The sequence below is a fragment of the Hyla sarda genome, chromosome 3 (genome assembly GCF_029499605.1).
Source record: "Hyla sarda isolate aHylSar1 chromosome 3, aHylSar1.hap1, whole genome shotgun sequence".
Classification (NCBI taxonomy): Eukaryota; Metazoa; Chordata; class Amphibia; order Anura; family Hylidae; genus Hyla; species Hyla sarda.
In genome coordinates, this window is record NC_079191.1 from 161943908 (window position 1) to 162180711 (window position 236804).

Genomic DNA, 236804 nt, shown 5'->3' on the forward strand with positions numbered 1-236804 from the left:
CCTCCTCCGCTCTTATTTTAATTGCTAATGGCTCTATACTTAAGGCGAAGAGCAAGGGAGAGAGAGCACAACCCTGCCTTGTTCCCCTTGACAGACCAAATTTCTCCAATAGAATACCTTCCACCGAGATCCTGGCTACCGGCTCCGAGTACAATAGACGAATCATCTCCACCAGCCTACCCACAAAACCGAAGCGCCCCAGAGTCTGCCACAAGAACTCCCACTCCACCCTGTTGAACGCCCTAGATGCGTCCAAAGACAGGATGGAGTGGGAGCCCTCCCCCCCAAGACCCCCCAATTCTATATTGGCCATTACTCTGAAGATGTTATGACAGGCCATTCTATTCGGCATAAAGCCGCATTGGTCTCTGTGCACTAAGTCCCCTATCACACTCTGTAATCTCAGTGCCAGCACCTTAGCATAAATCTTAACATCGGTGTTTAGCAAAGAGATGGGCGCAACTTACAAAGACAAGCTAGGCCAGAAGCCTGCTGGCCTCAGCCTGAAACTAAACCGTGAGTTAAAATCTCAATCAACGCTAAAGCTAGCATGATTACTGGACCGAATCTAAATCCCTAAATCCAGTGGATCACCGCAACAATTACATTCCTAAGCTCAATAGACTCACAAGGTTCCAACCACTTGACAAATTCGAATAGACTTTGTTATATGGACTGTTTCTGCTCATTATTGCATAAAATCTTCAGTAAAAGTTCCGTCAAGTTCTGCAAACCTCTGGTTGTGGACAATCAATTATTTCCTATCTCCCTATCGCTCTTGGGATGGGTGGTGGTAGGACAAGCATACAGAGAATAGCCCTCACCCTGGCATCACAAATAGAAAGGGTTAAGCAAGCACCCTTTAGTAACCACACAGCTACACGCCCATATACCCTACAACCCCAGGCTACCACACTTTTGTCCTCATATACTGTCCTTAACTCCTTAAGGACCCATGACGTACCGGTACGTCATGATTCTGCTCCCGATATATAACGCAGGGCCACGGCGTGGTCCCGCGTTGTAGGGGGTCGGGCCTGGCCTCTAACAACGGCCGGGACCCGTGGCTAATTCATTGATCGCGGTGCCGCGCGCTATTAACCCTTTAGACGCAGCGTTCAAAGTTGACCGCCACATCTAAAGTGAAAGTGAAAGCATGCCGGTTAGCTCAGGGAGCGAAATCGCAGCATCCCGAACAGCTTACAGGACAGCTGGAGGATCCCTACCTGCCTTCTCGCTGTCCGATCGCCGAATGACTGCTCAGTGAGATCCAGGCATGAGCAGTCAAGCGGCAGAATCATCGATCACTGGTTTCCTAGAGAAACCAGTGATCAATGTAATAGATCAGTGTGTGCAGTGTTATAGGTCCCTATGGGAGCTATAACACTGCAAAAAAAAAAAAAGTGAATAAAGATCATTTAACCCTTCCCTATTAAAAATTTTAATCACCCCCCTTTTCCCATAAAAAAAAACTGTGTAAATAAAAATAAACATATATGGTATCACTGTGTGCGTAAATGTCAGAATTATAAAAATATATCATTAATTAAACCGCACGGTCAATGGCGTACGCGCAAAAAAATTCCAAAGTCCAAAAATAGTGCATTTTTGGTCATTTTTATATCATGAAAAAAATGAATAAAAAGCGATCAATAAGTCCTATCAATGCAAAAATTGTACCACTAAAAACCGGTACGTCATGATTCTGCTCCCGATCTATAACGCAGGGCCACGGCGTGGTCCCACGTCGTAGGGGGTCGGGCCTGGCCTCTAACAACGGCCGGGACCCGTGGCTAATTCATTGATCGCGGTGCCGCGCGCTATTAACCCTTTAGACGCAGCGTTCAAAGTTGACCGCCACATCTAAAGTGAAAGTGAAAGCATGCCGGTTAGCTCAGGGAGCGAAATCGCAGCATCCCGAACAGCTTACAGGACAGCTGGAGGATCCCTACCTGCCTTCTCGCTGTCCGATCGCCGAATGACTGCTCAGTGAGATCCAGGCATGAGCAGTCAAGCGGCAGAATCATCGATCACTGGTTTCCTAGAGAAACCAGTGATCAATGTAATAGATCAGTGTGTGCAGTGTTATAGGTCCCTATGGGAGCTATAACACTGCAAAAAAAAAAAAGTGAATAAAGATCATTTAACCCTTCAATGGTCAATGGCGTACGCGCAAAAAAATTCCAAAGTCCAAAAATAGTGCATTTTTGGTCATTTTTATATCATGAAAAAAATGAATAAAAAGCGATCAATAAGTCCTATCAATGCAAAAATTGTACCACTAAAAACTGAAGATCACGGCGCAAAAAATGAGCCCTCATGCTGCCCCATACTCGGAAAAATAAAAAGTTATAGGGGTCAGAAGATGACAATTTTAAACGTATTAATTTTCCTGCATGTAGTTATGATTTTTTCCAGAAGTAAGACAAAATTAAACCTATATAAGTAGGATATCATTTTAATCGTATGGACCTACAGAATAAAGATAAGATGTCATGTTTACGGAAAAATGTACTACGTAGAAACGGAAGCCCCCAAAATTTACAAAACAGCTTTTTTTTTTCAATTTTGTCTTACAATGATTTTTTTCCAATTTGCCGTACATTTTTGGGCATAATGACTGATGTCATTGCAAAGTAGAATTGGTGGCGCGAAAAATAAGCAATAATATGGATTTTTAGGTGCAAAATTGAAAGAGTTATGATTTTTTAAAGGCAAAGGAAAAAACGAAAATGCAAAAACGGAAAAACCCTCGGTCCTTAACCCCTTCACGACGAGCGACATACATGTAGGGCGCCGCGAAGTGTCGCCGCTGTAGCGGTGATTGGGCCGGGATGACTGCTGTTATCTAACAGCAGGCATCCCGACACATCGCCGAGGGGGGTCCTGAGACCCCCCCCCCATGACCGTGATGGGCGCAAATCGCAGGTCAATTCAGACCTGCGATCTGCGCGATTCCGGGTCATACAGGTCACTGGTGACCTGGAAAATAAGAGGGATCGGGGGTGTCCGAGACACCCTCGATCCCTCTGAAGGGATAGGAGTATGGTGGCAGGGGTGCCATCCCTCCTATCCCTGCTATTGGTCGGCCGAGCGACCGACCGATAGCAGACTGGGGGAGGGGGGTTAAAGTTCGGTTCCCCCGCTTTGCCCACCTATCGGTGTCCGGGCAAAACAGGGGAACTGTCCAGGGGGAGGCGCAGAAGGTCCCTTACCTGGATCCCGGATCCCGGAGCGCGATCCTCCATGTGGGGATCCCTCACGTGCGGCGGCGGCAGCAGCAACTCATCCGGGTCCTGCCACATGAGTTGTTGCCTAGCAACATGCCCAGGCAGTTTGCTGTCTGGGCATGCTGTGAGTTGTAGTTTTGCAACATCTGAAGGGTCACAGTTTAGAGACCACTGGACAGTGATTTACAACCTGAACCCCTCTGAATCTTGCAAAACTAAAACTCCCAGCATTCAGGAACAGCATAAGGCTGTCTTGGCATGCTGGGAGTTGTACTTGCGTGCCTCCAACCGTTGCATAACTACATCTCCCAGCATGCCCTTCCGCAATCAGTACATGCTGAGAGTTGTAGTTTTGCAACAGCTGGAGGCACACTGGTTGGAAAATACTGAGTTAGGTCATAGAACCTAACTCAAGGTTTTCCAACCAGTGTGCCTCCAGCTGTTGCAAAACTATAACTCCCAGCATGCATGGTTTGTCAGTGCATGCTGGGAGTTGTAGTTTTGACCCCCCCCCCCCTTCCATGTGAATGTACAGGCTACATTCACACTGGTGGCAGATTACAGTGAGTTCCCGCTTCAAGTTTGAGCTGCGGCAAATTTTCCACCGCAGCTCAAACTCCTAGCGGGAGACTCAGTGTAATCTGCCACCAGTGTGAATGTAACATAAAAACACTACACTAACATAAAATAAAGAGTAAAACACTACATATACACACGTACACTGCCCCCCCTACCACCCCCCTTCCCCAATAAAAAGGAAAAACGTATTGTACGACAGTGTTTCTAAGATGGAGCCTCCAGCTGTTGCAAAACAAAAACTCCCAGCATTTCTGGACAGTAATTGACTGTCCAAGCATGCTGGGAGTTTCAGAACAGCTGGAGGCACCCTGTTTGGGAATCAATGGCATAGAATACCCCTATGTCCACCCCTATGCAAGTCCCTAATTCAGGCCTCAAATGCGCATGGCGCTCTCACTTTGGAGCCCTGTTGTATTTCAAGGAATACACATATAGGGTCACATATGGGGTATCGCCGTACTTGGGAGAAATTGCCTAACAAATTTTGGGGGACTTTTTCTCCTTTTACCCCTTATGAAAAGGAACAGTTGGGGTCTACACCAGCATGTTGCAAAACAAACGCAAAAAAAAAAAAAAACACACCCACGTGTGACCCCATTTTGGAAACTACACCCCTCATGGAAATGTAATGAGGGGTACAGTGAGAATTTACACAGCACAGGTGTCTGACGGATCTTTGGAACAGTGGTCCGTGAAAATGAAAAATTTTCCACAGCCCACTGTTCCAAAGATCTGTCAGACACCAGTGGGGAGTAAATGCTCACTGTACCCCTTGTTACGTTCCTCAAGGGGTTTAGTTTCCAAAATGGTATGCCATGTGTTTTTTTTTTTTTTTGCTTTCCTGGCACCATAGGGAAACATGCCCCCCGAGCAAAATTGGCTCTCAAAAAGCCAAATATGACGCCTTCTCTTCTGAGCATTGTAGTTTGCCCGCAATGCACTTCAGGTCCACTTATGTGGTACCTCCATACTCAGATATGGGGTTACAAATTTTGGGGGGTCTTTTCTGCTATTAACCCTTGCAAAAATGGGACATTTGGGGGGAAACCCACATTTTAGTGAAACATTTTATTTTCTTTTTACATATGCAAAAGTCGTGAAACACCTGTGGGGTATTAAGGCTCACTTTATCCCTTTTTACTTTTCTCAAGGGGTCTAGTTTCCAAAATAGTATGCCATGTGTTTTTTTTTTTTGCTGTCCTGGCACCATAGGGGCTTCCTAAATTCAACATGCCCCCCGAGCAAAATTTGCTCTCAAAAAGCCAAATATGACTCCTTCTCTTCTGATCATTATAGATCATCCGCAGTGCACTTCAGGTCCACTTATGGGGTACCACCCTACTCAGAAGAGATGGGGTTACTCATTTTGGGGGGTCTTTTCTGCTATTAACCCTTTAAAAAATGTGAAATTTGGGGGAAAACCAACACTTTAGTGAAACATTTTTTTTTCTTTTTACATATGCAAAAGTCATGAAACACCTGTGGGGTATTAAGGCTCAGTTTATTCCTTGTTATGTTCCTCAAGGGGTCTAGTTTCCAAAATAGTATGCCATGTGTGTTTTTTTTTGCTGTCCTGGCACCATAGGGGCTTCCTAAGTGCGACATGCCCCCCAAAAACCATTTCAGAAAAACATACTCTCCAAAATCCCCTTGTCGCTCCTTCGCTTCTGAGCCCTCTACTGCGCCCGCCGAACACTTTCCATAGACATATGAGGTATGTGCTTACTCGAGAGAAATTGGTTTACACATACAAGTATAAATTTTCTCCTTTTACCCCTTGTAAAAATTCAAAAATTGGGTCTACAAGAACATGTGAGTGTAAAAAATGAAGATTTTCTCCTTCACTTTGCTGCTTTTCCTGTGAAACACCTAAAGGGTTAAAACACTTACTGAATGTCATTTTGAATACTTTGGGGGGTGCAGTTTTTATAATGGGGTCATTTGTGGGGTTTTTCTAATATGAAGACCCTTCAAATCCACTTCAAGCCTGAACTGGTCCCTGAAAAATAGTGAGTTTGAAAATTTTGTGAACATTTTTTATTTACCACAAAAATTTACCACTATGTTAAAGTACAATATGTACAATATGTCACGAAAAAAACTATCTCAGAATCAGAATGATAAGTAAAAGCATTCCAGAGTTATTAATGTTTAAACTGACAGTGGTCAGATTTGCAAAAAAGGGCTTCGTCCTAGAGGTGAAAATGGGCTGCGTCCTTAAGGGGTTAAGGGGTTAAATCCTGAACCCATATCCCCTCCTCATATCCTGACCCCAAATTCCCTCCTCATATTCCGACCTTATATGCTGTCCTTATATTTTGTCCTCATATCTCGACCTCATATCCCGTCCTTATGTCCCATCCCCATATATAATTCTCATATGCCATCCCAAAATCCCATCCCTATATCCCACCCCCATATCCCGTCCTCATATCCCAACCTCATATCCCGACCTCATAGTCCGTCCTCAGATCCCGACCTCATATCCTGATATCATATCTGAGCTCATATCCCGACATCATATCCTGACCTCATATCCTTCCCCAATATCCTGTCCTCATATCTAATCCTCATTTCTTACCCTCATGTCCTGTCCTCATTTGGTACAGATATTGTAAGCTGAAAATAAAAGGTGTGTGGCTGAAAGGGTGGGCGTGTATTTGCAAGATGGGGTATGGCATGTGGGGAGAGTGTGGCTTGCCAGTGACTGACACATTCAGCAGGAGATGCAGAGCGGAGATTGTGGAGTAAGGTACCAGAAGTTCCATATACTTGCAGAGGACTTCAAACAAAAACCCAATCCTTTACATATGGGAGTAGGTTAGGGGTTAATTTAACTATTATATATTTTTATTTGACATATAAGTAACACGTGACCAAGTATTATTGAAATATCTCCAGCTGTACGGAAGTAATGCCGGAACATACATTTCCCAAAGATTTATTTTGGATTTTAAACATAAATTCGTGACCCTCGCAAAATGAGGGTAGGTTAGGGTTGAATTACCTATCCTATATTTTAGACATATATGTAACATGTGACCAAGTATTATCGAAATATCTCCAGGTGTTTAGAAGTTATGCAATAACACATATTTCCCATAGATTTGTATGGGTCTTTAAATAGAAACCCTGACCCTCGCAAATGGGGGTGGGTAAGGGTTAAATCACCTATCCTATGTTTGTTCTTGACATATTAGTAACATGTGTGCCAAGTTTCATGTTAATATCCTTAGCTGTTTGAATGTGATGCTGGAACACACACACACCCATTGAGTTTCATATATATAGATGGATTTATCATGCCATTATGCTCCTCTTTTTTATACAAATGGGATATGACCTTGCTAAGAACATTCAGAGTGGTTTTAATCACTACTTATTTGTCATTCTTTGACTAGTAAAGATAATATAAATTCCTCTGTAATGTTATCTGCAAGGGTTTCTCATTAGCATTTTGTCTATACTAGACTTAGACAATATGACTCACACTTTCTACTCTTAACATTGTTTCTGCAGTTGACAAAGTGTAACTCCCAGCAAAGACATCCTGCCAAAGACTATATGGCCAGGAAGATGGCCCTTGTGGTAATGTTAGGCAATTTTATAATGGTGGAATGTCCACACAGAAAATCCCCATGTGACCATTCCATGGACAGCATAGCACCTGCAGAACATGTCGGCGATAGGACCGCTCTAAAATCCGCCGTCTTATAGACGGCAATGCATTTCTGTCAATACTCCACAGAAATAATAGACATGTCTATTTTTTGGCGGACAACAGTATTTTAAACTTGAAGCAACAGAAACATCTGACACGGAAATTATGCTGTATGAACTACAAACTACTTTCAGGCCCTAAAATCTTTGGCTGTGTGTCCTTATTAAACTTTTAAAAATTGCAGACATAGGGGGAGATTTATCAAAACCTGTCCAGAGGAAAAGTTGCTGAGTTGCCCATAGCAACCATTCAGATCACTTCTTTCATTTTTTTTTTCAAAATTGAGAGAATCAATCTGATTGGTTGCTATGGGCAACTCAGCAACTTTTCCCCTAGACAGGTTTTGATAAATCTCCCCCATAGAGTACAGTGGTCCCTCAACATACGATGGTAATTCGTTCCAAACGACCCATCGTTTGTCGAATCCATCGTATGTTGAGGGATTTGTGCAATGTAAAAAGTGCATTTAAAGGGGTACTCTGGTGCTTAGACATCTTATCCCCTATCCAAAGGATAGGGGATAAGATGCCTGATCGCGGGAGTCCTGCCGCTGGGGACTCCCGTGATCTTGCACGTGGCACCCTGTTTATAACCAGTCCCCGGAGCGAACACGCTCAGGGGACTGATTAGAAACAGGGTGCCACGTGCAAGATCTGATTACCGGTGACTACAGGGCGGGCGGCGTGTGACGTCACGCCTCCGCCCCATGTGACGTCACGCTCCGCCCCTCAATGCAAGCCTACGGGAGGGGGCGTGATAGCTGTCACACCCCCTCTCACAGACTTGCATTGAGGGGCGGAGCGTGACGTCACACAGGGGACGGAGGCATGGCGTCACACGCCGCCCGCCCTGTAGTCGCCGGTAATCAGACCCGAAGCGAACACGCTCAGGGGACTGATTACAAATGTGGTGCCACGTGCAAGATCCCGGGGGTCCCCAGTGGCGGGGCTCCCGCGATCAGGCATCTTATACCCCATCCTTTGGATAGGGGATAAGATGTCTAAGCACCGGAGAACCCCTTTAATACTCACCTGTCCCTGCCGCTCCGGACCGCGTCCTCACCGCTCCTGATACTGTCCCAGGGGCTCCCGATGCTGTCCCGCTGTTCCAGCATCTTCTTCGGGATCCTCCTGCTTCTTCTGCATCTACTCTGGTGTCCGGGCCTCGCTTTCTGGTGACGTTATTACGTTGGTGCGCCGGGACGGCATGCACAGCAACGTAATAACGATGCTGGAAAGCGAGGCCCGGACCCCGGAGAAGATGCAGAAGACGCCGGAGGATCGTGAAGTGGACCTGGAGCAGCGGGGATAGGTAAGTGAACCTGTCCGGGATGCTTAAACTGCTATCCGACAGCAGCTTAAGCATTTTGCGCTGTCAGATAGCAGTTAATGTGATCGCACCGACATATAAAAGCATCGTATGTTGATGCTGACATCGACATGCGATGGCCTCTGAGACGCCATCGTATGTCGATTTGATCATATGTCGGGGCCATCGCATGTCGGGGGGTTACTGTATAAAGGGTGATATGTAATTACCAGTCCTCTAAAGTACTAAAAGTAAGATTATAGAATATGAAAGCATAGAAAATATAGAAAAAAAGGTTTAGGAGATGATGATATAAGTATAAATGTTTCTTATATGTAATCTGCCTTCACCTCAGCAGGGCCCTTGCAAAAGGTGAACGGCAATCTAAAAATACTTTGTAAATTGTGGCAGTAAAATTGTATCATTAAAATAAGACAATATATTAAAATGTAAAAAATATGCTTGTTGCACTTAATCAGTTGGTGATATAGTTCGTATATGTAAGAATTGAAATTGTCCGTAGGTGATATAGGTGCACTTGGTTATAATATTATGCAATATTCTATGCAGTTTGCACAATAATCCAAAATTTTCATATTGCTATTTGAAACTGCTGGATGCCCCTCGTTTGGAGACCACCGCAACACGCGCGCGCATAGCGCCTAGGTCAGACACGAGGAACACCTTCTCCGATCCAGCTGCATCCACCATCCACAGCCCCGGCTTCTCTGCGTGAGCCCCGGACATAACTGCTAAAGGCCAGACGCCTGCCGTGCCAGTTTGGGACCCACAGACTGCCGGAGTGCCACTCACCCCCCACACAGACGGGCACCTGCTACAACCCAGGACGCGGCCGCTGACAGCGCAGGACCAAGCCGTGACAGCCGTACTAGCCCCGAACACAAGTGTATCCTGCGGGTGGTGAGTGGTGCTGTGCACCGATAATCAATACAGCGCTCTTCTAATACTAAGACTTATTCATATAAGTTAAAGAACTGTTTTTGCAAGAACTGTTTCTGCAAATAATCTTGAACCAAATGTAATAAGTGCACCTATATCACCTACGGACAATTTCAATTCTTACATATACGAACTATATCACCAACGGATTAAGTGCAACAAGCATATTTTTTACATTTTAATATATTGTCTTATTTTAATGATACAATTTTACTGCCACAATTTACAAAGTATTTTTAGATTGCCGTTCACCTTTTGCAAGGGCCCTGCTGAGGTGAAGGCAGATTACATATAATAAACATTTATACTTATATCATCATCTCCTAAACCTTTTTTTCTATATTTTCTATGCTTTCATATTCTATAATCTTACTTTTAGTACTTTAGAGGACTGGTAATTACATATCTACAATACTACATAGCTTTAGGCCTTTTAGGGTGAAGGCAACACCGTTAACCTCGAGTACTACATCTTATATCCTAGGTGAGCTACACAATTTTCTTACTTTGTATAAAGGGTGAGCCATATTGTCCAAGTCTAGTGTAGACAGAATGTTAATTAGAATCCCTGGCACATAACATTCCAGAGGAATTTACGTCATTTTTAATTGTCCTTTTTACTTGTCAAAGAATGACACATTAGTAGTAAGTAAAACCACTCTGAATGTTCTTAGCAAGTTCATAACTAGAGATGGGCAAATTTTTCAAAAATTCTAATTTCGAATTTTCCAAAAAAAGTTTGGTTTGTTCCGAATTTATTTGTGGCATATTTCTATTAGAAACGGCTATTTCCGGGCTACATAGAGCCTCCACAGGGGTGTAGAACACTTTGTCTTGCCATAACATGCATAGGGAGTGTGCTGGGATAGTGAAATAATACTATTATTCAGTATGACATGCATATTACAGGCGTCGCTATTAGAATCACTGACGCTGAGCGGCACAATGACAGAGTCTGGAGGTGGCAGCAGGGTCGGGAGACCATATGGCGTCACAATTGAAGAGATTGAATTGAAGAGATGTCAATTAAAGATTTTGAAGAGATTAACAAGTTTAATGTGCCAGCAGCATGAGATCACATGGCGGCACAATGACAGAGCCTGTTAATTGGAATGCGCAAACTTTAAATCCATTTTTGAGGACCCATTGGAGTGCAAATCTGGTGCCAGCAGCCGTGGTAATTACAGCTCTAATAGTGTATAATTGCTACAGTGTGAACTATGAAAAAGCTCATACTTGTATCTTAAAATCGAGCTGGCGGTCCACTGCGAGGCAAGCTACCACCTGTTCCAGCCCCTGCCTCTTAGCACCCCCTTGATGCTCATGAGTGACCCGGGGGCTTGAAATGTTTACTTTTAAAAAATACCGTATTACCACAAAATCAATATAACAAATAAATCACATGGCGGTACAGTGACAGAGCCTGGAGGTGGCAGCACCATGACAAAACCATAGAGTGGCACAATCACAGAGCCTGGAGGTGGCAGCAGCATGGGGAGACCATATGGCAGCACAGTTACACCTCCTGGATGTGGCAGAAGCATGAGGAAACCATATGGTGGCACAATGACACAGCCTGGAGGTAGCAGCAGCATGGGGAGACGATATGGCAGCACAATTACACCTCCTGGAGGTGGCAGAAGAATGAGGAAACCATATGGTGGCAAAATGACACAGCCTGGAGGTAGCAGCAGCATAAGGAGACCATAATGCGGCAGAATAACACAGCCTGGAGGTGGCAGCAGTCTATGTAGGCCACAGAGCGGAACAATGACAGAGCCTAAATGTGGAAGCAGCATGAGGAGATCACATGGCGGCACAATGACAAAGCCTTGAGGTGGCTGCCGCCTATGTAGGCCGCAGAGCGGCACAATTACAGAGCCTGGAGGTGGCAGCAGCATAAGGAGATCACATGGCGGCACAATGACAGAGTCTGGTAATTGGAATGAGCAAACTTTAAATCATTTTTTGAGGACCCATTGGAGTTCAAGTCTGGTGCCAGCAGCTGCAGTAATTCCAGCTCCAATAGTGTATAATTGCTGCAGTGTAAACAATGAAAAGCTTGTACTTGTATCTTAAATATGAGCTGGCGGTCCGCCGCGAGGCAAGCTATCACCTGTTCTAGCCCTTGCCTCTCACCACCTCCCCGATGCTCATGACTGGGTGTCCAGGGGGCCCGAAGTCTTTACTTTGAAAAAATACTGTATGACCACAAAATCAATATAACAAGGAGATCACATGATGGCACAATGACAGAGCATGGAGGTGGCAGCAGCATGACAAGACCAAAGGGCGGCACAATGAAACAGCCTGGAGGTGGCAGCAGCATGAGGAAATCACATGGCGGCACAATGACACAGCCTGGAGGTGGCGGCAGCCTATGTATGCCGCAGAGCGGTACAACGACAGACCCTGGAGGTGGCAACAGGGTCGGGAGACCATATGGTGTCACAATTGAAGAGATGAAATAGATTTTTGAGATGTCAATTGAAGATTTTGAAGAGATTAATGGGGTACTCTGGTGGAAAAAAATTATAAAACGTATAATTACTTCTATTAAAAAATCATAAAGGGGTAATCCACTGGAAAACATTTTCTGTTAAATCAACTGGTGCCAGAAAGTTAAAAAGATTTGTAAATTACTTCTATTAAAAAAATCTTAATGGGGTACTCCTCTGGAATATAGTACTTATCAGCTGCTGTATAATACACAAGAAGTTATTTTATTTTTGAATTTCCTTTCAGCCTGACCACAAGTGCTCTCTGCTGACACCTCTGTCAATTTTAGGAACTGTCCAGAGTTGGAGCAAATCCCCATAGCAATCCTCTCTTGCTCTAGACAGTTCCTGACATAGACAGAGGTGTCAGCAGAGAGCATTTGTGGTAAGGCAGAAAGGAAATTCAAAAAGAAAAGAACTTCCCATGGAGCATACAGCAGCTGAAAAGTACTCGTAGAATTGGAATTTTTTAATAGAGGTAATTTACAAATCTGTTTAACGTTCTGACACCAGTTGATTTAAAATAATTTTTTTCCAGTGGAGTACCCCTTTAATCCTTACAATACTTATTAGCAGCAATATACTACAGAGCAAATCCTTTTCTTTTTTAATTTCTTTTCTGTCTGTTCCCAGTGATCTCTACTGACACCTCTGTCTGTGTCAGGACCTGTCCAAAGCAACATATGTTTGCTATGGGGATTTTCTACTGCTCTGGACAGCTCCTGACATGGACAGAGGTGTCAGCAGAGAGTACTATGGACAGACAGAAAATAAATCCAAAAAGAAAAGAATTTCCTCTGTAGTAAAAAGCAGCAAAAAGTTATTTACAAATCTGTTTACCTTTCTGGCACCCGTTGACTTAAAAAGACCTAAAAAAAAAACCTTGTTTTCCATCAGAGTACCCCTTTAACAAGTTTAATGTGCCAGCAGCATGAGGAGAGTGGCACAATGACAGAGCCTGGAGGTGGCAGCAGCATAAGGAGATCATATGGCGGCACAATTACAGAGCCTGGTGGTGGCAGCATCAGCATGAGGAGATCATATGGTGGCACAATAAGAGAGCCTGGAGGTGGCAGCATCAGCATGATGAGACCATATGATGGCACAATGACAGAGCCAGGAGAAGGCCGCATCAGCATGAGGAGACCATATGGCAGCCCAATGACAGAGCCTGGAGGTGGCGGCAGCATCAGCATGAGGAGACCATATGACAGCATGATGATAGAACCTGGAGGAGGCAGCAGCAGCATGAGGGCCATGCCAACTGAGGGTTGAGTCTCAGGAACCCAGCGACTGTTGACTGGGGGTGTCAGATGTCAATTGGGAGGAAGTGGATGACAGGTTAACCGATCAATCATAAGTGATGAGCGGTATTGCCCATATTGGAATTTGCAATATTTCACGAATATATAGTCGAATATTCATCCTATATTCATGAATTTAGCGTTTTCGTTATATTCGCATATACGAATATTTGCATATTCACATATTTGAGGAAGAAAACAGTAAGGGGGTAGGCAACTTTACTATTGGTTGCTAGGGATGTTGTTGATAACCTCTGACAAGTGTATTTGCATCATTTTAGTTGGCCCACAAATAAAAAGAAGGAAAATGCAAATATTCACATATGCGAATATGTGCATATGCGGAAAAAAGTGAATTTTTGTAATTTTTTATATATAGTGAATATACACTATCAATCATGGCTGCTGGGTTGCTGGTTGAGACACGACCGCTAGCTGACACTGGGAGCACAGATCTCTCGTTGTGACTTCTGCTGCCACGCACCCCTACTCTGCCTGCTCCTGATGAATTTAGGCCTCTGCCACTCCTCTGTGCATGGCCTGGCACTTCTCTGCCTGACATACTTGTAGAACAGTGGTATGCGTATATATTTAACTTTTTTTTTAGTAATACGCCCCAGTATGGTTGCACCAGAAACAAGTGTAACAATCTACTTACTGCACCCTATTAGCTTTAGTAAACACACTTCTGGCAACCAATGGGGGTACCAGGACCCACTTTGATATTGTACCCTTGGAAGAAATATATCAGATATGGAACCAACTTGAGAAATACCAATGAGGCTCAAATAAAAATTTAAATTTAGCTTTTACTTCAAAAAAATATTAATAATGGGGTAAACATTAATGAAGATTGGGGATAAGGAAATGGGATACAGGTGATGCTCTACCTACCAGTCCTAATACAGAGAACACTCCTAATTCCTAAGTGTGGAAGGGGGGGAGGATAATTTGACAAAAAGACATAACAATGAAAGTACAGAAAACAGATTATATATGTAATATATATATATATATATATATATATATATATATATATATATATATGTATATATATATATATATACATATACATATATATACATACATAATGTACACTCATGAGGGGATATTTATCAAAACTTGTGTAGAGGAAGAGTGGTGCAGTTGCCCATGGGAAACAATTAGTCCGCTTCATTTAAAAATTAATTGAGAGATCTGAATGGTTGCTATAGACAACTTCTCGACTCTTACACAGGCTTTGATAAACCTTCCCCATGATACATAACAATATGATCACCCACCTAATAGCATGTTGGTATTAAATAGCCATGAATGGACATAAATGTCCCCATTATCTGAACATAGAATAGATAATATGATTTAGCAGTATTTTCTTCAACACTTATATACCTTTCTTAGTCTGAGTTCACATATGTCCAGCATTGGTGAACTCAGCCTAGATCTCGATGCAACTAATGCCACAACTGATGACAAGTTGTCACAAGTTGTATGGCATCCGGCATCTGTTGTTTCTGCATAGCGGACACAGCGGACAAGCTGCGTTCCCCTGTCCGGTGCTGTCCGCCGTGTCCAATCATCAGTTGTCAAAATTGAGACGCTGGATGATTTTGAACTGTCCCATTCAAATGAATGGGATCCGTTCTAGCATCAGTTTCTATGCCGGACAACTGATATACAGTATGTGAGCCCAGCCTTACTATGTCTCATTCCCTGCACATGATCTAGACTTGCTATTTAGGAATATAGGGGGTGATCATAATGTTCTTGCTGATCTGTAAAAGATTGAATATGAAAAAAAAAAAAAAATATATATATATATATATAGTTCCTGGTCGTCCGGAGGCGGCACGAATGGGGTTAGGCCCTTCTGCTTACCCGGAAAGAAGAAACAAAACTAGCAGTAAAACAGTGAGACAAGTTAATTAGTCAATTACCCATAACGAGCACACCTGCCCGGAAACCATAAACCTATCCCAAGAACCACAGACACTTGTATTTTTTTCTTTCTTCTCACCTGGAAGAAGACGTGAGGCAAGTGGCTCATACCCGGGGCTTCTGGGTTCCTGAGCTCAGGGGCGGACGTATATCGGGTGCTATCCCCGGTCCCTCAGCCTGCACCCCGACATTCCCTGGCCCGGCAGTGCGGGACTTGTTCCTAAGGCCGCCATATGTCCTCGCTCTGTGATCGTTGGCAAATGGATGCCGGGGATGTCAGCGCGCCGCAGCGCCGGAAGTCGCCGGGGAGGACTGCGCAGGCGCATGACGCACTTCCGGAAGTTCCGGCTTTCACGTCGGGGACCCCTAAGTGAAGGACCCACAAGCGGTAAGTGCCAGAGAGGCATTTGTTTACCTTGTCTGTTGGTATGGGCGCCGGGGGGCTCCTAGGCTGTTCCCTTCCTCTCCTCACTGTTTGTACAGGTAGAAGTAGACTCTAATATGGCGGCCTGGGCTGATGGCTGGGAGTTCCAGTGCTTTGCCCCACTTCCGCTACGTCACTTCCGGTTCCGATCTCCCAGGTATTTCTGACCGGTGGGATCTGCAAATGGCTGCACTCAGCCTAGGCAGCAGATCCCTTGGCCAGTCAGAGGTAGGAAAGATGTTGGTCTCCTTTTTTTCTCCATCACATTAAGTGCATGTATTTCATAAGTGGGGGCTCTTCTGTTTTCTCTTGTTTTCCCAGATGGCTCCTTCTGGAAAGGCAAAGAGAAAATCTAGACACAACGTGTGCAACAAATGTGATCAGCCCCTACCAGAATCCTATGCTAGGGATACTTGTGAATCTTGTCTGAATCCATCTGATAGCATGCAGACCAGTTCTTTGTTATCATGGTTCAAAGGGGAAATGTGTAATACCTTTAAAGAGATTAAAGAGTCCTTGGTGCCCAAGAAAAGGAAGAGAGTTGATAGGGATGTTTCCCCAGCTGCATCCGACTCCTCATTTGGGGAATGTAGTACCTCCTCATCTAGTCCGGAGATAGTGTTTGACGATTTGGATGACGACCTGTACTTGTTGCCCAAGGATAAATTTCCCAAGTTATTGTCTGCAGTAAAAGACACTATAGAGTCTTCTAATGATGTCTCTGCTAAACCTAAAAAGGATCAGTTGTATTATTTTCCACAGATTCCAGATATGAGACTTCCATCTCACCCCATTCTAAATGACTGGTTCAAGAAGGATTGGGCCAACCCTGATAGGAAATCTGATGCAGGGGCCCGTTTTAAAACCACTTATCGGTTGGACCCCAAGAATTCTGCAGAATGGGAAAATCCACCTAAACTTGATTTGGCGGCCACCAGAATGGTCAAGAAGTCTCTATTCCCTTCTGACGAATCCTCCAGATTGTCCGACCCATTGGAGCGCAAGGCAGATAGCTTAGCTAAAAAGAATTACCTGGCAGAAGCTTCTACCTCCAAAATTGCGGCATCCTCAGTTCCTGTAGCTAGGGCTCTAAGGATCTGGCTGAGTCAATTATCTCAGCATATAGAGGAGGGGGTGTCCAGAGACTGTTTATTGAAAGGGGTCGATATGATGAAGGCCGCTGCAGAATATTTGTGTGATGCTCCTGTGGATGTTCTGAAATTTTCATCCAGATCCCTGGCTTTATCTAATGCGACCAGGAGGGCGCTTTGGATAAAGCAATGGTCGGGTGACATGTCATCTAAGTTCAGCTTTGTTAACATGCCTTTCCACCCTTCATCAATGTTTGGCCCTCATCTAAAGGATATACTGAAGTCTTACAATGAGGAGAAAGACGCGGCCTTCCCATTAGAGAGAAAGAAGTCCAGCAGGCCATTCTATGGGAGGTCCAGATACTCCCCAAAGAGGAGCTATTCCTTTCGGACCAGAAAGTCCAACTATAAGAAAAGACAAGATTCGGCAGCAGCCAAGAAAAAACCTTTCAACAAGCCTAAAGAATTATGACGCCATCGGCACCTCTCCTCCGGTGGGTGACAGGCTGAGGTTTTTTTCGCAGGTCTGGCAAAAGACGTCGTTGGACTCCTGGGTGACAGACATCGTCACAAGAGGGTATTCTCTAGAGCTGAGTTCGTTCCCACCGCAGAAGTTCTTGCTCAACAAGCCCTCCAACCCAGTGGTTCTAGAGTTGGTGGAAGAGTTTATGAGAAAGCACGCTCTAGAAAAAGTTCCAGATCACGAAAGATTCCAAGGTCTCTACTCCCCGATATTTCCAGTGCCCAAAGCCTCAGGGGGATGGAGGCTAGTAATAAACATCCTATTTAAATCAGTTTTTTGTGAAGCGCAAGTTCCTGATGAAGTCAATCCAGTCTGCCATAGTAAACGTAGAAGAAGGAGACTTCCTAGCGTCAGTCGCCCTTCAAGACGCATACCTGCACGTTCCTATTCTCAGCGCACACAGGAAATATCTATGGATTGCTCTCCTGTTCAATCACCAGATATTCCATCTCCAGTTCACATGCCTACCATTCAGCATTACCTCGACACCTCGTGTTTTTACCAAGGTGGTGGTGGTCCTGACTGCAGCTCTGTGGCTCCAAGGGATATGCGTGACGCCCTATCTGGACGACTGGCTAGTCAGAGCCCCCTCAGAAGCCATGTTGAAACAACATCTTCACAAGACCCTACAGATGTTGGACGCCCACGGGTTCATAGTGAACGTAAAAAAAGTCTTCTCTGAACCCTTCTACAGTCATCTCTTATCTCGGATTTACAATAGACACTCCTCGAATGAAGTTGTTCCTTTCAGATCAGAGGGCCACCAATCTGCAAGAAGCGGTGCAAGATCTCCTTCAAATAGATCAGTGCTCAGTAAGGAAAGCGATGAGGGTGTTAGGAATGATGACATCATCTCTGGAAGCCGATCCATGGGCCAAGGCTCATTTCAGGATGCTGCAGACTTGCATTTTGAGCCAGTGGGACAAAAGCTGAGACTCCCTGGAGAGGACTATCAGGATTCCTCTTGGGGTGAAGAAAGATCTCCTTTGGTGGATGCACCCACAACGTTTCCTGCAGGGCAGAGCTCTCAAGAGTCCGATTCAGACGGTCCTCACCTCGGATGCCTCAGGCTTAGCCTGGGGTGCCCATGTAGGGGACCATTGGGTGCAAGAAGCTTGGTCACAGAAGGAGCAACAAATGTCCTCGAACTTGAAAGAGCTCACGGCGATCAGGAAAGCGCTCATCCACTTCAAACCCAGGATTCTCCACAGGGCTGTTCAAGTGCAGTCAGACAACCTAGCGACAGTGTTCTACCTGAACAAGCAGGGGGGAACACAAAGCCCCTCCTGCAGAAGGAGTGTGCCCACATCATGCTCTGGGCAGAAGAGAATCTCTTTTCCCTGTCGGCCATCCACATCAGGGGAGTGGACAACATGAGAGCAGATTGGCTCAGCAGAAACTCGATTTGCCCAGGAGAGTGGGAGTTGAACCCTTTGGTCTTCAAGAAGATCATGTCCATGTGGGGTCTGCCAGAGTTGGACGTTATGGCCAACTCCCAGAACAAGAAGCTTCCCCAGTTCTGCTCCCTGTCCAGAGTGGGGAACCCATTAGCGATAGACGCTCTGTCAATGAGCTGGGAGAAGTTTTTCGTCTATGTCTTTCCCCCGATTCCATTGATCCCGAGAGTGCTGCAGAAAGTTCGGGACGAGAAGGTGAGAGCAGTTGCGATCCTGCCATTTTGGCCCAGGAGGGCATGGTTCCCGCTAGCCTTGAATCTGGCGAAGAATCAGGTTTGGAAGATACCCATCCAGAAGGACTTACTTCTCCAATCAGGGATGCTTCATCCAGACCTCGGGAGACTCAAGCTTGCGGCATGGAACATGAACTCAGAACCTTAACGGATCAAGGCCTGTCTCAGGAGGTCATTGCTACCCTTCTAGCTTCTAGAAAGCCGGCTACCCTCAAAGTCTACAATAGAGAGTGGTCTCTTTACTCGGCCTGGTGCACCAGAAAGTCATCCTCCCCAGAGCAAGTGGCATCTCTGTTGCAGTTCTTACAAGAAGGCTTCCAAAAGGGTCTGAAGCCGAATACACTCAAAGTGCAGTTGACCGCCATTAACTCCTACCTTAATGAAATTTTTGCAGGAACACCTCTCATCAGCAGATTTTTTAGAGCCATTAACAAGCTGCGCCCATCCTTCCATAACCCGTTACCAGCTTGGGACCTGCCTTTAGTTCTAAGGAGACTGACATCACCTCCTTTTGAACCTCTGGAGAATTCCTCTATGAAGTTCCTGACTTTCAAGTGTATCTTCCTAGTGGCAATTACATCTGCCAGAAGAATCAGTGAGCTTCAAGCTCTGTCATCCAAAGAACCCTATCTCAGGTTGCTATCGGATGCAGTTGTGCTAAGAACTATGCCGGGTTTCCTTCCCAAAGTCTCCACGGCTGCTAATATTAATCAGGAAATCATACTGCCTGTGTTTGAAGGCGAGTCAGAGGACGAGTTGAATCTCTTGGATGTGAAAAGAACCATCTCCATGTACCTACAAAGAACCTCAGAGTTCAGGCAGTCCGAAGCCTTGTTCCTTCAGTTTCAAGGGCCAAACAAGGGGAAAAGAGCAAGCAAATCATCGCTAGCAAGATGGATAAGGGACACCATCAAGCATTGTTATTTTTTGGAAGATAAAGAGTCCCCTCTTCTCTTAAGAGCTCACTCCACAAGATCTACAGCTGCGTCCTGGGCTGAGAAGTATCATGTTCCAATGGACCAGTTTTGTAAAGCGGCTACGTGGGCTTCACCGAACACGTTCATAAGACACTACAGGATCGATGTAGCATCGTCCGAGGGATCGGCCTTTGGCTCGAGTGTGCTCCAAGGTGCCGTAAACCATTGATGTCCCTCCCGTTCGTTCTTGCACTGCTTTGCATGTCCCATTCGTGCCGCCTTAAGGACGACCAGGAAGTAGAAAATTTATTCTTACCTGAAATTTTCTTTTCCTGTAGTCCGTAGGCGGCACAAGTATACCCTCCCATTAAATAAGTTTATTGCTGCATAAGATACAAGTGTCTGTGGTTCTTGGGATAGGTTTATGGTTTCCGTGCAGGTGTGCTCGTTATGGGTAATTGACTAATTAACTTGTCTCACTGTTTTACTGCTAGTTTTGTTTCTTCCTTCCGGGTAAGCAGAAGGGCTTAACCCCATTCGTGCCGCCTACAGACTACAGGAAAAGAAAATTTCAGGTAAGAATACATTTTCTACACATATATATATATATATATATATATATATATATATATACACATGGAATTTACACATTATGGTCACATATAAAGAATGCTCATGTATGTCCAATAATTACAGGTGATATATACAATACTGGACCCACTTTTGACTTTGGCTTAAAAACTAACAGTGCAATTTTCCAAAAAATGCCACAGAAAACTGGTGTGGAAGCCATACAGATTCTCAATACCACTTTGTGCAGGTTCCTAAACCAAATCTTGCAAACATATTTATTTAATGTCAGTTCCTATCCATAGAAATAAAAGAAGGCCACTAAGGCTATAGTTTTATTAGCTACTGTTGCAATACAGCACACGCTTTCATGGTTACATTTCTACAGGCAATAGAAATGCATAGCGTTATCTTGCAATGTGAAATAGGAAATAAATCTTTGTTATCAAATCACTAGATATGCAATATATAGCTTATTAATACCTCAGGACAAGTAATGTACCTGGCACAAGGCAAATACTGTAAAGCTTGTATGGTAATTCTTATTCTAATGAAGATTATGCAAGTGTTAACTTCAAGAAACACCTCAGCATTGTGAATCACTCGCTGAAAAGGAGTATATTCAGAGAGCCGATGTATTTGCTCTGTGATCTTGAAGAGAACAATACTCTATAGAACATTGAGAAGCTTTTCTCAGGACCATGGGGATACTTCAGGATATTCAGGATGACTCCAGAGTTCTGCTCAATAAAGGACACGACAATGAGATGGTAATTGTTCTACAACTACTTTCTGTTTGCTTGTTTGTTGCTATTTTATTAGATGTATTCTTAGTTCTAGTTTGGATGTTTACATTGAGACATTGTATACTCAGTCTTCAGAGGTTTATGTAACTACATGTAGAGGCTGATGCTTGGGGTAAACGTTTGTTTTGAAAATACAACAAGTTTCTAGTCGTATGATTGTTAAAGTCCACAGTGACACTTCCGGATAATCTGATCATCATATTTATAGTAGGGCGTATATAGACTTATGGGTCACAGCAAGAGGAAGCAACAGAAAAGGTTTATGATTATTCCATAAGGGTGCAACCCCATGATCCATATATTTCTTGCCAAAAAGTAAATCTGATCTCATTATAGGAAAATAGTCCTACTTTCTACATAGCCAAGTTAATGAGTGTATGTATGTTCAAGCATCACTTTCAAACGGCTGGAGATATTTCGACAAAACTTGCTACACAAGTTACTTATATGTCAACTAAGAATATAGGAAAGATATATTAACCCTAACCCACCCCCATTTGCGAAGGTGGGGGACTTATATTAACCTTAAGTCACCCCCATTTGTGAAGGGGGGGCTTATATTAACCCTAAGTCACCCCCATTTGCGAAGGTGGGGGCTTTTTCTGAAGTTCCATGTAAGTCTATGAGAAATGTATGTTCCAGCATAACTTCCAAATAGTTGAGGATATTACAGTGAAATTTCTTCACATGCTACTTAAATGTCAAGTACAAATATAAGATAGTTAAATTAACCCTATCCCTCCCCCTTACATGAAAGTGCAGTTTTTTAAGTCCCATGCAAGGCTATGGGACTTCTAGTACCTTACTCAATAAGCTCTGCTCTGCACCTCCTGGTGAGTGTGTCAGTCCAGCTTGCAAGTAAAGCCACTGTTACGCCGAGCGCTCCGGGTCCCCGCTCCTCCCCGGAGCGCTCGCTTCACTCCCTCCGCTGCAGCGCTCCGGTCACGTCCTCTGACCCGGGGCGCTGCGATCCTGCTGCCAGCCGGGATGCGATTCGCGATGCGGGTAGCGCCCGCTCGCGATGCGCACCCCGGCTCCCCTACCTGACTCGCTCCCCGTCTGTTCTGTCCCGGCGCGCGCGGCCCCGCTCCCTAGGGCGCGCGCGCGCCGGGTCTCTGCGATTTAAAGGGCCACTGCGCCGCTGATTGGCGCAGTGGTTCCAATTAGGGTTTTCACCTGTGCACTTCCCTATATTACCTCACTTCCCTTGCACTCCCTTGCCGGATCTTGTTGCCTTAGTGCCAGTGAAAGCGTTCCTTGTGTGTTCCTTGCCTGTGTTTCCAGACCTTCTGCCGTTGCCCCTGACTACGATCCTTGCTGCCTGCCCCGACCTTCTGCTACGTCCGACCTTGCTTCTGCCTACTCCCTTGTACCGCGCCTATCTTCAGCAGCCAGAGAGGTGAGCCGTTGCTAGTGGATACGACCTGGTCACTACCGCCGCAGCAAGACCATCCCGCCTTGCGGCGGGCTCTGGTGAAAACCAGTAGTGGCTTAGAACCGGTCCACTAGCACGGTCCACGCCAATCCCTCTCTGGCACAGAGGGTCCACTACCTGCCAGCCGGCATCGTGACAGTAGATCCGGCCATGGATCCCGCTGAAGTTCCTCTGCCAGTTGTCGCTGACCTCACCACGGTGGTCGCCCAGCAGTCACAACAGATAGCGCAACAAGGCCAACAGCTGTCTCAACTGACCGTTATGCTACAACAGTTGCTACCACAGCTTCAGCAGTCATCTCCTCCGCCAGCTCCTGCACCTCCTCCGCAGCGAGTGGCCGCTCCTGGGATACGCTTATCCTTGCCGGATAAATTTGATGGGGACTCTAAGTTTTGCCGTGGCTTTCTTTCCCAATGTTCCCTGCATCTGGAGATGATGTCGGACCTGTTTCCCACTGAAAGGTCTAAGGTGGCTTTCGTAGTCAGTCTTCTGTCCGGAAAAGCCCTGTCATGGGCCACACCGCTCTGGGACCGCAATGACCCCGTCACTGCCTCTGTACACTCCTTCTTCTCGGAAATCCGAAGTGTCTTTGAGGAACCTGCCCGAGCCTCTTCTGCTGAGACTGCCCTGTTGAACCTGGTCCAGGGTAATTCTTCCGTTGGCGAGTATGCCGTACAATTCCGTACACTTGCTTCAGAATTGTCCTGGAATAATGAGGCCCTCTGCGCGACCTTCAAAAAAGGCCTATCCAGCAACATTAAAGATGTTCTGGCCGCACGAGAAATTCCTGCTAATCTACATGAACTTATTCACCTAGCCACTCGCATTGACATGCGTTTTTCTGAAAGGCGTCAGGAACTCCGCCAAGATATGGACTCTGTTCGCACGAGGCGTTTCGTCTCCTCGGCTCCTCTCTCCTCTGGTCCCCTGCAATCTGTTCCTGTGCCTCCCGCCGTGGAGGCTATGCAGGTCGACCGGTCTCGCCTGACACCTCAAGAGAGGACACGACGCCGTATGGAGAACCTCTGCCTGTACTGTGCTAGTACCGAACACTTCCTGAGGGATTGTCCTATCCGTCCTCCCCGCCTGGAAAGACGTACGCTGACTCCGCACAAAGGTGAGACAGTCCTTGATGTCTACTCTGCTTCTCCACGTCTTACTGTGCCTGTGCGGATGTCTGCCTCTGCCTTCTCCTTCTCTACAGTGGCCTTCTTGGACTCTGGATCTGCAGGAAATTTTATTTTGGCCTCTCTCGTCAACAGGTTCAACATCCCAGTGACCAGTCTCGCCAGACCCCTCTACATCAATTGTGTAAATAATGAAAGATTGGACTGTACCATACGTTTCCGCACGGAGCCCCTTCTTATGAGCATCGGATCTCATCATGAGAGGATTGAACTTTTGGTCCTCCCCAATTGCACCTCGGAGATTCTCCTTGGACTTCCCTGGCTTCAACTTCATTCCCCAACCCTGGATTGGTCCACTGGGGAGATCAAGAGTTGGGGGTCCTCTTGTTCCAAGAACTGTCTAAAACCGGTTCCCAGTAACCCTTGCCGTAACTCTGTGGTTCCTCCAGTAACCGGTCTCCCTAAGGCCTATATGGACTTCGCGGATGTTTTCTGCAAAAAACAAGCTGAGACTCTACCTCCTCACAGGCCTTATGATTGCCCTATCGACCTCCTCCCGGGTACTACTCCACCCCGGGGCAGAATTTATCCTCTCTCTGCCCCAGAGACTCTTGCCATGTCCGAATACGTCCAGGAGAATCTAAAAAAGGGCTTTATCCGTAAATCCTCCTCTCCTGCCGGAGCCGGATTTTTCTTTGTGTCCAAAAAAGATGGCTCCCTACGTCCTTGCATTGACTACCGCGGTCTTAATAAAATCACGGTTAAGAACCGCTACCCCTTACCCCTCATCTCTGAACTCTTTGATCGCCTTCAAGGTGCCCACATCTTCACTAAATTGGACTTAAGAGGCGCCTATAACCTCATCCGCATCAGAGAGGGGGACGAGTGGAAAACGGCATTTAACACCAGAGATGGACACTTTGAGTATCTGGTCATGCCCTTTGGACTGTGCAATGCCCCTGCCGTCTTCCAAGACTTTGTCAATGAAATTTTTCGTGATCTGTTATACTCCTGTGTTGTGGTATATCTGGACGATATCCTAATTTTTTCTGCCAATCTAGAAGAACACCGCCAGCATGTCCGTATGGTTCTTCAGAGACTTCGTGACAACCAACTCTATGCCAAAATTGAGAAATGTCTGTTTGAATGCCAATCTCTTCCTTTTCTAGGATATTTGGTCTCTGGCCAGGGACTACAGATGGATCCAGACAAACTCTCTGCCGTCTTAAATTGGCCACGCCCCTCCGGACTCCGTGCTATCCAACGCTTTTTGGGGTTCGCCAATTATTACAGGCAATTTATTCCACATTTTTCTACCATTGTGGCTCCTATCGTGGCTTTAACCAAGAAAAATGCTGATCCCAAGTCCTGGCCTCCTCAAGCAGAAGACTCCTTTAAACGACTCAAGTCTGCCTTTTCTTCGGCTCCCGTGCTCTCCAGACCTGACCCTTCCAAACCCTTCCTATTGGAGGTTGATGCCTCCTCAGTAGGAGCTGGAGCTGTTCTTCTACAAAAAAATCCTTCCGGGCATGCTGTCACTTGTGGTTTTTTCTCTAGGACCTTCTCTCCAGCGGAGAGGAACTACTCCATCGGGGATCGAGAGCTTCTAGCCATTAAATTAGCACTTGAGGAATGGAGGCATCTGCTGGAGGGATCAAGATTTCCTGTTATTATCTACACCGACCACAAGAACCTCTCCTACCTCCAGTCGGCCCAACGGCTGAATCCTCGCCAGGCCCGGTGGTCCCTGTTCTTTGCCCGATTTAATTTTGAGATTCACTTTCGTCCTGCCGATAAGAACATTAGGGCCGATGCTCTCTCTCGTTCCTCGGATGCCTCAGAAGTTGATCTCCCTCCGCAACACATCATTCCACCTGACTGCTTGATCTCCACTTCTCCTGCCTCCATCAGGCAGACTCCTCCAGGAAAGACCTTTGTTTCTCCACGCCAACGCCTCGGAATCCTCAAATGGGGTCACTCCTCCCATCTCGCAGGTCATGCGGGCATCAAGAAATCTGTGCAACTCATCTCCCGCTTCTATTGGTGGCCGACTCTGGAGACGGATGTTGGGGACTTTGTGCGAGCCTGCACTATCTGTGCCCGGGATAAGACTCCTCGCCAGAAGCCCGCTGGTTTTCTTCATCCTCTGCCTGTCCCCGAACAGCCTTGGTCTCTGATTGGTATGGATTTTATTACTGATTTACCCCCTTCCCGTGGCAACACCGTTATTTGGGTGGTCGTTGATCGATTCTCCAAAATGGCACATTTCATCCCTCTTCCTGGTCTTCCTTCTGCGCCTCAGTTGGCTAAACAATTTTTTGTACACATTTTTCGTCTTCACGGGTTGCCTACGCAGATTGTCTCGGATAGAGGGGTCCAATTCGTGTCTAAATTCTGGAGGGCTCTCTGTAAACAACTCAAGATTAAATTAAATTTTTCCTCTGCATATCATCCCCAGTCCAATGGACAAGTAGAAAGAATTAACCAGATCCTGGGTGATTATTTGCGACATTTTGTTTCCTCCCGCCAGGATGACTGGGCAGATCTCCTTCCATGGGCCGAATTTTCGTATAACTTCAGGGTCTCTGAATCTTCCTCCAAATCCCCATTTTTCGTGGTGTACGGCCGTCACCCTCTTCCCCCCCTCCCTACCCCCTTGCCCTCTGGTCTGCCCGCTGTGGATGAAATTTCTCGTGACCTTTCCATTATATGGAGAGAGACCCAAAATTCTCTCTTACAGGCTTCTTCACGCATGAAGAGGTTCGCGGATAAGAAAAGAAGAGCTCCCCCCGTTTTTTCCCCTGGAGACAAGGTATGGCTCTCCGCTAAATATGTCCGCTTCCGTGTCCCTAGCTACAAGTTGGGACCACGCTATCTTGGTCCTTTCAAAATTTTGTGTCAAATTAATCCTGTCTCTTATAAACTTCTTCTTCCTCCTTCTCTTCGTATCCCTAATGCCTTTCACGTCTCTCTTCTCAAACCACTCATCCTCAACCGTTTTTCTCCCAAATCTGTTCCTCCCACTCCTGTTTCCGGCTCCTCGGACGTCTTCTCGGTCAAGGAAATTTTGGCTGCCAAAAAGGTCAGAGGGAAAAATTTTTTTTTAGTAGACTGGGAGGGTTGTGGTCCTGAAGAGAGATACTGGGAACCTGAGGACAACATCCTTGACAAAAGTCTGCTCCTCAGGTTCTCAGGCTCCAAGAAGAGGGGGAGACCCAAGGGGGGGGTACTGTTACGCCGAGCGCTCCGGGTCCCCGCTCCTCCCCGGAGCGCTCGCTTCACTCCCTCCGCTGCAGCGCTCCGGTCACGTCCTCTGACCCGGGGCGCTGCGATCCTGCTGCCAGCCGGGATGCGATTCGCGATGCGGGTAGCGCCCGCTCGCGATGCGCACCCCGGCTCCCCTACCTGACTCGCTCCCCGTCTGTTCTGTCCCGGCGCGCGCGGCCCCGCTCCCTAGGGCGCGCGCGCGCCGGGTCTCTGCGATTTAAAGGGCCACTGCGCCGCTGATTGGCGCAGTGGTTCCAATTAGGGTTTTCACCTGTGCACTTCCCTATATTACCTCACTTCCCTTGCACTCCCTTGCCGGATCTTGTTGCCTTAGTGCCAGTGAAAGCGTTCCTTGTGTGTTCCTTGCCTGTGTTTCCAGACCTTCTGCCGTTGCCCCTGACTACGATCCTTGCTGCCTGCCCCGACCTTCTGCTACGTCCGACCTTGCTTCTGCCTACTCCCTTGTACCGCGCCTATCTTCAGCAGCCAGAGAGGTGAGCCGTTGCTAGTGGATACGACCTGGTCACTACCGCCGCAGCAAGACCATCCCGCTTTGCGGCGGGCTCTGGTGAAAACCAGTAGTGGCTTAGAACCGGTCCACTAGCACGGTCCACGCCAATCCCTCTCTGGCACAGAGGGTCCACTACCTGCCAGCCGGCATCGTGACAGCCACTTTATTACACCATGCCCCTCCCACAAGCCACATTCTTCTACTTATAGCCCTTTTTTAATTCGGGTCAAGACCGAAAATATCATTTTCCAACGATACACCCACAATGCAGGTCCTTCAACCACAATCTCTTCCTCACAGCTCAGCCCCACCTTACTCCACAAGCTCCTTATCTCCAGGTGAATGTGTTGGTCTAGTTTGCCAGCCTCACCATCTCCCCCAAACCACGCACCCTTCTAGTTTGGACCTTTATTGTGCACTGGTCCTGCTTGCAAGCCATGCTTCCTCCACAAAACCATGCCTCTCATCTCGCAAAGCCACACTCCCTTATATTTTTATCCCTTTTTGTGCATCAGTCCAGCTTGCAACTCACACTCCACTTCCACAAAGCCTTTCTATTTTCAGCCAACAATCTGTTCATCACAAATCAGCCCCATCTAAGGACAGGATATGAGGATGAGATATGAGGTCAGAATATGAGATTATGATACGAGGTCTGAACATGAGTTCAGGATATGAGGTAGAAATAAGAGAATGGGATATGAGGACGGGATATTAGGACAGGTTAAGATGATAGGATATGAGGCCCGGATATTGGGACAAGATATGAAGTCAGGATATAAGATTGGGATATGAAGACAAGATATGAGGTTGGGATATGAGGACAAGAGTATCCTCCTATGTTGCTTTTCCTCTACCACAAGTATTAGGTAGGAAAAACCGGGCCACACCAGGAACTTTGCAAAATAATAATAAAAAAAAATAGTGGAAAATATATTACTTTTCAATGCTATGGTTTGTCATAGACAAGTAAAACATTTTTACATTTTTACTCCAGCAGCACCATTTCAAAGCAAGTGGCTGTGGCTTAGCGTAAAAAGGGTCATGACCACAGCATATGTCAATTTTACTGCAACATATGCCCGCTTTCTAGCCCATATTGTAGCTGTTATCTATTCTACCTTGGAGGTAGCATAGATTTGGCACATGGGACAGCCCCTACATTGCTACATTAAGAAGTGTGTACGTCATAATGAATTGGTCGAATCCAAGGACTGAGGGATTTTACTAATGGCTGGTGTGAGAAATGCTAGACTTAAGAAATTCCCCCCATTCTAAGTAAGTCCATTTAAATGTAAACCACTCTTAAATGCAAATGTACTAAATAAAAGTGACTAATTCCCTCAACCACTATGGGTAAGGTAGAACAGCCTGCCACTTTAGATAAATAATGTGCTTGCCAGTTATCTTCAGAACCAATGGCATAAAATGAAGGCAGACCACCCAACTGTTATGGGGTCCATCGGATTGGGGACTCTGGGTCAAGTATCATACCTATTCCATCTAGCCTGGCCATGCATATTTTTACAAATTGTTGTTTAAGAATATATTGTTGTTAAAGTTGAGACTATAGGTTCATTTGTGGAGATTATGTATTATACTGTACGAGGGATACAGAACTATGGTGGAAAAATATCGTCATCATAATTATCAGGTAATATTAGGTTTTCTTAGGTGATTCATCCTTATAGACCCAACATTCTTGTGACATGTTTAAATAAAACATTAAGTGCAGGTGCTGTGTTTCTATGAGGTGAAGCAGAAGAAAATTCAGATCTGTAGTTATTGGTTTCTAAATCTCAAACCAAATCTAATCCAATTTGCACATTGAAGACAACAATGGTCTATTGTGTTATGTTTCCCAGTGTATAAACAGTACAAATCAGATAAATGATTTGAATAGGATCATTATTGGGTATTATATCACTCTTGTGCCACAGCCAGATATGCTTTGTTGTGCAGCTATTCCAGTCACTGTGCAGGGAGCACCCCTTAGTGGTAGCAGCAGTAATAGTTGCCCATATTTACAGATGTCTATGTGTCCACCCTTGTGTTATCTTGTGTTAGTTAAGCACTACAATTTCTCATGAATCCTTTTCAACATAATTTGATTCAGTACAAACTGGATTTGGTTGAAATGTAAAAAATAAATAAATAAATGAAAATTAAAGAAAAAATTGATTTGGATTTGTTTGGATGATTTGCTAATACAAGGAAAATCCTGTCAAAGACAAGAGTGCCTGCTCCTGCACACTGAGTGGCCTAGGGGGTATGCGGCAATGTTTATGCATTTCAGCTGATATACCCTACTAGAGGTGGATGAATCAAACGTGTAAAACCCAGGTTCAGTCAGGACTTTGTTTGGTTGGGTGCAAACTTGAATCGTGGACATTTTATTTTAGTAGAGCTTGCTAAAATATTATCAGCCACATGGCAGAAAGGAGAAGGAGAAAGAATCACATCATGTAAGTCTTAATGTCTTGCAAATAGCTCTCACAGCCAATCAGGAGGCAGCAGTGGTGGAACTATAGAGGTCGCAAGGATCGCCTGGGCCCCATAGCCTGCCATTGAACTATTAGCACGCATCTGCCACCAAAAGGGATATTTTGGGACCTTTTTTTATTTTAACATTTTAAAACATTTACTAGTGCAGTGTGTGTTTAAGAAAGCTCTAAGTTACCACCAAGTCCCATCCATTTACCAATAGCGATACATGTTGCCATAACTTTGACATTAATGTTATCTAAAAAACTCAGTATTACTAAGGTATTCTCCTAGGTTACATATGGCTTTAACCCCTTCATGACCCAGCCCATTTTCACCTTCAGGACCTGGGCATTTTTTGAAAATCTGACCACTGTTACTTCACACATTAATAATTCTGGAATGCTTTTACTTATCATTCTGATTCCGAGATTGTTTTTTCGTGACATATTCTACTTTATGTTATTGGTAAAATTTCACTGATATTTGTATCCTTTCTTGGTAAAAAATCTAAAAATTTCATGAAAATTTTGAAAATTTAGCATTTTTCTAACTTTGAAAGTCTCTGCTTGAAAGGAAAATGGATATTCCCAATAACGTACATATTTATTCACATATACAATATGTCTACTTTGTGTTTGCATAAAAAAAATTGACAAGTTTTTACTTTTGGAGGACACCAGAGGCTTCAAAGTTCGGCAGCAATTTTCCAATTTTTCTCAAGATTTTCAAAATCGTAATTTTTCAGGGCCCAGTTCAGGTTGGAAGTGGATTTTAAGGGTCTTCATATTAGAAATACCCCAGAAATGACCCCATTATAAAAACTGCACCCCCCAAAGTATTCAAAATGACATTCAGTAAGTGTTTTAACCCTTTAGGTGTTTCACAGGAATAGCAGCAAAGTGAAGGAGAAAATTCTAAATCTTCATTTTTTACACTCGCATTTTCTTGTAGACTTAATTTTTGAATTTTTACAAGGGGTAAAAGGAGAGAAATCACCCTAAAATTTGTAACCCAATTTCTCTCGAGTAAGGAAATACCTCATATGTCTATGTAAAGTGTTCGGCGGGCGCAGTAGAGGGCTCAGAAGGGAAGGAGCGACAATGAGATTTTGGAGAGTGAGTTTTTCTGAAAGGGTTTTTGGGGGGCATGTGCCATTTAGGAAGCCCCTATGGTGCCAGAACAGTGGACCCCCCCACCTGTGACCCCATTTTGGAAACTATACCCCTCATGGAATTTAATAAGGGGTGCAGTGAGCATTTACACCCCACTGGCGTTTGACAGATATTTGAAACAGTGGACTGTGCAAATCAAAAATGTTATTTTTCATTTTCACAGACCAATGTTCCAAAAATCTGTCATACACCAGTGGGGTGTAAATGCTCACTGCACCCCTTATTACATTCCGTGAGGGGTGTAGTTTCCAAAATGGGGTCACATATGGATATTTATTGTTTTGCCTTTGTCAGAACTGCTGTAACAATCAGCCACCCCTGTGCAAATCGCCTCAAATGTACATGGTGCACTCTCCCTTCTGGGCCTTGTTGTGCGCCCCCAGAGCACTTTGCGCCCACTTATGGGGTATCTCCGTAGTCGGGAGAAATTGCATTACAAATTTAGAGGGTCTTTTTCCCCTTCTACCTCTTGTGAAAATGAAAAGTATAGGGCAACACCAGCATGTCAGTGTAAAAAATTTATTTTTTTACACTAACATGCTGGTGTAGACCCCAACTTCACCTTTTCATAAGGGGTTAAAGAAGAAAAAGCCCCCCAAAATTTGTAAGGCAATTTCTCCCGAGTACGGCGATACCCCATATGTGTCCCAAAACTGTTGCCCTGAAATACGACAGGGCTCCAAAGTGAGAGAGCGCCATGCGCATTTGAGGCCTGAATTAGGGATTTGCATAGGGGTGGACATAGGGGTATTCTATGCCAATGATTCCCAAACACGGTGCCTCCAGCTGTTGCAAAACTCCCAGCATGCCTGAACAGTCAATGGCTGTCCAGCAATACTGGGAGTTATTATTTTGCAACAGCTGGAGGCTCCGTTTTGGAAACAGTAGCGTACCAGACGTTTTTCATTTTTTTGGGGAGGGGGGCTGTGTAGGGGTATGTGTATATGTAGTGTTTTTTACTTTTTATTTTAGGTTAGTGTTAGTGTAGTGTAGTGTTTTTAGGGTACAGTCACATGGGCAGAGGTTCACAGCAAGTTTGCCGCTGGAAGTTTGAGCTGCAGCACAAAATTTGCGCCATCTCAAACTTGCAGCACTCACTGTAAACCTCCGCCCATGTGAGTGTACCCTGTACATTCACATTGGGGGGGGCAAACATCCAGCTGTTGCAAACTCCGAGCATGCCCTTTGGCTGTCCGTGCATGCTGGGAGTTGTAGTTTTGCAACAGCTGGAGGAACATTGGTTTGGAAACACTAAGTTAAGTAATAAACTTTGAAGTGTTTTGCAACCAAACTTAGTGTTTCCAAACCAGTGTGCCTCCAGCTGTTGCAAAACTACAACTCCCAGCATGCATGGTCTGTCGGTGCATGCTGGGAGTTATAGTTTTGCAACAATTGCAACAGCTGGAGGCACTGAGGTAGGAAACGGACAATGTTTCCCAACTAGTGTGCCTCCAGTTGTTGCAAAACTACAACTCCCAGCATTCCCAGACTGCCCAGGCATGCTGGAAGTTGTAGTTCGGCAATATCTGAAGGATCAGATGTTTCCGATCTACAACTTCCAGCATGCTTGGGCAGTCTGGGCATGCTGGGAGTTGTAGTTTTGCAACATCTGGAGATCCACAGTTTGGAGACCACTGTATAATGGTCTCCAATCTGTGCTCTTCCAGATGTTAGAGAACTACAACTCCCAGCATGCCTGGACAGACTGAGCATCCTGAGATTTGTAGTTTTGCAACATCTGGAAGAGCACAGATTGGAGACCATTATACAGTGGTCTCCAAACTGTGGACCTCCAGATGTTGCAAAACTACAACTCCCAGCATGCCCAGAAAGCCAAAGGCTGTCTGGGCATGCTGGGAGTTGCAGTTTTGAAACTCCCAGAGGCAGCAGTGAGATCGCTTTACGGCGATCTCACTGCTGCTAATGAAGATGCCGCCCTGCTGCTGCAAACTCACCCCCGGGACGCACCACCCCTGGGACCGCCTGGAGGACGTCGCTCGGACGGGTAAGTGACGCCGGGGGACGGGTCAGGGACACTTAGCAGAGCGGTGTGTGTCCCGATCCCCGTGATCCGGACTCACACACCGCGCTGCTAAGTATTCTGATAGCGAAATGCTGCTATCAGCTAGTCAGATTTGACCAGCTGATAGCAGCGATCGCTGGGGGGGGGGGGGGGGGTGGGGGGGGATGTAACCCCCCGTGGTCGCATGGTAAGATGGCTGGCTATCAGTGATAGCCACCATCTTTCCGGGCGCTGCGGGATGCCGCGAGTAGCGGCAAAAATGTTCATGTCGTACCTGTATGTCATGGGTCGGGAACACCTTGCCACCCATGACGTACAGGTATGTCATAGGTCGGGAAGGGGTTAAAGGGGTTATCCAGGAAAAAAAACGTTTTTCTATATATCAACTGGCTCCAGAAAGTTAAACAGATTTGTAAATGACTTCTATTAAAAAATCTTAATCCTTTCAGTACTTATGAGCTTCTGAAGTTAAGGTTGTTCTTCTCTGTCTAAGTGCTCTCTGATGACACGTGTCTCGGGAAACGCCCTGTTTGCTATGGGGATTTGCTTCTAAACTGGGTGGTTCCCGAGACACGTGTCATCAGAGAGCACTTAGACAGAAAAGAACAAACTTAACTTCAGAAGCTCATAAGTACTGAAAGGATTAAAAAAATTTAATAGAAGTCATTTACAAATCTTTTAACTTTCTGGAGCGAGTTGATATATAAAAAAAGTGTTTTCCTGGATAACCCCTTTAAGGGCTCTTAGGCAGTATTATATATGCTTTTTATGGCTATTGAAAAAATTTAGGATCGTACCAAACTAGTTTGGTTAGAACCAAACATTTTGCTAATTTAAGTTAACCTGCCAAACCAAAGTTTAAAGGGGTACTCCAGTGCTTAGACATCTTATTCCCTATCCAAAGGATACGGGATAAGATGCCTGATCGCGGGAGTCCCGCCGCTGGGGACGCCCGGGATCATGCACGGGGCACCCCGTTTGTAATCAGTCCCCGGAGCGTGTTCGCTCCGGGACTGATTAACGGCGACCGCAGGGCCGGCGGCGTGTGACGTCACGCCTCCGCCCCCGTGTGACGTCACGCTCCGCCCCTCAATGCAAGCCTACGGGAGGGGGCGTGATAGCTATCGGCTGCCGGACTCCCACGATCAGGCATCTTATCCCCTATCCTTTGGATAGGGGATAAGATGTGTAAGCACCGGAGTACCCATTTAAAAAGTTTGCTTATCTCCACTCCCTACATTCGCTGGACTGGGCACTCTGCATTTGGCCCAGCAAATATGTACCACCGCTAAGCATACTATACAAGAGCAGATACTCCCGCCTTTGACAAGAGTCCAAGCTCCTGTAAATACTTTGCATGGGCATTTGCAGATCAAATAAGGCCCTTCTGAATCCAAAATAGGATCCAATCAAAAAAAACTGGACCCAAAATTGGAAGACTTGCTTACCTCTAAATATAATGGCGTAGATTTATCAAATCTTGTGCGGAGGAAAAGTTGAAAAGTTGCCCATGACAACCAATCAAATAACTTCTTTGATTTTAAAAGAGGCCTCTGAAATATAAAATAAGCAATCTCATTGGTTGCTATGGGCAACTGGTCAAGTTTTGAAAAATCTCCCCAAATCTCTCAACATGCTATCAGAACACTCAAACGCAGGGGTATCAAACTAGCGGCCCTCCAGATGTTGCAGAACCTCAACTCCCAGCATGCCCGGACAGCCAATGGCTGCAGCTAAGTTAAAATATTTTTTTTTTTGCTATTTAAATAATCTTTCTATATACTTGATGCTCTTAAAATCAAATAAAACATATATTGATTAATAAAGTTATACAAGAAATAAGGACATGAAATACATTTCTAAACTTTTTGCTTTTTTATATAGGAAATATTTGGATACAGAACCATTCGATGGCAGAAAGCCCTTTGCATTGCAGGATACATACTTTCATTTGGGTTGCTATGGCTTTTGTTTTACTGGAAACCTGAATGGGGAGTCTGGGCTTGTTGCGCCCCATGTACACTGCAAGAAGCAAATGTTGTATTGCTTAGAGAAACGGTAAGCAACCCACATTATCTTATATATAACGGTGCACATACTGGGGGACATGTATCAATAATGGTGTAGCAATGTGTGATTTTATGTATGTTTTTTTGCGTCAAATGGAGCATATTTGCGACAAAATTATCAATTGTCGTACACAAGTTTGTAATTTTGGCACAAATGTAGCCCTACAAAAGGCGCAGACCCCAGAATTCCAGGTAGTAAATCTGACTTTGGGACATTCTATTGTTGTAGCTATTTTCTCTGTCACTTTATTCATGGTGTATATTTGCGCCTAAATGAAGGTATTTGCGCCTAAAATTGTGCCAAATCGAAAAGTCGCAATTAATGAATTCCAGACCAAAGAATGATTGTAACTGAAATTACGACTAACAAAGTGAAATCAGTGATTTTGTTCTAAACCATTTGGCGCAATTGTTTGTCGCAAAAAATGACATAAAGGAAAAATTGCGACAAATCTCAGACAACAAAACAGGGTAAAAAGCTTCATACATACCCCCCACTGTCTTTTGTAAGTGTGCGATAAAGTAAAACATTCATAAATATTACAGAAATATATATCTTTGTTGCCCATAGCAAATAATCACAGCCCAGCTTTCATTTCTCATATTGATCTGAAAAAATGAAAGCAGAGCTCTGATTGGTTACTATAGACAACAAAGAGTATCTTACTATAAGTTTACTTACTACGAGTTTCAAGCAAGCAGATTCCTCATGACTGATCAGGCAAAACAGAGTTTTAATTATTTATGACTTGAGAAAAGTTGCGATCATTCAGTTTTCACAATACACTTTCTGAAATGAAAAGAAAAAAACACAAAAAAATGAATTAGTACATTTATCGAGTAAAAAACAGTTAAAAAAACAAAAATACTGAAGTAGAAAACATGTACCACACCATATTTATCACATATCATGCACTATGTAATACATTTGTGGCACATACACATTGCCAACGCGTAATAAAAAAAAAATTACTAAACATATTTGGTATTGCCGCATGCGTAAATGTCCAAACTATCAAAATATAATGTTAATAATACCGCGTCATGAACTGCATAAACATAAAAAAATTTAAGTCCAAAATTGCTGCATTTTTGTGACATTACATAAAAAAAAATAATATATAAAAAGTGATTAAAAGTTACATAAATTTGCTAAATTGCATTTTCTTTTCAATTTCCCCACACAAATCATATTTTTTTGGTTGTGCCATACATTTTATAGTAAAATGATTGATGTCATTATAAAGAACAATTGGTCGCACAAAAAAAAAAGCCCTCACATAGATCTGTGTATGAAAATATAAGAGAGTTATGATTTTTTGAAGGCAAGGAGGAAAAAACTAAAATGCAAAAATAAAATTGCCTGTGTCCTTAAAGAATTAAATATATGAACATATTTGTTATCACCACGGGCGGAAATGTCCGAACTATTTAAATAAAATGGTAATGATCACATGTGGTGAATGGAGTAAACATGAAAAAATACCAAAATTCCAAAATTGCTGATTTTTTGGTCACATCACATCCCAAAATAGCGCCAAAAAAAGCCCACAAACGCCACATACATGAAAATGTGTTACTGCTAAAAACTGCATATCATGGCGCAAAAATTTGCCCTCATACAGCCCCACTATATTGAAAAATAAGAAAGTTATAGGGGTCAGCAGAGGGTCAACAATAAAATACAGCAACACAGAGCACTTATCATAGCCACATTTGAAACTGACTGAGGAGGGATTTTTTCCTAGTTGTGTTTTGAACAGGCAAATTTATCATTTGCTCTGTGCCATGTCATGAATTATTAGCTAAAAATTATTCACTGTGAAACACATTTACCACAGACAACAATGATAAATTCCCCCCAGTGAGTCAAACGCAGTGGAGATAAAGTGCTGCTTGGGTCAGACTCCCATTCAAAATCATATGATCCACAGGAAAAATTCTAATTGACTTCTTGCTAGGAAATTCTTGGGAGACACAAAAGTCAGAAAGTCTTGGAATTTTATTACCCCCTAGAGATTGTTGAAGGGATTCATTTCCCACCATTGAAAAATCATCAATTTGAAGGCCAGGAGGGGAGATTGTGCCTGTAAGTTATATTGTAAGCAGGTTGTTTGCTATATTCTGACGGAATGATTAGTATAGAGAGGCACCTGGTAACTAGGAAGGTAATGGACAAGTGGCCCAACTAATCCATAAAAAGAAAATGGCTTGGAGGAACCCATAGGGTGGTTGGGTGTGTTGATAATTTGTGCCTTATAAGATATATATATATATATATATATATATATATAGCAACAGGAGAATACAGCAGCACACTGCTAGCACAAAGATATAGATAAAACATGAGTATATATATGAAACATGAGTATATAGATAAAACATGAAAAGCTATACAGCTGTAGTGCAACAAATGAAAATATGAAATTCTGAAACAGTGAGGTACATAGCTTGCAAATTTGGTGGCCAAATAGCTTGGACTGTCCCACCACGGTAAGGTGACCTCATTTTAGGACGGACCCTACACTATGAATATGCCTCTGTGTGAACAGTTCAGCAGGCATTGCAGGATCTGAAACATCCAAGGCACCTTATATACACCTGATAGAGGTGGGTGGGGTGCAAGAGCCAACATGGAGGTAGCCACTCCCCCATATGTGTAATACAACCAAAGAATAAGTTGGCCAGCACTATTGATTCCAAACTATTATATGGACCTGGCTGACAGGTGCAGGCTGCTGGGCTAAATATACAGCAACAGGAGAATACAGCAACACACTGCTAGCACAAAGATATAGATAAAACATGAGTTTATAGATGAAACATGGTTATATATATATATATATATATATATATATATATTTTTTTTTTTTTTTTTCCATTTGGAACTGACAACACATCCGGTCTCTAATAGAGGCGCATAATATTATGACCTATAAGTGCCCTTTTGCCCTATCATATAAATTTTAATAATTAAGAATGGAGACAAGAAGAATGTTTAATAAAAATGGGAATTGAGAGAAACCTAAATAGGTAGAAAAAGCTAGAAAGTGAATGCATCCCAGGCAGGAGGGGCAGGGTTAATCCCATTTTGCCAAGTTAGCCTACGGCTGTTTCCACTTGTTTTTTTTTTTTTGTGTGCCTTTTTCCCCAAAACACGCCAAAATGGCCCCCATGGCGTTTTTTCATTGAAAAAAGGCTGCGGCCAGATGTTAGCTGTAAAACAATGAGAAATCTCAAAATTCTTTTTCCACTTTGCGTTTTTCAGTTTGGCATTTTTTAATCCTTTTGGCATTTTTTCCTCTCTTTTTTTAGTAGCTCCTTTGCGGTTTTGCAAAGTCGCAGCCTATGGCGTTTTTTTTCCCTGAAATTGTGGCATTTTTCTCCCATAGGAGTAAAAAACGCTAAGAAAAATTACATGTGGGTTTTAACCTGTTAAGGACCAAGGGCGTAAACTTACGCCCCTAGTCCCGCTCCCGTGATATAACGCGGGGTTACACGGTAACCCCGCATCATATCGCGGCAGGCCTGGCATCATAGTGAAGCCGGACCTGCCTCTAATAGCGCACGGCACTGATCGCGGTGCCGCGTGCTATTAACCCTTTCGCAGCACGCTCAAAGCTGAGCCGCGCGGCTAAAAACAAAAGTAAAAGTGGAAGCTAGCTCAGGGAGCTGTTCGGGATCGCCGCGGTATAATCGCGGCATCCCGAACAGCTCTAGCACAGGAGGAGGTCTTCTTACCTTCTCCTGCGCTGTCCGATCACCGAATGAATGCTTCAAGCCTGAGATTCAGGCTTGAGCATTCAATCTCCGAAAACACTGATTGATCCATTCTTATGGAGATAGATCAATCAGTGTAAAAGATCAGTTAATGCAATGTTATAGCCCCCTATAGGAGCTATAATATTGCATAAGAAAAATGTAAAAAAAATCATTAAACCTCAATGATCCCTTCCCCTAATAAAAGTTTGAATCACCTGGCATTTCCAAGAATAAAAAATAAAACAGTGTAAATAAAAATAAAAATAAACATATGTGGTATCGCCGGTTGCAGAAATGTCCGAATTATAAAAATATACCGCTTTTTAAACCGCACGTTCAATGGTGTACGCGCAAAAAAAGAAGTGATGGAGATACCTTTTTTTATTAAAATTCCGTAGGGTACAATTTAAAAAAATATATAAAAAAAAGATACAGTAGTGATGGAAAATACTGTATTAAACAAAATTTATCTTTTTTATAACTTAATTTTACTACATTTTTAAACAGGGATCAATTTATGGGTGCTGGCAGGGAACTAAAAATGTATCCGACAATAATAAAAATGTAGTGTGTGTGTGTGTGTGTTTTTCACTTTTTTGTTAACATATTTTTGGTAGTACTACTACTCCCAGCATGGAACACACTAATTGCCCCAGGTCATTGCGATCCTTCTGTATAATGTATAGATGCGGCCAGCACTCTTCTATGGTCCCCTGCACTGCCATATATATAAACCTATTCATATTATCCACAGAGAACTGTGATTGGCCATATGGTTCCAGCCAATCACAACTCTCTGTGGGAAATATGAATGGGTGTGTATATGTACGTCAGTGCAGGGGACCATAGAAGAGTGGCCGACCGCATCTATACATTATACAGGAGGATCACAGCGGGTGTCAGGAGTGACATCCGTTGTGATCTGTCCTTAAAGGGGTACTCCGGTGAAAAATGTTTCTTTTTAAAATCAACTGGTGCCAGAAAGTTAGCCAGATTTGTAAATTACTTCTATTAAAAAATCTTAATCCTTCCTGTACTTATTAGCTGCTGAATACTTCAGTGGAAATTATTTTCCGTTTGAAACACAGAGCTGTCTGCTGACATCACTAGCACAGTGCTCTCTGCTGACATCTCTGTCCATTTTAGGAACTGCCAATGTAAAAGGAAATCCCCATAGCAAACATATGCTGTTCTGGGCAGTTCCTAAAATGGACAGAGTTGTCAGCAGAGAGCACTGTGCTCATGATGTCAGCAGACAGCTCTGTGTTTCAAAAAGAAAAGAATTTCCGCTGTAGTATTCAGCAGCTAATAAGTACAAGAAGGATTAAGATTTTTTAATAGAAATTTACAAATCTATTTAACTTTTTGGCACCAGTTGATTTAAAAAAAAAAAAAAGTTTTTTCACCGGAGTACCCCTTTAACTGCAGGTACTACTACTCCCAACATGGAGCATACTCTGCTGACAACTGCTGCGATCATCCTTCATCCCTGAGATGCGGAGTGGCTTTCTCCTGCACTCCGCATCTCTGCACTATACTCCGGCTGGCAAGTGATGTGAATAGAACATCACCGATTCATATTTCCCACTGAGAGCGGCAATTGGTTGCAACCATCTGGCCTATCCCTAGTCTGGATGGAAAATATGAATGAGTGATGTGAATTTAGTGAGTATAATGCAGAGATGATGCGCTGTATAGATCTGCTCCACATCTCTGCTAAATTATGGACCATCGCATCTGGTGTCAGGAGTGACACCCAGGCGATCTGCCTATTAGTGCAGGAACTACTACTCCAATCATGGAACAATGTGTCCCATGCTGGGAGCAGTAGTACTAGTTAAAAAAATGTTTTAAAAAAAGTGAAAAACCCACACACACTACATTTTAATTATATATCAGACAGGAGGCTCATATCTTATGCATTATTCTTTCTTTAATAATGCCCATAGCAGAATTTTCAGTAATCAATTCAACAAAAAGAAAAAACTACAACTCCCAGCAGTCCCAGGGCCACAGCGGCCACTCCCAGCCTTTAGCCACTATATATGGGACTGCCCAGTATGGATCCTCCTCTTTCTTTCTGCTCATGGCAGAGATTACACAGCTAAGTACTACTATATTATATGTATATGTATATTATCTTAGATATAGTATATAGGAATTTTATTCTTGGCCTGGTAGAGACTCTAAACCTCTACCGGCTGCATATTTATCTCTGTTTTTTCCTGTATGCTTGTTTTAGCACTATTTCTTATTGTTTTCTCTTTCTTCTGGATTACCGGTCTCCATCGGTAATTCGCGGTGGCGCTGGGCGCTACCCGGTTTTTTCCCCCTTGGACCCGTGACTTTGTCCTTCCTTGGTGTGCGCCATCTTCCGGCGACGCCATTTTCCTCCCCCTTCCTCCTCCCTCTTCTTTCTGCTGCGCTCTTTCGCGCGCGCGGGCTAGGGGCGGATCTTTTTCTCAGCGCGGGCCGCGTCTCCTCACGGCCTTCTCTGAGATTGGGGCGTACCCACCTGACGCGTCGGGTGGGCGGTCCCAACGCGATCCAATAGGGGCTCCAGGAGACGTAGTCTCGTGAGACTTCGTCCCTGGAGCCGCATATCCTAGGCTTCCCTCACACCGCAGCGCCAGTGCAGTGCTTTCGGTGTTGGAGGTAGGAGCCTGGGCTAACCCATAGGGTCTAATAAGCGGAATTTATTCCGTTCCTAGTTATTTATTGTCTCTCTTGCTAGGCCCTTAGATTGTAGATATATATATATATATATATATAGGTATATCTATTTTGCGAGTTTCTTTAGATAATAAGCTCGCACTAGTGTAGTGTATATATATCTATTCTAGGAATACAAATTACAATACAAAATGACTGAAGATTTCTCTTCCACTTCCAATAAGGGTGATGAACTGGCGTTAGATACAGCGCAATTTTTGAGTGCCTCACAAATCCAGGACCTCATAAACAAATCGGTCCAGGCTGCTCTGGCGTCTGCCGTGGCACCCTCTAGATCACATCCAGTCCTATCTCTCACCCCTATACCGCTGTCCCACAGCGATGAGCCGCCCGTAAAAAAGGGTAAAGCTTCGCACAAACGAAAGCATACCATGGCGGCCTCTGACTCCCCGGCAGGGGAAGTAAATAATATGCTCCAGGCAGCTCCCCCCACGGACTGCCACCCCACGCATCCCTCTAACTCTTCCCAACCCCTGGGCCTCAGGGAGTTACCAAGGAGGCATAAGTCCGCCAGGCGGGCAAAACCCGACTCTTATGTAGATTCCCCGGATGAGGATTCATCCGATGAGTCGGGTGAGACTGAGGTCTCAGAGTCTGACTTTGCTGACGAGGATGCTGGGACATCGGCGCTCAATAACGACGCCAATCCTGAATCTCAGGGCGAAGCCATTCTTGATACCCTGGGAGAACCACTTTTTCACCCTGATGCCATATCCCACCCCCGTTCTGGGGATTGGACCCCGCTGCCCCATGTGTCCCAGTACGTGGAGTTCTGGGCACGCAGGTCGCTTGAAAGGACCAATCGCAACAAACTCAGGGCAGAGTGCCCACGACCATTTATTCCTAAAAAAGTGGTATCGACCCCAGAGATAGATCCCATTTTATCCAAATATTTGATGAAGTCGGGCAAATTCCCCAAGAAGGGGATTGATCGGTCTTTTAGGACCATCCAAGACCGCATTCTGGACCTACTTGGTCCTCTTACAAAAATATTAAATTTGTCTGAACAGGCAGCAACGACAGACCATCCTGTCGATCTGACCCAGCTTCGTGGGTGGGCCCAGAGGGCCATTTGTCTGGTGGGCAGCGCTAACACCGCTTGCTCTATTGAGCGCAGACGCTCCATTCTCATGCGGCTTGATCCGCAACTGGCCCACCTAGCCGAATCAGAGCCAGGTCCAGCAGCAGAGGGTATGCTGTTTGGAGACACCTTAGTAAAAGACATCAATAAGTTTGTGGGGCTATTCAACAGTCTAGATAAAGCCCAAACTTCTTTAAAAAAATCTGGAACAAGCAAGATTTTTCCCCGGGCCGGCAGAAGTAGGGGCCGATCTGCCGGCCGCACTTCCACCTACAGACCCTATGTCAGGGCAACTGCTCCTCCACAATACCCTCAGGCTCCCCCTCCATACACCGTGTCAGTGGCGCAACCAGCGCCATTTTTCCCACCCCGTGGTAGACCGTGGCGCGGACGTGGAAACAGAGGTTACCCCCGATCTCGTCCATACACCGGTAAGTTTTCCACGCACTCCACTTTCACACATACCTGTGGGGGGACGACTGATACATTTTACCCACGCTTGGTCTGCGATTACGGCAGACGCGTGGATACTAACGACAATAAAAGGTTTCCACATAGAACTTCTGTCCCTACCAGAAATGGGCGTGATTCCGCCCCCTATCAGATTTGCAGACCGCAACGTTGCTCTCATAGACAACGAAATAGAGGACCTAGTGTCCAAACAGGCAGTGGTGGAGGTCGACCCTTCTTCCCCGGGGTTTATCAGCAACCTCTTCCTTGTAAAGAAGAAAGGGGGCGGCTATCGCCCCGTGATAAATCTTCGAGACCTGAACCAGCATGTCGCTTATCGACATTTCAAGATGGAGGGCATACATTGCCTTCGAGACCTTCTTCAACCGGAGGACTGGTTGGTAAAGGTGGACTTAAAGGACGCCTATCTCACCGTTCCCATGCATCCTTCTTCACAACAACTTCTTCGCTTCCTATGGAGGGATCGAATGTGGCAGTTTACGTGCCTTCCGTTCGGTCTATCGTCCGCCCCGTGGTGTTTCACCAAACTCCTGAAACCGGTGGTGGCGTCCCTAAGAAGCAGGGGGGTGCGTCTGATCATTTATCTAGACGACCTCCTTATCATGACTCGCTCCAAAGCACAGGCCTACCAACACATGAGGTGGACGATATCTCTGTTGGAAGGGCTGGGATTCTTGATCAACCAAGAGAAATCGATTCTCATCCCAGCTCAAGAAATGGAATTTTTAGGCTTTTTGGTGGACACCAATCAGGCCGTTCTCCGTTTGCCCAGAGCAAAATTGGCCCTCATACGCAAGGAGATCAGAGTGGTGCTACGCAAAGGCTCCCTATCGCTGCGGGTACTTGCCCGGCTAGTGGGCCTTCTAGCAGCCTCCATTCAAGCCATATTTCCAGCCCCTCTCCATTACAGGGCCCTCCAGAGGCTCAAGATCCTTCATCTGCGTCAGGGTCTCAGATACGCAGACGAGGTGTCCCTCTCGGTAGAAGCCAAGGCAGAATTGCAGTGGTGGCTTCGCCATGCCGTCGAGTGGAACGGCAAAACAATTTTCAACTCTTGTCCGGACGCCATCATAGAGTCGGACGCAAGCCTGAGAGGCTGGGGCGCTCGCTTCGGCAATGTTTCTACTGGTGGGAGCTGGTCCGTCGAGGAATCTCTCCTACACATCAATGCCTTGGAAATGCTGGCGGCGTTGTTCGCCATCCGGAGTTTTTTGCCAGAAACTTCCAATTGCTGCGTACTATTACGCATGGACAACATTGCAGCGGTGCAGTACATCAACCGCTTAGGGGGCACCAGGTCCAGGATCCTGGCGGATATTGCCAAGGATTTTTGGCATTTCTGCCTCTCCCGCAATATTATCCCTATGGCGGAGTACATCCCGGGGATTTCCAATACAGTAGCAGATTGGAATTCCCGCTATCTCTTGGATTCCAGCGACTGGCGGCTGGATCGTTTAGTTTTCCTGCAATTGGAACTGCTCTGGGGCCCATTGGGCGTAGATCTATTTGCGTCCCGCCTCAACCACCAGCTACCGCGATTCTTCAGCTGGAGGCCGGACCCGGAGGCGTCAGCAGTAGATGCCCTCCGACAATCTTGGACGGGGGAGACACACTATGCGTTTCCCCCGTTTTCGATGATCCCCAAAGTTCTCATACAGATAGCGAACCAGAAGGCTACGGTTGTGTTGATCACCCCCTGGTGGCCGATGCAACCATGGTTTCCGATTGCTCTGGAGATGGCAGTGGATTGCCCCAGACTGCTCCCTCTTTTTCCGCAGATCCTCGCCAATCCGACCAGGGGTCTCCACCCCCTGGTAGCGGACGGCAGCCTAACTCTCCTAGCATGGTTGGTTTCGGGGTGCCCGACACGGACCGCGACCTTTCGGAATCGGCTAGGAACCTCCTCGCCCTGGCCCCCGGGACTCGATCGGCATATCGATCAGCCTGGAGACTCTGGGTACGTTGGTGTGATCAACGACAGGTTGATCCCGTACAAGCACCTGTAACAATAGTGGTAAATTATCTGGCGGACTCTTTTGAGTCTGGTAAGTCCTACAGTTCCATCAATGTGTACCGATCGGCCATTTCGGCTTACCATTATCCGGTGGACGCTTTGCCAATTGGCAAACACCCCCTGGTATGTAGGCTCTTACGGGGCATTAAATTTAGGCGACCGCCCCGTCCTAGGTATCAGTCCACTTGGGATGTTTCCAGGTTGCTGGAAATGTTTGCCAGGTGGGAGGACAATGAGGCTTTGTCATTAAAGCTTTTGTCTTACAAACTTACGGTCCTTTTATGTCTGGTTTCCATTAAAAGAGTCTCAGACGTAAAGGCCCTGGACATTTCTAGGCGTCAATTTTCGCCTCAGGGGGTCAGGTTCTCAGTGGTCCGAAGGACGAAGACGGGTATTCATTCAGTTTTTTACCCTTATTTCCCCGCGCATCCTCGATTGTGCGTTGTGCGTTGCCTACAGGCTTATGATACGCTAACTTCCAACTTACGTTCTCCGGCCTTCTCTCAGCTCCTGGTTTCGTATGTCAAGCCTCACCATCCAGTCTCGTCTGCCACCCTTGCGCGGTGGGTACGCGCCACCATGGAAATGGCTGGTATAGACGTTTCCCTTTTTGGAGCGCATTCTTCCAGAGGGGCGATGGCTACTAAGATAGTTACGTCGGGGGGCTCCCTCACTGACCTGTTGATGGCAGCGGATTGGTCGTCAGAGACCACGTTTCGCCGTTTTTACTTCAGACCAGAGGAGCATGTCTCCATGTCGGTCTTATAATATGTTGGTCGGATAACTTATATATATTTATTTTGTTCTTATAGTTAAGCTTTGAACTTGCATAAGATATGAGCCTCCTGTCTGATATATAAATCGAGATTTTCCTAGCTTGTGACGGAAAATATTAGTTATATGAAGACAGGAGGCGAGTATCTTCCCTCCCTTACCCACCCTATTACGATTCTTTGTTTTTCCTTGCAGGATATTGAGCACGTTGAGTGTTTTCCGGAAGGAGGCTGACCTGTTTGTTGCAGACTGTTTGGGTTCTCTACGGTCCCCGTTGGGATGAAGTTCGGCTTTTGCTGGCCAGGTTATCCGGATTGTCTCCGAAAGCTACTGTGGTGGACCGGCTGGTCGTGGATTTGAGTGGCGATGGAGGAGTCCAGATGCAGTTTTGGGTTCCTGTGCGGCGGTGTTTCGCATCCAGAAAGAGGAGGATCCATACTGGGCAGTCCCATATATAGTGGCTAAAGGCTGGGAGTGGCCGCTGTGGCCCTGGGACTGCTGGGAGTTGTAGTTTTTTCTTTTTGTTGAATTGATTACTGAAAATTCTGCTATGGGCATTATTAAAGAAAGAATAATGCATAAGATACTCGCCTCCTGTCTTCATATAACTAATATTTTCCGTCACAAGCTAGGAAAATCTCGATTTATCGTCGGCTACATTTTTAGTGCCCTGCCAGCCCACATAAATTGATCCCTCACTACTGCATCCTTTTTTTTTTCTTTTTTTGGTACCCAACAAATTTTGAAAAAACAACAAAGGGGCCAAAAATGCAATTTCCACTCAAAGGCAAAAAATGCCATAAAGCCATAAAGCAGGGAAAAGCAGCAGAATTGCAGCTGTGTAAAATAGGGGCAGTCGTGCTATTTTTAAAGCATCCCCACTTCATTAGAAAGAAAAAAAATCCTATTGCTGGAATAATTCTTTAATAAAACTTGAAAAAAGGGTTATCTGATGATAAAAAGCTATTTCAACTATCTAATAATAATGCTAAATATCCCTCATCGCCTATGGTAAAGTGGGAAGCTCTCAAATGTGTGCTTCGAGGGGTCCTGATGAGACATGGGGCATGGCTGAAGAGGGATGCTATAGCCAAACTGACAAGCCTTCTGCAGTCACTTCAAGCCCTAGACACGCAAAATAAACAGTCCCAACACGAATAAGTGTTCCGTGAACTTATTAGAGTGCACCATGAACTCCTTGAGCATGTGAACAAGAGTCATCGTTATTATAAACAGGTCACTGGTAGATTACAGTGACCCCCCCCCCGACATATGATGGCCCCGAAATACGATAATTTCAACATGCGATGGCCTCTCAGGAAGCTATCCAGTTTTTGGAATTTCTGTTCTCCTTGGAAGAACTGCAAGTAGCGATCTCTTCCATACCAGCTGGTAAGAGTCCGGGGCCTGATGGTTACACTGAAATTTTTTTATAAAACACTTTAATGCCATCTCCAGTAACTCTCTCCCTCCTCCTTCCTTTTGGTGTGCCTTCATTACAGTAATTCCAAAAGAGGGAGAGGATCCTTTGCTCTGCCCAAGTTATCACCCTATTTCTCTGATTAATAGTGATGCCAAACTGTTCACTAAACATATAGGGAACAGACTGACTGAATATATGTGATCCCTAATCCACCCAGATCAAGTTGGCTTCATTCGGGGCAAAGAGGCCAGAGACAATACTCTCCGGGCTTTCTCCATTGTACACTGTGCCCATACTCAACAAATCCTTATGTTCTTGCTCTCATTAGACACCGAGAAGGCTTTTGATCAGTTGGATTGGGGATTTTTAGAGGCAACGCTATCCCAAATTAGCTTGGGTTCTGTTATGAAGTCATGTATTATAGCACTATACACTCCCCCCAAGTTCATATTCGACTCTCAGCTGTCTACCCCTTTTGACATTTGTAATGGCACAAGGCAAGGCTGCCCCCTTTCTCCACTCTTGTACGTGTTGTGCATGGAGCAGCTCCTTGTGGACATTTGCCAGAACCCAGATATACGGGGGTTATTGTTGTCCTTGTGCCATTACAAATATTCGGCGTATGCTGACGATCTCCTCCTCTTTCCTCCCCTATCACCTCACTACCATCCCTCTCAGATTTTTTTCCACATACAGTAACTATAAGCTGAACCCTTCTAAAAGTAAAGCTCTGAATGTGACCCTCCCTACACATATTGTTGGGACACTCCAGGCTTTGTATCCCTTGCAATGGCAGTTGAAATCATTGAAGTACCTGGGTATTCAAGTGCTCGCTAATCAAGCCAACCCGTACCGTTTGAACTTCCCTCCTCTCCTACAAGCCTTGAAATCCGACCTGTTCAAATGGGAACAGAGTGACATATCGTGGTTAAGCAGGATTAATGTATTCAAAATGAATATACACCCACATTTCTTTATCTTTTTGCTGGTGTTCCTACTCATTTACTGTGTTCCTTTTTTCGTGAGGTCTCATCCTTTCAGACGGGTTTCGTATGGGCACATAAACATCCCAGACTGGCTACATCCATTCTCATTGGACGGAAGGTGGAGGGGGGATTAGCCCTTCCTGATCCTCTCTTCTATTATCTAGCTGGGGTTCTAGCCAGAGTATAAGACTGTTTCCATGGTGGCCAGAGTAAACATTGGGTAGTCCTGGAAAGTGAAGTAGCTGGGAGGGACCCCAGGTCTATTCTGTGGATGCCCACAAATCCCCTAAATCCCTGTACCCCTCATACCCACCCACCAATCATTGACTCCATATCTCATGCCAGCTCCTCATATGAGGCATTCAGCCTTATTTTTTCAAGATGGCCCGCTAGTCCCCCTATTTGGTAAAAGAGCCTTTCCACCAGCCCAGAAGTCTGCCACCTTTCTGTCTTTCCATTGTTCTGAGGGGACTGTATTTAACTCCTTACTGACTGGAACGGGGTTTAAACCCCTCATGGAACTTTTAGGTAATATCCCCCTACACCAGTACATCACTTCCAATACGCTTAATTGTCTCACTTCTACCACATTCATAAACACTCACTACTTCTTCACCGACCTCTGACCCAGTTTGAACACCTCTGCACCTCCTCCTCTCCTCCTAGTAGGGGGATTAGTTTGTTGTATGCCCTTTTCCTGGATGACTTTGCTTCTCACCCTCTCCATTTTCGCACTTCTTGGGAAAATGAACTGGGCCATGCCTGACAACGAGTGGAGGAGAGCGCTGTCTCTGTGTCACAGGACGACTGTCTCATGTAAAGCGCAGGAGACCAACTATAAAGTGTTAACTAGATGTATAGAGTCCCTGCCTTATTGTCCCGTATTTACCCGGAGGTCTCAAACGTGTGCTGGACATATGGTGAGGCAGGGGGCACTATGTTACATATTTGGCATAAATGCCCAGTGCTTGCTTCATTCTGGACTAGATCACTTGATTTTAAGTCTTGGCTCGTCTCCAACATGCTCGCAAAGACCCCAGAACTGACTCTTCTGTCCATCCTCCCCCCTTTATTCCCAAAACCATCGTCCCGACTATTACACTTTATGCTCATAGCGGCCCGGACTGTGATCCCCAGGCTATGGTGGTCTCCCAACCCCCCCACCTTCTCGTCCTTGCTTCAGGAACTTTCACGTATATGCAGAATGGAGGAGTTGTTTGCTGACTCTAAATTTCAGATAGATAGATTTCAAGCTACTGTATATCTGGCCCCTGGTTTACTTTTATGTCGTCAGCAGACTTTGAATCCTTACATCTGGAGGTTTAGCAACTGAGAGTTTGGTCTTCCTCTATGGTCTTTCACTTATCCTCAATGTTGATCCGGGTCTGGAGGTAGATGGAATTAGCTCAGTCCACGAGGTATGTACCTTCATTACTTGCCTGCTCCCATTCCCTCTCATTCCTCTCATTCCCCCATTCTTTTCTATACTACATCTTCTTTTCTGTATCTAGTCCGTTTTGTTCCCTCTTCATAGATTTCTCCCCCCTCTCCGACCCACCTGACTGGTCCTAACGTCCTGCAATAAGGATACCCCCATCCTTCCTTTAGATTGGTATTTCGCCTATAAGGAAACTGCTTGCTATTGAGCTAACAGATTGTTATTTATGTTTCCATATTGCATTGCTCATCTTTTTGAACTGTTTGTTCATGATATTGTCCCACGGGTTCTCCTGTACACATATGGAGAGGCTTTTCGTTCTTGATTTTTTGCTTTCTTGTACTGTTTATTGAAAAACAATAAAACTTACTTTGAAAAAATAAAAAATTGGTAGGTAAAGTAATGTTACCACCATTCCATATTCTTTCATGCTTTCCTTCTGCTTTCAATTCAAACTGCCTGCTTTATTGTCTTCATTAGCCCAACTTCCTGTCTGGTGAGCATCCTGTAATGGACTTCCTATTCCTGTGTAGCGAGGAATTCAGCCAACTCTACCTACCTCCCTCTACACGTCTTTATTTGCCAATATCAGTTCATTTGTTAGGCAGTTGAAAATGGGTTTCATCATGAGACAAAATCCCTTTGAGGTCTCCTGACATACTTCTTTTAAAAAATAATGACGGTTCTTTTCTTAGATTTCTACATTATGTCTGTTATTCATGCTGAAATGTGTAGCTAATTTGTTTAATGCATACAATCCATTTTTAGTACAGCACTTTACAGGGAGTTTCCCTGTATCCACCTTATAATATGTACCTTTAAAACATAAATATATATTAATATTATTTTTAATATTAGTTACGGTATTATTTTTCCCATTAGGATGAGTTTAAACGATACTCCAGTAAGAAGGTTCAGTGGACTCATCTTTCGGAGCTAAGGTCAAAAGAAGTCTTACATGTGGATGATAACTGTATTATCAACAAATCAATCATGATGCCAGAAGTAAAGGTGAATGTATTTGTTTTTCTTTTCTTTTTTTTTTGTTTCTTTTTTCCCTGCTATATGAAGTATAGTTATTATGCACATTGTACCAGATCACACCTGTCTGTTTCATCCTCATAAAAAATGTATATTAAAAATGAAGTGAAACCCTGTTTAACAACTACCATGCACAGCATTCCTAAGTTACCTGGTAGGTTTTGATTTCTACGTATGCATGTAGTTACAAAGGGTGGGTACTAATCCCATTAATTATCTGTATTGGCATTAAAGCTTGCCACGTGAGAGATTTACCAGTGCCTTTGCCAACTTGGCAGACATAACTTTGACTCTAAGCTTGAATATAAATATTTAATTAATCTAAAATGAATGGAGATATATCTGACTTGGCAGACAACAGTCATTCTGTTTTTAATAATAATGCCTCACTTGTTAAATTCACAGAGCCAAACAATATATCTTTTTTTTTTTTTTTTTTAGATTTCTGCACAGTGAAGATAAATTCTATCTTAACAGGCATTTAAGTATTTGGCTGTGGTATTCAATGATTAGCCAAGAATATTTAGCAACAGCCAGACATCTTTCCTTTCCAAGACTTTTTAAAATTGGTTTTGAGCTAGTCACATGTTATTCACATCTTATCCTAAGATAACTTTTGTCAGCAGTACATGCTCAGATATTACAAAGAGACACATTATAGATATAGATGTGTGCCTAGAAAAGTCTAGGCCTCACAGCAAACTTTTGAAAGAGCTCACCACATCAGAAATGTAAAGGGTTACTCCGCCCCTAGACATCTTAATCCCTATCCAAAGGATAGGGGATAAGATGTCCGATCGCAGGGGTCTGGCTGCTGGGACCCCCCGCGATCTCTGGGCTGTCTCCCTGGCATTATGAACATTTATGTTCAGAGCACCAGCTGCAGGCGGCCGTGGTAACGACATCGTACTATGCCCCCTCCATTCATGTCTATGGGAAGGGTGCACAAAAAGAAAAAAAGACAGCAACCATGAGATGATGCACCCCAACACATGTTAATGGTATTTTACAGGGTGGGCCATTTATATGGATACACCTTAATAAAATGGGAATGGTTGGTGATATTAACTTCCTGTTTGTGGCACATTAGTATATGTGAGGGGGGAAACTTTTCAAGATGGGTGGTGACCATGGTGGCCATTTTGAAGTCGCCCATTTTAAATCCAACTTTTGCTTTTTCAATAGGAAGAGGGTCATGTGACACATCAAACTTGTTGAAAATTTCACAAGAAAAACAACGATGTGCTTGGTTGTAACGTAACTTTATTCTTTCATGAGTTATTTACAAGTTTCTGACCACTTATAAAATGAGTTCAATGTGCTGCCCATTGTGTTGGATTGTCAATGCAACCCTCTTCTCCCACTCTTCGCACACTCTTCGCACAATGCTAGCACAGGCTTCCAGTATCCGTAGTTTCATGTGCTGCACATCTCGTATCTTCACAGCATAGACAATTGCCTTCAGATGATCCCAAAGATAAAAGTCTAAGGGGGATCAGATCGGGAGACCTTGGGGGCCATTCAACTGGCCCATGACGACCAATGCACTTTCCAGGAAACTGTTCATCTAGGAATTCTCGGACCTGACATCCATAATGTGGTGGTGCACCATCTTGCTGGAAAAACTCAGGGAACGTGCCAGCTTCAGTGCATAAACAGGGAAACACATCATCATGTAGCAATTTTGCACATCCAGTGGCCTTGAGGTTTCCATTGATAAAGAATGGCCCCACTATCTTTGTACCCCATATACCACACCATACCATCAATTTTTGTGTTCCAACAGTCTTGGAGGGATCTATCCAATGTGGGTTAGTGTCAGACCAATAGCGGTGGTTTTGTTTGTTAACTTCACCATTCACATAAAAGTTTGCCTCATTACTGAACAAAATCTTCAGCGTAAACTGAGGGTCCTGTTCAAATTTTTGTTTTGCTCATTCTGCAGCACCTTAAACTACGGATACTTGAAGCCTGTGCTAGCATTTCTCCTGCAGTGTTGCTATCAGTTTGTGAAGAGTGGGAGAAGAGGGTTGCATTGACAATGCACAATTCACAATTCACAATTGACAATGCACAATTCACAATGGGCAGCACATTGAGCACATTTTATAAGTGGTCAGAAACTTGTAAATAACTCATGAAAGAATAAAGTTATGTTAAAACCAAGCACATCATTGTTTTTCTTGTGAAATTCCCAATAAGTTTGATGTGTCACATGACCCTCTTCCTATTGAAAAAACTAAAGTTGGATTCAAAATGGCCAACTTCAAAATGGCCGCCATAGTCACCACCCATCTTGAAAAGTTTCCCCCCTCACATATACTAATCTGCCACAAACAGGTAGTTAATATCACCAACCATTTGCATTTTATTAAGGTGTATCCATATAAATGGCCCACCCTGTACATTTTATCATCATGCAGCAAAAAAGAGGAGTTCACACACAATTAAAAACTATTAAAAACACATAAGTACACAGAGTGTAGGAATGTAATCCGAACACTCAACCCCCTAAGTCTCGCTTCACCCCTTCCAGACCCATGACGTACAGGGCCGGTTTTAGACTAAGTGTGGCCCTGGGCAAAATTAAAAATGGGGCCCCCAAATTGCGTGACCAAAGATTACTTACCAGGAAAGATTAAAGGACCTTAACATGTATAGCTTGGAAGAAAGAAGAGACAGAGGGGATGTGATAGAAACTTTTAAATACATAAAGGGAATCAACACGGTAAAGGAGGAGAATATATTTAAAAGAAGAAAAACTACCACAAGAGAACATAGTTTTTAATTAGAGGGGCAAAGTTTTAAAACTAATATCAGGAAGTATTACTTTATTGAGAGAGTAGTGGATGCATGGAATAGCCTTCCTGCAGAAGTGGTAGCTGCAAATACAGTGAAGGAGTTTAAGCATGCATTGGAGAAGCATATGGCTATCCTTCATATAAGATAGGGCCAGGGACTATTAATAGGATTTGGATTATTGGGCAGACTAGATGGGCCAAATGGTTCTTATCTGCCGACACATTCTATGTTTCTATGATTTTCCTGATCACGCACTACGTGAATACGGGCTGAGATCCAAATCTAAGATCTATTGTAAATATTTTCTGTGTTTAAGAGAATGTTCACACGTTTGTAACTAATTGTAGATTTTCATTGTTAGTTGAATGGTATCGTAACCTTCAGCGGTTTTTCCACAGAGGGAAACAGGCTGATGGTTACGAGCGTGTGAATGTACCCTGAAGGAGAACTTCAGTAAAAAAAAAAATAATTATCCATTATGTACAGGCTGTCAGAATAAAAATAATAAACTTTAACTTTCCTTTCACCTCTCCCCTGGTCCTGCCAATATCGCAGTCCCGTCCTCCAGCCCCGGTCTTCTTCTGGCTTTTGGTGCCCGATTAAAATAATATATAATGTTAATGATCATGTACAGTGAACAGCGTATACGTAAAGAAGCAAACAACCTAAAATTGCTGCTTTTTTGTAATATCATTTATTTCAGAAAATGAAATAAAAAGTGATCAAAAAGTCACATATACACAAAAGTGAAACCAATAAAAACTACAGATAACAGTGCAAAAAAACAACCCTCATACATCTCTGTATATGGAAAAATTATAGAGTTATAGGAGACAGAATAGGGCATTTTTACATATTGATTCAGAGTTTTTTTTTTAAAACCAGTACAATGATAGTAAAGCATGTACCCATGGGTATCATTTTAATTGTATTGACCTACAGAATAAAGAATATATGGCATTTTTAACATAAAGTGTACTGCCAAAAGCTGCAAAATTGTGGTATTCCCACAAAATAAATTTTTTTTGAGTTTGCTGTACATTTTATGGTAAAATGAGCAATGTCATAACAAAGTACAATTGGTCACGCAAAAAACAAGCCTCATATGGGTCTGTGGAAGACTATCAGAAGGTGATGAGAAAAAAAATTTAAATACAATAATAAAACCCGGACAGCACACACAGACTTAGTATGTATCTTCCAAGACCTGGGATGGCTCCTATTGGCTTGGAGTCTTGATGATGTCACCAAAGATCCTAGAAAATCCAAAGTGTGTGTGATGTCTATGAGCTCTGTGCAGCCTGAACAGCTTTCAGGCTATATCATCACCAGTGGCATTGCTGTAGAAATTGGTGTCACCCCCCTCCTCCACAAACTGTGAGCACAATTTCCACCAAGAAGTTAAAAAAAAAGAAGTTATATCTCTCTCGATCCCCCACAGCTGCTGTGCTGACCATCCTGGTCCCTGCTCATTACTGCAAAGGAAAATTTACTCACGTATTTGGTTTTACGTGTGGATTTTCGTCCATAATCTGCCAAAAAAATCAGGTGCAAGAAAAAAAAAAAAAAAAAGAAACAGTGAGTCTGTTTTTTTTTGCAAATTAAAGCCAATAATCCGTGCCTAAAATATGTTGGCAACTTTCCCTATGAGTGAACCCAGCAAGTGTGTTATAAGAAATTTATTTTGGGGGGTTTGAGTATTTTTTTTTATTATTAATGCTTTTTTTTATATTTATTTTAGCAGAACACCAGGTACCCTGACACACATGGCAGTCCTGAGGGCCTTCACAAGGCCCCCTGCTGCCATAGACACCCATCAGCACTGGTGTTCATGTTGCCAGGAAGCTTATGAATGGTCCACATAAACTCCCTTTCTGATTTATCGGCTTCTGGTTGTTACAGTGGGTGACTGTGCTGCCCTATTCTAGCTCTGTCATAAAAACATGGCAGGCTAGAATTTGTACCCTTTATGACCTCCTTTAAAAGGTGTATTGGTGGTTATTAAAAAGGTTGTTCCAGTGGCCTAGCTAGAAACCTCAGGGCCCCGGTGCGAAAAATTGCCCTGGACATCCCCCTCTTCCCACCACCACCACCACCTAACGACCCGCTTCCCCAATCCTGGACAACCCCTTACTCAGCCGCACAAAGATATCAATGACTACAGCACTGATTGGACAGTCAGAATACACAACGATATAAGTGACTAACAGACAGGGCCAGACAGACAAAACAGACATTTAAGAATAAGAAGCCCATTTGTCTGGAGGGGGTCCAACTGCTGGGACCCCCACCAATCACCTTGGTTCCAGTTGCTCTCCAGTTGTTATAAAGCTATAACTCCCATCATGTCTGGAGAACCTCAGGCATTATAGGAGTTGTAGTTTTGCAACAGATGGAGAGCCACAGATTAGGGTACATCGTCACCCATCATCACTGCAGAACTAACAAGTGACTCCAGCTCTGATGGGACAGTCAGGAGAAAACACAATGATATCAGTGACCTGAGTGACGTCTTCTCTGTTGTCTTTTCTTTTCCATCTGGTCCAGACGTCAGGACTTCTTCCTGCTCCATCTTCTCTGCTGAGTCTGACACCCAGACATCATAGGTTCTCACTTTGTCAGCAGATCCTCATCCTCTGTATGAAGACAGTAATCATTATTATTCTGCTAAATACTGAACCCCCTAAATATAATACTGCCACCCACTGCACACCCTGAATATAATACTGCCACCCACTGTACCCCCTGAATATAATACTGCCCCCCACTTTATCCCCTGAATATAATACTGCCAAATACTGTATCCCCTGAATATAATACTGCCAAATACTGTACCCCCTGAATATAATACTGCCAAATACTGTATCCCCTGAATATAAAACTATCATCCACTGTACCCCCTGAATATAATACTGCCACCTACTGTACCCCCTGAATATAATACTGCCACCTACTGTACCCCCTGAATATAATACTGCCACCTACTGTACCCCTGAATATAATACTGCCTAGTGTTGCTCGCGAGTATTCGCAATGCAAATTTTATTCGCGAATATCGCATATTCGCGAATTTGCGAATATTCACGAATATAGCACTATATATTTGTAATTACGAATATTCTTTTTTTTTTTTTCACAGTACACATCACAGTGATCATCCCTCTCTGCTTCCAGCTTGTGTGGTGTAAAGAAGGCTCTAATACTACTGTGTGAGACTGGTGTGCGAATTCGCGCATATGCTAAATTTTGCATATGCTAATTTTCGTATATGCAAATTTCCCCTTATGCTAATTTTGTATATGCTAATTTTCGCATATATTAATTTTCACATTCGCGAATTTTCACATATGCGAAAATAAAACGAGAATATTATGAATATGCGAATATTCGCGAATATATGACAAATATTCGTCCATATATTCGCAAATTCGAATATGGCCTATGCCGCTCAACACTAATACTGCCACACACTGTACCCCCTGAATATAATACTGCCACCGACTGTACCTCTAAATATAATACTGCCACCGACTGTACCCCTAAATATAATACTGCCATGTACTGTACCCTCTGAATATAATACTTCCACACACTGTATCCCCTGAATATAATACAGTACTGCATCCTACTGTACCCCCTGAATATAATACTGCCTCCTACTGTACCCTCTGAATATAATATTGCCACCTACTGTACCCCTGAATATAATACTTCCACACACTGTATCCCCTGAATACTGCCACATACAGTACATACACACACATCATTCCTACATACAGTACACACACACACATACATAATACATACACACACACACACACACACACACACACACACATATCATACATACACATATCATACCTACACCTGCTGCCCCCAGATCCCCCAGCACAGAATACATCTCCACACATCATACATACATCTTGTTTACACACATCTATCATTCATACACACATAATTTATACATACAATACATACACATACATCATTCCTACATCATACATACAGTACATACACCCACATCATTCACACATCATACATACAGTACATACACACATCATACATGCACACACATCAGCAAAATCTGCTGAAGCAAATATGCAGCAAAAATATGCACACATGAACGCACCCTTAGGGTAGGGTCACATGTAACAGATCAGTAGTGTATGTTACTCTGCTGATCCGTCAATGACTTGACCCTATAGTGTGATTCCAGCTGTTTTCCCCCCCCATGTCCTGCTTGCAGCAGCAATTTGCCACTACACGATGTCTCAGAGTACACTGCATGTGGCCACGGTGACTTGCAGGTCCCTGTGTGGCTGCTTGTTAGTGGCAGATTGCTGTTGTGAGCAGCACACAGGGGGGAAAACAGCAGGAGGCCCTCTATAGAGTCAAGTCATCGGCGGATCCGCAGACATGTAACCCTACTCTGATGTTAATCTGTAAAGGATGATTTATGATAAGAGAGGTTTCCACAATATACAATTTTTTTTCTCTAACTTAAAGGAGTACTCTAGGATGCTAAAATTTTAATTCAGACTGCTGGCAGTAAAATAATAAATATATATATGGACCAGGGGAGCGGCCTCCGCCACGATCCTTTTCCAGGTTGTTGGTGGTCGGTGAGTCACACTGCCGCTCAGCCTATCGCCGGCCGAAGCAGGACTTCGCTGCGGCCGGTGATTGTCAGTATGCCTCCCCAACCACTGGCAACCAGGAAAAGGATTGCGGCAGAGGCCGCTCCCCTGGAGGCACCAGGGGAGCGACAACGGGTATGTATATTTATTATTTTACTGCAGTCTGAATGAAAATTTTTGCATCCTGGAGTACTCCTTTAAGATATTTACTGTAAGCCAGTGTTTTCTAACCATGGCACCTCCAGCTTGTGCAAAACTACAACTCCCAGCATGCCCAGACAGATTTTGGCTGTCCAGGCATGCTGAGAGTTGTAGTTTTACAACAGCTGGAGGCACCATGGTTGGAAAACACTGGCTTCTGAGGTCAGAGGATGTCACTATGCGCAACTACTATGAAATGAGCGCAGGAGTTCCTGCGCTAACTTCATAGTGATGCCATAAATGAACGGTGCTTCATGCCCCTTTTCGAACCCCCGTCCTCCTCCATGCTTCTTTTTTAGACCCCCTCCCCGTCCTCCTCCATGCTCCTTTATTCCACCCCCCCCTGACCTTCTCCATGCTTCTTTTTTCCACCCCCCTGTCCTCCTCCATGCTCCTTTTTCCAAACCCCCCCCCCTGTCCTCCTCCATGCTCCTTTTCCAAACCCCCCCCCCCTTCTCCATGCTCCTTTTCTAACCCCTGTCCTTCTCCATGCTCCTTTTATAACCCCTGTCCTTCTCCATGCTCCTTTTTCAGGGGGATATTGGAAAAGGAGGTCAGAGGGGGGCTTATTCATGCTTCTCCCCCCCCCCCCCCCCCCGTCCTCCTCCATGTTCCTTTTTAACCCCCCCATCTGTCCTCCATGTTCCTCCCCCCCCCCCCCTGTCATACTCCATGCCAGTGTTTCCCAAGCAGGGTGCCTCCAGCTGTGGCCAAACTACAACTCCCAGCATGCCCAGACAGCACGCTGGGAGTTGTAGTTTGACCACATCTGAAGGCACCCTGTTTGGGAAACACTGCTCCATGCTCTTCTAACCAGCAAACCCTCCCCCACCACTCTAACCTCTGACCCTCCATCATTCGTTTATAGCCTCGTCCTCCTCCTCACATTCCGGGGAGGATGCAGCATCTCTAGGCGGCGGCAGGATGTCCTCGTCCTCCTGCGCAGCTGGGGCAGGGACCGTGACGTCAGGTGCGTGCTTCCGACGTCTTCTGCTCTTAAAGCGGCAGTGTCCCTTCCCCCAGCCGATGTTACTTGGGGCCATGGGACCGGACTAAATGAGGCCCCCCTTCAGCGCCTCCCGGAGAGCAGAACTGCCAGGGAGGTTTTTTGTTTTTCTTGTAAATATGGCAAGGGGGGCCCTGTGGACCCCCTGGCTTAGTAGCCCGGTCGCCATGGCAACCATTGTGACCTCTATAGCTACGCCACTAAATAAATAAATGTTTCCAGGCTGTGTGATAACATAAAAAAAGCCTGTACTTACCTCTCTTTCTCCTCAGCAGACGCTGCTATGATGGCACCCGGTCTGTGTCCGGTCTCCACTGAACTTCGCTTCCCGATGCTGCAGATGGCACGACACATTGCTGCTCAGCCAATCACTGGCCACAGCATTGTGCCACCTCAGCCAGTTATTGGTGAGCGGCAATGTGACATACTGTCTGCAGCACACAGCCTTGACACTTCATTCATTGAAAAAAAATTTTTTGCTGGAAAACTGCTTTTAGGAGGCTAACATAATTTCATTTGCATTTTATGTACATAGACAAAAACTGAGGCATACACACATGCTAGCAACCACATACGCCACTTACACACATTTATACACAAGTACACCACACTTATGCACTTACATAAAATCATCCAATACACCAGTAGTCTCCAAACTGAGGACATTCAGCTGTTGCAAAACTCCCAGCATGTCCTGAGAGCCAATAGCTGTGTGGACATGCTGGGAGTTGTAGTTTTGCAACAGCTGGATTAACTCAATTTGAAGACTACTGTAATACACTAACCTCTAAATACACTAACCTGTCTGAAGCCCAAAGAAGAGCAGCTTAAGTGTTGAGGAGGAGGATGGGACAAATAGCACAGGCAGCTTCCTTGCTTTGATAGCCTTTGACCTCTGCAGGCTGCCATGCTAATCTGCCTCTCCCCCTCCTCTATGTCCAGACATGAAGCAGGACAGAAGGAGACTGAAGGAGCACAGCTGAAGTATGTGTAACTAACACTGTGCGCCTCCAGTCTGTTCTCTACACCTAACCCCTGACTATAGCTGCGCAGTGAGTGACAGTGATGGACCCCACTAACAACACCACTGATTCCCACTACTGTATTTTACCGTGATTTTGCGCAATTGCAAAGTACAATATTGTAAGTATGGACGTAAATATGTTCAGGGGGCCCTCTTTTGGATGGGGGCCGTGGGTATTTGACCAGATTGCCCTCCCCCTAATGCCGGCCCTGATGACGTACATGTATGTCATGGGTCTGGAAGGGGTGAAGCAAGAGTTAGGGGATTGAGTGTTAGGATTACATTCCTACACTCTGTGTACTTATGTGTATTTAATAGTTTTTAATTGTGTGTGAACTCTTTTGTGCTACATGTGGGCGGACATGATGGGGGCCTGCGGGTCGGATCTGCGCAATGACCTGGAGATGTCCACTGCTATCAGCAGTTGACATCTGCCGGTAATGATGGACTTTGGCGATCGCGCCGGGGTCGCTCATTTAACTGGTTAAATACCATGATCTATACAGATTATGGCATGTAAACACTAAATGCTGCTACTCCCTGGTGTCTAGTGGTCCCATAGCCTGAAGGCTATGGGTTGCTAGGGAAGCCCGTGGTCTTATTTGCTCCTCGGCTTCTTCCCTGGTTCTGTGATTGCTTAGGGCTAACTTAGGCAGCCCTTAGCAATCGAGCTGAGATTTCATAGATCAATGTAATGCAATAGCATTACATTGATCTATGTAAGCCATCTGATGATGGCATATGATAGTCTGGTGACGGAGTGGTGCTGGTGATAGTGTAGGGTATATTGGTGTTAACCCTTAATTGTCATGACGCCAGGGTGCGGTTTCCTCAATGTAATGGTCCAGCCGCCAACCGTCCCACAAACGGCAGGGAGAAATAACGGAGTGTCAACAGCAGATTCTATGAAGTAAACTTGAAGTAACTTTACTGTATATTTTATGCAACGGCATGTAACAGAACAGTCTTTGAGAGAGAGAACCGTGGTACAGGTTCCTCACAGGTTTGCTGGGACTCCGGGATCAATGAGCTTTGTTTGCTAGCCACTGTTCTACTATTTTTAGGAGATTTGAGTTTCTAGTAGTCACACAGGATTCAGTGATTTGAGCTTTGAATAACTCACGTTTAGTGGCTGCGGATTCTTAGGCTTTGGGCCTAGCTTGAATTGATGATGCTGATGAGATGATTAGATGTGCTTGGCTTTATAATCCGGAACTAAGAGAAAGAATTTAGTGGCAGCAGCCCCTTATATATTAAGGGGGTGGGACAAAGCTCATTGGTCAGCAGAACCTGTCAGTCCTGACCCAGTGAAATTAGTTTAAGGCACGTGACCTCTAATGTCCTATACAGAGGTATTCCTATATAACATATTAAATATACATATTTATACATTAAATACCATTTATATAAGGCAACTAGGGGTTAGCCCTAAAGGAGAGCCCCTTTGTCATGGAGGGGCTCTGACTGAGGGGACTTTAGACAGAGGAACAGGACCAAGTCCTGTTCCGGGATGCCACAATGTGTTTAAAAAAAGTAAAACATTTTTATAAAAATATTAAAAAAAATCCCTCCCCTAATAAAAATTCAAATCACCCCCCTTTTCCCATTGTTTAAATAAAACACTGTACAAACAAAAAATATATACACATATTTGGTATTGCCGCGAGTTTAATTGTCGGAACTATGAAATTATTATGTTTATGATCCTGCATGGTGAACAGCGTAAACACAAAAAAACATCAAAATTGCGGATTTTTGGTTACATTACATCCCCCAAAATTTTTTAACAAAGAGTGATTAAAAAAACAGAACTACATAGAAGTTGTTAAAAACTACAGCTCATGGCCAAAAAGCAAACCCTAAAACAGCTCTGTAGGTGGTCGAAACAAAAATTATTCAAGTTTGGTATCATTGGAATCATATTGACCCATGGAATAAATATGGAATGTCAGATTTACATTATCTTGAACTCCGAAAAAATGATTGCCCTATCAAATTGTGCAATTCCATATTTTTTTCAATTTTGCCCTGCACATCATTTTTTTCTGACCTAATGATACATTGTATAATGAAAAATAAGTGAATCATTGGAAAGTCCAACTCGTCACGCAGAAAATAAGCCCCAATACAACTTTTTTAGTCTAAAAACAAAAAAGTTATGGGTCTCAGAATGTAAGGAGAAAAAAAATATGAGCCAGAAATCTAAATTTGCTGGGTCATGAAGGGGTTAATAGCAAGAAAAGGTGAAATAAGTCCCATACACACACACACACACACACACACACACACACACACATATATATATATATCTATATATATATATATATATATATATATATATATACACACACACACCCAAAATTGTAGAGGCGGCACAACCAAATAGAGTCCAAAGATCTTGGGGTGCAGGCAGGTGCATTGCACGGTCCCAATCGCAGACCATGAAAGTAGATCCAGAACAAAATTGATCCTTGCAGCACACCCATCAAGTGCAAAAAGTGGAAGTTGATTCACCCATCAGGACAATATGTTTCAGCAGCACCACGCCACCATTCTCAAGCATGAGACATGTGTCACGATGCCGGCTGGCAGGTAGTGGATCCTCTGTGCCAGAGAGGGATTGGCGTGGACCGTGCTAGTGGATCGGTTCTAAGTCACTACTGGTTTTCACCAGAGCCCGCCGCAAAGCGGGATGGTCTTGCTGCGGCGGTAGTGACCAGGTCGTATCCACTAGCAACGGCTCAACCTCTCTGACTGCTGAAGATAGGCGCGGTACAAGGGAGTAGACAGAAGCAAGGTCGGACGTAGCAGAAGGTCGGGGCAGGCAGCAAGGATCGTAGTCGGGGGCAACGGCAGGAGGTCTGGAACACAGGCTAGGAACACACAAGGAAACGCTTTCACTGGCACAATGGCAACAAGATCCGGCGAGGGAGTGAAGGGGAAGTGAGGTATAAATAGGGAGTGCACAGGTGAACACACTAATTGGAACCACTGCGCCAATCAGCGGCGCAGTGGCCCTTTAAATCGCAGAGACCCGGCGCGCGCGCGCCCTAGGGAGCGGGGCCGCGCGCGCCGGGACAGGACAGACGGAGAGCGAGTCAGGTACGGGAGCCGGGATGCGCATCGCGAGCGGGCGCTACCCGCATCGCGAATCGCATCCCGGCTGGAGACGGTATCACAGCGCACCGGGTCAGTGGAGCTGCCCGGAGCGCTGCGGTAGCGAGAGAGAAGCGAGCGCTCCGGGGAGGAGCGGGGACCCGGAGCGCTCGGCGTAACAGTACCCCCCCCCTTGGGTCTCCCCCTCTTCTTAGAGCCTGAGAACCTGAGGAGCAGACTTTTGTCTAGGATGTTGTCCTCAGGTTCCCAGGATCTCTCTTCAGGTCCACAGCCCTCCCAATCCACCAAAAAGAACCTTTTTCCTCTGACCGTCTTGGAGGCCAGTATCTCTTTCACTGAGAAGACGTCAGAAGAACCGGAGACAGGAGTGGGAGAAACTAATTTGGGAGAGAAACGGTTGATGATGAGTGGTTTAAGAAGAGAGACATGAAAGGCATTAGGAATACGGAGAGAAGGAGGAAGAAGAAGTTTGTAAGAGACGGGATTAATTTGGCACAAGACTTTGAAAGGACCAAGATAGCGTGGACCCAGTTTGTAACTGGGGACACGAAAGCGGACATATTTAGCGGAGAGCCATACCTTGTCTCCGGGAGCAAAAATGGGGGGAGCTCTTCTTTTCTTATCGGCAAACTTTTTCATGCGAGATGAAGCCTGTAAAAGAGAATCTTGGGTCTCTTTCCATATGGTGGAAAGATCACGAGTCACTTCATCTACAGCGGGCAAACCAGAGGGCAAGGGAGTAGGGAGGGGGGGAAGAGGGTGACGGCCGTACACCACGAAAAATGGGGATTTGGAGGAAGATTCAGAGACTCTAAAGTTATACGAGAATTCGGCCCATGGTAGAAGATCTGCCCAATCATCCTGGCGGGAGGAAACAAAATGTCGTAAATAATCACCCAAGACCTGGTTAATTCTTTCTACTTGTCCATTGGATTGAGGATGATATGCAGAAGAAAAGTTTAATTTAATCTTGAGTTGTTTACAGAGAGCCCTCCAGAATTTTGACACGAATTGGACGCCTCTATCCGAGACTATCTGTGTGGGCAACCCGTGAAGACGAAAAATGTGTACAAAAAATTGTTTAGCCAACTGAGGCGCTGAAGGAAGACCAGGAAGAGGGATGAAATGTGCCATCTTGGAGAATCGATCAACGACCACCCAAACAACAGTGTTGCCACGGGATGGGGGTAGGTCTGTAATAAAATCCATACCAATCAGAGACCAAGGCTGTTCAGGGACAGGCAGAGGATGAAGAAAACCAGCGGGCTTCTGGCGAGGAGTCTTATCCCGGGCACAGACAGTGCAGGCTCGCACAAAGTCCACGACATCCGTCTCCAGAGTCGGCCACCAATAGAAGCGAGAGATGAGTTGCACAGATTTCTTGATGCCTGCATGACCTGCGAGATGGGAGGAGTGACCCCATTTGAGGATTCCGAGGCGTTGGCGTGGAGAGACGAAGGTCTTTCCTGGAGGAGTTTGCCTGATGGAGGCTGGAGAAGTGGAAATCAGGCAGTCAGGAGGAATGATGTGTTGCGGAGAGAGTTCAACTTCCGAGGCATCCGAGGAACGAGAGAGAGCATCGGCCCTAATGTTCTTATCGGCAGGCCGAAAGTGAATTTCAAAATTAAATCGGGCAAAGAACAGAGACCACCTGGCCTGGCGAGGATTCAGCCGTTGGGCAGACTGGAGATAGGAGAGGTTCTTGTGATCGGTGTAAATAATAACTGGAAATCTTGATCCCTCCAGCAGATGCCTCCATTCCTCAAGTGCTAATTTAATGGCTAGAAGCTCTCGATCCCCGATGGAGTAGTTCCTCTCCGCCAGAGAGAAGGTCCTAGAAAAAAAACCACAAGTAACAGCATGCCCGGAAGAATTTTTTTGTAGAAGGACCGCTCCAGCTCCTACAGAGGAGGCATCAACCTCCAATAGGAAGGGTTTAGATGGGTCAGGTCTGGAGAGCACGGGAGCCGAAGAAAAGGCAGACTTGAGCCGTTTAAAGGCGTCTTCCGCTTGAGGAGGCCAAGACTTGGGATTGGCATTTTTTTTGGTTAAAGCCACGATAGGGGCCACAACGGTAGAAAAATGTGGAATAAATTGCCTGTAATAATTGGCGAACCCCAAAAAACGTTGGATAGCACGGAGTCCGGAGGGGCGTGGCCAATCTAAGACGGCAGAGAGTTTGTCTGGATCCATTTGTAGTCCCTGGCCAGAGACCAAGTATCCTAGGAAAGGAAGAGATTGGCATTCAAACAGACATTTCTCTATCTTGGCATAAAGTTGATTGTCACGAAGTCTCTGAAGAACCATACGGACATGCTGGCGGTGTTCTTCTAGATTGGCAGAAAAAATCAGGATATCGTCCAGATATACAACAACACAGGAGTATAAGAGATCACGAAAAATTTCATTAACAAAGTCTTGGAAGACGGCAGGGGCGTTGCACAGGCCAAAGGGCATGACCAGATACTCAAAGTGTCCATCTCTAGTGTTAAATGCCGTTTTCCATTCATCCCCCTCTCTGATGCGGATGAGATTATAAGCACCTCTTAAGTCCAGTTTGGTAAAGATGTGGGCACCTTGGAGGCGATCAAAGAGTTCAGAGATGAGGGGTAGGGGGTAGCGGTTCTTTACCGTGATTTTATTAAGACCGCGGTAGTCAATGCAAGGACGTAGAGAGCCATCTTTTTTGGACACAAAGAAAAATCCGGCTCCGGCAGGAGAGGAGGATTTACGGATAAAGCCTTTTTTTAAATTTTCCTGGATGTACTCCGACATAGCAAGAGTCTCTGGGGCGGACAGAGGATAAATTCTGCCCCGGGGTGGAGTAGTGCCCGGGAGGAGGTCAATAGGACAATCATAAGGCCTGTGAGGAGGTAGAGTCTCAGCTTGTTTTTTGCAAAAAACATCCGCAAAGTCCATATAGGCCTTAGGGAGACCGGTTACAGGGGGAACCACAGAGTCACGGCAAGGGGTACTGGGAACCGGTTTTAGGCAGTCCTTGAAACAAGAGGGCCCCCAACTCTTGATCTCCCCAGTGGACCAATCCAGGGTTGGGGAATGGAGTTGAAGCCAGGGTAGTCCAAGGAGGATTTCGGAAGTGCAATTTGGGAGGACCAAAAATTCAATCTTCTCGTGATGAGGTCCGATGCACATTAGAAGGGGTTCCGTGCGGAAACGTATGGTACAGTCCAATCTTTCATTGTTTACACAATTGATGTAGAGGGGTCTGGCGAGACTGGTCACTGGGATGTTGAACCTGTTGACGAGAGAGGCCAAAATAAAATTTCCTGCAGATCCGGAATCCAAGAAGGCCATAGTAGAGAAGGAGAAGGCAGAGGCAGATATCCGCACAGGCACAGTAAGACGTGGAGAAGCAGAGTAGACATCAAGGACTGTCTCACCTTTGTGCGGAGTCAGCGTACGTCTTTCCAGGCGGGGAGGACGGATAGGACAATCCTTCAGGAAGTGTTCGGTACTGGCACAGTACAGGCAGAGATTCTCCATGCGGCGTCGTGTCCTCTCTTGAGGTGTCAGGCGAGACCGGTCGACCTGCATAGCCTCCACGGCGGGAGGCACAGGAACGGATTGCAGGGGACCAGAGGAGAGAGGAGCCGGGGAGAAAAAACGCCTTGTGCGAACAAAGTCCATATCCTGGCGGAGCTCCTGACGCCTTTCGGAAAAACGCATGTCAATGCGAGTGGCAAGATGGATGAGTTCATGTAGGTTAGCAGGGATTTCTCGTGCGGCCAGAACATCTTTAATGTTGCTGGATAGGCCTTTTTTAAAGGTCGCGCAGAGGGCCTCATTATTCCAGGATAATTCTGAAGCAAGAGTACGGAATTGTACGGCGTACTCGCCAACGGAAGAATTACCCTGGACCAGGTTCAACAGGGCAGTCTCAGCAGAAGAGGCTCGGGCAGGTTCCTCAAAGACACTTCGAATTTCCGAGAAGAAGGAGTGTATAGAGGCAGTGACGGGGTCATTGCGGTCCCAGAGCGGTGTGGCCCATGACAGAGCTTTTCCAGACAGAAGGCTGACTACGAAAGCCACCTTAGACCTTTCAGTAGGGAACTGGTCCGACATCATCTCCAAGTGCAGGGAACATTGGGAAAGAAAGCCACGGCAGAATTTAGAGTCCCCATCAAATTTATCCGGCAAGGATAGTCGTAGACCAGAAGCGGCCACTCGCTGCGGAGGAGGTGCAGGAGCTGGCGGAGGAGATGATTGCTGAAGCTGTGGTAGTAGCTGCTGTAGCATCACGGTCAGTTGAGACAGCTGTTGGCCTTGTTGCGCTATCTGTTGTGACTGCTGGGCGACCACCGTGGTGAGGTCGGCGACAACTGGCAGAGGAACTTCAGCGGGATCCAGGGCCGGATCTACTGTCACGATGCCGGCTGGCAGGTAGTGGATCCTCTGTGCCAGAGAGGGATTGGCGTGGACCGTGCTAGTGGATCGGTTCTAAGTCACTACTGGTTTTCACCAGAGCCCGCCGCAAAGCGGGATGGTCTTGCTGCGGCGGTAGTGACCAGGTCGTATCCACTAGCAACGGCTCAACCTCTCTGACTGCTGAAGATAGGCGCGGTACAAGGGAGTAGACAGAAGCAAGGTCGGACGTAGCAGAAGGTCGGGGCAGGCAGCAAGGATCGTAGTCGGGGGCAACGGCAGGAGGTCTGGAACACAGGCTAGGAACACACAAGGAAACGCTTTCACTGGCACAATGGCAACAAGATCCGGCGAGGGAGTGAAGGGGAAGTGAGGTATAAATAGGGAGTGCACAGGTGAACACACTAATTGGAACCACTGCGCCAATCAGCGGCGCAGTGGCCCTTTAAATCGCAGAGACCCGGCGCGCGCGCGCCCTAGGGAGCGGGGCCGCGCGCGCCGGGACAGGACAGACGGAGAGCGAGTCAGGTACGGGAGCCGGGATGCGCATCGCGAGCGGGCGCTACCCGCATCGCGAATCGCATCCCGGCTGGAGACGGTATCGCAGCGCACCGGGTCAGTGGAGCTGCCCGGAGCGCTGCGGTAGCGAGAGAGAAGCGAGCGCTCCGGGGAGGAGCGGGGACCCGGAGCGCTCGGCGTAACAACATGGTTACAAGGGCAGTTTTTTTTATCAGGTGAACAGTTTACAACACAATCAGTATCAATCAAAATACAATACAATAGAAAAGTACAGTGCAAGAAAATAACACATAAAAAGGTCATATAGTGAAATAGCAGTGTCAATATCACATATAAGCAGCGTATTTTAAAATCTCAAGAAAAAATTGCATATTTTGTGTATAAGAGACTTAAAAAGTGTCTAATGAGCAGCTGTGCATAATAAAAACAATACCCAAAGATTCCAGGGGTTGTCTGGGGTATACCATCTCATGTCCATGCTGACTTATGTCTATCTTGCTATGTTTCGGGCTAAGCACGTCATCATCACATGGGACATACGCAGCCAATAGTATGCGCAGTATGAGAAGTGTCACTGCTGCCAGCCTGTGTTCTGTATTCGCGCATGCGCGGAACATATCGAGAAGTCAGTACGGCCATTAATAATAAGGACAAATCACTATGTTATGGAATCATAATATCTAATGTGTGTGAGGTGATGAAGGAAATGTGGAGCAACAAAGAACTGGTGTACAATGTGACTGGGATAGTGTGAAAGTGAAATAACAGTGTGCAGATGGAACATAGGTGCCGGCCCTGATTCGGGATCCACGCATGTTAGTCTAAAAACTAAGTTATGGGTCTTAGAATGTCAGGAGGAAAAAACATGAGCCAGAAATCTAAATTTGCTGCGTCATGAAGGGGTTAATAGCAAGAAAAAGTGAAGCAAGTCCCATATATATATATATATATATATATATATATATATATATATATATATATATATCTAAGCCAAAACACTAGGTGTGTAGCTGCAAATGAACCACCAAAGGCACAAAACTCCAATAATAGCCCTACAGAAAGATAACAACAATGTGCATATGAAAGTGCCCAGTGCAAAAATAAATGTCAATTACAGAAGAAATAAGTAATAATGATATTGCACTATATGTATACAAGCATAAGCAAAAATGTGTTTTAACTACAAAAATGCAGCAATAAAACCACCCACTGAAAATAGTAGGGGGGGGGGGGGAGAAAGTTCAAATCAAAAATGCAGCTAGATGTATAACACACTAGGCTAATGAAAGATCTAAAGTAACTAGATGTAGGAACAACTTCACCAAAAGTGAGGGGGGCAGCTCGCTCCATGCACTCCACTACCCACTACGGCGGCTTCCTCTCTCTCTCTCTCTCTCTCTCTCTCTCTCTCTCTCTCTCCCTCTCTCTCTCTCTCTCTCTCTCTCTCTCTCTCTCTCTCTATATATATATATGGGACTTGCTTCACCTTTTCTCTTTTCTTGTTATTAAGTGGGAGTTAGGCCCCTTTCACACTATAAAGTTGCTCCGTTAAAAGACCCATTATAAACTTCCATTAGAAAAGCCTTAAAAACAGATGTTAAATGGCCCAAACGTTACAAAATCCCATTCAAGTCTGTGGAATGTTTGATTATCCGTTATGACCCATTATAGCCCATCATGAATAACGGACGTTGTTTGTGACGGAAAAAGTCTGCTGGTGGCTGGGTAGGCTACATTAGTGTTTGTACTACAACCCCCATCATGGAACAGACTCTGTTCCATGTTGAGGGTTGTAGTACAGGTGCTGAGGGATTGATCACACCAGGTCCCACTTCTGAGACCCGATGCGATCAGCAGTTATTAAACAGGGGAGCAGGCGGCATGCTCCACTCCCCTGCGATGTATAATGTATTTTACTTTCATTTTTAAATTCCCCGCCGGGATTCCTGAATGGCCGGTACTGAGGAGCCATTCAGGGCTCCCAGTGGGGTTTTCAAATAGAAGCGCTGCGGTGTGGAAAGATATACAGTATAGAATCGCTGGGTGGGGGGGTATATGTCTAGCCCTCACAGCTCTTTTAAATCTCTTGCCCCCCTAGCACATTGTTATATCCCTCTCCCCCGCAGCGCTATCATAAGACCCCAGCAGCACTATGAATGAGAAGTATTCTGTTAGCAGCGCATCCGAATGGGAAGCCAGACGGCCAGATGCGCTTCTGAAAGAATACTTGTCTTTCATAGCTCTGCAGCGGCATATGTACATAGAAGCACTGTGGGGGCCAGATAATGCTATATGTCTGGCCTCCACAGAGCTTCTATAATCATATGCCTCTGCAGCGCTATGAATGAAAAGTATTCTAACAGCAGCGCATCTGACCAGCTAGATGCGCTGCTGATAGAATACTTTTCATTCATAGCGCTGCGGAGGCATATGATTATAGAAGCACTGTGGGGGCCAGACATATGTATATATGTCTGACTTCTGTAGCGCATCTATATACAGATGCCGCCACAGCGCTATGTATGACAAGTATTCTTTCAGCAGCTCATCGGGCCGGCCGGCCTCCCTGCGCCCGATGCGCTGCTAATAGAATACTTTTCGTTCATAGCGCTGCGGAGGCATATGATTATAGAAGTGCTGTGGAGACCAGACATATAGCATTATATGGCCCCCCACAGTACTTCTATGTACATATGCCGCCACAGCGCTATGAAAGACCAGTATTCTTTCAGCAGCGCATCGGTCTGGCCGGCTTCCCGGCCCGATGGGCTGCTAATAGAATACTTTTATTCATACCGCTGCCTGGGGATCATGATAGCACTGCGGGGGGAATATAATAATGAATAGGCTGCGGGGGGCCAGCAATTCTATATATCTTTCCCCACTGCAGCGCTTCTATTTGAAAACCTCGCCGAGGGCCCGGAAAGGCTCCTCAGTACCGGCCATTCAGGGCTCACGGCAGGGAATTTTAAAATGAAAGTTACATACATTGTACACCGCAGGGGAGTGGGGCATGCAGCCCACTCCCCTGTTTAATAACTTCTAATTGCATCGGGTCTCAGAAGTGAGACCTAATGCGATCAATCCCTCTGCCCCTGTACTACAAACCCCATCATGGAACAGAGTTATTTCATCCGTTATTATACATCGTTTTTTTACACAGAAAACGGATGTTTAATAACTGATGAATATTCATAGTGTGAAAGGAGCCTTAGGGGATTGAGTGCTAGGATTACATTATTACATTCCTACACTCTGTTTACTTGCAGTATGTGTTTTTAATTGTTTTTAATTGTGTGTGTACTCCTCTTCTTTGCTACATATTAATAACATTTATTATACCATTTACATATGTTGGTGTGCATCATATCATGGTTGCTGCCTTTTTTTCTTTTTGTGTACAATTTCAGTTTTGGCAACTTGTACCCACAAATTGTATGTACTATTTGCGGTGCCCATCTTTTTCTTTTTTTTTTGTGGAAAGGGTGCATGACAGCTGTGGGCAAGCGACCACCCCCTTCCCTTTAAGGAAAGTACACAGTGTTCTAACAAGTTAAATAAAAATGCAACTAGGCCACCAGGTGTGCCTTCATCCTTACAGGTGTAGCAACATGATAATAAACAGATATGCACTGAGAAGATACCTTAGTCCAGACTAGAGATGAGCGAATCAAAGCTGACGAACCCGAATTCGCTACAAATTTCATGAAAAATTAGATGATTCACAACGAATGCGAATATCGGCACGATTCTATAGCACGAATGGCTTCATTAAACTCCATTTAGTGCCGTCCAGGCTCTAGGGCATCTAAAATGGTGGATCTACATGTCAGTACATGGGGCAAGGAATGCTGGGAAGGCGGGAAGGCAGGTAGGCGGGATCACCCTGAATCACATGCAGGCAGTCACCCCTGTGATGTCTCAGCCAATATATAATCGGCAGCCATATTGCGGCTCGTCACTTAATTCATTACACTGCAGAGAGATAGGACGGACAGCCTGTGTGTGTGTTACACAGAAAAGCTTATTACAGCAGTGTTTCACCTCCTAATCACATCAGTGTTCTGGTGGACAGAGAGCAGTGCTTTTTTTTTCACTGAAAAGGATTTTTACAGCAGCCATTAACCTCCTATTCACTTTCTACAGCATTGTATTACAGAGAGGGGGCAGAGAGCTGTGTGTTGCCTCATACATTTCAACAAGCTGCCTCAACTTCATAAACCTTAGCAGAGGAGGCAAGAATAATTTTTCAGAGCAATTCTGTGCCTTTGTTCCACTACAAATTTGCTGGTTATACTAGTCTGGAGACAGTATAATACCCAGTAGTCCATTTCTAATAGTCTGTGAGAAAGTGCAATTTTGGTTTTAGTACACAGCGACTGTGTACTGCTGGTGTTGTGCAAAAATATGTATTTTTAAGCATACTGTAGCGCATTTTTCTGCCCTCATAAGTGCATACCACATACCTACATCTAAGTGGTGTACTATTTTGTACACCTGTTAATCTGTGAAGGGCCTACATGCTGTGAAAGGACAGCCAAAAGTAATCACCGGCTGGTGTTTTACTCAAATCATTTTTTAAGCATACAGTAGCGCATTTTTCTGCCCTCATAAGTGCATGCCACATACCTACATCTAAGTGGTGTACTATTTTGTACCTGTTAATCTGTCAAGGGCCTACATACTGTGAAAGTCCAGGCAAAAGTAGTCACCTTCTGGTGTTTTACCCCAGTGCCTTTTTAAGCATACCGTAGAGCATTTTTTCTGCCCTCATAAGTGCATACCACATACCTACATCTAAGTAGTGTACAATTTTTTTACCTGTTTATCTGTCAAGGGCCTAGATACTGTGAAAGTCCAGGAAAAAGTACTCACCTGCTGTTATTTTTGCTCAGATAATATTTTTAAAGTGCACTGTCACTCATTTTTCTGCCCTCATAAATGCATACAACATACGTACATCTAAGTAGTGTACTATTTTGTACCTATTAAAGGGGTACTCCGGTGGAAAACTTTTTTTTTTAAATCATCTGGCGCCAGAAAGTTACAGATTTGTAAATTACTTTCATTAAAGAAATCTTAATTATTCTAGTACTTATTAGCTGCTGAATACTACAGAGGAAAATATTTTCTTTTTGGAACACAGAGCTCTCTCTGCTTACATCATGAGCACAGTGCTCCCTACTGACACCTCTGTCCATTTTAAGAACTGACCAGAGTAGGAGAAAATCCCCATAGCAAACATATGCTGCTCTGGACAGTTCCTAAAATGGACAGAGATGTCAGCAGAGAGCCCTGTGCTTGTGATGTCAGCAGACAGCACTGTGTTCCAAAAATAAAAGAATTTGCTCTGTAGAATTCAACAGCTAATAATTACTGGAAGGATTAAGATGTTTTAATAGAAGTAATTTACAAATCTGTTTAACTTTCTGGCATCAGTTGATTTAAAAAAATATAAATAAAACATTTTCCACTGGAGTACCCCTTTAATCTGTCAAGAGTCTACATACTGTGAAAGTCCAGGAAAGTCCAGGCAAAAGTACTCAACGGCTGGTGTTTTTACTCAGATACTTTTTTAAGTGTACTGTTGCACATTTTTCTGCCCTCATAAGTGCATACCACACACCTACATCTAAGTAGTGCACTATTTTGTACCTGTTAATCTGTCAAGGGCCTAGATACTGTGAAAGGACAGCCAATAGTACACACCTGCTGCTGTTCTGGACAAACACTGTTTTAAGTGTAGTGAAGTGTATTGTACTCCCCTCACATACGCAATAAGCATGTCAGGCAGAATAGTGCCAGGATGTGCACAGAGGAGTGGCAGAGGCCTAAATTCATCAGGTGCAGGCAGAGGTCGCAGCAGAGTAGGGGTGTGTGCCAGGCAGAGTCGCAGCGAGAGGTCTGAGCTCCCGTTATTGATAGGTTCACTCTGTCATCTACTTCATCCCAAGTGACATCCAACACCCCCAGTCAACAGTCGATGGGTTCCTCAGACTACACTCTCAGTTGGCATGGCCCACATGCTGCTGCCACCTCCAGGCTATCTCATTGTGCTGCTCTATGGTCTCCTCATGCTAATGCTACCACCTCCAGGCTCTGACATTGTGCTGCCATATGGTCTCCTCATGTTGATGCTGCCACCTCCAGGCTCTCTCATTGTGCTGCTCTATGATCTCCTCATGCTGATGCTACCGCCTCCACGCTCTGTCATTGTGCCACCATATGGCCTCCTCACGCTGATGCTACCACCTCTAGGCACTGTCATTGTACCGCCATATGGTCTCCTCATGTTTATGCTGCCACCTCCAGGCTCTCTAATTGTGCTGCTCTACGGTCTCCCCATGCTGATGCTGCCACCTCCAGGCTCTCTAATTGTGCTGCCATGGATACTGCAAAACATAATTAAGGGGCTCATCCCCAATTTCAGAAATTCCTCTGCACCACCATATGACTCCTTGTTAGATTTGGTCCTTTGTACCCACACACCGTGGCCCGGGACACTAATACTTGTTAGCTAAAATTTCAATTTCGAAATCCTAAATTTCAATTTCAAAATTTTAAATGTCAAAATCCAGAATTTCAATGGTCTCCTCATGCGTCTACCAACTCTAGTCTGTGCCAGTCAGCACTATTTGGTCTCCTCATGCTTCAGTCACCTCCAGGCTGTGCCATTAAGACACTATATGCTCTCCGCATGCTTCAGCCAACTCCAGGCTGTGCCATTCAGACACTATATGGCCTGCTGGGCCTGGGACATTACCTACAAATATTTTATGGTAGCCCTAGCTAACATAATTCTTCAATTTCAATTTTTAAATTCATGTTTTAATAATAGGGATTGTGAAGCCCTAGTGTCTACTCATGTCTGCTCCAGGCTGTTTCATTCAACAACTATATGATTTAGTGATGCTGCTGTGCATTGGACATTACCTTAAATTCCAATTCCAGGCTGTGTCATTCTGCCAGATTATGGTCTCCTCATGCTGCTGACAACTTTAGGCTCTGTCATTATGCCGCCATGTGACTGCTTGTTAGATTGGGTTTTGTAGTCATACAGTTTTAGTTCAAAGTAAACACTGGGACATAATATAATATAAATCATAAATTTAAAAAAATTGATGTAATCTTTTCAAGACTGAGGCCCTATGGTCGTCGATTAGTCCTGTGGAATTATCACAAGAATCCAATGAAACAGTTTGGAGCAATAACAATGAACCATAACTGATTAAATGAAGCATTCACACTTTCATAGTCAGGGGGTGGCTGAGAGGCAGGGGCTGGAACAGGTGGTATCTTGCCTGGTGAAAGAACGCCAGCTCGATGCTCAGCAAAATGGGTACTTAAAAAATTTAAATAAATTCAAATTAAATTAAAGTAAAATTACATGAAAAAATCTCTTCATCCTCTTCAATTTTGACACCATATGGTCTCTCTGCTGCCTCATCGACGCTCTGCAGCAGTGATTCTAATAGCAATGCCTGTAATCTGCATGTAATACTGAATAACAGTATTATTTCACTAACACAGCACACTCCCTATGCATGTTAGAACAAAGCAAACTGTTCTACACCCCTATTGAGGCTCTCTGTAGGCCAGAAATATTAGTTTTTAATACAGATTTGCCGCAAATAAATTCAACCCGAAACAACATTTTTGGGAAAATTCGGCGAATTGGCCGTATCAAATTTTTCAAAAGTTTGCTCATCTCAAGTCCAGACCCTTAAATTATAAGACCTCACAGCAGATCCCTACATTCTTTCAGATCCCAGAAAAAAACCCTAAATGATCAGACTCGAGAACCCAAAATTGTCTAAATGATCCTTGTCTCACCACCCCAAAGACCTTAAATAGAGCTGTGAGTAAAGTGTGTTTATCCTTACTCTTTCTCATGATATTGAGATTTCAAACACGTAAAACTTTTGACATGTATCGGTGGCATGTCAGAAGTTTTTCTTTTTTTCTTTTTTGATGGGGATACTTTAAACAACAGGAATTAGGCTATTGGTCATTTTCTAATGACACATTCCCTTTAACATGAATTAAAGTTAATAAGGTCTGCCTGGTTTCTGAAATGTATGACAGTTAGCATATTGATGCAGGCTGCTCCGACCAAAAGGGTCCCTGATGGACACTCTAAATACAAGTGTGAGCAGAATTTGTAACAATTATATCCACATTGGTTGTCATTGGTTTTCATGAGAGATGTAAATAAAAATAATCCAGTGCTTATTTTTCTGTAATACTTACTGTAAGAGCTAGTGGAAAAATAAAGATATAAAAACACAAAATGCATAATCCTATTTGTATTGAGATACTCAAAAAAATGCACTTGCAGGGTACAGGGTAGTGATATGTAAATTGTTTCACTTTGTAACCATTTATATCATGTTGCAAAAACAAATTGCTATGAGATACAGTTAGTCATCAAAATGAGTCTTAATTACAATAGTGCAGACCATCAGATAAAGGATGACTATGTTAGCAATTTGTCCTTCGAGCTGCATTGTCATAATATGCTCCTTTTTCGTAACAGATCAGATACATTTGGGTGCAGAAAATCAAGTATATCTGGTTACATTTAGAGAAACGCTTCCAAAAAGCTGGGTATGTTGAAACAGTTAAGAATTATGAAACTTTAACTTACGCAAGTAACAATAAATTATTCCATTTTTTTAGTATCTTTCCTATGTTGTCTGCTCCATTCATTCACGGGAAAGTTTACCTCTATTCTCGGGATCAATGTTGTCTGAGCAATTAGACCCCAACCAACCAGCTAGTAATCCCCTATCCTGATGATATAGGATAATGTTTGATCTAGGAATTACCCTTTTAAGTAATATGGATGCTTATAGAGGTTATTTTGATCTATCTAGGTTCAGTGGCACAGTAGTCAACATGCCTAGTCTGATGTTTCAATTTTTCCAGTACATTTTAACAAAATGAAATAGCATATGTAGCCACCTCTCTGTTGTAAATATGAGTACATGGAAATCTAAGTTACTGTATAAAGTAGCTATGGACCACTATTTATCTATCTATCTATCTATCTATCTATCTACTTTATCTATCTATCTAAAGCAAAAGAGTCCAGCAACACTTCTGGGAAGTAAAGGCATAAGGCTTTATTGACCCATGTAAAAATCAGACACAATGTTTCAACGACATTACACTGTCATTCTCAAACATGCCGTTGATGCCGTTCAAATGTTGTGCCTGATTTTCACATGGGTCAATAAAGCCTGTTGCCTTTACTTCCTGGGAGTGCTGCTGGACTCTTTTGCTTTGGATCTATCTACACTGTCTGCGATCGGGACTGTATTTTTGCATGCCTGCAACCCTGGACTTTTGTACCCTTTGGGTTGTGCTGCCTCTATCCATTGTTTATTTATCTACGTATCTATCTAAGCAAGGAGAGAAAAAGCAGCAGACTGGAAAAGGTGTTATTCGGGTACTATAGGCGAGGGGTCCCGGTTCCAGAGCCACAGATTTTTACAAATAAGATGAATCACTGCAGCATGCACAGATAGATTGTAGCTTTATTCCAACACAGACTGGTTATGTTTCGGCCACACCATTGTAACCTTTCCCAAGAAAGGTTAAAATGGTGTGACCAAAATGTTTCCAGTCTGTGTTGAAATAAAGCTACAATCCATTCACTTCATTTGTGCGTGCTGTGTTGATTCTTCTTATGTCTGTCTATCTATCGGTCTAATTTTCTCAGGAGAACAGCACATCAAAATTCAATCCAGAGGCACATTTGATAATGGTAAGCCAGCAGAGACATTGCCTGTAACTCTACACTTAGAATAATTCCCACTTTTTTTGCAAGATATGCTGGTGTGCTGCAATAATTCCTTATCCATTTATCTTTATCTATCTAATCTAGCAAAAAATGTTGCCAACAAATGAAGTATAGGTAACAGAATCCAAGCAGTAGACCCAACATAGTGCAAAAAGCTGTAGTCTTTTTATTGGTTACCAAAGGGCAAGCACTTTGGGTAACCAATAAAAAGACTAAAGCTTTTTGCACTATGTTGGAGTCTACTGCTTGGATGCGGTGACCTACACTTTACTTGTTGTTCCAAATTTGAATTGGCTGTCTGGACGGTCACTTGCAAAGTAGCTTGGTCCTGGTGCTGTCTTCCTCTCTATCTACAAGTATATTATGCCAGATACCACTAACTGGTTACATGGCTGGCACACTAGCACCCTCTGCTGCCACTTGCAATGGGTAAGAAAAATTTAGGAAATAAAATAAAAAGTATCCATGAAAATTATTTTCTCTCTCTCTCTCTCTCTCTCTTTTTTTTTTTTTTAGAACACTGGAAGATATTTACTCTTGTTCACAGATACATTCAAGATTTGGGTTAGGTTTAAGCAAAGAGGAACAAAAGCTAAGGTATGATGTGTGGCTTCAATACATCGATCATCTGAAACAGATATGCATATGCAGGAACCACAAGATCATTTATCTACCTAGAAAGTGCAACATTCATAGGAAGTAATCTTTTTGTGCATATGTATAAAACAAGATAAAACTCATGTTTCCTCACAGTTTAGTCTTGACAGCAACTTCGGCAAGTCCTCAAATGAATGAGATGCCTAGTGACACTTTGTTAAAGGGATAGGCCGGTGAAAGAAACAACCTGTGTACGGTGTCAAAAATATAATAAAAGCAATTTATGAATATAATGCTATTAATCATACTCCACAGAACTCTTCATATCAGCTTTGCTAGAAATAAAACTAGTTAAAATTGCAACCAAGAGAACGATTGCCATAAGAAGTAAAAAAATATACCGTATATATATTTTTTTCACCTACATAAATAATAAGACAATTAAAACTAAAAATATTGACCTTTTAAGAAATAATCTGGGAAAAGGCCAATCTACTAAATTCCTTTTTCTTCACTGTATTTACATAGGAAAATCCTATTTCAGATGAAAGGATAATGTAACCAGCTAAACTAACTAGAGAGACCCTAAATCCTAATGCTGAAAGATTATATTATGAAAGGGATTGTTCCACAGGACTGGTGCTTAGCAAATGTGGTAACAATATTCAAAAAGGGGGGGATTCTGGGTGCAATAGGCCTGTACGTTTAACATCTGTTATGGGTAAGATTTTTGAGGGGTTTCTGAGAGATATTCTGGAATGTCCAAATGAAAATAAACTTCTGACACAGCACCAACATGAGTTTATGTGGGATCGGTCCTGTAAGACTAATCTGACCAGCTTCTATAAGGAGGTCAGTTATAGGTTGGACTGGAGTGAAGCTATGAATGTTTTGTATCTGGACTTATCTAAGGCAAATGATACTGCAACACACAGTAAGTTTGTACATAAAATGAGGATGCTGGGACTAAGGGAGGGTATATGTAGATGGGTTAGCATCTGGCTCAGTGATAGGAAGCAGAGGGTGAGAATAAATGGAACTTACTCTGGTTGGGTGAAAGTTACTGATGGGGTACCACAGGGGTCAGTACTGGGTCCACTTCTTTTCAATAGGTGCATTAACCCCTTAAGGACCAAGGGCGTACAGGTACGCCCTTGGTCCTGCTCTCCTGATATAACGCGGGGTTACACAGTAACCCCGCGTCATATAACGGCGGGCCCGGCGTCAAAGTGAAGCCGGGACCCGCCTCTAATAGTGCGCAGCGCTGATCGCGGCGCCGCGCTATTAACCCTTTAGCCGCGCGCTCAGAGCTGAACCGCGTGGCTAAAAGTGAAAGTGGCCGGCTAGCTCAGTCGGGCTGTTCGGGATAGCCGCGGCTAATCGCGGCATCCCGAACAGCTGACAGGACAGCGGGAGGGCCCCTACCTGCCTCCTCGCTGTCCGATCGCCGAATGACTGCTCAGTGCCTGAGATCCAGGCATGAGATCTTATGAGAAACCAGTGATCAATGATGAAGATCAGTGGGTGCAGTGTTATAGGTCCCTATGGGACCTATAACACTGCAAAAAAAAGTGAAAGAAAGTGAATAAAGATCATTTAACTCCTCCCCTATTAAAAGTTTGAATCACCCCCCTTTTCCAATAAAAAAAAAACACAGTGTAAATAAAAATAAAAATAAACATGTATGGTATCACCGCGTGTGGAAATGTCCGAATTATAAAAATATATCATTAATTAAACTGCTCGGTCAATGGCGTGCGCACAAAAAAATTCCAAAGTCCAAAATAGTGCATTTTTGGTCACTTTTTATATCATTTAAAAATGAATAAGTTGTATCAATGCAAAAATGGTACCGTTAAAAACTTCAGATCACGGCGCAAAAAATGAGCCCTCATACCGCCCCATACACGGAAAAATAAAAAAGTTATAGGGGTCAGAAGATGACAATTTTAAACGTATTAATTTTCCTGCATGTAGTTATGATTTTTTCCAGAAGTCTGACAAAATCAAACCTATATAAGTAGGGTATCATTTTAATCGTATGCACCTAGAGAATAAAAATTTGGTGTCATTTTTACCGAAAAATGTACTACGTAGAAACGGAAGCCCCCAAAAGTTACAAAACAGCGTTTTTTTCAATTTTGTCGCACAATGATTTTTTTTTCCGTTTCACCGTAGATTTTTGGGCAAAATGACTGACGTCATTACAAAGTAGAATTGGTGGTGCAAAAAATAAGCCATCATATGGATTTATAGGTGGAAAATTGAAAGAGTTATGATTTTTTAAAGGCAAGGAGCAAAAAAACGAAAATGCAAAAACGGAAAAAACCCCGGTCCTTAAGGGGTTAATGAACTTACCCCAATGAAAAAAGCAGACAGTATCAAAGAGATCTGTCAGAATAACACAAAGTGAAGTGTCATGACATTTATAATACTCCAAAACAAGAACACTAACACACAGTATTTCAAAGAAAATGTGTAATAATCTTTATTAGGGAATACATTATATTTGACCCCTTAACGACGAAGGACGTATATGTACGTCCTCTGCCGGCTCCCGCGATATGCCGCGGGGTCACGCGGTGTCCCCGCGTCATATCGGGTCAGTCCCGGCGGATATAAACGGCCGGGACCCGCGGCTAATACAGGACATCACCGATCGCGGAGATGCCCTGTATTAACCCTTCATACGCGGCGATCAAAGCTGACCGCCGCGTCTGAAATGAAAGTGAAAGTAACCCGGCTGCTCAGTCGGGCTGTTCGGGACCACCGCGGTGAAATCGCTGTGTCCCGAACAGCTTACAGGACACCGGGAGGGCCCTTAACTGCTGTTACGCCTAGCGCTCCGGGTCCCCGCTCCTCCCCGGAGCGCTCACGGCGTCCTTCTCCCTGCAGCTCCCCGGTCAGCGCTGACCGGGAGCGCTGCTCTGCCATGGCCGTCGGGGATGCGATTCGCACAGCGGGACGCGCCCGCTCGCGAATCGCATCCCAGGTCACTTACCCGTTCCCGTCTCCTGCGGTCATGTGCTGGCGCGCGCGGCTCCGCTCTCTAGGGCGCGCGCGCGCCAGCTCCCTGAGACTTAAAGGGCCAGTGCACCAATGATTGGTGCCTGGCCCAATTAGCTTAATTGGTTCCCACCTGTTCCCTGGCTATATCTAGTCTCCTCCCTTGCACTCCCTTGCCGGATCTTGTTGCCCTTGTGCCTTGTGAAAGCGTATTGTGTGTTTAATAGCCTGTGTACCAGTACTTTTGCTATCTCCCCTGACAACGAACCTTGCCGCCTGCCCCCGACCTTCTGCTACGTCCGACCTTGCTACTGCCTACTCCCTTGTACCTCGCCTATCTTCAGTATCTTCAGCAGTCAGAGAGGTTGAGCCGTTGCTAGTGGATACGACCTGGTCACTACCGCCGCAGCAAGACCATCCCGCTTTGCGGCGGGCTCTGGTGAAAACCAGTAGTGGCTTAGAACCGGTCCACTAGCACGGTCCACTCCAATCCCTCTCTGGCACAGAGGATCCACTACCTGCCAGCCGGCATCGTGACAGTAGATCCGGCCATGGATCCCGCTGAAGTTCCTCTGCCAGCTGCCGCCGACCTCCCTACATTGGTCGCCCGACAAGAGCACCAGCTGTCGTACTTGACCACCATGACACAGCAACTCCAGTCGCAGCTACAGCAGCTCCAGTCACAGCAACAGCAGCAACAGTCACAGCTACAGCAAGTTCAGTCTCAGCTACAGCAGCAACAACCATCTCCTCCGCCAGCTCCTGCACCCCTTCCGCAGCGAGTGGCCACTCCTAGCCTCCGCCTGTCTTTGCCGGACAAATTTAATGGGGACTCTAAGTTTTGCCGTGGCTTCCTTTCGCAATGTTCTCTGCACTTGGAGATGATGTCGGACCAGTTTCCCACTGAAAGGTCTAAGGTGGCTTTCGTAGTCAGCCTCCTGTCTGGAAAAGCCCTGTCATGGGCCACACCGCTCTGGGACCGCAATGACCCCGTCACTGCCTCTGTTCACTCCTTCTTCTCGGAAATTCGAAGTGTCTTTGAGGAACCTGCCCGAGCCTCTTCTGCTGAGACTGCCCTGCTGAACCTGGTCCAGGGTAATTCCTCCGTTGGCGAGTACGCCATACAATTCCGTACTCTTGCTTCTGAACTATCCTGGAATAATGAGGCTCTCTGCGCGACCTTTAAAAAAGGCCTATCCAGCAACATTAAAGATGTTCTGGCCGCACGAGAGACTCCTGCTAACCTGCATGAACTCATTCATCTAGCCACTCGCATTGACATGCGTTTTTCTGAGAGGCATCAAGAGCTCCGCCAGGAGAAAAACTTAGATCTCTGGACACCTCTCCCACAGTCTCCACTGCAATCTGCGCCTAGGCCTCCCGCCGAGGAGGCCATGCAAGTGGATCGGTCTCGCCTGACCCTGGAAGAGAGGAATCGCCGTAAGGAAGAGAATCTCTGTCTGTACTGTGCCAGTACCGAACATTTTTTGGTGGATTGCCCAATCCGTCCTCCACGTCTGGGAAACGCACGCTCGCACTCAGCTCTCGTGGGTGTGGCGTCTCTTGATGCCAAGTCGGCTTCTCCACGTCTCACGGTACCTGTTCGGATTTCCACTTCAGCCAGCTCTCCCCTCTCAGCCGTGGCCTGCCTGGACTCTGGAGCTTCTGGGAATTTTATTCGGGAGTCCTTTGTGAATAAATTCCGTATTCCGGTGACCCGTCTTGTCAAGCCACTCCACATTTCCGCGGTCAACGGAGCCAGGTTGGACTGTACCATACGTTTCCGCACGGAGCCCCTTCTTATGAGCATCGGATCTCATCACGAGAGGATTGAACTTTTGGTCCTCCCCAATTGCACCTCGGAAATTCTCCTTGGACTTCCCTGGCTTCAACTTCATTCCCCAACCCTGGATTGGTCCACTGGGGAGATCAAGAGTTGGGGGTCCTCTTGTGCCAAGAACTGTCTAAAACCGGTTCCCAGTAACCCTTGCCGTAACTCTGTGGTTCCTCCTGTATCCGGTCCCCCTAAGGTCATTAAGGACTCTGCCTGCCACAGGAAATGCCCCTCCCCCCCTCCCAGTTCCATCAGGCAAGCTTCTGTGTCCCCTCATGGCCCTCGTCCTGGTGTCACACTGCCCCGTGCCAGGTCTCGCCCTCTGCCCTCTCTCCCCATTCCTACTCCTGCGGTTCTGCCTGCCGTTGAGGAATCCCTCCATCCTTTCCCGGTGTCCTCATCCCAGGGGAGGCAGTTACCCGATAAAGAGAAGGGGAGACCTAAGGGGGGGGGTACTGTTACGCCTAGCGCTCCGGGTCCCCGCTCCTCCCCGGAGCGCTCACGGCGTCCTTCTCCCTGCAGCTCCCCGGTCAGCGCTGACCGGGAGCGCTGCTCTGCCATGGCCGTCGGGGATGCGATTCGCACAGCGGGACGCGCCCGCTCGCGAATCGCATCCCAGGTCACTTACCCGTTCCCGTCTCCTGCGGTCATGTGCTGGCGCGCGCGGCTCCGCTCTCTAGGGCGCGCGCGCGCCAGCTCCCTGAGACTTAAAGGGCCAGTGCACCAATGATTGGTGCCTGGCCCAATTAGCTTAATTGGTTCCCACCTGTTCCCTGGCTATATCTAGTCTCCTCCCTTGCACTCCCTTGCCGGATCTTGTTGCCCTTGTGCCTTGTGAAAGCGTATTGTGTGTTTAATAGCCTGTGTACCAGTACTTTTGCTATCTCCCCTGACTACGAACCTTGCCGCCTGCCCCCGACCTTCTGCTACGTCCGACCTTGCTACTGCCTACTCCCTTGTACCTCGCCTATCTTCAGTATCTTCAGCAGTCAGAGAGGTTGAGCCGTTGCTAGTGGATACGACCTGGTCACTACCGCCGCAGCAAGACCATCCCGCTTTGCGGCGGGCTCTGGTGAAAACCAGTAGTGGCTTAGAACCGGTCCACTAGCACGGTCCACTCCAATCCCTCTCTGGCACAGAGGATCCACTACCTGCCAGCCGGCATCGTGACAACTGCCTCCTCAGTGTCCGATCGACGAATGACTGCTCCCTGCCTGAGTTCCAGGCAGGAGCAGTCAAGCACCGATAACACTGATCACAGGCGTGTTAATACACGCCAGTGATCAGCATGAGAGATCAGTGTGTGCAGTGTTATAGGTCCCTATGGGAGCTATAACACTGCAAAAAAAAAGTAAAACAAAAGTGTTAATAAAGGTCATTTAACCCCTTCCCTAATAAAAGTTTGAATCACCTCCCTTTTCCCATAAAAAAAATAAAACAGTGTAAATAAAAATAAACATATGTGGTATCGCCGTGTGCGTAAATGTCCGAACTATAAAAATATATCATTATTTAAACCGCACGGTCAATGGCGTACACCTAAAAAAATTCCAAATTCCAAAAAAGCTTATTTTTGGTCACTTTTTATACAATTAAAAAATGAATAAAAAGTGATCAAAAAGTCTGATCAAAACAAAAAATGGTACCGATAAAAACTTCCAATCACGGTGCAAAAAATGAGTCCTCATACTGCCCTGTACGTGGAAAAATAAAAAAGTTATAGGGGTTAGAAGATCACATTTTGAAACGTATACATTTTCCTGCATGTAGTTATGATTTTTTTCCGAAGTACGACAATATCCAACCTGTATAAGTAGGGTACCATTTTAACCATATGGACCTACAGAATAATGATAAGATGTCATTTTTACAGAAATATGCACTGCGTAGAAGTCCCCAAAATTACAAAATTGCGTTTTTTCTTTGATTTTGTCGCACAATGATTTTTTTCCCCTTTCGCCGTGAATTTTTGGGTAAAATGATTAATGTCACTGCAAAGTAGAATTGGTGATGCAAAAAATAAGCCATAATATGTATTTTTAGGTAGAAAATTGAAAGGGTTATGATTTTTAAAAGGTAAGGAGGAAAAAACGAAAGTGCAAAAACTGAAAAACCTTGCGTCCTTAAATAGGCACTGTCATGAAGTAAAAAAATTGATATGTTGTAGTACTTAAGTACTACAACATATCTCTAATATACTTTAATAAAAAAAAGTGATTTTAAACAAGTTTAAAATCACTTTTAAATTCGGCCACTAGGGGTCGCCCTCCTTGTGGCCGAATGCATTCAGCAGTGACGTCACCACTGAATTTCGACTCATTTCAGCCTGGCAATGAGTCGAAATTCAGGCACTGCTGTGCTCGCTCCCGCCTGTCAATCAAACAGGCAAGAGCGAGCATGCTGATAGCTGGGGCTGCGCGCTTTGGCCAGCTCCACTCGGCCCCGCCCGCCCCCGTTACCCTGTCCGAAGGCAGCACTCATTGCTGCGCTGATCCTCCGGATGGGTTAGTCTGATCTGCAGTGCTATTGGCAGATCATCTATGCGCGCTCCCGACAGGAGCGCTGCATAGACGATTTGAGGGCGGAAGCAAGGGCCCAGCAAGGCATCAGTGACGTCGTGCCTGCTGGGAAGCGCTGCTTCCTGCCCTGCTTTATAGAGCAGATTTAGAAGCACTAAATCTGCTCTATTAAAGCGATTTAAAAGTTTTTTAAAGCCAGGTAGGGGGTTAGGGCTAGATTACTAATAGGTAGGGACATATTAGATTATATATTACTTGTTGGGAGCTACACTTTAAGGGGTTAAAAACAAGTAAAAAAAATTGCACCAGTAACTATCTCTATGTGTTATATGACATGATAGGACTATTCAAATATAAATATAGTATAATATCTGGGGATAATGTACAGAATATGTATGTATTAGCAGGGCAAATATAATAAAAACATAAGATGATATAGACACTAAAGCAGCAAAGTGATTATATAGTACACATCCCAAACATAAGGGGGCAACATATAAAGGGCATAGCAGAGTCAATAGCAGCATATATAAACAACATACTTGTAGCAGCATATAAAGTAAACAGTAAAGCAGCAAGTAAAAAGTCTAGTAAGGCTCAATCTATGAATGCTGGGACTTTTTAAAGTGTTGTACTTGCTGCTATACTGTTTACTTTATATGCTGCTACAAGTATGTTGTTTATATATGCTGCTATAGACTCTGCTATGCCCTTTATATGCTGCCCCATTATGTTTGGAATGTATACTATATAATCACTTTGATGCTATAGTGTCTATATCATCTTATGTTGTTATTATATTTGCCCTGCTAGTACATACGTATTCTGTACATTATCACCAGATATTATACTATATTTATATTTGAATAGTCTTATCATGTCATATCGAATAAACATTCCTTACAGAAAGAGCACGGTGCAGGGGGAGGATCGGTGACATGGTGTTCAGCGGGCTACGGACCCGTCTCACACTTACAAGTGCTTCTTAAGGCATCAAGGGGCCTTAAGAAGCACTCCCTTTTCTCTCATTCGATATTGCAGTGGACTGTGTTTTATGACCAAGTTAGCACCACCTCTATACCTGATTTTCTTGGATCAACTGCCTAATCGTGTCTTACTTGGGATAAGTGTGAACAGTGTGTGAAGCAGTAGTACCAGGTCTTTCTTTTCTTTATTACAGTCTTATCATGTCATATAACACATAGAGATAGTTACTGGTGCAATGTTTCACTTGTTTTTATTTATGATGTATTCCCTAATAAGGATTATTATACATTTTCTTTGAAATAGTGTGTGTTAGTGTTCTTTGTTTTGGATTATCATTAATGATCTTGTAGGATTACTAAGTAGAATTTCTATATTTGCAGATGACACTAACCTGGGTAAGGTGGTCACCACAGAGGAGGATATAATATTACAGAGGGATCTGGGGAAGCTGGAGGCTTGGGCACAGGCAGGACAAATTAAGTTTAATGTGAAGGTTATGCATTTGGGCCATAAAAACTAAATGTATAAATAATACGTCATTAGGTAAAACTTCTACCTAAAAAGACTAGGTGGTACTGGTGGACAGTAAACTCTACTTTAGTGTTCAGTGCCAGGCAGCTGCTGCCAAGGCTTACAAAGTCACGGGATGCATCAAGAGAGGGATAAAGGCTCGGGACAAGGACATAGTTTTGCCTCTGCATAAATCATTAGTCAGACCACATATGGAGTATTGTGTCCAATTTTGGGCACCTGTATATAAGAAAGACATGGCTGAGCGGGAGAGGGTGCAGAGGTGGGCGACAAGGATAATTGATGGTATGGGAGGATTACAGTACCAAGAAATGTTATCAAGCTTGAGGTTATTAAGTCTGGAGAAAAGATGTCTTGGGGGCAATCTGATCACAGTGTACAAATATATGAATTGACAGTACGAAGATCTTTCTAATGATCTTTTTATACCTAGGCGGTAACCATGACAAGGGGACACCTTCACCATCATCACAGACAGAGATTCTTCACTGTAAGAGCAGTGAGACTATGGAACTCTCAGCCGCATGATGTTGTGACGTTTGTTGTGAAAAATATAATATTACAGGTTTTGGTTACTAGATTTATGGGATAGAATATTGATCCATGAATATATTCTGATATATTAGGGCCAGGAAGGAACGTTTCCTCTGTTATGGGGCAATTGGCATGAGCCTCATGGGTGTTTTTTGCCTTTCTCTAGATCAACACAGTAGGGTTTTAGGTTAAACTTGATGTACTCTTTTTTTCAACCTTACAAACTATGGGGGAGATTTACCAAAACCTGTGCAGAGGAAAGGTTGCCCATAGCAACCCAATCAGATTGCTTCTTCCATTTTTCACAGGCCTTACTAAAAATGAAAGAAACAAGCTGGCTGTTATGGGCAACTGGGCAATGTTTCCTCTGCACATGTTTTGATAAATTTCCCCATCTGTTACTATGTTACTTGTAGCTGTGACATCATGTCACAAGCTGTGAATGTAGAGCTCCTGTCCTCCCCTCCTGTCTGCTAAGGTACAGATCATTGACGTGAAGAGGAGAGCTCATATTACTGTCCATTAGATTTTAAGGCAGCAGGAAGCCTTTCTTAGAAAATACAAAAGTAAGTCTGTTCTCAAGGAAACTATTATGACTAAGAAAAGCTTCCTTCTGCTTTCAAATCCAATGAACAGTAATATGAGCTCCCCCTCTTCACATCAATGTTCTCTTCCTTAGTAGAAAGGGAAAGAGGGGCGAGGGGGAATGGGAGAGAGCATAACTGATACAAAGAGATCTGTGCACTATGGCTAATAACATTATATTAGTACATTTCTTCATTATACTTTTTGACCCCAAACACAGGTTGTTTCTTTCGCTGGACAACCCATTTAAGTCTATTACATCCTCGTAAACAAGTTTCAGTGACTCAGTACAATGGTAAAAACATTCCTATGCTTACCCTGTTCGTTATTAACTTCTACAATATTATGCAACACAAACAGCTTCACTTGCATAGATAATCTTGTAAAACTCAGAAGGCATCAAGACATTTTCAGCCCTGGTTATGCTATTAATAAACAAACTTCTCTAAATTGTTTATGGCACCGCCATAAAAATAACTATCTATCTATCTAAATATCTATCTATCTATTTATTTATCTCTCTATATTAAGGTCTTGGATCCACTAAAGTGACTGATTTACAATTTTGAATTGTTTTAATTGATTTCATTATTTATTATTGATATAGTGTGGCTGCTGTGAAGTAATTCATAACAAATGTGAAGGTTTTTTCTTTCTGAATTTATTTTTTATTTACTTTGATTGTATTTAAACTTTCTTTTCCAGGAGAATTATTTGTGGGCCTAATGCCATTGAAGTTGAGATTACGCCAGTGTGGAAGCTACTCTTCAAAGAGGTAACTTCAATGCTGTCATATAGTAACAAAGCACTCCATGTTTGTCACACAAAAAATAAATAAAAATAAGGGCAAATATTTTAAAAGCAAATTTGTTGAAAATTCTTGCAACAGTTGGGGCAACAGTTTTAAAATTCTCCTACGAAAAGGGATATGGCTTAGAGGTGTATAACAGGCTGCAAAGCCTATTAGCTTGACCTAATGACAAAGACCCTAAACAGAAGGATATATTACTAACAGCGATCTGTACAGCATGATTACTGCCACAATATAGGTAGACAGCTGCCAATCAGTGGTTGGTGAGCAGAGAAAGGTCTACAAAAATATCAAGGACTACTGCACAGCATTTTGGTGTCCTTAATAGCAATGATGATATGAGAGGAATGGCTAAACAGAACAATGTAAGTGATATACTGTGCAAACAAGGTTGATGGCACTCACGGTACTGTGTTTTCTTATGCTTAGAAAACGCAGTACCATGAGTGCCATCATCATTTTTTGCAAATTTATTGGACACTTAATTTCTGTGATTGAGCACCTCAGATAAGCGGTCTTTTTGGAAAGCGGGTCAGCAGCTGTGAGGTTCGAGCACCACCGTGGCTTTGCATAGCAGTGCCGACTGGCTTTTTCCTTGCTGATCTTAAGTGATATATTCTGATCAATGTCTTTTTTTTTCTAGGTAATGCTGCCCTCAAATAGGGCAGTATAAACCTAGTGATGTAGTGTTTTAACCACTTAAGGACAAAGCCAATTTTGACCTTAACCCCTTAAGGACTCAGGGTTTTTCAGTTTTTGACTTTCGTTTTTTCCTCCTTACCTTTTAAAAAATCATAACCCTTTCAATTTTCCACCTAAAAATCCATATTATGGCATATTTTTTGTGTCGCCAATTCTACTTTGCAGTGACATTAGTCATTTTACCAAAAAATGCACAGTGAAATGGAAAAAAAAATCATTGTGTGACAAAATCGAAGAAAAAACGCCATTTTGTAAATTTTGGGGGCTTCCGTTTCTACGCAGTGCATATTTCAGTAAAAATTACACCTTATCATTATTCTGTAGGTCCATACGGTTACAATGATGCCCTACTTATATAGGTTGGATATTGTCGTACTTCTGGAAAAAATCATAACTACATGCAGGAAAATGTATACGTTTAAAAATGTCATCTTCTGACCCCTATAACTTTTTTATTTTTCACGTACAGGGCAGTATGAGGGCTAATTTTTTGCACCGTGATCTGAAGTTTTTATCGGTATGATTTTTGTTTTGATCACTTTTTATTAATTTTTTAATGGTATAAAAAGTGACCAAAAATGCGCTTTTTTTGAATTTGGAATTTTTTTGCGCGTACGCCATTGACCGTGCGGTTTAATTAATGATATATTTTTATAGTTCGGACATTTACGCACACGGCGATACCACATATGTGTATTTTTATTTTTATTTACACTGTTTAATTTTTTTATGGGAAAAGGGGGGTGATTCAAACTTTTATTAGGGAAGGGGTTAAATGACCTTTATTAACACTTTTTTTAACTTTTTTTTGCAGTGTTATAGGTCCCATAGGGACCTATAACACTGCACACACTGATCTCTCATCCTGATCACAGGCGTGTATTAACATGCCTGTGATCAGTGTTATCGGCGCTTGACTGCTCCTGCCTGGATCTCAGGCACGGTGCAGTTATTCGCCGATCGGACACCGAGGAGGCAGGTAAGGGCCCTCCCGGTGTCCTGCAAGCTGTTCGGGACGCCGCGATTTCACCGTGGCGGTCCCGAACAGCCCGACTGAGCAGCCGGGTCACTTTCACTTTAAAGGGTTAATACCACACATCGCCGCGATCGGCAATGTGTGGTATTAGCCGCGGGTCCCGGCCGTTGATGAGCGCCGGGACCGACGCGATATGATGCGGGATCGCGGCGCGATCCCGCTTCATATCGCGGGAGCCGGCGAAGGACGTAAATATACGTCCTGCGTCGTTAAGGGGTTAAGGACTAGGCAATTTTTTGGTTTCTGCACTTTCATTTTTCCTCCTTCCCTTCTAAAAACTGCACCTACAGACCCATATGAGGGCTTGTTTTTGCATCACCAATTGTACTTTGTAATGACCTCACTTATTTTATAACAAAATCTTAGGCGAAACAAAAAAACGTATTAGTGAGGTAAAACAGCGAAACAAAAAAACGTATTAGTGAGGTAAAACATTTTTTTAAACACACCATTTTGTAACTTTTATGGCCTTCGATTCTACGCAATGCATGTTTTGGTAAAAATGACACCTTATCTTTATTCTGTAATTCCATACAATTATACGGATACCCAATTTATGTAGATTATATTTTATTTTGCTACTTTAAAAAACCTAACTACATGCGCCAAAATTAGAATGTTTAAAATTGTCATCCTCTGACCCCTATAACTTTTTTAATTTTTCATATGGGGCTATATGAGGGCTCATTTTTTGCTCTATGGTCTGTAGTTTTTATTGGTATCATTTTGGTTTGATGAAACTTTTTGATCGCTTGTTTTGACATATGAAGTGACCAAAAAATGCACAATTTTGGACTTTGGTATTTTTTATATGTACGTGTGGTTTAACTAACCTTATATTTTAATAGTTTGGACATTTACACACGTGGCGATACCACATATGTTCATGTTTATTTTTGATTGCATCATTTTATTTAAAAAATGGGAAAAGGGGAGTGATATTAACTTTTATTAGGGGAGGGGCTTATACACAAGTATTAACTTTTCTTTTTACACAGCTTATTTTTTTTTTTTTAGCCCCCATAGGGGGCTATAATATGCAATCTTGCAAATGCACACACTGTTCAATGCTGATCTTTGGCTCAGCATTGAGCAGTGTTATCGGTGCTCTGCTGCTCCAACCTGCGGAGGCTGGAGACAGCAGAGGATCACCAATCGGACAGCAAGGAGGCCAATAAGGGCCCACCTGCTGTCCTCATAGCTGATCAGGACATCACAATTTCATTGTGATGGTTCCGATCAGCTCCGCTGAGATGCCGGGATCGTTTTACTTTAATTTTAGATGCCGCAATCAACTTTGATCATGGCATCTAAAGTGTTATTACTGGGCATTGTCCCGATTGGTGATGCCCAGAATTAACCCTGGGTCCTGGCTGCTGATAATAGTCGGGACCCACCAATAATAGGACCAAGGCACACAGGTACGCCCCTTGTCCTTTAGTACCAGTACGCAAGGGCATACCTATACTCCCTTCATCCTTAAGGGGTTAAAGGGGTTATCCAGTGCTAGAAAAACAAAGCTGTGTTCTCCCAAAAACAATGCCACACCTGTCTTCAGGATGTGTGTGGTATTACAGCTTGACACCATTAACATTATTGGACCTGAGCAGCAATTCCACACACAAACTGTGGACAAGAGAGGAGGACGTTTCTGAAAGAAGGAGCTATGCTTTTATAGTACTTTTAGAGGGGAATTAACATAGCTTTGTGTGGCAGATTTTGTGGCAACTTTTCACTTAGGTTTTTATTTATTTATTTTTTGTTAAAGCCTAAACCAAAAGTGGATTTACCAATCCTTTTATTCACTTTCTGTCTTTGGTACACAAATATGAGTAAAACTCCCTTGATCAGTTTTTTTCATAAAATATAGGGAACCTAACTGATTGCAATAAACCAGTCTTTATATTTCTATATTTTGTTTTTGCTAGGTATTTAATCCCTACTATCTGTTTCAAGCCGCCAGCCTAAGTTTATGGTTGGCAGAAGGATACATTGAATATTCTATCGTCATCATAGTCATTACCGTTCTGTCCATCATTCTGACAGTGTATGACCTTAGACAGGTATGATACATTTTGTACTATAGATTATTCTATATTAAGCAGACACTAAATAATTAAAGTGATAGTTACAGCATCTTTATTATCAAAGAAAGCCCTGTGCTGTGCCTTGTGCTGGATCATGAGTAGGAGTGTCATTATGAGTAGCATTGGTTACCTCTTCTGACTTACTGCTCATCGTTTTTCTTCCTACTTCTAATATGGCCTCATCTCAGCATTGTTGGCCTGCTCATTCAGTCACCCATCACATTGGTGTCCCATCTCAGCTAGTCATTGGGGCTGTCACTGTTGAGTTGGGTCCATCTTGAAAGTAGAAAGAAAAGCATCACGCAGTGGGATGGTAGGAGTAGCCACTCCAACTCATGAATGCATGACATTCCTAATAATACTATGGAAGTAAAAAAAAAAAAGACCGATAAGCAGGGAGCTAGAAAATATTACAAAGGGGTCCCTAAGAGACCAAAATAGGTGTTTTTTTTTTTGTTTTTGTTTTTTTGTTTTTTTTGTTTTTTTTTCCCCAGGTCTAGCAACACCTTAAAAAATGTAAGTATCCAGAACATACTTTACCTCCCTATATTCTGCCATCTCTAGAGCTATTTAAAAAATGTCCTCAGGTCAAGCACCATTTTCCTGCTGACAGGTTCCCTTTAAACTTTAATATCTCTTTAGTTTCACTTACTTATTCTAAATCTATGCAAATGGGACACAATCCAAAAAGCCTGAGATTATCCCTTTCTGGTGAAATTATTATTTTCTTTTAAAGTGGTTGTCCCATTAAAGTTAACCCCATTCACAAAAGAGCTGATAGAGATGAGCGAACTTACAGTAAATTCGATTTGTCACGAACTTCTCGGCTCGGCAGTTGATTAATTTTCCTGCATAAATTAGTTCAGCTTTCAGGTGCTCCGGTGGGCTGGAAAAGGTGGATACAGTCCTAGGAAAGAGTCTCCTAGGACTGTATCCACCTTTTCTAGCCCACAGGAGCACCTGAAAGCTGAACTAATTTATGGAGGATAAGTCATCAACTGCCGAGCCAAGAAGTTTGTGACGAATCGAATTTACTGTAAGTTCGCTCATCTCTAAGAGCTGACTCTGATTTCACAAGAACTATATTATTATATGGCAACAATTTAGGGGAATAACCTTCCATATATACTTATTGTTTTGCAGCAATCTGTAAAGCTGAACAGATTGGTAGAATCCAATAACAGTGCTGAGATCACCGTGCACACAAGTGATGGTGGTAAGTTTCTCTAAAAAAAAAAAAAAATTCTAATTTAAGCAAACAGAGCTTCGTTATAAATTGAAAGGGTTTCCTTTTTTATTTATTTATTTTTTAAGTAAACTGAACATGGTTTTAGTTAGTGTGCTGGCTTAGGTACCATATTTTTTGCCGTATAAGACACTCCGGCATATAAGATGCACCCAATTTTAAAGGAGGAAAATCTAGAAAAAAAGATTCTGAACCAAATACAATGTAAAGTATAGGACAGTGATCTTCAACCTGCGGACCTCCAGATGTTGCAAAACTACAACTCCCAGCATGCCTGGACAGCCGTTGGCTGTCCGGGCATGCCGGGAGTTGTAGTTTTGCAACATCTGGAGGTCCACAGGTTGAAGACCACTGGTATGGGAGGTAATACTCACGTGTCCCCGCCGCTCCGGACCCGTCACTGCTGCCCTGGATGTCGCCCTCCATCGCTGTCGCCACATCCCCAGGGTGTCACCGTCGCTCCGGAGCGTCTCTGCTGCCCAGGATCCTCGCTCTCCGTCACCGCCATCACGTCGCTACGCACGCCGCTCCTATTGGATGACGGGACGGTGTGCGCGACGACATGATGACAACTAATGAGAGCGCAGGCCATGCAGGGGATCCCGGCACGGAGCAGACACTGAGGAGGCAGGTAAGGTCCCTCCCGGTGTCCTGTAAGCTGTTCGGGACGTCGCGATTTCACCGCGGCAGTCCCGAACAGCCCGACTGAGCAGCCGGGTTAGTTTCACTTTCGCTTCAGACGCGGCGGTCAGCTATGATCGCCGTATCTGAAGGGTTAATACAGGTCATCATTGCGATCGGAGATGTCCTGTATTAGCTGCGGGTCCCGGCCGTTGATGGCCGCTGGGACCGCCGTGATATGACAGGGTTTTAATGTGTATTTGCCGTATAAGACGCACCCACTTTTCCCCCCAGTTTTGGGGAAGAAAAAGTGCGTCTTATACGCCGAAAAATACGGTAAGTTACAGGCAGTGCAATAATGTATACATTATATCACCTGCATCTTGGAAGAAGGCACCAAACTGCTGGGTAAGGAGACTTGATACTCCTTTGCATTGGCCAGCCCAAGGTATGACCCTTTTAGTGAAGAAGAGGATCTTCTGTAAAAGTGCTTTCTCCTTGGTTCTCCTGAACCAGCAGGTAATTTGACAAATGTGGAGAACTGGACAGACCCCACCACTACACTGTCCCACTTCTATATATTTTTCATTAGTTCTTGGTCAAACAACACAATTCATCCCCGCTTATCTTTTATAGGTAATGAGGAGATGGAATCCAGACACTTGGTTCCTGGGGATCTAATAGTTCTCACAGGAAAAAGGTTTTTTCTTCCTTGTGACTGCATTTTACTGAGAGGCAGCTGCATAGTGAATGAAGGCATGCTGACAGGTAAGATGTCTTGCTATCCTATGCACAGATATCATTTAAACTGTTCTCTATTTTCCATTTCAATAATTCCCAATATCACATCAACATTTGTCAGATATGAACCCAGAATATTGCTTGTTTGTTGGGCTTTATTTCAACAATACTGTAGTGAACACCACTATATTAGAGTCTGTCAGGTTTAACATACAGATATAGTAGAGGAACATGGGGGTACAAAAAAGTAGAGGAACATGGGGATAAAGTAGGGCCAATTTTTTCAGTAATATGGGTATGGTGTATGCACAGCTTTACTTCATTCAATGCAAAGAAGATTCACTTATTACTTCGTAGCTTCAAAGCATGTTTCTTTATTGATTGCAAGTTTTTTCCTCTCACTTCGCACGGCTTCGATGTTATAAGCGGACCGGCTGGCAGAGATCTTACACACCACTGATCGGATCCAGAGGTCTGACGCTACGTTTCGGGGTACGCCCCCTTAGTCATGCGTACTGAGCCTCTGTACCTGTTCGTATTAATGAGGAAGACACACCTGAGTCAATCAACCCACCTCCAGTGCGTAGTTCACACCAGAATTAAAAGACAGGTATAGTATATACCTCAACAATACGAAACCGGTATTACAGATATTATAAATATGCACTAAAACTTAACAATTCATTCATACCGTTCGGGAAGATTGTGTCAAGCTCGCTAATCCAAAGGATTCGCGTTGTAACAACCTGTTCAGAGAGCCCCCCGTATTTGTTTACAGTAAAGGAAAAACACTCAGTAATATACTAATAAGAGGGGATATTTCTAAAAAAAAAGTGACCAAACTAGATTCAAAATTAATAAAAAAGGTACATTTCCCTGCTTGTCCTGTTCCCACTGTAGTGGAATTATCAAAGGGGAATATGTTCATCATCCGAAAAAAGGTAACAAAATTGCAGTAAAAGATTATTATACATGTAATTCTGAAAATATAATATATTTACTTAAATGTCCATGTGGAGATTCATACATTGGTCAGACAAGCAGGAAAATGAAAATACGATTAAATGAACATAAATCTAATATAAGGAAAATTTTGCAAACAAAAGAACTTAAGGAATCGAAATATGGTGAGAGTACAGTGGCGAGACATTTCTTTGAAAATAAACATAAAGTCCGTGATTTACGGTCGCAAATTATTGAAAAAATACCGCAAGGTATGAAAGAAGCCTTGAATAGAAAGCGGTTGTTACAACGGAAATCCTTTTAGATTAGCGAGCTTGACACAATCTTCCCGAACGGTATGAATAAATTGTTAAGTTTTAGTGCATATTTATAATATCTGTAATACCGGTTTCGTATTGTGGAGGTATATACCTGTCTTTTAATTCTGGTGTGAACTACGCACTGGAGGTAGGTTGATTGACTCAGGTGTTTCTACCTCATTAATACGAACAGGTACAGAGGCTCAGTACGCATGACTAAGGGGGCATACCCCGAAACGTAGCATCAGACCTCTGGATCCGATCAGTGGTGTGTAAGATCTCTGCCAGCCGGTCAGCTTGTAACATCGAAGCCGTGCGAAGTGAGAGGAAAAACTTGCAATCAATAAAGAAACATGCTTTGAAGCTACGAAGTAGTAAGTGAATCTTCTTTGCATTGAATGAAGTAAAGCTGTGCATACACCATACCCATATTACTGAAAAAATTGTCTATTACAAGGAGAAAGGTGGAGTCTCCGAAAATGGGTGGAATTATTCACACATAGTGATTTGAACTGAGATAAAGTAGGGAATCAAGGATAGGTAGTGTGCATAGGATCTAGATGCACATTTACATAGAGAAATACAGTTTAGACACTTCCTTCAATTAAACCTTTTGTTTAGATAAGATATTTATTTGTGGTTATTGCTGCAAAACAATAGTCATGATGGAATTGATAAAGGGGCATGAGTTTATACTTCAAACCAGTTTAAGATCTTTAAAGAAGTTTTTATGTGGTCAACCTAAACTTTGTTTGTGATGCCATTGTTTTTTTGTACTCGAAAATTGCAGGTAGAAAAATATCATGTGGGAACGCAGCCTAGAATCCAAAGAAAACAATACAGTGACATAGTCATAGTAACATAGTGTCAAATCAAATAAAGCAAAAGAAAGACTTTAAAGGAAATCTGAAATCTTCAACTTGTGAACCTAGCAGTTTACATTTCTCCAATGTTTAAATATGCAGCGCCTACAGGGTGAAGGGGATTCCCTCAAATGCCCAACATTTCCATAAGCACATGGCACAGAAGTTGTCAGCCAACTCCAGGAGGAGGCAACCAGTAATACTGGATGATAGTGCTGGGCACATGAGGTGATCTGGCACTGTAATCGATTACAGATTCCCAATAATAATAATAATAATAGTAATAATAATTCTAATAATAATAATAATTATTATTCATATTCTAAAGGTAAAATGTACAGCTGTGCTAGAACATCTATAATATCTCTCTCTCTCACACACTTTGCATAAATATATATATATATATATATATATATATATATATATATATATATATAAATATTTTATCTTCCTATAGGAGAAAGTATTCCCGTAACTAAAACACCTCTTGATCAAGTGAAAGACTGCACCCCCTGGAAAATACATAGTGGGGAAGATTACAAAAGACATGTGCTGTTCTGTGGAACTGAAGTGATCCAGACCACATCATCTGGCTCTGCTCCTGTAACTGCAGTTGTATTGCAAACTGGTTGGTACATTGTCTTCCTTCATAGAAGTGTTCCTTGCTTATCGAACAAAAACAACCTTTTTCAGTCAGAAATCAGTATACTTATGTAAACTAAGGTTTACTATATTTCAAGGTAAACAATATGCAATAAAATATTATTCGGTGGTGGCACATGACTAAAACCACCTCTTGCACATTTTCAACAGTATCTATGCCCACAAGATGTAGATACAGTGGATAGAGTGGAATAATACTTTTTATGATTGCCCAGCCCTGAGATTAGCGGCAACACTGTATTAATTACAGTTTACACTCACTACATTCCTTACATTCAAGGAGCTCGGCAACCAGTCTAGTGACTCAGTGAGCTCCCTATCCCTGTACATACTTTATGTGGTCAATTGAAGGGGAATAAGGGCACTTTCAAATAGAGATCAGAATCAGGATCTGATTCTGAATCAAATCTACCAAATTTGCCTGATTGGACCTGAAATTAATCCCTAGAGATTTGTAAATCTCCATTCGTAGACCATTGACCTGCAAATGTAAATTAGAAAACAGTGCACACATTCCAGTTTGTTAATTGCCTTGTTTGGCTCCAAATAACTTGTTAAACAAACTGATCCTAACTTTATATTTATATTTTTGTTGGGATTAGTGGTTAGTGCTTGCAACAATACTTAGGTACCATACATACCATGCATCATGATTTTTCTTTCTTCACAAAATCATACAGCCATTTTATTGGATTCATTTGCTGATCAGCGCTGGTTCTTTACTAACAGGTTTCAACACAGCAAAAGGAGACATGGTGAGATCGATTCTGTATCCCAAGCCTATAAATTTTAAGCTGTACCAAGATGCTTTTAGATTCTTGATGTTTCTGGTTGCTATATCTGTGATTGGATTTATATATTCCGTGGTGCTATTCGTAGTTAAAGGGGTAAGTTTTAAATGTATATATTATAAATGTGATATTATCTAATGTTTTTACTGTATTGTGTAAAACTTTTGTACCCACAGAGTGCAGGCACCAGTATCCTGTTTCTGCCACTTACAACTCCATTGTAATTACCCTAAGTATGGTGTTCCTGAATGTCACCCTGCAGTAGAAGGAGGTAGACAGGCACAATACTGTTCTTGGCATTTCACTTAATGTGCATGAGATATTATGAGACCTGTTGTCAGCGTCTGGGATCAAATATATACACTAAGAAAAATAATAGCGGGCTGTGAAAGAGAGACCGGGAAATGACTCAAGTCTGCATGTTGAGTGAGACAGTCAATCTAGTGATAAGGGTCCTGCAGAATGAAACATACTGTCAAGAGTATCATAAAAACCTCAACAAGTTTAGCGATAGGATTTGATAAATATGGCATGATAAAACAAATGTGTGGTGAGCAAAGAAAGAAGGGACCGTGTCTACAGCTGACTGTATCAGTAGATCAATAATACAGAATCAGTGTTTGTTGTTATCGAGGGCTGGATATTTGCCACCCTAGGCAAAAGCACATTTTTCATGCCTCCCCTGACTCCGCCCATTGGCACCGTCTTTGACATGCCCCCCCGTACTACTGGGGTGACACATGGTAACAAGCCCCTTCCTCATATAATTAGATTACTATTGGGGTGACACTGCTGACTAAGCGAGTGTTTTGGATGCTGGATATCTAACTTTCAAGAGGGCGCTCTAGGTGGCTGCCTATTGTGCCTAAAGGCAGAGCCAGCCCTGTTGTTATCCTCCCCTGCTAGTTATAAATTGTGTGAGAGTGTAAATATGAAGTAATAGTTGAGTTGTACTAAATGATGTGGAACAAATGAGAACACGAAGGAGAGGCACCAAACTGCATCAATCCCAAAACTAATGTGAAAACAGATTAATTTAAACTTGTTCAGAAAAGTGCAATCACCATGCGCCATTGTAACACATTCTGACCCAAAAACTGTAAAAAATCTCAGAACATATATAAGAAAGGACACATCCTTATTTAGGGTTTTTTTAAGGGGCTTTCTCAGTTTCATTGTTTAATCAGGAGAAACAGAACAGAAACACTTGATAAATCGTGAAAGTCTGGAAAACTCACAACATGCTAAAAAAGGAAAAAAAAAAGTGTTATCTTTCAGTTTAGTAAATTTGGGCAATTGTTTGTGGTCAGGTGGATTTTGGAAACAAGCAGTGGTTTAGTGGCTACAGACTCTCCTGGAGGCACCAAGGCAGACAAGTAGCTGGTGCAACCCTGCATAGCTTTTTCAAGGGTATGCTGTGCCCTCCTGAGGCCCCTAACAATACATGGGTTCGGGCAAATGTCATCAGCCATCTAGGGGTGCGCCTAGCTGCCATTTCACAACCAAAAAACGTAATAAAGGGGTACTGCACTGGAAAACTTTTTTTTTAAATCAACAGTGCCAGAAAGTTAAACAGATTTGTAAATTACTTCTAGTTAATAATGTTAATCCTTCCACTACAGCTGCTGTATGCTCCACAGGAAGTTATTTTATTTTTTTATTTCCTTTCTGTCTGACCACAGTGCTCTCTGTTGACACATCTATCAATAGTAGGAGCTAATCCCCATAGCAAACCTCTCCTGCTCTGGACAGTTACTAAAATTGAACAACTCAACTTCAGCAGTTAATAATTACTGGAAGGATTACAGTTTTTTTAATAGAAGTAATGTACAAATCTGTTTAACTTTCTGGAGCCAGTTGGTATAAAAAAAAATAAAAAGTTTTTTCCTGTTATACCCCTTTAAGTCATCTGAATAAACAAGATACAAATTTTCATGTGTACGGACAGCCTTGTGCTTCAAAAAGTTGCACTCCTGATTACTAAAGCAATGCACTCTCAAAGCACTGCTGAATAGTGTTGAGCGGCATAGGCCATATTCGAATTCGCGAATATTCGCGAATATATGGACGAATATTCGTCATATATTCGCGAATATTCGCATATTCGTTATATTCTCGTTTTATTTTCGCATATGCGAAAATCCGCGTATGCGAAAACTCGCGTATGTGAATATTGCATATCTAAAATTAGCATATGCGTAAATTCGCGTATGCGAAGATTTACATATGTGAATATTGTCAAATATAAAAAAAACATACGCGAATATTCGCATATGCGAAAATTAGCATATGCTAATTTTCGCATATGCGAAGTTTCGCACGCCAGTCTCACACAGTAATATTACAGCCTTCTTTACACCACACAAGCTGGAAGCAGAGAGGGGTGATCACTGTCATGTGTACTGTGAAGAAAAAATAAAAAATAAAAAAAACGAATATTCGTAATTATGAATATATAGCGCTATATTCGCAAAATTCGCGAATTCGCGAATATGCGATATTCGCGAATAATATTCGAATTGCGAATATTCGCAAGCAACACTACTGCTGAACTGCCCAGTCAGATTACAGGGTCTCATAGAACAGGCCAATAATTTTAGTTGTTGTTGTTGTATTCTTATTGAGTCTAACAGAAAAAAAAAAACTGTTTGCCTCCATATTGGAGCTAAATTATGGCCTCATAAAAAACTAAGTCATATATGTAAACCCTGATTGTATTTGAATGGTGCTTTACTAAAGAATACTTTCCACAGCAAATCATTGAAATAGTTATCTCTGTGTATCTTTCTTTCTTTATTTTTTTTCTAGTTCATGTTGTGTTTACCCAATTTTCAAAAGATTACAGAAAAACCCTTTAAATCAGTGTTCTCTTACAACTTCAAATAGTCTTTGTTGAAGACGTAAGACTAAAACATAAACTATATGCTAACATTTTTGATGAAGAATAGTGTTGAGCGGCATAGGCCATATTCGAATTCGCGAATATTCGCGAATATATGGACGAATATTCGGCATATATTCGCGAATATTCGCATATTCTCGTTTTATTTTCGCATATGCGAAATTTCGCGTATGCGAAAATTAACATATGTAAAAATTTGCAAATAGGAAATTCGTGTACTCGAACATTCGCATATGCGAAAATTAGCATACACTAATATTCGCATATGCGAATTTTTGCATGCCAGTCTCACACAGTAGTATTAGAGCCTTCTTTACACCACACAAGCTGGAAGCAGAGAGGGATGATCACTGTGATGTGTACTGTGAAGAAAAAAAAAAAAAACTGAAAAAAAAAAAATGAAAATTCGTAATTACGAATATATAGCGCTATATTCGCGAAATTCGCGAATTCGCGAATATGCGATATTCGCGAATAATATTCGAATTGCGAATATTCGCGAGCAACACTAATGAAGAAAGTGCTTTCCCATTTAATAAGGCCCAATATAAGAGCAATCCTATGGATTAGACAGGTTCTTTATGTTTTATCTCTTTCTTTGTGCTTCTCTTTTGAGTATAAAGAAATATTGACAACATATGATTTGCTAATATGGCATCCACAGGGAATTTAGGCAGAATATGGTAAGTGACTCAGGGTGGTTAGATGTATCACTAAGCGACAACAGGGTACTGTAAACCTACAGGGTCCGAAGTTCCGACAGCTTCTCCTGGGCAAGGCGCGGGATAATAAATACACTGATGCCAGGTTACGGATAACTGTCTTTTCTGAGGCAGGAGTAGTTATTACAATCCCCACAGTGCAGATTAGAGTAGAGGAGATGCAGAGTAACCCTTCGGAACCCTGTAGACTTGCTGTGACTTGTAGTGTTTTACACCCACTTAACTTGTTGCAGACTTGGGAATTTAGAATTAGTTTTGAGACCTCCCATGCTGACTAGGGTTCTGATAGTGTTCAATGAGGACTGACAGTCACCATGACTTTTACAGAAGCAGCACCCGCCACTGAGCTACTGGGGCTGCAGAAGATGTTGATGCCTGCTCATCCGGCCAAACCTGTGTAACAGCATGGGACCACTGCACAGTGATGGGGAGCCACAAATTCTCACGTGGCGTAGCATAGGTGGGAGCAGCCATGGCTGACTCAGGTAGCGTGTAAGTTGGGGCCAAGAGTGGCTCTGTAATGTCCGTTTATTTGTTGTTGTGTTTTTATGTCTTGGGGTCTGTTCAGACAATGGTATTCTTGTCTCAGCAGTTTCTGTTCTAATTTTTCCTGTGCTTGAAAGATTAAATGCTCTGAGCCAATTGCAACTCGGGTGTGGCTATTTAAACCCTAGCTTTGCTGCACTGTGGTTGCTGGTGATTGAACTTCTCTGACTATGTTTTATTATGCACCTTTTTTTTAGTGCCACTCTGACCATTTCTGCTTTATCATGCACTTTGTATTTATCTTGTAATTTTTCTGCATTTTAACCATGGTTAATGTTCCTGTTTATTATAGACTTTAGTCTGTCAATTTTTAGGATTATCGTATGTCCATTCTGCTTTTGTCTTGTATATTAGTCTGTGTTCACACTGTGAGAATCCTGACCTGTGTCTCTCCACGCTGTGGAGTTTGATTTTGAACATATCCTGTCTTGTATCTTGAAAAATATCCTGTCTAGTACCCTGACCTGTGTTCCTTCACGATGCGGAATTTGATTCTGTGGAGACTGTTCAGACTCATGCGTTTCTCAGTTTCTGGTGTTCCGTGTATTATATTTCTGTTTCCTTCTAGGACAGTGTCCTGATCACACGGTGGAGTGTGCCCGCTGGCTAGAAGTCTATCTGGAGTTAGTATTGTTGTCTACTTCTGGAGTGGGCAGTCTAGTTTGTTCTTTGTATGTGTCCAGAGTTGTTTGCTGATCTTTAGAGTTTATAGTACATGCACTGATCAGAGAGTTCATGATCACTGAGCTAGTGTTTCCTCTGTGCTTTACCATTACTCCATAGTGTCTTCTGTGCTTATCTGGAGTCTGGTTTCTTAACTGTTTGTTAGTACACTATATTCTGCCCTGTGTGCCTGTATATATTCAGTCTTGTATATCTGCTTATTTGGTATTTTTCCCATTAGGTTTTTAGCCTGTTACCGACTATGTATATTATTTGTTTTTTCGCCCACTGCACTTTTGCTCCGGTAGGTACCGGCACCATGGTTCTCGATCTGCCATTTAGGGAGGATGGGCAAGTAGGCAGGGAGAGTGTTATTAGGGACAGCTTAGGGCTCACTCTCCCTGTCAATACCCTGTCGGTAATGACAGGCTCCTTTCTGGATATCGGCATTAGATTTTCTCTATGTACCACAGTAGTTACGGCTCATCGCCAAACACCCACCGCAGCAGCAGAGTTGACTTCCGATGGGGTACTGGCTTCGGGGCTGAAGTCACACTCTCAGGGCAGGAGTTAGACAATGGGGTCGCGAACCCGAGGAGATTCTCCTGGGCCAGGCGCGCAATAATAAATACACAGTAAAGACAGTTATCCATAACCTGGCATGAGAGGCAGGAGTAGTTGTTACAATACTCACAGCGCAGATTAGAGTAGAGGAGATGGAGAGTAACCCTTGGGAGCCTTGTAGACTTGCTGTGACTTGTAGTGTTTTACACCCACTTAACTTTACTTGTTGCAGACTTGGGACTTTAGACTTAGTTTTGAGGCACTAGCACTGGGGACCCATCTGCCAGAGGCTTTCTACTGTACCTATCCTGGACTACCACTGTGCAGCCCATCGACTCACCAGCTCCTGGGCCCACAGCTAGGAGTTTCTGACTCCTTCTGGGCGGGAAACCATTGCAGAATGGCATGGTCAATTGCTTGAAGATTTTCTTTAGTCTTCCCTTGAATCATCTCACACTCCTGCTGACTCTTCTCCGCACTGCAGCTCACACTGAGCTCTGCACTAAGACTGAATAACTCTTCCCACTAACACACTATATATGGCCTACCTAGGGGGCCTCCCATTGGGTAATCAGGGCCACATGGGTACTCTGCCCCATGCCCCCTAACAAATTTCCTTTACATTTCTTAAAGATACAGTGCAAACATGGTAAATCAACAGGCAAAGACTATATTGAATATTAAGGCATTGTCTGAGCAGCAGGGCCCAGCGCAGGCACCTGAAGCAGTGTTTACCTGACAGGACCCACTCCAGTACTAGGACACCACATTAATGCTACTAGTATTTTTTTAACCTGAATTTGTTACCAACTTCAGTATATAAACAACCTTAGAGTCAATATTTTTTAAACATGTATTTTTAATATGTAATTTAACAATGGCATACTCAGCATGGCTAATATTCCAGGGAACAGCTCGAGATGTTATAGTCAAGTCATTACTTGCTGTCACCGTTGCGATCCCTCCTGTACTACCAGCTGCAGTAGCGACAGCCATCATGTATGCTCAGAAACGGCTTAAGAAGAAGAAGATATTCTGTATCAGTCCTGAGAGGATCAATGTGTGTGGAAGAATAAACCTGGTTTGTTTTGATAAGGTATGTGTTATTTAAGCGCAACCTTTCTTTTTAGAGTATATGTATAACATTAAGAGAGATTTCCTGCTAGGCATCCTCTCCATTAGCCATATTGGAGGGCTAGTTTGTAAGAGCAGTTTCCAATATGGTGGACCAGGCTTTATATACTATACATTAAAGTGAGTCTGTCATCAGCATCACCTACACTAACCTGTTGGTACAGACATGTAGTGCAGCTGACACTGATGATAATTAAGCTTACCTATGCCCAATGCATGTTCCCATTTGCCCGTTATCTTAATCCTACTGGGCCGAGTGAAATAGCATTGACGTCAGTGTGCTCCAGAAGCTCCTATTGTGCACCAAGCCTGCCGGCCAAACAAGAAAGAAAGTGTCACCCGCACTACCAGCCTGTTTCATCATGTTAGTGTGGGTGACACTGATGATAGATTCTCTTTAAATAGGCATTTTATAGAGATTTGACTCAGGAAGGGGTATATCCCAGGCAAGCAATGAATCCATCCTCACTCACCATGCATTCACTTCCTCCCTGAGTCTGATGTGCTGTGCTGGATCTCCCCATCCAATGCCTGCAGGCTGCTCTGTAACCCCTTCCCCTTTGTTTTCAGACAGGAGTCTGATAGACAGGACCGGAATGAGCACAGAAAGTGCTAGTCCTGCCCTCATTTCCTTGACTTTGTCCAACCCTGTGTGTCAGTTTCGACCAAGATGATTCTGCAGCTGGACAGGATTATGTTCTAGAGTTTGGGGACCCCTAGTGGTCTTTTTTATATCAGGATTTCTATAAATAGAATAGGAGATTACCATTTTTATATGATGTATATTAAAAAGGTAAATGTACAACAAGATGTACACATATAAAAATGTTATGATTCTGACAGTGCTCATTTAAAAAAGGAATTGTCCAGTTGTAAATAAGCAATTAATCCAATATTTTATTTATTAGCCATTCTGTAGATTTTGAGATTATTAATATTTGCTGTCAATTAATAAAAATATTTCTAGCAAATAACCTATACAGGCATACCGTAATACTTCTTATATCTGAGGGTTTGGTACCATGTAGCACTGGCTCCAGGTTGAATCTACACAGGGCTTTACAAACCCTTAAACATGATATTACTGTACTGTGTTTTTCTTTTAGACAGGTACTTTAACCGAAGATGGTCTTGATTTGTGGGGGGTAGTTCCATCAATTGATAGCAGGTAATTATTTTATTTTTCGCACATTTTTACATATTTATAAATAAGCCTAGAATTAAATGTATAAAATGTAAGGTAGCTTCTGAACCTTCACTAATTACCAGTGTATAATTACACTCTATGTATAATGTGTATCCCTGGTAGATTCCTCAGTACATTATTGTTGCTAAAATCTCTTAACAGTCCCATTTTTATGTACTCAACAGATTTTCGATCTAAATTTTTTTGTCATGAACTGGCTATATGTGAAAGTAATCTGAAATTATGTATTCATGAATTACTGAAAACATAAGAAATTACAGTCTCATTTAAGATTACTTTCAATTGAGACAAAGCAATTTGATCAAACTCATCCTGACTGCACTGTAGGACTTTTTCTCTTTTCTTACATCCCACAATTCTTATACCCCACATCTTCTTTCTCCCAAATAAAACATTATTGTTATTCTACCCCTCACTGCGTTCACATTTTCTTTTACTGTGAAGCAGCACCTGACTTACTTTCCCCACTGGACTAATCCCCCATTCTGTGATAACATCAATGAACAGTGATTAAATCTCTAAAATCTAAAATGGAAGCACTCATCTGATACATAACTACAGCATGTTAGGTGGTCGGTGGTCTTGTAAGGTTAGGAGGTCCTAACAGTGTAGTGAAAAAACAACTGTATTAGTAAGTATATACAGGAGTCTGGTCTGTGGTCTTCCTGATATTTTTTTCTCTCTAGTTTGAGGTCAGTTTGAGGTTATTATTATTTTCATGTGGGGTGTTGTCTAATTAAAGGGGTACTCCACCCCTAGACATCGTATCCCCTATCCAAAGGATAGGGGATAAGATGTCAGATCGCCGCGGTCCCGCTGCTAGGAACCCCGGGGATCGCCGCTGCGGCACCCCGCTATCATTACTGCGCAGAGCAAGATCGCTCTGCACATAATGACGGGCAATACAGGGGCCGGAGCATCGTTACGTCACGGCTCCGCCCCTCGTGACGTCACGGCCGACCCCCGTCAATACAAGTCTATGGGAGGGGGCATGGCGGTCATCACGCCCCCTGCCATAGACTTGCATTAAGGGGACGGGCCGTGATGTCATGAGGGGCGGAGCCATGACATCACGCTGCTCCGGCCCCTGTATCGCCCGTCATTACGCACAGAGCGAACTCGCTCTGCACAGTAATGATAGCGGGGTGCCGCAGCGGCGATCCCCGGAGTTCCCAGCAGCAGGACCGCGGCGATCTGACATCTTATGCCCTATCCTTTGGATAGGGGATAAGATGCCAGGGTCGGAGTACCCCTTTAATTTATGAGGTTTGGAATCTAATAATTTTAGGGGACCTGGTCTGGAATACATTTAGGGGATCTGAAGACTGGTTAACTTAGGGGATATAGAGTCTGATGTGACACCCAATACATTTGAGGGATCTGGTGTGGCTTCTGTGAATTTAGGAGGTCTGATCTGAGATATGACTAACTGATTGATTTGGCTGGAGGCTTCATTTTTAAAGAGTTTGGAGCAATTTAAAGGTCTGGTCTGGAGTCTACTTAACATTAGTGGTGAGGTCTAAAGTCTACATTTGTGTTGCTGTAGAGAGTGGGAGTGGACATAATTTTCAGGATTGAAATAATTGCCTTTTTTAAATATTTTTCATACTTGCACTGACAACCTCTTTAACATACTGTTGCTTTTTATACCTATTTTACTGCAGTTTTTTTTATTTTTACAGTATGTGAACACAGCCTTAGTCTACAGTATGAAAATACTCTGTAGGCCCTTTGTAGAACTGCTATCATACCATTATATTCCAGTCCATGGTAGATGTATTGGCTATTATGGCATTTGTATAGTTGTAGGATATACATGTCCTTAAAGGGGTACTCTGGTAAAAAAAACATTTTTTTTCATTTCAACTGGCTCCAGAAAGTTAAACAGATTTGTATATTACTTCTATTAAAAAAAAAATCTTAATCCTTCCAGTACTTATCAGCTGCAGTATGCTCCAGAGGATGTTGAGTGGTTCTTTTCTGTCTGACCACAGTGTTCTCTGCTGACACCTCTGTCTGTGTTAGAAACTGTCCAGAGTAGGAGCAAATCCCCATAGCAAACCTCTCCTGCTCCGGAAAAATACTGACATGGACAGAGGTGTCAGCAGAGAGCACTGTGGTCAGACAGAAAAGAACAACTCAACTTCCTCTGTAGTATACAGCAGCTGATAAGTACTGGAAGGATTAAGATTTTTTTAATAAGAGTAAATTACAAATCTGTTTAACTTTCGGGAGCCAGTTGATATGAAAACATTTTTTTCCACTGGAGTACCCCTATAACTGAAACATCAAAAATAAAAAAAAAGCCTGTGCTGGAAAACTCCCTCGACATGCACCAAATTTATTTATTATTATATTACTGGTTAATATTTTATTCCTCTGAAAACTTACTATATTAATGTGATCTGTTTATTTATTTAAAAACATTTTTTTTAAAGATTTCAGGAGGCTTATATGTTTACAAATGAAAATAGTTTGCCCTGGTGCCCACTTCTAGCGGCAATGACATGCTGCCACTCATTGATCATTTTGGATGGAAAAATACAAGGGGATCCTATGGACCTTAAGATGTTTGAAAGCACAAATTGGGTAATACTGCCATCTAATGGGAATAAAGTCTAACACATAGCTATTCAGTATTTTTGCTGTTTAAAATTTTATGAAAAGAAGCAAAAAAAGCAACCTATGTTTTCTTTTGAGACCAAAAACGAATACTGTTTCATTATAAAGCGTAATCAAAATTGTTTTTTTATTTAGTATTATTCAATGCTATGATAAATTTATAAACATTCACATTAGCCATGCACACAACAGAGATCACAGCCATGCAGACAACAGAGGGTTATCAGAGGGTTCCAACATCCAGCCGGGGAACCTACAGTATGTGCTGGGAAAATCAGTGAATGCTACATAGTTCTACCATAGTTCTACACCAACAGTGCAATCCCTTCATTTTTTAGGATTGGTGGGGGTCCCAGAGAATGGACTTCAAGCGATCATAAAGTAATCGTATGTCCTAGAGATAATCCACCACTTTATAGAATGGGAATACCCCTAAATATTTTTCCAATATTTAATTTACATGCATGTCAAAATATTGGGTGGCAATAATGGAACAGGATCCATACCATACACTGTGGCTGCCAGCTGTGTACTACAGATGAAACCCACCAGCAATATCGCTGATTCTTGTCATTTACCAACTTAGATTCTAAGGTCAATAGAGACCACATTATCTAATAAGTGCAGACAATCTCTCACCTGATTGACCACCAGATCTGAGATGTTAGTACCGGTACTCCGTACACAGCACAGTACACTGTAATGCAGAAATATTGCTGTGCATTGTGTATTGACACAACTCTATCAAAAGAAGGTAAACAACCAATATTTTTTTATAAGGGCTGTTTTATTTTATTTTTTATAAGTTTTGAAATATATTAAATTAGCAAATGTGATAAAATTAGCAAATGTGATAATGTTGTAATCATACTGACCCACATAATAAGGTTAATATGTAATTTATTCCATAAAATGAACACCGTAAAAGTGAAACCAAAAAGATAATTAAATCACATTTATTTTGTCATTCCACTTCCCTTAAAAATGTTTTCAGTACATTGTATTGTACATTAAATAGAACCATTATAAAATGCAACTCGTCTAACAGAATTCCAAACCCTCATACTGCCTATATTTCTCATGCAGAAATGTCCAAACTATTAACCCCTTAAGGACTGAGCGTTTTTCCATTTTTGCACTTTAGTTTTTTCCTCTTTACCTTTAAAAAAAACATAACTCTTTCAATTTTGCACCTAAAAATCCATATGATGGCTTATTTTTTGTGCCACCAATTCTACTTTGTAATGACATCAGTCATTTTACCCAAAACTAATAGAAACGAAAAAGAAAAAAAAATTGAAATAAAAACACAATTTTGTAACTTTTGGGGTCTTCCGTTTCTATGCAGTAAATGTTTCAGTAAAATTACGGCCCATAACATTAAAATGATACCCTACTTATATAGGTTTGATTTTGTTGTACTTCTGGAAAAAATCATGCAGGAAAATCTATACCTTTAAAATTGTCATCTTCTGACCCTTATAACTTTTTAAATTTTTCCGCATGAGGGTTGGTATGAGGCTAATTTTTTGCGCCGTGATCTGAAGTTTTTAGCGGTGCCATTTTTGTATTGATTGGACTTTTTGATCGCTTTTTATTCATTTTTTCATGATATAAAAAGTGACAAAAAATACGCTATTTTGGACTTTGGAATTTTTTTTTGCATGTACGCCATTGACCGTGCAGTTGAATTAATGATATATTTTTTATAATTCGGAAATTTTTGCACGCGGCGATACCACATATGCTTATTTTTATTTACACAGTTTTTCTTTAATGGGAAAAGGGGGGTGATTCAAACTTTCATTAGGGAAGGGGTTACATTTTTTGCAGTGTTATAGCTCCCATAGGGGGCTATAACACTGCACACACACTGATCTTTTACATTGATCAATGGTTTCTCATAGGAAAACATTGATCAATGATTCTGCTGCTTGACTTCTCCTGCCTTGATCTCAGGCACTGAACAGTCATTCGGCGATCGGACAACAAGAGGCAGGTAAGGGAACCCTCCTGCTATACTACAGCTGTTCGGGATGCCGTGATTTTGTTGCAGCGATCCCGAACAGCCCGCTGAAGTTTTATTTTCACTTTAGACGAGGCGTTCAACTTTGAACGTCACTTCTAAAGGATTAATAGCACGCGGCATCAGCCCGCGATCAGTGCCACGCGCTATTAGCCACGGGTCCCGGCCGTAGTTAGAGGCCGGGCCAAACCTGCTATGACGCTGTGGCCCCGCGTTATAGAATGGGAGCGGACTCAGGGCGTACAGGTATGCCCTAAGTCCTTAAGGAGTTAAAATGTATGTTCACACACAGGAGATTTGATGTAGAAATGTCCACGTCCCTTTTATCCCTTGTAAAATATACATGTGGCAAAAACAAAAAGCATTAAGATATATAGAATGGGTGTCTCATACAGGCCTATATACATTTTCAAGCATTAATTTGTACATTTTTGTGAATTTTTTTTATAGGAAATTGACCAATCCTGTCAGATGGACAGTGATGAAAATATGCCAAGAACACATCATCTTATTGTAAAGCCTGGCATTCATTCTAATGAAGTAAGTATGACAAGCCAAATATAACAATAATATAAAAACATTTGGAATGGATTGTACTGTATTGGTTAAAAGTGTACCAGAAAGTTAACCAGTAGTTCTATTAAAAAAATATTATTCCTTCCAGTACTTATTATCTGCTTTTTGGAACACAAATCTCTCTGCTGAATCACAAGCACAGTGCTCTCTGCTGACATCTCTGTCCATTTTAAGAACTATCCAGAGTAGGAGAAAATCCCTATGGCAAACATATGCTGCTCTGGACAGTTCCTAAAATGGACAGAGATGTCAGCAGAGAGCACTGTGCTCGTGATGTCAGCAGAGAGCTCTGTGTTCCAAAAAGAAAATAATTTCCTCTAATATTCAGCAGCTAATAAGTACTGGAAGGATTAATATTTTTTAATAGAAGCAATTTACAAATCAGTTTAACTTTCTGGCACCAGTTTTCTCAAAAAAGTTTTCAACCGGAGTACCCCTTTTATAGTTCATTTGTGTAATATGAACTTTTATTATTCATATTCTTAAATACTATACAGTACATGGCCAGAGGTTGTTCTATAAAATTTCTCTAAATTTGGAGCTCTATTAAATTAGGCTGTATATGTAAATGCTAAGTATTATAATTTAGAATACTTTGAAGCTTTCCTTTTCCTTCTTGTACATATTACACATTTACTCTCCTCTCTTACTAAAGTGTACATCAGAAAGAAATAATGGTGGTGTGGTTTAGCTATAGTGCTGTGAGGATGGCCTTGCTGGAACTCTGTGTCGGTTTGCACCTTTTTTTATGCACTTCCTATGCCACCGTAAGGGATGTCTAGACATCGCAGAGGGACTGCAAAAACACCCCAACACTGGGTGACCTGCTCCACCTCTGATGCTCCTGGGATTGACCCGCTTTTTACACACGCCATTACCAGCTGCATCTTACACAGTGGCTGAAGACATGGCGCCTACCGTGACTTCTCAGGGTTCTGCGGGTTCATGTGTGAGCAGGGATCCCTACATCAATATGGATTTTAGGCACATCCACCTGTCCTGACTGGCTCCCCCCTCCCAAGACTGAGACTCACCATCTAATGATAATCTGGAAACGGTATTGTAGCACATTAAGTCAGCGAAACAACAAGCCCTGAAACCAGTGAGCCATGACATTGACCACCTGGCCATGCACACTTTGGCTGCAGAGACTACTACTGCAGCACAGGTGATTCCCTTTAAATGTCCTAGAGAATGAAGTCTTTGGCTCCTGCCAGCAGCTTCAGAAATTAACCCTACTGCTGAATGACCAAAAGGAAGAGATTTCCTGAGTTACATATTCAGAATGATCTAGGGGGTCAAGAGATATTTAACATAGCTGCCTCCTGACCTCTTATAGCACCATAGACCGGTGCTCGGATCAGGGACTCTGATGCTACAAACTGCTGGGGACACCTCTTTTATTTGTGAAAAAAGGGTTATGTTACTTTTCTCCTGAGAGCTATGCCCCTTTCTCTATCTGACTGATTTTCTATAGATTAAAGTTGAGCGAAATTACAATAAATTGGTTTGTAACGAACCTCGGCCGTTGGTTACTTTAATTTGCATAAATTAGTTTAGCTTTCCAAGTGCTTCGATTGCCTGGAAAAGTCCAGGATGACAGTCTCAGGTCTCCTGGACTGTATCCACCTTTTCTTGTCAATCAAAGCCATGCTTTTGTTCTCTGATGCCGAGAAGGTTTCGCTCAAGTTAATTGAACCTTATGAAAGGAAAGTTCCGATTATTGGGACTCCATTCAGACTTCTTGAACTGGATATTTGTCCTCATACTCTTTTCCACCTGCCTGGGTCCAAATGAATGCTATCCATTTTATATTTATGTTAGAAACATTCCTCTGCTGTATCAGGGCAAATTCGTATGTGGAGGGAATTTTGTTACTGGAGACCAGTTGTAAGGTGGCAGCATATGCAAATGATCTGTTAACTTTCATTACTAAACCAGTTGTATTGGCCAGGTCTCCATGCTTTTTACCTCCTTCAGATTATGCTGGGCCTCACAAGCCCTATAGTATCTTGGCATTTACCTCTCTAATGATCTCAGCATATTGCAGTTTTTAAAAACATTGCCCATTTAACCCCTTAAGGACTCAGTTTTTGCACTTTAGTTTTTACCTCCTCACCTTTTAATCCTTTCCCGACCCATGACATACATGTACATCATGGGTCGGCTCCCATTCTATAACATGGGGCCACGGCGTGGCCCCGCCTCATAGCGTGTTGGGGCCTGCACCTAGCAATGGCCAGTATCCGTGGCTAATAGCATGCGGCACTGATTGCTATTAACCCTTTAGACGCAGCGTTCAAAGTTGAACGCCGCGTCTAAAGTGAAAGTAAACTAATGGTGGTTAGCTCAGGGAGCTGTTCAGGATCGCCGTGATGAAATTGCGGCCTCCTGAACAGCTTACATGACAGCAGGAGAGTCCCTACCTTCCTCCTCGCTGTCCGATCACTGAGATCCAGGCATGAGCAGTCAAGCGGCAGAATCATTGATCAATAGTTTCCTATGAGAAAGCATTGATCAGTGTAAAAGATCAATGTATGCAGTGTTATAGCCCCCTATGGGAGCTATAACATTGCAAAAAAAAAGTGAAAAAAAAAGTGAATAAAGATCATTTAACCCCTTCCCTAATAAAATTTTGAATCACCCCTCTTTTCCCATTTAAAAACGGTGTAAATAAAAATAAACATAGGTAATATCGCCGCGTGCAGAAAAAATGACACTTTATGTTTATTCAGTAGGTCCATATGAATAAATGATACCCAACTCAGGGGTTAATACCGGACCTCACCACGATCGGTGATGTCCGGTATTAGCCACGGGTCCCGGCCTTTGCTAGGTGCTGGGACTGACCAGCGCGTGACCCTGTGTTATTTCATGGGAGCGGGTTCAGGGCATGCAGGGATATCAGTATGTGCATTTATTAATAATAAGTCATATATTTGTATGGAGATACACTGTTAAAAATGTACCATGTTTTCCTTTACATTTTACTGAATTATAACATCTGTTGTAGACTACAGTGGATGGAATTATCATACTACAACAATTTCCATTTTCCTCAAGCCTCCAGCGTATGTCTGTTATATCCCAAGTTATGGGAAGTGAGGAACACTTGGTTTTCATGAAAGGAGCACCAGAAATGGTAACAAACTTCTGCACCCCTGAATCAGGTAATGGGTATTTTATATGACAGATAGGTTAGGAAGGTCTCATATTACTGACCAATTTCCTTTAGAATTAGTCATAAGACTTACATGGGTTGTGTATAAAATCAGCACTCCAGAAGAGTAACTCAATGGTTTCCTTGCCTGAAAAATGGTCATTATCCTTAAATGTTGCCATATTACACATTGGTGTTTTTTTGCAAACAAAATAAATAAAAGAAAAATTCACATTAACTAAAAGGCAAAGGCGTACCTTGTAGCTTCTTGGCCCCAATGCAAAATCTGTAACAGGGCCCCATGTAGCTTTTGTAAAATTTGTTTCTTATGGGGCAGATGTACCTTGGGGCTCCCTTAAGCACCAGGCTCCAGTGCGACTGCTATCTCTGCACCCCCTATAGTTATGCCCCTGCTGGAGCGCCACCTCTTCTTTTAATACACAGTATTAGTGGTGGATTGGACAGTAGAGAGTGCTTTATAATACTTTCTTACTGTATAGGTTGAACATACAGACATGAAACATGCTGAAATGATCTTTCTTAACTGCTCCTTAAAACATAATAGTGTTAACAGTGTAATTGCACAAACTGTTACTGAAGCCTTAGATCAAGGGGAATAATCAAATCTTATTACATAAAGGGGTTGTTATTTTTATATTTTATTTTTTTAAAGGGTGAGTGTGATTAAAAAAAATGTATATATTACCTCCTTAATTTTCCTGCTGCTACTACTACTACTCGTAATTTCACCCTTTAGACGACGTGATCAATGCCGATCACAATATCTAAAGTGAAAGTGATAGTTGCCAGTAGCTCAGTGGAGCTCACAGAACTCCCGCAATATGATAGTGGGGGTTTGGTGAGCTAAAATGGTGGAGGAGGTTCCCCTTACCTGCTTCCTGCTGCCAATCACCAATCCAATGATGCAGCCTAGCTAAATTAGGCTGTATTAGTGGATTGCCAATCACACCATATAATGCTATGCCATAGTCGTAGCATCAAACAGTTAATGCAATCCAATGACTGCATTTAAAAGTGTAAAATAAAAAAGTCTCTAAAATTACACAAAACCCCATCACCTAATGCAAATTAAATCACCATAATTTTCCCATTTTACAAAAAAAAAAAAATACTTATTTGGTATTGCTGCGAGCATGTGTCCAAATTATTAAAATATACTGTTTAGGAAGCTGCACAGTAAACAACGTAAACATAAAAAAATATCAAAAAGCCTGGACAAAAATGGTACTGATAAAAACTAAAGATCATGGCGCAAAAAATAAGTCCTCATACAGCCCTGTATAGGAAAAATAAAAAAAGTTAAGTTAGTTACAATTTTATGTATACCAATTTTTTTTTTTTTTATGTTTGCAATTTTTTTAAAGTAGTTCAATATTTTAAAAACTATAAATTGGGTATTTTGTTAATCACATTCACCTACAGAATAAACATAATGTAAAATTTTCTCATAAAATACACTGCATAAAAACCAAACCCCCCAAAGATTCTTATGAATTTCACTATTTTATGGTTTTGCGGTACATTTTATAGTAAAATTAAAGCTATCAATACAAACTAAAATTGGTTGTGCAAAATACAAGACCTCATATGGGTCTGTAGGTGGAAAAATAAAAGAGTTATGGATTTTAAAAGAGAGGAGGAAAAAAATGAAAATGTTAAAATGTAAATCCAACAGATAAGGTGCATGGTGCTATACACGGACATAGACGTGGCTCTCACACAGAAATGGGTTACAGCTGTTGCGCATGCGCCAAGGCACGCTTCCTCAGACTGAGGAAGCGTGCCTTGGCGCATGCGCAACAGCTGTCACCCATTTCTATGTGAGAGCCACGTCTATGTCCGTGTATAGCACCATGCACCTTATCTGTTGGATTTAATGAACCGGCTTTTCATCCTGAGAAGTGGTAAGTGCGATTCAATTTCCTATACTACCGAAATTTACAAATATGTTTAACTTTCTGGCACCAGTTGATTTGAAAAAAATAATAATAATTTCCCCTGGATTTCCCCTTTAAGGCCAAAATGGGCTGAGTCCTTAAAAGGTTAAATAAAACAAAAATACTGGTGGACAATCCCTGTAATCTTTATTCATGAATGTCTCTCTTTATAATATCTAGCTTTATATAAAAGTCACCCATTTAAACAGTGGCATACATAGAGCAAATGGTGCCCAATAGCACATATTAAAATGGACCTCCTATTATGGCATTGTGTTTTGCCCCCTATTACAGAAAGGTCTGGTGTTTATTTCTCTTTGTTTTCCATGACCCATTTTTTAACACCCCCCCCCCCCCCCCCTCTATTATCATGATGGCAATGCAGGTCCCTGGTGAGAGAAGTTTTGCACAACTTCTTAACAATTGAGAAAGAAAAGCGTCCAACCAGAACAGGGCCCCCTCTCTGCAAGGGCCTCATAGCAGCTGTCTAGTCTGCCACTGTAGTATGTACACCTATGTGTTAGAAATATTAGCCTATGCTTAGAAATAGAAAAATAATTCATTGTTTTACAGTCCCTCAAAATTTCTCCAATGAGCTTCAGCTATACACTCTCCAGGGATTCAGAGTAATTGGTCTGGCATATAAAAAAGTACAATGCGCAAAAGACATGAACACAGAAACTTACACAAGGTAAATTATCTATGAATTACGAGATATATTAACATTAAGTACTACCATATAGAAGTTTATAAAGATATTTATGAAATAAATATATTTTTAACTTTTAGATGGCATTAAAGCCTTATTGTTATTTAAAACAACTTTTGACATGTTGGCCAAACAACTCCTAAGAACCCCTGAGATAGTGAGTTACAGCCAGTTGAAGTCACCTCCAGCACGTGCGGCTCTTCCCAGCTGTCAATCAAATCTGACCTTTTCTTTGCATAAGTCTATGTAGAGAAAAGGTCAGATCTGTTGGCCGAACAGAGAGTGGAGCGCTTCCACACACTTCACTGGCTTATAACTCGTGATTGAAGTGGGTCTGGACGACATGTCAATTTTTTTTTTTTTTCAAATGGCATTAATGCATTAACTTTTAGAAGAATAATAAGTACTATAATATGTCACATCATTGATCTCCATTTTATTTAAGGGAGGAGGTGGAATCAGATCTTGTGTTTCTTGGTCTTCTGATACTTGAAAATCGATTAAAACCCGAAACCATCCCAGTTTTAAGGGAGATAAACAATGCTTTAATCCGGAATGTTATGATTACAGGTAGATATCACATATTTTTTTCTATATAGAAACTTTAAAAATAAATGGGAAGGGACAGGGAAAAAAAGCACCTAACGATGCCTTATTAACCCCTTAACAACGCAGGACGTATATTTACGTCCTGCGCCGACTCCCGCGATATGAAGCGGGATCGCGCCGCGATCCCACATCATATCGCGTCGGTCCCGGCACTCATCAACGGCCGGGACCCGTGGCTAATACTACACATCACCGATCGCGGCGATGTGCGGTATTAACCCTTTAGAAGCGGCGGTCAAAGCTGACCGCCGCTTCTAAAGCGAAAGTGAAAGTGACCCGGCTGCTCAGTCAGGCTGTTCGGGACCGCCGCGGTGAAATCGCGGCATCCCGAACAGCTGACCGGACACCGGGAGGGCCCTTACCTGCCTCCTCGGTGTCCGATCGACGAATGACTGCTCCGTGCCTGAGATCCAAGCAGGAGCAGTCAAGCGCCGATAACACTGATCACAGGTGTGTTAATACACGCCTGTGATCTGTGTAAATGATCAGTGAGTGCAGTGTTATAGGTCCCTATGGGAGCTATAACACTGCAAAAAAAATGTAAAAAAAAAGTGTTAATAAAGGTCATTTTACCCCTTCCCTAATAAAAGTTTGAATCACCCCCTTTTCCCATAAAAAAAATAAAACCGTGTAAAAATAAATAAAAATAAACATATGTGGTATCGCCGCGTGCGTAAATGTTCTAACTATAAAAATATATCATTAATTAAACCGCACGGTCAATGGCGTACGCGCAAAAAAATTCCAAAGTCCAAAAAAGCTTATTTTGGTCACTTTTTATACCATTAAAAAATGAATAAAAAGTGATCAAAAAGTCTGATCAAAACAAAAATCATACCGATAAAAACTGAGTCCTCATACTGCCCTGTACGTGGAAAAATAAAAAGTTATAGGGGTCAGAAGATGACATTTTTAAACATATGAATTTTCCTGCATGTAGTTATGATTTTTTCCAGAAGTGCGACAAAATCAAACCTATATAAGTAGGGTATCATTTTAACCGTATGGACCTACAGAATAATGATAAGGTGTAATTTTTATCGAAATATGCACTGCGTAGAAAGGGAAGCCCCCAAAAGTTACAAAATGGCGTTTTTTCTTCGATTTTGTCACACAATTATTTTATTTTCCGTTTTGCCGTGCATTTTTGGGTAAAATTACTAATGTCACTGCAAAGTAGAATTGGCAACACAAAAAATAAGCCATAATATGGATTTTTAGGTGGAAAATTGAAAGGGTTATGATTTTTAAAAGGTAAGGAGGAAAAAACGAAAGTGCAAAAACGGAAAAACCCTGAGTCCTTAAGGGGTTAATAGGGAAATTGTTAATAGAAAAATTGCTAAATTATGTTTCACTATAGGTGATAATCTTCAGACAGCAATAACTGTTGCAAGAAATTCTGGCATAGTCCAAAAATATACTGAAGTGATTCTAATTGAAACAAGTGAGCCAAGTGTCAGCTGCCCTGCATCTATTACATGGAGACAAATGGAAATGGAAGATGCTAATGAAATGACAGTAAGGCACCATGGCAATCCTGAGTTTAAGTACTGTTTATACCTATTTGATGGTAAATATGTGTATGTATAGTCAAGAATACTTTTCACACTGAAAACAGGAATGTATTCTAACTTAAAGGGGTACTCCGGTAGAAAACAATGTTTTTAAAATCAACTGGTTTGTAAATTACTTCTATTTAAAAATCATAATCCTTCCAGTACTTATCAGCTGCTGTATGCTCCAGGAAGTTTTGTAGTTCTTTTCTGTCTGAAAATAGAGCTCTCTGCTGACACCTCTGTCCATGTCAGGAACTGTCCAGAGCAGGAACAAATCCCCATAGCAAACCTCTCCTGCTCTGGACAGTTCCTAAAATGGACAGAGGTGTCAGCAGAGAGCACTGTGGTCAGACAGAAAAGAACCATACAACTTCCTCTGCAGCATACAGCAGCTGATAAGTTCTTGAAGGATTAAGGTTTTTATAGAGAAGTAATTTGCAAATCTGTTTAACTTTCTGGCACTAGTTTATTAGGAAAATAAAACAGTTTTCCACCAGAGTACCCCTTTAATGACGAAAGTCAGGGTGATTTGTTGGAGTATTATGTCAATATTAAGCTATGTTCATGCACATACAAAAGAAAAAAACTGGAGTCATTTGTCATTTTGTAAAGATTAAGAAATAGTTTTTATTGACATATAGTTACATTAAAATAGGAGAATATCCACCCAGGAGGGGGAAGACAATCAACCAAGGGTGTCACTCTGGTAGCATAAAAAAGTGCCTTAGTGCATAATATAGAACAGGGCTAGCATAAAACAAGACTATAGCAGTGAATAATGTAAACAAAGATAAAAGTGCAAATAATGCAAAAATGGACCATAGTAACAATCAAATACTTAGCCATACATGATAGTAGAGAGGCACAGGATACCGGTTTCAGCAAACCTTTGTCGACAAATATGTAATCATAAGTATATAATTGTTACTATGCTTCTTTTTTGCACTATTTGCACATATATCTTTGTTTACATTATTCGCTGCTATTGCCTTGTTGTATGCTAGCCCTGTTTTATATTATACACTAAGGCACTTTTTGATAATACCAGAGTGACACCCTTGGTTGATTGTCATCCTCCTTCCTGTGTTCATGCACAGTAGTTTGAGCCATAAACAGATAAAAAGATAAACAAAAAGAAGAAAAACACTGATTAAAAAACTGTGTGAACAATAAAATAACAAAAATAAGGCCTAAAATACATACTGTGTGTAAACATAGCCTCATTGAGAAAGATTTATTAAAACTGGTGTTGGAGAAGAGTGGTGCAGTTTCCCATAACAACCAATCAGATGGCTTATTTTATTTTTAAATAGGCCTCTAAAAAATGAAAGCAATCTGATTGGTTGCTATGGGCAACTGCACCACCATTCCTCCACACAGGTTTTGATGAATCTCCACCATTGTGCCTTTAGAAAGTAACTGTCAACGAAACTTTTCTAAACATACTCAGGCTATGTTCCCTAACTACTCCTAACACCCCTCCCACCCTTAAAAAAAATGTCACAGCTTTAAAAAAAAGTGTATCATACCTTTAACTCCTTGGGGACGGAGCCCATTATAACCCTAGGGACGGAAGCATTTTTTGCAATTCTGACCACTGTCACTTTAAGCATTAATAACTCTGGGGTGTTTTTACTTTTCATTCTGATTCCGACATTGTTTTTTTGTGACATATTCTACTTCATGTTAGTGGTAAATTTTTATCGATACTTGCATCATTTCAAATTCCAATATTTCATGAAAAAATTGAAAATTTTGCATTTTTCGAACTTTGAAGCTTTCTGTTTGTAAGGAAAACAGACATTCCAAATAAATTATATATTGATTCACATATACAATATGTCTACTTTATGTTTGCATCATAAATTTGACATGTTTTTACTTTTGGAAGACATCAGAGGGCTTCAAAGTTCAGCAGCAATTTTCCACAAAATTTTCAAAATCAGAATATTTAAGGGACCAGTTCAGTTTTGAAGTGGATTTAAAGGGCCTTCATATTAGAAATACCCCATAAATGACCACATTATAAAAACTGCACCCCTGAAAGTATTCAAAATGATATTCAGAAAGTGTGTTAACCCTTTAGGTGTTTCACAGGAATAGCAGCAAAGTAAAGGAGAAAATTCAAAATATTCATTTTTAACACTCGCATGTTCTTGTAGACCCAGTTTGTGAATTTTTACAAGGGGTAATAGGAGAAAAAGCCCCCCAAAATTTGTAACCCAATTTCTCTCGAGTAAGGAAATACCTCATATGTGTATGTGAAGTGTTCGGTGGGCGCAGTATAGGGCACAGAAGGGAAGGAGCGACAGTGGGATTTTGGAGAGTGAATTTTTCTGAAATGGTTTTTGGGGGGCATGTCACATTTAGGAAGCCCCTATGGTGCCAGAACAGCAAAAAAAAAAAAAAAAACACATGGCATGCTATTTTGGAAACTACACCCATAAAGGCACGTAACAAGGGGTCCAGTGAGCCTTAATACCCCACAGGTGTTGGACGACTTTTCGTTAAAGTCGGATGTGTTTAATGAAGAAAAAACTTTTTTCACTAAAGTGCAGTTTTTTTTTCCAAAATTTACCATTTTTACAAAGGGTAATGGGAGGAAATGCCCCCCAAAATGTGTAACTTCATCTCTTCTGAGTATGGAAATACCCCATGTTAGGGTGTAAAATGCTCTGCGGGCGAACTACAATACTCAGAAGAGAAGGAGTCACATTTGGCTTTAGGAAAGCAAATTTTGCTGAAATGGTTTATGGGGGGCATGTCACATTTAGGAAGCCCCTATGGTGCCAGAACAGCACAAAAACACCCACATGGCATACTATTTTGGAAATTACACCCCTCAAAGCACATAACAAGGGGTACAGTGAGCCTTAACACCCCACAGGTGATTGACAAAATTTCATTAAAGTTGGACGTGTAAATTAAAAATTTGATTTTTAACGCTGAAATGCTGGTGTTACCCCAAACTTTTCATTTTCACAAGGAGTAATAGGAGAAAATGTCCCACACAATTTGTAACCTCATTTCTCTTGAGTAAGGAAATACCTCATATGTGTATGTAAAGTGATCTGCGTGTGCACTAGAGGGCTCAGAAGGGAAGGAGCAACATTGGGCTTTTGGAGAATGAATTTTGCTGAAATGGTTTTTGGGGGCATGTCGCATTTAGGAAGCCCCCATGATGCCAGAACAGTAAAAAAAAAAAAACACATGGCATACTATTTTGGAAACTACACCCCTCACAGAACTTAATAAGGGGTGCAGTGAGCATTTATACCCCACTGGCATTTGACAGATCTTTGGAACAGTGGGCTGTGCAAATGAAAAATAACATTTTTAATTTTTATGGACGACTGTTCAAAAAATCTGTCAGACACCTGTGGTGCGTAAATGCTCACTGGATCCCTTGTTACATTCCGTGAGGGGTGTCATTTCCCAAATGGGGTCACATGTGGAGGGGGTCCACTGTTCTGGCACCATGGGGGCTTTGTAAACACACATAGCCGTCAATTCCAGCCTAATTCTCTCAAAAAGCCCAATGGCACGCCTTCTCTCCTGGGCATTGTAGTTGTCCCGCAGAGCACTTTACTTCCACTCCAGAAATGGAGTTACAAATTTTGGGGGGCTTTTTTTTACTATTACCCCTTGTGAAAATGAAAAATTTGGGGTAACGCCAGCATTTCAGGGGGAAAAAAAACAAATTTTACATTTTCATGACCAACTTTAACGAAAATTTGTCAAAGACCTGAAGGGTGTTAAGGCTCACTATACCCCTTGTTACATTCCGTGATGGGAGTAGGTTCCAAATTGGGGTCACATGTGGGTGTTTTTTTTTTCCGTTCATGTCAGACCCGCTGTAAGGATCAGCCACCCCTGTGCAAATCACCAATTTAGGCCTCAAATGTACATGGCGCTCTCTCACTCCTGAGCCATGTAGTTCGCCCGCAGAGAATTTTACACACATGGGCTATTTCCGTAAGAAATTGTGTTACAAATTTTGGGGGTAATTTTCTCCTTTTACCTCTTGTGAAAATGAAAAGTATTGGGCAAAACCAGCATGTTAGTGTAAAATGTTTTATTTTTTTACACAAACATTCTGGTGTAGACCCAAATTTACCTTTTCATAAGGGGTAAAAGGAGAAAAATCCCCCCAAAATTTGTAGTGCAATTTCTCTCGACTACGGAAATACCCCATATGTGGCCCAACACTGTTGCCTTGAAATACGACAGGGCTCTGAAGTGAGAGCGTGCCCTGCGCATTTGAGGCCTGAATAAGGAATTTGCAATAGGGGCGGACCCGGTTACCTACAGTAAAACCCTACAGCAGTGTTTCCCAAACAGGGTGCCTCCAGCTGTTGCAAGACTCCCAGCCTGCCAGGACAGTCTATGGCTGTCCAGCAATACTGGGAGTTGGGGTTTTGCAACAGCTGGAGGCTCTGTTTAAGAAACACTGCCGTATGAGACATTTTTCATTTTTATTGGGGGGGGGGGACGTGTAAGGGGGTGTATATGTAGTGTTTTACTTTTTATTATTTGTTAGTGTAGTGTAGTGAAGTGTTTTTAGGGTACATTCACACAGGCGGGGGTTCACAGTAAGTTTTCCACTGGGAGCTGCCGCAGCTCAAACTTGTAGAAGGAAACCCACTGTAAACGCGCCCGTGTGAATGTACCCTGTACATTCACATGTGGGGGCGCCCCAAACCTTCAGCTGTGGCAAAATGACAACTCCCAGAATGCACTGACAGACCTTACATGCTGGGAGTTGTAGTTTTACTACAGCTGTAGGCACACTGGTGGAGAACCACTGAGTTAGAAAACAGACTCTAGCTCAGTGATTCCAACCAATGTGCCTCCAGCTGTTGCAAAACTACAACTCCCAGCATGTACATTCTGTCAGTGCATTCTGGGAGTTGTAGTTTTACTACAGCTGTAGGCACACTGGTGGAGAACCACTGAGTTAGGAAACATATTCTAGCTCAGTGTTTCCCAATCAGTGTGCCTACAGCTGTTGCCAAACTACAATTCCCAGCATGGCCAGACAGTCAGGGATGCTGGGCGTGTAGTTCTGCAATATCTGGCGCTTCAGATGTTGCAGAACTACAACTCCCAACATGCCTGGACAGTCTGGGCATGCTTGGAGTTGTAGTTATGCAACAACTGGGGAAGAACAGTTTGGAGACTGCTAAGTAGTGGCCTCCAAACTGTAGCCCTCCAGATGTTGCAAAACTACAACTCCGAGCATGCCCAGACTGTCCAGGCATGCTGAGAGTTGTAGTTCTGCAACATATGAAGAGCCAGATATTGCAGAACTACACGCTCAGCATCCCTGACTGTCTGGCCATGCTGGGAGTTATAGTTTTGCAACATCTGGAGGGTTACAGTTTGGAGACCATCATATAGTGGTCTCCAAACTGTGCCACTTCAGATGTTGCAAAACTACAACACCCAGCATGCCCAGACAGTCAGTGCATGCTGAAAGTTGTAGTTTTGCAACATCTGGAGGACCACAGTTTAGAGACCACTATACAGTGGTCTCCAAACTGTGACCCTCCAGATGTTGCAAAACTACAACTCCCAGCATGCCCAGGCAGCCTTTGGCTGTGTGGGCATGCTGGGAGTTGTAGTTTTGCAGCTTTTAGAAGCCCACAGTGAAGATCACTGACCGCGATCTTCACTGCAGCCTTCTCCGCCACACTTTCCGGCCACTCAAAGTGCCGTCGCCGCCGCCACCGCTGCTACAGGATGCCTCCACCGGTCCGGGTAAGTCGGCCCATGCTCCCCCACTTGCCGCACGTGTTCCCCCCGCTCTGCCCCGACTTCGATCGGTGCGCAGAGCGGGGGGAAATGAACTCTAAACCCCCTGCCCCCCTCTTGCCATTGGAGGTCAGCCTGACCGACCAATGGCAGGGGTTAGGAGGGGGTGGCAACACTGCCACCTCGCTCCTATGCTTTAGGCTGGTCGGAGCTGTCTCTGAAAGCTCCGATCATGCTTATTTTCCGGGAGATTGGGTCGCCAGTGACCCGATTAGCCCGTATCGGGGTCAAATCGCTGGTCTGAATTGACCAACAATATGCCGCGATCGCTGACATGGGGGGGTCTCAGGACCCCCCTAGGCATTGCCATGGGATGCCTGCTGATAGATATCAGCAGTCATCCCGGTCCGATCACCACCCGGTGAGCGGCGGTGATCGGAAATGCGGAGGGCGTATGGATACATAGGGCGTCCTTAAGTGACGGGACGCGAGGGTGTATGCATACGCCCTCCGTCCCCAAGGAGTTAATCTTGCTCACATAGTGCAATCTCCCAGCATGAGGAAGTGGGCTTTTTGCAGCAGGCATGACATTGCTGCTTGGGGACAACTTACGCCCTCACATCGTTGCAGCGCTTTGATAAATAGAAGACATCAAGCTCTGTGCATCTTTCAGTGAGGCTCTATGCATGTTTCAGTAAGGCTCTTTTTGTAGCCTTTAAAGTGGAACTCCGGTGGAAAAAGGTGGAAAACAAAGGTTTTTCAACTGGCTCCAGAAAGTTAAACAGATTTGTAAATGACTTCCATTTCAAAATCTGAAGCTTTCCAGTTCTTATCGGCTGCTGCATACTACAAAGAAAATTGTTTCATTCTTTTCAGTCTGACAACAGTGCTCTCTGCTGACACCTCTGTCCGTGTCAGGAACTGTCCAGATTAGAAGCATATCCCCCTAGCAAACATCTCCTGCTCTGGAAAGTTCCTGACATGTTCCGGGGGCTTCTGCTCTGGTCTGAGATCAAGCAGACCAGAGCAGAAGATCGCCAATAACGCTGATCAGTGCTATGCATGTGCATAGCACTGAACAGAATTAGCAATCAAATGATTGCAAAAAATTGTCTCCTATGGGACACAAAAAGTGTAAAAAAAAAGTTAAATGTAAACAAAAAAAGTAAAAAATTTGAAAAATCCCCTCCCCCAATAAAAATGTTAATTGTTCCTTTTTCCCATTTTACCCCCAAAAAGTGTAAAATAAATAAATAAATAACATATTGGTATTGCCGCAAGCGTAATTCTCCTATCAAAATATAATGTTAATGATTCCCAACAGTGAACAGCATAAACGTTAAAAAAAAATCCCAAACTGCAGCTTTTTTGTCGCATTTTATAAAAAAAAAAAAAACATTTTAAACGATTTAAAAGTTTCATATACCGTATATACTCGAGTATAAGCCGAGTTTTTCAGCACGATTTTTCGTGCTGAAAACACCCCCCTCGGCTTATACTCGAGTGAACTCCCCCACCCGCAGTGGTCTTCAACCTGCGGACCTCCAGAGGTTTCAAAACTACAACTCCCAGCAAGCCCGGGCAGCCATCGGCTGTCCGGGCTTGCTGGGAGATGTAGTTTTGAAACCTCCGGAGGTCCGCAGGTTGAAGACCACTGCGGCCTTCGACATCATCCAGCCCCCTCTCACCCCCCTTTAGTTCTGAGTACTCACCTCCGCTCGGCGCTGGTCCGGTCCTGCAGGGCTGTCCGGAGAGGAGGTGGTCCGGTGGCATAGTGGTTCCGGGCTGCTATCTTCACCGGGGAGGCCTCTTCTAAGCGCTTCGGGCCCGGCCTCAGAATAGTCACGTTGCCTTGACAACGACGCAGAGGTGGGTTCATTGCCAACGTACTTCTGCGTCATTGTCAAGGCAACGCCTCTATTCCGGGCCGGAAGCACGGAGAAGAGGCACCCCTGGTGAAGATAGCAGCCCGGAACCACTATGCCACCGGACCACCTCCTCTCCGGACAGCACTGCAGGACCGGACCAGCGCCGAGCGGAGGTGAGTACTCAGAACTAAAGGGGGTGAGAGGGGGCTGGATGATGTCGAAGGCCGCAGTGGTCTTCAACCTGCGGACCTCTGGAGGTTTCAAAACTACAACTCCCAGCAAGCCCGGACAGCCGATGGCTGCCCGGGCTTGCTGGGAGTTGTAGTTTTGAAACCTCTGGAGGTCCGCAGGTTGAAGACCACTGAGGGCGAATGATGAGAAGAGGATGATGAAGGGGGGGGGGGATGATGACAAGAGGATGATGAAGGGGGGGGGATGATGAAGGGGGGATGTGTGGGATGATGACAAGGGGATGATGAAGGGGGGATGTGTGGGATGATGACAAGGGGATGATGAAGGGGGGATGTGTGGGATGATGACAAGGGGATGATGAAGGGGGGATGTGTGGGATGATAAGGGGATGATGAAGGGGGGATGTGTGGGATGATAAGGGGATGATGAAGGGGGGATGTATGGGATGATGAAAAGGGGATGATGATGAGGATGTTAATGACGGGTCTGGATGATGACAGGGGGGGATGATGTATTTCCCACCCTAGGCTTATACTCGAGTCAATAACTTTTCCTGGGATTTTGGGTTGAAATTAGGGGTCTCAGCTTATACTCGGGTCGGCTTATACTCGAGTATATACGGTACACAAATATTGTAGTGATAAAAAGTGCAGATCACGGTGCAAAAAATGAGCCCTCATTCGTCAAAATAGAGGGATTTTAAACATACTAATTTGGTTAAAAAGTTTGAGATTATTTTTTAAGCGGTACAATAATAGAAAAGTATCAAGTCATAGGTATCATTTTAATTGTATTGACCCACAGAACAAAGAAAACAGAGTGAAAACAAAACCTTCCAAAATTTGCAAAATTGCGGTTTTCTTATCAATTTCCCCACACAAATAATGTTTTTTTGTTGTGCCATACATTTTATGGTAAAATGAGTGACATCATTACAAAGGACAACTGGTTATGCAAAAAACAAGCTGTAATGTGGATATATATAAAAGAGTTAGGATTTTTAGAAAGCAAGGAGATAAAAACGAAAATGTAAAAATAAATGTGGCTGTGTCCTTAAGGGGGCCAAAATGGGCTGTTGTCCTTAAGGGGTTAAAGATTTGGTTAATGTTCATTCCTTCAGTTTCAGTTTATGGCCAGTATGATTAAAACTTGAACTTAAAAAAAAAAAGAGAGAAAAGAAATATGCTTAAAAGTGTTCTATTCTGACCCCTTTATTAGGGTTTATTTTTGAAACCTTAATCTGCAGTTTTTATAGGTACAATACTGGTTTAGATGGGACTTTTTCATCTATTTTATATAAATGCTAAGTTTACATTCCATATTTCCCTGATCAACTACCGATTTATATAGCCATATGGCAGCCGCACAGGAGTTAACAAAAAATCTGTATATCTTAAATCAACAATTGCAGATTTATCTGCAGATCAACAGCTTTTCTGCTAAAAATAAATAAATAAATCAGCAACATTGCATATTCATTGTGGACTTTGAGTTCTTCATTGATTGTCTGCTCTTGACTTCCATGCCACAAAATCATTGTAAAAGCATGTATTTACACTAAATTCTTCTGTTTCTAACTATGCAGAATAAAAAATAAAAAAATGTTGTCATACCTTTTTCACCTTTGTAGTCAATTCCGTTACATGTAAATATGCCAAAATAGAACTTTTCCAAATTGTATGCAAATCAACTTCTTTTATTTTTTAATTTTTTGACTGACCACAATGTATTCTACTATCAGGTGGTTGATTTTGATATTAATAAATCCCGAGAAAATACCAGCTATTGTTTTGCCATGACTGGGAAAGCTTATCAGGTTATCGTACAACACTTCTACAGCCTACTACCAAAGGTACTAAACAGGAGTTTCTAAGAATCTAGTAACTTTAACTGTTTGTTCACGTTACACTTTAATTACACTTAAAGCGTACCTGTCAAATCCAACAAAAAAAAAAACATATTTTTTAAATATATCACTGTTTTTTTATTACATTTTTAATTTAGCTCACTAGTCTGAATTCCTCTCAAAGGGAGCAGGCGTGGCCTCACTGTGCAGGTCTCCGCCCCCTCCCTTAGTATGCTGTCTGCTCACATCTCCCCTAGTGTTAGCAAAACTACAACTCCCAGCTTGTCCTCACTGACAGTAGCGGGACACAAGCTGACAGTGGGAGGATTTTTCCTCCAGCTGTGAGCCCTGCACTCACAGCTGTCAATCAAGGAAGTGTGTCCATGACATAGGTGATGACGCATGGACACATCAGGACTAGTATGTGACCAAGCAGTCGGGGGGGGGGGGGGGGGGCAGTTGTTTGACTGGCTTTTTCAGTATGAAATACTGAAAGTTTTTTAATGAAAGCAATTGCAAAACCTATTGGTTTTACATGCTTTACAACATGTCAAAAGTTTTTGTATCTGACAGTGCCCATTTCAATTCTTACTTATATTATGCGGCAAAGGGCATCTGCTTATCTACTTATTATAATAAGAATGATGCCATAAGCTTAATTTAAAGGGAAACTGCTATCAGGTTTACCCGCTTTAACCTGTTGGTATAATTCCGGAGTGTCGGTGCCACTGATGATAACGATACTTACCCATCCTCCATACCGTAGTTCCGATAGCCTGTTATCTTCCTTGTCCAGGAGGCAGGCTTATACCTAATACAAAGTATATGCTGTATGGCAGAGGAATTTTAACTCCCTACAGTAGTTGATCTTACTAGATAGGATTTTGTGCCTGCAAACCACTGTTAATTCATTTCAAGTCAAATAACAAGGAATATAACAAGGAGACATAAAAAAAAGAAATCTGTTTACGTAAATTTTTTCAAGGGAAAAGAAAGTAGGCACACGGACCTATGTTATTGCATACACAGTTACATATAATCACAGAGACATTGTATAAAGCATTGGGGTGTTTTTTGTATCCGGAAGAGGTTTCTTTCCAGTAAGATTAATTGCTACTATCTGTTTGTAGGGGTACATTAAAGGAGTACTCCGCCCCAGAACATCTTATCCCCTATCCAAAGGATAGAGCATAAGAAGTCTGATCGCGGGGGTCCCGCCGCTGGGGACCCCCGGGATCTCGGCCGCAGCACCCCACTTTCATTACTGCACAGAACAAACTTGCTCTGTGCGTACTGACGGGTGATACAGGGGCTGGAGCATCGTGACGTCACAGCTCCTCCCCTCCTGACATCACAGCCTGTCCCCTTAATGCAGGTCTATGGGAGGGGGCTTAATGCAGGCCTTTGGATAGGGGATAAGATGTCTAGGGGCGGAGTACACCTTTAACATATACAGGTTCTCTGCTTTGGAAATTCCACTTGTAGGTCTTCCACTGCGGAATTGACCTAGAAGAATTTCCACAGCAGAAAATCTGCAGCAGATTTGGTGCAAAACCATTGATTATTTATGTGTGACCACACCCTTTCATTGTTTAACATTTGTCAATGCAGATACACATCGCATTGCAAATGCAATACCTCAGCAATTGCAATAACTAATGTTTCCACTTTGCAATCGAGTAAAAACTTTTTTTTTTCTTTCATTCCTTTTCACTATAGTTGTTGCTAAACGGTGCTATTTTTGCCAGAATGTCTCCAGGCCAGAAATCCAATCTAATAGAAGAGTTTCAAAAAATGGAGTAAGTTAAATAACAGGATGCATCAAATACGTGAGAGTTCCATCGTGTGAACAGTATAGCACAATCCCATTGAAATCAATGGTACTCTGCTGCAGCCGAATGTCCATGTGGAATATTCCTGCGGAATTCTACATGGACATTCAGCCATGTGAATGTACTCTACTGGAGGTATACTTTATATTTTGAATCAGCATGGTGCAAAAGATTGTTAGATTACATTGACAGAGTTTTACAGGGGACTACGATCAGTAGCATTACCATTTTAGTATAAACTATGTATTTACATTATATAAAAGTATTTACATTAATGTAACACAATAGCAAAGAATATATTTACTTGAAATCCTATGTATTTTCTGGCCCATTGAAGGAATAAAAGCATAATATAAAATAACTGTCCACATAACACTCTTTTACAGTTACTATGTGGCAATGTGCGGAGATGGAGCCAATGACTGTGGAGTGAGTAATCATAATATTTGCATTTGCTATTTTGATTTGCAGAACACTTTGAAAGTTCTAATCTTATTATGGAATACTTTTTTCATATGTTTGATTCCATAAATATTCAAAATAGCTGATAATAAAAATAGCAATAGTTTGAGTTGAGCAAACGTTTGCAGAACATTTCAAAAAGGTTTGGTTCATGAAAATAAGAGGTGGGAGGTGATTAGTGTCTCTGTTCATGCAGCCTTGTCCATGAGTCATCTCTTGTCTATGACCCATGGACAAGCTAATGCTGCTACATGACTGGTTAGTGTCGGGGACCCCTACTGGTGGGATTTTCAGAAGCCCTTTTCTTTATTAATTATTCCGATTTTTTAAACAACCATATTACAAAAGGCCCGTGTGCCTACTTTCTTTAAATTTTCATTAGGCCCGTGTTCCTACTTTCTTTTAATTTTCATTAGGCCCATCTGCCTACTTTCTTTTAATTTTCATTAGGCCCGTGTTTCTACTTGAAATTTCTATTAGCAACAACATATAAAAGTTTTTGGATCTTACAGTGCCTATTTAAAGGGGTACTCCAGCGCTAAGACATCTTATCCCCTATCCAAGGATAGGGGATGAGATGCCTGATCGCGGGGGTCCCGCCTCTGGGGACCCCCGTGATCTTGCACGCAGCACCACGTTAGAATCAGTCCCCGGAACACGTTTGCTCCGGGTCTGATTACTGGCGATTGTGACGTCACTGCCCCGCTCCTGTGAGATGACACGCTCTGCCTCTCAATGCAAGCCTATGTGAGGGGGCGTGACAGCTGCCACGCCCCCTCACATAGGCTTGCATTCAGGGGGCAGAGTGTGACGTCACACGGGGGCGGGGCAGTGACACGGAGCGAACGTGTTCCAGGGACTGATTCTAACGGGGTGCTGCGTGCAAGATCACGGGGTTCCCCAGCGGCAGATAGGGGATAAGATGTCTTAGCACCGGAGTACCCCTTTAATGGCCAAGTTAATGTCAAAGTTATGGCTACATGTGATAATCCATGATAACTAACAGGTTGCTTAAAAACACACTGCATTAGCAAATTTTGAATGTTTTTTAACTTAAAACAAAATTGCTTAACGTATTGATTTGTTGGCAAATGCCTGTTGGTGATAAAATGTACACAGATGTATCGAAAGCTTTTTCCAAGCATTCCAGAAATTCTCCCTTCTTGGAAGGTGCAACAGGTTTTGTGGCTGACAAGTGAAGACACAACTATTTCTAGGCCAGTGGTGGCCAAGTGATGGCAGTAGTAGTTGATGTAGCCATAGGAGAGCAGGAGGTGGTGAACAAGTTATTGTTGTTGCCAGTGTACAGCAGGAAGTTATGGACTGGTAAGAACTGAGTAGCCAGTGGACATGAGGCAGTGGCTGACAATTAATAGTTGTAGTGGCCAGCAGACAGCAAGCAACAGTGGACTGGTAGTTGCTGTAGTATCCAGTGGACAGCAGGCAGTGGTAGACTAGACTACTGCAGGTCAGCAGGACAAAAATTTTAACTGCGACAATGTTTTTTGTGAAATCTTTCTATGGCTGGGCTTGCTAGTACAGTCACACTGCCGGGATCTAAAGAGCAGAAGAATCCCCCCACACAGTACTGCAGGTCAGCCCACTGCACAATGTTTGCTTTGTGCTGTATAATGCTTTATTTTGTGTTTTAGTGTGAAATATTAGTCAGTAATGCAGTCACAAGGCAGGGATCTGCTCTGCAGATTATTATTATTATTATTATTATTATTATTATTAATAATAATAATAATAATAATAATAATAATAATAAGAATAATAATAAGAATAATAACAGCAATAATAAAATGTGGATAGTATTATTATGTTTTTTATTTCTTAATTATTTTTATTATTTGAAGCTCAATATAACATTTTTTGACATAAGATCATCTCACATAACACATGTAAATCACCCAAATAAATATTTCACAGATTTTCCCTGTTTCCTGATTTGCCCACCGCAACCAATCACAGTTCAGCTTCCATTTTACCAGATCTCTTTAAGAAATGAAAACTGACCCTCTATTTGGCTGCTATGAGCAAATTCAACAGTTTTTATTTATCCACCCTCTATGCTTAGTGGTTGATTTCATTGTAGCACCATACTTTCTGTATATGATTTAGAATTTACCAAAAATCTATTTCAAAGGTTATGTTTGATCTTTTAGGCTTTAAAAGTGGCACATGCTGGGATTTCTCTGTCTGAGCAAGAGGCATCTGTGGCTTCACCTTTCACATCTCAAACAGCAAATATTCAATGCGTTCCTGAGCTCATTAAGTAAGTGATTGTCTGTATTGTTATCTTGGACATATTTTGCATATTGTTCCCATGACTTACACTTGGTTTACCCTAAGGCTGGGTTCACACCACATTTTTGCAATACAGTTCCCGTATACATTTTCAATTTGAAAACAGTATAAAACCATATTGAAAACCGTATGCATTGACTCTCTATTGAAAACCAAACGATGCTTCCGGTTGTGTCCATTTTGCTTTTTGTACGGTTTTATCTGTTCTTTTCACGTATCCAAAACTGTAGCCTACAATGGTTTTTGGTCCGGGTGAAAAACTGTATTGAAACCATATACAGTCTTTTTTAACAATGGGAACTGTACAGAACCGTATGTGCGCATAGTTCCATCCAGTTTGCACCAACCGTTTTTTTACTTTGCACATGCGCAGTGCACACCAAAAGTTTTGTTCTTTTAATTTAAATCAAACAAGCAAAACTTTATTCATAATGAAGTGAAAAGTTAAAAACGTATACATTTTTCTTTTCGTAAAATATGGATGCAACCAGACATAGTTTTTCAAACTGTATACGGGTAAAAATTTGTACACACAGTTTGATACACTTTAGTCCGGTGTTGAGGAATTCGGCTTTCATCAAAAACCTGATACAGGAACTGTATTGCAAACACCTGGTGTGAACCCAGCCTATGAAATTTTAAATATTTAGCAGGTGTTTATGACATGTACATCGTCAATAGCCAGTTATAGTTCACCTAAATACATTCTCAGAACTATGATTCTTTTGGCAAAAAGAAATGAGATGTCACGGCCTTACCCTGTCTTTTGTATTACAGTGAGAATAGTTTTATAACCTAACAATGTAAAATCAGGAGTGGTGAAATAATAACTCAATGGCTTTAAAGGGATATTCCAGGGAAAAAAAAAATATTATATCAACTGGCTCCAGAAAGTTAAACAGATTTGTAAAATACTTCTATTAAAAGATCTTAATCCTTCCAGTAATTGTCAGCTACTGAAGTTGAGTGGTCCGTATCTGTCTGGAAACAGTGCTCTCTGCTGACATATCTGCTTGTCTCAGGAACTGCACAGAGTAGAAGAGGTTTGCTATGGGAATTTGCTTCTACTCTAGACAGCTCCCAAGACACGTGCCATCAGAGAGCAGTTAGACAGAAAATAACAACTCAACTTCAGCAGCTCATAAGTACTGAAATGATTAAGATTTTTTAATAGAAGTAATTTACAAATTTGTTTAACTTTCTGGAGCCAGTTGATATATAAAAAAAAGTTTTTTCCTGGATAACCCCTTTAAGAGTTGATTGAAAAGGATGATTTATAAAGCTAATAGTGCAGTAGTTTCACTTACCTAGCTCCAATCTATTTTATTTAAAAGACAGCTTAAAAAAGAATAATCTACTAAAATGATAGAGCCTAGTAACTGGTAAAAGGTAAACTGATGCCAAGAGCAACTTTTATAATAGCCAATAAGCAGGTTTCATCATAACCGATAACTTGAGGGATCGGTTGGTCTTTATTTGTCTGACATGCTCCCTCCTTACAATGATATATTTAAGGTTGCTAGCTAGTTTTGGTTTAGCAGGGTGTGTACAGGATGCAAGCACCATCTTGCAGGGACAAATATAATACAATTTTTAGAACACATCTAGGGGCTCTTTAGACATTAAGACATCCAACTAAATTATACAGATAATTGGACACTTTTAAAACATGTATCAAAATGTGCAAGAAGCATTGACAACATAAAATAGCAAATTATGATGTTGCTATAGGTATGCATTACCAGGTGAACACAGCCCATTTTGCCCTTAAAGGGGTAGTCTAGTGGTGAAAAACTTATCCCCTATCCTAAGGATAGGGGATAAGTTTGAGATCGTGGGGGGTCTGACCGCTGTGGCCCCCTGCGATCTCTCTGTACGGGGCCCCGGCTCTTGGCCCAGATAGCGGGTGTCGACCCCCGCACGAGGCGGCGGCCGACACGCCCCCTCAATACATCTCTATGGCAGAGCCGGAGATTGCCGAAGGCAGCGCTTCGGCTCTGCCATAAAGTTGTATTGAGGGGGCGTGTCGGCCGCCGCCTCGTGTGGATGTCGACACGCCCCCTTCCCGCGGGCTGTCGGGGCTCCGTACAGGAGATCGCAGGGGGCCCCAGCGGTCGGACCCCCCGCGATCTGCAACTTATCCCCTATCCTTAGGATAGGGGATAAGTTGCTCACCACTGAGTCACCACTGGACTACTCCTTTAAGGACACAGCCAATTTTATATTTGCACTTTCATTTTTTCCACCTTGCCTTCTAAAATCCAGAATCCATAGATCTATAAAATGTTATATTTCCATTCACAGACCCATATGAGGGCTTGTTTTTTTGCGCGACCAATTGTACTTTGTAATGACATCACTCATTTTACCCATAAATGTTTGGTAAACCCCCAAAAATATTTTTTGAGTAAGGAAATTTAAATAAAAATCACAATTTGGGGGGGGGGGGGGGGCGTTGTTTTCATGCTGTACACTTTACAGTAAAAATGATATGTGTATGTGTGTGCCCACACTAGATAATGGCATGCAATCCACGATCACACACTGTTAGTGGGCCAAAAAAATGTCCTGCACCCCGAAAAAACATGTGGGGGGGCAGACCGCAGCTCCCTGGTGGGGAGGGCAGACCATGGGGGGCAGATCACAACTAAAGGTGCTGCAGACCCCGAGCACTAACCATGGGGTCAGCTGCGACAAAAAAAAAATTTTACACTTTTTTTTTTACTACCTGTCCCTAACTACGTTATTTGATGACTGTCCCAAAACTAACAAGTGCCAGAAGGACACGAATGCCACGTGGGGGGGGTGGGGGGGTGTCTCTGCCTCATTAGCTCCGCTCTGCTCACAGACTTCCGTGGGCGTGTGGGCAGAGCGGAGGAAGGGGGGCATTAACCCTCCCACTGCCAGCTGTTATTGGTCGGAAGGTGACCGGAAAACCACAGGGAGTACAGGTACGCCCTTGGTCCTCAAAGGGTGACTCTCATTAAAACAAATTTTTGCTATTCCCCTCATTATGATAAATATAAAATTATAGCTCCTCTCACAAATTATAGCTCCTCTCACACTTAACTGCCATATGCTGTAGGTTGGACGCACCCCCCTCAGCACTCTAGGCTGCACTTTCTGTGTTTGGACTTCAGTCCAAAGTCTGTGTATAAGATAAGCTTTTTTAAGCACAAATAAAACTTCATTTTAAAAAAAAAAAAACTAAGTATATTAGAAATATGTTTTATTTACCATAAGGAGTGCAATAGCAAAAAATTTGTTTTAATGAGAGTGCCCATTTAAGTACCAGGAAACAACCATATTTACCAAAACACAACTTTATTTACTGTTGGAATGCTAAGGTGACTTTTTAGAAATCTTAGTAGTAAACCTTGGAAGTGCTGCTTTTGGCTTTTTTTTATATTTTTTTTTTTTTGCGTTTCCTCTGAAAATAAAATTAACAAAAATTAAGTAAAATATCTGTAACCCAAAATGGTTCCTATATTTAAAAATGTTAGCTTGTCCAGCAAAATACCAGTAAAACACAAGGTATTAAAGGTCTCACAGCTACATTGAAATAAAAAAAAAATGGGTTAAAGGGGTTATCCAGGAATTGAAAAACAGAGATCATTTATTTCAAAAACTGCTCCCAGTCTGTCTCCAGGTTGGGTGTGGTTCTGCAGCTCAGTTCCAGTGAAGTGAATGGAGCCAAGTTGTAAAACCACACCCAAAGTGGAAGACATGGTGCTGTTTTTGAAAGAAATTATCTGTTTTTCTATTCCAGGATAACCCCTTTATCATGAGCTATTGATTTTGGTGAGCACTGTGAAATGTTTCATTTCTCATGTAGTGGCACTACAGGGAAGCAAGCAGTATTCCAGAAAAAAATATTTTATTGTGTTTGTTATACAAATGTTTATCAGTAATGTTTCAACTTTATGGCAGTGTCTTTCTTAAAGCCTTGTTAAAACATTGCTGATTCTTATTAAGATATTAAACGCAACGCAAATACTTATTTCTGGAGTGCTGCTTTCTTCTATGGAAGTGAAAGTACAATGGTCTCTCAAGTTACAATATTAATTGGTTCCAGGACAACCATTGTATGTTGAAACCATTGTATGTTCAGAGTCTGAGACCATGAAACCTGGTAATTGGTTCTGAAACCACCAAAATGTCATCTAAAAATAGGAAAATGTGAGGATTAAAGAAAAATAAGTAGATAACTAATACAGATAAAGCAAGTCCTTACATATAAAAGTAAAAAAGAGCTGCTTGGAACTGTAAATCTATGTCTATGTAGAGGACAGGAGCTTCTTCAGGGTCCTGTACAGTATACACAGTGTCCCAAACATGGAGCCGCCCTCATCCTGTGTCCAAAAGAACAGCTATCCCTGGCACATGTAGTACCTCCCTGTACTGTAGGGGGCGCTACCAGACATGCATTCAGTGCAGGCACTTCAGTAATACAGGTGTTTTACCAGTAAAATGCCCATTCTGATTGGTCAGTTCTTCCTTGTATTGAAACGTTTCACAGATCTGGACTGTCTGTAGAATTGTATGTTGAGTCTGGTTTCAAGTTACAATGGTCCAGAAAAGACCATAGTATGTTGAAACTATTGTGTTTTAAGGCCATTGTAAGTTGAGGGATCACTGTATTTTAAAGAGGCCTGGTTCAAACTTTGGAGCATGCACCAGAACTTCACCAACTTAACCCCTTAACCACGCAGGACATAAATGTATGTCCTGGTGCGGTTGTACTTAACGCACCAGGATGTACATTTACGTCCTGTACATGACCGCGGGCACCAGAGTGGTGCTCGCATAATGCACAGCAGGTCCTGGCTGCTATCAGCAGTCAGGTACCCGCTGGTAATAGCAAACATGAGTGATCCTGCTTATGTCTGCCATTAGCCCCTCAGATGCCATGATCAATACAGATCACAGCATCTGCGGCAGTGCGGTCAGAAAAATGGATAATCGGATCGCCTGCTGCACTGCCGCAGGGATCCCATCCTCCATACTGGTGGACGGAGGTCCCCACACCTGCCTCCGTCCATCTCCAGGGCTCTTTTGCTCTGGTCTGAGATCAAGCAGACCAGAGCAAAAGATCATTGATAATACTGATCAGTGCTATGCCCTATGCATATTGCTCTACAGTATTAGCAATCAAGTGATTGCTATAAATAGTCCCCTATGTGGACATAAAAAGTGTAAACAAAAGTTAAAAAAACAAGTTAAAAAAAGTTTAAAAAATGTAAAAAAAAATCCCCTCCACCAATAAAAATGGAAATTGTCCCTTTTTCCCATTTTACCCCTAAAAAGTGTAAAAAAAAATTAAAATAAAAAAAATTACAACTAACATATTTGGTATTGCCGCGTGCGTAAATGTCAGAACTATCAAAATATAATGCTAATGATCTAGTATAGTTAATTGGCGTAAACATTAATAAAAAAAATCCCAAATTGCTGCTTTTTTATCACATCATATTAAAAAAATGTATAAAACGTATTAAAACTTTTATGTATGCAAATGTGGTATCAATAAAAAGTACAGATCACGGCACAAAAAATGAGCCCTAATTTGGTTAAAAAGTTTGAGATTTTTTAAAGAGGTACAATAAAAGAAAAGTATGTAATCATGGGTATCATTTTAATTGTATTGACCCACAGAATAAGGAAAACATGTCATTTTTACCGTAAATTGTACAGCGTGAAAACAAAACTTTCCAAATTTTTCAATATTGCGGTTTCCTTTTCAATTTCCCCACACAAATAGTTTTTTTTTTTTTTTTTTAATGCCATACATTTTATGGTAAAATGAGTGATGTCATTACAAAGGACATCTTGTCGCGTAAAAAACAATCCATCATACTTGTCTGTGGATAAAAATATAAAACTAAAATGCAAAAATAAAACCTCCTTAAAGGGGTACTCCAGCCCTAGAAATCTTATCCCCTATCTAAAGGATAGGGGATAAGATGTCTGATAGCGGGGGTCCCACCGCTGGGGACCCCCGCGTTCTCCCTGCTGCACCCACTTGTCCTCAGGTTCAAGGAGCGAAGATTGCTCCGTGTCTGATGACTCACGATACAGGGGCCGGAGTATCGTGATGTCATGACTCCACCCCCTTTTGATGTCATGCCCCACCCCCTAAATGCAAGCCTATGGGAGGGGGCGTGACAGCCACCATGCCCCCTCCCATATACTTGCATTGAGGGTGGACGGAGCTGGTACATCATGATAATCTGGTCCCTGTATCGTGAGTCATCAGACACGGAGCGATCTTCAGAGCGATAAGATGTCTAGGGCCCGAGTACCCCTTTAAGGGGTTAAATAGTGTTTCTAAATATAGAAAAGTGAGAATGTACTGCCAGGTTTCCCCACAGATTATAGCTGGTACCTGGGGGTCCCAGAAAAGGGAGACTTTATAATCAGGCTTAGGCTAAGTTTCCACTTGTTTTTTGCTGGCATTTTTTTGGGGCAGCAAAAAATGCCACAAAAACTGCCACAGATTTTCCCTGTGTTTTGGCATTTTTTCTGGCACTTTGCCCTTTGTGTGGAAATTGCTTTTATTGCCCCTTTGTCAGTGTTTTCCTTTGGGCATTTTTTAGGAATTCTGTAGGATACTATTAAAATAAAAATTATACAGTAGGGATGCAGGAATTTGTAGGGATTGAATATTATAATTTTTTTAACAATTTTTTTTTAAAGCAGGGAACAATTATCGGGAGCGGGCAGGGGATTAATAGCGGCTGATAATATAAAAATTGTGAAAATGTCTGGTTTTTAATGTCTGATTTAATCATTTATTTTTTGTAATCAATGGATTTGTATGTGTAATGTATGTGTTTTAATGACTTTTTAAACTTTTTCTTTTAGGTACTTTAAATTTCCCTCAGTGCTTTGCTACTTCTATCATGGAACAGACTATGTTCCATGATAAGAGTAGTAGTCCAGCTGCTGAGGGATCAATGGCATCGGGTCTCACTCCTCAGACTCACTGCCATCATAACTTGAAAGTAGAGGAAATGGGTGGCATGCCGCTTGGCAACCCTGCCGGCCGGGCTGCTGAAAACTTAGTCCCTACTAGTAAATTCATATTTCCTGGTCCAAAGCCCTCATTGGTTGCCTTCAATTGACCAATGAAATATTGGATGCCAGAAGCCCTCATTGGTCAATCGGTGGTGACCAATGAGGGCAGCCAGCGGGTAATATACCTTTACAAGTGGCCGTATACTTTACACACAGTATCCTGCACTCCCTCCAGCCGCCCGCCCCTACAGAGCCGCCGCTGTCACTGCGGCTGTCAGACCCTATTTCCCACTCACTTCTGCATCACTCCCTGCTACCTACAGACAGGACTACAACTCCCAGCGTGTCCTGACACTGAGGACATTCTGGGAGTTGTAGTCTTGTCTATATTTAGCAGGAAGTAATGCAGAGGAATGCGGGGCTGAGGGGCTCAATAGTAATGTGCTAAACAAATAGATTTTTATGAAAATTCAGGAAGAAAATGTATACCTATCTGCACCTTTGTATGGTGTGAGACCGGTGGTACCCACGGGCATTTATCAAACATGTACATTGCGCTGTTTGATAACATTATTATTGAGCCCCTAAACCCAGCTTGTATCTGCATTGCTCCCCGCTAAATGTGGACAAGACTAAAACTCCCAGCATGTCCTTAGTGTCAGCACATGCTGGGAGTTGTAGTCCTGTCTGAAGGTAGCAGAAAGCAATGCAAAGGCAAGTGGGGAATAGGACTGACAGCTGCAGGCAGCGCAGGATACTGTGTGTAAAGTATACGGTAACTTGTTAATTCATATTGCCCACTGGCTGCCCTCATTGGTCATCACTGATTGACCAATGAGGGCTTCTGGTGGCCAATATGAACTTACAGGGCTATAAGTTTATATTTCCCACCACAAGCCCTCATTGTTCAATGGAAGCTGAGATTACTTATGCATGAAGAGACGGAGGAAGGCTGTGTTCACATGTTCAGGTTTTTAATTGCAATTAGCTAGTACAAAGCAGGAATAGATTTGAAAAGACGAAATGTCTCAGTTTTTCCTTTATATGTATCCTCAATTTCAGATTTGTCTAGGTTTTTGCATTGTACTAAAATAATGAATTGATATGTTTCTATATTATATAGGGAAGGTCGGGCTGCACTGGTCAGTTCTTTCGCTGTCTTCAAATATGTAACTCTGTATGCTATGATACAATTTATATGTTTGCTCCTACTTTACTGGGTAAGTCGCTTTATGTTTGTTTTTACTATGAACTAGCAATATTTGCTATTGTTATTATAATCTGTTTGTAAAATTAAAGCACAGTTATAATTTACTGTGGTATATGCCAACAAGGTAACTTAAGTTGCCTGGATTTGTAATAGGATATTACTTGCTAAGACATACATTATTGAATATTATAATTCTAGCTGATAGCATTTATTTGACCATATCAATTTAGTAAACAATTCTTCTCTTGCAGCAACTGAAATCAGTGGGTCTGTATCAGTACCTCATTCAGGACGTGGGAGTGACAGTATTGGTCTGTCTGACAAGTAAGTTAGTCACTTGCAAACATAACCTATATAGTTTTTGATTAATGCATTATTCGTTCTGTTAGTTGTGCTTTATTCTGAGATTAGAAAAATAGTCTGCTGGAAATATTCTCTTTAATAGAGGTAAACTGTAAACCAAACACAGACAGTGGATTAGACCCTAATTATGTGCAACCCCTTTAAAAGAGCACTCCCATCTTAAAACATTATCCCCTATGTACAGGTCTGAACAATAAGAACCTCACCAGTCATAAAAACAAACAGGGTTGGACCTCTAACTCATGGGGCCCCAGGGTAATAGAGGATTATGGGGCCCTCATGTGCATTGGCGCCAGGCAGCTCAGCGTCATCTACCAATGAGGAGACTGATACTGGCAAATGTTTGTCTTCTCACTGGATGCTGATGCTGGGGAATGTGTTTGTCTCTTCATTGGTTGATGCTGGCAACAGGGAATCTCAAGATTTAATTGTGAAGGAATAGCCGGCTCTCACCAAGTCAGAAACTTTAAGGTAGTTTGAAGCATTTTGTGGTTGCGGCTCCCAGATGCAGCTCTAGACATTTTGGGGACTTGATAATGAGTCCCTCAGGGAACCTCAAACCAAAATTAATCCCTTGAGGATGCGGTGATTTCTAATTTTTTCCTCCTCATCTTTTAACCCCTTAAAGACACAGCACATTTTGGCCTTAACCTCTTAAGGACCAAGGACGTACCGGTACGTCCTGAGTCCTTTCCCTTTCTGTAACACGGGGCCACGACCAGTGATCAATTAAAAAGATCAGTGTGTGCAGTGCTATAGCCCCCTATGGGAGCTATAACACTGCAAAAAAAAAAAAGTGAATAAAGATAATTTAACCCCTTCCCTAATAAAAGTTTGAATCACCCCCCTTTTCCCATAAAAAAAAACTGTAAATAAAAATAAATATGAGGTATTGCAGCGTGCGAAATTGTCCGAATTATAAAAATATATCATTAATTAAACCGCACGGTCAATGACTCACAAACAAAAAGTCCAAAGTCCAAAATAGTGTATTTTTGGTCACTTTTTATATAATGAAAAAATGAATAAAAAGCGATCAACAAGTTCAATCAATACTAAAATGGTACCGCCAAAAACTTCAAAAAAAAAATGAGCCCTCATACTGCCCCATATGCGGAAAAATAAAAAAGTTATAGGGGTCAGAAGATGACAATTTTAAACGTATACATTTTCCTGCATGTAGTTATGATTTTTTTTCAGAAGTACGAAAAAATCAAACCTATATAAATAGGGTATCATTTTAATTGTATGGACCTACAGAATAAAAAGAAGCTGTCATTTTTACCGAAAAATGTACTGCATAGAAACAGAAGCCCCAAAAGTTACAAAATGGCGTTTTTTTTTTTCTATTTTGTCTCACAATTATTTTTTTTCCATTTCACTGTAGATTTTTGGGTAAAATGACTGATTTCATTACAAACTAAAATTGGTGGTGCAAAAATAAGCCATCAAATGGATTTTTAGGTGCAAAATTGAAAGAGTTATGATTTTTTAAAGATAAGGAGGAAAAAATTAAAGTGCAAAAACGGAAAAACCTCTGGTCCTTAAGGGGTTAAGGACACATCCCATTTTGGCCTTAAGGACACAGCCAATTATATTTTTGTGTTTTCCTCCTCACTTTCTAAAATCCATAACTCTTTTATTTTTTCCATTTACAGACCAATATAAGGGCTTGTTTTCTGTGTGACCAGTTGTACTTTGCAATGTTTTCACTCATTTTACCCTTAAAGGGGTTATTCAGCATAAGGTGATTTTAGTACGTACCTGGCAGACAGTAATGGACATGCTTAGGAAGGATCTGTGCTTGTCTTGGGGATAAATGGCTATGCTGTGAGATTACCATAACACTGTGGCTAGCTTTTTGTGAACTTGTATTTCCTGTTTTCAGTTTTCTTGTTTGCCTAAAAATCCCATGATACCATTTTCCTCCTTCCCACACATCAGCTACCCCACCCATTGAAACATAAATGAGCTGCAGACCTGTGGTCTTCAATCAGGATGCCTACAGCTGTTGCATTAGTTGCAGATTGCTCTCTCCACCCAGGTCTCGACCACATTGCAAGCTGGGAAAAACCTGAGACAGCAGTCATTTTGTATGCTGTTAAAAAGAAATACTGGGGTGAAAATCACAGAATAATTGTGAGAAAACCGTCACATACAGGTTCAGACACTGTATTATGAACTACACTAACTTTACAGCCCCTGTAGCATAGTCAAATAAAAGAAATTCCAGGAATACCCCTTTAACCCCTTAAGGACTCAGCCCATTTTGGCCTTAAGGACTCAGACAATTTAATTTTTACGTTTTCATTTTTTCCTCCTCGCCTTCTAAAAATCATAACTCTTTTATATTTTCATCCACAGACTAGTATGAGGGCTTGTTTTTTGCGCGACCAGTTGTCCTTTGTAATGACATAACTCATTATATCATAAAATGTATGGCGCAACCAAAAAACACTATTTTTGTGGGGAAATTAAAACAAAAAACGCAATTTTGCTAATTTTGGAAGGTTTCGTTTACACGCCGTACAATTTATGGTAAAAATGACGTGTGTTCTTTATTCTGAGGGTCAATACGATTAAAATGATACCCATTATTATATACTTTTATATTATTGTTGCGCTTAAAAAAAATCACAAACTTTTTAACCAAATTAGTACATTTATAATCCCTTTATTTTGATGACCTATAACTTTTTTATTTTTCCGTATAAGCGGCGGTATGGGGGCTCATTTTTTGCGCCATGATCTGTACTTTTTTTTGATACCACATTTGCATATAAAAAACTTTTAATACATTTTTTATAATTTTTTTTTAATAAAATGTATTAAAAAAGTAGGAATTTTGGACTTTAAAAAATTTTTTTCGTTCACGCCATTCACCGTACGGGATCATTAACATTTTATTTTAATAGTTCGGACATTTACGCACGCGGCGATACCAAATATGTCTATAAAAAATGTTTTTTACGCTTTTTGGGGGTAAAATAGGAAAAAACGGACGTTTTACTTTTTTATTGGGGGAGGGGATTTTTCACTTTTTTTTTACTTTTACTTTTACATTTTTTTACATTTTTTTTTACACTTGAATAGTCCCCATAGGGGACTATTCATAGCAATACCATGATTGCTAATACTGATCTGTTCTATGTATAGGACATAGAACAGATCAGTATTATCGGTCATCTCCTGCTCTGGTCTGCTCGATCACAGACCAGAGCAGGAGACGCCGGGAGCCACACGGAGGAAGGTGAGGGGACCTCCGTGCGGCGTTATGAATGATCGGATCCCCGCAGCAGCGCTGCGGGCGATCCGATCGTTCATTTTAATCGCGAACTGCCGCAGATGCCGGGATCTGTATTGATCCCGGCACCTGAGGGGTTAATGGCGGACGCCCGCGAGATCGCGGGCGTCGGCCATTGCCGGCGGGTCCCTGGCTGCGAACAGCAGCCGGGATCAGCCGCGCATGACACGGGCATCGCTCCGATGCCCGCGGTTATGCTTAGGACGTAAATGTACGTCCTGGTGCGTTAAGTACCACCTCACCAGGACGTACATTTACGTCCTGCGTCCTTAAGGGGTTAAATGTATGGTAAACCCAAAAAATTATTATTTGTGTAAGCAAATTTAAACTATGTACACATTACAGTAAAAATTACATGTTTGCTTTATTCTATGGGTCAATATGATTAAAATGATACCCATGGTTACATACATTTCTATTATTGTACTGCTTTTAAAAACTTTTTTTTACAAAATCAGTATGTTTAAAATTGCCCTATTTTGACCACCTCTAAGTTTCTAATTTTTTTCATATTCAGGGATGTGTGAGGACTAATTATTTGCACCATGATCTGTAATTTGTTTTAGTACCACTTCTGCGTATATGTGACTTTTTGATCGCTTTTTATTAAATTTTTTTTCCCCAATGCGATATGACCATATTTGACCATTTTTACGTTTACGCCGTTTGGCATAGGAGATCATTAACATTATATTTTTTTACCCCTTTTTTTTTTTTACTAAAATGAGGAAAATGGTTGATTTAAAACTTTATTGGGGAGGGGCTTTTTCACATTTTTTTTAAACTTTTTTTTTTTACATTTATTTTACACTTTTTTAGTCCCCATATGGTACATTTATGGCAATCTTCAAATTGTTAATACTGTTCAGTTCAATTTCTAGTACTGATCAGCATTATTGGTGATCTTCTGCTCTGGTCTGCTGGAAGGCACATCAGAGCAGAAGACCCCAGGAGACAGATGGAGGCAGGTGAGGGGACCTTCGTCCACCATCTTGGCTGATCTGATCCCTGCGGCAGTGCTGTGGATGATCAGATCAGCCATTTTAGGTGCCACACTGCCCCAGATATTGTGATCTGTATTGATCATGGCATCTGAGGGGTTAATGGTGGACATCAGCGTGATTGCTGACAGCCGCCAGGACCTGCCGTGCATGAAGCGAGCACAGCTCCTGCGCTCGCTTCACAGCCTCGCCATATGCACGAAGTATCTCTCTGTAGCGCCATACATTTACGGCGTGTGTCCATAAAGGAGTACTCTGAGATGGGAAAATTCTCCTTCATACTGCTGGCAGTAAAAAAAATAAATAGGTACATACCTTCCTTCGCTCCCCCGGGTTCCTCCGGCAACCCGATCCTCTTCCTGGTTGCCGGTAGTCATACTGCACTCAGCCAATCACCGGCCGCAGCGAAGTCCAGCCTCAGCCAGCAATAGGCTGAGTGGCAGTGTGACGTTTTCGGAAAGGTCACACTATCGCTCAGCCTAACACCATAGGTTGTGGTATACCACACTGTGTGATATTACAACTTGGCTCCATTCACTTCAATGGAACTGAGCTGCAGAACCACACTCAACCTGGAGACAGACAGGGAGAGGTCTTTGAAATAAATTATCTCTGTTTTTTGATTCCTGGATAACCCCTTTAAATTCTATCAATGCCCTAAGGGACACATAAACAGTTAAACCCTGCTACTTCTTCTAATCTTAGTTTTTGTCCGAGGGCCCCTGACTCAGCAGTCGCGGTCCCGCCGGTAAAGGTCGACATCAGCGATCGCACTGATGTCTGCCATTAACCCCTCAGGTGCCCTGATCAATTCAGATCACGGCATTTGTGGCAGTGTGGCACTCTAAATGGCTGATCTAATCGCCAGCAGCACCGCCGCGGGGATCAGAGAGGCTAAGATGGTGGATGGAGGTCCCATCACTTGCCTCTCCCATTCTCCCGGAGTCTTCTGCACTGATCTGCCTTCCAGCAGACCAGAGCAGAAGATTGTCGATAATACTGATTAGTGCTATGCCTATGCATAGCACTGAACAGTATTAGCAATCTGATGATTGCTATAAATAGTCCCCTATGGGGACTAAAAGTGTAAAATAAATTAAAAAAAAAGTAAAAAAAGTGAAAAGTTTTTTAAAAAGCCACTCCCCAATAAAGATTTAAAGAACTCCTTTTCCTCATTTAAATCAAAAAGTGTAAACAAGATAAATAATAAGCATATTTATTATCACCGTGTGCGTCAATGTCCGAACTATACAAATATAAAGTTAATGATAACATACGGTGAACGGCATAAACGTAAAAAAAAAAAAGGCTTGAAAACAACCCCCGACCCCCACCCCTAAATTTGAAAAATTGTGATTTTCATTAAAATGTCTTACACAAATAATAATTTTTCGGGTTTACCATACATATTAGGGTAAAATGAATGATGTCAATTAAAAGTACAATTGGTCATAAACAATAAACAAGCCCTCATATGGGTCTGTGAATTGAAATATAAGAGAGTTATTGATTTTAGAAGGCAAGGAGGAAAAAATGAATATGCTAAAATAAAATAATTGGATGTGTCCTTAAGGGGTTACGGTAAAAACAGGTGGCAGCCTTCAGGAGTTAAAGTACCAAACCGCATTGTGGGAACTCAAGCCAATGGATGATGTATTGGTCACATTATGGTCAGCCACTAAAACTAGAATGTTCCATTAATGTCACATGTTTTGATTTAAAACCTGATAAAGTCACGAGGGCAGGTCAATAAGCTCATAACAATAGAAGAGACAATACAAAGTGCCCTTTGTAAGTTATTGGATATTTTAACTGTATAGTCTGCCACATAATAAAAAGGATAATGTTGCATCATAGAACTTTGTCAGTAGTTAATCTGAAAACAAAACAAGCAAAATGCAGTCTGTGAGAATATTGATGGTGAGATAAAATCTTTATGGGGGTTTTAGGAGGAAATTGACACACAATTCTGCTAAATGCTGCCGCCTTTGAATACAATGTCCGTTTTCTCCCTTTATCTTTTCATAGTGAGTTTAACACAAGCGTATCCAAAACTAGCTCCATGTAGACCTCCAGCACAGCTGATATCACCACCTCTGCTGTTATCTGTGATGTTTAATATTCTTCTCAATATGGCCATCCAGATCTGTGGCTTTGTATTGGTACAGCAGCAGCCATGGTACAGCACTTCTAACTTCAGGTATATTTCCATTGAAATACATAGAAATTCCAACAGGCAAATACAATCCTGGTTAATGTCAATTGTGAAGTGAAGGTTTAACCCCTTAAGGACCAAGCCCATTTTCACCTTAAGGACCAGAGCGTTTTTTGCACATCTGACCACTGTCATTTTAAGCATTAATAACTCTGGGATGCTTTTACTTTTCATTCTGATTCTGAAATTGTTATTTCATGACATATCCTACTTTATTTAACAAAAATACAAAGGCACTGATAGTGACCTAGGCCATATAACAATACACTCTCAGAAAAGGAGGCAAACTAGGTAAATGATACAAAAAATTCAATCTTTATTACACAATCAATAAAAAATTACAAGCTAAAATCACAAAAAGTATACAGTGGTGATCAGATAAACACATACTGAAAGGTGGGGTGAGACTGTCCCGAGTACTGGTGAAGGGATCAGTTCAAAATTCCATATCACAGTATTATCAGTTCTTTAGGGTAACAAACTCCAAAATAGATAAATAAAATGAACAAAATATAAGAAATGGAGGTTTACAGTTGAACTGAAGTTAAATCAAGGGTTAAGTAGTAAGTAAGGGGATACTGAAAGCGCTAAACAGCATACATACAAACAAAAGTACCAGTCATGCACCCTACAGAGGAACATCTCACCTACCCCGAACATGTTTTCGCTGGTCGCTTCGTCTTATTTCTTTTTTGCGTTTATGTCACAACCACTGTAAAATCAGCCACCCCTGTGCAAATCACCAATTTAGGCCTCAAATGTACATAGTGCGCTCTCACTCCTGAGCCTTGTTATGCGTCCGCAGAGCATTTTACGCCCACATATGGGGTATTTCCATACTCAGGAGAAATTGCATTACACATTTTGGGGGTCTTTTTTCCCTTTTACCTCTTGTGAAAATAAAAAGTATGGGGCAACATCAGCATGTTAGTGTAAATTTTTTTTTTTTTTTTTTACACTAACAGACTGGTGTAGACCCCAACTTTTCCTTTTCATAAGGGGTAAAAGGAGAAAGAGCCCCCCAAAATTTGTAGTGCAATTGTTCCCGAGTACGGAAATACCACATATGTGCCCCTAAACTGTTTCCTTGAAATATGAAAGGGCTCCGAAGTGAGAGAGCGCCATGCGCATTTGAGGACTAAATTAGGGATTGCATAGGGGTGGACATAGGGGTATTCTACACCAGTGATTCCCAAACAGAGTGCCTCCAGCTGTTACTAAACTCCCAGTATGTCTGGACAGTCAGTGGCTGTCCGGAAATGCTGGGAGTTGCTGTTTCGCAACAGCTGGAGGCTCAGTTTTGGAAACACTGCCGTACAATACGTTTTCATTTTTATTTTGGGGGGACAGTGTAAGGGGGTGTATATGTAGTGTTTTACCCTGTACAATCGCAATACAATAGTATCTTTAGGGTACAATTGCACTGGCTGGGTTTACAGTGAGTTTCCTGCTAGGAGTTTGTGCTGCGGAGGAAAATTTGCCGCAGCTCAAACTTGAAGCAGGAAACTCCCTGTAAACCTCCAGCTGTTGCAAAACTACAACTCCCATCATGTACTGACAGACTGTGCATGCTGGAAGTTGTGCTTTTGAAACAGCTGGAGGCACACCGGTGTAAATACCTTCAGTTAGGTTCTGTTATCTAACTCAGTATTTTCCAACCAGTGCGCCTCCAGCTGTTGAAAAACTACAACTCCCAGCATGTACTGATCGCCGAAGGGCATGCTGGGAGATGTAGTTATGCAACCGCTGGAGGTACGCAACTACAACTCCTAGCATGCCGAGACCACTGTTTGGGTATGCTGGGAGTTGTAGTTTTGCAAGATCTGAAGGGAAACTGTTTAGAGACCACTGTACGCTGATCTCCAAACTATGGCCCTCCAGATGTTACAACACTACAAATCCTAGCATGCCCAGATTGCAAACTGCTGTCTGGGCATGCTGGGAGTTGTAGTTTTGCAACATCTGGAGGGTTACAGTTTAGAGACCACTGTTTAGGCAACTCACCGGCAACTCACCGGCTTCCATAGTCTGCACCAGGGAGCCAGCCACATGTCATCGCCGCCGATCGTCGCCGATGGTAAGTGACCTCCGGCGCTGGTCACCAACTGTTCCCCTGCTCTGCCCGGACAACAGTGGGTAGGCAGAGCAGGGGAACCGAACCTTATCCCCTGCCTCCGATCTGCTATTGGTCAGTCGCTTCTGGCCTGCTGATAGAAATCAGCAGTCATCCAGAATTTCGGTCCCCACCTCGCGCCGGGCGCGGACCGAAATTCCCACCAGCGTACAGGTACGCCCTTGGTCCTTAAGTACAATGGCGTCAGGGAATACCTGTACGCCAGTGGTCCCTAAGTGGTTAAAGGGGTACTCCTTCCCTAGGCATCTTATCCCCTATCCAAAGTATAGGGGATAAGATGTCTGATCGCGAGTGTCCTGCAGCTGGGACCCCCGCAATCTCTGTGCAGCATCCAGCGTTCATTTAGAATGATGGCTGCCGGCGGCAAGGGTCGTGACATCACGAACACGCCCCCTCGTGACATCATACGTCCCCTCAATGCATGTCTATGTGAGGGGGCATGGCGCCATGCCCCCTCCCATAGACTTGCATTGAGGGGCCCCGACCCCTGCCACCTGCTCCAAGTGTTCGGAACAAAAAGCTCCAAATGGTGGGGCAGCAGAGTACCACTTTATCTTAGAGGTGATGCTGATAGAAGCTTCCTATGGGCTGTTATCAATTTTTTTTTACCCTTCTTTTCCTGGGTGTAAGTCATGTGTACTCCCCAGAATGTATCAATAAGGTGCACTTTCTTTATAAGTGGCCAAATAGCTTAGATGTAGACAAATTTTTAAGGAGGGAATTTATCATTGGTTTTTCCCAGGGGCTTAACTATAGGGAGTGCAGAGGTAGCAGAGTGTACTGGGGCCCTGGTGCCTAAGGTGGCCAAAGGCCCCTTTTCCCCATAAAAATATTATGTTATAAATGGCACAATTTACACACGGGGCCCTTTGACCGGTTTTGCATTGATGCCTTATGCTACAAGCTATGACTCTGGTTTTACCTTTTTTTTTTTTGCTGTTAAAAAGTATTTTCACAACTCATTTTTAGACTCAACATGAATGTAGTGTTAGCTTTTAGGGTGCATTCCCACGTGGCATATTTTGCTGCGTATTTGCTGCGTATTTGGTGCTGCGTATTTTCCTATCCATTGACTTCAACAGAGAAAATAAAATACGCAGCAGCAAATACGCAGCAAATACGCCGTGTGGGAATGTACCCTTAGAGATGAGCGAAGTTACAGAGACTCTCCTAGGACTGTATCCACCTTTTCCAACCCACTGGAACACCTGAAAGCTGAACTAATTTATGCAGGATATAGTCAGCAACCGTCAAGCCGTATTGTATTGTAACGTCGCTCATTTCTATTAAATTTGTGCAGTGATTGGTGACTTATTAACTGCTACATTTTAAAACGGTGGCAACATTTTTGCCCAAACACTCAAATATTTGCACACTCTAACACCAGCTTGAACCAATTAGAAACTTGTCTACATCTAAGCTACTTTGCTATTCTATAAAGAAGATGCACTACTTTAATAAATGTGTTGGGAGTACACATGTCATGGCTAATAAGAAGTTGATTTGCACAGACAATGATACATTTCCCACTAAAGGTATGTTAACATGACAGAATGTCCACACGGAAATATTAACGGCAAACATTCTGCAAACAGTGGGCACCGGCAGAACAGGACCAGTCAGAAATGTGTCTTCTCCACAGATGTTAATGCTTATGTTTCCACCTCAGAATTTCCACCGTGCGCGCAGTGCAGCATAATCCCATTGCAAACAAGGAGACTCTGCTGCAATGGAATTTTCAAGCTGAATTTTTCTGCTGGATTCCGTCCAGAAATCCTGCCATGTGAACGTGGCCTAAGTGATGTCCGGGCTGGCATAAGTGTTTGTACAAACAATTTGCCCCTTTCGCAGTTGATAATTCACTATAGAAAGCTAACCATGCTACACTTCAAGTTGTTCTTTTGAGTCTAAATGTGTTGCACAAAAAGTTTGCACATTTTTCCACCCATTGCACATTTTTTTTGGACAGTTTCCACAAAAAAACTAGGATAAAACCTCCACCCAGGTATTTAAAGGAAATCTGTCATCAGAATCACCCGCACTAAACCTGTTACACAGGCTTGTAGTGCGGGTGATCCTGATTAAAATACTTCTTACCTGGTTAAAAATGGTTCAGCGGTTCTTCAGATATCTTTATTTTTAGTTTTCTGTTATTCCATGGCTTGGGACTCAGTGGGAGGGGTTATCATCTCGGACTCGACTACACGTCATTCTAGCGGGGCAGAGCGGCCGCCCGGCTCATGAATATTCATGAACTTATCCTCGTAGTCTAACTCCATACACCCGGAAGCGGCGTTCTCACCCCGGCTTCACTCGCGCTGCGGCCCAATACAAGTAAGAAGACGGGCTGCATGAGTGAAAACCCGGGGGGAGAACGACGCGTTCTGTACACCCGGAAGCGGCGTTCTCCCCCCGGGTTTTCACTCATGCAGCCTGTCTTCTTACTTGTATTGGGCCGCATGCGCGGCCCTCCCCACCAGACCTAGAAAAAGGAGTTAGGCTACGAGGATAAGTTCATGAATATTCATGAGCCGGGCGGCCGCTCCGCCCAGCTAGAATGACGTGTAGCCGAGTCCGAGATGATAAGACCTCCCACTGAGTCCCAAGCCAGGGAATAACAGAAAACTAAAAATAAAGATATCTGAAGAACAGCTGAACCATTTTTAACCAGGTAAGAAGCGTTTTAATCAGGATCACCCGCACTACAAGCCTGTGTAACAGGTTTAGTGCAGGTGATTCTGATGACAGATTTCCTTTAATTGTTTGTTTTTAGTGTAGAGACCCGTGAGTACTTTATCGGTTTACTGGTCAAGTTGAGCATTATTTTGCTGATGTATCTACCAGTAATTTACTTTTGTTCAGTTTTGGTGTCCCCTGATGAACCAGCATATGGGGAAAACACCCACGGACAGAAATGTACCCAATGTTTAGCTGCATTTCCCCTACGTCTGTCCTGATACTATCAGCTAGCACAGCCACTTGTGTCCCTGACTCATCTTTGCTTGTGTAATCATGAATTGTGGTTGCCTATGATGAGGACAATGTCAATGATAAATATTTTCGTGTTTGTTTTCTATTTGGTTTTGGGTGTTAGTTATATCTGCAACATTATCTTTTTATCTAAACTATTACTATTTTGTTTTAAATTGTTGCACATTTCATTGAAATGTATTTTGTAGCCTTAAAGGATACCTATCATAAAAAAAATGTTCTTATATGTTAAAGAGAAAGTTATTTCTAATAACTTTCTACATATATGTTATTAAAATTTTTATTTTTATGTTTATTTTAACTTAGGAAAACCCACCACTAGGGGGCTCCCCACATGTCCTGGCCGCTAGATTTCGGACTCATTCTGCTGACCTGGCATGAGTCCAAAATCTGACTGCAGCCTGGATACGTGACCAGTACAGCGCTGCTCCCTGCCTGTCAATCAGACATGTCGGAGCGAGCGCTGTGCCCGCAGCAGCGGTGGACATGGCCAGCAGGCCGGCTGGAGACAGGTGACAGCTATGGAAGAAGTTCTCACCTTCTCCCAGCCAGCCTGCAGCTTCCCCGCCTCTTCTCCCCTGCTCCGGAGATCAGTGGGATACGGGGAAGCGGTCTTCCCTCCCCCCCCAACAGGCTTCCGTGACATCACGCCTGCTGGGGCACGCCCACATCGTTTTGCTGGAAGCTCTGTGATCAAGGAAATAGGTAAGGTACTGAGCTTTTTAAAGCTCTTAAATGTAACAGGGGGGGGGGGTGTTAGGTACAGTTAGGGAGTAGTGTTGAGCGGCATAGGCCATATTCGAATTCGCGAATATTCGCAAATATATGGACGAATATTCGTCATATTCGCGAATAATCGCATATTCGTAATATTCTCGTTTTATTTTCGCATATGCGAATATTCACGTGTGCGAAAATTTACATATGCGAAAATTTACATATACAATAAATTAACATATGCGAAAATTCATATATGCGAAAATTAGCATATGCAAATTTTCGCATATGCGAACATTCGCACGCCAGTCTCACACAGTAGTATTAAAGCCTTCTTACACCACATAAGCTGGAAGCAGAGAGGGATGATCACTGTGATGTGTACTGTGAAAAAAAAAACAAAAAAAAAAAAATGAATATTCGTAATTACGAATATATAGCGCTATATTGGCGAATATTCGCGAATATGCGATATTCGCGAATAAAATTCGAATTGCGAATATTCGCGAAAAACACTATTAGGGAGCATAGCCTAAGTTAGTTTAGGATAGTTTTTTTTGTGATAGGTACTCTTTAAACATACCCCTTCCCCAGTCCGCAGTTGCGTCCTTAAAATCAGATTTCTCTTTTTCATGGCCCATTTAGGATATCACTTATTTAGGTATCAAAATTACTTCTGACCTGTCCCAACTGTTTTGTTGTCATTTCTCCCCTCTTCTGCAGCAATTTACGGCCCACTTAAACTTGTGGAACAGCAAGGACTTTTCCTGGTTTGGCAGAATAATTATTCTTAAAATGACTTTCCTGCCCAAACTCCTCTACCTTGTTCAGACTATCCCTATTCAAATCATCTCATAATATCGGCGCACTATGCAGCGCAGGTTTAGTACTTTTGTATGGGCTTTGGGACATCCGCGGATCTGACTGTCCATTCTCTCTCTAGCCCTAATGATGATGGAGGTGGGGGCCTTTCGGACTGACATTTGTATTACCTTGCTGCCCTGTTTGTTTGTCTTCAGGACTTACTGCACAACTACACCTTTAACATTTGGTTGTGCATAGAGGATGACAGTTTTCTGCTTTCGCTATCTGTGCTTCCCTGGATTTGGCCTCCACCTTCCTACTCCCTGTTATCTCATACATCTTTCCAGACATTATCGGACGTCCGTTTTTTTCTCCATCCGTAGGTCCATGGTTGATCCTGCGGGTCCTCTTTCCCTATAACAGACCACCCCACTTTCCCTTCAGGTCTCTCCTCTCCTTGTTTTCTAGGAAGTGTAATGAAAATCCCCTCCTCTTCACTCATGTCCTCTCATCTGATGGTCTGTTACCACTTTCTTCCATACAGCCCCTTGAAACTTTAGGCTCTTCAAATACAATACTCAGTTGCAACATTTTTATGCTTCTGTTAAGTCATGTATAGTGTTGCTCGCGAATAGTCGCAATACGAATTTTATTCGCGAATATCGCATATTTGCGAATTAGCGAATATTTTCAAGAATATAGCACTATATATTCGCAATTACGAATATTCGTTTTTTTATACATTTTTTTTTCACAGTACACATCACAGTGATCATGCCTCACTGCTTCCAGCTTGTGTGGTGTAAAGAAGACTCTAATACTACTGAGTTAGACTGGCATGCATATGCGAAAATATACCGCAAATATTACGAATATGCAAATTTAGCAAATATATAATGAATATTTGTCCATATATTCACGAAATATCGCAAATTCGAATATGGCCTATGCCGCTCAACACTAGTCATGTACTAAATTACACAAAAACCTAACCCCCTTTAAAGTGCTATGTCTCATACTCCCTACCCCTTCGCATGCTTTTGCTATATAGGTGGTTGCTGTCAAATAGCTCCTCTGCCCTACCTCCATTTTGCGTGGCCTGGGAGGAGGAATTGAATAAGCAATTCACGCCTTCCCAGGGGCAGAAATGTTTTCATCTTTCTCATAAGTCAGTGATTGCCAATAGATTACAATAAATAAATTACTAAATCCTTGCCCATTGGTACCGGGTCCCTGCTCAGCTGCATCGGTGGTATCCTGGCGGTCCAGGATACCTGTTGGCATTGTGGCCTTTCTGTTGGGATCCTGTTCCATATATATGGGGGTCCTGCCCCTCTCTGCCTTCCTTTTGTTTCACTGTTCTTTGTACTATAAGTGAAGTCAAGGTAAAGATAACCCCCAACCTCACCTGAAGCAGCTCTACTGTTCATATTTGACATGTCCCTTTCTACCTACAGAAAATCCCTGTTGCATCAATTTCTGCAGGCGGCCAAGGTGGTTGTTACGCCGAGCGCTCCGGGTCCCCGCTCCTCCCCGGAGCGCTCGCTACACTCTCTCCGCTGCAGCGCTCCGGTCAGATCCACTGACCCGGGGCGCTGCGATTCTGCTGCCAGCCGGGATGCGATTCACGATGCGGGTAGCGCCCGCTCGCGATGCGCACCCCGGCTCCCGTACCTGACTCGCTCTCCCTCGGTCCTGTCCCGGCGCGCGCGGCCCCGCTCCCTAGGGCGCGCGCGCGCCGGGTCTTTGCGATTTAAAGGGCCACTGCGCCGCTGATTGGCGCAGTGATTCCAATTAGTGTCTTCACCTGTGCACTTCCCTATATCACCTCACTTCCCCTGCACTTCCCTGCCGGATCTTGTTGCCATTGTGCCAGTGAAAGCGTTCCTTGTATGTTCCTAGCCTGTGTTCCAGACCTCCTGCCGTTGCCCCTGACTACGATCCTTGCTGCCTGCCCCGACCTTCTGCTACGTCCGACCTTGCTTCTGTCTACTCCCTTGTACCGCGCCTATCTTCAGCAGCCAGAGAGGTTGAGCCGTTGCTAGTGGATACGACCTGGTCACTACCGCCGCAGCAAGACCATCCCGCTTTGCGGCGGGCTCTGGTGAAAACCAGTAGTGACTTAGAACCGATCCACTAGCACGGTCCACGCCAATCCCTCTCTGGCACAGAGGATCCACTACCTGCCAGCCGGCATCGTGACAGTAGATCCGGCCATGGATCCCGCTGAAGTTCCTCTGCCAGTTGTCGCTGACCTCACCACGGTGGTCGCCCAGCAGTCACAACAGATAGCGCAACAAGGCCAACAGCTGTCTCAACTGACCGTTATGCTACAACAGTTACTACCACAGCTTCAGCAGTCATCTCCTCCGCCAGCTCCTGCACCTCCTCCGCAGCGAGTGGCCGCTCCTGGGCTACGCCTATCCTTGCCGGATAAATTTGATGGGGACTCTAAGTTTTGCCGTGGCTTTCTTTCCCAATGTTCCCTGCATCTGGAGATGATGTCGGACCTGTTTCCCACTGAAAGGTCTAAGGTGGCTTTCGTAGTCAGCCTTCTGTCCGGAAAAGCCCTGTCATGGGCCACACCGCTCTGGGACCGCAATGATCCTGTCACTGCCTCTGTACACTCCTTCTTCTCGGAAGTCCGAAGTGTCTTTGAGGAACCTGCCCGAGCCTCTTCTGCTGAGACTGCCCTGTTGAACCTGGTCCAGGGTAATTCTTCCGTTGGCGAGTATGCCGTACAATTCCATACTCTTGCTTCAGAATTGTCCTGGAATAATGAGGCCCTCTGCGCGACCTTTAAAAAAGGCCTATCCAGCAACATTAAAGATGTTCTGGCCGCACGAGAAATTCCTGCTAATCTACATGAACTTATTCACCTAGCCACTCGCATTGACATGCGTTTTTCCGAAAGGCGTCAGGAGCTCCGCCAAGATATGGACTCTGTTCGCACGAGGCGTTTCTTCTCCTCGGCTCCTCTCTCCTCTGGTCCCCTGCAATCTGTTCCTGTGCCTCCCGCCGTGGAGGCTATGCAGGTCGACCGGTCTCGCCTGACACCTCAAGAGAGGACACGACGCCGCATGGAGAACCTCTGCCTGTACTGTGCTAGTACCGAACACTTCCTGAGGGATTGTCCTATCCGTCCTCCCCGCCTGGAAAGACGTCCGCTGACTCCGCACAAAGGAGAGACAGTCCTTGATGTCTACTCGGCTTCTCCACGTCTTACTGTGCCTGTGCGGATGTCTGCCTCTGCCTTCTCCTTCTCTACCGTGGCCTTCTTGGACTCTGGATCTGCAGGAAATTTTATTTTGGCCTCTCTCGTCAACAGGTTCAACATCCCAGTGACCAGTCTCGCCAGACCCCTTTACATCAATTGTGTAAACAATGAAAGATTGGACTGTACCATACGCTTCCGCACGGAGCCCCTTCTAATGAGCATCGGATCTCATCACGAGAGGATTGAACTTTTGGTCCTCCCCAATTGCACCTCGGAAATTCTCCTTGGACTTCCCTGGCTTCAACTTCATTCCCCAACCCTGGATTGGTCCACTGGGGAGATCAAGAGTTGGGGGCCCTCTTGTTCCAAGGACTGTCTAAGACCGGTTCCCAGTAACCCTTGCCGTGACTCTGTGGTTCCCTCAGTAACCGGTCTCCCTAAGGCCTATATGGACTTCGCGGATGTTTTCTGCAAAAAACAAGCTGAGACTCTACCTCCTCACAGGCCTTATGATTGCCCTATCGACCTCCTCCCGGGTACTACTCCACCCCGGGGCAGAATTTATCCTCTCTCTGCCCCAGAGACTCTTGCCATGTCTGAGTATGTCCAGGAAAATTTAAAAAAGGGCTTTATCCGTAAATCCTCCTCTCCTGCCGGAGCTGGATTTTTCTTTGTGTCCAAAAAAGATGGCTCCCTACGTCCTTGCATTGACTACCGCGGTCTTAATAAAATCACGGTTAAGAACCGCTACCCCCTACCCCTCATCTCTGAACTCTTTGATCGCCTCCAAGGTGCCCACATCTTTACTAAATTGGACTTAAGAGGCGCCTATAACCTCATCCGCATCAGAGAGGGGGATGAGTGGAAAACGGCGTTTAACACCAGAGATGGACACTTTGAGTATCTGGTCATGCCCTTTGGCCTGTGCAACGCCCCTGCTGTCTTCCAAGACTTTGTCAATGAAATTTTTCGTGATCTGTTATACTCCTGTGTTGTTGTATATCTGGACGATATCCTAATTTTTTCTGCCAATCTAGAAGAACACCGCCAGCATGTCCGTATGGTTCTTCAGAGACTTCGTGACAATCAACTCTATGCCAAAATTGAGAAATGTCTGTTTGAATGCCAATCTCTTCCTTTTCTAGGATATTTGGTCTCTGGCCAGGGACTACAAATGGATCCAGACAAACTCTCTGCCGTCTTAGATTGGCCACGCCCCTCCGGACTCCGTGCTATCCAACGCTTTTTGGGGTTCGCCAATTATTACAGGCAATTTATTCCACATTTTTCTACCGTTGTGGCTCCTATCGTGGCTTTAACCAAAAAAAATGCCGATCCCAAGTCGTGGCCTCCTCAAGCGGAAGACGCCTTTAAACGACTCAAGTCTGCCTTTTCTTCGGCTCCCGTGCTCTCCAGACCTGACCCTTCCAAACCCTTCCTATTGGAGGTTGATGCCTCCTCAGTGGGAGCTGGAGCTGTTCTTTTACAAAAAAATTCTTCCGGGCATGCTGTCACTTGTGGTTTTTTTTCTAGGACCTTCTCTCCGGCGGAGAGGAACTACTCCATCGGGGATCGAGAGCTTCTAGCCATTAAATTAGCACTTGAGGAATGGAGGCATCTGCTGGAGGGATCAAGATTTCCAGTTATTATTTACACCGACCACAAGAACCTCTCCTACCTCCAGTCTGCCCAACGGCTGAATCCTCGCCAGGCCCGGTGGTCTCTGTTCTTTGCCCGATTTAATTTTGAGATTCACTTTCGTCCTGCCGATAAGAACATTAGGGCCGATGCTCTCTCTCGTTCCTCGGATGCCTCAGAAGTTGAACTCTCTCCGCAACACATCATTCCACCTGACTGCCTGATCTCCACTTCTCCAGCCTCCATCAGGCAAACTCCTCCAGGAAAGACCTTTGTTTCTCCACGCCAACGCCTCGGAATCCTCAAATGGGGTCACTCCTCCCATCTCGCTGGTCATGGGGGCATCAAGAAATCTGTGCAACTCATCTCCCGCTTCTATTGGTGGCCGACTCTGGAGACGGATGTTGTGGACTTTGTGCGAGCCTGCACTATCTGTGCCCGGGATAAGACTCCTCGCCAGAAGCCCGCTGGTTTTCTTCATCCCCTGCCTGTCCCCGAACAGCCTTGGTCTCTGATTGGTATGGATTTTATTACTGATTTACCCCCTTCCCGTGGCAACACTGTTATTTGGGTGGTCGTTGATCGATTCTCCAAAATGGCACATTTCATCCCTCTTCCTGGTCTTCCTTCAGCGCCTCAGTTGGCTAAACAATTTTTTGTACACATTTTTCGTCTTCACGGGTTGCCTACGCAGATCGTCTCGGATAGAGGCGTCCAATTTGTGTCTAAATTCTGGAGGGCTCTCTGTAAACAACTCAAGATTAAATTAAATTTTTCTTCTGCATATCATCCCCAGTCCAATGGACAAGTAGAAAGAATTAACCAAGTCTTGGGTGATTATTTGCGACATTTTGTTTCCTCCCGCCAGGATGACTGGGCAGATCTCCTTCCATGGGCCGAATTCTCGTATAACTTCAGAGTCTCTGAATCTTCCTCCAAATCCCCATTTTTCGTGGTGTACGGCCGTCACCCTCTTCCCCCCCTCCCTACCCCCTTGCCCTCTGGTCTGCCCGCTGTGGATGAAATTTCTCGTGACCTTTCCATTATATGGAGAGAGACCCAAAATTCTCTCTTACAGGCTTCTTCACGCATGAAGAGGTTCGCGGATAAGAAAAGAAGAGCTCCTCCCGTTTTTTCCCCTGGAGACAAGGTATGGCTCTCCGCTAAATATGTCCGCTTCCGTGTCCCTAGCTACAAGTTGGGACCACGCTATCTTGGTCCTTTCAAAATTTTGTGTCAAATTAATCCTGTCTCTTACAAACTTCTTCTTCCTCCTTCTCTTCGTATCCCTAATGCCTTTCACGTCTCTCTTCTTAAACCACTCATCCTCAACCGTTTTTCTCCCAAATCTGTTCCTCCCACTCCTGTTTCCGGCTCCTCGGACATCTTCTCTGTCAAAGAGATCTTAGCCTCTAAAAAGGTCAGAGGGAAAACTTTTTTTTTAGTGGACTGGGAGGGTTGTGGTCCTGAAGAGAGATCCTGGGAACCTGAGGACAACATCCTAGATAAAAGTCTGCTCCTCAGGTTCTCAGGCCCTAAAAAGAGGGGGAGACCCAAGGGGGGGGGTACTGTTACGCCGAGCGCTCCGGGTCCCCACTCCTCCCCGGAGCGCTCGCTACACTCTCTCCGCTGCAGCGCTCCGGTCAGATCCACTGACCCGGGGCGCTGCGATTCTGCTGCCAGCCGGGATGCGATTCACGATGCGGGTAGCGCCCGCTCGCGATGCGCACCCCGGCTCCCGTACCTGACTCGCTCTCCCTCGGTCCTGTCCCGGCGCGCGCGGCCTCGCTCCCTAGGGCGCGCGCGCGCCGGGTCTTTGCGATTTAAAGGGCCACTGCGCCGCTGATTGGCGCAGTGATTCCAATTAGTGTCTTCACCTGTGCACTTCCCTATATCACCTCACTTCCCCTGCACTTCCCTGCCGGATCTTGTTGCCATTGTGCCAGTGAAAGCGTTCCTTGTATGTTCCTAGCCTGTGTTCCAGACCTCCTGCCGTTGCCCCTGACTACGATCCTTGCTGCCTGCCCCGACCTTCTGCTACGTCCGACCTTGCTTCTGTCTACTCCCTTGTACCGCGCCTATCTTCAGCAGCCAGAGAGGTTGAGCCGTTGCTAGTGGATACGACCTGGTCACTACCGCCGCAGCAAGACCATCCCGCTTTGCGGCGGGCTCTGGTGAAAACCAGTAGTGACTTAGAACCGATCCACTAGCACGGTCCACGCCAATCCCTCTCTGGCACAGAGGATCCACTACCTGCCAGCCGGCATCGTGACAGTGGTTATTCATCTGACCCTCCTACTATTGGAGAATGGCTTACTGAGATAGTGCACTTGCAGCATACGGAGAAGTTGATCACCTTTACCCCTCTTTTTCTTCTCTCTCTCCTCCCTTCTGTCCTCCCCCCTCCCATCATCGCTTATTTGTCCTGTTTGTCTAGTACATCCACTTGTTGGTAATTAATACTGGTGAACCTTAGTGTCTGGTCAGTCCTTTTGAGTGAATGAAGCCTGTGTTTTGCTGAAAGGGGTACTCCAATGGAAAACCTTTTTTTTTTTTAATCAACTGGTGCCAGAATGTTAAACAGATTTGTAAATTACTTCTATTTAAAAATATTAATCCTTCCAGTACTTATCAGCTGCTGTATGTTCCACAGGATGTTTTTTTCTTTTTGAATTTCTCTTCTGTCTGACCACAGTGCTCTCTACTGACACATTTGTCTGTCAGGGACTAACCAGACCAGGAGCAAATCTCCAAAGGAAACCTATTCTGCTCTGGACTTTTCCTGACATGGACAGAGGTGTCAGATGAGGGCACTAAATACTGGAAGTATTACGATTTTTTTTAAATAGAAGCAATTTACAAATCTGTTTATCTTTCTGGCACCAGTTAATGTGGTCCAGCACTTCAGACCATATGACCTCTCCTCCCCACCTTGGTCACTAGAGATAACATACATACCAAAATTCAAAAAAAAAAATTAGCAAAAAAAAAAAACATTATTGGTAATTTTCCTGGTCTGTTGCACTACATTGACTGTAGCTAACACACAGCCGAGCAGTACAGAGAGCAGTAAAAAAAAGAGCTGCAGGACAATCCCTTGTAAACTGCCCATGCACACTCTGCACAAAACAATAAAGACGGCCATTACAGGATAAGTCATCAACTGCCGAGCCGAGAAGATTGTGACAAATCGAATTTACTGTAAGTTCGCTCATCTCTAGTTGGGGTATTTGAGGGGGTGGGATCTTTGTTCTATTTATTTATCAATTATATTTACAAAAAGTTATCATTTGTGAAAAATATGCCAGTGGGGTGAAATTACAATGTTGAAAATATCCTATAAACCCTTTTTTACTCCATAATGATTTCCCTTCAGTTCCCACAAATTGATGTAAATGTACAGCATAGTTATGGCAGGACCACAGGAGCTGTTCCTATGCCATCAATAGCACATTGTGGCGGTATCATACAGCTGTCCTCCAGTTCTAGTAGCTGACATTAAATATAAGACAGATCACAACAAGCCTATTACCTTGTTAGATGTTAAACTGACAGACATAATACACTGTAATGCGGAAGTATTACAGTGCATTAGATGAGCAATGAAGTAATTAAAAAGAAAGCTAGAAGATACGCAGTATGCAGCTTACTCCAATGAGATGTCAGCATAAATTTTGTAATTTTGCTTTTTCATCTGTATGAAGAGAAATAGGAGATGTAGCCCACTATTTTAGAAAAATTGAGCTTTCATGTATAGACGTAACGCGACACAAAATTTTAAATTAATTCTCTAATACGTGCTATTTATGGTTGTGTGGAGCCTGTGATTGTCCACTGTGAGAATGGGATTCCCAACACTTGCATTCCTCATTATTATTCTAATCTATTTTTATTATATTTAATAATAATAACTTAATAATAGTCAACTGATCAAACTACCTGAGAATGTTTGTTACCATATTGCTTTGTTTATCATGTAATCCTGAAATACAGTATATATTGTAGTCAACAGCTGCACTCACTATTCTATAGGCTTCAGAGATAAAATCTCCCAGCATTCCCTACTAACGGAATATTTGCATGTTGTTCTGGTGATTCATATTGTGAGAACTTTGAAACTAATGTTATCAAGACTAAATGTTCTACTATCTATGCATCTCATACATCTGATCAGATATCTATTAGTAGAATTTTTAATTAGAGTCTTCATTGGATTAAAATGTAATTTAGATACTTTCTATATTTATTTGATTATTTTCCTGTTCTGCTTTTAGTGCTTGTGTATCCACTGCTAGTAATCTCAACTTTACAAATGGGAGTACCACAGAATTTCAGGAGTTTTCTGAGTATCAAAACTATGAAACCACAACTTTGTGGTCAATAACAACTATTAGTTGTGTAATTCTTGCCTTTGTGTTCTCCAAGGGAAAACCATTTCGGAAACCTATATATACTAACTGTAAGTATGATTTCATTGGCTTTGAAAAACGCAGCATTTAAAAGTTTTCATGCAAAAGACTATATAAAACACAAATATATTACAACATAAGGGACATTAGTAGACAGTACCTTAAATAAAATCTTTACAGATGAAGACTCATGAATCTGCTACCAGGACAGACTGGTAGGCCTCCTTTATTTCACAGGCAATTTTCATTTTTGCATTATTATTTTTTTCTTCCTCACCTTTTAAAAACCATAATTCTTTAAATTTTTCATCTACAGAACCATATGAAGTCTTGTTTTACATAGGATCTTTTGTTTCATTTGCTTTACCACAAAAGCTATGGCAACCACCCTCCCCCCCCCCCAAAAAAAAAAAAAGTCTCTCATTTTCACTCCTATTTGTAAGATTATGGTTTATCTTTACATTATTTATGTTAGCTTTCCCTTCTGTACCCATGATATATCCCTTGTCATGCTTTAGTGTCAGATCGCTGGGACCCCCCTGAGCTCCTGCTTAGAGTTGTGCCGACGACAGCACAAAAAGGTGGTCGACATACTCCCTCTATGCATCTCAATGGGAGAGCCGGAGATACATGAATACAACGCTTCGGCTCTTCCATAGAGATGAATGCAGTTTTCTAAACAGGATAATGCCTTTAAAGGGGTTGACCACTTCTTATGTATTTTACTAATAGACCATAAATTTAAACAAAACATAAAATAGCAACTGTGTTAAAAGAATTTTGCACTGATTTTATAGACATTTAACCATTGGGCCCTAATGGTAACTGAATTACTGCCTGCTATTGTGAAAATGCTCCTGTATTGGTGATAATGTCTGTTGGTTCAGAATTTCAATAGTCCGGCAATTAACATGCATATACTGCACAATGGATCTAAACAGTCTCTGCAATAGTGTTTAATACAGTCCTCTAGAATGATTATAACTAGCCGCCTAAAATGTAATCTTATATCTCTCACCGGTCTCCGGCCGCTGGTCTCGTGCTGCGACTGACCGTGAATGAAGTCCTGCGGCTGTTCGTACGAGTGATGCGATCCTGTGTATGACGGTAATTGCAGACTCTGCATCTTCATCTACTGAAGAAGGGGTCGGATTAAGCACCCTGAAACGCATTTAGAGTTTTTTATAATCTGAATCGAGCACCAAAGGAAACGCGCTACCAACTGCTGACAATCTACATGTAAGCCAGCTTTTACTAAACAGATCCGCCTACCTCACCTGGTTCTCCATCTCATCACCGGGCATGCAGCTTGTTTGATCCAGGAGGAATCCTCTGTTTGTGTTCTAAGAATATAGAACTGCAAGTATTCAACTTGCTAATTTGCGGGCTTCATCCATTCGGGGACTCCTGCCGGAGTTTGACCCTGTGCAGCACACGCAGAGTCTGCAATCACTGTCATCCATAGGATCGCAGCGCTCGTACGAACAGCCGCAGGACTTCATTCAAGGTCCGTCGCAGCACGAGACCAGCGGCCGGAGACCGGTGAGAGATATAAGATTACATTTAAGGTGGCTAGTTATAATCATTCTACAGGACTGTATTAAACACTATTGCAGAGACTGTTTAGATCCATTGTGCAGTATATGCATGTTAATTGCCGGACTATCGGAATTCTGAACCAACAGACATTATCACCAATACAGGAGCAATTTCACAATAGCAGGCAGTAATTCATTTACCATTAGGGCCCAATGGTTAAATGTCTATAAAATCAGTGCAAAATTCTTTTAAAAGAGTTGCTATTTTATGTTTTGTTAAAATTTATGGTCTAAATTATACAATAAATTGTATAACTTTTTTTCAACCACATTGGCTCACATTTATCATTGACTTTAGACTGTTTTTTTTTTTTTGTGTCTAAAAAGGGGCAAAAAAAGGAGCAAGCAGGGTTTTTTGCGCCTTTTTGTTTACACATTTCTGCTGATTTTGAGTTGCAATCCACTGATTTTGGCAATACACATGATAAAGAAGGGTTTTATCAACTGTGCCTTTTTGTGAAAATGAGCAAAAAAGGTGCAAAGCCACTGAAAAGTCTCTAAAACTACACCAGCCCAGACATGGTGTAGCTTTTTGATATATGTGAAGCGAGAAATTTCAGAAAAATGCTTCACTTGCACCTACATGATAAATGTGGGCCACTGTTTCCAATTATTGTTGTGTACCATCTAGTATGGTGAGATCCTTGAGGTGTGGTTAATATAGTTCTATAATGTAAATTATCCCGTACAGTGAACACCGTAAAAAAACAACAAAAAAGCGCAAAATTCGCCAATTTTGGTAAAAATAGCGGAATAAAAAAGATCAAAAGGTAGCACATATCGCAAAAATGATACCAATGAAAAGTACAGCTCATCACGCAAAAAATATGCCCTTACTCAATAGCGTCAGACGAAAAATAAAAAAGTTACGGCTGTTGGAAAATGAATGGAAGAAAAATTATTTTGCTCAGAAAAGGAAAAAGAACATAGAAAGCCATATAAAATGGGTATCACCATAATCGTGCTGACCCACAGAATAAATATAACATTACTTTTACCGCACAGTGAACATCATAAAAAAAATTCCAGAAATTTTCCAGTTTTTCTAAATTTTTAGGAGTTTTTCACAAAATTTGCTGCATGTGTCAACAAAAATGCACCACTTATATAAAGTACAATATGTCATGAAAAAAGGATATCAGAATCGCTCCACTCAGAAAATGTAATAATGATTCAAATTGCCCCTGATATATATGCATGCTTGGTTGTCCTGGATATTCATGAACAGCCATCCCCCCGCCCTCCTGCCACTGATTGACAACTTTCTGGATTTGCTCTTCAAAGACCAAAAACTGACATTTATTAATGTATGGGGGGGGGGGGGGGATACTGTGTCTAGCACATGTCTAGTAGATAAGGGCTGGTATTATAAAATCTTCTGCATGGAAAATATAATGTTGGAATGAGTTTCTTAGTCACTAGTTAATGCTGCTCCATCTGCACATTCCCTGTCCTAAAGCCTTATTTAGAGGATCCCTCATTTAGGAACCCCCTGTGTAACACACAGGCTGTCCATATTTCCTTAAGACAAAAATGGAACATTGAGATGGCGGGACAGGGTTCTGTAATGTTCAGTATTTTATCATCGTGAATATTATTTAGTGGGGGTGAGGGTAAATGTAAGTTAGTGGGAAAGTATGAGATTTAGTCCTAAGAAACTGTAGTAAGGGGTTAAGATGAAGGTCAAATAGTTATAAATTTTTTTAAAACACCCTTTTCTCTCTCTTTATCTATCTCCCCCCAATTTTACCGCCCCCCTCAAAGACATATTGACCCCTGCGGTGGAGCCATACTGCCTCACTGCTTCGGTGCTCCACTGCCTCTTCAGTCTGGATATGGGTCCTGAAGACCCCAGACTGGAGGAGCAGGGGAACACTCAAGCTGACACAGCAGCAATTCAGTTACTGTCCTAGTGCCCACTCCGGGGGACCACACCAGGGTCTAGGCTTGGACTCTCCTGGCATTCCCTGACACCCTTCTGCTATGCTCCTTGGGGCGCAATATTCATGGTGTCATTTGTCACAAGTACAGGCAGCCACTGCTCACTGAATAAAAAGATAAAAAGTGGCCATGGCACCTGCTGCCACTTTAAAATCAGGCATCACGGGCCATGGCCATTTTTAAGAACAGTGACCAGAAGCTGCTGCAGCACAAAAAAAAAAAGCACATTTTTATATTAAAATAAAAAGGGACAAATCTATATATTTTTTTTAATAAAAAGATAGGACAGTTTTAAAATTTAAAAAAATGTGACTGTCCCGTTCAAAATGGGACATTTGGTCAGCCTAGTAATACAACCATCTCATACGCCGAAATATTCATATATGGTGGTTCCCTAAAGAATTGTAAGCACACAAAAATGGACCTACTGCTCTGAACGTATGTATGTTCTGGTTGTAGAGATAAGGAGCATAGAGAAGTAATGCTCGTTAACATAATACTTGTTCTTTTTCTTATTTTGACAGACATCTTTGTCATTCTGCTGCCAATACAACTAGCAGTTTGTCTCTTTATTTTATTTGCCGATATTGAGCGCATATACAGAGGCTTACAAGTAAGTTGTCAATGTTACATTGTAAGGCATTCAGCACATTCCTTGTATCATTTCATATCATCATATAGTAAGAAGAGGAATGGCTGTTCTACTATTTTTGAGCATAAAAATGCACCATTTGTAAATGTTATGTACGTCAGAAGTGTTTCCATTGTAAGCGCTCTTCACACTTTGGATTGTATACAGATTTTCGGACTGCATCCAAATTGATGATAAGCCATAATCCATGTAGGTGAATGAGATCTCTGTAATCTATTTTCCATGTTCAGAAGCATTCTGCATAGATTATTTCCACACAACAGAAGAAAATCTGGGTGGTATATTCCTTATTTCAGGCAGGAGCACCAAGGTTCAGCCCAAAATTCTGCCATGGAAATACATATCAGATTTGAATCTGACATTTGAACATACCTTAAATTATATTTAATACCCTTGAATATGTCACTGTATTTACCGGAGGCAAATGGCAGCATAGTATACAAGCTAAATGTTGTGCTCTGGGCTGATACTTTCTTATGTTGACTGTACATTTTAACACAACATTAGAATAATACAAGTCATTATAATATATGCTTTGTTTTCTTCCCTTTATAGCTTGTTTGTACTCCCACTATCTGGAGAGTAGCGATTCTTATATTGCTGATCATTTTCTTTCTCATATCTTTCATTGTTGAGGTAATGTTTTTTATTAATTTATTTATGTTTTAAACACATCACTTCACAGATACAGACAGACACATGGTTGAGTTCAACTCCGGCTCATAAGGCTATATTGACATGGCTTAAAATGTGCAGAATGCCCGGAAAACATGGCCGAACAGTCCACATGTTTCGTTGTTTCGCCAGTACTGGCACTGCTCCGAAATGTTCTGTCTTCATGGATGACAATGCATTTCCAAGCAGAATCCGCAGAAACATTGAACAGCCAAAATAGGGATTTCTGCTGTGTGCACAGTGCAGTGGGATTTCCTAGCAGCATATTCCCGCAAAATTCTGCCCAGGGTCAAGAGTGGGTATACAAAAAATAAGTACAGTGTTATATCACCCTGTAGGGATAGGTTCTCATGCACCTAGTCACTTGGTCCTAGTGAGTGTTTATAATAATCTTAGACATGAAGTCTCCTACGGTCAAAAGCAGCATGATTTTTTTTTATTTTTTTTTAGAGAACATGCCCTTTCCAAAAATATTGACCATGTCTAGGTGTTGAAAATCTTTTACATGATATAGAAGACTATTTACATTGTTACATCATCTACTATCTTTCATTTTATAAACATCAACAATTTTTTCCAATGATCCATTTAATTTCATTGTCACATTGTTTGTTTAGGGTAGGGTCACACAGGAGCACATCCACAGCATATTTGACACTGCAGATGCGCTGCCGGCAGTAACAGAGTTACGACAGAGCAAGTTCCCTGCTGCTGCCATAGCTCTGTGTATCAGATGCTGACTGCCGGCAGGAAATCCACAGTCACGAGCAGACACACAGAGCTATGGCAGCAGCAGATAGCTTACTCTGTCGTAGCTCTGTTACTGCCGGCAGCACTTCCGGCATCAAATATGCTGCAGATGTGCTCCCGTGTGACCCTACCATGAGGCAGGTTTTTTTTTTATTTATTTTTTTATAACAGCCACTGCAGTTTTTGAGCCAAAGCCAGAATTGGATCCAGTAGTAAGAAGAAGTATAAATCCTTTCTTTAAATTTCCCATTCCTTTAGAATACACTGGCTTTGGCGCAAAAACTGCAGTGGCAGTTATCAAAAACCAAGTTTAAACAATAAACTTACTAACATTCTTTTTTATTTTTTTTAAGGAATTTGTTACTGAAAATAGACGACTTTGGCTGTTTTTAAAAAGAATCTTCAGATATCGGTCTCACAGCAAGTATAGAGAACTATTCAGAGCTCTTCAGAATGACCCCAGCTGGCCTCCTGTCAGTACCACAAAATATGCTAACTCACTAGATGAAGAACGCAGCGGAGCTTACTATAGTAATCTGTGTTACAAATCTGATGAGAATGGAATAGATGGACAATGACTGAAATGTAATGTTATTACTGGTATTTGTCACTATGTGGAGCCCAGCAAAATACACAATGCAGGAGTCATCACTGACATTACACATACAGGTCTATCATAATTGGACACTTTTTAATGATCAATGTTACCGGCTACAGTTATTCCTATATTTGCATACGTTACTATACTATATGTTACTATACGTTACTTATTTGTTGTTCAAAGTCCAGAAAACATTTACAAATTACAAATATGCTGCTATAGTAATAGGTATATATATATATATATATATATATATATATATAATTATTATTATTATTATTTTATAAAGTGTGCACCTTGAAAATATATGCCTTATATAAACATCATTTAGCAGCCTCCCCTGAAATGTTACATAAATTTTTTTGACAAAAATATGTCTATCAGTAAGACTTAGCTTAGGTTCATACAGTGTTTTTTTTGTTTTTGTTTTTTTTTCAGGCATATTTCATTTGTAAAAATGTGTCCGCAAAACCGCAGACAAATCGTGTCCACATTTTTAACAATAATGAGTCTCTGGGAGAGTGGATGTCTGTGCACACAATACATAAACAAACAGATGTATTTTGCCCCCAATTTATGCAGGGAAAAAATAGGTCCTTTTTTTATATGTGCACAGAGAACCACTTTCCCATAGACTTACATAGAGCACATTAATGGTGAAAATACTAACACAGTGGCCCTGATTTACTAAGAGTGGAGTGTAGATTTCTTTGTGGGTTTTACTAAGGTTTTTACTAAGGTTTTCCTATGTTTTTCACTTTTCCCTACATTTTGCTTTTTTACACATGCTCTGATCTGTCTGGTTTTCCTCAGGTCAAATCCACCACACTTTATGTGGAAACCTTAGTAAATATGTTGGGTTTTTGTGAAAATGTCAGGAACACACCCCCTTTTGGTGACCACGCCCCATTTTCCTAATGGCCGCGGCCCTTTTTTGGGTTTTCTTGGTAAAATGTAGTTAGTCGGGTCTTTTAAATTCTGGTAAAAATTCTGGCAGAATCTGGCAGAATCTGGCACACAACCTGACAAAACATGTTGGGTTTACAATAGTAAATGAGGGCCAATATATCTGCTATTTTACAGACACATTTTTACAAATTAAATATGCCTGAAAAACACTGTGCAAATCTATCCCTATGTTGGTTCACTTTACAAGAGCATTTTCCATTTGCATCAGTATTTTTCCCATTTGTTATTTTTATCTATGATTTTAATTTTAAGTGCATTTTTATTAAAATTATGCCTAAGCCCTTCCACCCACACATACACATGTTATAAAATCAACGCCCCGCATATTCCAGCGCCATGCGCTTTTCTTGGCCTCCAAACATTCCTTCTCCATGTGTGAACAATCTAAAAAGACTAGCACATTTTAAACATTTTATATGCTATGTGCACAAACAACCAATTTCCCAAAGACTTACAAAGAGCACATTTTTGCTAGGTAATGAAAGGGGCAAATGTATTTTCGCCTGGGTTGAAGTTCGTATTCAAAAACTATAAAATGCTTTTTGAGAATCTCAATTGATGTATGATAATCAGAAAGGTATTTGATCTCATTGTGGTACATTGTATTTTGCAGAATCATCCACGGCCAGCATTAGTCAACAGAATAAATAACTTAGATGTGAAGTAAAATACCGTAGATGAATGTTACTTATCAAAGTGCATGTATAATTTCATACTGACATCTAGTGGTATACAGTATGTGGTATTTCTACCACTAACATTTAAGCACAACACAAGTAACACAACAATTTTCTCTCCACAATGTAAAATACATGCACTGTCAGCATTGGTTAAGTTTATATATCTAAGGCTATGTGTTCACACAGTAGAGGACATAATCAAAAACTACTGTCATTTCTGTTACAGCAAGATAAAACATGGGAGAAAGCTAATCTCATGACAAGCATTAACTGTGGATGAAAAATGTCTGAAGGCAAAGATATAAGAAAAATAGATATATAGATATCAGTATTAATCGCAGTGTCTAAAGGGTTGATGGTGGACATCAGCATGATCACTGATGTCCACCATTAGTGGCAGGTCCCCGGGTAATTATAGTAGCTGGGATCCTCAGTCTACAAATTGACATCTACTTTTGCAAAACTGATGTGAATAGTGTAAAGTCATATGAGGACTTATTTTTTGTTGAAAAGTTGTGCTGTTACCCTTTATTTTACCCTGTAATGTATTATCATTATTATTTATTTATAAAGTGCCCTCGGTTCCAGGGGTCTTTTCAATTGTTAAGGAGTTAAAATAATAACGCAAACACAGGTACAGTAAATATAACACATAGTAAATGACAGACTGATAAGGAGGGAGAGAGAGCCCCGCCCAGATTTACGTCCTGCACCGAGTCCCACAATATAACACGGGTCGGTCCTGGCGGCGAACGATAGCCGGGACCCGTGGCTAATACAGGACATCCCCGATCGCGGTGATGCCCGGTATTAACCCTCGCCGTGTCTAAAGTAAAGAAAAAGCTGAGCTCGCATAATACCCACACGGACCCATGGCTAATGCCAGACATCGCCTTTCAAGCAGATGTCCGGTATTAACTCTTTAGACGTGCCAATCAAAGTTGATTACCGCGTCTAAAGTGAAACTAAAAGCATTCAGGCAACTCACTCGGGCTGATCGGGACCACCTCGGTGAAATTGCGGGGTCCCGATCAGCTAGGACACACGAGGAGGGTCCCTTCCCTGCCTCCTCGGTGTCTGATTTTCAAATGACTGCTTCGCGCCTGAGATCCCAGCAGGAGCAGTAAAGCGGCAATAACACTGATCAATGTAAATAAAAATAAACATATGTGGTATTGCCGCATGCATAAATGTCCAAACTTTAAAAATATATTGCTAATTAAACCACATGGTCAATGGTGTACGAGCAAAAAAGAGGGACCCCTGGAACCGACCCCCCCCCCCCATGTCGGCGATCAGAGAAAATCGCATGTCAATTCAGACATGCGATTTTCTCCAATTCCGGGCTGATCGGGTCTCTGATGACCCGATCACCCGGAAAATAGGGATGATCAGAGCTGTCAGTGACAGCTCCGATCATCCTAAGGGATAGGAGTGAGGTCGCAGTGCGATCTCCTCCTATCCCCTGCCATTATTCAGAACTGAGTTCTGACCAATGGCAGCGCAGGACAGGGGGTTGCCATGGAAACCCCCCTTTCTGCCCACCCCTGGATGTCGGGAAGAATGGGGGGGAGAAGATGGAGGCCTGTACCTGAAGAGAAGATGCTTGGTGCCCGGCGATCAGCGCAGACATCCAGCGGAGATCACGGCTCAGGTAGGGAATCGACGGTGGGGGGGAGAAATGAAAGTGAAAGTAAAGTGATCTTTACTGTGGCAACCACTAGGAATGCCGGACTGCAACTCACAGCATGCCCAGACAGCCAAAGGGCATGCTGGGAGTTGTAGTTTTGCAACATCTGGAGGGTCACAGTTTGGTGACCACTGTTACAGTGGTGCCCAAACGGTAGCACTCCAGATGTTGCCAAACTACAACTCTCAGCATGCCTAGACCGCCCAGGCATGCTGGGAGTTGTAGTTCTGTAACATCTGTCCCTTCAGATTTTGCAATTTTCATGAAATTTGTGAAAATTGCTGCTCTACTTTGAAGCCCTCAATTTTTTTTCAAAAAGTAAAAATATGTCCATTTTATGATGCCAACATAAAGTGGACATATTGTATATGTGAATAAAAATAAAATGTGTTTGGAATATCCATGTTCCTTACAAGCAGAGAGCTTCAAAGTTAGAAAAATGCAACATTTTAAAAAATTTTATGAAATTTTGGGATTTTTCAAGAAGAAAGGATGCAAGTAAGGCCGAAAATTTACCACCAAAATAAAGTAGAATATGTCACGAAAAAACAATCTCAGAATCAGAATATTCGGTAAAAGCGTTTTAGAGTTATTAACGCTTAAAGTGACGGTGGTCAGAATTGCGAAAAAGGGCTCAGTCCTTAAGGTAAAAAAGGGCTCAGTCTTAAGGGGTTAAACATATTACTTTTCGTGCATGTAGTTATGATTTTTTCCCGAAGTACGACAAAATCAAACCTATATATTTAGCAAATCATTTTAATTGTATGGACCTACAGAATAAAGATAAGGTGTCATTTTTACCGAAAAATATACTGTGTAGAAACGGAACCCTCAAAAGTTACAAAATGGCGTTTTTTCTTCTATTTTGTCGCACAATGATATTTTTTTTTTTGGTTTTACCGTAGATTTTTGGGTAAAATGACTGATGTCATTACAGAGTAGAATTGGGGGTGCAAAAAATAAGCCCTCATCTGGGTCTGTATGTGCAAAATTGAAAGGGTTATGATTTCTAAAAGGTAAGGAGGAAAAAACTAAAGTGCAAAAACGGAAAAACGCCTTAGTCCTTAAGGGGGTAAACAGATAGTAAAACATTCTTTGATATCAAATTAAATTGCTACTTTGGAACTTTCTTTGATGTTGGTTCTTGGAGGTTTGATCCATAGATAAAAAGTAAACAATTGGGTGGGAAACCTTCACTAGTAAAGTGCTCTGTTCCTTTTGGAATGTTTGCACAGTCAGTTTCAGTTTATTTCCATTTACTGAATACACCGATACCCCTTGTGAAGCTATATGGAACAATGAAGCTCCTTTATCAGATAACAACTACAGTTTTCAGTAATTTGTAGACTCTGGTTTTGCATAGAAAGAAATGACTCACTAATCCTGAATACCAGTTTTTAGCAGAGATGTGTTTTATTTTACATGCAAATTAATTTTTTTAGTTTTTATGTTTACCGATTATGGATGTTAATCCATGCGTAAAATAAAAAATGTTGGCAAACTGAAGTGAAATACAGGGGATGAACAAAATTGTTGTTTCATAAAAGCCAAACCGGGGGCGGAGGTAGGGTTTTTAAATTCTGACAGCTCGATCTCATAACCTGACTACAAGATATCTTAATAACAGCACATGCTAAGTAGCTGTAAGTGGTCTCATTTTAACCCCTTAACGACGCAGGACGTATATTTACGTCCTGCGCCGCCTCCCGTGGCTAATACCACACATCGCCGATCGCGGCGATGTGCGGTATTAACCCTTTAGAAGCGGCGGTCAAAGCTTTGACCGCCGCTTCTAAAGCGAAAGTGAAAGTGACTCGGCTGCTCAGTCGGGCTGTTCGGGACCGACACGGTGAAATCGCGGTGTCCCGAACAGCTGGCAGGACACCGGGAGGGCCCTTACCTGCCTCCTCGGTGTCCGATGGGCGAATGACTGCTCCGTGCCTGAGATCCAAGCAGGAGCAGTCAAGCGCCGATAACACTGATCACAGTTGTGTTAATACACGCCTGTGATCTGTGTAAAAGATCAGTGTGTGCAGTGTTATAGGCCCCTATGGGACCTATAACACTGCAAAAAAAATGTAAAAAAAAAGTGTTAATAAAGGTCATTTAACCCCTTCCCTAATAAAAGTTTGAATCACCCCCCTTTTCCCATAAAAAAAATAAAACAGTGTAAAAAATAAATAAATATAAACGTATGTGGTATCGCCGCGTGCATAAATGTCCGAACTATAAAAATATATCATTAATTAAACCGTACGGTCAATGGCGTACGCGCAAAAAAATTCCAAAGTCAAAAAAGCGCATTTTTGCTCACTTTTTATACCATTAAAAAATGAATAAAAAGTGATCAAAAAGTCCGATCAAAACAAAAATCATACCGATAAAAACTTCAGATCACGGCACAAAAAAATGAGTCCTCATACCGCCCTGTACGTGGAAAAATATAAAAGTTATAGGGGTCAGAAGATGACATTTTTAAACGTATACATTTTCCTGCATGTAGTTATGATTTTTTCCAGAAGTGCGACAAATGCAAACCTATATAAGTAGGGTATCATTTTAACCGTATGGACCTACAGAATAATGATAAGGTGTCATTTTTACCGAAATATGCACTGCGTAGAAAAGGAAGCCCCCAAAAGTTACAAAATGGCATTTTTTCTTCGATTTTGTCACACAATTACTTTTTTTTCTGTTTCGCCGTGCATTTTTGGGTAAAATGACTAATGTCACTGCAAAGTAGAATTGGCGACGCAACAAATAAGCCATAACATGGATTTTTAGGTGGAAAATTGAAAGGGTTATGATTTTTAAAAGGTAAGGAGGAAAAAACAAAAGTGCAAAAACTGAAAAATCCTGAGTCCTTAAGGGGTTAAGGGACATCTGTAACCGAAATCTCCCTTGGGAAGATCTAAAAAAAATTACACCTTTTTTTTTTTTTTCATGTATTTCACTGTATTTTTATGTTATGCTGGAACCACACAGCAGAAAAATATTTTGCCGATAATGGATATACACACAAAGTTTTTCAATGTGTGAATCCAGCCTTTACCTTACTCCACAGGTCATTGTGATTACAGCTTTATCACTTTTGCACAATAAAAACATGTAAAAAAAACATTTGGTTTTAGTGTCATCATATTCTATAAACCATAGCTTGTTCTTTTTTCCATTGACAGAGCAGTTTGATGGCTTATTTTACGAGAGACAAATTGTAGCTTTTATTGATACAGTTTGTTGAACTAGGATATTTTGGTCACATTTAAAATCAGTAATTGTACTATAAATGACATGCCTACCACAGTAGGTCATGAACCTAGCCTTAAATAATGCAACAACTTTATTGTTCTAGTTTTACAGAAGCTGTGATACCAATAAGGTATTTTTTTAAATTTTTATTACAAGGCAGGAAAGATTTATTTTTAACTCTCAATTTTCCAATTGCTTATATTACACAATGCAAAGGTTCTGGTAGGGCCTAATAGGTCTACTAAGACAGAGGACCTAAGGGCCATTGGGAGGCCTCTACATCACATCAGAAGCATTCCATAACCAATTAAATGCTGCAGTTACCATTTACGGTTGCATATAAAGGATCAAATGGCAATAATTTTTGTCCCAGCAGAGGGAGTCTGGTTGTAAACTGCAAATAGGCCTCTTTTCAATGTCTTGGATCAGAGCCATCCTTAATGTAAGGAATTGCATACACAGAAATTGATGTTATGCAAAATACTTTGTAAAGTGTTTTACCGTAAATATCTTTTATTTTTTTTAGGTTGTATGTCTTGCCCACAGGTGGACCCTGTACTTTGTAGGAACCCTAGCCCATCTTGTTGGCAGTGATGCAGTTCACGCTGGTTATTTTGTATTTTACCAATGGATAAAAACTGATGGCCAGTATCCCTGCTCTTTTCCCTTGGGTAGCATCATAGCATTATAGCTGGATATATGCAGGATGCTACAGTGAGGAGGACGCTAATAGATGCTAAGTCTGCAGCAGGCCAGAACTAATCATAGGGCATGTGGTTGTTTGCCTGGTGGGCTGGCCTGGGCCAAGCTATCCATCTGGACAAAGTGGGCCAGGATTTATTCAATAATTAGCATGACTTAATGACGTGCTTATAGTTAAATGCAGTGCTCGGGTGTTAGACAGAGCGAAGAGCCATTGGCTCCTCACTCAATCACACAGGTGGCCACAAGAGCCAAACATAGCATCCTCTGGGCTCTGGCACATAAACAACGTCATTGTGGGCCGGAGCACAGAGCGGAAAAGAGAAGTGATGAAGCCATGCCTGAAGGTAAGTATATATTTATTTTTTGTTAATCTTGGAGGGGGAGCTACTACTATTATTTAGAGAGGGCTATTATGGTGACCTAAAGGGGGCGGCTACTATTATCTAAAGGGGGCTCATGCAGTGACCTAAAGGGTGATGATACCATGGCCTTAAGAGGGCTGCTAGTATTATTTAAAGGGGGCTGTTATAGTGACCTAAAGATAGGTGCTACTATAATCTAAAATGGGTTGTTACTATAATCAAAATTCAGCTGATACTATTATCTAAAAGATGATGCTATTATTATCTAAAAGGGGCTGCTACTATTACCTAAAGGAGGTTGCTACTATTACCTAAAAGAGACTAGTACTATTACCTAAAGAAGGTTGCTACTTTTACTTAAAGGGGGCTGCTACTGCCTTAAGGGGGCTACTGTCTACAGGGGAAACTACCTACAAGGGGTAACTACCTACCACTTCTAGGGGCCAATTATCTTTGAGGGAACCTAACTACAGGGGACTACTATCTACTATTTATAGGGGCCAACTATCTACACAGGGATCCACATACAGGTGGAACCTACTTACTTAGTTCACCTGTTTAATGGAGAAAACTATGTGAAGGGACCTATCTACCTACTGGAGGGATCCAACTACCTAATCAGGGGACCTACCTACTCTTCCCCAAGCCAGTTAACTACCCACTAAGCGAGGCATTATTACTGTTTGGGGTACTATAGGTGCTGGAAAAGTGCAGAGCCTAAAATGTTTGTCTGACAACAAGCGGATAACATCCATGAAAAACAGGATTATGCCAAAGGTGCTTCTCCTCTCCAATATAAGGGTCCAGAATACACTCAGTAGATGTGCAAAGGAAAGGTTTCCAAGTTTATTGAATGGTGCCACTGCAAGTTTCGAGTCCGGGCAGGACACTGCTTTAAATAAAAGTTCATATGTGAACAAATGAGTACAATGCTTCTACAATCTCAATCTTATTAATGCAGAGTAGATGGTGGCGCCATGCTAAAAGTGCAGTGCATCTTTCTTTGGATAGGGGATAAGATGTTAGATCTCGGGTGTCCCGCCGCTGAGGACCCAGTGATCTCTGCTGTGGCACCACTGTCATTCGGTGCACGGACCGTACTCTGCTCCATGCCCGATGACTGGCGATGCCAGCTGCTACACCCCCTCCATTCACTTTTATGGGAGTAGGTGTGATGGCTATGTTCTAGCCATCACGCCCCCTCCCATAGACATGAATGGAGGGGGCGTGGCGTGACCCCGGGATCTAACATCTTATCCCCTATCCTTTGGATAGGGGATAAGATGTTTTCAGCAGAGTATCCATTTAAGGATCTTCCAATTTTCCTTTTTGTACTTTCGTTTTTTTCCTTCTGGCACTTTAATAGCCATGGCCATTGACTTGGGCCAATTCCTTTGTCACGATACCAGACACCAGAGAATCTCTAAATATTATGAACAATTGGTTTGGCCGATTTGGTTTAAATCGTAGCACAGAATGAGGGATAATATCAATAAAAATAAGAACAACATTTATTAATATAGTGCCAACTGTTTCCACAGCACTTTATAATTTTGGGGGTACAAATAAAGACAAGTATCAGACATTACAATATTAAGCAATAAATATTCAAACAAGAGAAGTTAGATCCTGCTTAAAAAGAATTTATGGACTGTGAGGAATGGGGTTGAGACAAAAGGCAGAAAGTTATTTATAGATGCAATGGTCCCTGTGTGATATATATATATATATATATATATATATATATATATATATATATACATATACAGAACACCCTGCTCTGTACTGATGAGTGGCAAGCACTCTGTAACAGCTGTCTGCAGATGGGTCTTCTTCCCTTCTAGGGAGAATTCTGGCTTGGCATGAATCCCAATCAGTTTCTGAGACTTTGTAACTGGAGCCAGAGCTGATATTAGGGCATTCTACCTGAGTAGGTGGTGTGATGAGCTGCTTTGCATATTCCTTACCCAGAAAGCCTGCGGAATGCTAATGGCCTTTTTGAATCTCCGTTGTACACCGGAAACGGTGCTCCTCCCTAAAGAGAATACATATATATATATATATATATATATATATATATATATGCATATATATGCATACATGCATATATGTATACATATATATGCATACAAGTAAAGAGACACGCTGCGACTCACCACCACTTTGCTTCGTCTTTAATACCGCTTGTTGTACATCATGTTCGGTACAGGCAATCTGAAGACATCGGGGCTGGAAGGTGGGGAGAGGAAAGTGCAGGCTGTGCGGGGAGGTTCCAAGACGACCAGCTAGTTTCGCATCACATGATGCTTCTTCCGGTCTTGGACAGGTACAGGTGTGCAGTGATTAAGTACCAGTGATCCCGCTGGTAGGCGGGGAATACAGAACAATTCTCTTGTGAAAAAGACAGACAATGAGGGGCATTTACTAAGGGGTTTAGTAATTTTTTTCTGACTATTTTTGGCGCAAAATTGTCACAATTGCGCCTACCCTATTTTTTGTGCGACTTTCTCTAGCAAGAGCTAGAAAGTCAAAATTTTTTCCCCGCTTAATTTACGCTAGTTTTCAGTTTTTACTTGCAGTGGTCAGGAATTTATTAACTGTGACAGTTGCAGTTGCGCAATAAACTTACGCAATGGCCGTAAAAAGTGAATAAATTTACTCCAGCTCCAACATGGAGCAGGAAAAGCTACTGCCGCCTGGGCTCCGACATACTTTCTCCCCGCTACCCTCACTGCGCTACCGGGACACTACAGTGATTTACATCCCCCCCCTCTCACCTGCCAGCACCACACAACTTCCATCTGTCTGCTGTTGCAAGACTACAAGTCCCAGCATGCCCTTACAGTGAGGACACGCTGGGAGTTGTAGTCTTGTAGCAGCTGGAGCTGAGCGGCGCGGGCGGGAGACAGGGGGGGGGGGGGGGGTAGCGGGGAGGCCGTATGAGGAGCCCGGGCGGCTGCACTGTAATCTCAGCCCGGGCTCCTGCCCTGAGAGCAAAAGGCTTTGGCTGTCAGGGCATGCTGGGTGTTGTAGTTTGGCAACAGCTGGAGGGCCACAGTTTGCAGACCACTGGTGTGTGGTCTGTAAACTGTAGTCCTCCAGTTGTTGCAAAACTAAACAGCTGAAGGGGACCGGCGAAGACGTTCACTTACCCTTCCGAGGCTCCAGCGACGATCGCTGACGGAGATCGGCGGGCGGCACTGTCGCACGGCAGTGTCGCGTGGCAGTGTCGTGCAGCGCTGGATTCTACGGAAGCCGTTAAGTTGCCTAAGCTTCCCAACCAGGGTGCCTCCAGATGTTGCAAGACTGCAACTCCCAGCATGCCTGGACACCCTTTGGCTGTCCAGGCATGCTGGGAGTTGTAGTTTTGCAACAGCTGGAGGCACCCTTGTTGGGAAACACTGGCCTAAAACCGCGTTTCCCAACCAGGGTGCCTCCAGATGTTTCAAGACTACAACTCCCAGCATTCCTGGACAGCCTTTGGCTGTCCAGGCATGCTGGGAGTTGTAGTTTTGCAACAGCTGGAGGGCCACAGTCTGCAGACCACTGGTTTGTGGTCTTTAAACTGTAGTCCTCCAGCTGTTGCAAAACTAAACAGCTGAAGGGGACCGGCGAAGACGTTCACTTACCCTTCCGAGGCTCCAGCGACGATCGGTGACGGAGATCGTCGGGCGGCACTGTCGTGCAGCGCTGGATCCTACGGAAGCCGGTAAGTTGCCCAAGCTTCCCAACCAGGGTGCCTCCAGATGTTGCAAGACTACAACTCCCAGCATGCCTGGACAGCCTTTGGCTGTCCAGGCATGCTGGGAGTTGTAGTTTTGCAACATCTGGAGGCACCCTGGTTGGGAAACACTGTTTTAGGCCAGTGTTTCCCAACCAGGTAGCCCCCAGATGTTGCAAAACTACAACTCCCAGCATGCCTGGAGAGTCAAAGGCTGTCCAGGCATGCTGGGAGTTGTAGTTTTGCAACATCTGGAGGCACCCTGGTTGGGAAACCCTGGCCTAAAACAGTGTTTCCCAACCAGGGTGCCTCAAGATGTTGCAAAACTACAAGTCCCAGGTTGGGAAACACTGTGCCCGGCCTCTGCCCCACCTTACTGTAAGGGCATGCTGGGAGGTGTAGTCCTGCAGCTGGGGGCAGGGGACAAGCTTGTCACTTGCCCACACATCTCCTGCACCGCACAACTACAACTCCCAGCATGTCCTTACTGTAAGGGCATGCTGGCAGTTGTAGTCGTGTGGGGCGGGCGATGTGTGAGCAGGTGATAATAAATGTACTAACCCTTTTTTTTTTCTTCTCATTTCAGATCCGTGTATCCTGTGGACTCCTTCGGATTCGGTGGACTACTTCGATGACCAGCGTTTTTCTTTGTTTGATTTTAATTAAATGGTTAACGAGGGCTTGTGGGGGAGTGTTTTTTGTAATAAAATTTTTTTAAAACCTGTTGTGTTTTTTCCTTACTTTACTAGACAGGCTTAGTAGTGGAAGCTGTCTTATAGACGGAGTCCATTACTAAGCTGGGCTTAGTGTTAGACACAAAAACAGCTAGCGCTAACCCCCTATTATTACCCCGGTACCCAACGCCACAGGGGTGCCGGGAAGAGCCGGTACCAACAGGCCTGGAGCGTCAAAAATGGCGCTCCTGGGCCTAGGCGGTAACAGGCTGGCATTATTTAGGCTGGGGAGGGCCAGTAACAATGGTCCTCACCCACCTTGGTAACGTCAGGCTGTTACTGTTTGGTTGGTATTTGGCTGAGAATGAAAATAGGGGGGACCCTATGCGTTTCTTTTAAATAAATAATTAAATATTTTAAAAAACACATAGGGTCCCCCCTATTTTTATTCTCAGCCAAATATCAACCAAACAGTAACAGCCTGACGTTACCAGGGTGGGTGAGGGCCATTGTTACTGGCCCTCCCCAGCCTAAATAATGCCAGCCTGTTACCCCCTAGGCCTGTGGTGTTGGGTACCGGGGTAATAATTGGGGGTTAGCGCTAGCTGTTTTTGTGGCTAACGCTAAGCCAGGCTTAGTAATGGACTCCGTCTATAAGACAGCTTCCACTACTAAGCCTGTCTAGTAAAGTAAAAAAAAAAAAAAACAACAGGTTTAAAAAAATTTTATTACAAAAAAACCCTCCCCCACAAGCCCTCGTTAACCATTTTATTAAAATCAAGCAAAGAAAAACGCTGGTCGTCGAAGTAGTCCACCGAATCCGAAGGACTCTACAGGATACACGGATCTGTAGAAGAAGTAACCAAAAAAAAAAGTGTAAGTACATTTAGGGAGAAAAAAACTGTGTTAAAAAAATTTAATAAACACACACACACACACTAAACGCCGTTTACCACTTATGAGCCATGACTACAATTTAGTTATTGAATTATTTAGATGTGGTGAAAAAGCTAAAAAAAACTCAAAAACAAACATTTTTTCTACTACATGAAGTAAATTTCCCACTTTTGCCTATGTGTGCCAAATTTATTAATGCCGTGCAACAATTTAGTAAATTTGTCGCACATAGTCAAAAATGAAGTAAAAAAAAACAGGGTAAAAACCAGACTACATAGTAAAAGATTAGTAAATGCCCCTCAATGTGAATACATATTTAAACCAAAAACCATCTACCAAGAACACTTACACCTGTTAAAACCAATCTAACTGCAAAATTGGCTAGAGGTATGGGGATAGATCGTTTCTGTCATTTAGACCTGCTGCGCTGAGTGCGTTAAGGTGACCGATCCATCGGATTTCTTTTTTCATTAAAATTATATCCCGATCTATCCCCTGACCTGCTGCCATAACTCGCTCGATGCCTGCAAATTTAAAATCTTGTGCATTGTTATTGTGAACCTCTTTCATGTGGGTTATCAGCTTTTGTGACCCTTTTCCTGTGGTAAAACTATACAGATGCTCTTTAATCCTCTTGTTCAAACATCTTTTAGTTTTTCCAACATAAAACATGCTGCAGGTACACACAAGCGCGTGCACTACATGTATACTGCGGCATGTAATTAATCGCTTAACCTGGATGTAATTATCGCCTAGTGTGAATTCAGACTTGTGTAAATTGAGATGACATATGTTACAACTTTTACAGGGAAAATTTCCCTTCGGAGCCACATTATTTAACCATGTATTCATTTGTTTTTTGTTAATATTTCTTTTTTTGCTATTAATATATCCTCCTATGGTTGTGTTCTTTTTGTATGTGATGATAGGGTGATTTCTAGCTATGGTGGCAATATCAGGGTCAGACTCTAAGAAATGCCAATGGTTATAAATTATTTTGTTGATAGTGGCGTTCATAAAATTTTTTTAACACAGTTTTTTTCTCCCTAAATGTACTTACACTTTTTTTTTTTTTTTTTTGGTTACTTCTTCTACAGATCCGTGTATCCTGTAGACTCCTTCGGATTCGGTGGACTACTTCGACGACCAGCATTTTTCTTTGCTTGATTTTAATAAATAGTAGGTACATTTATACTTCAAGCAATCCCTATATCAGGTACATTAAGCTTTACTTACGTTATGTCGATGACGTGTTCGTCATCTGGGATGGATCTGCAGAACTCTTTGCAGAGTTCGTACAACACTTGAATTGTAATAATGACCTAAATATGTTTTTCACCCATCAATTTGGAGGTCAGGAACTAGATTTCCTTGACGTCCACTTGTGGGTTGATAACAATGAAATTAAGACCACCAGTTACAGGAAAGATATTTCCCAGAACTCTTTGCTTCATTACCACAGTTCCCACCCGAAACATGTACAGCACAGTATTCCCTATAGTCAATTCCTCCGTCTGAAGAGGGTCAATACAGAGGAATCCCAGTACCAGATACAGGCGTAGGAACTGAAAAATAGACTAAGAGAAAAAAACGTACCCACAGGAAATAATGGAGAAGGCTTATCAACAAGTGCAAAGAAAAACTAAAAAAGAAATCCAACAACCCAAAAATAAACATCAAGATGAAAAAAGTAAAAAAAGGTTTGTGTTCAGCTTTCACAACTCTCCCATGAACGCCACTATCAACAAAATAATTTATAACCATTGGCATTTCTTAGAGTCTGACCCTGATATTGCCACCATAGCTAGAAATCGCCCTATCATCACATACAAAAAGAACACAACCATTGGAGGATATATTAATAACAAAAAAAGAAATACCAATAAAAAACTAATTAATACATAATGTGGCTCCGAAGGCAAATTTTCCCTGTAAAAGTTGTAACATATGTCATCTCAATTTACACAAGTCTGAATTCACACTAGGCGGTAATTACATCCAGGTTAAGCAATTAATTACATGCCGCAGTACACATGTAGTGTTTACGCACTTGTGTGTACCTGCGGCATGTTTTATGTTGGAAAAACTAAAAGATGTTTGAACAAGAGGATTAAAGAGCATCTTTATAGTTTCTCCACAGGAAAAGGGTCACAAAAGCTGATAACCCACATGAAAGAGGTTCACATTAACAATGCACAAGATCCGAAATTTGCAGGCATCGAGCGAGTTATGGCAGCAGGTCAGGGGATAGATCGGGATATAATTTTAATGAAAAAAGAAATCCGATGGATCAGTCACCTTAACCCCTACAGGACCCATGACGTAACGGTACGTCCCGACACCCTGGGTCTTAAGGACCAGGGACGTACATTTACGTCATGGGCAGTTTTAGTCCCCGCCGTGTGCCGGGCGGGGATCGGAGAGGGATGCCTGCTGAAATCATTCAGCAGGCATCCCGTGCAAATGCCCAGGGGGGTCATCAGACCCCCCCATGTCGGCGATCGCGGCAAATCGCAAGTGAATTCACACTTGCGATTTGCGCGATTCCGGGTCATTACGGGTCTATAGTGACCCGGTGACCCGGAATGTAAGGGGGATCGCGGGTGTCTAAGATACCCACGATCCCCCTGAAGCGATAGGAGTGAGGTGGCAGGGTTGCCACCCCTCCTATCCCTGCTATTGGTGGTCTAGACGCGACCACCAATAGCAGATCGGGGGCGGGGGGTTTACTTTCGTTTTCCCCGTCCTGCCCACACACAATAGGCGGGGCAGGACGGGGAAAGTGACGGGGACCGGCGCCGAAGATCCACTTACCGATCCGGGCGGGCGACGGAGGCTGCAGGCGACGGAGATCGGCGGGCGGCGATGACGTGCGGCTGGATCCGACGGAAGCCGGTGAGTTGCCTAGCAACATCTGGAGGGTACAGTTTGAGACCATTATACAGTGGTCTCTAACTGTAGCCCTCCAGATGTTGCAAAACTACAACTCCCAGCATGCCCAGACTGCTGTTTGGGCATGCTGGAATATGTAGTTTTGCAACAGCTGGAGGGCTACAGTTTGAGACCACTATATAGTGGTCCCTAAACTGTAGCCCTCCAGATCTTGCAAAACTACAACTCCTAGCATGCTCAAACAACTGTTTGCTGTCAGGGCATGCTGGGAATTGTAGTTTTGCAACAGCTGGAGGTCCACAGTTTGGAGATCACTTTGCAGTATTCTCTAAAACTGTAGCCCTCCAGATGCAAAACTGCAAATCCCAGCATGTCCAAACAGCAATCAGCTGTCTCGGCATGCTGGGAATTGTAGTTGCGTACCTCCAGCTATTGCATAACTACATCTCCCAGCATGCCCTTCGGCGATCAGTATATGCTGGGAGTTGTAGTTTTGCAACAGCTGGAGGCCGACTGGTTGGAAAATACTGTTAGGTAACAGAACCTAACTGAAGGTTTTCCAACCAGTGTGCCTCCAGCTGTTGCAAAAGTACAACTCCCAGCATGCACGGTCTGTCAGTACATGCTGGGAGTTGTAGTTTTGAAACAGCTGGAGGTTTGCCCCCCCCCCATGTGAACGTACAGGGTACATTCACACGGGCAGGCTTACAGTAAGTTTCCTGCTTCAAGTTTGGGCTGCGGCAAATTTTTCGCGCAGCTCAAACTTCTAGCGAGAAACTCACCGTAACCCGCCAGTGCGAATGTACCCTAAAAACACTACACTACACTAACACATAATAAAGAGTAAAACACTACATGTACACCCCCTTACACTGTCCCCCCAATAAAAAGGAAAAACGTATTGTATGGCAGTGTTTCCAAAACGGAGCCTCCAGCTGTTGCAAAACAACAACTCCCAGTATTTCCGGACAGCCATTGACTGTCCAGGCATGCTGGGAATTTAGCAACAGCTGGAGGCACCCTGTTTGGGAATCACTGGCATAGAATACCCCTATGTCCACCCCTGTGCAATCCCTAATTTAATCCTCAAATGCGCATGGTGCTCTCTCACTTCGGAGCCCTGTCGTATTTCAAGGAAACAGTTTAGGGCCACATATGGGGTATCTCCGTACTCGGGAGAAATTGCACTACAAATTTTGGGGGGCTTTTTCTCCTTTTACCCCTTATGAAAAGGAAAAGTTGGGGCTACACCAGCTTGTTAGTGTAAAAAAATAAAAAAATTTACACTAATATGCCGGTGTTGCCCTTTACTTTTTATTTTCACAAGCGTTAAAAGGAAAAAAAGACCCCCAAAATTTGTAACGCAATTTCTCCTGAGTACAGAAATACCCCAGATGTGGGCGTAAAATGCTCTGTGGGCGCATAACAAGGCTCAGGAGTGAGAGCGCACCATGTACATTTGAGGTCTAAATTGGTGATTTGCACAGGGGTGGCAGATTTTACAGCGGTTCTGACATAAACCCCCCCAAAAAAATACCCACATGTGACCCCATTTTGGAAACTACACCCCTCACGGAATGTAATAAGGGGTACAGTGAGCATTTACGCCCCACAGGTGTCTGACAGATTTTTGGAACAGTGGTCCGTGAAAATGAAAAATTTTATTTTTCATTTGCACAGCCCACTGTTCCAAAGATCTGTCAAACGCCAGTGGGGTGTAAATACTCACTGCACCCCTTATTAAATTCTGTGAGGGGTGTAGTTTCCAAAATAGGGTCACATGTGGGGGGTCCACTGTTCTGGCACCACGGGGGGCTTTGTAAACGCACATGGTCCCTGACTTCCATTCCAAAAATTTTTTTTCCCAAAAGCTCAATGGCGCTCCTTCTCTTCTGAGCATTTTAGTGCGCCAGCAGAGCACTTGACGTCTACACATGGGGTATTTCCATACTCAGAAGAGATGGGGTTACAAATTTTGGGGGGTCTTTTCTGCTATTAACCCTTGCAAAAGTGTGAAATTTGGGGGGAAACACACATTTTTGTGAAAATCTATTTTTTTTTTTTTACATATGCAAAAGTCGTGAAACCCCTGTGGGGTATTAAGGCTCACTTTATTCCTTGTTACGTTCCTCAAGGGGTCTAGTTTCCAAAATGGTATGGCATGTGTTTTTTTTTTGCTGTTCTGGCACCATAGGGGCTTCCTAAATGCAACATGCCCCCCAAAAACCATTTCAGAAAAACGTACTCTCCAAAATCCCCTTGTCGCTCCTTCGCTTCTGAGCCCTCTACTGCGCCCGCCGAACAATTTACATAGACATATGAGGTATGTGCTTACTCGAGAGAAATTGGGCTACAAATATAAGTATAAATTTTCTCCTTTTACCCCTTGTAAAAATAAAAAAAATGGGTCTGCAAGAACATGCGAGTGTAAAAAATTAAGATTGTGAATTTTCTCCTTCACTTTGCTGGTATTCCTGTGAAACACCTAGGGTTAAAACGCTGACTGAATACTTTGGGGGGTGCAGTTTTTATAATGGGGTCATTTGTGGGGTATTTCTAATATGAAGACCCTTCAAATCCACTTCAAACCTGAACTGGTCCCTGAAAAATAATGAGTTTGAAAATTTTGTGAAAAATTGGAAAATTGCTGCTGAACTTTGAAGCCCTCTGGTGTCTTCCAAAAGTAAAATCACGTCAATTTTATGATGCAAACATAAAGTATACATATTGTATATGTGAATCAAATTTTTTTTTATTTGGAATATCCATTTTACTTACAAGCAGAGAGCTTCAAAGTTAGAAAAATGCAAATTTTTCAAATTTTTCATCACATTTTGGGATTTTTCACCAAGAAAGGATGCAAGTTACCATAAAATTTTACCACTATGTTAAAGTAGAATATGTCACGAAAAAACAATCTCGGAATCAGAATGGTAAGTAAAAGCATTCCAGAGTTATTAATGTTTAAAGTGACAGTGGTCAGATGTGCAAAAAACGCTCTGGTCCTGAGGTGTAAAATGGCCTGGTCCTTAAGGGGTTAAAGCACTTAGTGCAGCAGGACTAAATGACAGAAACGATCTATCCCCATACATCTAACCAATTTTGCAGTTAGATTGGTTTTAACAGGTGCAAGTGTTCTTGGTAGACGGTTTTTGGTTTAAATATGTATTCACATTGTCCGTCTTTTTCACAAGAGAATTGTTCTGTATTCCCCGCCTACCAGCGGGATCACTGGTACTTAATCACTGCACACCTGTACCTGTCAAAGACCGGAAGAAGCATCATGTGATGCGAAACTAGCTGGTCGTCTTGGAACCTCCCCGCACAGCCTGCACTTTCCTCTCCCCACCTTCCAGCCCTGATGTCTTCAGATTGCCTGCACCGAACATGATGTACAGCAAGCGGCATTAAAGACGAAGCAAAGTGGTGGTGAGCGGCAGCGTGTTTCTTTACTTGTATGCATCCATTTAGTGTTGTTTCCCACGCTTGCACCACACCCAGCACTGAGGGACTGACACCCTACCTGCACTGATCGTAACATTGAACCTACACTGGGATAGCAGCGCCTAGCCTTCTTTTCTCGCAGTATATATATATATATATATATATATATATATATATATATATATATATATAATTTTTATTTTGTTAACGTCTTTAGGACACAGGGTTTTTTCATTTTTGAAATTTAGTTTTTTTTTCCTCCTCACCTTTTTTCCACCTTTTTTCCAATTTTCCACCTTACATATAAGGCCTTGTTTTTTGCACCACCAATTTTACTTTGTTATGACATCGATAATTTCCCCTCAAGATCTATGGCGAAACAAAAAAAAAATAATTTGTGGGACAAAAATGGAAAAAAAAAACACCGCCATTTTATAAATTTTACTACCTTCCATTTCTACCCAGTGCACTTTTCGGTAAAAATGACACTTTCTATGTGTTCTGTAGGTCCATACAGTTGATATTATATCAAACTTAAGCTTCTTTCAAACTGCCGTTGTGACACAACAGTGGGACGTCCATGGGGGAACCCGTGGAGAATAGCAGGAGGAACAATACATCATGTGACATTTTTTCCTCCCGTTACTAGCGTCAAAAAACAACGGCACCCTACAGACTTCACAATAGTGAATGACATCTGTCGGGACCCTTTGTTTCCCATTGTGCCCCATCAAAAATAACATCTGTTAAACCACAAAAAAAAAGTGGCTGACGGATGTTTGCGGCTGTGTGAAAGGGGTCTTATATAGGTTTGATGTTGTTTTACTTAAAAGAAAAAATTATATATATATATATATATATATATATATATATATATATATATGTATGCAAGCCAAAAGCCAAAAAGAGAAACAGAAAATGAGGGAGCACTTACGAGTCAGAATCTTTATGCAGGTGAAGACTTTATTGAGGTGCAGGTATATTCTCCTATAGCCAGACGCCAAGGGGAACGGCAAGATGCGTTTATTCTCCAGGCTCTTTACACTCATTACCTGGAGCATATCTTTTTCATTGCATGCAGCAAAGAAATCATCCACACCTTGGCGTCCGGCCGAGAATGCCCCCTCCATTTGTTCGGGACCACGGTCTGCTGAGTGGTCTGAATCCATGTCCATATAATTTGGATTGATTCCCCCGTCTTTGCCCTGTTAGTAGCGTGCTCTGACCAAGAAACAAAGTTCAAATCAAATGTAGAGAACAGATATAGCGGTCGGCACCGCTGCGATAATCAGGGTTAATGGGGTTGATACGTGCACAATTCAGCTGGTGACTCCCGATAACACCTAGCGTCCTCCTCCCTTCTCTGCTTCCACCTCTAACAGATAAGCAATGCAAGCCAAAAAGAGAAACAGAAAATGAGGGAGCACTTACGAGTCGGAGACTTTATGCAGGTGAAGACTTTGTATTTATTGAGGTGCAGGCATATTCTCCTATAGCCAGACACCAAGGGGAACGGCAAGGTGCATTTATTCTCCAGGCTCTTTACACTCATTACCTGGAGCATATCTTTTTCATTGCATGCAGCAAAGAAATCATCCGCACCTTGGCGTCCGACCAAGAATGCCATTCCCCTTGGCGTCTGGCTATATGAGAATATGCCTGCACCTCAATAAAGACAAAGTCTTCACCTTCATAAAAACTCCGACTCGTAAGTGCTCCCGAATTTTCTGATTCTCTTTTTGCCTTGCATTGCTTATCTGTTAGAGGTGGAAGCACAGAAGGGAGGAGGACGCTAGGTGTTATAGGGAGTCACCGGCTGAATTGTGCACGGATCAACCCCATTAACCCTGATTATCGCAGCGGTGCCGACCGCTATATCTGTTCTCTCTATCTCTCTCTCTCTCTCTCTCTCATATATATATATATATATATATATATATATATATAAACTATTTATTTGAAAATAAGCACGTTTAACATTGTCCTCTTCTGACCCCTCTAACTTTTTTTATTTTTCAGTATACAGGGATGTGTGGGGGCTAATTTTTTCCTCAAGGGAGTTGTGGCTTACAAACAGCAAGACTCCAGCTGCTGCTAAGTTACAACTTATGACTTTCCCAGACAGCCTAAGGATGTCTGGAAATGATAGGGGTTGTAGTTTAGCAACAGCTGGAGGCTCACTGTTATGAAACACTGGTTTATGGGTGTTTTCCCTAAGGGAGGGCACCATAAATGTACTAACAAATTTTCAGTGTTTTTTTTCTTACAATTTCAGATCCGTAAATGCAGAGGACTTCTTTGGATTCCGTAGACTACGAACGATTTTTTATATCAATAAAATGGTTATCGAGGGCTTGTGGGGGAGCGTTTTTTTTGGGAATAAAAGTTTAAAAAAAAAAATTTTTTTTTTCTTTACAGGCTTAGTAGTGGAAGCTGTCTTATGGATGGAATCCATTACTATACTTGGGATAAGCATTAGCACCAAAAACAGCAAGTGATAACCCCCAGTTACTAACCTGGTACCCACTGCCACGGGGGTACCAACAGGCCCGAAGCATAAAAAATGGGCAGTAACGGGCTGGCAGTATTTAGGCTGGGGAGGGCCAGTAACAATGGTCCTTGCCCATCCTGGCAATGTCAGGTTGTTGCTGCTTGGTTGATATCTGGCTGAGAATTAAAATATGGGGACCCCCAACACATATTTTGCATAAATAATAAAAAAAAATAAAAAAAATAAATAAAACACATAGAGTTCCCCATATTTTTATTCTCAGCCAAATACCAACCAAGCAGCAACACCTGTCGTTACTAGGGTGGGTGACGACCATTGTTACTGGCCCTCCCCCGCCTAAATAACATCAGCCTGTTACCGCCTAGGCCCAGAAGCGCCATTTTTTACGCTCCCGGCCTGTTGGCACCAGCTCTTCCTGGCACCCCTGTGGCGGTGGGTACTGGGGTAATTAGGGATGAGCAAATCAAATCTGAAGAATCCAAATTCATTAAAAATGTTGGGAAAAATTAAATTAGCAACGAATGCGAATAACACCACTACTTTAAATGCCATTTAGTGTGTTCCAGGCTCCAGGGCATCTAAATTTCTGTATCCACATGTGAGGACACAGGGCAAGGAATCCTGAGAAGGTGGGAAGGCAGGTAGGTGGGATGACCCTTAATCACATGCATCATGCAGCCTTTTAGCAGCCAGCCACCCCTGTGATGTCACAGCCCTATATAATCGCAACCATCTTGAGGTCAGTCATTTCAGCCTTTTATTGCAGAGAGAGAGAAAGAGGGACAGACAGCCGTGTGCGTGGCACAGAAAAGCATTTTTAAAGCAGCAATTCACCTCCCAGTCACATCAGCGTTCTATTGCAGAGATGGAAAGAGAGCAGTGTGTTGCACAGAATAGCTTTTATACAGCAGCTGTTCACTTCAAGCCCAAATCCATCCAGAAGCACTGATAGGGAAGGGAGTGAGATTCAGAGAGAGTGTGCAATTTTGGGTTTAGTACACAGCAACTGTGTGCTGCAGCACTGGTGTGTACAACAACTGAAACGCTAATAGTAGCCAGCCAGTTAGGGTGAGCAGAGCACAAAAACCATATTGTCCTCTATTAAGTGTAACTTGTGCATACATCTAAATGGCATACCATTTTGTTCCTGTTAAAGTCTTAAGGACCTAGATACAGTGAAAGGCCAGACAAAAGTACACACGTGCTGGTGTTGTAGAAAAATATTGTTTTAAGCATACTGGAGCGCATTGTACTCCCTTCATAAGTGCATACCACATACGCACATCTAAGTGGTGTACTATTTTGTTCCTGTTAAAGTCATAAGGGCCTAGATACTGTGAAAGGCCACACCTGCAGGTGTTCTAGACAAATACTGTTTTAGGCATAGTGGAAGGTATTGTACTCCCTTCATATATGCACTAAGTATGTCAGGCAGAGAAGTTCCAGGACGTGCACAGAGGAGTGGCAGAGGCCTTAATTCATCAGGCAGAGGTCGCAACAGACTAGTGGATCGAGTGGCAGCAGGAGTTGCAGCGACAGGCCTGAGCTCCCGGTATCAGCTAGCGATCGTGTCGACCAGCAACCCATCTGCCGTCATCAATTGGTTAACATGGTCATCCACTTCATCACAAGTGGCATCTGACACCCCCAGTCAACAGTCAGTGGGTTCCCCAGACACAACCCTTAGTTGGCATGGCCCGGGAGCAGTCCTTGTCCTCCCATTGCCTCTGTCCTATGTTGTTCCCTCCCCCACAGAAGTATCTTATGCTGTGGGTTCAGCTCCACTATTCAGTGAAGACGATCTAATAGAGGACAATCAGCAGCTACTGCCCAGCCAAGAAGTGGAGGAGACATCTGTCGCTTCCTCCGCTAAGCAGGCAAGTAGTGATGAGAAGAGTGGCATGGGAGGTGGTGTTGCGAGCGTTCAGGCTCCTTAAGCAGACACTTTTGAGGAACCTGAAGAGGACATCAGTGACGTGCAGACACAACTTGATGATAATAAAGCCGATTGCACTTGGGAGCCGGGTGCAGAAGGGGCTTCATCATCAGGAGAAGAGGGTTGTAGGTTTCCCGTGAGGAAGCAGCTGAGCCAGCATGGTTGTCAGTCAGCATGGTGGCCGAAGTTGAAAGTCTGGAGTCACACATGCCTGGGGTAGACAACCTGCTTCGCAGCAGCCTGCCTTCCCGGGAGGTAGTGGAACAGGGGTTGCTGCAGTCAGCGGCAGTAGCAGTCAATCAGGGCAGACTGTTGGGGGGGGGGGGGAAATCAGCTACTCAGTGGTGTGGCAGTTTTTCATCAAGCATCCAGAGGATGTTAACCTGGACACATGCAAGATGTGTCAGCAGAAGGTGAAGCGTGGCCAGGGTCCCAATGTAGGCACCACGACCCTGCATCAACCTATTCAGCATCACCATGAAGTGGCCTGGGAGAACCGTGGCTAAAATGTCATGGTCCAGCCTGCTGCATCACCCAGTGGCCCACTGCTCCCTCTTTCAGCCAGCCAAGGTTCCACAACCTCCGCCAAAGGGAACTGTATGTCATACCCATCTTCTCTTGCTCCAGATAGTCCTGCTCCACCTACTTCGAGTCAGTCATTCAGCCAGCAATCCATTGGCGAAGCCGTGTCCAAGAGACAAAAGTATCCACCCACTCATCAAATGGCGCAGAAGCTGAATGTGCTCCTGTCCAAGCCGCTGGTGCTGCATTCCCTCCCTTTTCAAGTGGTGGACTCAGCATTTTTCAGAGAACTGATGGCTTGTGCCGAGCCGAGGTGGAGAGTCCCAAGCCGTCATTTCTTTGCGGAGAAGGCAGTACCAGCCCTGCACAATTTTGTGGGACAGAAGGTGGGCCAGTCCTTGAGACTGTCGGTGTGTACCAAAGTGCACAGCAGTGCCGAAGTGTGGAGCTGTAACTACGGCCAGGGACAATACATGTCCTTTACGGCCCACTGCGTTAATGTGGTTCCTGCACAGCCACAACAGCAACTTGGACAGGTCAAGCCGCATCCGCCTCCATGCTCTCAGGTCATTGGTCCTGTGACAGTGTGCGACTCCTCAGCCTCCATCGTGTCCTCAGCCTCCACTGTAGGGACAAGTCTTAGTGCCCCTCCAGCATACCAAGTGTGCAGGGCACGGCGGTGTCACGCTGTCTTTTATATGGTTTGCCTTGGCGAAACTAGTCAAATGGGGAGAAACTTCTAAAAGTCATTCATCAAGAAATCAAATCATGGCTTACTCCACAAAAACTGGAAATGGGAACCATGGTGACCGACAATGGGAAGAACATCTTGTCTGCACTGCGACACGGAAGCACGAGACATGCGCCTTGCATGGCACACTTGTTCAATCTGGTTGTCAAGCGGTTCCTGAAGTGTTCTCCCCATCTGCAAGATATCCTAACAATGGGAAGGAAACTTTTCATGCACTTCAGCCACTTGTACACCGCAAAGCACACCCTCCTTGAGCTGCAGCATCAGAACGGCATCCCCCAACATAGACTGATTTGCAACGTTTCCACGCATTGGAATTCCACCCACCATATATTGGACTGACTATACAAACAGAGAGAAGCCATCACCGATTTATTGATGATCCAAGCGGATAGGGGGACTCCACTGTGTAACTTCAACATCAACCAGTGGCAGTTCATACGTGACACCTGCTGTTTGCTCAGGCCCTTTGAGGAAGCCACATTATTAGTCAGTCGCCAGGATTATGGTATGAACAACGTCATTCCATTGCTTCATCAACTACAACATGTGTTGGAAACAATGGCTGGTCAGGGCACTGTAGATATGAGGGGATATTTATCAAAACCAGTGTAGAGGAAGAGTGGTGCAGTTGCCCATAGCAACCAATCAGCTTGCTTCTTTCATTTTTCACAGGCCTCTTTGGAAATGAAAGAAGCTATCTGATTGGTTGCTATGGGTAACTCAGCAACTTTTCCTCTGGACAGGTTTTGATAATTCTCCCCCATGGCGCCTACATCTCATGGCCACATGAGCTTGATGATAAGATACATTGGAAAGAATACAATTACAGAAGGTTAGATGTAATACTCAATCCTCGCTTTCTAAAATTATTTTCGAAATGGGTTGGAGAGACCCATGGCGTATTATGAAACCTGTTAAAAAGGTGTTCTTGTTCTTTTATGCCACATATAAAGTGGCTTCGCATATTGATCTGGTGCTATGTAATGATAGGGGGTTGGGGTATATTAACCCCTTAAGGACTCAGCGTTTTTCCGTTTTTGCATTTTCATTTTTTCCTCATCACCTTCTAAAAATCATAACGCTTTCAATTTTGCACATAAAATGTCATATGATGGCTTATTTTTTGCGCCACCAATTCTTCTTTGTAGTGACATTAGACATTTTACCAAAAAATCCACGGCGAAACAGAAAAAAAAATTATTGTGCGACAAAATTGAAGAATAAATGTAATTTTGTAACTTTTAGGGGCTTCCGTTTCTACGCAGTGCATTTTTCGGTAAAAATGACATCTTATCTTTATTCTGTAGGTCCATACGGTTAAAGTCATACCCTACTTATATAGGTTTGATTTTGTCATACTTCCGAAAAAATCATAACTACATGCAGGAAAATTTAGACATTTAAAATTCTGACCCCTATAACTTTTTTATTTTTCCGCGTACAGGCCAGTATTTTTTTGCGCTGTGAACTGAAGTTTTTATTGTTACCATTTTTGCATTGATCATACTTTTTTATAGCTTTTTATTCATTTTTTTATGATATAAAAAGTGAGCAAAAATACGCTATTTTGGACTTTGGAATTTTTTTGAACGTACGCCATTGACAGTGCAGTTTAATTAACTATATATTTTTATAGTTTGGACATTTACGCATGCGGCGATACCATATATGTTTATTTTTATTTACACAGTTTTTTATGGAAAAGAGGGGTGATCAAATTTTTATTAGGGAAGGGGTTAACCCCTTAAGGACCAAGGACGTACCGGTACGTCCTTGGTCCTGCTCTTCTGATATAACGCGGGGTTACACAGTAACCCCGCATCATATCATGGCGGGCCCGGCGTCATAGTGAAGCCGGGACCCGCCTCTAATAGCGCGCAGCGCCGATCGCGGCGCCGCGCGCTATTAACCCTTTAGCCGCGCGCTCAAAGCTGAGCCGCGCGGCTAAAAGTGAAAGTGAAAGTTCCCGGCTAGCTCAGTCGGGCTGTTCGGGATAGCCGCGGCTAATCGCGGCATCCCGAACAGCTGACAGGACAGCGGGAGGGCCCCTTCCTGCCTCCTCGCTGTCCGATCGCCGAATGACTGCTCAGTGCCTGAGATCCAGGCATGAGCAGTCATCCGGCAGAATCGTTGATCACTGGTTTCTTATGAGAAACCAGTGATCAACATAGAAGATCAGTGTGTGCAGTGTTATAGGTCCCTATGGGACCTATAACACTGCAAAAAAAAAGTGAAAAAAAAAAGTGAATAAAGATCATTTAACTCCTCCCATATTAAAAGTTTGAATCACCCCCCTTTTCCAATAAAAAAAAAAACACAGTGTAAATAAAAATAAAACTAAACATATGTGGTATCACCGCGTGCGGAAATGTCCGAATTATAAAAATATATCATTAATTAAACCGCTCGGTCAATGGCGTGCGCGCAAAAAAATTCCAAAGTCCAAAATAGTGCATTTTTGGTCACTTTTTATATCATTTAAAAATGAATAAAAAGTGATCAATAAGTCCTATCAATGCAAAAATGGTACCGTTAAAAACTTCAGATCACGGCGCAAAAAATGAGCACTCAAACCGCCCCATAGACGGAAAAATAAAAAAGTTATAGGGGTCAGAAGATGACAATTTTAAACGTATTAATTTTCCTACATGTAGTTATGATTTTTTCCAGAAGTCCGAAAAAATCAAACCTATATAAGTAGGGTATCATTTTAATCGTATGGATCTACAGAATACATATCAGGTGTCATTTTTACCGAAAAATGTACTACGTAGAAACGGAAGCCCCCAAAATTTACAAAACAGCGTTTTTTTTTCAATTTTGTCGCACAATGATTTTTTTTCCCGCTTCACCATAGATTTTTGGGCAAAATGTTTGACGTCATTACAAAGTAGAATTGGTGGCGCAAAAAATAAGCCATCATATGGATTTTTAGGTGTAAATTTGAAAGAGTTATGATTTTTTAAAGGCAAGGAGCAAAAAACGAAAATGCAAAAACGGAAAAACCTCCGGTCCTTAAGGGGTTAAATGACCTTTATTAACTTTTTTTTCCACTTTTTTTTTTGCAGTGTTATAGCTCCCATAGTTGGCTATAACACTGCACACACTGATCTTTTACCCTGATCCCTGCAAAGCCATAGCTTTGCATGGATCAGCTTTCTAGGGGCTCAATTGCTCAAGCCTGTAGCTCAGGCTTGGAGCAATTAAACGCCGATCGGACGTGACGGAGACAGGTGAGGGGACCTCCGTTCACATCCTAGCTGATCAGGTCATCGCCATAGTCCCGATCAGCCCGACTGAGCTGCTGGGAAGCTTTTACTTAAGTTTTGGACGCGGCGATCTGTGCCGTGCGCTATTAGCCCAGGGTCCCGGCTATCAATACAGCCCTGCCTCCTTAAGAGGTTAAGAAATTAGATTATGATCCCAGTTCAATATCTGATCATTCCCCAGAGATAGTTTAAAATGGGGGGAGAAAGGGAGAGGATATTCAATTTTAATCCCCATTGGTTAAATTTGATTGAAGGAAAGGAGGAAATTAAGAAAGCTATATGGGAATCTTGGAAATATAATAAAAATCCAGCCCCTTATTATGTGGCCTGGGATACGTTGAAGGCAGTATTAAGGGGTTTATTATTTAAAGCAATTAAGAGGAAGAAGAGAGAATTTGGCCAAGCAGAACAAAATATTAGGGCAGAGATTAGTAGCGCAGAGAAGAACTACGCTAAAAATCATTCCATAGATAATTATAGGGCTCTAGAGGAAGCACAGGGTAAATGAACCTGTTATATAAATGAAAAAGCCCAGCATAACATTTTTTTTTGCAGGACAGACAAACTTTATAGAGCGAGGTCGTCCAGGAAAATTATTAGCCAACACCATTAAATCACAAAGAGATTGTAATGAAATATTAGTTTTTCAAAACCCCAAAGGGGAGCAGGAGAGGGACCCAAAGAGGATCCAGGTTATAATCGGGATTTTTTTGAAAATTTTAATACCTCAGAGGGTACCCCGCCAGTGGAGGATATAGAAGAATATCTCTGCAAATGTGATCTCCCAAATATTTTGCAGGAACATCAAGGTAAATTTAATCATCCCATAACAGTGGAGGAGCTGGGGCAGATCATGCAGGAGCATTCAAACTCCTCTGCCCCAGTACTGAATGGGTTACCCTATGCGGTACATAGGGAATTTAAGGAGGTTTTGATACATATTCTTGGGATGGTATTAAATTGGTCCTTACAGCAAGGGTTGCTCCCAGATTCTATGAATGAAACCAAAATAATTCTGATAGTTAAGAAAGGTAAGGATAGTAAGGTGGAGTCGCATAGACCCATATCACTTATATATACTGATGTTAAAATATTGGCAAAAGTATTGGCTAATAGGATAGTGTAGGTAGTTCCTGAATTAGTAGGAGAGGAACAGTCTGGATTGGGAAGAAATAGATTAATCCATAATAATATTCTTCGTACCCTGTTAAATATTTGAATAGGTGAACTTCCACTCTGCTCCATCCTGTCGGTTGATGCTATGAAAGCGTTCAACAGGGTGGAGTGGAGGTTTCTTTGGCAGACGCTTAAAAGGTTTGATATTGAGGGGGGAATAGTTGATTGGGTTTGTGGTGTCCCGGTACCGGATTGCATCCGGTACCTTGTGGTGAGGTCCCCAAATCAGAGTCCCTAGGTACCGGTGGGGTCCTCATCTATAGTGAGCCCCTTACCCCTGTAATAGTTAAAACTATTCAAATTCAATGTGTAAATATGTAAATAAAGTGTACTTACCTTGTTGTAGTGTCGCAGGACCTGCGGGTCACGTGATGCATTCCAAAACTCTATGGTTTATGGTTCGAGGACCTTTGGAGGAAGTCAGGTGATCGCCCACCATGCATTGTAACGGTGAGTGACAGCTGACACGGACCAATCCAAAACGGCCCTGTCCCTGCCCATATAAGGGAGCGGCGGCCATTAATCTCTCTCTTGTTCCTGTGCTGTCAAGCAAGCAGCATCTCTTTCCTCGTGGGCTGCTGATAGAGGAGGATCTACGCAGCTGTCATCAGCAGTGACTAGGCCCAAGCCTTGCGGCAATAGCCATCTTACAAAACTGTGAGTTACCTCAATCCCTGTTAAGTCTGCAAGATCACCGGACCTAAACAGACCCCTAAATCCGGACAGATCTCTGCATCAATCCTAAGTCTACTAGTCCTTTGGATAAGCTAATGGTCCGCAGCATCTGTCAATCACTGCCGTACTACATGGAGACTGCATTGCTAAGACTGTTGCTGTTAATTGGATGTACCGCAAGTACCTCAGTAAAGTTTATACAAGTTCAAGTTCATCCCTATTGTGGACCTTCATTCATTTAATCACGCACCTATCTTTTCTGGGAAGGGTGGCGATAGGCCAAAGATTTACCTCAGTGTATTAACCCTCACCCTGGCGTCACGAGTGACAGGGGTTAAATTAACGCCTCATATACCGAAGCAACACCCCAACTACACTACACCCCCAAGGCCCTACCACATGTTAAATTGCTCTATAAGTGGCCTAGGGCTAGGATAGGTATAAATGGGAGCTTATCCACGTACTTTCAGATCTCAAGAGTGACTAGACAGGGGTATCCCCTGTCTCCCCTCTTGATGCACTTTTTTTGGAACCCCTGGTGGAGAGATTGAGAAGGGTGGAGTTTAGGGGATTTGGAATAAAGGGTCAAATGAGAATTTTTTTCTGTATGCAGATGATTTACTTTTACTCTAGGAAAATGCAGAAAGTGGAGTACCCAAGACGATGAAGGTTATAGATGAATTTGGGGAAAGGTCAGGATTTAAAATTAACTGTGAGAAGTCCTCCTTGCTTCCAATAGTGTCGGAGTCTGTCCTAAGGGTGCAAGGGTAACAATTTTGTTAAGGGAACAAAACCTCGAATATTTAGGGATTAATCTCTCTCCAAAGGCTAACTGATTTATTCTGGATAATTTAGATCCATTATTGCAAAGAATAAGGAAAAAGGTAGATACATGGATTAAAATGGCACTTTCTTTAGCTGATAGGTCTGCATGGAATTTTTTATTATTTTGCCTCAGGTACTGTTTATATCAGCAGTAGTTCCAGTTTGGATACCAGGGAACTGGTTTCGAGGTCTAGAGGCATTTCTGGACAGGTTACTATGGGGGAGGGGACGAGTGAGAATGAAATATGTGTTGGAATGAAGAGCTTGACTCTTTCAGAAGGAGAAGGGGGTGGACTTTACCCTCCCCAGACATTACCCCACCCCAGACTTTAAATTATACTTTCCAGCATATAAATTACAAAATATTAAAAGGGGATAGAAAGATGAAATATGGGCCGAATTGTTCTTTGAGGAAAAAGAAGGATTTGAAAGTTTGGGAGAAATGTTTGAAGCAGGACTTCCAGTGACAGAAAAAGTGGCAAAAGAGTGGCAGGAAATGAAGAAAAGTTGCAAGATTGTGGGGAGCATTAGAAACACAGTGATATGGAATAATTTACAGTTAGAGCACTTTAGGAAAGAGATGGGTAAGGGATTTTGGGTAAAAAAATATATATAAATCAAATATGTATAGGAGGGACACTGAAATACTTTCAAACACTTAAAGATGAGTTTGGGTTTAGAGAATGTCATAGATTCTGGTATATTCAACTCTCGGAAGCATATAGCTGGACGGGGAATAAAAATGTATGTGTGATAAAGTCACATAAATTGGTGTTTTTTTTGAGTGTGGAGGAAGGGGGTAAAAAGCAATTGAATAAAATATATAATGAATTAATTAAGCTGTTGCTGGTAGGTTAACAAGTGGGGAAAAAGAAAAGATGGGAGAACAATTTCGGGCATATTACAGAGGATTGGGAGATTGGGGTCCCAGAGAGAGAGCATGAGAGAGAATAAATATTATTTAACCCCTCCTCTAATAAAAGTTTGAATTACCCCCCTTTTCCCATTTACAATAAGTCTTCTTTATATTTGCATCATAAAGTTGACATGTTTTTACTTTTGGAAAACATCAGAGGGCTTTAAAGTTCAGAAGCAATTTTCCAATTTTTCACAAAATTTTCAAAATCGGAATTTTTCAGGGACCAGTTAAGCTTTGAAGTGGATTTGAAGGGCCTTCATATCAGAAATACCCCATAATTTACCCCATTATAAAAAACTGCACCCCTCAAAGTATTCAAAATGACATTCAGAAAGTTTGTTAACCGTTTAGGTGTTTCACAGGAATAGCAGCAAAGTGAAGGAGAAAATTCAAAATCTTCATTTTTTACACTCGCATGTTTTTGTAGACCCAGTTTTTGAAATTTTACAAGGGGTAATAGGAGAAAAAGACCCCCAAAATATGTAACTCAATTTCTCTCGAGTAAGGAACTACCTCATATGTGTATGTCAAGTGTTCGGCGGGCGCAGTAGAGGGCTCAGAACGGAAGGAGCGACAATGGGATTTTGGAGAGTGAATTTTGCTGAAATGGTTTTTGGGGGGCATTTCACATTTAGGAAGCCCATATGGTGCCAGAACAGCATAAAACCCCACATGGCATGCTATTTTGGAAACTACACCCCTCAAGGCACGTAACAAGGGGTCCGCTGAGCCTTTACAACCCACAGGTGATTGATGACTTTTCGTTAAATTTGGATGTGTAAATGAAAAAAATATTTTTTCACTAAATTGCAGTTTTTTCCCAAATTTACCATTTCTACAAAGGGTAATGGGAGAAAAATCCCCCCAAAATTTGTAACGCAATTTCTCCCGAGTACGGAGATACCCTATATGTGGCCCAAAACTGTTGTCTTGAAATACGACATGGCTCTGAAGTGAGAGAGCGCCATGCGCATTTGAAGCCTAAATTAGGAATTTGCAATAGGGGTGGACCCGGTTACAAGGATGGGGCTTGTCTCCACCAAAACCCTACAGCAGTGTTTCCCAAACAGGGTGCATCCAGCTGTTGCAAGACTCCCAGCCTGGGAGTTGTGGTTTTGCAACAGCTGGAGGCGCCGTTTAGGAAGCACTGCCGTATGAGACGTTTTTCATTTTTATTGGGGGGGGGGGGGGAGGGTGACGTATAAGGGGGTGTATGTGTAGTGTTTTACTTTTTATTATTTGTTAGTGTAGTGTTTTTAGGGTACATTCACACAGGCAGGGGTTCACAGTAAGTTTCCTTGAAGGAAACCCACTGTAAACCCAACCTTGTGAATCTACCCTGTACATTCACATGGGGGGGGGGGGGGGGCAAACCTTCAGCTGTGGCAAAATGACAACTCCCTGAATGCACTGACAGACTGTACATGCTGGGAGTTGTAGTTTTACAACAGCTGTAGGCACACTGGTGGGGAACCACTGAGTTAGAAAACAGACTCTAGCTCAGTGATTCCAACCCATGTGCCTCCAGCTGTTGCAAGACTACTACTCCCCGCATGTACGGTCTGTCAGTGCATTCTGGGAGTTGTCGTTTTGCAACAGCTGGAGGCACACGGGTTTGAATCACTGAGTTAGGAAATAGACCCTAGCTCAGTGTTTCCCAACCAGTGTGACTACAGCTGTTGCAAAACTACAATTCCCAGCACGGCCAGACAGTCAGTGATGCTGGGCGTGTAGTTCTGCAATATCTGGCCCTTCAGATGTTGTAGAACTACAACTCCCAGCATGTCTGGACAGTCTGGGCATGCTAGGAGTTGTAGTTATGCAACAACTGGGGAAGAACAGTTTGGAGACCGCTAAGTAGTGGCCTCCAAACTGTAGCCCTCCAGATGTTGCAAAACTACAACTCCAAGCATGCCTAGACTGTCCAGGCATGCTGGGAGTTGTAGTTCTGCAACATCTGGAGGGCCAAATATTGCAGAACTACCTGACCAGCATCCCCGACTGTCTGGCCATGCTGGGAATTGTAGTTTTGCAACATCTGGAGGGCTACAGTTTGGAGACCACCATATAATGGTCTCAAAACTATGCCACTTCAGATGTTGCAAAATTACAACTCCCAGCATGCCCAGACAGTCAATGCATGCTAAAAGTTGTAATTTTGCAACATCTGGAGGACCACAGTTTAGAGACCACTGCACAGTTGTCTCCAAACTGTGAACCTCCAGATGTTGCAAAACTACAACTCCCAGCATGCCCAGACAGCCTTTGGCTGTCTGGGCATGCTGGGAGTTGTAGTTTTGCAGCTTTTAGAAGGCCACAATGAAGATCACTTATTGAGGTCTTCACTGCAGCCTTCTCCGCCGCACTTTCCGGGCGCCGAAGGTCCGGGTAGGCTGGACCATGCTCCCTCCTTGCCGCCCTTGTTCCCCCGCTCTGTGCCGACTTTGAACTGCGCAGAGCGGGGGGGGAAATGAACTCTAACCCCCCCGCCCCCCTCCTGCCATTGGTGGTCTTCCTGACCGACCAATGGCAGGGGATAGGAGGGGGTGGCAAAACTGCCACCTCGCTCCTATCCTTTAGGCTGGTCGGAGCTGTCTCTGACAGCTCCGATCATGCTTATTTTCTGGGAGATCGGGTCACCAGTGACCCGATTTGCCCGGATCGCGGCAAATCGCAGGTCTGAATTGACCTGCGATTTGCTGCGATAGCCCACATGGGGGGGTCTCAGGACCCCCTAGGTATTGCCACGGGATGCCTGCTGATAGATATCAGCAGTCATCCCGGTCCGATCACCGCCTGGCGAGCTGCGATGATCGGAAATACGGAGGGCATATGGATACGCCCTCCGTCCTTATGTGATGGGACGCGAGGGTGTATGCATAAGCCCTTCGTCCTCAAGGAGTTAACTGTGAGAAGTCCTCCTTGCTTCCAATAGTATCAGAGTCTGTCCTAAGGGTGCAGGGGTAACAATTTTGTCAAGGGAACAAAACCTTGAATATTTGGGGATTAATCTCTCTCCAAAGGCTAACCAATTTATTCAGGATAATTTAGATCCATTGTTGCAAAGAATTAGGAAAAAGGTAGATACATGGATTAAAATGGCATTTTCTTTAGCTGATAGGTCTGCACTGATTTTTTTTTTTTTGCCTCAGGTACTGTATATATCAGCAGTAGTTCCAGTTTGGATACCAGGGAACTGGTTTCAAAGTCTAGAGGCCTTTCTGGACAGGTTACTATGGGGGAGGGGAAGAGGGAGAATGAAATATGTGTTGGAATGAAGAGCTTGACTCTTCCAGAAGGAGGTGGGGGTGGGCCCTCCCCAGACTTTAAATTATACTTTCCAGTAAATAAATTACAAAGTATTAAAAGGGGATGGAAAGATAAAATATCGGCCAAATTGTTCTTTGAGGAAAAAGAAGGATTTGAAAGTTTGGGAGAAATGTTTGAAGCAGAACTTCCAGTGACATAAAAAGTGCCAAAAGTGTCAGTAGTGAAATTATTATATAAAATGTGTCAGGAAATGAAGAAAAGTTGCAAGATTGTGGGGAGCATTAGAAACACAGTGATATGGAATAATTTACAATTAGAGCACTTTAGGAAAGAGATGGGTAAGGGATTTTGGGTAAAAAATATATATATAAATCAAATATATATAGGAGGGACACTGAAATATTTTCAAACACTTAAAGATGAGTTTGGGTTTAGAGAATGTCATAGATTCTAGTATATTCCACTCTCGGAAGCATATAGGTGGACGGGGAATAAAAATTTATTTGTGATAGAGTCACATAGATTGGTGGATTTTTTGAGTGTGGAGGAAGGGGGTAAAAAGCAATTGAATAAAATATATAAGGTATTAAAGGGGTACTCCGATGAAAACCTTTTTTCTTTTAAATCAACTGTTGGCAGAAAGTTAAACATATTTGTAAATTACTTTTATTAAAAAAGCTTAATCCTTCCTGTACTTATTAGCTGCTGAATACTACAGAGGAAATTATTTTCTTTTTGGAATGCTCTCTGATGATATCACAAGCACAGTTCTCTCTGCTGACATTATTATAATAATAATAATACTTTATTTATTGTTGTCTTTAGTGGGATTTGAACCCAAGTCCCCAGCACTGCAAGGCAGCAGTGCTAACCACTGAGCCACCATGCTGCCCTTAGCATATGTCTGCTGTGCATGGTTGCTAAAATCGACAGAGATGTCAGCAGAGAGCACTGTGCTTGTGATGTCATCTGTGTTCCGAAAAGAAAGGAATTTCCTCTGTAGCATTCAGCAGCTAATAAGTACAGGAAGGATTAAGATTTTTTAATAGAAGCAATTTACAAATATGTTTAACTTTCTGCCACCAGTTGATTTAAAAGAAAAAAGGTTTTCACCGGAGTACCCCTTTAATTAAGCTGTCGCCGGTAGATTAGAGAAAAGATGGGAGAACCATTTTGGGCATTTTACAGAGGAGTCATGGGTAAATAGTCTGCTAAGCACTAAATATTGTACTCCAAATAAACAGTATCAAATGAGTCAATTGAGAATTATATATCAATTTTATAACTCCCCTTTTCAACTGAAAAGGAAGGGATGTCTTGATGAGGTAAAATGCCCTATGTGTGGGAATGAGGATGCTGATCTGTACCATTTATTATGGGGATGTCACATGATAAGAACGTTCTGGGTAGAGGTGTTAACATGTATTAAAAATAAATTGGAAATAGTCAGAGATTGGTTGGGACAGATGTGTATCCTGGGAGATTGGGGTCCAGAGAGAGAGCATGAGCCCCTTTTGGTTAGCATCTGTATATTCGGTAATCACAAATACAATGATGAATGGTGCACAGTGATAGACTTTGAAAGTATAGGGGGGCTCAGTCCTCAAGACCAGACCAAGGTCAAAAATGAATAAAGAAAAATTGGAAGACGGCACTCCAAGGCAGTAATAGTGAAGACAAAAAAGTTTACTCACCCATCCAGTGCAGAAGTGATGCAACGTTTCAACTTCCCAATGAAGTATTTTTCAAGCACTTATCTAGAAATAACTATGTAATGGGGGGATCAATCTAGTATCTATAATAAAATTGGGTGCTACTCAGTGAAAAATTGACAACACATTCCATAGAAAACAAGCTACACTGAAATACAGGAGCACACCATAAATAAAGTGTTAATATACAAATAATCTTTATTGCACACATGTTAACATACATTTATAAGTGACAGACACAGAGGGTGTTATTTAAAAACAAATAAAACTGTCCCGCTAGAGCCAAAGCACAACCAAGGGGAGGGGCCAGGAACCCCCTCCCCTAGAAATGAGCACCCGTCCAAAAATATGAAATAGTGTATACCTAGAACACTACAATCTGAACATAAACCAACCAAGTATATAATAAATAATACTAAATCACCAATTGTATACTGCTAATAAGGATAGAATGAAAAGATGCAGTATTTGTTTCCTAGTAACATGCCCTAATATAGTACAATACATGTTTATCCCAATATATATCAATACATAAATGCATGCAAGGTATCAAGAAAACAATTTCAATAAGTAATACATGGGGCTATGATACTAAAGAACAATATATGTATCCACATCTCCCACCTGCCGGCTACCTGAACTGTTACCGGACTACAACTCCCAGCATGCCCTTTCAGTGAGGACATGCTGGGAGTTGTAGTTGCAACGGCTAGTAGTTACGGGCGGGTGGTGGCCGAAGAGCAGAGCTGGCCGGCTCCCAGGGATATGAAACTACAGTGTAATTTCATATTTCCCGGCATGGGCTGTGATAGGCCGAGACCGAACAGCCAATCACAGCCTAAGCCAGGAAATATGAAATTACACTGTAGTTTCAAATTTCTGGGAGCCTGCCCGCTCATCTGTCTACTGCCGCCACTGCTCATCTCTCCTCCGCCGCCCATCTCTCCCCTGTTGTCACTGCTCATTTCCCCCCCGCCACCACCTATCTCTCCTCCGCTGCAGCCCATCTCTCTGCCACCGCCCATTTCTCCCCTGCACCGCTCATCTCCCCCCCGCCATCGGGGTGGGGGTAGGGTGAGGAGATGAGTGGCAGTGACAGAGAGATGAGCGGCAGCGAATTCGCTCCCGTACGGGAGTTTCGTACTCCAGGTCAGACCTGGAGCAGACTTGCGACTTTTTGAAGGGGGTTTGCAACCTTTTTTTTTTTGCCTATGTGCGACTTCCGCACATCAAGAATACCTGACCACTGCAAAGTGAAAACAGAAATTTGCTTAGGTAAGGCTGTTTGTAACTTTTTGCCTACCCACAAAAGTTGTACAAAAAAGTGTTTAGGTGCATGTGTGACTTTTTGTGCGACTTTTGTAAGCAAAAAAAAAAGGCTCAAAATACCTCGAGAAAATGTACCCCTAAATGTCAAAAGTGCAGAGAGCATAGGGGAAGATTGCTGCATAGGGCACATTTGATGTCTACAAGACCCAGAAGGTCCATTTGGTCCATTGAAAGCTATTGATCTGATAGGGGTACCTGTGATGTACATTGGTATACCATTTTCCTGGCTTGCTGACATATTTCACAAAATATGCATCCTATCAATTGTGAAACGTGCTATGCTGACATATTATCTCTGAATGGTGAAAGAACCAAAAACGTACCACACTTTAGCCATATGACTCAGTATGTACTATAGATATTTGTGAAGAATGACATCACACTTTTGCCTCACAGCAACACTTCTGTATCTAAATGAATATAATAGTGTAAGCACAACACAAAACACTAGTCATCATGTAGGTGGAGAAGAGTTAATTAAGAGGGTGTGTTCTTAGTAATGCTGTTGAAAGAATAGTAAACACTAAGGACATCCACACTGAACACTGCAATGAAAACTGTGCACGTACTGTAGTTTCTGCTGTCCAAGTTATCCAGAGGACACAAGAGATGGATACCAATAATACAGACACTCGTGCCTTGCTGAACCCAGGGAAAGAGAATGAAATGGTAAGAAAGCATGATAGCATTAGAACAAGAGTGTAAAACTGCATTAGTGACGTTTTTACGCAAATGGTGTTTTTGGAAAACATGCCAGTGCAGTTTTTGACACAGCTTTTGAATCAAAGCCAGAATTGGATTCAAAGTGAATGGGAACTATAGTTTTCTTGTTGGATCCACTTCCGGCTTTCAATGAAGACTTAATCAGAAACTGCATTGGCTTTGAAAAAAACAAAAAAAAAAACAACCTATGCATTTTGTGAAAGAGCATCATGTCCTTTGGAGGCATTTTCCTGGCATTTTTGTTTAGAGAGTGTCCAGAGGTATGCTATAGGTCAACAGTGTGTCTTGAAATGCAGTGTAAATGCATGTGCCATTCTGTGTTGTTTTTTGAATATTCTTTATGTCAGTTTTACAGTACAGTGAGCTCAGTAAAATATGACAGCCCCACAAAACTGCACAACTACCGTATATATATTTTTTCCAAATCTACCCAGTATATCATTTTTTTTCTGGATTTTCAAAACAGTACATAACATGGAAAATGAAAGATTGCTGATAAAAAGTACAATTTATCCAGAAAAATAATAAGCTCTCATATGGAACTCTAGATGGAAAAATGTAAATGTCATGTGTCCTAAAAAGTTTATTTACATGTACAGGTGTATTAAAGGTGTATTTACATGTACAATACCCTGCGCGTCTTTGATGCACAGGATTTGAAGCTGCAGAATTGAAGCTGTGTTCAGTCATTTAATTTACATTGAACTCTGCAGCATAAAATCCTGCACATCAAATATGCGCAGGATACTATATGCGCAAATAAACCATGAAGTGAGGTTTCCAAAAAGGTTTTTTTCTGGTGTTTTTTTGGGGGAAACTGCCATTGCAGTTTTTGAGATAAAGCCAGAAGTGTATTCAAATAGAATGGGAAACATAAAGGGAGGACTTTTATGTATCCTTCCTATTGGATCCACTTCTGACTTTTTTCTCAAAAACTGCAATGGCAGTTTCACAAAAATAAAAAAATAAAAAAAGCATGCCAGAAAAAAGCCTGTGTGGAAACCTAGCCTAAGGGTAAGGTCACACATGTCAAATGTTTCAGCATATTTGCTACTGCGTATTTTCTTACCCATTGAAGTCTGTGGGTAGCAAAATATGCAGCTGATTTTGCGATCCATTGACTTTTAAGGTTGTATTCACACATACAGCATACTGCGCATATTTGATGCGCAGTATTTGAAGCTGACAATTTAAAGCTGTGTTCAGTCATTTAGTTTTTATTTATCTCTCAAGCATAAAATCTGCAGCTTCAAAAACCGTATGTGTGAGTGCACGCTAAGAAGGGAAAATAAAACCTGTGCGAAAAAACTGACTGTGTTATTCAGTGAATGATAGGTGGATGTACTAAGGGGGTCTGTCCCTGTATCATGTCCATGGTTCGGACACCATGAAACTGATGAAAGGTTCCCTTGAATGATTTAAAGCAGTTGCTCCACAAAAACATTTATCACTTTTCAACAGAATAGATCATAAATGTGTGACCACTGAGGAGGATTTTACATCAGGGGAGGTTCAGCATGAGCCCTGCAGCTCTAATCATAGTCTATGGGACTGATGGAACCAATGGGGAAGATTTCTGAAAACCTGGGCAGAGGAAAAGTAAACCATTGTTTCTGCCAATACACCTTTCTACAGCATGCCAGGAAGAGCTAAGCATGGGTGGCCCATGCTAGGTATTGACACATGCAGAATTGCCCCTGATCTATTAAAATATTTCATTGACTCTAAACAGTGAAAAAGATAAACAAAATAGTTATCATACTGTTTTTCACAACTATGCAAAAATGGTACAAACAAAAACTAAATGACACTTTTTTGGGACGGGGTAACTATAGTTCTGACATAATTATTTCTACAACATTTGAGGGTACTGTGCAACACAGAAGGTACAGTTGAAGGGGTAAATGGGGCAGAAACAGGAGCAGAATTATGGGTAGCAGCAGGGTGGGGGTAAAAAGGTAGGAAGGGTGCTGAAAGAAAGCAAAAGATGTCTGGGCAAACACTACAGGCACAAGCCATGGGTGTCTTTCATCAAAAATACTTTTGATACATTATAGATTAATGTATGCAGAATACATTTCCAATAGCATGTTATTACAAAAATATGCTTCTTTCTATTTAATTTTCCACTTTGAAAAAATGACCAATAGACTCCCTACCAGTCCTGGCCGCAAGCCTTTTATTTATTTATTTATTTTTTATAGATTTCCAACTCATGCGGGAGTCCTAAATCTCAGACTTCAGCCGGGACACAGACAAGCTCAGCACTGCTCCCTGGCCACAAACCTTTTTTTATAGATTTCAAGCAGGGAGCAGTGCTGAGCTTGTCTGTGTCCCAGCTGCAGTCTGAGATTTAGGACTCCAGCATGAGTCTGAAATCTATAAAAAAAAAAAAAGGCTTGCGGCCAGGACTGGTAGGGAGGAAAGTGGAAAATTAAATAGAAAGAAGCATATATTTTAATAACATGTTATTGGAAAGTTATTCTGGATACATTAATCTATAATATATCAAAAGTTGTTTTGATGAAAAGTACCTTTTAAGAAGTCTTCATAGCCAGATATCCCATTAAAATTGACATTGTTGAAAATATTGGAGCCTTTGGTATTTATGAACTGTATGGAGGTACCTGTAATCACTGTATGGTAGTAATATTTCATCATGATATAGCTGTAGTATTTGATAATAATATAATATATTCAAATGTATATTAATCCTTTTTAAATCATGCCATGGGGCTTGATATTTTAGAAACACCCCTTTATATCTTCTGAATTAACTGCATGTGAATGTGTTCTTGGTACAATATCATATGGGCCACACTTTTAATTTTGCCCAATGTCACACTTTGTACTAAACCGATCCAGCTTTACAACTATTCAGTGTAAAGTAAATTATATATTTTTCTAATGAAGAAGCCAATGAGGCTTTTTTCTAAATTTGGATGTGGTTAATATTAATAAAACATATGTATTACTGTCACGATGCCGGCTGGCAGGTAGTGGATCCTCTGTGCCAGAGAGGGATTGGCGTGGACCGTGCTAGAGGATCGGTTCTAAGTCACTACTGGTTTTCACCAGAGCCCGCCGCAAAGCGGGATGGTCTTGCTGCGGCGGTAGTGACCAGGTCGTATCCCCTAGCAACGGCTCAACCTCTCTGGCTGCTGAAGATAAGCGCGGTACAAGGGAGTAGACAGAAGCAAGGTCGGACGTAGCAGAAGGTCGGGGCAGGCAGCAAGGATCGTAGTCAGGGGCAACGGCAGAAGGTCTGGAATCACAGGCAAGGAACACACAAGGAACGCTTTCACTGGCACTAGGGCAACAAGATCCGGCGAGGGAGTGAAGGGGAAGTGAGGTGATATAGGGAAGTGCACAGGTGTAAACACTAATTGGAACCACTGCACCAATCAGCGGTGCAGTGGCCCTTTAAATCGCAAAGACCCGGCGCGCGCGCGCCCTAGGGAGCGGGGCCGCGCGCGCCGGGACAGAACTGACGGGGAGCGAGTAAGGTACGGGAGCCGGGGTGCGCATCGCGAGCGGGCGCTACCCGCATCGCGAATCGCATCCCGGCCGGAGGTAGTAACGCAGCGCCCCGGGTCCGTGGAACCGACCGGGGCGCTGCAGTGAGGGAAGTGTAGCGAGCGCTCCGGGGAGGAGCGGGGACCCGGAGCGCTCGGCGTAACAGTACCCCCCCCCTTGGGTCTCCCCCTCTTCTTGGGGCCTGAGAACCTGAGGATCAGACTTTTGTCCAGGATATTGTCCTCAGGTTCCCAGGACCTCTCTTCTGGACCACAACCCTCCCAATCCACTAAAAAAAAAGTTCTTCCCCTGACCTTTTTAGAGGCCAAAATCTCTTTGACAGAGAAGATGTCCGAGGAGCCGGAAACAGGAGTGGGAGGAACAGATTTAGGAGAAAAACGGTTGAGGATGAGAGGTTTAAGAAGAGAGACGTGAAAGGCATTAGGGATACGAAGAGAAGGAGGAAGAAGAAGTTTGTAAGAGACAGGATTAATTTGACACAAAACTTTAAAAGGACCAAGATAGCGTGGTCCCAACTTATAGCTCGGGACACGGAAACGGACATATTTAGCGGAGAGCCATACCTTGTCTCCAGGGGAAAAAATGGGAGGAGCTCTTCTTTTCTTATCTGCGAATCTCTTCATGCGAGAAGAAGCCTGTAAGAGAGAATTTTGGGTCTCTTTCCATATGGTGGAAAGATCACGAGAAATTTCATCCACAGCGGGCAGACCAGAGGGCAAGGGGGTAGGGAGGGGGGGAAGAGGGTGACGGCCGTACACCACGAAAAACGGAGATTTGGAGGAAGATTCAGAGATTCTGAAATTATACGAGAATTCGGCCCAAGGTAGAAGATCTGCCCAGTCATCCTGGCGGGAGGAAACAAAATGTCGTAAATAGTCACCCAAGATCTGGTTAATTCTCTCTACTTGTCCATTGGATTGAGGATGGTATGCAGAAGAAAAATTTAATTTAATCTTGAGTTGTTTACAGAGAGCCCTCCAGAATTTAGACACAAATTGGACGCCTCTATCCGAGACGATCTGTGTAGGCAACCCGTGAAGACGAAAAATGTGTACAAAAAATTGTTTAGCCAACTGAGGCGCTGAAGGAAGACCAGGAAGAGGGATGAAATGTGCCATTTTGGAGAATCGATCAACGACCACCCAAATAACAGTGTTGCCATGGGATGGGGGTAAGTCAGTAATAAAATCCATACCAATCAGAGACCAAGGTTGTTCGGGGACAGGTAGAGGATGAAGAAAACCAGCGGGCTTCTGGCGAGGAGTCTTATCCCGGGCACAGATAGTGCAGGCTCGCACAAAGTCCACCACATCAGTCTCTAGAGTCGGCCACCAATAGAAGCGAGAGATGAGTTGCACAGATTTCTTGATGCCCGCATGACCTGCGAGATGGGAGGAGTGACCCCATTTGAGGATCCCAAGGCGTTGGCGTGGAGAAACAAAGGTCTTTCCTGGAGGAGTTTGCCTGATGGAGGCTGGAGAAGTGGAAATCAGACAGTCAGGAGGAATGATGTGTTGAGGAGAGAGTTCAATTTCAGAGGCATCTGAGGAACGAGAGAGAGCATCGGCCCTAATGTTTTTATCAGCAGGCCGAAAGTGAATTTCAAAATTAAATCGGGCAAAGAACAGAGACCACCTGGCCTGACGAGGATTCAGCCGTTGGGCAGACTGGAGGTAGGAGAGGTTCTTGTGATCGGTGTAAATAATAACTGGAAATCTTGATCCCTCCAGCAGATGCCTCCATTCCTCAAGTGCTAATTTAATGGCTAGAAGCTCTCGATCCCCGATGGAGTAGTTCCTCTCCGCCGGAGAGAAGGTCCTGGAAAAAAAACCACAAGTAACAGCATGCCCGGAAGAGTTTTTTTGTAGAAGGACAGCTCCAGCTCCCACTGAGGAGGCATCAACCTCCAATAGGAAGGGTTTAGATGGGTCAGGTCTGGAGAGCACGGGAGCCGAAGAAAAGGCAGACTTGAGTCGTTTAAAGGCGTCTTCCGCTTGAGGAGGCCAAGACTTGGGATCGGCATTTTTTTTTGTTAAAGCCACAATAGGAGCCACAATGGTAGAAAAATGTGGAATAAATTGCCTGTAATAATTGGCGAACCCCAAAAAACGTTGGATGGCACGGAGTCCGGAGGGGCGTGGCCAATCTAAGACGGCAGAGAGTTTATCTGGGTCCATTTGTAGTCCCTGGCCAGAGACCAAGTATCCTAGAAAAGGAAGAGATTGGCATTCAAACAGACATTTCTCTATTTTGGCATAGAGTTGATTATCACGAAGTCTCTGAAGAACCATACGGACATGCTGGCGGTGTTCTTCAAGATTGGCAGAAAAAATCAGGATATCGTCCAGATATACAACAACACAGGAGTATAGTAGATCACGAAAAATTTCATTAACAAAGTCTTGGAAGACGGCAGGGGCGTTGCATAGACCAAAGGGCATGACCAGATACTCAAAGTGTCCATCTCTGGTGTTAAATGCCGTTTTCCATTCATCCCCCTCTCTGATGCGGATGAGATTATAAGCACCTCTTAAGTCCAGTTTGGTAAAAATATGGGCACCTTGGAGACGATCAAAGAGTTCAGAGATGAGGGGTAGGGGGTAGCGGTTCTTAACCGTGATTTTATTAAGACCGCGGTAGTCAATGCAAGGACGTAGAGAGCCATCTTTTTTGGACACAAAGAAAAATCCGGCTCCGGCAGGAGAGGAGGATTTACGGATAAAGCCCTTTTTTAAATTTTCTTGGACGTATTCAGACATGGCAAGAGTCTCTGGGACGGACAGAGGATAGATTCTGCCCCGGGGTGGAGTAGTGCCCGGGAGGAGGTCAATGGGACAATCATAAGGCCTGTGAGGAGGTAGAGTCTCAGCTTGTTTTTTGCAAAAAACGTCCGCAAAGTCCATATAGGCCTTAGGGAGACCGGTTACATGAGGAAGCACAGGGACACGGCAAGGTTTACTGGGAACCGGTTTTAAGCAGTCCTTGGAACAAGAGGGCCCCCAACTCTTGATCTCCCCAGTGGACCAATCCAGGATTGGGGAATGGAGTTGAAGCCAGGGAAGTCCAAGAAGGATTTCAGAAGTGCAATTGGGGAGGACCAACAGTTCAATCCTCTCGTGATGAGATCCGATGCACATTAGAAGGGGCTCCGTGCGGAAACGTATAGTACAGTCCAATCTTTCATTGTTTACACAATTGATGTAGAGGGGTCTGGCGAGACTGGTCACCGGGATGTTGAACCTGTTGACGAGAGAGGCTAAGATGAAATTTCCTGCAGATCCAGAGTCCAGGAAGGCCACAGCAGAGAAGGAGAAGGCAGAGGCAGACATCCGCACAGGCACAGTAAGACGTGGAGAAGCAGAGTAGACATCAAGGACTGTCTCACCTTTGTGCGGAGTCAGCGGACGTCTTTCCAGGCGGGGAGGACGGATAGGACAATCCTTCAGGAAGTGTTCGGTACTAGCACAGTACAGGCAGAGATTCTCCATGCGGCGTCGTGTCCTCTCTTGGGGTGTCAGGCGAGACCGGTCGACCTGCATAGCCTCCACGGCGGGAGGCACAGGAACAGATTGCAGGGGACCAGAGGAGAGAGGAGCCGGGGAGAAGAAACGCCTCGTGCGAACAGAGTCCATATCCTGGCGGAGCTCCTGACGCCGTTCGGAAAAACGCATGTCAATGCGAGTGGCAAGATGGATGAGTTCATGTAGGTTAGCAGGGATTTCTCGTGCGGCCAGAACATCTTTAATGTTGCTGGATAGGCCTTTTTTAAAGGTCGCGCAGAGTGCCTCATTATTCCAGGATAATTCTGAAGCAAGGGTACGGAACTGTACGGCATACTCGCCAACGGAAGAATTACCCTGGACCAGGTTCAACAGGGCAGTCTCAGCAGAAGAGGCTCGGGCAGGTTCCTCAAAGACACTTCGAATTTCCGAGAAGAAGGAGTGTACAGAGGCAGTGACGGGGTCATTGCGGTCCCAGAGCGGTGTGGCCCAAGCCAGGGCTTTTCCAGACAGCAGGCTGACTACGAAAGCCACCTTAGACCTTTCAGTGGGGAACTGGTCCGACATCATCTCCAAGTGTAATGAACATTGGGAAAGAAAGCCACGGCAAAACTTAGAGTCCCCATCAAATTTATCCGGCAAGGATAGTCGTATTCCAGAAGCGGCCACTCGCTGCGGAGGAGGTACAGGAGCTGGCGGAGGAGATGATTGCTGGAGCTGTGGTAGTAACTGTTGTAGCATAACAGTCAGTTGAGACAGCTGTTGGCCTTGTTGCGCAATCTGTTGTGACTGCTGGGCGACCACCGTGGTGAGGTCAGCGACAACTGGCAGAGGAACTTCAGCGGGATCCATGGCCGGATCTACTGTCACGATGCCGGCTGGCAGGTAGTGGATCCTCTGTGCCAGAGAGGGATTGGCGTGGACCGTGCTAGAGGATCGGTTCTAAGTCACTACTGGTTTTCACCAGAGCCCGCCGCAAAGCGGGATGGTCTTGCTGCGGCGGTAGTGACCAGGTCGTATCCCCTAGCAACGGCTCAACCTCTCTGGCTGCTGAAGATAAGCGCGGTACAAGGGAGTAGACAGAAGCAAGGTCGGACGTAGCAGAAGGTCGGGGCAGGCAGCAAGGATCGTAGTCAGGGGCAACGGCAGAAGGTCTGGAATCACAGGCAAGGAACACACAAGGAACGCTTTCACTGGCACTAGGGCAACAAGATCCGGCGAGGGAGTGAAGGGGAAGTGAGGTGATATAGGGAAGTGCACAGGTGTAAACACTAATTGGAACCACTGCACCAATCAGCGGTGCAGTGGCCCTTTAAATCGCAAAGACCCGGCGCGCGCGCGCCCTAGGGAGCGGGGCCGCGCGCGCCGGGACAGAACTGACGGGGAGCGAGTAAGGTACGGGAGCCGGGGTGCGCATCGCGAGCGGGCGCTACCCGCATCGCGAATCGCATCCCGGCCGGAGGTAGTAACGCAGCGCCCCGGGTCCGTGGAACCGACCGGGGCGCTGCAGTGAGGGAAGTGTAGCGAGCGCTCCGGGGAGGAGCGGGGACCCGGAGCGCTCGGCGTAACAATTACTCAATGAATCTAAAGGGATAAGTGCACTTGTTCTGAGTGACTAATACATAGACTTGCACAACCTGTCTGGTCAGATTCTGCACTTCTATTTTCCTACAGTATAATATAACCAGCCAAGACATAATACTATAATTAAGCAGGCCATACATATATGATAATGGGTGCCTGGAATAGAAAATTTTGCCCAAACAATTGTTTCCAATGATCAGCAGTCTGAAGAAAGTATGATCTTCCACTATAGCAAAAATAAAATCAGTGTTTACCATGATCAGTCAAATTCAGGCAAACATTTGCCACTGTGCTCAAGATCCTCCTTTTTGGTATGATCTGCCAATTGTGTCTGGCATGTTTATGGCATGATCTTTTAAGGCCAGATTTACAAGGAATTAAAACATTGGCTGCTTTGCTGTTTTTTTTTCTTTTTTTTTCTTTACAATAAACTGCATATAGCCATTAAGTAGTCCAATAGGTTGCTTTTGGCAAAAGACAGACTGCAGAACCGGATGTATAGTTAGAATCAGAGTGATCATCCAACAAGGCAACAAACACCAAAGTGCTGTTGTCAGAATGAAAAGGAAAATAGGGCCACACTGTGACTTTTTGTCATGGTTTAGTTGTGTGCTTTGACCTACTGCTCCTGAGCGTGCATCACAGAAGAGGGGCGGGCGCAGGGCATACATATATGCCCTGCATCCTTAAAGGGTACTCCACTGGAAAAGTTTTTTTTTTTTTTTTTAAAGTAAAAGTTTATTAAGTTTTTAAAGCAAATGAGGTAATACATGAACAATTAAGTGAATACAAGAACAAGAACAATATGCCAGTCAATATAGAGAACATGAGCGCTGGTGAAATCCAGGTTGGATACTAGGCATGTTACAAAATACAGGGAGAAAAGACCTAGTCATTTCAAACACCATTACTCAATCACTTTCTGACAGGCCCAGAGCAGAAGTATAACAGGTAGGGTCAGCATAAAGTAATATCATGTTGATCTCAACCCTTACAGTATGGAAGAATATACATCCCGAGGGAGGTCACACAGTTCATAATACTGGGAAGCAGGTATTCCTCGCCGAGATCAGAGGTCACCGTGAATAATATTGGCTGGCAATCGTGAGAACTAATAATGAGAACCTGAAAAATAGAAGAGAGAAGAACAAAGGGGGAGGGCTAGCCAGGAATAGGGGGATGGAGAAAAAGAAAAAGAGAAAGGGATGCACTTACCCCTCAATGCGGGCCGAACAGAGGAACCCCAGGGCACACGAGCTGAAGCTATAGCAGGGATATAGTAGTCTCGCACAGGGGGTGAGGATCAGACTGCAAGGTGAAGGGTTTCAAAATTAAAAGAAGAGACAAACTCCAACCAGGGTCTCCATGTGCCATAAAACCTATCAAGCTGTCTGCGGGAGTCTGCGAGTAGTTCCTCCATTTTATGTACATGGGAAACCTCACACAGCCAGGTCGAGATCGAAGGAGGTGTGTATGACTTCCACAGTCTTGGGATTACGGATCTAGCTGCTAGCAATAGAAACTGGAGTAGGCAGGTAGAGGACCTAGGTAGGTAACTGAGAGGTATTGATGAAAGGAGTAGTTGCAGGGTTTTAGGGATAGGATGGGAGAGCAATCTTGACATTATATCTAGTGCCTGCGTCCAAAAGGAGGATAAGGCCGGACAGTCTATCCAGATATGCATCATAGTGCCACCCGTGCCTCCGCAGCGCCAGCATGTGTCCAAAACATTCGGATATAGATGAGCAAGTAAGGAGGGTACCCGGTACCATCTCGTGATAATTTTGTAATTCATCTCGTGCGCTTTGCTACACGTGGAGGACCTATGGCACCATGAGAAAACCGATTTCCATTCCTCCTCGGATATGGGGGTTCCAAGTTCTCTCTCCGAGGCCGAGCAGAAGGCCATGTTTCCAGTGGTGGAGGCTTCCAGAAGATAAGCATAAATGACACTGACTGACTTATACGTGGAGGGTATGGGTGTACATAAGTGTTCGAACCCTGTAAGGTCCCTGTGTAGGTCAAGCTTTACTTTGTGCGTGTTGTGAAGAAGTGGGTTAATTGGGAATATTGGGAAATATGAGTGAGGGATGGGAGCCTTGGAGCAATTCGGAAATGGGTTTCAAGCCAGAAGGGGTTAGTAAGTCCCTAAATGTTATCCCATCCTCCCTTCGGAAGGTCAGAAAACTAGGGGCTTCTTGTGCAGGCAGGAATAGCGGGTTACCTGGGGAGGGGGCAAAGGGTGTGTGCTTCAGGTAAGTCCTGTAGGATGCGAGCATGGACGCCGCAATTGGAAGGGTATCAGTGAGACTTTTCCTAGGGAATGATGCATTGGGAAGCCACAACAATGATTTAAATGGAATCTTTAAGGACCTGCTCTCAAACGCCACACACTGTTTCATTGTGGAAACTATCAAGGACTCTGGTGAGGGAGATGGCCAGATAGTAGGACGCAAAATCCGGTAGGACTAACCCCCCCCCCCCTTCTTTTTAGATCTACTCAATATTCGTCTAGCTAAGCGTGGGTGACGCCCCGCCCAGACAAAGCCAGTCTGTACCGCAGAGATCTCCCGGAAGAAAGAGCGTGGCAAAATTATCGGGGTTCCAGAGAAGAGATATAGCAAACGTGGGAGACCATTCATTTTGAATATATTTACTCTTCCCAACCATGAAAAATCTCTGTGCTCCCATCTGGCAAGGTCCGAGCGAAGTGTCTGTAGAAATGGAGGGAAATTAAGACGGTATGCGCCAGATCAGAGGAGAGCCATCTGCCCAAGTACTTCAATGAGTGAGTCTTCCATTTAAACGGGTAAGAGGTTTTCAAGGACTGGAAGATGTCGGAGGGGATGGATATTTTTAACGCTTCGCACTTTGAAGGGTTAAGTTTATAATTACTCAAACCTGAGAATTTACTTATGGTAGCCAAGAAGGATGGCAAGGAAATCAGGGGAGAAGACAAAAACACTAGCAGATCGTCTGCAAATGCAGAACATTTGTAATGACACGGTGGCAGGAAGAGCCCACTGATATCAGGGTGATTTCTAATATCCACCAGTAAATGTTCCATACATAGAACATACAACAGTGGAGAGAGGGGGCACCCCTTTCTCGTGCCATTACCAATGGGAAATGTTTCCGACAAATTGGGATGATCATATAACGTTAGGATCAGGGACATCATTGTCCCACCAAGGCCAATTTGGGCTAGCAAAGCGGTCAGGAAGTCCCAGTCCACCCGATCAAAAGCTTTCTCTGAGTCGAAAGATAATAGAAGCAAAGGGATCTTGCATTGTTTAGCGTAGTGTATGGTGGAGAACGCTCTAAGCGTATTGTCCCTCGCCTATTATTGTCCCTAGCCTATTAGCCAACAATTTAGCGAAGAGTTTAGCATCTATATTTATTAATGATATTGGCCTATAACTGGGGCATAGCAAGGGGTCTTTGCCCTCTTTCGGCAATGCTGTCACAAATGCCCTCATAAAGGACGGGGGGAGTGGGGAGTCTCTAGATACACTATTGAAGGCCGTAATAAGGGAAGACAGCAATTCATTGCCAAGGGTTTTATAGAATTTTCTGGTGTATCCGTCAGGGCCCGGGCTTTTCCCCGAAGGTAGGGCAGAAATTGCTGACTCCAACTCCTCAGGGGTGAAGGGGGATTCCATTGCTTGGACAACCTCTGGCGAAAGACGCGGGAGCACTGTGGAGTCAGCATACTGTTTCAGGGATACTGGAGCAGTGGTGGGATTAGATAGCGCAGATGGCTTTGGGAGGTTATAGAGGTCAGTGTAGTATTTGTGGAACGCTGAAATAATATCGGGGGTGAGGTATGAGGTGGAACCAGAGGTAGTGCGTATGGCTTGTATGAATGTGGAAGATCTTTTGCTCCTAAGGGCAGCGGTGAGCAATCGCCCTGATTTATTGCTCCATTCATAAAAAGTCCTACCCGTGAGCTGTCTATAATACCAGTGTTTTGTGTTCATCAATTCTGAGAGTTCCTGACGTACCCTAATTAATTCCCTATATACTCTATCTTCTCGTGCTCGCTTATGTTGGGCTTCCAAAGTTTGGAGCGTAAGTGTCAAGGATTGAAACTTGACCGAAGCCTCTCTCTTCAGCCTAGCCCCATGTCTCATCAGAACGCCTCTAAGAACACATTTGAGGGTGTCCCTTTTTACTGTGGGCGCTGTAGGATCTGACGCATGATCGCTGTCAGATTGGAGGATGGTGGCTTTGAGGTCTTGGAGGCATAATGTATCCAAGAGTAGCGATTCGTTCAGTCTCCATGAGGCATGAGGCTTACGGCACGAGGAGAGCGAAAAGGAACAAAACACAGGGGCATGGTCTGACAACGTCACTATCCCAATGGAGTCCGAGGAGACAGTTGGCATAAGATGGTGTGGGAAAAAGACATAGTCGATCCTACTGTAGGAATTTCTCGGGTGTGAGTAAAATGTGTAATCTTTCCCTTGGGGGTGTAACGCCCTCCAGACATCTGTCAGTTGCATCTCGTGTAAGACGCGACGCAGAGCTCTGAGTTTGGAGTGGGATATAAGTGAGTGTCTAGTAGATGTGTCACATGAGGGGAATAGTGGTACATTTAAGTCTCCACACAACAGAATGGTGCCAGTGGCAAACACATTAGGGGTCTCTAAGGTAGTGAGTATGAACGGAATCTGCCTGTGGTTGGGGGCATAGATGGATGCAATAGTCAGGGGTTGGTTAGCTATCGTACAATTAACAAAGATGTATCTAGCATTGGGGTCAATTTTAGTAGAGGTTACTTGGACAGGCAGAGATCTATGGTACCCAAGGGAGACCCTTCATCCTAGATTCCGGATAAGTATTGTGAAACCACTGCTGGTAGTATCTAGAAGTGAGAGTAGGGAGGTGACCTTCTTTAAAGTGGTTCTCCTGTAGCACAAGAATGTGTACCCTCTGCTTGTGGAATGAATATAGAGTCTGTGCCCTCTTCTCAGGAGTGTTGAAACTCTTCACATTGAAAGAAGCCAGCTTAATGTCAACTGCCATGGTAGACATGCAAGTAGATGGTCCACTCACTCAGATGCCCAGGGTTCTCTCCGTCACCCGCCTCGAGATGTCCCAAATCGTCTAGATCTTGAGAGCTAAAATCATAAAGAAAAGAAGGAGGGGTGAGTATAAGTACAGTGTAAGAAAGCTGACGCACAGGCACGCCAGCAAAGGGAAAACTTTTTTTTATAAATCAACTGGTGCCAGAAAGTTAAACAGATTTGTTCAATTTAAAAATATTAATCCTTCCAGTACTTATCAGCAGCTATATGCTCCACAGGAAGTTCTTTTCTTTTTGAATTTCCTTTCTGTCTGACCACAGTGCTCTCTGCTGACACCTCTGTCCATTTTAGGAACTGTCCGGAGCAGGATAGGTTTGCTATCGGGTTTGCTCCTCTTCTGGACAGTTCCTTAAATGGACAGAGGTGTCAGCAGAGAGCACTGTGGTCAGACAGAAAGGAATTTCCAAAAGAAAAGAACTTCCCCATGAACATACATCAGCTGATAATGGAAGGGTTAATAGTTTTAAATAGAAGAAATTTGTAAATCTGTTTAACTTTCTGGCACCAGTAAAAAAAAATTTCTAGTAGAGTACCCCTTTAAGGTGTAAAACTGCAGTGATGATACTCCACTCCTACAGAGATGGATGGATAGATAGACAGACAGACAGATAGATTGCATGACAAATTGGAAACTATTTTGGCTTAAAAAGATGTTCACAAAATACCTACACACAATTAGGCAGCAGGAGAAAAGACTTAACTCACTAAGGCCACTTACATTTGTGAGTATTTGCATTAGTTTGCATTTCTAAGCCACAAGTCTATAATGCAGTGTATTATGATTGTACTTCCTTTGCCAGGACCTAATAGGTGTGAACAGGGGCGGAACCCGAGGGCCCCTATGCAAAGAATGTGGGACTTTTACATACAATCATTAGACTGCATTCACTGTATAATGCTATGCCTATGGCATGGCATTACACAGTAAGATCGTCAATCCAGTGTTATAGCCTGGCTAAGCCAGGCTACATCATTGAAGCGGCAAATGGGTGTCAAGAGGCAGGTAAGGGGATCCTCCTCTGCCATTTTGGTCCACGGAACCCCGCAATCACGTTGCGGGGGTTCCGTGGGCCTCACTGAGTTGCCAGCATCTTCCACTTTCACTCTGGATGCTGTGCTCGGCATTGATCACGCCTTCTAAAGGGTTAAATGCCGGGCAGTGGCGGGATTGCCGCTGCCCAGCATAAGCAGTAAGTGTGAAGCTACTGAAAGTAGCCGACACTCACTGCTCTGAAGAGAGCACAGCTCCTGCACTCTCTTCTAAACCGCTTAAGGATTCAGGGTACGCCCTTGGTTCTTAAGTATCAGGATGCAAGAGCTATTTTTCTGTGAAACACACACACTACTCTATCTCTCTCTGCAATTAAACACTCTCTCTGAAATTAAATGCTGACATGGCTGGCCGAAAGGTAGCTGCCGTTTATATAGGGCTGTGACATCACAGGGCTGGCTGACTGCTGATAGGCTGCATGCTGCATGTGATTCAGGGTCATCCCGCCTACCCGCCTCCCAAGTATCCCTTCCCCATGTCTTCATGTGTATATTTGCCATTTTAGATGCCCTGGAGCCTGGACCACACTAAATGGAGTTTAATGAAGCGATTTGTTTCACCGAATCGCGGCGATATTCAGATTCAATACAATTTGAGTTTTTCCTGAAATTCGTAACAAATTTGGATTCGTCAGATTCGATTCGCCCATACCTAGTGATATTAAGACTTTTCAGACCTTCTAAGGACATAACATGTTCTGGACCTGTAGTGGACATCTGAATACAAGAGCTGAGGAACATTGCTTTAGGCAACCATTGCAAGTATGTTTGACACTTTCATTTTTGCCTTTTTCATGACTAAGGATTCTACATTTCTCAGTTTAATGACTAATTCACATTAGGTAATGTCTCATGTAGCTTCCATTTTGCATATTATTTTGCAATTTGTGAAATTCATTGAGCAATAACCAGAATTATTATTGTATGCAATTATAATATTGACAAGACAGATAAAAACTTTAACACACCCTATGTACCAGCACTACTTGTATTACAGCTATATAAAGTCTATGAACTTTATTTCACATGAGTTATACCGGTACCTGTCAGCATAATACTCTCAGCATCAACCCTAAAAGAAAATGTATGCAGAGACTGTGACACAAATGTGGTTTATCTTATCATGATTTTTCTAACCATAAAGATTCTATTCTATACAAAATGTTCAAAATGTCATGTATTGTACCAGAGGTAAAGCAGTTGCATTACAGGTATGGGGGTCTTAAAGAAGTACTTCGGTGCTAGACATCTTATCCTCTATCCAAAGGATGTCTGATCGTGGGAGTTGGACTACTGGGCCCCCGCAATTTCTGGCCCGACACCCCGACATTCAGAACGCTGGCTGTGCTTGGCTTCAGGCGGCCATGATCTTACCGCCCCCTCCATTCAAGTCTATGGGAGAGACGGAGATTCATTGTTCGCGTATTGCGGTATCTCCCATAGAGATACACTATATGGAAGGGGCATGTCGGGCACAGCTAAGGGCTGTGGTCACCAGTAATTCAGCAGATCGCTCCGTGCATGCAGATTATTGGGGTGCTAGGCAGGAGAACGCCCCGTGCCCGGACCCACACAGTTAAACTCTATCCTGTGGATAGGGAATAGGATGCCCAGGGGCAGAGTACCCCTTTAAGACACCTATACTATAAGATGTCCATGATCTATTGGGGGTCATGTAAATAGATTTGCAATTGAACCCAAGAGCTTCAAGTTATGCCTTTGTTCTGGAGTATAGCAGGGAAGAGACCTATATTGCTTATGATCTTGAAGTTAATTTAATTGCCCATGCCCTAGAACACATGAACACCATAAAGGAGCATACCTCACTAAGGGTTAGACCCCCTTTCATGAACTAATGATGTAGAAAGCTAAAACAGTTGCTTTAGCTGTGTATAACTGCCTATAGTGCCTATAGAGCAATTTTTCTCAAGTGCGGTCCTCAAACCCCCCCAACAGGTCATGTTTTTAGGATGACCTTAGTCTTTCACAGGTGATATAATTATGGTCAGTGAATCACGCATCAGGAAATCCTGAAAACATGACCTGTTGAGGCTATAGCAAGGAGTGAGACAGGGAATTCTTCTCCCCACTCATTTTACTGTAGAGATCAGTGTGGATCTAAGCACCCAGACCCTGACTGCTCAAAACTTTTTACATGTCTCTATGACATGTCAAAAGAGTTTTTTTTTTAAAGGAAATCTGTCACCAGTGTCACCTGTACTAACCTGTCAGTAATGACAGATAGTGCAGGTGACACTGATGACAACGGTACTTACCTTGTCCTGTTCCGTGGAGGGGGATCTTCGGTAATCTCCTCTGTTAGCTCCACTCTGGGCACCCGGCTTGGGGCACTGGCAGACTTTCCTGATGTCACCGCTGCTGTTCTCTCACAGCGGGACCTAGCAGGGAGCAGCAGCGGTGATGTCACTAAGCTCCGCCCATGCCCCAAACTACTGCTGCTCTCTGCTTGGTCTCGCTGTGAGAGAACAGCAGCGGTTTGGGGCATGGGCGGAGCTTAGTGACATCACCGCTGCTGCTCCCTGCTAGGTCCCTCTGTGAGAGAACAGCAGCTGTGAAATCAGTAAGCTCTTCCCGTGCCCCAAGCAGGGTGCCAAGAGCGGAGCTAACAGAGGAGATTACCGAAGATCCCTGACACTGAACGGGACAAGGGGAGTACTGTTGTCATCAGTGTCACCTGCACTATCTGTCGGTACCGACATGTTAGTGCAGGTGACACTGGTGACAGATTTCCTTTAAATGACAATGACCCTTTACAACATTACTGTCCTTATTTGTAAAATCTAAAAAACAAAAAAGCTGAAGCTGGTGTAGTTATTGGGGGAGATTTGTTAAGACCTGTGCAGAGGAAAAGTTGACCAGTTGCCCATAGTAACCAATCACATTGCTTCTTTAACCCCTTAAAGGGGTACTCCGCCCCCAGACATCTTATCCCCTATCCAAAGGATAGGGGATAAGATGTCAGATCGCCGGGGTCCCGCTGCTGGGGAGCCCTGGGATCGCTGCTGCGGCACCCCGCTATCATTACAGCACAGAGCAAGTTCGCTCTGCACGTAATGACGGGCAATACAGGGGCCGGAGCATGTTACATCACGGCTCCGCCCCTCGTGATGTCACGGCCCGCCTCTTTCAATACAAGTCTATGGGAAGGTGCGTGGCGGTCGTCACGCCCCCTGCCATAGACTTGCATTAAGGGGACGGGCCGTGATGTCACAAGGGGCTGAGCCATGATGTCACGCAGTTCCGTCCCCTGTATCGCCCGTCATTACGCACAGAGCAAACTCGCTCTGTGCTGTAATGATAGCGGGGTGCCGCAGCGGCAATCCCAGGGCTCCCCAGCAGCGGGACCCGGCGATCTGACATCTTATCCCCTATCCTTTGGATAGGGGATAAGATGTCTAGTGGCGGAGTACCCCTTTAAGGATGCAGCTCATTTTCACCTTAAGGACGCAGCCCTTTTTTTGCAAATCTGACCACTGTCACTTTAAGCATTAATAACTCTGGGATGCTTTTAGTTTTCATTCTGATTCCAAGATTGTTTTTTCTTCACATATTCCACTTTATGTTATGTTGCATCATTTCTTGGTTTAAAATTCCAAAAGTTTATGAAAATTTTGCATTTTTTTTAATTTGAAACTCTCTGCTTATATGGAAAAAGGACATACCAAATAAATTATTTATTGATTTACATACACAATAGGTCTACTTTATGTTTGCATCATAAAGTTGACATGTTTTTACTTTTGGAAGACATCAGAGGGCTGCAAAGTTCAGCAGCAATTTTTCACAAAATTTTCAAAATCAGAATTTTTCAGGGACCAGTTCAGTTTTGAAGGGGATTTGAAGGGCCTTCATATTAGAAATACCCTAAATGACTCCATTATAAAAACTGCACCCCTCAAAGTATTCAAAATTACATTCAGTAAGTGTCTTAACCCTTTAGGTGTTTCACAGGGATGGCAGCAAAATGAAGGAGAAAATTCAAAATCTTCATTTTTTACACTTGCATGTTCTTGTAGACTGTAGACCCAGTTTTTGAAGGGGTAAAAGGAGAGAAGTCACCCAATTTCTCTCAAATAAGGAAATATCTCATATGTGTATGTCAAGTGCTCTGTGGGTGCATTAGAGGGCTCAGAACGGAAGGAGCGACAATGGGATTTTGGAGAGTGAGTTTTTTTTATGGTTTTTGGTGGGCATGTTACATTTAGGAAGCCCCTATGGTGCCTGAACAGCAAAAAAAATAAAAATAAATAAATAAATAAAAACACAGGGCATCAAGGGGTCCAGTGAGCCTTAAAGGGGTACTCCGGTGCTTAGGTGATAGCTGTCACGCCCCCACCCATAGGCTTGCATTGAGGGGCGGAGCGTGACATCACACGCTGCCTGCCCTGTAGTCGCCGGTAATCAGTCCCGGAGCGAACACGCTCCGGGGACTGATTACAAACGGGTGCCGCGTGCATGATCCCGGGGGTCCCCAGCGGCGGGACTCCCGCGATCAGGCATCTTATCCCCTATTCTTTGGATAGGGGATAAGATGTCTAAGCACCGGAGTACCCCTTTAACACCCCACAGGTGTTTGACGACTTTTCATTGAAGTTAGATGTTTAAATTAATTTTTATTTTTTTACACTAAAATGCAGTTTTTTTTTCCCCCAAATTTTACATTTTTACAAGGGGTAATAGGAGAAAATGTCCCCCAAAATGTGTAACCCCATTTCTTCTGAGTATGAGAATTTGGTTGGAATAGAAGTCAAGGGCCTTGTGCGTTTACAAAGCCCCCATGGTGCCAGAACAGTCGACCCCCCTCCCCACATGTGATCCCATTTTGAAAACTACACCCCTCACAGAATTTAATGAGGGAAGTGAGCATTTACACCCCACTGGCGTTTTACAGTTCTTTGGGACAGTGGGCTGTGCAAATGAAAAATTAAATCTGTCGGACACCTGTGGGGCATCTGGGAATGCTGAGAGTTGTAGTTTGCAACATCTGGAGGGCTACAGTTTAGAGACCACTGTATAGGGGTCTCCAAACTGTAGCCTTCCAGAAGTTGCTAGGCAACAACTGACCGGCTTCCGTAGTCCACAGGATCGCTGCACCAGGGAGAGGATAGCCTCCATAAAGGGACCTCCACCACCACCGCCGGTCACACCACAGTTCTCCCATTCTGCCCTGACTACCGTGGGTCGGTAGAACAGGGGGAACTGAACTTTAAGCCCCCTGCCACCAATCTGCTATTGGTCGGTTGCTTCTGACCGACCAATAGATCCCTTCAGGGGGGATCTGGGGTGTCTTGGACACCCCCAATTCCCCTTATTTTCTGGGTCACCGGAGACCCATATGAGCCGGAATCACTGCAGACTGCCAGTCTGAATTGACTGGCGATTTGCGGCGATCGCCGACATGGGGCGGGGGGGGGGGGGGGGTGTCTCACGATTTCAGCAGGCATCCCCGACCGGCTAGCGGCGGGGACCGGAATTCCCACGGGTGTACCTGTATGCCCTACATCCTTAAGGACTCAGGATGCAGGGTGTATGCATAATCCCTGCATCCTGAAGAGGTTAAAGGGGTACTCCAGTGACAAACAATTGTTTATTTTTATAAATCAACTGGTGCCAGAAAGTTAAACAGATTTGTAAATGACTTCTATTAAAAAATCGTAATCCTTCCACTACTTGTAAGCTGCTGTATGATCCAGAGGAAGTTCTTTTCTTTTTGAATTTTTTTCTGTCTGACCACAGTGCTCTCTGCTGACACCTCTGTCCATGTCAGGAACTGTACGGAGGAGCAGGATAGGTTTGCTATAGGGATTTGCTGCTACTCTGGACAGTTCCTGACATGGACAGAGGTATCAGCAGAGAGCACTGTGGTCAGACAGAAAAAAAATGTAAAAAGAAAAGAACTTCCTGCAGAGCATATAGCAGCTGATAAGTACTGAAAAAATTAAGATGTTTAAATAGAAGTAATTTATAATTTTTTGTTTAACTTTCTGGTACCAGTTAATAAAAAAAAAATATGTTCCACTTAAATTTTTAAAAAAGCAATCTGATTGGTTGCTATGGATAACTGGTCAACTTCTCCTCTGCACAGGTTTATATAAACTGCCCCATTTTCCTTAAAAGCATTCTTTACATTAATATGTTTTTATGCAAAATACCTTATTTTCTTCACTATAGGGATGCTTACTGTCTTTGAAGATTATTTGGAGGCTTTGGGTGTTCCCTTAGGAGCACCATATCTTGTTCCTTTCTCTCCCCCTTCCTCTCCCTTGTGACATAGCATGCACTGTAGCATATGTGTCCACAGTGTAGGGTGCAAGAAGAAAAGAAAAACATGTTGTCACAATTATTATGACAAGGGACCTCCATTAACATTCCCCAGCTATTGTGCCAATATGACCTATGACCTATGGTCACCAAAATTCAAAATATGTGACCTGATGAATTGACAAAAATATAAATCATGCAATTCATGTCTCTGGGCGTGAATATTTACCCAAAATGGTTTAGTTCATTTATTAGCGCTTGGCGGTACTTTTGCAACATCATAAAACAATACACAGGTATTCTAAAATATGCAGATTTATTGTTTATGATTAATAAACCTACATATATATGGACATTTATCAACGGGTTTAGTCAGGTTTTCTTTATAAAATGGACTACGGGTAGTCAGGTATTTATTAACTGCGACAGTCGCAACTGCGCAAAAAAAAGTCGCAACAGGGTTAAAAATTTACAAAATTTACTCCAGCTCAAACATGGAGCAGAAAAAGCTAAAAATAGGAAAAATTGCTTACGTGAAAGAAAATTATCAACAGGCTGAAACCAGTTGATAAATAAGTCACACATAAGCAAAAAAAAGTAAGGAAAAAATTACTAAAAAAAAGACTACATAAGCAAACATTGATAAATGTCCCTCATAGAGTATAGAAACACAATGATTAAATGTATATACAGTATGATTCACCATAAGCATGATAAACTAATGTTAGTAACTTACTTCTACATGATATTCTTAATTATATACGTAGAAAATTAATGAAGCATATTAACCCCTTAAGGACCACGCCCATTTTGGCCTTAAGGACCAGACCAATTTTATTTTTGTATTTTCGTTTTTTCCTCCTCGCCTTCTAAAAATCATAACTCTCTTACATTTCCATCCATAGACCCATATGAGGGCTTGTTTTTTGTGTCACCAATTGTACTTTGAAATGACATCACTTATTTTACCATAAAATGTATAGTGCAACCAAACAAATATTGTTTATGTGGGAAAATTGAAAAGAAAACCGCAATTTAACAAATTTTAGAAGGTTTGTTTTCACGTTGTACACTTTCCGGTAAAATATACATGTTTTATTTATTCTGTGGGTCAATACAATTAAAATGATACCCATGAATATATGCTTTTTCATAATTGTACCACTTAAAAAAAATCTCAAACCATTTTAACAAAATTAGTATGTTTAAAATTGCCCTATTTTGACCACCTACAACGTTCTCATTTTTCCGTATATGGGGCAATTTGAGGGCTCATATTTTGTGCCATGATCTGTAGTTTTTATCAGTACCACTCTTGCTTAGGTTTTACTTTTTATACATTTTTTATTAATTTTTTTTTTAATAAAATGTGACAAAAAAGCTGTAATTTTGGAAAAAAAAATTTTACGTTTACGCCATTCAACTTACGGGATAATTAACAATATATTTTAATAGTTCAGATTTTTACGCACGCGGCGATACTAAATATGTGTATTAATTATTTTTTGTACGCCTTTTTGGGGGTAAAATTGGAAAAACGGATGTTTTACTTCTTTACTGGGGAGGGGATTTTTCTAATTTTTTTATTTTTTATTTTATTATACTTTTTTATTTTAAATTTTTTTACTTTTTATTTTTTTTTTTATTTAAATTTTTTATTTTACATTTTTTAACATTTTTTTCAACACTTTTTATGTCCCCATAGGGGACTATTCACAGCAATTAGTTGATTGCTTATACTGTTCAATGCTATGTATAGGACATAGCACTGATCAGTATTATCGGTCATCTTCTGGTCTGGTCTTCTCGATCTCATACCAGAGCAGGAGACCCCGGGAGACGGCCGGAGCCAGGTGAGTGGACCTCTGGCTGCCATGCTGGATGATCGGATCCCATCCATTCAAAGTACCGCACTGCTGCAGCTGCTGTGATCTGTATTGATCCCGGCATCTGAGGGGTTAATGGTGGACATTCGCGCGATCGTGGATGTCCGTCATTACCGGCGGGTCCCTGGCTGCTGATAGTAGCCGGGACCTGCCACGCATGACGTGAGCACTGCTCCGGTGCTCACGATCATAGTGGCGTGTAAATGTATGTCATGGTGCGTTAAATACCGCGTCACCATGACATACATTTACGTCCATTGTCGTTAAGGGGTTAACTTATCATAGTAGGCACATCTACACATTACAGAAAATAGTTTCATTTTTACAACAATGATTAGTCAATATATCATATGTTATTAGACCAAATGATATGAAGGATGGGCCAATATCTAATCTCCGGATATATTAATTGGAGGTGACTTGTTTGAACCCTCCAGCCCCTAACTAACCATAAATATCTGGTAGAATATATATTTAAGTACAAATATAAAATCAATGGTACTAAGTTTGTTATCTTATTTTTAATACATTTGGAGGAATACTTAAATAAGTTTCCTCGTGGATATATTTGTATTATGTCAATTAGATGGTGAAAGATAAGACTATGCTATATGCAATATATGTATGCATTAATATGCACAGAACATGCCCCGCTCTCTGCAGAAGGGAGAATTTTCCGTAATCTAGAATTTACCATCTCAAACTCTTTCACCAGACGTACTAATTGATATAATTTTCATCCACATTGTAAAATGATCACAATCAAATAAGAACTATTATGCTACCAGATACATGTGAGGGCTCTAGGTCTTCCCCAGGAAACTATAGACCGGTAAGTTTAACGTGCATTGTGGGTAAATTATTTGAAGGACTTATCAGGGATTACATACAGGAATACATAGGGGATAATAGTATTAGTATAGTAGAAGCCTTGACAGAGGAATGGCTGTGGATATAGTGTTTCTGGATTTTGCTAAAGCGTTTGATACTGTCCCTCATAGACGTCTAACAGGTAAGTTAAGGTCTTTGGGTTTGGAAATTTTAGTTTGTAACTGGATTGAACACTGGCTCATGGATCGTACCCAGAGAGTGGTGGTCAATGATTCGTACTCTGATTGGTCCCCGGTAATTAGTGGTGTACCCCAAGGTTCAGTACTGTGCCCGCTGTTGTTTAATTTATTCATCAATGATATAGAGGATGGCATTAAAAGCTCTGTTTCTATCTTTGCAGATGACACCAAGCTTTATAGCACGGTACAGTCTATTGAGTATGTGCATAAGTTACAAGATGACTTGGATAGACTAAGTGTCTGGGCATCCACTTGGCAAATTAAGTTCAATGTGGATAAATGTAAAGTTATGCATCTGGGTACTAAGAACATGCATGCATCGTATGTCTTAGGGGGAATTAAATTGGCAGAGTCACTGGTAGAGAAGGATCTGGGTGTACTTGTAGATCACAGACTACAGAATAGCATGCAATGTCAGGCTGCTGCTTCCAAGGCCGGCAGGATATTGTCATGTATAAAAAGAGGCATGGACTCGAGGGACAGTGACATAATCCTCCCCCTTTATAAAGCATTGGTACAACTTCACCTGGAATATGCTGTTCAGTTTTGGTCACCAGTCCATAAAAGGGACACTGCGGAGCTGGGAAGGGTGCAGAGACGTGCGACTAAACTAATATGGGGCATGGAACATCTTAGCTATGAGGAGCGATTAAAGAAGTTACAATTGTTTAGTCTTGAGAAGAGACGTTTAAGGGGGGATATGATAAATGTATATAAGTATATTATTGGCCCATACAAAAAACATGGAGAAAAACTGTTCCAGGTTAAACCTCCCCAAAGGACGAGGGGGCACTCCCTCCATCTGGAGAAGAAAAAGTTTAGTCTCAAGGGGCGACACGCCTTCTTTACCATGAGAACTGTGAACTTATGGAACAGTCTACCTCAGGAACTGGTCATAGCAGGAAAAATTAACAGCTTTAAAACAGGATTAGATATATTCCTGGAACAAAGTAACATTACTGCTTATGAAGAAATATAAAATCCCATCCCTTCGCCAATATTGCGCCACACCCCTACCCTTCAATTCCCTGGTTGAACTTGATAAACTTATGTCTTTTTTCAACCGCACTAACTATGTAACCTCTAATTTTAAGTAATGGGAAAGAGGGGAAGTAAGTGTAATCATAAGACCAAAGTGTAGTTACTGTTCAGTTGTGTTTCT

General features: G+C 43.0%; 1 protein-coding gene across 1 annotated transcript; it reads left to right on the plus strand.

Annotated features, from left to right (window-relative positions):
• The first annotated feature begins 21454 nt into the window (after window positions 1-21454).
• On the plus strand, window positions 21455-172864 carry LOC130360999 (probable cation-transporting ATPase 13A4). The gene is made up of 30 exons (XM_056563556.1): window positions 21455-21523; window positions 35466-35639; window positions 51215-51343; window positions 77599-77669; window positions 79384-79464; window positions 90166-90235; window positions 93938-94072; window positions 95240-95312; window positions 96600-96731; window positions 99287-99457; window positions 100222-100379; window positions 106588-106776; window positions 107921-107982; window positions 110460-110610; window positions 113120-113209; window positions 116259-116415; window positions 118937-119054; window positions 119518-119642; window positions 121042-121199; window positions 130793-130903; window positions 132617-132696; window positions 133116-133158; window positions 135360-135469; window positions 143642-143738; window positions 143980-144052; window positions 150425-150596; window positions 166387-166571; window positions 170585-170673; window positions 171268-171348; window positions 172491-172864. Exons 1-30 carry the CDS (start codon window positions 21455-21457, stop codon window positions 172713-172715), a joined length of 3579 nt encoding a protein of 1192 aa, XP_056419531.1. The 3' UTR covers window positions 172716-172864.
• The last annotated feature ends 63940 nt before the right edge of the window (window positions 172865-236804 follow it).

Excerpts from the sequence above, each read along its gene's own strand:
- LOC130360999 (XM_056563556.1), top strand. The coding sequence starts at position 21,455 with ATGGGGATACTTCAGGATATTCAGGATGACTCCAGAGTTCTGCTCAAT. Across the intron at positions 96,732-99,286 it reads GAATGAAGGCATGCTGACAG|GAGAAAGTATTCCCGTAACT; the intron begins GTAAGATGTCTT and ends ATCTTCCTATAG. Across the intron at positions 143,739-143,979 it reads GTTTGCTCCTACTTTACTGG|CAACTGAAATCAGTGGGTCT; the intron begins GTAAGTCGCTTT and ends CTTCTCTTGCAG.